The sequence below is a fragment of the Uranotaenia lowii genome, chromosome 2, assembly GCF_029784155.1.
Source record: "Uranotaenia lowii strain MFRU-FL chromosome 2, ASM2978415v1, whole genome shotgun sequence".
Taxonomy (NCBI): domain Eukaryota; kingdom Metazoa; phylum Arthropoda; class Insecta; order Diptera; family Culicidae; genus Uranotaenia; species Uranotaenia lowii.
This window is the reverse complement of record NC_073692.1, coordinates 297,413,181-297,701,538: the sequence shown is the minus strand read 5'-3', so window position 1 is coordinate 297,701,538 and position 288,358 is coordinate 297,413,181. Positions and strand designations below refer to the sequence as shown.

Genomic DNA, 288,358 nt, shown 5'->3' with positions numbered 1-288,358 from the left:
CCGAACAGCAAAGTCCGGCAAGTCCTTTTCATTATGATAGACCTATAAATTACACACACTCACAAACTGAAAAGGAAAGCAACATTGAAAACTACACCCACACACTAATCGGATTATTCAACTGAGGAAAAATATGAAATTAAATAAGTCATCATAGGGAAGAATAGTACAGTTTAGAAGTATGGCAAATAATACAACAAAAGTATATTTAAATCAACTATTAATTGATCATGTTATTTCACTCCCGAAATGTATAGAGAACGTCACTAGTCCTAACGTCACACGTCCTTGCTTTTAAAAAAGGCGTAAGTATATGAAAAACCAAACAAGAGCTGTGCACTGTTCTAATTCTAGAAACAATTACTAAATTTGAAAAAAAAAACATAGGTAAAGTTGATCACCCAGGTGGTGAATCCTTTTTACGGATTGCATTCCAAGGAACGGCGAGCCACCGCATCTCCCCAGTATGCTACCCTGAGTCCATGGGTGCAAGTGGTCAACTCTAGATACTATGTACCCCTACGCCATAAACTCCACCTGGAGCCTCTGGCGGCCATTATTCTCATCCGGACCTGCAACGAAGGCTGTACTCGTGATTGGAGACCATACTCGTGCAAAGCGTTCCAAGGCTATTCTCGTGTATTTATACTACTCAATCATATATACCCTGCCACTTGTTACGATTCAAGACTAAATACCTCTCCTCTGACGACTCAAGGTCCGGCCTTTACTCGAAATTCGAGGCTCGCTTGGTTTCCACGACTATCGTGTGCTTCGCCTCTGTTCCACTGCTAGAGACCAATGGCATCTCCTCTAACGACTCGAGATCTTAGCTCCGCTTGGTTTAGCTCGAGGTCCTCTCCTCTTTGGCCCCTCTTTGTCCGTTTGCCGGTCAAGAGTAGCTTATCCTGGACACGCGCCTGTCACAGCACACGTCCAGGGCTTTACAAAACTACTCGGATAATTCCCGGCGAAGACGTTATCCTACACCGAATCGACTCACCCGCCGACGACGTGAAGGCACTTTATCCGAAAATATTCCACGGCGTGAATACTCTTCTCCCTACAATTTCGACTGCGAAGGAGGTAAAGTCTTAACCCCGCAGCTTCCGTCGTAGGGAGCGCGTTCTACGATACTCCGCGACGGTTGAGGTATCCTACACAACGTTCGCGTCTTAAGTACCTAGCAGCTCGGCATACGCAGAAGATAAGTCTTATCTTTGTAGGCTTTACTGCTAGGATCGCATGTTCCGGGTGAACCCATCGCTGACCAAGCGCCAAGGCATCCTCCGCACGATGTTATCGGCTGTCGTGTCCGGTCCGCAGGCAGCAAGCATATGTTAGTGCGCACTCCTTCGAACCTCGGACAGTTGAATATAACGTGCTCTGGTGTCTTAACTGTGTCGCCGCAGGTTGGGCAGAATGGCGAGGCCACATGTCCGAACCGATGGTGGTACTGCATGAAGCATCCGTGGCCAGTCAAGAACTGCGTCCGCAGAAATCCACCTCTCCATATTTCCGATCCATCCATAATCCGACGTTTGGGATCAAGCGATGGATCCACCGGCCGCGTTCCGAGCTGTTCCACTGGTGCTGTCAGTTGGACATTGAGGCCTCTCTGGCATGTTTCCGCACATCGGACAGGTGCCTGTGCTCGTAGCAGAAGATATCTTCCTCTAACAAGGCCGAGATGGGTATGACCCCCGCCACAACATCAGCAGCTACCGAGGACACTGTTCGGTATGCGCTGATTACCCGCAGGTTCATCAGCCGCTGCTCGCGGCAGAGCTTCTGCAGATTACACTGCCTGCTCAAGGCAGCCGCTCCGTACCGCAAAATGTGCGAGGTCACGCTCGCCAGGACCCTCTTTCTGCTGCAGCGGATCGTCGAGTTTTTCGAGAGGGCTGCTGTCGCCATTGCTGCTCTTTTGCAGGCGTAGTCGGCACGAAACCTTTGGACTTGCAGCTTCTTTCGCTGTCGGTGGTTTTCCTATCACTGAAAGAACTTGATATAATAGACTGGTTGGGTTGAGGGTTGATAGCAGATCACCAGTTTTCTTTCCGATTACATCGACCTTCTTTTCTGGATTCAATACTTCGCAGGATTCTTTACTGTAGATCACTTGGTACCCGTTTGAACGGATCTTGCTCACCGACATAATTGCCAACTCTGGAACACCCAAACATTTTTAAGGGATAGTTCGCATTTCTGACCATTGTAATCGACGTTACAATAGCCACGTTGATACTGTCAGACATACTAGTGGCTTCTTGCATAACATTCCTATTCCGGCAAAAATGAGTGGTGGTTCCAGAATGAAATATTTACTCTTCCGGTCTCGTACACGCCTCCACTGTGTTGTACGCAGCGAAAAATGCTATATGTCCGCTTTGCTTTCCGTCTCGCCCCGGATTCGTGGATCCTTTCCTCTCACTCTGCTGCTTACATTCGGACGCATAATGGCCCAATTTATTGCAACGGTAACATTTCATCGACGATTTCATGAGCACTTCTTCTGCGCTTTGGAGTTCGAATAAAATGCTTCTTCATTTGAGGCAGACTGTAAAGAATCTTGGCTTTAACAATGTCCGCTGTCAGCTTAATGCCGGATGATTCCAGTCCCAGAATCATAGGTTCGTAGCGTTTTGGTGGTCATCAGCAAACTTGCGAGTCACGTGTCGTCAACCAACCTTGGCCAATCGATGACTTTGGTAAAAAGCTCGTTGGCATATTCCTGCGTTGATTTGCATATCACTTCTTCACGCTCCGCGCCAACCAATCGGATTGCCGTTAACTTTCGCAAAAGTCCGATTTGTCTGGTTAAACCACCGTACGTTCTTCGAAGATTGTTCCATACTTCTTTCGCCGTCTCCGCATCGTCATCCTGCTCGGAAACCTCGCCTCTCACCGCCGGATCTTCATCGTTTCTTGTTTTCACTGCGCACCAGGTCCGTTCCTTCATAAGGACCATCTTGGTCGCGAAAGAAGAACTGTAGTTCTCCGAACCTCGTAGAATTTCCCGTATGGAAAGAGTCACAGAACTGCTTCCGGTCTTAATGTTTCTCGAATAGTTTCATTTTCTTAGAAAATTTTACAACTCAGTCATTCTGCTAAGCAACCAACCGTTACTATGTAGCTTGCTGGGTCCACAACTTGATATAATAGACTGGTTGGGTTGAGGGTGGATAACAGAAGGAGTTTATTAAGAGCTTTATAAGTCAATGGTTACTGTTCCAACAGAACTCTTCGCTTGAACGTAATGAGCGCCTACGTAGAAATCCAGGTAAATTTAACGTTTCCTTTTCGGCTGATTGTACACTCCGCAACGCTGTTGATGGTTGTGTTGGTTGTATACAGACAGTCTTTAAAAAGGGGTTCGCCAAGCTCTACCGGCAGTGTTGCTTCGCTTCGAGAAATTGCGCGTAGTCTGCTACTTCAGGTTACTTCAGTCGCACGATCGAGATTTATCGAATGTTGTTCACTACGAATAGTTGTGGGGGCATCTTCACTATCCCCAGATGATGGTCTGACTCGACAGGATCTGACATTGATGATGTCCTAGAAGTGTGGCTGTCTATCAAAACGTGATCGCTCAGTGATTGCGTAGCTGGCAGATCGTGGCCTAGAGGATAGCATCCTTGTCTAAGCCAACAGTCTTAAGATCGGATCCCGGCCGTGAAATAACCTGGCACATATTACTATATGATTGAAGGTTGGCGGTTTTAGCATTAGTGAAATGCTAGCCGTTTGTACCTTAGAATTGTACGCCTCAGTGATGCAGCACATCATGTGGGTGGATTTTTTTAAAAGAAACTTAGATTGCACTTGGAGATTCTACCTAGATATGTGTATGCTCGTAGTGCTACCGGTAAACAACTGCAACTTCAACCAATAGTGCAGAGGTGTAAAGGAGTATAGAAAAGTAAAAATTGTAACCCGGGGTCTACTATAAATGGACGCAGTGGACTCTTTCCCCAACAGGAAAAAAATGTTTGGTACGGTGATCTCCAGATGTATACTTGTCTGGGAGGCGGTGCTGATGACGTTTTCGTCACCATGCCACACATGGTCGGCCGGTGCACGCTGAACGTACTTATAGGATCTAACTCAGTGGTTTTCAAAGTGGTCCCTACCGCCCCCTTGGGGGCGATGAGAGCTTCCAGGGGGGCGGTGAGCTCAATGTTGAAATTTGGGGGGCGTTTGAAAGACTCAGGGGGGCGGTGAGGTCTTAATTCACATTTTCACAAATCACGAAACAACGTAGATTTGAAATAACACCGAAAAAGCTCGACGCAAAAAATGAATTTACGTTACAAAACTAGATATCAGGTTGAAGACTTAAATATCTGTAATTTCACAGAGCTGCAAGTAAATTTTTGTTCCAGTATCTCAATAATTATTTTTAAATGTAACTACAAGATTATTTTTTTAAATTGTCACTGATTTTGTATACGATCTACATTTTGATCATGTTTTGTAAGATTATTTTGGATTATACTAAAACATGAGAAATTTTATATGGCAATGCTTGATAATCTTTAAATAGTACTTTCTCAAAATATCAGCTAAACAGAAAAAACCTTCGAAAATATTTGTATTAAAAGGCGTCATCTGTGATTTAGTTATAGATTTTCTTGAAAGAAAATATGTAAGAATTTTTTTAGATTAGAGAACTTTTATTTTAAGTTCTTCTATGTTCATCTCTATTTCAATCGATTCATAAAATCAATTGTGCCATTTGCCATGGATAAACTTTTTATCTATTTGGTAATCACTAAAATTGCCTGAATTCAGTTATTAGAATCTAATTTAAACTTTAAGACCCGTAAATGCAGCATAACTTTAAACCAATTAAGGTCAAGAAGTTATACTATTCCTACTTTTTTTTACCGGCTTGACAGTATTTAATTTGTATTCAATAATGCTATTTAGTCTACAACACTAATGCAAATTAATGGTGAATAAGAAATTTTGTTTATCGAAATTTAGGATTTTTGATTTGATATCAACACAAACTAATTAACCAGTTTAAGTGTGTCCATGAAACTTGTCTTAGTATGAAGTGTTTACTGGAGGTTTGAAGCAATATGAGGCCCTTGGAGCCAATGGGTATAGCGTATTTTTTGAAAAATATATGGAAAATGACCAAACATTACAACTTTAAAGCTAATTTCGAGAAAACACGCTTTTGAGTTGTTATGTTTTGTCATCTTCCATATATTAAAAAAAAAGCATTTTTCTTTCGAACAAAATAGTATTACATATAAATTCAAAAAATCTGAAAAATCATTAAATATAGTTCGAAATATAAAGAATCGTTTGGCATTATTGAATCAAGATCGACCATTTTTACACTTATAACACCTTATAATACCCCTTTAGCTCTGATGGCCTAATATAAATTTGATTTGATTGAAATTTGTTTATTTGGAAGAGTGCCGTGCGCTAACCCGATTAAGCATCCACATATAAATTTGAATGAGTTTTGAGTTAAACCTTACAACAACATCAAGCCAAAAGCTAATAGCTTTTCAACGATCCAGATTTTCAATTCTTCCAATAGATTTTCTGAAAACTTGTCTAGGGGGACGTCGAGCCCGATAATTTTGTAAAAGGGGGCGGTGAGTAAAAAAAGTTTGAAAACCACTGATCTAACTCTTTGAAGAGATCTAATTTACTTAACACAAGGATATGATGGCTAGCGTTTTACAAATGCTAAAAACATCAGCCCACAGAGAGGACACTATGCCGTGACCGAGGTTCGATCTCATGGCTGCTGGCTTAGGAGACTTGAACACAATTTCCCAGGCTAGGTTGGCAGCCAATAGAGTATGCAAAATCTACAAGAATACTTTTGGATTTTGAATACAAATGTCATAGAACCATATTCAAAGGAATTAGGCTAATAAATGTGACTTTTTCCATCCAGCAAAATACGCCAACGGTGAGAGTTCTAAAGGGTGTTTTATAGAAAAAATAGCATGTTAATGTAAATACAAACATTCTAGTTGCGTTACAAAAAAAGTTGATGCAGATAATTACTATTATTGACTGTTCTAGTAGTGAATACAGGCATGAGGGAGGGTGGCGGGTAAACAAGAAATTAACCTTTTTTGCCCATTTCGAAGCAGCGAAGATTCGCGGTCGACAAAATCCTTCGAAGTTCATTGTGAAGAAATCATTCTGGAATTTCAACATAACCACTGTTTTTCAGTATCAAAGGGATTACTTCTGTCTGACAATAAAACGAAACGTTTCTCTATTGAAATTTGCACTTTTTTTTATTTTCACCAGTTACATAATGTTTCATCTAACTTTTCGGGAATTCGTTCGTTTTCAATTATGGCCAACATCGACTTCACCAAGCACGTTTTGAATCGGAAATGCCTTCCGGAAGGCCGTGCCGTTCTTGATCTTACATAACACATCGACTTCTCAGCATCCACATTCACTGGCCTATTCCCGTGTTCCGTTCCTTCTTGCTTAATGGTACTTGTAGTTGCGATGGTGCTTCAGCTTACCGTAGTTAATGGTGTAGAAGAAGACCATTCCTCCAACGATGACCTGGAAAAACGGAGCGATTCCCATCCGCTTTGGCTGCCAGTACTTGTGTTGCCATCGCCAGAAGGCGCGACTGACGGCCCCGGCTGCGGCCTTGGGGTTCTTATCGCGGCGCCCAAACCAGGAGCCGAGTTCGCTTAGCTTCACCTGTCCGAACGGGGTGTCCGGTTTACCGTAGTAACGGGCTGGATCGTACGGCCCGTGAACTTTGGGGTTGTACTCTGCCGGATAGTCACCGAAAGCCATCTTGGTTCTTCTGTCCGCACCAACTAAACGACTGATCGAAGCAAATTTTCGATTCGGGTGCACGCTCATATTTTTTTAACCAGAAATGATTGTTTTTCATACATTTTTTGGGATTTTTAGTAGAACTGCTAAAATTGTTGTTTTTTAACCGTGTTGAATTGTTTAATTTTAACCATTTTCCGAGTTCATGAGGAAATCTTTGATTATGGTTGAAATTCAACAAAAAAAATGTGTGAAAAAACAGTCGCCATGTTTGCAATCGTTTGTGTTTGAGTTGTTTTTGGTTCCGCGTTGGACTTAATTTCAAATAAATCTCCTGAAATACATGATAATATTTACTGTAACTGTAAGTATTTGCTTGACAATACCCTTGAATTTAACTAATAGTCATTGTGTTCAAATTTATCACCTACATCACTCCTCTTCTAAATTCAATTTTCAGACGAGAGTTGTGAACCAACTATGGGTTATCTGGAGTCGGAAGCAGCAGCAGTCCAGCCGAAAACAGAAATTCGACTCAACGGAATCATAGCTTTCTATGCCCCCAGCCGCCATCACGTCTTAGTGTAAGTACATGACATTTTGTAAATCTCTGTCAACTGTTCCGAGATTAATAACTATGTTAAATTAATTACAGAATGTTCCGGAACTCCCTACGTTTGCTGAATAGGAAGGTTCCGAAATTATGCTAGGAATCACCGGCACTAGAATCACAGCAGAGCGGGAAGCTGAACATTCCAGGAAAGGCAGCAGCACATCATCCGTAACTGTGGTAGCAATGGCCGACGCAATCAATCCCCCGGCCGGCTAAACTTTCTTCCGACAATGTAACTTAGTAATGCCAGTAGACCTGGCACTTTTATACCAGCATCAAGCAGATACCAGTGAAAGCAAACTTAAAGTTGATGTTAAATATAAAAAAATCTGTTGAAAATCTGATTGATTAATTTCTTTAATTCTGTTTCCTGTGTTCAAGTCGATTTATATTTAAAAATGAATATTTTCTGCTAATTTCGTCCAATTTTTACTTTTTCGATCATGCTTGAAAAATAACCATTATCCAAGTTCTCAGTGAAATCTCATTTTATGAGTTTTCACTGAAAACTCATAAAACGACTTGATCCACAAAACTGCCATTATGGTTATTTTTCAAACATTTATGGTTCAATGTGGCCCAGCGTGTGTGCTTTTTGCGTGTGAGAAACGAACTGAAAAAGGAACTAAATAACACATAAACGTTATTTATGGAACAGGGATGCCAGTACTGAAACGGAATTGTATTCGCAAACGCTTCCGATTAAAAACTCAAAAATATAAACTATAACCAAACTTTATAAGCTCAAAAGCTTAACGGAGTTCACCGGCGGCCCTCAATTTTGAGTTAGGGCAATCTAAATATTAAGTAAGACATGCCACACTAAAAACGTATTTCGGCAGCGGGACTCAAATTATAACACTGATAAATCATTTAACTTCGTCTATAATTCTTTTTATTCATAGATATCCCTTTCTATCTTCTTTTTCTTCAAACTTAAAGTGTTAGGCCAGGCAAACAATTGTAAAATCAAAAAAGAATTTGGCTCCCTAAAACCTGAGGGTACGAGCCGTTTACGGAAAAAAATAATAATAAAACATATTTAACAAATTGTTTTCGATTATCGCAAATAAAAATATCTCGCGTGGCCTTTCATTACATTGAATTAAACAGAAACACCAAACTGAAAAAACGCTTCTGAAATCTCAAGTGTATTTTTCAAATTCTATTTTTATTCCTTCGCCGTTAACCCACAGAGAACAGCTCGAACAAAAAATCTTTAAAAAAGTGTGTAAAATTTCAAATGCTGACACCCAAAAAACACGTTGAAAATTGACTTGAAACAGTGTCATCTATTGCGCCGTTAAAAAGTTACAAATAAAATTTTCACAGTTCTCTTTGGTGTATTTGGAGACATCTGGTGACTAAGCTAAAAAGAAAAAAATAGTTAAAATGTTCGTTGGAAATTTTACACAAGTTTCGTGAAATAGCTTGTACGTCTGTTCTCTGTGGTTAACCCTTCAAGAAATACCCAATATTCATGGAAACTAGCTGTGTCAGATAGTCCATACATAATGAATTTAATTTTTTTTAATTTAAGAGTTTTTTTATCATATAGAGTTAAAATTCGCATCCTTCGGAACAATGATGAATAATTTTGAATTTGTTTTCAGTTGAGTTACATAGAATGGGTTTTTGATTGGATCCTCGTCAAATTTAATATCGAGTTTAAAATCGAGAGCGTGTTTATCACATTTTTATAAACAACAAAACGATAAGATTTTTGATTTGACAGCGTCCCTTTGAAGTGCATTTGTGTGGGTTTCATGAGCGTGGCGTAATCGCATCGCGAGATTATCCGTTTAACGGAGAGAGAAAGGAGTGCGATGGCCGCAAAAAACATGAGCGGGAGAACAATTGACGGAGGAGTAGATTTTGTGCCACACACACTTCGAAACAATGATCACAAAAAGCAAGATGGCCACCGTTGTTCGTGTTCTTCCTCGTCGCCGTCGAACGGTCGGAACAAAAATTGAAAATTAGTGCAAAAATCGGTGCTAGTTTCCGTGCTTGATATTCGTAATCGGCAAGTGGATCCCTCGGGAAACCGTATCCGGTGCGGAATTTATAAGCGGAAGTGCCCGTTAGGACTATTTCAACCTTGCAAAGTTGGAGTTTCTGCAGAGATTTTTTTTTTTCATTTGCTACTCGGAAGAGGTTTGGGTTGGTTGCAGTACACGAAAGGAAAAGTGAAATTCAGCGCAGTGTCTTCCTGCTGGTATCGATTTGTGTTTGTTTTAATTTTTCTGGTTCCGTTTTAGTGGCCAACTACGGTTGGTCACCGAAAGTTACGTAGATTGGGATTTTTATATTTATCAGCATCACCGGAAGTGTTTGCATATCCTTCCGGGGATTCATTCGAAACCAGTTAAACGCTGTCACGGTAGTCCCTTCCCTGCCTCTTCAGGATCAAGAAGGCTGGCCACCAACCATCAACATCATGAGCTGAATCGCTTTGGGTGTTCCAATTTGCCTTGAGGAGAAAAGAGCGAGAGGAATCTCAAAATAAAGAGACTCGTTCGGACACAGACGAAAGAAAAATGGTGAGTATTTTTTTTTCTTTTGTTTTTGTTCCAATCGATTTTTTCGGCTTGTTTTTTTTTCATATTCTGAATTGTTTGGTATTCTTTGCAGACCAAGCTGGTCCATCAACCGACGGTGACGTCAACGTCGAATATGTCCAGTGAACCGCCACTGTCTCCGAAGGTGCCACCTGAGCAGAGCGTTGATTTGCAAACTGGCCCTCAAGCGTCGATTTCGAAAGATCCGACAACCCCAAAGCGATCGAAAGATCCACAGCATCAAAACAAAAACCGGAGAACATCAACTCGGCTCACCTCTATACGCAACGATAGTCTGTTTTCATCGTCTTCCTCTTTCTCCTCTTCCTCTTCATCTTCGTCGTCATTATCTTCGACAGGAGATTTGGAATCGGAACCCGAGAGTAAGCCTACTATAACGGAAGATGTCTTCAAAGTGCCATCGACGTCTGCCCCTGGTCTCAACAATATATCACCAACGGTGGAAGACGAAACTGAAAAGGGCATCATATGTCGGTTGCCTCTGGATCGGTTGCAGGCTATCCTCGGAGCATTCAACATTCTGAAAAGTCCGAGCGGAAGTGAATCGGGAGCTGGATCGAGTACAAGTCCTACCTGTAAACTACTATGCTTATACTGCGATAGGACGTTCGCCAGTCAGTCATTGATGGCTAAACATACGGATAGGGTTCATCGTATATCGAAAGAAAGACGGAGCAGTAGCCGTGTCGGGCTGATTTCTAGTGATGGTGGATTTCCAAACTGCAGTTATTGTAACAAGAGCAAAATGCTGAACGCAACAGCAGAAGATTTGCCTCCGTTGTTCAAACATCTCGTTGATGAACATTCGGATCGGTACTTTGCATGCGAACCTTGCGGTTTACGGTTCTCCAGCGAAGAATCGCGTGATGGTCACATGGAAGCAACTCACACTCCTGCCAACACATCAACGACGGAAACTCGCACAAGACCCAAATCGAAAGCTGCTCTCAAAAGCTTCAATCTTAACAAATCGAAAAAGAGCGATACAATTACTACTACACCTCTCACAATTCAGGTTGATTTTGATATGGAAGCCATGAAGAATCTCACCATCGAAAATCCGGATTCCGTGGACTCACTATCAGCCGCTCTTGGTTTGACAAGTTCAGCTACTACCACATCATCAGCGTCAACAGCAAATGCAACCCGACTCAGAAGCTCTGGCAGGACATCGGTCACCCGATCTGCTGCTTCTCAAACGTCAGCCGGTGGTAAACCTAAACACAAAATGCTAATGCGGTCTTCCGAACCGATGCTTTCACGTCTAGGCATTGCACAACATCGAACACAGCCTAGACAACTACGCAAATCTACCAATACAAAAAATCGCCGAAAAGTCATTGCTGAAAGTACCAGTTGTTCATCATCCCTTTCGGGAACCTCCTCGTCTCAACCGGACAATCACTACAACAAGATCACCAAATTAAAAACAATACGATCCACGCTCAACAATCCTAGTGGAAATTCTGAAAGTGATTTCGTTGTTTCCGCTCGAGGTCGTAACGAGATCGTTAGCACTTTCGATGAAGATTTTTACGAACATGTCATCGCCAACGTACGGCACAATCTTAGCTGCAATCTCGATGGTAAAATCGAAGCACCTTCTCCGAACACACCAGCACCCATCAGCCCGATAGTGGCAGTGCCTGCCATTCGTTCTACCGTAGTAAAAAGTCCTCAACAAACAGAGAGCAAAATTCATGAAGCAACCAACCTGCCTGCCCTTACCGTTTTTCCTACTCTGCTTACTGTTGAGCAATATGGAACCGATCTTTTACCAATGGCCAAGAACAAAAAGCCGATTACTAAACACTCCTGGAAATGGAAGTGGGATTTTGTCAAAAAGTACAAGTACGTCAACGAAAATGGCAAAATTGTAAAGAAAATCAAACAACCAACGCTGGGGCTGCGAGATCTGTCGAAGCTGGACATGTGGACACAGCTCACAATGCGCTGTAAGCACGAAATCATCCGCAACCACCGGAATCTTATTCAACCTAGAACACAAATTTCCGATGTTGGTGATTCGCTCAGGCAAGAACAACGCAAACAAGTGCAACAACTCAACGAAATACTAGACCGACGTCTGTTGCCAGAAATTAACCTTGAACAACACGATCAAAGTATAATTAAATTGGAAGCTGAACCTGTGGATTTGGAAAACCAGCAGACGAACAATCACCAAAATATTCCACCACCCAATGATCAGTTTTTGCAATCGCTACAGCTGTTGAAGTATCCTAACGACAGCAATCGTACTCCGGTTGTACTCTCTGGTGAATGGGCGCGTCCTCGGTGTTATATTTGCTACTGCTGCGGAGATAAATTCAACTCCCTCAAACAAATGGAAGAACACAAAACCTTCCGTCATCCATACGTCTACTCAACCTATTATGAAATAGTCGGTCGGGAGCTCATTGAAAAACAACTCTTTAAACACTTTTTCATTCCGCTTTCGGCCCTCACAATGCACCGCATCCACTATTCTCGACTTTCCACTTACCCGCGAATTCTTGATCGCCATACTCGTCAACCGTCCTCCGAATCAACCGCCACAATCACCGAAATCAAAAGTGAAGACTCATCCTCCAACGAAGCCACTTCTTTCTCGACTGCTACCTCTTCCTCTTCCCTTCTTTCCATCGCGCAAACAGTTGCTAGCTCTTCTTCCTATTCTTCATGTCGCTCAACCCTTGACAATCTGATCGAAGCTGGTCCAGATTTTACCACTTCTTTTACTAGTTATCCCACATCATCCTCCAACCTTGCTTGTTCGAAGTGTTCCAAACCTTGCGCCAACAGTGTCCAACTTTACGCCCACATCCTGAATTGCTCCAATGATTACATATGGTTGCAGGCCAAAAAGCGAATGAAATACCGTCGAGCCAATCGGCGCCGAAAGACCTCTGGCAGTAGCCAAAAAGCCAAACAGCGCAGCAAAGCACAGAAATCCGATACGGCCAGCAATCACTCCGGGGCAGATGCCGACAGTAGCAGCTGTGGAGGAAGTACTACGGGTTCCGAGAGCAAGAAAAAGCCACGCTCACCACCAAGGCCCAAGGAAAAGGACAGTAAGTATTTACTGTTTGATAGTTTGCCTTCTTTCTTCGTCAATTTTATTTTACATCGTTGAACAAGTACTGAATTTTGGAAAACGGCGAATGTAAATGTAAATGAATGGAGTTCTGTAAAGTTATGCGAATGATATTTGAATTTCGAGAAATAATAAAAATAAAAGTTATAATTTGCTGCGAGCTTATGGAGCCGTCAAACTTTAAACTTTGTTCTCAAACTAATTTTACATATTTGAGGCCTTTTAGTTCAAGGGGTGCAAGTGATTTTCTGTCACAACTGAGTTAGTTAAACAGATTTTTAGAAAGTTAAAGCATATTTAGGTATTTACATACTGTATCACTTAATGAAAATCTTGTTTTGCTTGGAATACGTTTTTGTTATTTCAAAAGAAGTTCTGACTTCTTGAAAAATTTTACTTGACCAGACCAATTTTCCCAATGTTGCCTGATGGCAATGGATGAACGGAATATACAGATGAAACTTTGTGGGAAAATCAATCAACTAGAACAATTTGGAGTGCAAGTGAAAACTTCTTACGTTTCATATGCACTAAGTTCCAGGTAAATACAGCGTACGCATAATGGCAAATTGTTTTAAATTAAATGCTCTAAAAATATTAAAGAAGCATTCGAGAGTAGAATAAAAAGTTAATCAGAGCTCTTAGCTAAGCTGAGATAATTTAGTGAAAAATCCCAAAAGTTCGGTGTTGAACCATTTTTTTACGAACTTCTACTTTTCACTTTCAAAAAATGGTTGGTGTCTGTGGGGTGCAAGTGACATTGTTGGATCCGAAGGATGCAAGTGATTTAAATTACTTAGCTGTTTTACCACAAATTACACTGAATGACAGTATTTTTTTCTTTTTCGGAATTATCCTTTAAACTTCTTAGAATTTACCCATTTTAAACCTAAAAAAAAACTAATAACAGTGAATTCTTTCAAAATTATCCTTTTCAAACCCCTAAGAATTCTCCTATTTTCAACCTCTAACAATTTAACCCAACACAGAATTTCATCGTATTTACGCAAATGTGGTGTATTGTATGGCGCCCTTGAGCCAATCTAAAAAAACAGCTGGCCTGTAATTTGTTCAAACTACAACATGCACTATGAAACGAGGGGTACTTGGGCAACAAAGTTCGATCCCGACCGATGCAGTTCCCCTTGTTTTTTTCCACAAAGCGTAACAAGCTGCTATATGCTTTCCACCATTACCACCCCCCTAAATGCGTTACATGATATTTGAATGGCCTTTAGTAATATTAATGACATTCTAGGTTATTATTTTTATAAAAGAACTTTTAACTGAATACGAACAAATTTCCCTTGTGAATTGTAACAACGCCTAATTTCACTACGAATTACTCTTCTAGGTGACATCGTTAAGCGTATCACCGCAAACTTGCCGGCAAAACGAGTTTCCCGTCAAATACTTCAGCTCCCGAAACAGATACGTAAGCGTTCGACTGTGCTTATCAAAGGAGGCAAGAAACAGATTGTGTCCTCGAAGGGTCGGGTAGCTCGTAGTGGTGGTATCGTTCTAACCAAATTGCGTAGCGGCAAAATCGCTGCAATCCCTTCCAGTACAAGGAAGAAACTATCGCCAACAGAGAAAAGCAAGCCGATCCCAAAGGCCGATTCAATTGATCCAGCATTGGCTCCAAAGAAAGATATGGTTCAAGCCGACGACAATGAGGCACTTGAATCAACAAAGGAACAAAGCATCAATAAAGAAGAAGATGGTACCATAAAAGACTGTAATGAAGAAGCAGTGCGGACACAAGAAAAAGTTAATAATAGGAAAAAAGTAATAGTGCGTGGTAAAACGTATCCAATACGCGGGAAAGGTTTCATCACAAGAACCAGTGCAGGAATGCAGTGGAAAGGTGCGAAAAAAATTTTACCATTCCGCAAAGGAATAGCTTCTAACAATAGGACACTACGTAGTGGCGTCGTAAAGGTAGGTAATGCTGGTTCTAGAAAAAAATCAAAAATATTATCACCGGCTAAAATAGAAGTGCCACCTATGGAAGACCAACCAGAAGAAACAATTTCGACATTGATTTCCAAGAAATCAAGAAGCCCCAAAAGGAAAGGGAGTAAAAGTCCTGTAGAATCAAAAATCATTCAAAGCATTGAATGCAATACCGAAAAACAGGATACACCTATGAAAGAAAATAGTATTCAGGACAAACCACAGGATACTGAGAAAATTCTTTCAGAAATTGATCAGCAAAGCATTCTAAATGAACAGCAAAGCCTCGTTACATCGGTTGATGACAAAAATGCAGAAGTTTCTGAAGATAATTGTCTGAAAGAAAGTGATAAAGTAAACGAAAATTTGGTTCGCGAAATGAAAGATAATTGTAATCAGAGGGAATCACCATCTAAGGTAGCTGAAGTCAATAAAGAAAAGGCTGATATGGAAATACAATTGAAGAAATCGCCTGAAATAACACCAAATCAGCCTATAGTGCAAGATACCAAGGAACCTCTTACTCCAGAAAAATTGCCAACTCAGGGATCCAAACTGCCTTCCTCACCGACAACACCATCCGGGAATGCCGGACAATCAGCCAACAAACGCAAACCTAAGAAACTAAACGATTGCATTGCTATGTTAACGGGAAAACTGTCAGAAAAATTGGGCGTTGATTTTTTCAACCAACCTATACCCAAATCCACCGCATCGAAAACTATTCCTTCCAACAGTGGTATTGGAACAAGATCGTGTAAATTAATGCCGTTGCTTGCTCCAAACTCATTTCCATTGTCGGTTCCGCCAATCACGGCAATGCCTTTGCAGATAAATCCTCCACAATCGGCTCCTTTACCCCTTGTTATGAATACCCGTAATTCGTCGGCTATGCCAAAACCGCAAATGCTTTCGCCAGTTGCTCCTATAATGGCGTCCATGGATGAAATTTCAGACGAACCTTTGAATCTCTCGAAAAACAGCCCAATCGGACGAAATGTGCCTCCAAGAGCGCGAGAAAACACGAGTAACCAGAAACCTGTACTACAAATGCAACAACAACATCATCTGCCACCACAACATCTTTCGCCACCACCTAGTTCAACAACAGTAGCACATATTTCTCACCATTCGAATGTCGCTCATCACCAGTCTCAACAATCGCAGCAACAGCATCAATCACATCTGCAACAGCCAGCACCTTCTAGAAATCTTCCATCAATTAAACTCCCCCCAGGACTAATCATAGAGCGGGTAGAATACAAATCAAGACCCGTTATATCAAAAGAAGCCCCCTCAGTCACAATTGTGGCCCGTCGGCAGCCTCCACCATCAATCGAAAACCGGGTGTCGATGCCTTCATCGCCAATCGAAACAACTCCTCCTTCAACTCCACTTCCATCTACGTCACGCAAGCATCCAGTCATACAACAACCACAACAATACGGAGATCCTCGGAAGAATACTCCACCAACGCAACTAACTTCACCGATCAAACAACTGCCTCCTTCAGTTGCATCAACAACGCAATCCATAGCGTCAACGCTTCGTCAAGAACGTCCATTGGAAAATCGCATATCCGTAACCATAACTGAAACTAAACAGCAAACTCCGGTACTTAAACCACCTCCGGTGACTCTAAATATTCCCGAAAGACCACCGGTTATAGATCGTGCTCCGCCTGCAGTGACAGCTATAAACTCTACTCAGTTAATTATCCCAACGGTTCCAGTTCCGGTGACATCCGTTCAATCGCCCAGCACTAGTAACAGTGGCAGTGCAAAACGAAATCGTCGAAAAAGCATGTACGTACCAACATCTCATGTAAGTGAACCCCCGTCGCCTGTATTGGCCACTCAGCAGTTATCACAGGTGCTTCCTTCAGCTCCAGTAGTCCCTTCATTTTTGACGGGCCTCCCACCACTACCATTTCTTTCCCATTCATTATTGGCAGCACCACCTCTTGGTCTAGATCTACAGCGGCTAGCCGCTGTCGGTCTTCCACCACATCTTAAGCCGCCAGTGATACCTCCCCTTACTATTCCAACACCACCGTCATCTTCCGCCACGGCAGCAGCTGCTGCGTTGCTAGAAAAGATTTTGCTTCCTCATCGAGAAGCCATGGCAAAACAACAGTCAGATTCCTTCGCTAGTACACAACAGCCTTTGATCCCCATTGCTACAAATACGCAACATTCACCGTTGAAAAAACAACCGGATAGTGTTGTTCCTGTTATTGACGTGAAAAGTGTTTCGCCTCCTAGCATCAGAATTCCCAAGACAAGTAGTACCAGTATTTCAGAGACAACGGAACCCATGGTAGTGCCACCTATAGCTCCAGCTCCAGAAAAAAAGAGTCGCACTAGAGCGCGGGTTTCTAAAACAAAGCAAGAACAACCCGAGCATCAAAGTGTTATAGTTTCACCTGCGAAAGATACAATTTCGGTTTCGGATGCGTCTATTGAATCGACAGCCACTGTAGAGACGCTTCCACTGGGAGAGCCAAAAATTGGTGAACCTGACATTGTTCAGATCCAACAACAAGTGGAACCGATTATGCCCTCTTCTCAACCTACACTTTCGGAAACATCACCAAAAAATACTGAAAAATTAACGGTCGAGCAAAACGATGTTCCAGCGGATGAACTTATTCCAGTAGCACTAGATACGATTGTTGCAGACAAGGCTGCAGATTCGACAAATCCAGTAGAACCCGTTACTGCTCCTGCTACTAGCAGTACACCAAAACCTGTTCGCAAGCGTCGTAAGAATGAACTGGCGTCGATTCTCTCGGATCAATTACTAGAAAGTTTTAAAGAAGTCGACAAAGATGCCCTGCAGGACCTTAAAATGATGCACGACATGTCTTGTGAAAAGCCAGACATCAAATTTTCATTAGAACAGATACCTCAACTTGCTAAACGAAAAATCAATCCTCGTCATCCTGATCTTGTGCGGCAGTCTCCAGTTACTACTTCCACGCCTAGTATGAGCGGAAAAAAGACCCCTTCTAACAAAAAAGGTTCGAAGGATTTGCTCAAAACAACAACCACATCAAATGAATCTAATAAAACAGAATCAACGCGAAATTCCCTCGAAATATCTACAACAGAAGAAGCTTTTGTTTCAAAAGACTTGAACCCCGAAACTAAGTCAAATCATAATACAGAAGAAAAACGCAATCCACCAGATCAAGTAACAGAGAAACAAACAATAAATCAAGGTTTAAAAATACCGAATATTGCCCTACCTACGATTGAAAAGCATAACACGCCTACAACGTTGGGGTCGGTTCCAATGGAAACAATAAGAAAAATACCACCAAATAGACGTACTAGAAAACTTTCGATTGACATAGAACGTATTGCTTCTATTGAGAGGAAAAGTCGTCACTTCCCGAAAGGAATGCAGATTTCGAAGGAGTTAGAAGGATTAGATATTGCTCTGAAATCGGTTGCTGAAAATGTCACCAAAAAATCTAAAGCAGGTAGAAAACCTGCCAGTGCAAAGACATCTAAAGAGATTTCGAGGGAAGTTGTACAGACAATTCAATCAGAATCAGCAACTGAAAATTATCGAAGCATACAAGACGTATCAATGCTGTCGAAAAATTTCATCGCTAAGTCACGTTCCAAGACGCCCTTCCCTTTTCCGCGTCAAAATCCAGCAGAGAAAACCGACCTCGAAAGACTGAAAGAAACTTTAAATATTGAAATGCCGGTTATTAACAATTACCTTCCCTTGAAAGGAAATCCTCATCTGACAGCGATAAATGCATCGGCTGAGAAGAAAGCTAATAAACGTAGAGGGAGTAAAGTGGATTCTGAAACTAAACCATCCGCTAGTCCGACACCAATCAAGCGAAACAAGGAAGATAACATCGAAGATGCTTTGAAACAAAATATGAACCCTAAAGCGAAATTTGTGAATACACCAATTGTGAACCCCGTTCACGAAGAAACACTTTCTTCCCTTGAAGGGCGTTCGAAATCGCCAGCAAAACGCTCGAAAACTCCAATAAAATCTTCCATCGCAGACGACCAAAGATCTGAATCCTTTAAAGATCGTTCAATATCACCAGTTAAACGATCGAAGACTCCGTTATCATCTATGACATTATCAAGCTTGCCCAAAGATGCGATCAAGTCATCTTCAAAACGATCAAGAACTCCGGCTCCAATAAAAACAAAGGCAACGACACCTCCTGCATTGGATGTTAATGAGATAAAAGCGGCCACCTCAAATCCACCAAAGCGAATCATGGCACGGCGGAAGTCAGTTTTCGTTGATCGGAATTTAGCGCAGTACATGGATGATAAGGACGCTGAAGAAGAACGGCTGCTCGTGAACAGCAGTTTTAAAGATGACATTATCCTAACGTCACGCCGTGGAACGCGTAGTCAAGGAACCGTGGATCTAAATTTAATCGCAAGCTTTGCAGAAGCTGCAATGAAACCACGCGACCCCCGTAGAAAGTCAGCTGCAGCTGTTGCAGCAGCAGCGGCATCTGCGAAGCGAGCTGAAGAGGAAAGAAAAGCAGCCGAGGAAGAGAGGAAAAGGAGAGAAAAAGAAGAAGCAGAGATACTGCAAAAGAGGTTAGAAGGTAAAAAGGAAGATAGTAAACAGCTTACAACTCCTCGGAGAATAAGCGCCCGTAGGGCATCACTCTACGTTGCAGCACCACCGCCTCCAGACAAAGAAGAACAGCTGCCACCAGAGTTGAATTTGTCAGAAATCAGCAAAGTTACTAAAAGACAATACCGTCGGCGAGCATCTGTTTATCAGTCTATGTCCTTTTTGGATGAGGATGAAGTGTTAGATAAGCAAAATGAAGAAAAAGTTAAAAAGCCGGAACCAATAGTAGCACGATCTAAAACTCCTGGTCCCGGTGGTATTTGGGACAATGATTTAAAATCAGTCGGACGTAGACGAAATCAATCTTCAGTATTCAATGGAACTCCTGAGCCTACTATCGAAGCTCTGTTAGAGCCTCTACCCTTGCCGGGAACTAAGCGACGTACTAAGAACAGTCAACTGGCAGAGAATCTATCAAAGTTATTTAACCTAGAAGAGGAAATCCAACTTATTGATCGCAGCAAACGGAAACCACGAAAATCACAGCATACGGAAACAGAAACCAACACATCAATTGTATTCGAACCAATAGCACAAGCAAGTTCTACTCCTTTGAAAGAAGATCAAAAACCTGTAGTTGTTGAAAAAACTGCTTCTACAGAACAGAAGTCGGCACAAGATCAGCTGAAATCTCCACCCACTACAGTAAAACCCAGAGAATCAATATCATTCTCCAATGACGACGAAGATGAAACTCCAAAAATAACCAAATTAGTGGAAGATATTATAAACAAGCCAGACTCGGAAACCGATTCCGAAGACGACAACATGTCACTGGCGTGTTTTGTTCGTCGGGAAGAACAGTTTGCGAAACCTCAAAGACAACACAGTTTAGAATCATTCGATGTAGAAGATGAAAGCAACAGTGCAATAGACGATGACATGAGTGTGACTACTGAAATAACGACATACGGCGGAAGTATAAAGAAACGGAAAAGACGGAAATCGATTTGTGTTACAAAAGCACGCCGTCCGAAACAAACAATGGCAGATGATGCAAAATCTTTTGTTACCTATAATTGTGACCTGTGCAAAAAGGTATTCAAAAAACAAGATTCCTACAACAAACATCGTATGACGCTGTCGCATATTTCAAAACTCTCTGAGCAAGAATATATTGAAGCCCAACAAAAGGCAGCGTCCGTTGCAACGCTTCCCTTTATCGAATCCACAGTAAAAAGTCCAACAGTGGATTCATCTCCTAAAGATGTAGATAAAGAAAGCACTATGAAAACACTTAGCCAGGAAGAAAAACTTTTTTACGAATGTTGCTCGATGTTGAAAGAATCCAACGCAGACAATGAAAATCTTAACCTGACTGTTTCTCTAAAATCCGATGAAATGAGTCCTGCCAATAGCCCTTCAAAAGGAAGTGTGTCATACCCAAATCCATTCACATCTCAGCCTCAGCAAAGTAAACCGATCGAGGGTTGCTTCAACATGGGTGACAGTTTTCCATCGTTCCAGGATGTTAGTGAAAGTGAAGCGTATATTCAAACTATAAATCAACGGTACACCGATACCGACTTAACAGACAACAAGCTGACAGCAGCCGGTATGGATCAACAAATCGAAAATGATGGTAATCTATCACCTCATAACTCCACAAAATCAGCCAGTTCACAAGCATCAGTATTTTCCCAAAAAACAATAAAAACCAAAGGTGCCCTCAAAGGATACGATAATTTCAAGGTTTCTATTCCTATGAGCGGAATCCAGGTAGCGAAGGAATCAAAGCTAGACACACTAGTGGACGCAGCACTATGCGGAGACCTTTCCAAGGATTTCGAGCTAAGTGACAGTGACAAGGACGGTCCATTGCAGAAAAGTACCAACTCAAATAAATCACCACAATCCAAGGTTTCATCTCCAAAAAATGGGCTTCAAACGGAACCGACCGCACCCATTGCCAAAAAAGGAAAACCCGTTAGAAAATTAGTCGCAAAAGCCGACAAGAAACCGTCTACACCTAATACGAGAAAATCGATTCCTCGTCGAGCAGCCGCTTCAAAAAAGCAGCAAACCCAGACACAGAAAAAGAAAGCTGAACCGGACGATGTTTATGCTTTCCAAGATTCACCTCCAGAATTGCCGCTGTACTCATCGAACAAAAAACTGCTACCGACAAAAACAACCAATGAAACGGGGCCAACCGATCCGGACGAAGAAAGTCAGCAATCTAGTTTGAGTTTCTCAGATCGAGACGATTTTGTGTACGGTACTAATACGCTGAGCGAAGACGAAGATGACAAAAGCAGCAGCTATAGTAGTGCTCAAACTACTCCTAAAAAGCCAGTCAAAGCGGATGTACAGAAAAAAAGTTTGATCATGGGAAGAATATTCAAAAAGACTAAGGAAAAGTCTAAGGAGGAAATAACAACGCAGAAAAAAGACGTGACAGTCGAAAAAGAGGATTCGACAAAAGATTTTAATAAGCTATTTGATAATTTGAAAAAAGCTGGTGAAGAAGACAAAACTGACGTGGAAAACACTTCGACAGAGACTGACTTAAGTAAACGCCTGGTTGAACAAATTGAAGATGTTGAGGAAGAAAGTGGAGAACGAAATTTGCGTAAGCGAACAAGTGTACAGAAAAAACTTACAGAAACTTGGGACTCGGACGAATATGAGGATTTCAATTTGAAAGAGGCAACTGGATTAACTGAACGAAGAGGAGGACGTCGTTTATTAAAGAAAGTGACAGAAAATGACAAGGAATTGAGCCAGTCAGACAACAGGAAAGATATATTAGAGGAGTCTTCACTTCAAACATTGAATCAAACTACGAAAGAGGCATCAGGCGTTAAAGCAAAAGCTTTATTAGACAAGAAAACAATTGTAACCGACGAAACTATACGGCAAGTCATGGAAAGTGTAATTAAGGAGGTGTCCAAAAATAGCAAACAGCGAGAGAATAAACGCAAAGGCAAAGTTGGTCGACCTGCAAAATTATCAAGTTTAGACACAAATAAGGAAGAAGAGAGTGTACCAGAGAAATCTGAGAACAAAGAACCTGCTACAGAATTGACTACTAGTTTGGAAGATCATGTACTTGAAGCAAGTGTACAAATATCTTCGAAGACCATAACGACTAAATTTAAACAGAAATTAAACTCTGGCAAACGAAAACAGCCCGAACCCGACGCTTCGCCCATCAAAGAACAAAGCACTAAGAAAGCAACGATCAACAAGACTGTCAACATCAATAACAATCAAAACCAGAAAGAAAAACCGATCGTGACAAATAAAATAAAAGAAATTACACTTAAGGATCCCGTTGATAACAAAGCATCAGCAGGTAGTGTCGCTGTCAACAACAGTAAAATGAAACAACGAAAGGGCCAACCAAAAAAAATGAAAAACGTAGCCTACGATCCAGACAGTGATTTTGAAGACAACATCAAGTGTAAGAAAGTGAAAAACAAACTGTTGGAAAGTGATATAGAAGCTAATCTCAAAATTGATCAGCTGAACGCTACGCTTAGCAACAGTAATATATTGATGACAACTCCGCGACGAAAACGGAATGCCGCTGAAACACTTTACTTCTGGTCATCTTCAAGCGAGGAAGATCTGGAAGAAGAATACACTGAAACTGCTTTAAAAACAACCAAAACCAGTAAGAAAACAAAGCAAAACGCGGCTACAAAGCCTAAGAACAACCAACAGCAACAGAAATCAGTTCAGAAACTGCAACAAAAAGAGCATCAACAGCAGCAAGGGGTCAAGCAGAAAATTGATAACTCATCAACGGCTGTTGATGTTGGAGGCGATGATACCAGCAGCAGCAGTGAACATATGCAACAGCATGGATGGATTGTGGGTGATTCCCATAAAAAGCTTGTGACGTTGTTGGCGCACGCTAAGGGAAAACAAGACAATCGATCAGTGAAGGCTGCCAACAATCGACGAAAAACATAATTCATAATTCGACATTCATAATCATTGAGAAATATAATGGTTAACGGTTATAAAACCTGAAATGTTGCTTGGAATTGAGCATTGTACAAGATTCCTAGAAAAAGGCAATGAATGAGCACATACCAAACTACACAAGATCTTAAACTGGCTTGGGAAAGTGCAACTTGTTGGTTTGCCTGCCGGAGCCTCACTGGTCGGTTTGCAGAAGATTTCTGTTTGAGACATCATTTATTGTGCTCCTAAAGATTCTAAGCATCTAATTCGAAGGATATCACTTTCAATACACCATTAACAAAATCTTGTAAATTATTATCAATATTATATTGTTCTTGTATTCCTCTCGGCGAATACTGCATGACAATCATCCACCCTTCAATGTTTAAGCGCTGTTTATATAACATTTATGATGAGTAAATATATTTTTTTTATCTCATTTTGTTATTGAACGCTGTTCATTTATTTTGATAAAAATATATTCCTTTATTTCTTCATTAGTTTTCTGTTTATTCCCTTGTTCCGTAAACCAGCACTAAACACTAAAGTGTGGAATATAATTCAGCGTTCTGAAAGGAATTTAATAACAATATAATAATCATTAAGTAATATAAACAATATCACCTGATTCAGTTGAACCGTGAAGCATAACTCATAGAGTAAAAATGTTGGTTGGATAGTACTGCTTGTAAAAAAAAACGAGACCGGATATGAAGTGTTTTAAAAAATTTCATTCGATAACCTATTTGAAATTGTCAAAAACAAAAGGAAAAACAATGATTAGTCTAAATGTGTTATTTCTTTTTAAAATGTATCAAAGGCTAACGTACTGATACAATGAAAAAAATCGTACTGAACGGAAGAACGGAATGATTCAAAAACCCATGAAACACTTATAAGAATGTCGAAGCACAATGTGTAGTCTAGTGAGAATATTTGGATGAAAATATAAAAAAAGCAGAAACATTGATTTCTAACTTAACAAAAAGTAAAACTAAATAATCTAGTTCATGTATAGATATGTAAGCGTAGCTAAAATATAATCATAACCTTTAAAATCATAAAAAGAGCGAAACCTTTTTATTTTCGATTTTTAGTTTGTAACAAACAGACTGTGCAAAATTAGTTCAATTAAGCGAGCGAGAGTTTTATTTTTTCAAATTTTTAGACAGAAATAACGCAGTCAAAACTTAGTTGGTAGTTAAATTTATTCTTATAAACGGTAACCGGGAACTGATAGAGTTATCCTTCTGTTTAAGATTGCATCCCGTCCCGTTCAATTGATCTACAGATACCTATTATTTTATTGCGCCCAATTAAGTTACCTGTTTTTATCATACATGCAGAAAAGTATCTCTTGTGAAGGACGCATTCAACGCTTTGTCACAATTTCTTCAACAGTCGATCAATCTCATCACAGCCTGATAAACCAAACACACATTGGAAACAACTATTCGATGCATTTTAGTGTAGTCATACGATTTTCACCAAAATTCGGGCGTTCCTACAATATAATTTAAACATTTTTGAATAAAAGTAAGAAGCGAATGTTAAGGTGCATATTGAATGGTGAGTGGATTAAACCAACAAGACAGCGGCATTTAGACTAGGCGTTCGTGTTCTACATAGAAGACACTATGCTAGCTTTTTATATACTGCATGCTATTTTATGTGTTAATTCCAACGGCCAACGTCAACTAAAGGCACACAATGGATGAATATATTGAAACAAGAAATTTTCAGTCATTGTTTAGGAATACAATTTAAAAAAGGAGTATCAGTAAATGTACCCTGTTTAAAGACAGCACACGAATGACAGGAGAAAATCTGTAAATAACGCGATTACTATGAAAGTGAATATGAAATAATGAATAATGAAACGTAATACGAAATTAATCGCACCACTATCAAAATTTTAAGATCTCACATTGAAATAAAACCCACACAAACAATGCAATGCAATGCATACAATCAACAGATTTAATCATTTCAAACCAAGCATACAAGATTTTTTTTGCCTAATTCAGAATACAGACGGCAAAATTTCAGTTGTTAAACCCAAAGTATACCGACAACATTAGAAGTGCTAAACCAACAGAAAATGCCATTTTGCGGGGTGTCTTTGATATCAGGTCAGTGACTGCTTTTAGCTTCATATATATAGCATGTCGAAATGAAAGGAAGGCAGGAGCGTGCTGTACAGTTTCTAAATTATAAGAAATTATACACTCATATAGCATTAATCCAAATCAGATCTATAGTTTTTTTTGATAATTTGTCGTAGCTACTGTCAAAAATTAGATGGAAGAATCAAAGGTTGACTGTTAAACTACGTCTAACTGCCATAATGAAAGAAAGCTGAACTGTTCATAGTGCAAAAGGATACTTCGATGATGTGACGAGATTGGACTGCGTTGTAATTTCTCGGTAAATATAAAAGCTGAAATAAAAGCGAGTGATAGGTGCGCAGGAACCGCCCGAGTAAATGAATCAACATTACCTTAAATATAGTTGTTTCGGTTACATAGTTTTATTTTGATTGGAATATCTGTTATTTTAAACGCTCTTATAATAGGTACCATCAAAAATCATACACACACGGGCGATAAGAAATAAGGAATGGAGCAGCAAGGAGATGAGAAGATAGGTACACTTACTCTATTCAAACCAGATACAAACGCCCACAATAATATTGCCCATATAATCCGCACAGGCTATGTATGTGCGGACATGTATGTATTATATGTTACTATAGCTAAAACGTGCACGAAAACGAATACACTTGGATTGTGTTTATTGGTGGAGTGCAACTCAATATTTAACACAAGTAATGCAAATGACAGAAAATGAAACAGCCGTTTAAGAAAAAACGGAAAATTATGAAAAGCATGTTGAAATACAGCAGAAATGCATAGAAAACATCAAAACACAATAGAATTATACCGAGTATATAAAAAAGTATATAATATGAATTGAATTTATTATTTTTAAAAATTAGGTGAAATAAATACATCAAATATTACAATGTTAGTTCTGTTCATCCGAAAAAAAAACAGAAATAGTTAAATACGTGATAAACGCTCCTGACTCTCACGGCGTGTTCGTAAACGGATTTTTTTCTATCGATGCTGGCGTTCTTAAATTAAACAAACTGTATGTAATTGCATTCGAAGGTGATTTGACATCTACCAAAAAAAAATCGATGTATCAGTATCACCCAAAAAATCAATTTCGGACATGCCGTTAGCGACACCGATGAAATCCTACACCCAAAATAATTTAGAAATTATTTTTATGGGATTTTTCACGTAAACTGAAATTTTGTTGCATCATATCGATTCTACGTGAATCTTGTAGTGACCAAAAATTTTCAAATGCGCCCTGGTAGTAACCACTATAATACTTCCACATAATTGCCTCTTGAATTTCACGTAAAATCTAAGTGGATGCCTCAAATCGGTTACGAGTGTTTTTTTTTCCTCAAATTCATATTCTTATACGTCAGTTTGCTGACTTTGTTCGTTCTAGGGAAAAATGTTTGAGAAAATTAGGTTTTTTTTCTCGCTAGGACTATACCGAAAACCGTGACTTCTGAGGATTATTTGGAAGGTGAGTAATTGTCACAATATTCGAAGCCGGATAGATTTACTGTTGATTTGGACAGTGAAATTTAAATTCCTAACCAAATAAATTGTTTTTTAGGCCACGTAAGATTCTTTTACGGAAGGTTTCGTTCCATCCAAGAAGCCGTCGAGATCCGGACCAGGTAAAAACCTTACATGCAAATACGATCGACGATACTAATGAATTTTAATTTTTGTTTATTTTTGCAGGATTTCACAAACTACCCAAGCAACCAAAAGTCTCATATCTACTTAAACTCGTGCCTCCAAAGTTCGAATTTCGCTGAACAAAGGTTCCAAAGGGAATTGGTACCAAATTTTGTCGAATGTGAGCATGAAAGTTTCAAAATCTTCCTCAAATTGCCTTCTATGGACTTGATGTTCCAAGAAGTTCCTCAAACAGCCATTTTTGTGACATGTCAATTGCACCCACACAGTACAAAAGTTACAAATTAGGTCTCAAATAGCCTTCTGTGAACTTCAAGTTCCAAGAAGTTCCTCAAATAGCCTTCTGTGAACTTCAAATTCCAAGAAGTTTCTCAAAAGGCGTTTTTTGTGACATGTCAATCGCATTCACACAATATAAAAGTTACAAATTAGGCCACAAATAGCCTTCTGTGAACTTCAAGTTCCAAGAAGTTCCTCAAATAGCCTTTTTTGTGACATGTCAATTGCACCATTCAGAATAAAAGTTACAAATTGGGTCTCAAATAACCTTCTATGGACTCGAAGTTCCAAATAGTTCCTCAAATAGCCATTTTTGAGACATGTCCGCCATTTCATGAACATGAAAGGTGAACAAACATCACAAAAGGGCAAATAATAAATAAATCATTTTTTGGAGCTTGGAAATTGTTAAAATGTATAATTTATATTGAAACTTCAACTCAGAACAACTTGAAGCTAACTCGCCAATGATTGTTTTTGAAAAGAGTAAATATTCTGACTTTATAAAATTTCGTCGAACTGTATTTACTTACCACGAATTTATCACACATTGAAAGTCAGTTGAAGCAATTCATTAATTAAATATCAAGTTAGTAATAATCAACATGCGTCTTTGCTGTTGGCCGCTGGCTGCCCTTCCAGGTATTCTAGGAAGCTTATAACCACTTCGAATTTAAGCTGCCGGTAAGGCAACATCTAGGCGTGGCGTCGTGGCAGCGTGTTTGGCTATCATCTCGGAGGATCGGGTTCAAATCTGGTACCAGGACTAATTTTTTCCATTAGGTTGTTTGATTGCTTAAGTAAGCGAATCAAATAATTGTGTAGCAGAACTGGCGTGCGTGCTGGCATGTATCGAACAAAAGTTAAAAAAAAGCAATTAAGTAAGATCAATTGAGGGAGGTGATGGATGGGAGAAATAAAGATGGATGCCGAGAAACCGGCAGCATCACATGGGCTGGTGGTGACCAAAGTGAGAGAGGAGAGGAGAATATTTTTTTTGTTTTCGCTGATTAAACGTTTACCTGTAGGCTGAATAGAAGGCCGTTCAAATCTGTTATGGAACTTCAAAGTTTCAATAAGAACTTAAATTTTGGGCTGAATAAAAGGAATTTCAGCACATTGATTATGCTGATTAAGCTGTGTTCGTCATTTTTAACGAGACTTTTGGTTGCTTGGGAAAGCTGCCAGTTAGGAAGCCCAGGAGGTTTTCAAATGTACATTATAACAAAAATAAAAATAAAAATGAAATCGAACAAAACATCTTATTATTTCGAGTAAATTACCAATTCAAATTTATTTCTAATTCAGCTTGATTAAATCTTAAATAATAATAACTTTCATATACACATTGCGTTGAGTATATAGTCCATTATATAGTCCATTTATTCCAGCTGGATTAACAAACAAATGGATTGATTTTTACATTATTTGATACTTAAAACACCCAATTTATCTTTCAAATTATTCTTTATCCCAAAATTGAGCTGAGAATTTTTGCTAAAAACGTGTGAATGAGAATTCAATGAGGACCCAAATGTTTGCTATGTTTCCTCAGCGTGTAGAATTGGAAAATAAGGAATCAAAACAGGAATCGCGAAATGTCAAAACCAGTGAGGCCATGGCCCAGGATAGCTAGATTCTTAGGTATGCTACTCCGTTGCTTGCATATGTATTAGTAGGCCAACCAAAAAATAGTTAAAGAAATTCCACAAAAATGTATGGAATTTTTTTAAACTATTGATTTTCTAGAAAAACTACTAATTTTAAAATTCTGCAAAAAATATAAAAATGTTAACCAATGTATTTACAATTCATTAAGCGCTTATGCGGTTGAAAAACATAATTTTTACGTAGATTTTTTATTGAGTTAAAAAAATTGCTTTTTGCTAAATTCCTAATGACTGATTGTTTTTAAATTTTGTTGGACCTAAAATAAAGTAGCATTCATTACAAGTTGCAACAAGTCATTTTTTAGCATATCTTTACAACTATATTTGCAAAAATGCTTCCCGAAGTTTGAATGTTTTGCAGAAATACTGATAAATTTCCAAAATAAAACTGTCTCGTAGTCAGAATATTGAAAGCATTAGAACATAAATTTTACTAATTTCATCACATGTTATTTCAAAGAATGCGACTGTATACTTATTTGAACAAAAAGACCTCGCAATTTTCCATAAATTGTATTTTTTTTTAAAATCCCATACATATCGTTCGAAATTCCATAACTATTTTTGACCCTGCGTTTACACGGCTCTGTCGATTGAGGTTAAGCGCAATGTTTTACCTTCTCCTCTACCTATCTTGGCCATGGCCTGCAGGCAGTGCGTGAAGGCCGTGAATCGACCGAAAAACCAACAACAACAACATAAACAAGTCTCAGCCAGCAACCGAAATCGCAGTTCAAGTTGCCGAGTGAACCACTTATAATGTAAACAAGTTTTTATCCTTAAATAACTTCCCTTCAATGAATTATTTATCTTTTGCGCTGTCCAAATTCATTTGTGCTTAATTAGAATACATCAAAAATAAACATCTTTCTAATGGCAAACAGCAAGGACACGCCGGAGGTACCATTTGAATTTTGACCGATTAAATATATTATTAGAAGCAACTTCGTCTTTTTAGCATCTTCAAGCGCAAAACATAATCGTTATTCAGCCTGGCTCTCTGTACCTGCGCATGGGACGAGCCTCAGACGTGAATCCATGCCGACTTCTACATGCCATAGCGCGGCGTCGCACTCCAGGAGGGCAATTTTATCGTGATTGTGTGTTGCCACGTCCCGTGGTGACCAAGGCCAGGGATTTGCTGCCGGAATTTGAAGAATGTCGGCTGCAGGTAATATGAACATGAGTTTGTCAGAGATCTGATGTTCTATCTATAGATTCTTCAATTCCGGCCTTAATTTACAATAAGTAACAAGTAAAACCAAGTGTTTAATTTGAAAGTCATGTTAAGAATAGCATTACATTTAGTAACATTCTATAAGCAATGGCTTTTTTAGGTATCACATACATTGCAATCATGCGTCCAGTCCGATGGCCGCCGCAGATATGCCACCCCGCCCCAACAAATATCTGCCTTTAATCGACGATCAGTACCGGAGGTGATTGAAGGCACGAAAATGGAATGGAAAGATGACTTACCAGGCAATACATTTGTGGGCGAAGAAGTACTTTGGTTGAAACCAAAGGGAGAATTTAACCTTCATTTTCCTATCAAACGAGGCGAGCTGAATCTCCACCGTGAAGTTGGTGGTTCAATGACTTCAGTTATGGCAGATTTGCAGGAAATCTGGGAATATGTACTACGATATAGATTGCGAATCGACTTGAAACAGCTTAAGCATTTTAAGGCCGTATTAGTAATACCAGATATTTACAATAGAGCGCATTTGAAAGAATTAACAACGCTACTTTTGAATAGAATAGGGTTTGGATGTTGCTTTTTAGTACAAGATCACGTAGCAGCAACCTTTGGGGCTGGTCTGGGCTATGCTTGTGTCGTTGATGTGGGAGATCAGAAAACGTCGGTTTCTTGCGTAGAAGATGGCATTTCTCATCCAAATACAAGAGTTCGTTTGGATTATGGAGGTGCCGATATAACGCAAACGTTCTACTGGATGCTTCAAAAATGCGCCTTTCCTTATCAGGAATGCGATCAAAATAATCCTCAGGATGCATTTCTTCTAAAACAGCTAAAAGAAGAATATGGTCATGTGAACCTGGATTTATGTGGTTCCGTAGAAAAATCCTTTACTGTACAGCATCCAATGCAACAGAAGCGAAAATTTACGCTTCAGGTCGGCGATGAAGCGATCGTAGGGCCGTTAGCTCTATTTCACACAGAGCTTCTTTCGGTAACAGGGGCAAATCGATCTATTCCAAAAACGCAAAAACCTTGTACAGTTCAGCCTCATCCGGAAGACTGTTTCGATGCTGAGTACTTGCGAGAAACAGGACGACGAGGAAAAGAAAATCTAGAACAGACTGCAAACGAAAGCGGAATGGTCAATGTGGAAAATCAAGACGAAGACATGGTGGTAGAAGGATTGGACCAACCAGAGAGAGACGGAAAAGTGAGCGAAAAGGATTTCATGCTTCCCGGGGGACAACTCATTGGAATTGATCAGGCTGTACTTCAGAGTATTGAACGATGTCGTAAGTATTCAAAGGATCAGGTTTAGTGAAGTTCAAAGTATTAAACAAAATTTTATTGTTTCAGCCAACGACGAATTAAAACGAAAGATGTATGGATGTATTCTGGTGGTGGGAGGAGGGATGAAATTTATCGGAATGTCTAATTGGCTTCAGAACAAAGTGGCGTTGAAAATACCTCTAATGTATCGTTCGGAGCATAATATTGTGCACAGTTCCAAAGATATTGATCCCGAGAACACTGCCTGGAAAGGAGCGGCTATTATGTCCTGTCTGGAAAGTGCCACTGAACTTTGGTTGACTGAACCCGAATGGAATAGGTACGGACTTCGAATTCTTCGCGAAAAAGCAGTTTTTATGTGGTAGGCCGCCGACCTTAAAATTTATTTCACACTATCGTTGAGTAAGTATCAATTTCTACAAGCTATTTTAAAAGGATTTTTTCTACATGCAATGGTTATCATTGAATGATGGAAGAACAATAATGCGCTACTAAAAGCATTCTTCTATAATGCTTGATTGTTTTCCAACTATTGAGCACGGTCACAATAAACCAATATATGGAGTACTAGGTAATCGCCATGTAAGCAATCAAACAGACGGATCGTTATTATCTGAAATAGTATTCTGCACAAGAGACACTGAATAACGTGTCCTAAATTTCTGTTAAAAGAAACAGAAAACTCTTTGGTTCGAAGAGGCACCAATGCCACCTACTAAAACATAGTTTCTAATTAGATGTGCCTGCTTCAACAAGATCAGTGTTGGTTTCTGGGATATCACTCGGTTGCTCAACCGTATGCTGAGTCTTGAGACGTTTCTTAGCCTGAATATCAGCCATGGTCTGTTCGATAGAACGAATATCTCGTTTGTTTTCACTAGGAACTGGAAAAAGAGTAATTTGTTACTTTATTGCGCAAGTATAAAAATCAAACTTCGGCTCACCGTAACCGTAGCTTTTGTTGGATTCGGTTTTCTTGGCTGCTTCCAAGGCTGCATCCTGACCGATTAGATGCACATACTTTGTCTTGTAGTTTGTTGTCGGAACTGCCAGCTCTTTCTCTTCCAAGGGTTTTTTCTGTAATTCTTCCTCGAGTAGTTTACGCTGTAGTCGCCTTTCGGCGTATTCTTCGGCTGTCTGTTTGTTCCAAGGATCTCCATTTCTCCGAGCGGCCAATTCATCTTCGGAGGGCATATTTTCCTTCTTGTAAACTACAATGTAACGGTCCACATCTTCTACTCCAAAGCTCAGCGCTGCCAAGCCAGCTATTTCTGCTATATCATGTCTTTGAAAGAATTAATATTTATTCGTTTTGTGTCAGAATGTTTCGAAACAACTTAAAAACATTTTAAATAAAATTAATAGTGACTCAAAAAGGTCTGGCTTTTGAGTTTTACAAAAACAGAACTACAAAAAGAAAGGCCCCACATTTATCTTGTTTAATATTTTGAGTTGTACAGAATAATTATGTAAGCAGTAATATGAATCAAGAAATCATTCTAATCTTTTTATTAAATATTGGGAAATTTATTCAAAATGTATTGCTTTCATAGTCCTATTCTGCCATTTTGTTGACAGAAAAACGAAATGGACTTACTATTTAATTTTTAGGAACAAATATTTGTGTTTTAATTATAAATAAAAAATATTTCCGATTTGTCATATTGAGAAAAAAAGACTTACACCACCGATCGATGAACCTTGTCTAATGGTTGAAATTCCATGTAGGGTCGGTGAGGATCCTTTACCAACCGGCCAAGTCTTTCTTCCGCGAATTTACGGAACCGGTTGAGTTCTTCCCGTTCTTTGTTGCGCAGATGCTCCAGCTCTTTCTTCTGCTCTAAATTTAGAATAAAAAATAATATTCTGAGCACGACAAAATGGTCAAATTGTACGACTTACTTTCTATCATTTCCTTCTCCTTCTTGTCTCGAGCTGGTGGTTTGTCCATAGATCCAAGAATCGAGCCTAGCAAATCCATTTTAACCTTCGACTGAGTAACTATTCGGCTTTACTGGCTGTATTTAATTTATTTTCTATGATAATCAATTTATGTTCAATAAAATCACTCATGCACTACCACCGAGTCTTCACTGAGTACAAAACAAAACATTTTTTTGATATTCATGCACTCAGACGAAAAAGAAACGGATAATTCACCTGGATTATCATGTACATTTTCATTGCCTGAATTTTTGTGACATTCGCGATTTCAAACTCAAAATTAAATTGTTTTGGTTTAAAACAGCACTTCAGTGACAGTCCTCAACTCTTGAGTCCGACTGGATTGCCAATAATTTTCACTTAAAATATAATTGACCTGATGTGGTGTGAATTTTGGCCATTGAGCTTGGGCCCGCTAAAACGAATAAAGTACGCAGAAATCTGGTGTCTGCGCTCATGCTTTTGACTCTTATAAATACACAGATTTCCATGAGAATGACAGTTGACAGAAACCAGTTGAAACCGATTTTTACCATCGATTGAACGAAGCTGGAGTTAAATTGGAGTGGAAGCTATTGCTTTGTCTGTTTAACACATGAGAAATCGTATACCGGGCCGGGATTGTGAGCGCGTCCATCGCGCCTCTTCCTAAATTCATGCATGTGAATTAAAAGGGTCCGTCAAGTGAAAATTTTCTTAGTTTATTTTTTGTGAAAGTTGAATTGTTTTTAAACTCAAATACATTTTTTTTGTTTACTTCTCAGCAGTGCGCTGACAGTGACATGATGAAAAAAAATTAGCCAGAAAAATAAAATTTAACCTCAATAATCATGATTTCTACACTGCAAAAAATCCACCCTTGGGATGTATGTTTCCTCACACATAAGGTCTTCAAAACTGCTCTACGCATATATTTCATATACTTCATATTATCATCATATGTCACACATAAATTGTATATCCATAACATAAAGTTTATGATATTGACTCATACATTCTATGATTTTCGTCTTTGAAAATTTCCGTGTTTTCAAAATGGCCACCCTGAAGAAAAAGTTGGTGTGCCCTTTTAAGTGTCAATTCAAACATTTCAATTGGGTAAGTATTACTCTATTATAAAAAAAAAACATCGATTATTGATCTCTTCTAATCTCCCCCACACACTGCAAAAAATCCACCCTTGGGATGTATGTTTCCTCACACATAAGGTCTTCAAAACTGCTCTACGCATATATTTCATATACTTCATATTATCATCATATGTCACACATAAATTGTATATCCATAACATAAAGTTTATGATATTGACTCATACATTCTATGATTTTCGTCTTTGAAAATTTCCGTGTTTTCAAAATGGCCACCCTGAAGAAAAAGTTGGTGTGCCCTTTTAAGTGTCAATTCAAACATTTCAATTGGGTAAGTATTACTCTATTATAAAAAAAAACATCGATTATTGATCTCTTCTAATCTCCCCCACAGGAAACCAAGCCCTGACTACTGAGGCAAGGACGTCGGCCTGGTGTTGATCGGAGCCGTCGATATTGTTCCATCCGACTAAAACAATCGTTTTAGCTGCTGATTTTTCGGTGCGGAATTCGCGTTTCTGTGCCAATGGAATACGAACGCGAGACATGTAAGTATTAGGCATAGCATTTTTATATTTATTTTTATTTAAAATAAAAATTTCAAAAATGTTTCGAACCATAATCTCACATTTTTTTATTTCCCTCCGAAAACCAATTCGAACAAAATAAAATGTCTTCAAGCAGGCATGCACGTAAACGCCAAGATGTAGGCAGATGTTTGAGTGAAATGTAGGCTTATAATATTTATGTGTGGGATTTTACTTTTATGTGATGCATATAAAAGTCATAATTTTGTATTCTATATGTGTGGACACGTTATTTTCAAATGAGAATCACATTGCAAAAATCTATAAGGCTAACACATATCCCCAATATGTGGATTTTTTGCAGTGTAGAGTTTGTTTTGATTAGGTCGTATGAGCCCCTAAACGAGTTTCGAGGAAATCGCGAGGAAAGTTTCAAAACACCTTTTTAATTCTAGTATTAAAACTATTTTTCAGAATAGTCTGAAAACTTGGTTTTCAATCGTTAAAATGATAAAGAATATGCCTTTGTATTCGATGTGGGCATTACTTTTGTTCTTACAAGTCAACGTGTACTTACAACCTTTTGCATTGATGGTTTGGCGCAAACGTCGTTTTGCCAACTTTTGAATTCAATCTTGATAACTGATTAAATTTGCTCAAAACTTCGCTATTCCGTTTTAATTGTGTGTATTAAAGATAAGAATAATCGTAAACACAAATACCTCTTAGAAGTTCATGCTTAATGGTTCTTTGAATTGGTGCTGCACCGGACTGTCCTTCGGCGAAATGTTTCTTTGAGACAGGACACTATTAGCTACCACCTGTGTCTCATTTGATCCAGCAAGCACAGCGTAAACGTTTCCAAATTGTTCAGGAAGTATCTGTTGTAGTCAAAAAAATGTATGAATGTACTGCTGGTATAAATTATCACATATCTCACTTACCCAGCAAAATTTTAGGCCACTCGTTCTTCTAAGCCAGCTCACACACTCTAACAACCGATTTTTATCTCATTTGTTCGCATGTTTTCACAAAATTTCATGCACTTCCTTCGAAAATGCAAAAGGACCGAACAACCAATCAGCCGAACTGTTGTTTACACACAAAATTTTCGAGCCTCCACTTAGCAAAAATACTGCGTTACTTTCGATTAGCAATAAGGGTTGTTTTACTAACGCGATAGCAAAATGCTTATTTTGCTTGAATTTAGTAAAAAAGTCAACTAGCTAGCCGCTTTGTTCGGATAGCAGCCGCCGGCTACGAGAGAAAGAAAAATAAATCAACGTGAATCAGTACGATTGGCGGAACCTGTGGAGGCGGGGCTGATAAGTCAGTGACGAAATGGTAGCCAGACTAACACCGGAAGCGTACAGGTAAAGAACCGGTCATGACACGAACAGATTGAATTGAAGATCGATTTTTGAAGCAGGAAATTCTGTTTTTTTCTAGGAACTTACCAATGAATGAACAGTAATGCGGTTACGGAATCGGGTTCACTGCTAGTGGTGCCAAGGTGTGATGGCCAAGTGGCCGACGGAAGGTGGATAAAACATCGGAAGCGAATAGGTAGGATTCGATTCGACCATGAGAAAATCCGGCTTTTAATATGCGAAATTATTTGTTTTCGCCAGGTTGTTCCTGCCGGCCATCATTGCAGGATGATCGACAAAAAGGAACCATTTTCACCCGGGTGAAAGACCAATTCTAAAGATCAAGTGGACAAATTAGTTAGTTAGTTAAGTGACTTGCATTTTTTTTAAATAAATGAAGTGAAATAATCTGTGTTGACTTTTTCATATTCCCTCCAGAATTTCCATAGAAAAAATAAAAAAAAAATCAATATTCCTAATCCCCCGCGGTCTTTTCCGCCGGTTTTTGCTAAAATTTCGGTAAAACATTCCGGCGGCTAACTTTTTCTCTTTTTTGCTAAAATTGTAGTAGAAAAAAATTGCTAAATCGTTTGCTAAATTTCTAGCTGGTCAAATTTGAGCAAAATTTTGCTAAATTCCGGCCTCGAAAGTTTTGTGTGTAGGTCCTTTTGCATGCACGGCAATTTAGCGCAACGCAAAAGGTCGTTAAAACCAAATTGCACTAAAAAATGAGAAAGTCATTATGTGTCTAAAATTCAAATAGTTTTGTTAAAGTTAATTAATGACTATATGATTTCATGTTTTCAGTAAACATAGAATACATTTTTTACAATCGTTTGCAGTCTATAACTCAATTTTATTTATAATGGTTCATACGACCTAATCAAAACAAACTCTAGAATTTATTCTCCTCGAACATGACATTCCTTGTTTTCATAAGACCCTCTTACGAAAAGCAACAATAATCTCTCATTGAAGTATACTTATAAGGTTCATCTGAAAAATTCATTCGAATCATATTTTAATGAATTTTAATGATTTTTCTTATGGTACCAGTTCATAAGAGAATCTTATGACATACCTAAGAGTATTTTTCTGAGTGTAGATAATAATTGGATGTCAGAAATTTTATTTGCATCTCACTCTTGCACATGGGAACTATTTAATTGTTTTGGCAGGTATTGCAGCTGCGTCTCGCTTGCTCATGTGGTAAAACGTACTCCCAGATTCGTACGTGTACAGTTTGTGATCAATTTTTGTAAATTTGTTCTGTAATTTACTGAATGTTAATAGATAACTGTTTGGACTATATGCGTTTTGTCCAATTAAAATGCTAATTGAATCGCAGTTGTAAATTATTTAAATGTGGTAGAAAACATTACAAATATGGATAGGCACCAGGATTTGGAGGCTGTAGTAAACTCTCAAAAAGAGCAGTTGCTGCGTTATGAAAAACGACTAAAAGGTATAAGAAACGTAAATAATGAAATGTACCTATTGTTTAAAGTTTTTTTTTTCAGATGTGGTTACCGCATATAAAGGGCTGCTGAAAGAGAAAACGGCCCTGGAATCCAGCTTAGCTGCATTCACCAGCAGCACCGGAAGCTTGGTTACCAATAGTGCGGAAGGGAAGGAAGTGTCCTCACCAGCACATATAAAAAACACAGCCTTTAGAAAAATCTCTACGGCTTCAGAATCGGCTGGCGACGAAGATGCATTGCGAGAACAGGTTGCAACTTTGATGAACTCTCTGGCCACCCTTACGGCTGAGAAGGGTCGGATGGAGATATCGTTCAGAAACGATCGGAAAGGTTTAAGAGAAGCATTGGTAGAAAAAGAAAACGCTGTCCGTGATTTGGAGGATCAAGTTAAAGCTTTGAATTATACAATCAAGACGGATCTTGAAAATTGCAAAGCTAAGTTAAGACAAGATCACGAGGAAGAATTCAATGGCCAACTAGTAATGATTTGTGAGCTACAAAAACAGCTGCTTGATGAGCGTCATTTAAATGAAACTTTGGAGATGCAATTGAGGGATCTGAAGATCCAGTTCAATCAGCAAAATACTGATAAACGGGTTAATGAAATGCCGCAGGCCATAGATTTTGCCCGTCACAATTCAGAACAGCTCGAAAGTTCCAAGAAAGAGAATGCAGCGTTATCGACCATGTTACATCAATTTCAGGGAGAAATAGAAAATTTGAAAAGACAACATGCCACTGCAATTCGTTCGGAACAACGAAGGGTAATGGTAGCAGAAGAAAGGGGTAAAAAACTCGAGGAAATCCACGAGGAAAGGGTTGCCAATTTAGAGGCACGCTTGGCCGAGCTGAGTGAAGTTGTTGGAACATACGATCGGCTGAGACAGCAGGATCAGGAAAATATTTCAAAGTTGAAAGATAAACTGTCCAAGTTGAATTTGGATAGCAAAGTCACGAGAAGAATAAGTCAAGAAAGCAATGTCGAACGAATTGTAGAAGAAATAGGATATCTGAAAAATCTGTTACTGGCGGAGAACGACAAACTTGATAAACCCCTGGATCTGTCATCATTATTTTCAATTCATTCAGTCATAGAAGAGAATCCCGAACGTCAGTCTGACTTGGAAGAGTTTCGTACTATCCAGCGCAGCTACGAACAGTGTTTGAATGAGAATGAAGTTTTGAAAGCAAACATCCAAATCCATGTTAATAACACGAAAACATTGCAAGAAAAAATCAAAGTTTTGAATAAGAATATAGACGATTTAGAGGTTGAATACAAAAATAAACAAATTGAATTGAATCAAGCAGTAAAAATGGAAAAAATGCGAACCCAAGATATGCTTACAGCGTTAGAATCGGACTTTAAATCAAAACTCTCTCAACTTGAGCTTCAACTTAAAAGACAACGAGAACGCTCCTTGCAGTTACTCGAAGAGAAAGAAGAAGAAATCAAATCACTTCGTACTTCATTCGACATTCTGATGCATGATACCAAAAACCATACAAACCCGGAGCAAGTGGCTATGGATTCCTTGGACAGTTTGCCAATGGCCCTTTCGAAGAAAATAAGCGCCCTCAATTCGGTGTTCAAAAGTACCGAGCATTCGATGGCTGGTGCAGGTGGAAGTGGTAACCCCAGCGATACCCATCATATTTTACATTACGCTCACGAGCTGGCTCGACGAGAAATCGAAATAACGGCACTACGGACGGCTAAGAATAATGCCGAAGCTGCCCTCCGACAGGCATTGCACGATAAGGTTGCCTCCCAAGAGGAATTACACGACACGATTGCAAATCTCGAAGAACAAATTGATAGGTAAATGCGATTCTTTAAGTTATATTATAAGTACCTACACATGTTTTCTTTATATTTCTTATGACACATTGTTTAGATTGGAACGTTGTAAATCACGCGAAGGGGCAAATTTGGAGTATCTCAAAAACGTGGTACTGAGCTTCCTGACCTCGCAGGACTCCGAGAGCAAGAAGCACATGATAAACGCCATTGCTGCTGTACTCAAGTTTAGTGCAACCGAATTGGCATCGCTGCAAGGTTTGATCGGCAACAGCACTAGTAAGCGGTAGAATTGTCGTAGGATGGAAAACTTTAATAAACCGTTTGTTGTTCTGTGTATCGTACATTGTGTTACTCCATAGGTTGAATTGAAATATTTACCCATGAAAAAGAACTATTAAAAATAAAAAATAGGATCATTCCAAACCAGTAACTTTTTCAGTTCGACTCATTCGTTAAATGAAGAAAGGCGATACGAAAACTATGCTCATCGATACAACCTGCCAAACCTCTGGTTTCGAGGAGATTTTTCATTTAAAACATAACGCAATACCCCGTATGTAACGTAAATAAGAAAAAAAATAAATATTATAATTATGCTTAATGGCTTAACTCAAACATACATGTAAATAGTAAACACATCTTACCTGTCGGCAACTTATGGGATTCGAACCTAAAAATTTTCTTGCCAATACCGGGAATCGAACCCAGTACGCCTGGGATACCATACTCGCGCCAGCCTTATCTGCACCTCAGCGTTGGAAATCACCGGTAATGATTTGTAAACACAAAATGAGTACTTTTCGTTTATCAAACTTACGCTTTTGACACGGATCAGACTGATTCACAAAGCCAGTGTTTCTTGTGGCGGTAGAGAATTCGTATAACACTCTTCTTTAGCAGTTCAGTTCAGTACAGCTTTAAGCTAGAATTTATTGAATAGTTAATAAAGGAATCGAATAGTTTAGGCATACCTTCTTACAAAATTTAGTGTTAATCCTTTTCTATGAATTCTCTAGCTTGTCACAAGTTAACCTCAAACTCTTTCCTGTAAATTAGTATGCAGGTGGAAAATGATTAATATCGATCTCAAGTTTAAATTCAACTTTAAATTCCTCACCTTATCCACTTTTCGTGTACAAACTAAGATATGATATACTGTGGGTAACAATTTAAATGATCTTCGAAATAATCTGATTCGCAACTCTATCCGAGAACACGCTATCTACCTTCAAGAGTACTACCTAGATGACACTATCCTGTTTACTTCGTATGACGTATTTCCGACCGAGGGAATGGACGGTACTCTCACTCGTTCGTCACGGGTTACCGCAACATCCCCCTGCCCGTGAAGTACCCCTTTTCCCGAGGGCACTCCCAGGACGTCAAGGACCGCTAGTCTGGTAGCTGCTTTCAGTGATGTTCCGCTGCTTGTCTTCACCCATGCTCTGCGTACTTGCCCATCGGCACCTAATACAACCTTTTCGATCCGTCCACGTTCATAGCCGTTTCTGACATTCTCGTTTATGACAAGCACCAGGTCGCCTCTTCCAAGGGGTTTCACGGGTTCGAACCATTTTGTTCTTCTCGTGAGCATTGGTAAATATTCGACTATCCACCTTCTCCAAAATCCATCGACTAAGTGCCTAGTTAGGCTCCAACTATCTCTTAAGGAGTTGCGATAGTTGTTTAACTCCGAAGGTGGTTGTTGGACTTCCTTGGACCAGCACAACAAAAAGTGGTTGGGAGTCAATGCCTCTTGCTCGTCACATTCGAGGGGTACGTACGTCAACGGCCGAGAATTGACAATACTTTCCGCTTCCAATAATATGGTTTCGAATGCCTCATCATTCGGGTGTCTCACGTGTTCAGATAGTACTTGGAGTGCCAATTTAACTGATTTCACCATACGTTCCCAGGCCCCACCCATGTGGGGTGTGGCTGGGGGGTTAAAATACCAGGCCGTAGAAGCGTTGGTGAACGTAGAGGCGCACGCTTCATCAATAAGTGTTCTTTGTTTTCTTTCTTCTGCCAGCTCTCGGCTTGCCCCTTTAAAACAGGTGCCGTTATCAGAGTAAACCTCTTGTGGTGCTCCCCTTCTAGCAATGAACCTTCTGAAAGCCATAATGCAGGATTGCGTGCTCAACGTATAAACCACTTCAAGGTGAATAGCACGAATTGTAAGGCAGGTAAATAGGCATACCCAACGCTTGGCTAGACTTCTGCCTACTTTCACCTGAATGGGGCCAAAGTAGTCCACACCTATATATGAGAAAGGACGAATGTGTGGGGTAAGCCTGACACGGGGTAAAGGTGCCATAATAGGAGGTTTTGGGTTAGCTCGTTTCACTTTACAATATAAACATGCGTTTGCTATTCTACGTATGATCGAGCGCATGTTAGGAATATAGTATTGTTGTCTCATTTCGTTAAGGACGGTCTCTCTATTTGCATGCAGGAATTTAACATGAAAATGAAGAATCAACAGATGTGTAATCCGATTCTCTTTAGGCAGCAGTACCGGGAACTTAGCATCATAGCTGATCGGGGCTAGATTTAATCGAGACCCAACCCGTATGATCGAATGTTCATCCGTGAAGGGATTTAACTTGTAAATATGGCTAGAAGCTGGAATGGGTTTTCCTCTGTTCAATAGATCTATCTCAGCGAAAAAGACGTCTGCCTGTGCTTGTTTCCATAAAACGCGTTCAGCCTTCTGGATCTCATCGCGTTGAAGTATTTTCTCTACCGTCCCGGGCGGTAACCGATGTCGGAAAGAATCGGCACCACGAACAATGTAGGAAGTTGTTCGCAGCATACGATTGAATGTTGAAAAGCGAGTAGTATCTATAAGCGGGTCTGTGTTGTGAACGTGGACGTGAACTGCTCTGAGCTCATCCTCGGTTGTGAAAGATTTACCTGATGCCCTTGGCCACTGCTCTTCCAATTCTAGTAAGAATGTTGGTCCTCGGTACCATCGACTATCGGGATCAAAGGAAGGCTCGTTATTCCATTTGGTGGCCTCATCAGCAACGTTTAGCGCCGATGGAACATGTCTCCATTCTTCTACATTTGTGCTCGACAATATTTCCCCGACTCTGAAGGTCACGAACTGATGAAATCGCCTGCTGTCTGACCGTATCCAGGCTAACACCGTTGCTGAGTCCGACCAAAACACCCTTTTCTCTATCGGAAGAGTCATCGAAGTAGCGACTGTTTGGAGATGTCTTGCGCCGAGGGCGGCAGCCTGAAGTTCTAATCTCGGGATGGAAAGCGGTTTGAGCGGCGCCACCTTTGTTTTCGCTGAGATAAGTCTGCATTTACAGTCATTTTTGTTTTCAAGTCGAATGTAGACCACACAAGAGTAGGCGGCTTCGCTCGCGTCCACAAAAGTGTGTAGCTGAAGTTTGTAATTTATTCGAGAGTCGGTATTGTAGAAGATGCATCGTGGGACTCGGACTTTGTGAAGGTGACCTAGAAGCCCTATCCACCTTTTCCATGAGTCAAGTAGATTTTGCGGAATCTGTTCATCCCAGTCAGACCCGGATCTCCAAATTTCCTGCATTAGCACTTTCCCGTGTATGATGTAGTGAGATATTAATCCTAGCGGGTCAAATACGGACATTATTATTTGTAGTACTTGTCGCTTAGTTGGGATGTCCACACAATCGGCGATTCTCTGAAGGCAGGGTTTCACAATGGTGCTGAAGGTAAACATGTCCGCTGATGGTATCCAAATCATCCCTAGTACTCGTTCCATATTTTCTGCTTGATCGAAGTCAAGGTTCTTATCTAAAGGCGAATTAAGCTCTCCTAATCGTTCTAGGACCTCTGGAACGTTCGATATAAACTTTGAGAGCTGGAATCCTCCGGCTGCGTGTATTCTTTTGACCTCTTCTGACAGCCGAACGGCTTCTTCGACGGTATCGACACTTACCAGCCAGTCGTCCATGTAGGTGTTGTCCACTATAGACTTCGAGGCTTCAGGGAATTCTGAGGCGTGGGCGAGAGCGTTTTTATTTTTAATGAAGAGAGCGCTACAAGGTGAGCACGACGCACCGAAAGTGGCGACATCCATCACGTACGTTCCGATAGGTTCTTCAGGGCTTTTTCTCCATAAGAAACGTTGGAAATGTTTATCTTCATCCCGAATTCTTATCTGGTGAAACATTTCGGTGAGATCAGCACAAACTGCGATGTTTCGTTGTCTGAATCTCAAAAGAACCCCCATTAGTGAAATTAATAGATCGGGTCCCTTCAATAAAAGGTCGTTGAGACTTGTACCTCCAGTTCGTGCCGCAGCGTCCCATATCAACCGTATTTTGTTGGGTTTTTTCGTGCTAGTCACTACTCCAAGGGGCAGATACCAGGTTTTTTTGGGATCTGTTTTATTAAATTCAGCTTGTGTGAGTCGATGAGCGTACTTTTTTCGTTCATAGACGTCTAAAAGATCCTGGACTTTAAGCGCTAAGTCGGGTAATCCAGCTAGACGTTTCTCCAGACTAATGAGACGTTTCAGGGCCGTAGGGAAGCTATTAGGTAGATTTATAGGACGATCTTCTCTCCACAGGAGTCCCGTTTCGTATCTACCATCAATGAATTTGGTAGTTTCTTCTAGTATTTGTCTTGCCCTTTTATCAGTTTCTGAATCTAGGTTTACTGGTGGGATGGCTTCCTCGGTTTGAAAAAACTGTTTCATGACATCGTGCAGTCGAATGTTATTGAAGCTGATGTGTGAGTTTAGACTCTCTGTAATGTCATTACACTTATTTCCTTTTCCGAAGGTACACCAGCCCAGTCGTGTCTTGATAGCGACGGGTTCATGATCACCGCCCTCACGAGTTTCCAGAGAAGTCAGTAGTTTGGCGTGCTCTATGCCGATAATCATTTTTGGGCGCGCATCGTGATAGCTTTGTATGGGAAGTCCTCTCAAGTAAGGAAAAGATTCACACAGTACTTTATAATTCAAAGATTGGCTAGGGAGATCAAGTCTTTCAACGGTTCTAACGTCATCTATTTTAAACCGATTAGTGGACCCAATTCCCGAAATTTGTACACTGATTCGGTGTGAGTCCTTTTCTTGTCGACCTATTTTCGCTGTCCAGAAAAGCGTCAAAATATCTGGGGTACCCGTTACTCCGAGCTGCGTTGCTATATCGGACTCCAAAAGAGTTGTGGAGGAGCCATCATCCAAGAACGCGAATATCTCTATGAACTTGTCGTTGGCGGAAAGTGTTACTGGTAAGTATCGAAAGAATGAAAAGGATTTTTCGTAGTGGTGGTTATGATGTGCTGTTGATACAGAGGTGTCCATTTGTGCCGTGGGGTCTCTATCAATCGTTCCGGATTCTCCAAAGTTGTGTAGCAGCCCGTGGTGGCGTTGCCTGCACCCATCAACTCCACAGATTCGGTTTGACCGGCAGGGCCATCTTTTATGGGGTACTAAGCAGGTCCAGCAGAGATTTAGAGTGCGAATAGTTTTCCAGCGTCCGTCGAGATTCAGCCTTTTAAAATTTTCGCATTGTGCAATGTAATGATCGTGTCCCTTGCAAAAGTTACAACTTCCTCTCGGATTATAAGTCAGCGATTCTCGATCATCCTCCGCTTGATAATGAGCGTTTAAGCGTACTTTTTATCGTACAGTTTAGTTCTGTGTAGAAGCGTCGCTTCCACCGGATGTTGACATGTGTGGAAGGCGACGCGTTGTACTACTGTCAAAACAAAACACCCAAATGTCAATTCGTTCGCCATCTTGGATTCTTTCCTTCTCTTTTTCCGGTTGCGCTAAGATTGCAAGGTACATATTTCACATTTCGTTTACTAAATTAAAAAGTTTTTGTGTTTAAAATATCGCAAATCAGTGCAGCTTTGTTGAACTCGATTTGCGACAGATAGTTTAAACTGTTGAGTGAAATATTTGAGCTAGAAAAAGTTTAACATACGTTAAATAGATCATTAATTTATGAGACCTCTAGGTTATATGCTCGTGATGTACACAAATCTAATGATTCGTTCTGTGTTTCAACATTTTCGTTTATTCAGATGCCAGGAATCACCGTCAAGGACGTCGATCAGGACAAAGTTGTCCAGGGTGTTGCCCTCTTCCTGAAAAAGTAAGTATTGAAGGTTTTTTATTTATTGAAATTTCATGCACTTCTGTTGCGCAGTATTACAATTAAAATGTTAGGTCGGTTTTTAAAGTACAATCTATTCAACTGGAATTTAATTTAAAAATAAACATTTTTCAATAATCATTGAAGATACTTCCTTAAGTTAATAAGGATACTTCAGAGAAGTGACTAGTAATTTCAATGATAGAACATGTTAACTGCTGAAAGTAGATAATGAAGTGTTAATATGCTCTAAAATAATTTATAATAAGTAAGTTTCTTTTGTTAATATTGACATTATTTAACTTTTCAGATCAGGTAAACTGAAGGTCCCAGATTACGTCGACCTCATCAAAACCGGCAAATTCAAGGAATTGGCCCCGACCGACCCGGATTGGTTTTACGTCCGTTGTGCGTCGATCCTGCGTCGCCTGTACCATCAGAGCCCGTCCGGGGTTGGCTCGATCTGCCGCATTTACGGTGGCCGCCAGCGAAATGGAGTGCGCCCGTCCCACTTCTGTCGATCGGATGGCAGCGCGACCCGAAAGGCCGTTCAGGCCCTCGAGCAGCTCAAGCTGATCGAGAAGCTTCCTGAGGGCGGTCGCAAACTGACCAGCCAGGGCCAGCGGGATCTGGACCGAATTGCCGCCCAGATCGTGAGCAAACAGCGGGCTGCCCAGAAGAAGGAAGCAGCTACGATTGTATTGTCGTAAAAAAAGGAGTTGTGATGGTGCGCATCGTGGAGTGTTGTAATGCCCTTTTCTGATGGATGTACGATAAGTTAAATAATAACAAAAGAATCCAAGCTAAGTGTTGAATATGTTTTGTTTATTACTTGATGCAAGAATAATCCCTGTAGGTTGCTTCGGAACTAAACTATAGAATTATTTTATACAACGAGCCACCTTTATATGCATTTATGGAAATCCGGCAAAGCAACTGTATGTAGGTATGGTGTAAAGGTATACGACGTATTCCAGTTAGGATTTTGAAACTTCTACCCTACTGAACGGTATCAGAATCTTCAGTTTAATTTAGTAATAGATTGTAAATTTTTCTTCTTCAATCAGATGGTTTATTATTTTTTGGTTCAAATTTGGAGTTGTTTATTTTGGCCTTGCACTTTAACAAGCGTTTGGTCCGAGTGTTTCATTCGCTAGGTTGATTCATTTAGCAATAATTTGACTAATGGAAAGGCAGAGGTTTCCAAAGGGTACACTTTCAAATGCAGTTTCTCAATTGGGTTCGGTGGTGGTCTTCTTGTAACTTTGGGAGAATCTTTTTTTTTCATTAAGCGTCAAATTCATATACAGAGAAGAGTCTTAAGTTAAGGTTTGATATTTATTATCCACCCATTAAACCTTTCAACAAATCTTCACATTGCAAATTGTCATACTCGATCGTTTCAATATTCTGCAACTCGACAAGAACGGCCTTTTCCATCTCGATTAAAATTGGTGGCTTTTTGTACTGCAAATAAAAGAAAAATTATTAATAAATATAAGAATAAATCCGAAAATGATTAAAATGAAACTTTCTCACCGAAATGATCAAAGTTTGGTTTTGATGAAAAACGGTCAAGTCTTCCTGGCGGGGAGCGAAATTACATCGCTGGAATTCCGGAATCTCAATCCGTTTGAAATACTTTTTATTAGAGGTTCGCACGGTTATTGTCCGCTCGTCTCCATCACAGGTTATCGAATACGTACAGAGTGGATAAGGCAGATTCCGAATGCGCCACTCGATGGCAACCCGAGTTATCCGCTTCGATAGAAGTGGTTCCGTGCTAGACTCTTGGAACAAGAAACCATCGGCGTTGTTTGATTTTGCCCCAGCCAAAGCTCTTGGAAGGGGATCGCCCAGTTCGATTTCCCATTCATCCTTCCGTATGAGATCGCTTTTTTTCTTCCAGGCGCGTCGCAGGATCACACCGGTTTCGGTGCTGTACTCTTCGACCATTTCCGTACCATCCGGAAAATTATAGTGGATTTTGCGAATCGTGCCCTGAATGGCAGAGCTTTTGTCGGCACCTCGCAGTTTTGTCAGCCAGGCCACGTATGACATTGTTTTGCTGTTCCGTTTCTAAAATTATACCAGAAGATTGATATTAGATGTTTTAATATTCAACAAAAAATTAATTGATTACGTTGATGATCTTTTGCGTGAAAAAGTTACCTTTTTAAAGATTCAAACAACCTAGATTCAGTAAATAACCATGGTAATTTCTTTTATTTATTCGAAAGAAACTAAACCCGGCGTACGTCGTCTCGTCAACCACGCGATCACGCATGAGAATAAGCAGGGCGAATAAGGAAAAACGGGAAAAATCATAACAAATTTTTCCAATTTTTCGCTCTTTGGCGCAAATGAAGAGAGAATCGAGAGAATCTTTCAAAGTCACTCATTTATCAGTGATGTCAATTTTGTCTATACTAGGGTTACCATACGTACTCTTTTAAGAGTACATGTACTCTTTTTCGATCGAAAAATGAGCGTACTCTTCTTTTTGTGAAATCTTGCGGTTTGTACTCTTTTTTTTTTGTTGAAAGACATTTTATTAGAGCAACGAACTTATTTCTTCCAGTTCTTAGGTTTGTGTTCCTGAGTGTACAAGAAGTCGGACAGAAATGCAACACTTTATGCATTCATGGCACGGCACTTAGTTTTTCTACTTTGTTGAATTTTCCAAGCGATGGATTAAAATGGAAAGCATCACAAATCGAGATTAAAATCTAAATTTTTCGTTAAAAAGAAGTTTTCTTGCTGATGAAATAAGCAGTATTTTCTTATAATTAAAATTCAACAAATTCGAAAGCTTTGAAACCGCTTTTGAGAAAAGCTTCTCCCAGGCGTCGAAATAAACTGTGCAGGCAATCAGCGCCTTTGAATATGCAATTAGCGCCCAAACAGTTGGCGAAGAGCACAACAGCAATTTAAACTCTTTTTGAAATAAAACATTTTCTCATGTTTGCGATGTTTTGATCTCTATCTCTTCGAAAAACATGACCCTTCCGCTTTTCACTAAAAATCTGCAAGAAAATTAGCAACTTTCAATTTGTAAAAGGTCTTCTGAAAAGTCATAGGTAATTGCCAGGTCACATAACTAGCAACTAGTAATTGCAACTATTTGAATGGACTAAAATTTCTTGGTTTCTCTCGTTTCTCCTAAATATTTTGAAATACGTTTTCAATGTACTCTTTTTGGCGTTGAAGGGTATGGTAACCCTAGTCTATACCAGACATACCAGATCATTAAATGAAATTTTGAACTTTTCCCTTTAGGCTTTTTTTCAGGTAATATCGCATAGACTTCAAGAGTTTTGTTATTTTTTACCTTCTTCTTCTTCTCACATCAACATGGCCCGCCCAAACTTGTATGCATCCTGGAAAATGAAAAACTTGCGTTCCTCATTTTTCATTTCAACTTAGTATCTGATACGGAAAACGGCTATAAAAAAGAGTTACTGAACAAACATAGTCAACTTAGTACCAGTTGCAAAATTCTAACTCTAGCAGCGACCGGCAGCGACCACAAGTTCTTGCCAAAGTTGGCAACTCTACCCATGCTCATTTCACTCAGCTTGTTTTGAGGAGCTTTCTTTCGAAGCTTTCTGCAAGTGCTCAAGAAAATGAGTGCGCCCAAAGTTTTTTGTTGTTGTTAAAGGAACGGATGTCTATCAGAAAGGCACCAATAAGTGGTTGATTTTCCGAGGCCGAGTGATTAAAATTTAGAAGTTTTGTTTTGAATCGTTAGTCAGCATCGAGTGATTGTAAAGGAAACAAACAATCGAAATGTTAAGTGATAGACAAACCGCATCGAGGGCCATGGTGCAAATCCTTGCAATTGAAATTCAGTGGTTTTGAGGTGGGTGGTATGGCAACCGGATGGCAATAACTTCTCGTGGCACTCATGTTTGTTGTGAATTTGAGCACTCATTGAAAATTTTGTGCTCCCACCGTCCCACCTCCACCCAGCGAAAGCTCGTTAAAAGGATAAGCTCACGCTTAAAAGGCTTGAATGTTTTACCGGTTTGCGTTAATGATGTGTGTTTGTCGTGTTTTTTCAGGGCTCCAGAATTCTTGTTTGTAAATAATTGAAATAATTATTTTAATTGACAACCAATTTTCAATTGGGGTGTCTCAAAGTCATAAAAGTTCAATCAAAATCCATGAAACGTCGAGATCCGATATTATAAAAAAAGACGAAAATCGACCTTCTCATGTTTTTTTATTTTATATTGTTTATAACAAAGGTTTTGAACAGCTTTCATTAGAAATGATCATGAAATTCAAAATTATCGAAAATTATAATTTTTTTCAGAAAAGTTTTTCCTGAAATTCGTTTCAGGAGAAATGTAGTGTTACAAAATTTGGATAGCTGTCTACTCAATACCCCAGGAAACATTATTATTTTTTCAGGCTTCAAAACATTCATTCACTGTCATGAATGGCGAAATTTATTTTGGATCACTATTTTCATATTTTTTCTATTCATCTTGGTACAATAATTTATTTTTAACGTTATTCAATAATGAGGAAAAACAAAACGAAAAAACATACTTCTTAAAAAGGCTGTAGATCAACTATCAGTGCCTAAATAAAATACCACGTAGTGCATAATGTAAGCTGAAGTTAGAATAAGGTTGCCAGATTTTTTCAGCACGTCTCCGGGTCGGACAAATTCGGCAACTTTATATAAAAACCTGGTAATATCCGAGCATTTGATTTCAAAATTGACGACCAAAAATCCGGGAAATATCCGGGCAAATTTTGTCAAAACCCAGAAATTTCTCAACAAAAATCTAGAAAAAAAAACTGGAAAAATCGGTTCCGTTAAAATCCATCGACATGTTTTAAATTGTATTCAAGGCTTCAAAACATCCTTTTATGGTAATTTTCATAAAACTTGCTCAAAAAATTTTGTTTTGGAGGCATAAATAAAGTAATTTTACAACACAATTTGTTTTTTTTTCGTTGGATTTGCCAAATATAGTGAATTAAACCGGGCAAAATCCGGGCATTATTGAAGTAAATTGAATTAACCGGACCGAGCCGGACAAATTTTGAATGAAATATCCGGACAAACCCGGATAAAACAGGGCAATCTAGCAATCTTAAGTAAGAAGCTATACAATAGCTTTTTAATAGCTTTAGCTTGCTTATGCTTTACGTGGTATTTTATTTGAGAGTTTGATAGCTAATGTACAGCCTTTTTTTAGAAGTATGATTTTTCGTTTTTTCTTCAACTTTGAATAACGTAAAAATAAATGATTGTAGCTGAATAAAAAACTAGCAAGTAGCAATTGCTATTGCTGTTTTCAAGAAGTTTCTTGAGTCAAATATTTCAATTAACATGAATATTTTTATTCTGAAGCAAGTGTAAAATTACTGCTTCTTCGTGCCTTTTCATACCATTTTAACCCTAATCAATATGACACTATTAGAAGTTTGGCGACTTGTAACTTTATTCTGCTGCATCCAAATAAAAAAAAATCGGGAACCTCAATGAATTCTTGAAATATTTAGTTTTGCCTCATTACTTTTTTATGGAGGCATAGGGAAAGCCCAGAAAAAAAACTGCCTAATCAAACTTTGAGTGTCAATTTGCTCTTCGCTTAAAATGGCTAAATATATATATCTTATTTCTCAACCGACTTTTACCAAATTTATTAGTTTTATGTTTTTCAGACATTATTCACCTACAACACTTCAGTTTTCCGTTATTCAAAGTCTTAGAAAAAAAATGGAAATAACACGCTTCGGAAAAAGGCTGTAGATCAGCTACGGAAGCATAATCAACTATCACAGCGAGTTTGTTTTTAGGATCAAGTTTTTTTCTCTGTTGCGCCTCCATCCATGCATATTCTTTACAGCCAAAAACGCGAATTTTGCTCAGGTCTGGCTTGTGGCCTGTCCACGTTTCCGAAGAGGTGGTCTTCCGGCAAGGTAGAGCATCCGTTAGACTTCCGTTGGTTAGGTAAACCGCAGCCAAAACCGATTCGTTCCATAGGAACTTCGTATTTCGGGATTCGGACAACATCGACAACATTCGATTATTGTTAGATTGAATCGTTCACCATTTTGCTGTGGTGTATACGCTGCAGTTGGCTCAATCTGGATCCTTTTGGACACGTAAAACTCCAAATTGCCATCGCTTCGTACTCTCGGAACCGTTGGAATACCTCGGACTCCTCCTTGAGGGGAAACACTATTGCGAAGTGCGTGAAAGCGTCAATAAACGAGACAAAGTACCGATAACCATCCCAAGCTGGCGGTGTGATAGGACCACAGACGTCGGAGTGAACTCTTTCTAAAGGTCTTGAAGCACGTACTCTGGTACCTGAGAATGGTTCTCGGCACTGCTTTCTAAGAACACATTCATAAAAAAAATCCATTTTATCTGGTCCCTCAGAAAAACCTGTTACCATGTCGTGCTTACAAACTCTGGATTCGACGGTGCCATGGATTACCGCGCACAGCTCCACTCATATTGATCACCACAGTATCGAGGACCAAATCGAGCTCGTGAAGGTCGCCACGTACGCATCAGCTTGCCGTCGTACCGCACAGTTGCTTCCGATTTATTCAAAGTAACGTTCAGTGTTTCACGTTCACGAGGAGGTCCGTGGCCCCCGAATCCAATTTAAAGGACACAACACTCGCCTCTCGTTCGGAAAAACTCCATTCAGTCATTAATGGCTATTGATTTACCTCCACTTGCAGCATTAGCTTCAGGTCTTCCGTCCGACGTCAGCTTGACACGACAATATTTGACCTTATATGTCCCTTCTTTTGGCAACGTCTGCACTCTCCCGTGAACCTAGAAATTTTCTTCACTGATGATCTCTCAACGATTTTCAGCTTCGCAAGTTGCTTTCGGGTGAAGGTCTACGACGAAACGGATTTCCTTGAATAAACGTTCTTCAGGCAAGTCCAAATGTACTTCGACGTCTTCTTATTCCGTACGAGGTCCAGCAGGTCATCGTGAATGAACAAAATCAGCAAATACGTCGCTTTTCTGTCCTTCTCAAGAAACCTAGCCAGTTCAGCCACGACCGCCGCAAACAGGGTTAAAACATGAAAAAGGCGATTAAAACTTTTTCTGCCGAAACTATGCGTTTTAGACCTATAGTGTCTTCGAGACAAATGGCCAACATTACAAGGGCTATACAATTAGTTTTTGAAAAATTGATTAATCCAACTAGCAGTGAGTTAAAAAACTATTTTTTTTAATATCCATTTTAGAGCTATATTGACTGAGAAATTTTTTAAACTTGTACCAATTTTAACAACTTTGGTAAAGAAATCATCACTGTATCATTAATCGTTTAAAAGTTATGACAATTTTTTAAAAAATATCAATTTTCAGTTTTATCAACATAACTTTTTTGAAAGTGATTTTCCATATAAAATATAATTTAAAGAATTTTAGAGACAGTAAAGTTGCACACTTTTGCTGAATATACCGTGAACGGCCCTTATTCTGCGCAGTCCCAAACTCTGCGCATTTTCATATTCAAACAGAAATATTTCAAGATGTGATGAACAAAATATCCATGAAACAAGCTGAATCTCTTCAGTTACTGTTTATCTTCAAAATGCTTTCAATTATTTTGAAAACTGATGAATTGTTCGCGAGAAATCGAATAAATCAAAATAAATGTAGGAAGCAAACGTTGAAAAATGGCCGCCGTTAGCAGTACAGCTTAAGTGTTAGAAAACAAAAAGATCAAATTAAACAGTGTTGAAGAGAATTTTCTCATTGGAAATGCCTTTACGTGAAAGATTAAATCATTCTGAAAATGACTGCCAGAAAAATTTTAGATAAAAATGGTTTTTCAAATCAAAACAATGATTTAAGCAATGCGCAGAATTTGACACCATTTGTTTACTTATGTTCCTAATGCGCAGAATGAAAAGCACCGGAGAGAACTGATGTTAAAGTTGCAAGGAATTGAATGCAGGGAGTTAGGAGACTTTTAATTACAGTTTTCTAATAAGTTTTATGAAGATAGGGTATCCGTAAAGTTGTTGGGAGTTTCTTAGGAATCCCTAATCTACATGTTTTGTTGACAAAAAATAGAAAATCTTGATTTCCGTTCCCTATCGTGTTCGCGTGTTAATCGTTCAGTTCCAACTGTACAGACTGTTCCGATATACATAAGCAGTTCCGGCGGGCCACAAAATCGCCCCAACTGGGGGAACTACGCTAAGCTTCTCTAGATTCACCCGCTCACTCGCACTCGTTGACTAACTGATACTCACTGATAGTAAGCCAAATGAAGCAGCGCGTAGTTCCCCCTGCTGGGGCGATTTTGTGGCCCGCCGGAACTGCTTCTGTATGTCGTAATAGTCTGCACTGCACACCAACGAAACAAGTCAGTTTGACCAGATCCGGCGAAGAACATGATTGGTCAACAAATATTTGGTAAGCGAGCTGCAGGAAAAAAAGCATCTGTAAGAAATTGTTAAAGAAAATGTCACATAAGCTTCAAAGACCCAAGGATTGAATTGGTCCTTTTTCATAATTTGCAAAACGCGTTCGCAATTTGCAATAGCGTAAAAAATGCGTTTTAATACATTTTAAGTAAATTAAATGTTGGTCTTATCAATACGAAGTGATATATTGGTCTTATTTGGGTGCGCAGAATATGGGACATATGCGCAGAATTAGGAACAAATAGAAAATAGTGCGCAGAATAAGGGCCACTTGCATTTTTTCCAAATGTTATAAATAATCCACATTTTTGTTCCAAAATCGAGCTCTCATTATTTTTGCCGTTAAGTTTGTTAGTTAGCCCAACTGTATACAAAATTTTGAGGATATTCATTGAAAGGTAAATTTTTTATAACATAAAACATTTGAAAAATCCTTAACTGCGCAGAATTAGGGCCGTTCACGGTACTGTTTAAAATTTTTGAAGTTTGAGCGAGATATCGTGAAAATGCCTAACTAAATTAGCAATTTTTTACTGGTTATATCTTCTGAGTTTGGACGAGTTCGGTTACATATTTTACAGTTTTGCAATCAGAAAAGTGTCACCTTTTAAACTATTTACAACTCAAAGCGCCAATTGTGATCTTCATAGTGTAAATGTCAATAGAATAGATTTTTTTTCGCCACGAACAGTCTTCGGGCGCGGACGCGTTTGCATTTTGCTCCGCAATTAATTTTGTATATATTTTTTTTTCTTACGAACCGACAACGTCGCGAGTTCTTGACCGTTCAAAGTAGTGTATCGCGTTGAACAATTATTTTACAAACATGCCGTGCGGTGTTATTTCGTGCAGCATTAACGACGACCGCTTTCTCTGGAAGTGCGAATTCTGCAATAAAAAATACCATGCTGCCTGTGTCGGAGTTCAAAGTATAACCTAAGGGTGAGTTAGCCTGCCCAGCATCTATAAGAACCCCCCTCAATATGCCTCAGGGTCGGCTATCCGCGTTCTAGCTAGCACAAGAAAACACGGAGCTTTGTGAACACGAACTTTCCCCGTTTGTTGTTTATTGGGTTGATGGGTCGACAAGATGGTTTCTACCACTAAGATTTCACAAAAACGTAGACTCTTCCTACCTTGACGATGACTGCCAATGATGAACTCCTGGGCTGCCCCAGCACCTCACTCCCTTCCGCCTACTTCCGTTGAACTACGCTGCGGCGCAAGGTGAGTAAACCGGTGGACTTTTGGCGTGGCTCTTCTTCGGCTGACCCTTCCGATTTCCGGACCACCAGGTGTTGACGGTTACCTGGATGTGGTGTACTGTCGGACCACTCGGCGTTGACGGCTGCCTGGGTGTGGTGGGAACTGCTACGCTGTCGTGACGGGGCCTCTTGAGATTTGCCTCGCTTAACCGTTGGCTTTCTCCAGACTAGCTGCAGTCCTCCAGTGGAAGGGTATAAATCCAACAAACATAAAGGGGTCCTGTTGGCGCAATGGGACAAAACGAAAGTGGATTAGGAACCATTCCAGTGGGCCAGTTCATCATCCCTTAGGATTCCGGGGCGGCAATCACGTCTCACCTGGTTGTAGTGTGATTATTTTTCACTGTTCGCACTATCGGTTGAACCGTATGATATGGACGTTGTTTGTGGAGTGATTGTCGTAGCTGTAGGTCATCGCCCCGGATCTGAACTTTCGGCTCCGTCCTGGGATTCCGCCCCATTGCGCCGCTTTCGAAGCCCGCCTATGGCTGCCCATCTGTGCGTTTCAATCAGCGCCCTCTGTTGGTCAGCATCTTACTCGACCATTACCTAGCCATTATTTGCGTATGGCGTCGGTGGTGTAGGGTACGGTCCGCCTCCACTCCCCACAGCGCTTCCTGTGCACATTTACATTTATGTCGACGATTCTCACTGACCTTGGGCTTCTCACCCACGCACTGGTTACACTCTCGCACGGCTCGGGTAAAAAAAATATTAGCAAGCTAATATTTTTTTAGTTTATAACACTTGAAGTAGTATATCAGTTGCGTACCTGCTGAACCAGACACTTCCTTCCCGGAGCTTGACAAAGTACCATTTTTTTACGAAGACAAGTCTAAACGCTTATGTCCTGTCGAAGCCTACGCCGTTCAGTCCGAAAAGAGAAACCAATTCCCAATGTCTTGTGGGTCGGGGTCATAGGGTATCATCATCGAATTAAATCGACTCCACGCAGTTTAAAGGTTTATGGCCTTCTACTGACCATCAACGTTTCGCAACTCCGGTCTCCAGCGATCCCACGACAATTGTTTAATAACCCCGTTCAATGAGAATCAAAGCGACATTTACTTATTACGACCAAAATTAATCTAATAGTTATTTAAAACGTTTTAAATTTAATAATTAAAAGCTAATTTCACCTAAAATAAATAATAAATAACATATACACAGCTAATTTTCATAACGCCACATAATTTCCTGACGTTTCACATTTTTTTATACTGGGAGTTGAATTTGGGTTACTTTGTACTAAAACGATAAAAAAAAACGGCCAGTTGCGTGTAGCTCAATTCGCTCAATAAACTATCGTGCACCTGTCAAATTGATATTCATTTGCAACGTGTTTCAATGGAAAGTTTGCTGCGGATGTTCGGACCACCGGAACTCGGATGGAATCCGGAAACTCCTTCGGGTAAGTGGGCGCCTTACAATTATTAAATTGTTTTCCAGTCTTTGTGGGAAATTGTGCACATTTCCCAGTATCCTAATCATACTTTTATTGTAAAATTTCACTATCTTTCAGGTTGGACCAGATTTCCACCGGGACCGGGGTTCCGAAAAATGACCATTTTATGGAAATGTATGTACGCCATGGATATGACGAACGGCAACCTACACTCCATTCGAGGGAGCAGGTGGAAAGGCAGTTTGAGTCTTCTGGATTTTCAGGAATTGCAACGGGGCTGGATTTTAGCAGAGACAAAGTTACAGGGTGAGTTTGGGTTTATTTTTTTTTTAAATTGCCCAGGGATTACATGTTAATTCCTATGTTGGGCTCAAATTTTGCTGAAGAAATGGTCGTGCAATTGCACTTTTTATTTATTCTGTTTCTTTTAAGAATTGCGATGATTTGATTATTATATGCCATTCTGCTGCTGGTGCTGCGATGTTTTTTTTTTTTTTTTTTTAATGAGAACTTGCATGCAAGTTCCATATGCGGATCATAATTGTAACAGTATTGCGGATGTTGTTTGCAACATTGACCGATTTGTTTTTCCTGGATTGAAATTTTGATTCTGTAATGAGTTACTGTCTCAGGATTAAAACTCTTTTACGATCCAAATGTTTAACTGAACTTTCTAGATGTCCAAACTTTTTGATGAATCGCAAAATTAAAACGGAACGCTTATTCAATCGGGAACCAATGTTTTTTTAATGTCTTCGCAGACCCCTCCGTAGTGCTTTTGGAACTATCCATCTCCGTTAAGCAGACTCAGATGCGATATTGATGAGCTTGCATACGGGTTGATGAATTCATTTGCAATTGAAGGGGGGGGGGGGGGGGGGGTGCATTGTGAGGGTATTGATCATTTCTGCATAGTATAATTTTTTTTTCTTTTTTTTTTTTTTTTAATTTTAACGCTTTTTATGATCTCCTGTTTCTTCTCACAACGGTGATTATTCAATTCGGTTTTGCAATTTGATTTTTAAACAAAACGAGCTTTCAGTTTATTTGCTTCTCTTTTATCGGAAAAGTCTTTTTTTTATTATGCCTTCAAATCAGCAGCCGAAAAAATTCCTAAGGGTTTACCTTTTAGGTCTGATACCTCGTAGGAACTGGTACCTTTTTTCGCCACGATTACGCAGGGCAAATATTGTGGACCAAGTTTCGCGTTGAATATTTTGCTTGCCGAAGATAGGTTGTGGGTACGTTTGAACACTCTTTGCCCGATATTGAATGTTGGCGAATATCTCTTGTGCCTGAGGTCGTAATGGCTCTTGGTGGATTCGTAGGTTTTTTTAAGGTTTGTCTTCACAAAATCATGAGTCTTTTTACAGACTTCTCGCATTCGATTCACCCTACCTTCTTCGTCGACTTCTTCCTCATCTTCCAATCTATGATCAGTGCCACGGATGACCATTTCATGGCCAAAAATTATTCGATGGGGAGTAAATTTTGTTGAGCCATGAAGCGTGGTGTTCAAGACAAATTCAATTTCGTTGATTTTTGAATCCCACAACCTTTGGTCAATCCGAACATAGGAACGAATCATCGCGTTGATAGTTCGATTTAATCGTTCCGTCGGATTAGCTTGACTTCGGTAGCGCGAATTGGCCCAATGTTGGACTTCGTATTTGCTCAACAATTCCCTGAATTCTTTTGAGTGAAACGTCGAAGCGTTGTCAGTTATAGCGATTTGGGGAACAGCGAATCTTCGAAACCACCTTTCTTCCAGAATATTGCACAGACTTGTACTGCCAATCTTCTTCACCGGAACAAGCAAGCAGTACTTAGAAAAAAGGTCCATGACCACTAATAAGTGTGCATTGCCTTGTTTGCTCCGGGGAAGAGACTGTATATAATCCATACAGATAATCTGGAAGGGTTTAGAGGCGATTCGCTGTTTTCCCATTTCGGGTGTAACTGACAACGTCGAGTGCTTGTTTTCTTTGCAAGCTTCGCAACCCGCTATGTACTTTTTCAAGTCAGCGTACATTCTGGGCCAATAGTACCTTTGTTTGACTTTCGCGAGGCATTTTTCGAAACCAATATGCATACTTTCGTCGTGTTCTTGCCTCATGAGACGGTTTCGGGCAAGTTTAGGGACACACTCTTTCCATTCGAAGCGATAGTCCAGAACATCCGATCTTGTGGACACAAACTTGAACAATCTGTTGCCCTCAATCCGGAAGTCCAAATATTTTTCTGGGTCGGCTTCCACAGCTTTGAACAAGTTTGTGTACCAAGCGTCTTCCGTCGATTCTATCGATTCGATGGATCGAGATAGGGCATCAGCCACGACATTATCTTTGCCTTTCCGGTGCCTTACCTCCATGTCATACTGTTGGAGGGTGATGCTCCACCTACTCAGCCGCGATGAAGATTTCCATTTGGCTCTCATTATGAATGAGAGCGCCGATGAGTCGGTGACTAGAGTGAACCTAGAACCTTCGATATAACACCTAAACTTCTCGATACATCGAAGAGCTGCTAGACCTTCTTTCTCCGCCGCATGGTAGTTCAGTTCTGCTCCTCGTAGCTTTTCTGAGTGGTAGGCAATCACTTTCTCCTCCCCCCCTTGACGTTGGGTAAGAACACCGGCAAGAGCAACATCGCTGGCGTCCGTTTGGACACTGAACGGAAGGTTGAAGTCCGGATTGGCCATTACGGGCGCGGTGATGAGTTTTTCCTTGATGGCTCGGAATGCTGATTCTGCTGCAGGACTCCACTGAACCTTTTTAGGTTTGTTTTTTAACAAATCCGTCAATGGTCCAGTGAGTTCACTAAATCCGTCGATGAACCTCCGGTAGTAGTTGACCATACCGAGGAATCGGCGTAGTGATCGCACTGAGTTTGGGGCCTCAAACCCCAGGATCGCTTTGACGCGATCCGGGTTAGGCCGGAGTCCTTCTCTTGAAAGGATATAGCCCAAATAGGGCAGTTCTCTGCAGCAGAATCGAGATTTCTCAAGGTTAATGGACAAGTTAGCTGCCCTTAACCGTTGTGCCAAGTCGGCCAACCTTTCGATGTGCTCTTCAAATGTCTGGCTGATGACCACTATGTCGTCTAAATAAACGAATACATATGGTTCGAGCACTCCATGGCCCAGAACGCGGTCGAGAAGCTTGCAAAGGCACGCAGCGGAATTGATGAGTCCGAACGGCAGTCTCCGAAATCTGAAGAGGCCTTTCCCGGGAATTGAGAAAGCTGTTAAGTCTCTCGACTGTTCTGCTAATGGGACCTGTAGGAATGCTTGGGTGAGATCTATGGTGGACAAAAATTTGAAGGGACCGAGATGGCTTAAAATTCTATTTTGATGAGGCAAAGGGTAGGCATCCCTTTTTGTCCTTTCGTTCAGCTTACGAGCGTCAAGACACAAGCGGACGTCCTCGCTGTTCTTTTTAGTAACAGGAACCACTGGAAGAGCCCAATCTGATTCTGAAGGTTCTATTATACCTTCCAGAATCATATTGTCCACAGCCTTATGGATTTTCTTCTGTATCTCGGGGCTCCAAGGATACGGATTCTTACGAACCGGATCTGCATCCTTGAACTCACCCTTGATTTCAATTGTGTGTTCCATAAGGTGTGTTGATCCTAACTCCCCTGGCACTGCTACCAAGAACCTCCCTTTGACCTCATCTAATAGAGATTTTTGCTCATCGTTGATCTCGTCCTCTTCCTGAGACTCCGTTTCTGGTTCTGGTTGTTCCACGGTCTCAACGAATTCGTCAATGGTCGGTCGTATTCCAAACAGCTGCCAAAAGTCGTATCCCAAAATACAACGACGATTGAGATCTGGTGCAATGACAACTGAGAGGATTTTCGTCCGGCCATTGAACGAAATCGGAATGTCACAAGTCCCTACTACTGATAAATTTTGTCCCGAGGCAGTTTTTAGCGACAGTTTCGATGGTTTGATCTTCAGATTGAGCTTTTCAATTAATTTCTTTCCTCCAATTCCGAGGATTGTTTTAGCTGCCCCACTATCCAACAAACCGGTGACCGAAATTCCAAATATTTCTACTTTTGCAAAAGGTCTGGGGTCGTTGCTTAGGGTGACGAGCATAGAGGCTATCTCATTGTCCTTCGTAACGTCCTCCTTCACTTGTGCAAAGCCTAGTTTTTCTAAAAGGTCTGATGTTCGGGAAGATTTGTGAGGTCTTTTTGTATTTTGAAGACTATCTCGCCTCATTGAGAAGTCTTCTTGGCGTTTTTTAATTCACAATACGGACAGTCTCTGGTTAGGAATCCAGGAAAACCACAATTTTGGCAGAACACGTTTAATTTTTCCCTGCACTGTTCAAACTTATGTCCCTCCTCGTGACAGTTCATGCATACATTCCGCTTTAACGGAATGTAAGCATTCACTATCCGTTGGAGAGCACTGGTTTGACTAGTGCCGGGTTGGGGATTTTCAAATTTGCTATCTCTAGTTTTATTATTATTGGAGTAAGAATTATTCTTTTCCTGTTTTTTGATATCATTACCACGGTTCTCAAAACTTGATTTTCCGTAATATTGCGAGTTTTCTCTGCCCGTATTTCGATTACGTTCTTGATTGGGATTGTTCGCATAACGGTTTCTTGTTTGAAAGTTGTTACTTTTACTTTGTGTTTCAGATCTCACTCTACTGACTTCTTCAATTTGTTCCGACCGAAACCCCGGCCTGCTATCCTTCCGTTTATACGCTTGCCAATTTATCGCGTCGAACTTCTTCCCGAACTCCTTCATTTTCGCGATGGAATCGATATTGGCGGCGAGCATTGCGATTCTACAATCTTCACGCGTGTTACGGAACAGAACTTCAAATCTACGTTTTTCCGGCCATGGTTGAGACATAGCACGAAAAATTCTTGCCATCTCCAGATAGAAATCTTGAAATTTTTCGCGTTGGCCTTGTTTGCGATTGTTGGCCTGTCTTTCGAACACGAAGTCGATGTCATAGGGCAAAAACTCTTGTTTTAACTCTTTGACTAATTCATCCCAACTTCCTAATTGGCTATCACCGTTTATCTCCATCAGCCACGATCTTGCTTTCTGGGTAAACAAGTGATGCGCGTTTTGGAGTAAATCAACTTCTGAAAAACCGTTTGCTTTGGCGTTAAACTCTATCTCCTTTAGAAATTCGTTTAAATATCTACCGTTGTCTAGCCCGTCGTATGTAATTTTCCATTTATATATTGGCAATTTATTATGATTATCGCGAGAAATATTCTGTTTAAAGTTATCCAAATTGTTCAATTGAATGTTTCTTTCAACATGATCTTTTTGGTTTGAGCTCTTTACGCTACTTAGGGATTCGTTTCTTTCTTTAATCCAGTCTAAAAAGTTTATGGGTTCTTTTTCTGATTTTTCACTACTTTCTAATTTTTGCTCTTCCAAACGTGTCTCAAGTGCCGTTTTAAATTGCGTTTCATGTTTTTTACTAGACAAGTTAGTTTCTAAGATTTGAATGCGTTTAACAAGTTGGTCAACAACCGAAGTTAGTTGCCGGTTTTCTAAAACCACTTTATCAAATTCTGATCTTGGCACGTTTAGATGAACTAACTCCAAATCATTTTTGTTTTGACCCTGTGAGTTGCTTTCAATTGGAATAGCTTCCGCTGTTTTCGGTGGATTAACTTCCCTTAAGGGTGCCACTTCTTGCTCAGTTACACCCACACCTTCTTCCTCTTCAGCACGAAGTTGATGTATGGTGCTGTTGATGAGCTCTAATTCAGCTCTTCGTACTTCTGGAATAGGGGAAGTTAATGAAAAAAACACGCTGAGTAAGCGCACGCACTCACTAGCAGCAGTAGCAATTTCGTCCAAATAGGAACCCGTTGCAATTTTTTGTAATCTACTGAACCGGAACAGCAGGTGGATGAGCCTTGTTTTAAAACTTTGCTCAGGGGCTTTTTTAGAGTTTCTTTTGTCCAAATGACCTTTAATACTTTGCAATTTATCAACGCATACCTCCAATTCTTGAATTGTCGATAGCCCAATAAATGCATGACTAACATCGCTTTTTTGTTTTTCTTCTTTCAGCAAAGACCTCAACAACCGCTCTTGTTGCTTCCGTGTACCAGAAACCGTTGCGCCTCGGAGAACCAATTCATGTTCCAGCTCGTCGACTGTGAGATGGGCACCGTTCATCGACTGGTACTGGAGAAGCAGATGTGCCATTTCCATTTCGTGGAATTGCTCAGTGGAAGACATGAATATGGACGATAAAAGAACACAGCTGATATTCAACTGAAAACCCAATTAAACTCAACTACACCTGTACACAAAACTCAATGGTTTTAATTCAAACTGCCCAGTTTACCGTAGATTTAGTTCAGCAAATGTTTAATGTAAGTAATCTTCTTTTTTTTTTAATTTAAAATCACGATGCTTAATTGAATATCAATAAAACAAGTTTCAGCACTGTGTTTTATTGCCTCAACTTTTTCCCGCTTTAAAATACGAAACAATTAAAATTTTACTAAGTTTACAACCAAATTATTATAAAGTTATTGATTAACAACTCCACAAACAAAAACTTCAAACTTCGATTCTCATTGAACTTGGCTGGTTTTCTATTCTTCCTAAATGAACCAAGACCCCTTCAAAACAGTCCACGTTGTCGACCCAAAATCGTAGCCTTTTTTGTACAAATTGTTCAAGGCGGTCCAGAAGGTCTCGGATGTTTTCCCAGAGACTTCTGCAAAAACCAATAACTACTAAACTTCAAGCGTTTCCCTGCACAAACTAAAATAGCGGATCTATTTTAGTTGAGCGCCAAGTATAACCTAAGGGTGAGTTAGCCTGCCCAGCATCTATAAGAACCCCCCTCAATATGCCTCAGGGTCGGCTATCCGCGTTCTAGCTAGCACAAGAAAACACGGAGCTTTGTGAACACGAACTTTCCCCGTTTGTTGTTTATTGGGTTGATGGGTCGACAAGATGGTTTCTACCACTAAGATTTCACAAAAACGTAGACTCTTCCTACCTTGACGATGACTGCCAATGATGAACTCCTGGGCTGCCCCAGCACCTCACTCCCTTCCGCCTACTTCCGTTGAACTACGCTGCGGCGCAAGGTGAGTAAACCGGTGGACTTTTGGCGTGGCTCTTCTTCGGCTGACCCTTCCGATTTCCGGACCACCAGGTGTTGACGGTTACCTGGATGTGGTGTACTGTCGGACCACTCGGCGTTGACGGCTGCCTGGGTGTGGTGGGAACTGCTACGCTGTCGTGACGGGGCCTCTTGAGATTTGCCTCGCTTAACCGTTGGCTTTCTCCAGACTAGCTGCAGTCCTCCAGTGGAAGGGTATAAATCCAACAAACATAAAGGGGTCCTGGTTGTAGTGTGATTATTTTTCACTGTTCGCACTATCGGTTGAACCGTATGATATGGACGTTGTTTGTGGAGTGATTCTCGTAGCTGTAGGTCATCGCCCCGGATCTGAACTTTCGGCTCCGTCCTGGGATTCCGCCCCATTGCGCCGCTTTCGAAGCCCGCCTATGGCTGCCCATCTGTGCGTTTCAATCAGCGCCCTCTGTTGGTCAGCATCTTACTCGACCATTACCTAGCCATTATTTGCGTATGGCGTCGGTGGTGTAGGGTACGGTCCGCCTCCACTCCCCACAGCGCTTCCTGTGCACATTTACATTTATGTCGACGATTCTCACTGACCTTGGGCTTCTCACCCACGCACTGGTTACAAAAGACAGCGGGAGCATTTTATCTCCGCATTTATGGTACCAATGTGTGCCGACTGCCAACCAACTTTACGGAAGGAAGTGGACGTAAGAAAGTTGCTTTATCAACAGGAGCAACTAGTGGATGCAATCCATTCACAAACGGACACTAACCATCGCATCGCTGCTGATCTAAAAAAATTCTGCTTAGTCTCAGAATTATTCGACAGCATCGAGCACTTGCTCAACGATGTAAAAGAAACGTTGGCAAATGTAAATAAAAACAACTCAAACATGTGCAGCGCGGTCGGAAAGCACATGAAGGCGTATGACTCACAGTTGAATATGACAATGACACACATCAACGAGTCAAACTCAACTACTTCAGCCAACATAATTAAGCACTTGGACGAACGGCTAAATTGCCTTAGGAACGACCTTGCAACACCAATGAAGGAAGCGGAGCAGGAAATTCCCCAAGGGACGGACAGCAGCATTCTTCATATACTTGAGGAGGTAAAATTAGTGTCAGAAGCTATTTCCAACTTCCAGATGAAATCTCAAGAAGTCATAATACCTCATCAGACTCTGGAAAAAGAATTAGCTGAAGTCAGCCAAAAAAGCGCTCTTCCTAAAAATGACCATACATCCCCTGGATGGAGATTTTTGGGCAACAAATGGCACTGGAAGCTTGACTGGACACAATTTGATGCTAAACAACGCTCTCGTAGACTCCAAGAAAAAGCTGCTGAAAAATCTCGTCGAAAGAAACGTAACCAAAAACGACAAAATTATGCCAATGACAAACAAAATTACTACAACAACAACAAAAGCAACAACAAAAACAGCAAGAACAACAACAATATCAACAGCAACTACAACACGAACAACAAAAGCAACAACAATATCAAGCACAACGTTACTCACATCAATAACAGGAACAACAACAATAACAACAACAGCAACAGAAACAAAAACCATAGAAACAGCAGCAACCATCCACAACTACCACTAGACAAAAACTTACTGGCTATGGCGAAAACACAATTTTCTGGTCCACCATCATCCATCGAACATCCTATTGCGGGCCTTTCAACGACCACATCAAAAGCACGGTTCATCAGCTTCAGAAAAGGAGAGACAATCAACGCAGATCACTCTAACGTCATGAGGCATAAAGACCACGAATCCAAGGAATTGAACAATTCATTACCACAAATCAATGACGGCAGCCAATTCGAACTAGATCCTTTACGTCCTCCCATTGTCCGCCTCACTGAACAATCGTTGGAAGGAGACGGTCGTTTTTTGAAGGCAAGACTACGTGACCCAAAAATCATGAAAGTGGTCCGTATGTATCTTGCATTCCTAAAGGACCAGCCGGCAACTGTCTGTATTGAAGGAATGACGTCGACGAGCATCGAAATGATGCTAGCATCGGAGGGCCTACCCACTGCTCCTGACCACCTGCAGCGCATCTTTACAGAAGTACATCAGGAGTTCGGGGTGGGCGCGGCAGACGCTGTTGCTGATCTACAATCAGCGATTTTTGACCAGCGAGCGGACTCATCGTCTACAACAACTTCGCGAAAGCACCAATAAGTTCCACACTCTCCCTTCAAATTTTCGCAAGTAAGGACGCCTTCTACGGAAGTAGAATTAGATACAAACACTTTTGAAGCAGATGCTTTTAGCAGAAGCTAAAAGCTTTTCTCAGACAATATAGCTCTAAAATGGATATTAAAAGAGTTAGTTTCTCTAATTCACTGCTTGGTGGATTAATCAATTTTTCAAAAAAAAAAACTAATTTTATAGCCCTTGTAATGTTGGTCATTTGTCTCGAAGACACAGGCAAGGTAGTTGCAGCTGCGGACGAAAAACCCCGATTTTTGTGAAAAACATGACCATGGACTCCGAAATGTACTAGGAGGAGTGCCTTAAAAAACGTTTTTTTTTATACATTAGATCTCACAAAGGACCAGTAAAGTTTTCGCCAGATTTGGCAAGCTGCCACTACAGCTAAGGGGTATGTACAATGGTATCGGGCCAACGGATGGATTTTGTCGAAAAGAACATTAACCCATCAAACTGCCCTCAATTCCGCCCTATCGAAAAATTTTGGGCAATTGTCAAGCAGAAGATGAAGAGGAATGGTAGGACGACTCGTGATGCAACAGAGATGAAGAGATTGTGGAACAAAATGGCCGCTGAGGTCAGTGAATAGGGTGTCCAAACTATGATGAGTGGTTCTCGACGAAAAGTTCGAAATTTCATCAAAACAACATCGGAATGATTTTTTTCTTATTTTTACTTTGAAGTGCAATAGAAACCCTACATTTTTAGTACAAAACATTTTTATTTTGTTTTCATAGCTCCGAGATAGACCCTTTTTAATGCGTCCAGATTTTGCGTGATCCATGCTTTAAGGACTGTACTGTACCATCAGCTTCTTTTGTGAAAACCATTGATTTTCGAGTACAGTTTCAAATGTCTATCAACAAGTGAGAATTTTTTTGAAAAACTGTAGTAGTACCACAGAGAACAGACGTACAAGCTAGCCCACGGAACTTGTGTAAAAATTCCAACCTCCTTTTTAAACCAATTTTTGTTTTTTGGCTGGGACACCAGATGTCTCCAAACACACCAAAGAGAACTGTCAAAACAAAACAACAAAATTTGAGTCAGTTTCAAACAGGTCGAATGAGCTACTAGGCATGTTTCAAGAAAATTTCTGTTGGAGCTTCGTAACACATTCGTCATGTTGCATAAAAAATGTATCCTAAAGTTCGCTATTTTCTTCAAACTTGCAAGAAGTATTTAATGTTGAACAATGGGATGCAAATGTGATATGTGAATGAAACCCGCTTGAGATGCCTAGAATCAGTACTGCTGGGTGAGAATGATCGTCAAAATTGCTCTTATTTGACTGGACATAGCCGATGCCTCCTCTGACTACGATAATCGTTCAAGAAATGCGAAAGCTTGATCCAAAAGTTGTCAGTTATTTGTGCCGCAGTAGTACTAAAATATGAATGTAAAATATTGCCAAGTTAAAAGTAGCTCTTAATAATCACATTTATCAAGCAATAAATTGAAGCCGTTCGTTTAACTGAGATATTGGTAAATTTATTCATGAGTTGATATACGATTACGCCGTTTCGAAAACTGAGCACTTAAAAGTTGATTTGTAACTTTTGAACGGCGCAACAGATGGCACTGTTTCCAGTCAATTTTTAACGTATTTTTCTGCTGATTGCTTTTGAATTTTAACACACTTTTCTGAAGACTATTTGTTCGAGCTTGTACGTCTGTTCTCTGTGGTAGTACTGTGGACCTGGTACGAGAATGTGGATAAGATTTCGAGGTTTATTTGGTCTTAGTTCTGAGGGTTTGGGCTTCGTTCCTACGGCCATGTCTGGAAGCATATATATGTAGTTAAAAAAAAATAACGCGGGGTAATGCTACAAAAGATCTAATAACTGGTCGCAGTGATGTCTTCACAACAAAAATAACGTACCAAGCGTCCAATTTAAATTATTTCAATATTCTTCTTTGAGTTTTTCTTAAACATTGATTTTGAAGATAATTGTAACAGTTTAAAGAAAATTTTAATTGTATTTTATATTTAATAGTTCTAATTACTTAGTTGGTTAACTTTTCCGCAATGTTTGTACGTAATGTTTCATCAATAGTTTTGAATTTTGATACCAGATATGTACTTCTTTCTATTTAGATATAATGGTTATAGGCAGGCATTATAAAGCTTAGTTCTTTTAGAAATGGTACAGTTAAGAATGCGTGTATTTCGAAAATCATTCGTTTGAACCAAATACCTACTTTCTATAAAAGGAAATGAAGGTTGTCTTATGATAATTCATAAAAAAATTTGAAAAAAATATTTATCGTTTTGTAAGAAAAAAATCTACTTTATTCTTGATATCTTCCATCGGCCGGCGCATACTTTTTTTCAGTCATGCTATTGATCAGTTTCTCAAACTTATACTTCGTCTAATCTGAATTTTAGGTTGCTACATCTTCCTCCTTCAATTTCTGTTGCTTTTCGGACCAATACTTATCTTTTAAAAGAAACTGAGGGCAATTCAGTGGTTAAAGCTGTTTCAAAATTAACAAAACTTTATTATTTTTGAGACACTTTGAAGCGTTTTAATGAAATTTCTGCTGGCAAAATCTGACAATAACGAAATGAAACCATCATGAGATTGAACTTAAAGTATAATCGGTTAGTATTGATCGTAGGTTGCGAAGGGTACATACAAGATTACTCTTTTTATGCTTTTAAAAACAGCGAAAACCAAAGTTTTCGTTCTGAAAATAATTTTTTTTCTTCAAGAGCAGAATTTTGGCAAATCATTATATTTTATACAAAATAACCCGCAGATACATACTTTAATATACTCGAGACTCATTACTAGGCAACACTATCAGTTTGTCGGAGAAACTTTTTTTTGGACATTTCAGCGTTCCACCCTTAGTTTTTCGCGTATTCCAGATTAAATATGCTGGTATGAGACTTGACTTCCCAGATGATCCTTAATCGTAGTTTGCCGATCATGAGCTTTACTACAATGCTTAATTTGAACTTTGTGAACATTTTTGAGAGTGTTTGCATAATTCTCCACCACTCACACGCAGTAGTTCTTTGAATAATCAACGGTTTTGTCAGATACCAATTTGATAATGATAGATTTTGAAGGAAACTGTGCAACATTATTTTTTTCATTTTCTCTCGCATCGTTAATATCTCAAAAACACATAAATTTAAAATTTTGAAAAAATGAGTAGGATAGTACTTTTTACAGGCAGCAAAACGCTGTTTAAATTTTTAATGTCCGATTCATATTAAACGAGATATAAGCAAAAGAAAGTGTCTCATTTCTAAAAGAACTAAGCTTTACTGTACTTAGAAAATGATTGAAAAATTGAACGCGCAATAGAGATCCTGATAATTATCTAAGTTTGATTGCAATATTGGACAATTTCGTTGTCTGATGATAATTTAAAACAATTAGAAACAACAGTGAAACGGTTCTTCTTCTTCTTCTTCTTACATCAACATGGCCAAAACGTGTAGGCATCCTGGAAAATAAAAGACTTGCGTCTTTCATTTTTCTTTTCAGCGTATTATCTGTTACATATACACTGCAGATATTACTACGGCCAGGCCAACCATGTGATGAAAACCGCGAAAGATACAGGATACAGGGGAGGAATGAAGCGTGGAGATCCCTACCAAACGCTTCATATAATATTTTGAATATGGAAAGACCTAAATATGAATTTATGTCATTTGGGGAAGAATATATGGAACATTGATAAATTAAATGCTGTTAAGCAATTAGGAAATGATGATACTTACTAACATTATACTCACCGCAATAATAATTAGAATATAGAATTTTATACTTGGGTTTTAACAACAGTGAAACGGTTCTGTAGAAATAAAAATAACTGTAGGGAGAAATTCTAGAAAAAAGATAAACTTTAGGCATTTCCGATGCAACCATTTGTACCTTGCACACATGGGACTTATGTGCGAATATGATCAGCTCAACTTTTCGAATGACATGAGCTTTCTCAGTACTTCCATCTGTGACTGTACGTTTTTTATGCAACACGTTATATATGTACAGTTTTATATATTTTAAATATATTTATTTAAATTAATGTAGATTTTTTATTACTAATATTCCAATATTATTCGTAAATACTTTGTTATTTATTTAGTTGCATCGTCAAAATGGTTACGGTGATAAGGAATCTAAATTTTCTTCACAATATCTAATCAGGCAGCAGGTTATTGCCAAGTAAAACGTTTGAAAGCTCAAGCAAAATCTTCAACTGTTCCATATGGTTTCGACGCATGCGCAATGATCAGGAAACTCACAGAGTCTGTAAGCTTTGAGCATAATTTTCCCGAAGCTCTGTTCTAGACTTTGCCCTTTCTATCGAAAGCTACACTTGAAGATAAATTATTGGATTTTTTTTCTTTGACGGTGCTTTTGAAAACATTTTCCAAAAAAAATTATTTTATTCATTATTCGTAAACTTATCCGACAAATCATTTCGCCATTCGTGAAAAATCACAAGAGAAAGTGTACGTAATACTTTCGTACAGAATTACTCTGCAGAGAGCTTCTAATCTTTCGAACAAGCATGTAGGTAACGCATTTTCCGTCTCTGTGTGTACACACGGCAGAAAGCACTTCAACAAGCTTCGCTCACTCAAACTCACTTCCGTTTTCCGCTTCGGCTTTTGTTCGGCATGTTTGTGGGACCATCCATCCACGCCGAGAAGGAATTTCATCCAAGTCAGAGATTTTTGCACACACAAATCGTTTGACGTTCGGCCCAATCGGGTCATAGACGGGTTTTACTCCTGCGGAACACAAAGGAAAATTTCTTTTTTTAATTTTTCTGTTCAGTTAAGGTGAATGGAAGCAAGCACTTTTAATGGAAGAAAATTTCGGGGCGTTGATTCGACCTTTCTACTTTTGCAAGAGGCTAGTTTTGTTGGTTGCTAATCGTACGCGATAGTGAAATATCCCTACCTGAATCAGGGTGATTTTACGGAAAAAGTGAAAAGTTTAGCGTTTTCCATCCCATGATGGAAAGCAGTGAAGTGTAAGGTTCAAACTGCGGTGCTGAAAAGTTGACCCCATCGTTCGTGAATCGTTCCAGAGAGCGGTTGGAAAATAGGCCATCCCGGATTGTGTGGATTATGACTTCGTATCCGGCTTTCGATGGCACCAGCGGAAATCAGGAAGAGGTGTTTTACTCAACCTACGAACCGTCGAAGGAAGGTACGGTAAACTGGAAAAAATTGCAAATGAAAAAAAATGAGCAAATGTTAAAAGGAACTGATCTTCCCAAGCACCGAAATGAATTGGAAAGCATGAAAAATCAATGACATAAGGATGTTTTCTTTTGTGAATGGTTTTTCCGTCCTATCTGTTGTCCAGTTTTAGTTGAGATTTATGGTTTGCTTTGGGTGTCTGCGGAAGATTTTCTTTTGTTCAGCTGGAAGCCAAAATATTGCAGCGTTTATTGATTGGAGTTTTTTCTCGTCCTATTTTCTTCTATTTTCATCTTGGAATGCTCGAAACATGGATGGAAAAAAATCCATTATTAGAAATATTGGAATATGCTATCAAAATCGGTATCGATCCGGGCACCGAAACGAACCTGATCTACCTGGCTCGACAGGGTTTACTACATCCATTGCCGGAAAACTGGAAACCTTGGTAAGTTTAATTTGAAAAGCTTTATTTATCATTCAAGTCTTCCAATAGGACTCCAATGAATGGAGAATGCGTTTTTTTCCTCGTAAAAGTTCTGCTCGTTCAACAGCCTCCCTAAAATTGCGACACTTGACTGGTTTGAAGAGCAAAAAAAATGAACAATTTTGGGTCCGATCAATATCAAGGAGGTAGTTTCGAATTCACCATTGCGTGATTATTGAAATTTACTTTTCTCAGTAAGGATTCCTCTTTGAATATTTTTTTTATTATAATTACTAGCGGATTCCGTACGAACTCCGTTTCACGTTTAACTTCAAATTTGTGATGAGTGTGTGTAAATGGTAAATGGGGTGCATTTTCACGACAATATTGCATTAAAAAAAAAAAAGAAAAAAAAACTAGTGTCACTAGTCAGCTAGTACAAGCTACTATTGTTAGTACCGGTAGAACATAGTTTAACTTGCTTTGAATTGATTTCAACTTGCGACCAGTCAAGTGAAAGGGTTTGACACGTAGTCATTTCTCTTGAACAAAGCCTTTCACTAGAGGGGTCCAGGATTGCAAGTTGAACCGGAGCTAAACTAATTTCCAGCCGTACTAACACTAGTAGTTTGTCTAGCGAACTCGTGACATTAATTTTCGTCATCTACAAGTCAAGCCCTTTCACTAGAAGGGTCGCAAGTTGGAGTCGGAGCTAAACTAATTTCTACTTAGCGATACTAGTGCCGTTAATCGTCATTAGTTTGTTTTAATCTTGCGTTCTATCTTCCAAGAGAAAAGTCATCCAATTAATATTCGAGTCATCTACTTATCACATCGATTTAAATTTTATAGTATTAATTTCCTTGGCATTAAAAGAGTTTTAGACAGTCTAATTCACGGCATTTTAATTAGGCGTGGTTTTAGAAATTTAAAAAAATCGGCCAATAACATCAACTTTAATTTCTAGTGAAAAAAGGGCTCATATCGTGAGGAGGGACATAGATCGTGCACATTGCCCCTTCTCATCCAATTTGATCTCATTGAACTAAATCGAGTGCGAATCTATAATTTTCCCTGCGAGGAAATTATCTATTTTTCCTTAGCTTTTTCATAACAAGGTTTGAGCAAGGTTGACACATCGAAATTTCAATTATTCTCATTTGCAACTTTACGTTCGAAAAAGCAAATATTTGAAATAAGTTATTGACTATCATTGCTATGAATTTAAAACTTTTTTCTATTTTTTAATCAACTCTGAAGTTCAATTTTCATTGTGAATTTTGGTCGAAGAGTTTTATTTTTGTACCTAGATTTTTTTCTGAAATAAAATTATGATTTTTTTTTATTTAATTAGAGAGACTTTTAATTTTTTCAGTTTATTCGTCTCTGGTAAATATTTCGTTAGATTGCATCATACAGTTTACTTATTTTCAGAAAATTTAAAAAAATTTCTGCAGCTTCCCTGTCGTTGCTTAAAATTTCTCGGATATCTATACCTACCTACCTAAGGGTCCGGCGCCGATTGACCGACACATAGGGCTGAGATGAAAGATCTCCACTGCTGGCGATCCGGAGCCAGCGTCTTCACTTGCTGCCAGCCGAGGTTCTCGTCAACTGTGCGGATTTCAGCGGCTAGACTACGCCGCAACGAGCTTTTGGGCCTGCCTCTTCTTCAATGCCCATCTGGATTCCAGTCAAGCGCTTCTCTGCAAATCTCGTTTTCATCTCTTCGCAGCGTGTGCCCAATAGACTGAGCCGATTTGGGGACATTTTTGAATTTCTCAAACCCTGGGGTCTTAAAAGCTTCGTCTTGCTCCAAACTCATCCATGATTTTTTGCAGAATTTTTGTAAGTAATGTTTACATGAGTAAATTTGAACTTTTAGGTTTGTATGGGAAAATTAAATATTTTGTACTGAAAAAATCAACATCATTTTTGTTTCGTCTGTGGAACCGAGCTGATGGGTTTTGTGCCAATTTATAAAATTCCTGAAGGAAATTTTCCACTGATCCACCTTGTCGAAGACTGTAACTTCGTATCTTATTAGGAAAAAAAAAGTTATTAGATGTTTAACAGGGGTATGTCTTTTCGCATTGATCTCTCATATATAAAAGTGGAGGCGTTTTTTTTGTAACACCATCACGTATGAATGGTCGGATGTTATGAAGTGAAATTTGTTATCCGAGGGTTTTCCGGGTCAGAGATGGTTTGTATAATAGTTTCAAGAATCTCACTTTTTTTGGAAGGAGGGTCCCCATACAAAATGATATATAAAAATGGAGGCGTTTGAGAACCCATCACGTATGAATGGTCGATCGTATTGAAGTGAAATGTGGTATCAGAGGGTTTTTCGGATCAAAGATGGTTTGTATAAAGGCGGGCGCACAATAGCACGTCGCACGTCGCGTCGCGTCAGCTGTCAACGCCGTCGTTGAGTACTAAAACGCTGACGCGACGCACCCGACGATTTTTGCACCACAATACAGCGTCACCAGCGTCACGGATCATAGCAACCACAACACAGTTTGTTTTGGTTCGCTTCTTCCGTTCTGTTATACTACCACACGAAGGAAACCGGAAGGCAGATTTGCGTAGGAAAATTTCATGGAAAAGTAAGACGTCTGAGGACTTGACAGGATGGAGTTACGCTGATCCAACATCCTGAAAGTGTACTGAAGGAAACCTAATAAATATTGGAAAGGGAATGCTGTTTGCTACAGGTGAGGGTCCTGAAATAGTACTGAGAATTTTAAACATAGTTCAATTAAAAAAAAAAATTCTCTTCTGTTTCAAGGTATGCTATACAGGCTTTCATAGGAGTCGGCCTCCAGATGATTTGTTGAATGTTCGGTGGCCGATCGGTGGCGGGGGTTGCACGGTGATAATTTAAAAACATGAGGAGGAAAAATGAAAATTGGTCATAAATGTCTGTTTAGCAATGAAGCACTAGTATTGTTTTTAATTAATGTTTTAAGAAAACCTTCAAATCCGAAAATCCATTTACACCAACATAATGTTGTCATAGGACGGTTCCGTATCATTATAATTAAACATTGATTAGCTCAGAAATAATTCTCAATGACATAATTTCAAAATTTTTGCAATAGAGCATATTAAAAATTGGATGATTATTTGATTTTTGGACCTATTTTTGTAAATCTTCAAAATAAAACATAAAATCGGAACATTAAGAACGTTGCTGACGCGCAACAGTTTTGAATATTTTCAAAAACAGGACGTCGACGCTGAAGAACGGTACTGTATAGAACAAGTTTCGCGTTTTAGTACAATGCCTTCGCTGACGCGACGCATCATTGTGGTGGCTCAAGCGGAAAATAATATTCCCAAAACAAAATGTCAACGCGACGCTGACGCGACGCGACGTCCGACGGGCTATTGTGTGGCGGCCTTAATAGTTTCGAGATTATTACTTTTTATGGAAGAGGGACAACTAGAAACTAGAAACGGGACAAAATTCGAACAACTTGAAGACGATTTTCATGAAAACTGATTCACGAGTACACAGAAGTTAAAGAACTGTAAATATTTTCCAGCGACTTAGGGCAGAAACACAGTGCACGCGAGCGAGCGAGCGAGCGATTTTTGAATGAACCTGAAATGAATTTCGCGCGAACATTTTTCAGGATCGTTCACAGTGTACGCGACGAACGGGATGCGATTTACACTGAGAAAAAACTTCATGGATAGGAAAGAAAATAATATTTATGTAAATCAATTTAAAGGGAATTGAAAGAATAATTTTTAAGAGGTTATTTTTGTTTAAATCATTATGAAATAATTCGTATGTGACATTCAATTAAAATTTTTAACAGCGTCATAATACCATTCAATTATTTTTATTGCCGAATTCACAAACCGGAGTTTTCATCGCTATAAGCGCCGGCGACTTTCACTGACGTAAAATCATGTTGACCCAACAAATCCATGTCACGTGACTCGCAGAATAAGCACCTAAGATTTTATTTCAAAAGCACTTTAATGTAAGATAAATTTGTTCTAGAGTCATATTTATTATTTAATCCTTGCTCATGTTACAGATTGAACGAGTAAAATTTACCTTTTTCTGGATATAAATGTTCTGTGCTCAGCAGTTGAGTGTTTTCTTTGGTTACAGATGTTAGAGCACCTGTATCCGTGGTCCAAACAGCCGGTTTAGACCCAAATTCCGACCCGAGCAACTGTATTGGTGATCGTTTATACCAGTTTCAACTCAACTTTTTTTAGAGCTGGTATAAGGATTGATCCAAAACTGATGAGATTTGGATCCAATTTGACGCAGTTCTAAACCGTTTGACAGTTAATGGAACACGAGTGCAGTTGCCAGTTTTTTCATTGGATCGGATCTAATTTCTTTGGTTCAATTCTTGTATAAATTAGACCCAAGAATAGACCACGAATACAGATGCCCTTAGGATGCTATAAATTTTTCTAGGAGTTTTCACTGTGAGTCCAAGCAACTGATTTTGATCTGGCAGCTGCGTTTCTTTTCCAGTCGACATATTTTGAACTGTATAATCATGATTATTGTAATTTAAGATGAAGGGAAATGATAAATAACTATTTTTGCAGCTAGTACTTTAAATATTTTTCAGCTAATCTACTCTTGTTTTAAATATTTAAAACAATATCCATATATCAATTTCTCTAGGAGAAGTTATTTTATTTGTTCTTAAAGAAAAGGAGCATTTGTTCTTCGAAGAAAATTATTTTTTATAAACCATCTTATTTATTTTGGCATCAAAACTTCACGTTCTTAAAATATTCAAGCAATTAAAAATGGAATAAAAAAATTTTGGATCGTGCGAGACCTGATGACCACGCAATTTGTTTTTTTTGTTGTTATAAATAATTAGAGAAAAAAACGCGCGCCGGTTTATGGAATATGCATCTTATGCAGCTTGGCGAAAAAAATAAATTCGCAATGTTTAAGTTTTCTCCCGAAGTAATGTGTTTTTACAGCACAAAGAGCACAAATTCACCGTGCCGCAAAATAATACGAATTTCTCTTCAGAATTTGCTGGTCTCCATTTCGTCCATATACTGGACAAACGACAGGTATATGCTGCAAAAACTTTGTCATAATTGAAATTGACCTCTGCTTCGAATTTATTTAAAAAGTTAGTCGAGGAAAATCGTTTTTTATTTAAAAATAACGCGATATATTTTCAAATAAAACTGCCGAGAAATAATCTCAGTGCAGGTTCATATGAAGTTTGGGTGAACCAAAACAAAGTATTCACGCGACTGCTGCGACGGATAATTTTCTGAATGGTATTTCGCGCGATAGTACGAATCGCGTCGCTTGCACTGTGAACGGTCTCACATTTTTCAACGTGTTCAAATGAGGTGCGATTCTTCGCGCGAATCGCTCGCTCGCTCGCTCGCGTGCACTGTGTTTCTGCCCTTAGGCTGAAACAAATACCAATTTCTTCTTTTGTCTCCCCCCCCTTCGAAATTTCCAAAAACCCGAAGGGGGAAATAAATAAAGTTTTAAGTATTTCATGGAAATTTTGATAAAAAATTCAAGTATCCGAAAGATTACAAGACCAAAAAAGAAATTTTGGAAGATGGAAGTAATTTCACCATGTGTATTCTTGATTTTATTATATTTTTCAAATAAAAAAATCATTATTTTATAAGTTTTTTGCAATGATATAGCATGCAATTTTTTGCATGTAAGATTTTGTGCAATTTATTCCAATTTATTTGTTTTTCGCATTATTTTTTATTGTCCCCCCCCCCCTCGCGATGTTCCAACTCTGAGTGACAAAAGAAGGATTTGAAATTTGTTCCGGCCTTATTAAGTAACGGGTAAAACGAAGTTTACCGGGTCAGCTAGTTAGCTATAAATCCAATTAATTCAATTAAAAAAAAATTTGGAAAAAATTAATGAATGAGTTTTGGACCAAGAGGAAGCTTTTAAGACCCCAGGGTTTAAGAAATTCATAAATGACCCCAAAATCGACTCAGTCTAGTGCCCAGTCAATCTTCACTTACCTTCCCGAATCTCGATTTCTAGCGCCTTTTGATGACACCGGCAATGAAGTTCCACGTTTGAGATCCAGTTGCCAGGCCACTAAGCGCAGATGATGTTCCGCAGGCAGCGATTCACAAAAACTTGCAGTTTTCGTGTCGTCACCGCATATGTGCACCTAGTTTCACACCCGTACAACCATACGGATCTAACGTTTGAGTTGAAGATTCGGATCTTAGTTCGTAGAGAGATCTGGCGTGAGCGCCAGATGTTTCGGAGACTAGCAAACGCAAATCGGCCTTTTCTGATCCGGGTTTCGATGTGCTTCTTGGTACCACCATCAGGCGTGATCTGGCTACCAAGATACTGGAAGCACTCCACTACTGTCTCAACCTGTTGTCCAGCTACCACGAAATTGGAACGATTTTCTGTCTGATTTTCATCGACTTGGTCTTTCCGACATTGCTTTTGAGACCTGCTGCCTTGGAGCTTTCGGTGAGGTCGTCGAGTTTGCTTTGCATGTCTTGTTGTGTTTAGGCGAGCAAAACAATATCGTCTGCCAGGTCAAGGTGCAACCCTCGGTTCGGTCTACAGTCAATCAATTCAGTCACTCACTCCAGCAGTTACCGGGATTGGTTCGGACAAGACACCATCGTGCAAGACCTTGCACGAAAATGCCTCGTACTGTGCTTCGATGAGATGGAATAGTTTCTCTGGGACTACTCGTCGCCTTAGAGCCGCCCAGATGTTTTCATGGTTAAGTCGGTCGAATGATTTTTCGAAATCAACGAACACCAGCAGAAGAGAGTCCTAGAATTCGTTGATTTGTTCCAGTATGATTCGTCCATTCGTGATGTGGTCCACACATGATCATCCGGATCGGAATCCAGCTTGTTGCCGTTGGAGTGTAGCGTCGATTTTCTCCTGGATTCTGTTTAGGATCACTTTGCAGAGTACTTTGAGGGTTGTACAGATCAACGTTATGCCTCGCCAGTTACCGAACCCCGTCAGGTCTCCTTTCTTCGGGATCTTTACGAGGATACCCTGCACCACTGGAAACCACTAGAAATGTTTTGAAATGACCACAGAAATGTCATAAAGTAATCGGATATCTCGGATATCTCTTTTAACTGCCTTTTCCTGCTCCGCATATCTTAAGCGGGCGGCTGCTTTGGCTGACCCGGTACATGCCTGCTCAATTCCGCTTTCGCCTTTCTCCGATCATCGATCATCCTCACAGTTTCATCCGACATCCATTCACTTCTTCATCCACGAACTTTACCGAGAGTACCATGGCTCGTCGTGATAAAGGCATTCTTGATTCCACACCACTGTTCTTCGACTGTTCCGTCTGTCGGCAATTCCGAGGCTCGGGATTCTAGCTGTTCAACGTATGCCCTTTTCACCTCTGGATTCTCTAACCGGTGGACGTCGTATCGACACCCGACTTTCTCCTCGCGCCGTTGGACACGCGCTACTCTCAGTCGTATTTCGCCAAGGACGAGGTGATGGTCAGATGCAATGTCTGCGCTTCGTTTGTTGCGGACATCAAGAAGGCTCCTTCTCCATTTTTGACTGATGCAGATGTGGTCAATTTGATTATCTGTTCGGCCATCTCGGGATACCCAAGTGACCTTATGTGCTGGTCGATGGGGGGAGAGCGATCCACCGATCACTGTTGTTGTTGCCACAAAATTCTGCAATCAGCTCTCCTTTTTCTCTCATTTGTCCTAGACCATTGCGCCCCATGATGTGCTAAAGGTCCTGATTGTCGGAGCCAATCTTTGCGTTGAAGTCGGATTTGAATGTCACCCTCCGGAAGTTTCTCTACCACGCTGTTCAGTTCACTGTTAAACTACTCTTTCTCCTGCAAATCGGCAACGTCAGTTGGCGCATAACACTGGACCATTGTCAGGTTCCTAACCCGTGTTCTAAATCTGGATACGATTATTCTGTCGTTTATCGGTTCCCATCTTATGAGGGCCGCATGGGCCTACGGGCTTAATAGGAAACCAGCTCCTCGTTCCCGGGTAGCGTGTTCTCCTCGTATGCCAGAGTGAAGCAGTACTTGCCCGGACTGTGTCTTGTGCTCTCCAGTGCTAGGCCAACGGACTTCGCTCAGTCCCAGAATTTCAAGTTTGAGGCGGCTAGCTTCTCTAGCAAGTTGAGCCAGCTTGCCTTGTTGGACAAGGGCTAAAACGTTCCAAGTTCCAATTTGTGTCCGTGTTTTCATGCTAAAAGTCGTCGCCAAAGTACCAGGTCGGTCATTTCGTTAGGATTTCGTAACAAACTTATAAATCGGGAGCAGAAAGTTGTTAGCCTAAACTCCCTATCCCGCGATGGTCCATCTTGGATTTAGCTGGCGGGAGCCGTATTTCATAAATTCAGCCGTTCGCTGCGACACATACGCTGTTTGAGTACGATATATTTTTTTCTTTTGAGTTGGGAAGATGAGATTAAGACAAAAATAGAAGATATTTTAAACCTATATAATACTAGATAAGTATTTTATACAGCTTGATGTTTTCTTGATTGCATCCGAGAGGTCCCTCTCTAAACAAATCCTGCTTCAATGAAACGTACCACATCATATCTACCTACATATGTTACATATGTATGTTGTCGACTCTATTTCTAGTCCCTCGCACATGCACTTGCATAGATTGCTTGTAAATATAGGTATGTGCACATTAATTTATTCAAAGAATCGTATGAGCGGGCACGGAACAGGATACTACTGGTGCCGTTTGCAGGCATAACTATCCGGAGAAACGTGGAAATGGACCAACAAATGTATTCGCATGTAACTACATATATGTATGTATGTACCGTACCTACCTAAGACCTAAGGCTAGTTGGTTGTTTTTTAGTTGGTCGTCGTGCAGGCAAATGATGCAATTCATTAACTGTTTACTCTGCTCAACCCGGCTCTAGTCAGGATGTCAGCACTGGAAAAATTGACTTCCGGTGCGAGATCCGGTGTCGATGGCAGTTTCAGAATTGCTGGAGAGAATCTATCGGGTTAATTTTGTCAAATGGAATTTGATATTTAATTCCAAGGAAAAAGCAGGCACTATAGAATTGTTCAAACTAATATATCAGACGAACGTTGATCGTTTGAAATCCACCAAATCAGCTTAAAAACTGTATTAAAAAAATGCAACACTTTAATTTGAGCATAATTTCTGATCCCACGGGTGGAAATTGATAAACTTGCAAAATTTTGTGGAGATCTGTCATGTGGTTTACTTAATAAATTCATAGACTAAGATTACCAGATTACCCTGTTTTATCCGGATTTGCCCGGATATTAAATACAAAATTGAGGAACAGTCCGGCCAAATTTGCCAAATGTCCGGCCCGGGTACGTGCAGAAAAAATTCTGTCAACCTTATCATAGACCAATAATTTTTGGGAAACACATGCACCATCTACATATATTGGAAACTATAAACTCTCGTTTTCCAAAACAGGGTATTTGTTACGTTCTCAAAAAAATATTTGCAGATTTTAACATTACCTTGAAGGTCACGGAAAAATCTCCATTCAACTGAAAGTGTTGTATTTTTTAATAATACAGTCCTTAAAGTATCAGCAGCGGCCAGGTGTCAAAACTATAATAGCACCAAATTTTGCCACTTCGACGGCTCCTTCTAACTTTCTATCCTATGTCTATAAAATTTCATAATTTTGAAATGTTTCTTCCTGAAAAAGACATCAATTTTCACCGATAAAGCCGATAAACTAATTAACAAACATAATTAACGGTGAGTAAATTCTTCATATAAAAAATAAAGATCATCTTCGATCCAAGTTTGATAAGGTAATTTCATATTTGCGTGTTTAGAATTTTCTTTTGAATTTAACACCCAAAATACGTTCAATGAAATTTATATAAAACTCACAGTCAGTTTTCTGAAAAATTGATTCAATGAGGCCCTCAGAGCAAAATGGGTATAAGTGCAAAAATGATCGATTTTGAGTTTATAATGCTAAACAATTTTTCACATTTCAAGCATTATTTGGTGATTTTTTCTCATATTTAAAAAAATATTTACAAGAATTTATAGGAAGAAACGTGGACAAAATGTTTGAAATACTCACGTTGAAAGCACATTTGCTAAAATTTACTGTGCCTCTTGATGTTGGCCTTTGTGGGTTCGTCTCTCTGTGGGTGGAATTGAGGTTTTTCTGCACAAAAATTCAAAACATTGCAGTATAAATTGAATCAAATTAAAAAAAAAAATCACTTTACTGGACTTTTAATCGAACTACATGTTTCGGATTATTGTGCACCATCATCTCTGATCATTGACCTTGGATATAGCGCCTTTACTCGCTCTTGAAAATAAATATTGAAAGCACAGAGAAAAAAATTAGTACCACCACCAAATCTTTTGAAATTAACTCTTCGTCATAGATATGAATCATAACGAATAAATGTATATCATTCAATACTTTCCGCCAATTGAACTCTAGTATATGAAACTTTGGTAAATATCGGAAATTTCAAACCTGGAACATGATTGATAAAACGAGCACATAAACAAACTGTCGGGTTCCAAGGCGCAACATAATCGGCAGAATCCCCGACGATTTCTGACGTAATTCTGATGCGCATCTTACTTTTCATTCACAGCCGAAAAAGTTTCCGACATTGTACTTCTTTAGTTAAAAAGGTAGATAGAAATAGAAAAAAAAAACTCCTCTGCACCCCCGCAAATTGCGGGAGATCACCTAATGTCTCTTCATAAATTAATAAAAGGGTATTTAAAAATTTTCAAATTTTGTCGGCTCCTGAAAATTCTCAGGCAGAAATTCCTGGATTGCAACTTCAGTACAGAATAAATGAATGACAAGGATAATGGAACGAACTCACCACTTGTTGAAGTAGAAAGTGATTTCCTCTTGCAGCGAATCATTCAACGATGTCACCTGCTGGAGGTCGACGAAATCAACGGAGAATCGGGTCGGGCACCAACAATTAAACATGCAATTATTTATCACTATGCTATGCATTATCCACTTATTCAAGAGAAAAAATCACTATTTTACAATAAGAAAATATTGAAACTTCAGAAATTTAATTTTCACCGCGATTGGGCGTAAAAAAACACGTGCGATATCAACAAACCATTGCCTACTCTTCTTACATACTTTAACGTTACGAATGGCGAAACACATAAAAGCGTGTTTTCTCAAAATTAGCTCTTATGCAGGGTTTCAAATAGTTTTTAGCAGACTTCGGGGAAAAGAACCTAGAAAATGGTTTTTAAGAATGTTTGCATGTAGTGACTACGAAAGGGTAAGAAAAATTAAAATAAAATGTTATCACTCTAGAACGATTTCTGGACTACGTTGCAAAGCTTGAAAAGTTCACAATTAAATTGTGCAAAAATCAAGCGTAATAAATCCAACGTTCTTGACCGTGAAAAGAGTTATTCGGGGAGCTATCATCAAGTCGGAACGACAATTCTTCCTTTCTCTCCTTGATGGCTTGGAAAATTAATAGGCCTATAGATGTGCTCAGTCATTTAAGCTACCGGTTGTTACGTAATTTGCCAGCCACTATAGTCAGCCATCCATCCTACGACTTCGACTACTTACGTACCTGTGTATATCGTTCAAGTATGAAACCTCCCGGATATCGAGGAGGTGGAGGCGCGTTTGTTAAATGCGAGCAAACCGGAACCGGAAGTCGAATGGAAAAGTATGTGTAGGTACACACAGGACGTGGCAAATTCGACTAACCGAGCGAGAGATTGGGCGCCCCTTCTGTTATCACTGACTAAGAGCTAATGAAATTTGACTAACGCTCCGGAACGTCCGTTGTTGCTGGAACTCGCTTGCCCGAATCAACCGGCTGTGTATTTATAAATGGCGACGGTCATAAATCTGATTACCTCCTTAATGTGGTCCATAATACGGATGCTTGAGCTGTGTTTGAAAGTGTGAAACATACATTAATGGCACACATCAGATATTAATTCCTCTATTGAATGAATCGACATTTTTATTGTGTAGCTTTTCAAACATAGATACATATGTTTTTCAAGGTTAATGAAATCGCGGAATTAAAAAAATATCACAACTTGAATTCATAATCAGCGTTTAGAATTAAAATTGAAACACTTGTTTGAAAGTAATATCACAGGTTTAATACAGTGAGCGAAATAAGAATAGCACCACTATGTGTTTTGCTTGTTAAAATATGAATGATTGAAAATCACCAAAACTTTGTTCTATAAATTGTTTTGAATTGTTTAATGGATAAATCAAGCATAAGTTTACTTTTTTTGGACGTTGCAATTGGCGTTGAGGACCAAAACTATGGAAAAAGGGTGCGAAATAAGAATAGAACCACTTGAGTTTTTTCAACAAAAACAAGATTATTTCTAAAAATTTACTGTGTAAAAGTGAAAATAATGCTTCTACGAATTATCTGAATAGATAACTGTATTTTAAGGAGTTTTCTAGAATTTCAAATATTTTCAAAGGTTTTAAAAGGGGGTTTCAAGAGATGCTCCTCTAGCGTTTAGGAATTTGATACTTGAGCTATAATACTTTATCAAACTGCTTTATTTCTTCATTATCATTCATATATATGATGCAAATTGACGAAACATAGATTTGATGCTGAATTTGAATAAAAAAAACAGGCTTCAAATTCAAAAATACTAATGTTTTTAAATAATCAAACGCTATTTCTCTAGTTTCAAGTCATAGATGGCAGCACTATCTTGCAATTAAACCAAATTGATGCCCATTTTCGAATATCTGGTGACCGTGTGACCGCCTTGGAAATTCTAAGATCACAACATCAAAAAATAAGAATTTCATTATGAACCCATAAAAGTGAATTTCTTGGACCGATAATCAGAATAATTTTGTTTTTTCCGATGGAGCTTGATGAACCAGATAACTAGCAGTATTATTGGTGTGATTTGAAATTGAATCGGAAGTTGAGATGTGCAGGAATTTTGGCGGTGTTATATTCTTGTGCTGGTGTTTTTTTCACAAATCCGGAAAAGATTTCTGCAGCGTGAACTCCAACAAAACTGTGTTGGAAAATTACATCGAAATGATGAATATGGGCCTAAATAAACCTGAAAAGTCAATATTGAGACTTAATTTGGTATTAACGGCGAGATAGTGCTGCCATCTATGACTTGAAACTGGAAAAAGTGATGTTTATTGAAAAAAAATCTAAGTTTATGAATACCAACCTGTTTTTTCTGATTTAAAATAAACCGAAAATGTTTGATTCATCATTTCACGTCATTTTAATGAAGAAAGTAAATAGTTTGATAAAGAATTACAGCTCAAATATCAAATTCCTTAGTTCTAGAAGAGCATCTCTTAAAACACCATTCTAAAACCTTCGAAAATTTTTGTAATTCTAAAAAACTCCTTAAAATGCAGTAAATTATTCAAATAATTCGTAGAAACATTATTATTCACTTTTACACAGTAAATTTTTAGAAATAATCTTGTTTTTGTTGAAAAAACTCAAGTGGTTCTATTCTTATTTCGCACCCTTTTTCCATAGTTTTGGTCCTCAACGCCAATTGCAACGTCCAAAAAAAGTAAACTTATGCTTGATTTATCCGTTAAACAATTCAAAACAATTTATAGAAGAAAATTTTGGTGATTCTCAAACATTCATATTTTAACAAGCCAAACACATATTGGTGCTATTCTTATTTCGCTCACTGTATTTTCTGTCAAGAACTTAATCGACCTGTTTAAAATGGAAACATTTTTTTTTAAATCTTTTTACAAAACTTTAAGCTTTTAGAAATTGCATGCATATTTGTAATATATTGCTGTTCCCAAGATTACCAAAAGTATAAAATTCATTTCAGGTCACTGTTTCACTAATATCTCCAAAGGCTAAGTTTACTATTTTGAAACATTTAACAAACTCAACCCTTTCCTCATTAATGACCCCAATGAGACCTATTCATGAATATGAAATCCAATCCAATGCTACTGGACTCGATAATAGTCCAATCAAATTTGTAAAAATAGTTCATTCCTTGTCCTATGCCCGTTTTTAAATCATTTTTTCAATACTATTATCAGTTCATCTAAATTATCCTTCCAATGGAAAAAAGTTAAGGGTATACCAATTTCAATAAATCCAATTATCAGAGTATTGCTTATTAAGACCAATAAGTTTACTTAGTTCTGTTACAAATAATTTGAAAAAAAAACTTATTTCTGACTTTAGGGTGTCCCTTTAAAAACTTGTTAAAATCGATATCTAAATTATCTTTTTCTGGACCTGCAGCAGAGATGATAAAATCATACCTTCAATGACGTTCCCAGACAGTTTTTGTCGACGATGTCCGACATGGTCCTGTCGGAGATCGTCTTGTAGATGGGCAACATCGAGCCCGAAACCGGTCGACAAAAAAGGTAATTTTGAATCCTTTTTTCCGTTTGTAAGAACGTCCAGTGTCGTGTCCTGTAATACGTCGTTTGTTAATTGTGAAGTCTTAAGTAGAATTTAGATCTCTTCAAAGAAACATGAAGTTTCACTGAGATCCTACACTCAGAAAAATACTATTATACATGCCATACCCAAGTAACCATAAGCACTAAAATCTAGCACCAACTCTGCTCTAGCGTCAGCTATAGTGCTTGATTCTGTGCATCATTTTAGCTCTGTGAGCCAGGTTTGGCGAAATTAACTGCTGCATTAGTGCAGAAACTGGTATAACCCTATAAAAGCACTGTTATAGCATTGGTTGATGCTACAAGGTTGGCGGGCAAAATGCTGGGAAAATGCAAATGGCGTTCGAATGAGGTTCGACCATGCGAAAAAAAAAAATATTTTGGATTTTTGTTCGGTTCATTTTTCGGCCATGATACTAAATTTGTAATTATTTTTATAATCGCTTATGCATATTGAGGAGATCTCTCGGATTGAATTTTCTACATGATATTTTTTTTTATTTTTCAGCTGAAAATGACCTGGAATCGAACTCATGACATATGTGGCTCTGACATTTGACATTGACTCTGCCTATGAACCTATCAGGTCCGCGTTAAATCTTTGAAAAAAAAAGACCTATTTGAATCAAATTTCTAGCAACCGGTGCCCTGAATTTGCATTGATTCAGCATCAATCAATGCTAATGTGCTTTGGCCTAATGCCACTGTAGTGCTTACATAGTGCTTAAAAGTATTAAAGCAAGCTTGTGTGATGCCAATTTAATGCTTAGAAAATATAGCATTTGTTATTCTGATTTAGAGCAATGTTACATTTCGAAAGCATTGTGCAAAGCTGATAGAATGCAAGTTGCATTTTAAAAGAGTGGTATAATTCTAACATGATGCAGCATAGCACTCGAAGGGCTGTTGTAATGCAAAATTGCACTTGATGTGCTGATATAGTGTAATTTAGCCTTTGAATGCTGGTGTAAAGCTATAAAAATGCAAAGCTTTAGTGCTTATGGTTACTTGGGTAAGATTCTCTTATGAAGTGGCGCCATAAGAAAAATCAATGAAATTCATAAGATTATCTTATGACGCGAATGAACTCTGCAGATGAACACCTGCTTCAATGAGAGGTTGTGGCTTTTCATAAGAGGGTCTTATAAAAACAGGAAATGTCACGTTCGATGAGAATAATTCAAAACAATTGATGTTAAAAATTTATTTTATTGTTCGGCTAATTTGTTTGGAACTACATACATTTCGGTCACCATCAGCAGCACATCAATATCCGGTCCCAAAGAATTTGTTCGGCAGCATACGGTATTTGACCTTGGATTTTTTCCTGGTCAACGTGCTGAAAAGTAAACAAAAAACAAATTAGAGTTTACCTTTACAAATATGTTTAACGATTACAAAAATAAACTTCAATTCAAACTTACCAGAAGAATAAAACTAATTATTCCACAACTTCGTTCGACGACTGAAAAATGACTGATGGAATGAATGTGTTCATAATTTTTCCACAATGCCGTTTCTTCTATTTTTCATAAGAACTTCGTATGAAAATTGAAAGAATTTCATAAGACTCTTATGAAAACTTAGTTAGGACGCAAAAAAGGGGTTCATAAGACGCATCTTATGAAAATTATAATAAGATTTTGTCTGAGTGTATATGTGTGTGTTCGTTTTTTTTATTAATGTTATGCTTTTTTTTTCAAAACATTTTTTTTAAATTTCAGCTTTTTTGACAGCTCGTTTAAAAGCTTTTTAACCGTTGAATGAAAATAAAAAAAATCGCAAAAAACTTTTTTGTAAAGCCAATGAGTTTGTTGAACTCGAAAAAAAACATTTCTTGAAATTTGTGAAAGCTCTAGCCAGCGAAACCTGCACTCAGAAAAATACTATTATACATGCCATAAGATTCTCTTATGAAGTGGTGCCATAAGAAAAATCAATGAAATTCATACACCCTTAGAAAATCTTACACAAAAGTATGTAAAAAGAAGTCAAAACAACCCGTAAGTGCAGGAAGCCACCAGTATGTAAAAATGGTGGTACGGAAAATAATGTAATATAGGCTGGTACATACCAGTATGTAGAAAGTACTCAAACGAACGTAGAGCTCTGTGAACTGAAAAGTATGTTAGAATCACATAAAATAGGAAAAAATCAAGTTTCTAATTTGGAATTAAGAAGCAGGGATATTTTCTTTCAAAAATAAATTCAATTTCTTTTTGAGTATGCTATTTATTGTCCATCAATTATAATTTTAAAGCTATATGGACCTACTGATTTTTTTCGATTGGATTTCACCTCCATCATTTCCGGGCCAACTGTTTGTTTTAGCAAACTGTCTTCGTTGGTTCATTGAACAGTTTTTCGCTGGGGATCCTGTTTAATTGGCCATACTATGGTGGATAAACTGGAAGACACCCTGATTGGCCAGTTCGGAACAGTTCCTTGAGCTGGTGTCATTAGGCAAGAATTTGGGACTGGATTTCTATGGGATTCAGTAACCGACTGGCCGGAGAAGTTAGAAATCCTGTAGAAGCAAAAAATAGTTAGCAAAATTGTTAAAAAATAAAAAATTAAAAGTACATACCCTTTTTGTTCTGCTTGACTGCGGCTGGGACTATTGAAATCAGATTGTGGAATCATCCGGTTTCATGTCGCTTCTGGATCCAGAGGACACCAACCACTATCTTTAAATTATGGAGAAGAATTATAAAGAAAACATACAGCAGTTATAAATGTTTCTAAACTTACCGAAGAAGCGAACAATTTTCGATGTTTTCGCAAAGATTCACCGGGCAGTTTTGCAAAAGTTGTTATGTGCGCGCAAGTGGGATGCAAATCATAGACTGACTCTTGGTGGTGCGAGTGAGATGCAAAACGCCGTCAACTACAAATTTACTGAAATTGCAGTTCTTTCTACAGAGAGGGTTTTGTAGAACACAAAGAACTGACAAAGTATGTAATTTCTGAAACTCACTTCTACGTAAAAGTTGTCGAACTTCTAAGTATGTACTTTTTACATAAACAGTATGTACAATTTTCTTAGCGTGTAAGATTATCTTATGACGCGAATGAACTCTGCAGATGAACACCTACTTCAATGAGAGGTTGTTGCTTTTCATAAGAGGGTCTTATAAAAACAGGATATGTCACGTTTGATGCGAAAAATTCAAAACAATTGATGTTAAAAATTTATTTTATTGTTCGGCTAATTTGTTTGGTACATACATTATGGTCACCATCAGCAGCACATTAATACCCGGTTCCACCGGTTCCGGTTTGTTCGGCCGCATACGGTCCTTTAATCTTGGGTGTTTCCCGTCCAACGTGCTGAAAAGTAAACAAAAAACAAATTAAAGTTTTCAAATATGTTTAACGATCACTAAAAGTAAACTTCATTTCAAACATACCATTTAGAACAATAAAATTAATAATTCCACAACTTCGTTTGACGATTGAAAAATGACTGATGGAATCGATGTGTTCATTATTTTTCCTCAATGCCGTTTCTTCTATTTTTCATAAGAAAATCGTATGAAAATTGAAAGAATTTCATAAGGCTCTTATGAAAAATTAGTTTGGACGCAAAAAAGGGGCTCATAAGACGTATCTTATGAAAATTATAATAAGAATTTGCCTGAGTGTGCCTTTTTAAATAATTTTCATTGAATCCAGATTTTTTTTAAATGGTTATAACTTTTTTCAAAATAAATTAGTTTCTTCTCATGTTACCAAAAAAAAGAAGCTTAAGTAAAGGCAAAATCAATTATTAAGGTCATACTTCATATCAAGCTTATTTGAATTTTCTGGATGATTCTTCTTTCATACAAATTTCCTTACAAAATTGAAACGCGTTGCGCTAATTCAGGAATCAACCTAATCATCTCAAATTTTACACTGATGCTTTGTAAGCCAAAAGACATCGAAAAAAAATTATGGGATCAAAAAGTCATATTTTCGCAGAGGTCTAATGAACAGTCTTCGTGAAGCATAAAATTCACGCGTTCGTTACGTTTACAACTTGTCTAGGTTCTCAAGTGTTTCCCACCTTAAAAAAATGCTGATTGGATGTCCCTTCGATAATTTCTATAAATATAGATCTTGCGTTGTAATCCACAGAATACTTTATAACGAAGGGGCACTGTGAGAAATTCTATAATTATCAATTTGGTTATTTTTTAGTTTATTACAACTACCACTATGCGTTTCTCGTTAGAGGCATCTCGAACCAGAATTATCTTCCTACCAAATTAAAATCCTTAAAAACGAGATCAGAATTCAAGAAAGTTGCACTAGTAAGTAACAACCGTAGAAGAATAGTAAGAGTCGATATTAAAATCATCAGAAACTTTATGTAATTAATTAGTTGAAATGAAAATCAAAACAAACACACAAGAATAAACAGATACAATTACAAAAATGGAAATATTCTAATACTAATGTTCCAGATAAACAGTTTGGAATAATTGTCAAAACATAACTATTCTTTATCATTCGACACGAATTTTTCAATAAAGCCTACGAAATTACAGAATAATAAATTTATTTATGTAAAATAGAAGGATTGTTTTTTGATAATCTAAGCTTAAGCAAGCTTGGAGGAACAATACGCAATTTATTGAATTCTATGTTGAATGAATGAATGAATGAATTGAATGCAAATAACTGAAAAATGTCTTCTCTCATAAAACGTTGACGTTGTCACATTCCCACTGGCCGATAAAAACCGCTCCCCAAAAACCACCAGACCAACAAAGTCAATCCCACAAGTCCATCGAGCGTAGGAGCCCCTGAGGACGAGTCTGCCGATAAGTCTAATTTAGACCCCCTTGAAAGTGTATAAAACCATATTAATTACATGACCAACGAAAACGGTCTCAGATTTCGCCGCCTTCAAACAAATGATCGTACGGAGTACCGTAAACTGGGGGAACTTTGATCAGCGGGGTAACTTTGATCATCATGAAATTTTTGCAGATAAACGTCATTATCCAAGTATTAAGTTAAAATATCTAAAAACTGTTTACTACGTTTGAAAGCCTATAAATTGAGTTACAAATAAGCTAAATTTGGTTTTTTTAGAAGATTTTTTATATTACCTAAAATATTATCTTAAAATCTTAAAATATCTGGTTTTTTTTGAAGGCTCACAAACAAACATCTCTCCTGATCTCGACACGATTGTTATAAGGATGGTAAAGTGTCGGTGTCGTTAATAAAACTTAAAAAAGATCTCTCCTGATCAAATTTAAGCATTTAGAAGAAAATGGGTTGATCAATGTGAAAGTTCATCTTTTTTCTTGGTTTAGGTTCAGTTTAATGATTAAGTTGATGATAATTTCTAGATATTAAAAAAAACGGTCATTTTCCATGAAAAGTCCGTATAGAAAAAATGGCTAAGAACCCTATCAAATGGTTAAGTTTGAAGAAAAAAAGAACATGGGAACAGTACGAGGACTTAGGGAATTGCATGAAGGTAAAATTCTATTTTTTATTGAGGCCAAAAAGTATTAAGAAATGTTTATAATTTTTGCCCCTAAATGTATGCAGCAACATTGTCCATCTTTCGAGTATATTTGTTTTTGAAAGAAAACGTTGAAAAATTCAATTGAGTCCAAACAAAAAATACTGTTATCGGTGTTTCGAGCCTTCTGTACCTAATGGCATCAAAACAATAAACTTGAAAATGTTAAGATACGTAAAAACCATATTGATTAAAGTTACCCCGAAACTATACATCTGGTTTTGTAACAAACATTTATGTAATTATAACTACCAATGTCGTTTGAATTTACTGCAATCAATGATCATGTTTAATACTCTTCACCGCAGTAAGGGTTTTAAAGCTTTTAGGTATTACGAAAAAGCAACCCCCTCCAAAATATTCAAAAATGAATGAAAAAAAGTGATCAAAGTTTCCCCAGTTTATGGTACTTTTTTGCAGCACCGCGATCCCGATCGACCACGTTTTGATAGACAACCGGCACTTCTCGGACAACAACTGAAGCAACCAGAGGTGGCGGCAGAATACCCGCAATAATTCGAAGCAGTGCTGCCGGCAGAGGGCTAGCTTGACGAAGCTTTTTTCGAAGATTGTTAGGATATCATCAAGAAAGCCATCAACAGCGTTGCGGAGAATGTCATCGGGCATGTGGAACGAACTCGACGGAACGACTGGAAACTTGTAAAATCATCGACAGCGGAAGAATTTTACAGGAGAAAAGCGCCGCCTGAGCTCAAGGAGCTCGAACAACTGCTTAGTTCCCAAGAAACATTCTCACAAACAATCGTGAGGTGATCAAAAGGGGGAAGTATCACTTCGATGAACACCTAAACGGTGCACATGCAGGAGATCAAGACAGTGTGGAAAGATACTGGACGAGGTGGAGCCACTCCTAACGATGACTGAAGCTGAGGAAGCTGAATAGAAACAAGTCGGCTGGGAAGGATGGTATCGTAGCTTAACTAATCGAAATGGGCCTGACAAGATGGGTGATTGCCTACACCGTTGACGGTCCGGATCTGGAACTCAGAACAGCTAAAGTCTGCTTCATTTAATATTGGAACAAATTCTTTTGCTCATTGTGGCGCTCCTAGTGGACGGATTTGGAAACTTTTTTCACCCACGTTTCGGGAAATTCATTAACTTTCACCATGTATTTATGTCATAACACCAAACGATAGCATTTTGTAAACAACCGCCATGGAAGCCGAACGGAGAGATCAAATTGTGCACAGTTTTCTTGAAAATCCATTGTTGTCGGCATCGAAGCTAGCTAAACAGCTTAAAATGCCCAGAAATACCGTATGGCGTGTTATCAAGCAGTACAAGGAAACATTGACGACGGCTCGAAAGCCGCATTCGAAGCGTCGGAGTGGAACTGTCGACCGGAAACTGCGTCGGAAAGTCATCAAGGCCGTCAAGAGGAATCCCAATCTTTCAGACCGCGATTTGGCCAATAAGTTCCAGGCCGCTCACAGTACGATGCGACGAATTCGTCTCCGGGAAGGAATAAGGTCATTCCGAGCCAGCAAACAGCCAAATCGGACGCTGAAGCAGAACAATGTGGCCAGAATCCGTGCTCGAAAGCTGTACGACCAAGTGCTGACCAAGTTCGACGGATGTATTCTGATGGACGATGAGACCTACGTGAAGGCGGACTTTGGGCAAATCCCAGGTCAAAAATTTTATTTGGCGACGGCTCGGGGGGATGTACCTGCAAAATTTAAGTTCGTGTTTGCGGATAAATTCGCCCGCAAGTACATGATTTGGCAGGGGATATGCAGTTGTGGACAGAAAACCAAAGTCTTTCTCACTGACAAGACAATGACATCAGAAGTGTACAAAAAAGAGTGCCTACAGAAACGGATTCTGCCGTTTATTCGTGCCCACGACCGTCCAGTAATGTTTTGGCCGGACCTCGCAAGCTGCCATTACAGCAAAACGGTTATGGAATGGTACGCAACGAACGGAGTCAGCGTAATACCGAAGGACCTCAACCCCCCAAACTGCCCCCAGTTCCGGCCGATAGAGAAATACTGGGCAATCACGAAGCGGAGGCTTAAGGCAAAGGGAAAACTTGTTAGGAACATGACTCAAATGAAGAACTGATGGAATCAAATCGCCAAAACGGTGGACGAAAAGGGTGTGCGCCGCCTAATGTGCCGTATTACGGGAAAAGTACGAGAATTTCTTCGAAACAGCAATGAATAATTTTTTTAATTTTTTTTTATGAAAGAGTAAAGAAAATGCTACATTTGTATGAAAAACAAATTATGAATTCGTTAATAAATGACTGAACTACACGCAATTGTTTGTGTTCCAATATTAAATGAAGCAGACTTTACCGGAGGAGTGGGAGAAGAGGGTAATATGCTCCATCTTCAAGAAGGACGAAAAATTGGACTGTGAGAAGTACCGAGCGATCGCTGTCCTAAATGCCGGCTAAAAAGTGCTGTCCCGAATCCTACTTCGCCGCCTAACGCCACAAGCAAACAGATTCGTGGGAAGTCATCAGGCCGACTTCATGGAGGGACGGTCTACGACAGACTAGATATTACGGCAAATACCCCAAAAATGCCGGGAACACCAAGTCCTTACGCACCATCTATTCATCGATTTCAAAGCAGCATACGATACGATCGACCGTGACGAGCTATGGAAAATCATGGACGAGAACGGGTTTTTCGGGAAGCTGACCAGACTGATAAAGGCGACGATGGATGGAACGCAGTGCTGTGTGCGGATTTCAGGTGAATTACTGAGTTCATACGAATCACGCGGGGCTTCGACAAAGACTATTCTGCATGATTCTGAACAAATCCAGTCAACTTATCTGCTTTGCCTATGACATTTATATAGTCGGCAGATCATCTGCGGCGGTGAAGGAGATCTACCGCAAAGTGAATAAATTAATTTCATTAATAATACTTCCAAGAAGAATTATACGCTGGCCTGCGGATCCATACCGACCGAACCCGCTTATCCAGTATTAACAAGCTCACGAAACTTTGTCTATATCGGCTCACTGGTGACTGCAGACAATTACACTAGCCTTGATATCCGGCGGTGAATGATCAGCGGAAGTCGTACCTACTATGGACTCCACAAGCAACTGCGGTCGAGAAGACTTAGCACCTATACACAAAGTGTAACCTGTACACAACGCTCATAAGGCCGGGTGTCCTCCAAGGGTACACTGAGAGTATTCGAGCGACGAGTGTTTACAACCATCGTTAGCGGCGTGGCAAGGGCAGAGGCGCAACGAGCGAGGTGGTTAGACCAAGTGGAGCGTGATCTGGGGAATGTGTAATACTCCAAAAATAGTTGAACGGTTGCCATGGAGTGAGTTTTAGAAATCATCAAGTTCATCAAGTTATGTCGTGAGACGGAAAACTATGTAAATAAATAATAGAGTTAGGAGAAGACCCTTCTTTTATCAGATCATATTTTTTTCTCTTATAATATATTCAGGATATGATATTGCATATTTTTGTCAAGAAAACAATAATATAGCTCTTTCAAACTATGAAATTTTAAAAAATCGTAATTTTTCATCTTTTGACTCAAAATCAATGAGGTTGCAACTTCAATTGATTATAAATTACCGAAACCAAGCCTTATTCAACGGAATCTACTCTATGGAGCCACTGCCAGCCATTATTAGTCAAGCCCTCTCTCGTGACCTATTAAATAGATTCGATTGACAGCTTCAAAGACGAGTTTGATTCGCAAAATAAGCATTTAATTACGAACCAGCATCCGATCAATATTTCATATAAACACAAATATTTTGCCATCCGTCTGTGGCCCACTTTTGTACCTACACACCTACGTACATATGTATGTATCTACATTTGCGGGACCCCAGGGTTTCACCTTTCATTTGAAGCTCTGTCACAATTTAGCACAACATATGACAGTATAGTCGGAGGGTTCATCTGCATCTAAAATGCATGCCGCAATTTGCAGGGATTTCACTTCTTGAAGGCACGCCCTGAACAGGGACCTTCCTCCGGCCCGACAAGTTGAAGGAGGTTGTGCTGCAGTTGAGTTAGTTGTTTTTCTTTTCTTTTCCTGGAACATTAAACGAACCAGCCTCCCCATTTGGTGGTGGAATGTGTTTGAGGCTTAGCTGTGTAGACCCATAGCTATGGGCTGGGTGGATGTGTTTATCGGCAGGAAGTTTGCGATTCCGGTCGCACCCGTGTCAATATTGGAATAACCACGTGTGCACAATGATGACATCTTTTCATGTACTATATAAATTTCTATATTCTGCTGAGTTCAGAGGAACGTTTATTTTTTCCTTCGTTCGTAGATCGGTTTAGTTATCAAAAACGTAAATGTAAAGTTTTTAAAGCTTCATTCTGTTTCCAATTAGTTTTTTTCCCATTTTGCGGTTGCACATCACAGATTTTTATGACTAGGAAATTTTTGTGTCGTTAAGATTTGTTATGGGAGTGTGGGGGAAGACCTTAATCGTTTTTAATTTATTTGAGACTAGACTAAGTGTTTAAACTTATTGCTAATTCAGGTCTCAGGTACTCATAAAACACTTAAACCTAATTACACTCACACTATATGTACATTTAATATTTTTTTTATAAGACCACTTGATTTAATAAATTTTATTAATTTTTGTTCTGCTTCTTGGTTGTTTGCCAAGATATCTCACAAAGCACTTACTTTATTGCTAAATTTATTGTGAAATTAGGTGTGCCCAGCAATTTTTTGTACACTACCGTTCCAATCAAAAGTGTCCCATGTGGCTTTTGGGTCATTTTCACTTTTTGCTGGAAACGATCTCTTTTAGTATAAACTATCTTTCAATAGAGACCGTTGTGTTTCTGAAATTAAATTGAACTCTAACGCAAAGTGGCTGAAAGTTAAAAAAAAACCCAAACACTTCCAAACGCATAAAAACATTAGTTAAAAATTAGCACAACGAGCAGGCCGGCAGTGTTGACAGTCGGGTTCTTTGTCAGTCCCTCTAGGGAGGAACATTTCATAATTAATTCACAAATGGACTAGGTATACGCCAGGCGGATCCGGATCCCGAACGAGTTGTGTTTTTTTTTTCAAATTGACTAAAATAATGTTGTTTAATGCTCGGTGTTGACTCATTTATCGCCGCCGTGCTCTTTCCATGACAGTTTGGATGTGGGTTAGTTTAATGAAGCTACGTGAATCCGGAAAGTTGCTGGCAATCTGGTTTAAACAGTCGATAATTACTTTGAGGTTGGGCACGGTACATCAGAAGTTTTCACTGAATGATGTTTATTTAATCAATTATACATTATTAATGTATTTATCGTGGGGTAAAAGTAGGTTTTGCGATTTCCACAAACTGAGAACAGTAAAATTTAAAACTCTGGCATGGGTTGATAATTTATGATACTTCATTAATGATTTAGACAGCCTACATCCAGCTGTTTTTTTTCGTATAAATTGAACATTTCCCGAATATTGAGGTAGAGATGATTTCTTTCATAAGCAAACACTATTTATTAGAGCAAGTTCACTCGTGTTGGGAAAAAGTGGTAGAAATTTTGACACTTGTAGCATATTTTGAAAATTTTATCATGTGAAAATGTTTTCATGTAATAGGAATATTGATATTTTTGCATCACAGCATGCGAAAATAGAACACGTGTTGTAAAAAACTTGAAGGCCGAAGATCTTGAAAATGTTTTTGCGTGTTAAAGTTTTCAAATTGTGCTTTAAGTATTAAAATTTCAACCACTTTTTCCGAACACGTGTAAAAAGTTCTCTTAGAACTGAATTTCGTAAACCTGTTGAAGTATTGCATGAAAAGTAGTCATTCAATATCTCGCTGGGCACCCTGCAGTGGTGCCAATTGAATCAATTGTTTGTCAATGCCAAAAGACATACCCCTGTTAAACAGCTAATAACTTTTTTGCCTAATAAGATACGAAGTTACGGTCGTGGACAAAGTTGTTCAGTGGAAAATTTTCTTTAGAGAATTTATAAATTGGCACAAAAACCATCAGCAGGCTCGGTTGCACAGAAGGAACAATAATGATGATGATTTTTCAGTACAAAATATTCAATTTTCCCATACAAACCTAAAAGCGTTACTTAAAAATTCTGCAAAAAATCATGGATGAGTTTTGAACCAAAACGAAGCTTTTTAGACCCCAAAGTTTGGGAAATTTAAAAATGACCCCAAATCGACTCAGTCTTATGAACATACATATAGGGAGAAGTGTAGTAGGCGTTGGAAGGATCGGATTTTTTTCGCGTGTGTCAAAATCGTAGTCAGAGAATTCTTTTCCATGTTATTCAATAATAAGAAGAAAAGTTACATAGGACAGTTACCTTTAACAGTGGACCTTGAAGGCCCTCAAATTCCGATGCTGCTCTTCCCAGAATTTCCTAAAGTGAGTGAGTAAGTCTAACGAGGCAGATTGTTGTTCCCGCGGCCGGGTCTCTTACTTCCACTCCACCCTACAATAGGTGGATATCTCGGACGCAACCGTTTTGATCCATTCGTCAATTTGCTGTTCGGATCAAAAAGTGGTCAAACTAAAATTTGTGTAAATCGATTATTTGTTTATTAAAACACATTCGAAATATCTTTCTTTCTCATGATACTATGTACTCCTACACCATACACTGTCACGATTCGCTACTCACGGGTTGGCAGTCCGTTCGCCGCTACTCGTGACTCGAGGCCCACATTCGGCCTCTTGTCACAATTTGAGGCACAAGGGCCTACGCCTCTCTTCGTGACTCGAGACCCTCTTGACACGATTCGAGACGAGAACAACTCGCCTCTCCTCGTGTCTTAAGGGCCCTCTATCATTCCATCACCTGATCCAATTTGACACGAGCACCATCTCGCCTCTCTTCGAGTCTGGAGATACCCATCTCACCTAACTTGTTTTCCGTCTCGACTCTTCGAGATTCAGTCTAAGGCCCATCAACTGGGCGCCACATGTTTACGGCTCAAGGCCCTCTGCCCGTCGTTGGTCGGTCATAATCCGCTCGAACACTTGCTCGCCCCGCATATCGGGGTCGCGACTACCCGGTACGCGTGGCGACCCCTCCCTCATGGGACTGAGCACTGGTACCAAGGCACCCAGTCACACCACGTTTGTGCCACACTCGGCACGCAGCTCGTCGGCGGGCTGGCTGCACCAAGTATTTTTTGTTAGTATGCTACTCTGGGTTCATGGGTACAATTGGTCGACTCGTGATACTAAGTACCCCTACGCCATAAAGCCCACCTGGAGCCTCTGGCCATAATTCCCATCCGGACCTGCAACGAAGGCTGTACCCGTGATGGGAGACCATACTCACGCAAAGCGCTCAACGGAGATACTCGTTTATACGTACTACTTCAGCATATATACCCTGCCTATTGTAACGATTCAAGACTAAGGACTTCTCCTTTGACGACTCGAGGTCCGGCCTTTACTCGTAACTCGAGGCTCGCTTGGTTGCGCTCTGTTCGAGACCACTGCAAGAGACCAATGACCTCTCCTCTAACGACTCGAGATCTTGGCTCCGCTTGGTTTGGCACGAGGCCCTCTCCTCTTTGCCCGTCCGTGTGCCGAATCTAGAGCAGCTTAACCTGGACACGCGTCTGTCACAGCACACGTCCGGGGTTTTACGAAACTACTCGGATGATTCCCGGCGAAGACGTCTGTTTTGTTTGATATTCTCCGCCAAATAAAACCAATCCTTGAAGTTTACTGTGGGGTAACTGAAAGCTACAAAATAGATTTATTTTAATACACGTTTTGTGAAGTTAATTCCTACACCATCTCGAGTGACTCACTCGCCGAGGACGTGAAGTAACCCTACCCGAAAGTATTTCGCGGCGTAAATACTCTTCCCCCTATGAGTTCAACTGCGAAGAAGGTCAAGTCTTTTCCCCGCAGCGCCCGTCGTAGGGAGCGCGTTCTACTCAGATACTCCGCAGCAGTGGAGATATCCTACACAACGTTCGCGTCCGGTTGCTGTACAATAAACTTGTCTGCCTTGGCGCAGGTTTCTTCGTCCTTTACCACGCAATTAAAGTTGGCCAACAATGTCGTATACAGCTTCCGAGATCTCGGTTTTAACGTAAGGTTTTGCTTATCGCTGCGATTCAAGGGCACTACTTCTTTATAAGTCGATAGTTCGGATCTTTTTTGGCATCATACACGATTGCAGACGATATTTCCAACTTATTTGAGACATCTCTTCTGTTCGACATTGCAGCACGATTGCAGCTCCCGGCTTTCTAAATCCTCCAGATTCCTAGTTGACAAACGTTCCTCGAACACTTTTATTACTTTTATTTTCACGACGCATGTACACAAGTTTGATTCGTAGCTCCTCTTACTTGGACGCCATTTTGATAACTAAAGATCTAATGTCAAAATCCAAATAGAAACCTCATTCTTGTCGAGATTTGTCTAGTCGAAGCAAGCGTGCAATGGGAGGACGAGCCAGCGCCGGGAATCCAAAGGAACGTCGTCGAGCCAGAACCGTGTGAGGTTGTCGGACCAGGAGCCTGGTAGGTCGTCGGACCGGGAAGCCAGCTGGAGGTCGGCAAGCCAGGAGACACAGGAGGGAGGTCGTCGAGCAGGTGCTTTGGAGGGTAGTTGGTCCGGAGCCATTGAGAGCGGACTGGAATCACTGGCGGTTCGTCGTGCCGGGAGCCATGGAAGGTTGGCGGGCCGGTGCCGTGGAAGATGGTCAAATTGTAGACCAGTTGGTGGTCGTCGGACCAGGAACCTCTGGTGGACTCACGAGCCGGGAACTACGGAAGGTCGTCAAACAGGTGCCATGGGAGGTCTTCGGACTGGAACGCCAAGTGGAGGAGGTCGTCGGGCTGGAGCCACTGGGAGGCGTTAGGCCTCAGGAGGAGCGTCGAGGCGGAGAGCTTCGATTCGCTGCGAAGGACGTCGAGCCGTGAGAAACGGTATCGGTTGCAACAACAGGTTATGGGCCCAGCACTAGTGGAAAGGAGGAGAAGCGGAATCAACAGTGGACAGTCATCCAGCCAGGAAGCCGATGGAAGGACAACGAGCCGAAGCCAAGGAAAGTCAACGAGCCGGGAACCGTGGAAGGTTGTAGGACCAAGAGCCATCTGGAAGGTCGTCGAACCGGGAAGCCAGGTGGAGGTCGACAAGCCAGGAAAACGATGGTCGTTGGACAGGTGCCAAGGTCGTTGGGCCTAATCCATTGCGAGCTGACCGGAATCCATAGGAAGGTCGACGAGCCAGAGGAAGGTCGTCGTGCCATTGGTGAGGCGTCGGGCCAATAGGAGAGCGTCGAGCCGGAACCAAAACAAGGTCGTCGGGCCGGAGCCACTGGGAGGTCGTCGAACCGGTGCCATGGAAGGTCGTAGGGCTGGGACAACGAATGCGGTCGTCGAACCAGAGCCACTGGTATGTCGTCGAACCGGATGCCTTGGAAGGTTGGCGGGCCGGTATCATGGAACGTGGTCAAGTCAGGATCCAGGTGGTTGTCGTTGAACCAGAATCACTGGTGGACTTGCGAGCGGGGTACCACGGAAGGTCGCCAAGCCGGTGCCATGGAAGGTAGTCGGACCGGAAAGCCAAGTGGACGTCGTCGGGCTGGAACCACTGGGAGGCGCAGGCCTCAGGAAAGGCGTGGAGACCAAGGGATGCTTCAAGCCGCAGGAAGAGCGCCGAGGCCATAGCCATGGAAGGTCGTCGGGCCAGAGCCATTGGGAGGTCGTCGGACCGGAAGCCATTGGAAGTCGTCGTGCCAGATCCCGGGAAGGTCGTCGAACTGGTGCCATAGAAGGTCATCGAGTTGCAAAAGGAGCGTGTTCCGGTGCGTGCGTTGAAGAGGAGTAGCCCCATCTTCAAGAGGAACCGCCGGAGGCAGTAAGCAGTTAAATGACTGTGAATGTGTATGTTGAAGAGGAGTGTCGAGATTTGTCTAATCGAAGCAATCGATGGGACGAATAACAACATACACATAATGAATAAACAATTAGATATGTAGCCATAGGGATGGTTTTCCTATAAATAGGATGTTAGGATAGTAAATAAAGTATTCCAGTTTCTACCCTCAAGTAGTAAAGTCTCTCCTTTCCACTGCCCAAGTGCTGCACAACAATTCTACATGCAAAAAGCTGCAAAATGAGTGGTGTTCAGTTTTTTTTATATGCATGATAAGAAAAAAATACGGCGAATTTACCACTTTTTGATCCGAATACCCTTTACCTCAATGTCATCTGCAGATGATCCATGGATATCAGTCCATGATAGTTGTAGACTTAAAGGAAAATTAATTGAAAAAAGGGGAAATTTATTTACAAATCTAAGCAGCTTTTTTATGCAGAAAAAGAAGGTTGTCGAGGATTGCTTTTTTTGTTTATAGACTGTTTATATTGCCGTAGTTATGAATAATGATTTTGAGGTGAGGATGCGTATTTTTTAATTTCTGTAAATTAGATCAGACATATTCAAAAATCAACGATCGTCAAACTATCGTTTTGGTATAGCCATTAACACCACTCACTAGAAGCTTTAATTTGATTTTTTTCTCTGTTTCTGTCTCATTCTCGTTTACACAGCTACAGCAAACAGGTGAAGGCATACTATTATTACGACCGTTACAGCCGCAAATCCCAGTGGGAGCATCCCATCGATGTGCTCTACCGGCAGAAGGTAGCGGACGCACGGCAGGCCCTCGTCTCATCTCTGGACCGTTCGGATTCCACATCCCTGGCGGATTCCGGGTTTCGCAGCTTGAAGTCTTCTGGCGCTAGCAGTCACATCACCCCCACCACAAACAACAACAACAATAATAATAATAACGGAAGTTATACGCAGAACAACAGCAGCAGTGGGGGCAGTGGTGGAAGTGGAAGTGGTGGAAGTGCATGTGATAAATGTGAGGTCGGTTCTCCGGCCGGGGCCATCGATGGTGCTGGGGAGGATAGTGGGTTGTGTGTGAGGCTTGACCAGCGGGTGCTTTTTGTGACTGGGGTTAATGTTACGGGAGCAGAGAAGGATAAGGGAGCGGAAGAGGAAGGTATCGAAATCGGGAAAGAGGTTGGCGACGAAGAAGAGGAGCAGGAGAGTGAAGATTCGAATAAGGAAAACAACAGTCAACAGTTGGGGATAAGGGAAAAGAGTGGGGCTGCTGGAGATATTGAAGGTGCAATGGCTATGTCACCGAAGATTTCATTCAATTTGGGTTCCAGCATGAGGGACCGGATGGATACGGGTTTCTCTAAAGGTATGGTCCAAGGATTTACCATCACAGGTACCGGTTCCCAATTTCTGAAATCAAACAAAAAACCGGAATTTGACAGCTTGGATTTCGGAAAGAAGGAAGAGGTCAAAGGTATACTGAGGGATTCGAGTTTGACCTACATACGAAACAAGGGAACGCCAAACGAAGATTCTTCGGATGAAAGAAAAAGTGTGCGGTTCGATATCGATTTGAATGCAGAGTTAAAATCAAACAAACTTGAAGCTGTTCGTGACGATTCTTTAATAAATTTCGAAGAATTGGCAGAAGGTTTTGAAAATGAAGTCGAAGAAGAGGAAGAAGTGGTTGAAGGTTCGGATAAAAAATCATCCAGTTCCACTGAAACTTCCGAAGGAGACTCAGACGTAAGTGAGGAAGTGAATAGTAAAGCCGAAATTGTACAAGAAGTACCAAAGCGCAGATTCTCTGTTGAGAGGGTCAGCGAAGACTGTCTGCAACACTTGAAGGATTCCATAGTGGAAGAAAAAGAAAAGTACAAGACAAAGCTAGAAGAAGAGCTGAACAGTTTGAGGATACTGGAAGAAGCAAACATACAAAATGAGCTCGGAAAGGAACGAGCCCGTTTGGAAGAACAATTAGCCATCGAGAAAAATAAACTGCAAGAAATCCACCAGAAAAATATTGAAGAAATTAAAGAATTTTATCAAATTAAGTTGAACGAAATCAAGGCTGATTATGAGGAAGAGAACGACAAAGAGTATCGAATTTACAGGGAAACACTGCAAGAAGAGTTTGACAGACGCGTTAAAGAGGTAACGGACGAACACAAGGCAACAATGGCAACACTTCAAAAGAACCATGACGAAATCGTCGAAGAACTTGAACGCGATTTGAAAACGGAAGAAGAACTTCTGAAAAAGGAACATGCCACAAATTTGAATGAAATGAAGATAAAATTAGCTCATGAATTAGAAGTTGAAAAACAACGTATGCGAGAAACGGGTGAAGATCGGCTGTACGAAAAAATTCGCTGTGAGAAGCGACTGTTGGAGGACAAGTACAAATGTCTGAAGGAGAAGTACACCCGGTTGAAAACGGATGTTCGAATTTCACTGGAAAGGCGGAAGAAGCGTCGTGAACAGCAGCAGCAAAGTTTACTCAGCAATAGCTATGAGACAGATGATCGCACACATTCCAAGCCCACGAACCACTATCCTTATGAAACAAAATCCAGCACTGCTGGGCCAACGTCCCTTATGATGAACTCGGAGAAATCTTCGATTAGTACACCACCACCTTCTGCTGCTTCAAAGCGTTTCCCTGCTAAAGGACCGTACATGATGGAAAATAAAAATAAACTGCTCCATTTCAACGGAAACGGTCACCAGGTAGCTTCCTCTGCGCCGACAGAAGCACGCAAGCCTTTCATTTTAAACAACAACCGGCTTCAGAACACCGATGAAACGAGCCAGAGCGAAACAACCTATTCCAAGAACTATTTCCAGATTCGAAACATATTTGCCAATGTGCGGGACGATAATTTCAGCTCTGACTCGGAATTCGACAAGAACCAGGAAAAAAACACACCGATGTCCCGCCAGAAACGTAAACTTTTTACCAAAACAAAATCTGCATCGACTTCCAAGCTGAACTCTTCGAAACACGATCGCGAAAGACCTTGCACTCCGGTGGAAAACCTGCGAATTCAGTTGAAAAAATTGGAAGAACTGGAAGATCAAATTCCGGACTGTAACATCGATGCGCCCTACCATCTGCGTTATCCGTTCAGCGATATGGAGAACAACGGTGGAAGCACGGAGTTGGATTTCTTCAAGCATCGCATCCTTCTCGAACGTGATTCAGTTATGCGCGCCAAAGAATCACTGCGGGCCCAGAAAAATCTATTCAAATCCAAGCAAAGGGACATCTCAGTGAAACACACGGTCAAGAACAAGCACACAATGGATCAAATATTCAATGTAAGTTTTATTCAGTTTAGTTTTCGCCCTCTTATCACTTGAAAGACCAACCTTGATCAAGTAGGTCTCAAAAAATGGAAACAGTTTTAACTGTTATTTATTGGCAAGAACGGATTTTCACAAATTTGGTTTTGTTGAATTACCTGAAGTGTCTTGTTTTAGTTAAAAGAACTTAATCTTACTCTAAATCTTAAAAAAAAATAGATTTGAACTCGCTCATGTCAAAATTATAGCAAATGTTTCTATCACGCCCTGAGAGCCGAATGTGCCCTCATTTTGTTTAACATAAGGTGGTACACAGCAAAAATGGGAGCACAAATTTTCATACATGGTTAGCAAATTGATGCCTCATTTTGTGGAAACTGGGGCCCTAACTACACCCCGTTTTTTTAGGGCTGGGAGAGAAAAATCATGCCGGTATAAGGCATCAATATGCTTTCAAAAATTACGAAAAACATGGTATCGTTCAAGTCAAATTTGGCCGTTCCTTGCTATTCATGTATGAAAATGTTGCTCTCATTTTTGCTGTTTACTACCTTATATAATAAAAAAAATTTCGTGAAAGTATGCTCGGAACAACAGTTCCTTTAAAGGGCGCCTGGTTTGTTGATTCAACATAAGGTTAGAACTTTAAGGAATTCTCGACAGTGTTTTTATACTTTTTCACCACTCACGCATAGTGTTTTCGGTATAAACAACTGTTTTGTCAGCTCTCGATTTCATAATGATGGATTTTAGAGGAAACTGAGAAAAATAATTTTTGCCTGGCTAACTTGAATCTCGAATATCTCGAAAAGGCATCAAAGCATGGATCACATTAAATCTGGACGCATTAAAAGGTCTATCTCGGAGCTATGTAAACGAAATAAAAATATTTTATAATCAAAATGTAGGGTTTTTATTGCAATTTAAAGGAAAAATAATAAAAAAATTATTCCGATGTTTTTTTTTTAATGAAATTTCGAACTTTTCGTCGAGTACCACTCACCATAGTTTGGACACCCTATTCACTGACTTCAGCGGCCATTTTGTTCTACAATCTCTTCATCTCTATTGCATCCCGAGTCGTCCTACTATTTTTCTTCATCTTCTGCTTGACAATTGCCCAAAATTTTTCGATAGGACGGAACTCAGGGCAGCTGGGTGAGTTCATGTCCTTTTCGACAAAATCCACCAGTTGGTACGATACCACTGTAGTACCTCTTTGCTGTAACGGCAGCTTGCCAAATCTGGTGAAAACTTTACTGGCCCTTTAGATCTACCCAGCAAACATTTTTGTAGGTATATTTCTCAACAAACTTTGCTATACGTTTCATATACATTATAAAATCATCTTATATAACTCGAAAAAACAGCATTTACGTACTAAAGTGGAGGCAATATACATACATATTTTTAACTTTCGGCTTAAGCGATAAGAGTTGTAAAAATTGGACGATATACAACACCTTTTACCGTACATCCTGACAGTATGCAAGAGAGCGCAAGTTTTGCTCTCAATGCATGCAAACCGTTGGCAGCGACAATATTTGCTGCTTCTCTCATTGGCCAGTTTATCCAAATGGACCCTCTAATTTTTAGAAATCTGGTTGCACTGCTTATCGCAAAGAGAACAACAAGGTTGTTTTCTCATTTGAATCCCGCACGCGGGAGACAAATTTACAAACATGGCGGACTTTTGTCATATACGAGTCGGTAGACTTTAACTAACCATTTTTACGACCATTTACTTGGTTTGGTAGGAATTACGATTCGCATTAACATTGTTAACGAGTTGAGCTGACATTTCTTATGCGATGTTATGTTTGCTGGGTAATGTATGTATGTATGTAAGGTTCCCCCATCGGTAGCATGGTCCAGCCTATGTCTGTGTGGCTTGGCCTTCGAATTTCTTCTAGGGCTTCCACAGCCGATGGTTCGTCGAGGGAAGTCATCCAACCTTCAGAGACCTACAATGGTTGGCAATCCACTCCGCTTGCAATAGTCTCTTCAGATTATCCCCAGATGCATTCCCTCTGAAATATTTATTATATATAGTTATTAATAATGAATGAAACACATCTTACCTGTCAGAGAACATCCGAGAGAAAGTCAAATGCCACCAAACGATGGGCAACCTGGGGACTCGGCTCTTGAGCGGCAGTTAGTGACGAACTCTTATGTAGATCGGAACCATTGTGAGTTGTGTGTTAAGCAGCGGAAATAAATAGTTTCTATAGAGAAGTCGCGAGTGTGCATTTATTCAGAAGACAACGCAGTTCTCCCTTCCCCTGGTGGATTCTACAATTGGCAACTTTTGGGATTCGAACCCAAAAAGTTTTCTTGCCGATACCGGGAATCGAAGCCAGAACGCTAGGGTTACCAGACTCGCGCCAGCCGCGCGCTAGACCACCTCAGCGCTTCGCTTATTGGTCCTTTAGATCTAATGTACGAAAAAAAAACTTTTTTCAGGCACTCCTCCTTGTACATTTTGGAGTCCATGGTCTTGTTTTTCACAAAAACCGGGGTTTTTCGTCCGCAGCTGCAAATACCTTGCCAGATCAAACACTCTCTTGCAAACTTAAACTTAAACTTGGCGGGGATATCACCCCGACCAGTGGTTTTGTAATATTTTTGGCCAGGAAGCTACCCAAAATCCATCTTCACGTACGTTTCGTCATCCATGAGGATGCATCCGTCGTACTTCGTTAGAACCTTGTTGTATAACTTCCAAACACGTCCTTTGGCTACTACATTCTGCTGCAATGTTCGTATTGGTTGCTTACTGGCCCGATAAGATCGTATTCCTTCGTGCAGACGAATCCTTCGGACAGTGCACTGGTCGGCATTGAATTTCCTGGCGATGTGATAGTCCGACTGCCCTGGGTTTACTTTGATCGTTCTCAACACCTTCAAATGCAGTTTCCGATCCTTAGTTCCATTATGACGCTTGGTATCAACCTGCCGATCGAGAATATGCATCTCACGATTTTATCAGTCTATATCCCAAATAATGAAACCCATGCCTCTTTTAAAACGGAATTCGAGAACATTATCCACTCATTGTCTCACCCCCTACTAATTGTTGGTGATTTCAATGCTCACAGTACCACCTGGGGTGATAATCGTTCTGACAGTCGTGGGCGACTCAATGAGCAACTCACCGCCGAAAATGCGCTCGTCATTCTGAACTCTTTTGAACACACCTACTTTCACCTCTCCAACACGGCACAACCAGTGCAATTGACCTTTCCATGGCTTCTGTTTCAATCTGCAACCGACTCTCGTGGCAAGTGGAAAACGACCTTTGTAGCAGCGACCATTTTCCGATTCGAGTAATGTTTAATATTCCACCAAAAAAGCAAAACAGCCGCCCTCGCTGGCTAGAAAACCAAGCTGACTGGCAGCTGTTCGAAAATACTTTGCTCGAAATACTTCCCCATAATACTACACCCAATTTAACCACAATTACCAAAGCGATTGTCAAATCGGCAGAGACTAGCATTTCTCGTACTAGTGGAAACTATCACCGTAAAGCCGTACCATGGTGGAACAACCAAGTACAGCAACTGATAAAAGACCGACGACATAAGTTGAGATATTTACGAAATCTTGCACCAGATGATAGAATGCGCGCCGATGCTCTTAAAATGTTCCAAGCCTCCCGCAACGCTGCACGCCGCGGGATAATGGAAGCCAAAAAAACAGTTGGGAAAACTTTGTCGCCTCTTTCTCATCAGATGCACCGACGTCGATCATGTGACAAAATTTTAATCGTTTTTCGGGCAAACGAAAACCACCGAGAATAGTACTTGAAATTCCAGGTGGAGTAACAAATGACCATCAAGAAATTGCAGATTTCCTTGGTGACCACTTTCAAAAAATGTCAGACCAACCGCAACTGCCTTTCCCTTCCCCACCGAAAACTAACCGACGAAATCGGAATGACGATTCTGAAATGGGAAGAAAATTTTCTATTCAGGAGTTGTTCGTTGCAACCAAGTCCAAAAAAGGCAAATCCGTTGGACCTGACAATGTCAGTAACGAATTGATCCGACGCCTCCCGATTGCAACAAAAATGCAACTGCTGGACTGCTTCAACGAATTGTGGGAGAACGGAGTTTTTCCACCCTCCTGGAAAGAAGCTATAATTGTACCAATAGCAAAGGCTGGGAAAAACCCAAAAAATGCTGAAAATCACAGACCAATACCACTCACAAGCTGTATCGGTAAAGTAATGGAGCGTATGGTAAACCGAAGGCTTGTTCAGTGGATAGAAGACCGGAAGTTGTGGAGCCCAAATCAGTAGGCCTTCAGGAAAGGGAAGGGGAACAATACCTTACAGAACTGGAAGCCGCGTTGGACACCCCCTTTGAAAATAAACAGCACTCAGAGCTAGCCTTACTCGATCTTAGCAAAGCGTACGATCTGGCACAAAGAGCACCGATACTCACAACTCTAGCTAAATGGGGTATCAGCGGAAATCTGTACAAGTTCCTGCAAGACTTTTTAACCAACAGATAATTTAAAGTACTTGTCGGCGGAACTCTTTCTGAATTGAAAACGCAAAGAAATGGAGTACCATAGGGATCAGTCCTTGCTGTTACGCTTTTCTTGATCGCTATGGAGACGCTATTCGTAAAAATTCCTCGTGGAGTGCAATCCTTCATTTATTATTATTATTATTATTATTTTTTTGTTTCGATTATAGTCGTTTTACCATCTTTCATTCTTGGCTTGAAGTTCAACCAAGACGGTTGTGTTTTATAAGCGGTTGTCGAATAAATAGATAATTCTAATAGTACTACGAATCGTCGCGAATATCGTTCGTTCGCGATGTCTCGACGCGAAAACACTTTTCGCATCGATTTTGCGAATATTCCTAAACCACCACTTTTTGAAGAAATTCATAAATTCATCGGGCAGCAGCTCGAATTAACACGTGACGATGTCATCATGATCCAGCCAAGCAAACGCCACGCTTGTGTCTTCGTTAAGGTCGTTGACCTCGAAATCGCCGAAAGAGTTGTTTCTCAACACGATAACAAGCACGAAGTTGTGATCGAAGGTAAGGCCTACAAGCTACGTATACTTATGGAAGATGGAGGTGTGGACGTGAAAATCTTCGATCTTGCTGAAGAAACGCCAAATGAGGACGTCTTGAACTCTCTTGCACCATATGGTGAAGTCATCTCAATCCGCGAACTAATGTGGGATGACAAATACCTCTTCGGAGGTCTCTCAACTGGTGTTAGGCAAGCACGAATGATTCTCGAGAGAAACATTCCTTCGATCATCACGATCGACTCCCAAGAAGTAGCTATTAACTACAAGGGACAAAAACAAACCTGCTCACACTGCAACGAGCTCGTACACACTGGTATACCCTGTATACAGAATAAAAAACTGCTGGTGCAGAAAATGGCCGCAGATCAACAAAAAATGTCCTACGCTAAGGTTCTTGCAAATCAACCAAATGTACCACCAACGGTAATAAATACCGACGCACCAAAATTCACAACACAATCTACACCATCAGCTCCAAATTCGAAACCAGCTCTTGTTCAGATGAAACCATCGAGTCTTCAACAAACCACCTCCAAAAACACCTTGATGCCACCACCACTCACAAGACAAGCTATGCAGAAATACGAGAATGTACAACGAAAGTTAGCCGATGGGAACGAAACCGACGAATCTGGAACATCTACCGACAGCCGACGCTCCAATAGGAACAAACCGCTCCCCAAAAAGAGCCGACAAGACGAGAGACATTTGGAAATTGCGTAAGTATGGATACAGTTAGTTATAACTTTGCTACTGTAAACATTAACACAATTTCCAACACCAACAAACTCAATGCTCTTAGAACTTTTATAAGAACAATGGAACTAGATATAATATTTCTCCAAGAAGTCTCTTCTTCTGAACTCTCCATTCCCGGTTTCAATGTCGTGTGCAACGTAGATCACTGTAGAAGAGGAACTGCCATAGCCCTCAAACAACACATACGATTCTCACACATTGAAAAGAGCCTAGACAGTCGTCTTATAGCTCTACGAGTGAACAACACAACACTTTGCAACATCTACGCTCCATCCGGGAATACTTTCTATAGAAATAGAGAGAACCTTTTCAATACAACACTTCCATATTACCTCCGTCATCGTACAGAGTTCACAATACTAGCAGGTGACTTCAACTGCGTAATACGTAGCAGAGACGCAACCGGTTCCAATAACAGTCCAGCTCTCCAAACACTGGTTCAACAACTACAACTTCTTGATGTATGGGTACAACTATCACCTCGAGAGACTGGTCACACATATTTATCGCACAATTCCGCTGCAAGACTTGATCGTATTTATATTAGTCCTAACCTTCGACACAACCTTCGCAATATTATTAACCACGTCGTTTGCTTTTCCGACCACAAAGCAGTCACAGCTAGGATTTGTCTACCTTCTCTTGGTCGCGCTCATGGACGCGGATACTGGAGTATACGACCACATCTACTAACCGACGAAACCATTGAGGAATTTGAGACTCAATGGCACTTTTGGACTCGCCAAAGACGAAACTTTGCAAATTGGACTGAATGGTGGGTTCAATTCGCAAAGCCAAAAATTCGAAAATTCTTCAAATGGAAATCTAACATCGCGTTCAACCTTTTCCATTTTGAACAACAACGTCTGTATTCTAACCTTGAGCGAGCGTATGTAGAATACTCGCAAAACCCTTCTTCAATATCCACGGTTAATCGGATAAAATCCAAAATGCTCCTGCACCAACGGCGTTTCACCGAACTTTTTGTACGCACTAATGAAGATTATGTGTTCGGCGAACCACTATCCGCTTATCAGCTTGGAGAACGTCGTCCGAAAAAAAACAGTGATAACAAAACTACAAAATGATCAAGGGAACTTGATCGAAGATTCTGAAGAAATAGAGTCCACTATGTTCAACCATTTTCGAAGCCTCTATGCAAGGGGTTCACCAAACGGAACGGCGCAGGATCGCTTCACATGCAGCAGATTAATACCCGACGGAAGTGAATCGAATATCGACAGCACGAACGAAATCACAACACAGGAAATCTGGACTGCAATAAAAACCAGCGCGCCGCGTAAAGCTGCCGGACCGGACGGAATACCACGAGAGTTTTATCTACGAGCCTTCGACGTAATCCACCGCGAGATCAACCTCATACTGAATGAGATTATGACTGCACCCGAGATCCCAAATCAATTTGCCGAAGGAATTATAGTGTTGGTGAAGAAAAAATCTAATGATGATTCACTGAGATCCTATAGGCCTATATCGCTCTTGAACAACGACTACAAAATGTTCTCACGAATCATGAAACGTAGACTAGAAAGAGTGATGTTTGAACACAACATACTCACTGATAGTCAAAAATGCTCTAACTCGAACAAAAATATTTTCCAGGCTACTCTTTCTCTGAAGGATCGCTTAGCATGTTTGATAGAACGTAAACAGAGAGGAAAACTGATCTCGTTTGATCTAGATTCTGCATTCGATCGGGTATCTCACGAGTATCTACGAGAAGTTATGCTTGATCTCGGCTTTAACATCAATCTGGTGAGTATTATATTCAAAATGTATTCACACTCATCATCAAGACTACTGATTAATGGTCACTTATCATCATCGATACAAATTGAGAGATCTGTTCGTCAAGGAGATCCGCTCTCGATGCATTTGTTTGTCATCTATTTACACCCTCTTCTTAACCGAATAGAAAATGTATGTAGTAATGACACGGTAGTAGCCTACGCTGATGACATCAGCGTAATAGTAACATCGCAGGACAAAATTATGCGAATACGTGATCTATTTTCAAACTTTGGGCTGGTTTCTGGAGCGAAATTGAATCTAAGTAAAACCACTGCTATTGATGTGGGATACATTAATGGACACCCCATAAACGTTGAATGGCTACAGACTAGAGAAACTATTAAAATCTTAGGTATCACTTTTGCAAACTCTATTCGAGTTATGATCCGACTGAACTGGAATACACTGTTATCTAATGTCTCCCAACATGTATGGCTTCAATCAATGAGAACTCTAAAACTCCATCAGAAGATAACGATTCTTAATATGTTTGTCAATTCTAAAGTTTGGTATGTTGCCTCGATCCTTCCTCCAAATACAAGACACATCGCTAAATTAACGTCAACCAGTGGAAACTTTCTTTGGAGAGGTCACTGTGCAAGAGTTCCCATACAACAACTAGCAAGAAAAATCGAACATGGGGGTTTAAATCTTCACCTACCAGATTTAAAATGTAAATCTCTCATTTTAAACAGACATATTATGGAAATTGATAGCATACCATACTACAAGTCGTTGATCGAAAATTCTGAGCCCGCTCCAACAAGTCTTCCGGACATAAAGAATATCAAACAGATCCTACCTACTATACCTCTTGCAATCCAAGAAAGGCCATCAGCTAGAGCAATATATCATCACTTCTTAACCAACACTGATCTTCCAAAAGTGGAACGGAATAATAGCAACATAAACTGGAAACGGATTTGGCGTAACATTTCATCTCGTCAACTGTCTCCTGATCAAAGAGAAACCTTATTCCTGTGGGCTAACGAAAAATCACCATGTCGACAACTGCTGTTTACCATGCGCCGAGCAGAGGACGAATCTTGCCTGCACTGTGGATTCCAGAGAGAAACTATTGAACATAAATATCGTGAATGCTCCAATCTAAATCGTGCTTTCGAATTGCTTCAAAGAAAAATATTTAATACTCTAGATAGAACAAGATCTTTGAGCTTCGAAGAACTCATTCATCCAGTACTTTCGAATATAAACAGACAAAATAGAATAAAAATATTAAAACATCTCAGTACCTACATCAAATTTGTAAACGCAAGTGAAAATAGTATTGATATTAGTGCATTAGATTTTGAAATGAGTTTAGACATCTGATACGATTCTGTAAATAAGTTTAAAATTCTCAATAAACTAACTGTATATATATATAAAAAAAAAAAAAAAAAATCTTTATGGCATTCGCGACTTTATCAACGTTGCAGTTGGCGGATCGTTATTGAAAAACTTATCCGGTACAACTGTGTTCGATGTTTTACTCTTGGGCTCGAACTCGCGGACATCGACTCAGGAGACAACAAACTTGCCAACTGAGCTATATCACAAGCCCGATCCTTCATTTATGCTGACGACATAGTTCTATTAGTATCAGGAACACAAGTTAAAAGAATTCGTAAAAAATTACAAAAAGCTGTAACCAATGTAATCGATTGGGCTGATGGAACTAGGTTGAAAATATCATCGGAAAAATCTAATATTCTCCATATTTGCAAAAGAAGACGGCACAAAGAAGTCCAGCCAGTAACGATAGATGAAAAAAATGTCCCGGAAGTAAAAAAAGCGCGAATTCTCGGAGTAACATTCACGAAAACCGTCAACTTTTCGTCTCAAATATTCGAAACCAAAGCAGCACTAGAATCCCGTTTAAACCTTTTGCGTTCGATTGGTGGTCGTTCTTACGGTGGCCAAAGAAAAACCCTCCTAAACATATAGCATATGTGAGTCGAAAATCTTTTACGCGATTAACACCATAGGGAGAAAAGGCATCAACTCGCTCAAACCACTCATGCCAAGCTACAATGCTGGTATACGTATTGCAGGCGGAGCCATGCGAAGCAGTCCTGTCCTATCTCTTCACGCAGAAAGTGGAACACTGCCATGGCAATATCGCCTAAATAATTGAACGCATTGCAACAAACACCATACGCATGCTAGAGAAACCACATGGTACAACAACTCCAGCCTCAGAAAGGTCCCTTCAGGCTTTTCAAACATTAACTGGAAAACCTACTTCCACAATTGCTCGATCTAGTATGGTGTGTACGCGACCATGGAATTCTATCAACCCTAACATCGATTGGTCTATCAAACATAGGTTCAAAGTAGGAGAAAGCAATCAAAAGGCTGTTCAATTGTTCAAAAATCACCTGGAACAACGTTACTCAAACTTTCTCAAGATCTACACCGATGGATCAGTTGCAAACGGTCAGGTTGGCTTTGGCATATCATGGAACAATAAAGAGCTTTTCTACCAACTTCCAGAAGAGTGCACTATCTTTTCCGCAGAAGCTATGGCAATTCTACTAGCTCTCAAGAAAATAGTGCATAAATCAAGATACTCAGCAGTAATCTTCTCTGATTCAGCCAGCGTTTTGACGGCAGTGGAGTCCGGAAAATCGTTCCATCCTTGAGTTCAGGAGGTAGAAGAAAAGCTAAATAAATTCCAAAGCACTTTATGTTGGGTCCCGGGATACGTAGGCATTGAAGGGAACTGCAAAGCAGATCAATTGGCGGGGAAAGGAAGGAGTGGAACTAGAATGTCAGTCGAAATTCCAGCGCACGATAATATTACATGGGTGAAGTCAGAGATAAGATCGAAATGGGAAGAAGAATGGCTTAGTAATCGGGAATTATTTTTGAGAAGAGTAAAAATCAACACTCTACGTTGGAACGATAGAAGTAACCCCCTCAAGCAACGTGCCTTGACAAGGCTTAGGATAGGGCACACGATTCATCGGCAGCTTTAAACATTACGAGCTAGAACAAACTAATGGTATTCCTCAAAAGTGCAAAACTGTTGAATAAACTGTAGAATTAAGACCAAATGTACACACTTTCTTAAGAGGAAGAATGACCAAGGTGGTTGAAATCCTCTATTAATAAACAAAATAGAATAGAATAGACGAAGATAGCAATGGTGTCACTTGTTTACATTAAGACAAGTTGCTTACTTGTGGGAGTAGCCTACTTTGTCAAACAATTTCAATGCCCTTTTAACTGGTTGCTATGTAGGTAGGTGGGAAACCACTTTAAAACTAAAAAAATAAAAATACAAAAGTTGCTCCTTCATCTTAATATTCAGCTAAAAGCAGGCTTGGCAAAAGTCATCGTCATGAGGCGTGAAGCTGTGACTGTGAAGCCTCTTGGTCCGTCAAACTCAATTGACTGTTCCTTAACGACCAGTCACTTCGTTTGCCAGTCATTCATTCCCCAGTCATTTGAAGCTAAAAGAATGACCTAGTCAAGCAATCGCATTCAAACGACCGATGACGAAAAAGAAACGCATTTATTATTATTGTTGCTCCTGCCAGCAAGCCGAAGACGACCGAAGACGAAAATAAAAGAATTTATTATTATTGTTGCTTCTGCCAGCAAGCCCGTTTTCGGTTTTTTATTGCTATTGTTGCTCTCTGCCAGCAAGTCGTTCAATTAGTTGTACCTGCCGTCAGCAGCCGATCGAAGTGTGAAGAGATTTGCCAGTCACTCTCAGGAGAAATTTTGAGGAGCTTCGCCAGTCGATGATGGTGAAATGTTGATTTTCGTCGTGCTTTATCCGTCATGCGAGTAGTGAGGCTCCGTTAATTGAGAACAGTGCCAGTCGTTTGATGAAACAAAATTAGTCGGGTCAAGCGTGACGGGCGAAATTTACCATCACTGGCTAAAAGTGCTAAAGCTTTTTTCGATAAAAAAATTCAATGGTGTAAAATTTGAAAAATCCGTTTCTACTGAGATACAAGAAGCAAGGTCTGACAAGCTTTAAGTTTTAATCACACAGGTACCGTATCCTTTACAGGAAGAAAAGGAGCTTACCGAAATGGAGGTATCGCTGCACCGTACCCGGGCCCTCCTCGGCGAGAAGGTGATCCGTCTGCGACATCTCGAGCGCTCCCTCCAGAAACTGTCCGAAAAGGAGCGCCCTCCACTGCCCGAAGCCATCGAGATAAACATGAAACCCAAGGAAACTCTCAGCGATCTGTCGTCGTACTCGAGCTCCGGGTTCAGCAGCACCGATGTTCCGACCGACCACGGACATATCCGGCATCCGTTCATGGCGAGTGAATCAAACGATACGTACAAGTACTTGGAACACTTGCACGGAGAAATCCAGGAAATTTGGAACATCTTGAGTGAGTAATCCTTGCGAATTGTATCCTTCGAGGGGTTTTGGTTAAAAAAATGATTTTTTTTTCAGATCCAGGGCACCAATCCAGCAGCGGTGGATACGAGGAGCTTGACTATCTGAACAATCCGTCGCATCATTTTTGCGACATTGTCATGTCGCCCAAGCCACCGACGGCGATTGTTTCCGGTCTGGGAACCGGATCGTCGCATCATCATGTGCCGCCGCAGAAGCAACCTTCGCAGCTGCACCAGCAATACACGGTCAATCTGCTGGAGAAGGCACGGGAACTTAAAAACTGGCTGCAACAGGCCAAATCGGAGCATGAGATTTTAAAGAAACAGTCTTTTGGGTAAGCTGGTTGGCGGAGGGGTTTCCACGACGTTGGGTTTCTTGATGCTGTTCAAAGTGGTTTTGCAAACAATTCCAACATACTCTGAGCTGTCGGTTAAATTTAGCAAGAAATCAGAACTGTGTGAGGCTATTTGAAATTGATTTGGACTTATGAAGGACTTATGATATTATTTTCAAGATTTTTATAGTATAATACATAACATTTAGTTTAGTACAGTTAAACTTAAATTTGGGGGAAAATTTTTTGTCGTGTGTTACATTGGAAACAATGAAACCAAATAAGATTGATAAGTAGTTGAGGCTTTGAAAAAAAAAAAGAAAAAAAAAGAAAGTTTCCTTCCTCCAGAGGAAGATTCAAAGGATGTGAGTTTCAATAGTCCTCCTAATCTTAAACTATTGACAAACCATCAAGTGATTCGAAGAATAACACAGATTTTTAATTGAAATAATAATCATGTACACCTTGATTCATGTATTCGAACTTATTTGAGGAGAAAAAATCTTCTGTCAAAATTGTGATAATCTTTTTTATTGAAATTTAATACTTCGACTCTCTGGAGCCACTTTTGTATTTCATTTTAAATATTTGCTATTGTATCGTTTATTCTGCAACTAAGAGTGTAGTGATATTTTATTATCAGAAAAGGGGTAGGCTTAATAGCGGCACGTTATCCAAACAAACGGGAAAATTGTGCCTAAGCTTCCTTTTTGGTCAAAACGAGCAACATATTTTTTCCGGGTTTTTAAATGAGATTTAGGTACCCGGGTTTTGATCAAGGTTTACTCCATTGATAAGAAAATATGGATTTGTTGGATTCCAACAAGCTGCAAGATTGAAAATGCCCTTACTAAATTCAAAATATCGTTTGTACAATCAATTGTAAGTTTATATTTTCTAATCCAAATATGAAGCTAATTGAAGATAAAAATGAAGATGAAGATAACAATTTATTATCTAAAATCATATAACTTTCTTGTTAAAATAAAGAGATTGGCAGTATTGGACGGAGATTTTGTCAGTGTTGCTAGTTACTTTTCATGAAAAAGAAAGCTCTGTTTGGGACGTTATAACTTTTTACGCTACCCCTGCCGCTTTGTGGTTATCGGCATGTTGTAGCCAGAGATTTTTCCAGTAAGCTTTATATATTGGAATTTCATTTCCATCGCATGAGAACAAAACCTTCAAGCAAACAAAAAAATGACATTTTCCGAACAAACTTTCGAGTTTTTTCATACAAATTTTCAAATCAAAACTTGGGTACCTAAAATTCTTTTGTTCGTTCAAAACGGAAGCTTTTGTGACTACAGGCGTTTAGAAATTCGAAAAAAATGTTGCAATTCGACACACCCAAATGGACAGTTCTAATCAACCTGAGTTCAGAAACAGGGAATGAAAACAATAACTTTTGGTTTGACTAGGTATTACTCTTGGATTTGATACTTGAGGTGTGTTGATAACGTGCTTTTCTGATTGGAACGATATTTTTTAACAAAAAGTTTTACTGGGGCCTTTTACTTGAATGTTTTTTTGAGCTGATTGTATCCGGTTCATAAATTTATGAATTTTAGTTCGAAATTTTGGCGAAATAGTTGCAGCGACTGAACTGTTACAATTAAACCTTATTTTGGTAGAGGGAACTGGATGAATCTGCATCATTCAAAAATTCACCTCTCTGGGGCCACTTTTTTTTGAACAGCTATTCGAGAAGCTCAGCCGAAGTCCTCCCAACCGAATTGTGCAAATAATACTAAACAGAATAGTGTGATATTAACGATTAGATACATTCGGTGTTGGTAGTTTCAATATAAAAGAAAAGCAAAAGTTGTTGTGAGGAATAAATAAACTTTAGAAAGAAAAAGAAAACCTTTAATAAGAGAAACGGATATTCAAAAAAAAAAAGTAATAAAATCCTACCATTTCCAACGAATTGACCAATTCATACTGTTTCTGCTGCACCATCACCATGTAATTAATATTTAACATTTTTGAATCACTCTAATCGATTTCACCAGTCCTTTTAATTCGAGAAAATGTACCCACTCATGAGACTAATTAAAATTAAACAAAAATCAAAATTCAAAACTATACTTCTTTCAACTTTGTCCAATTAAATTTTAAAATTGTGATTCTCAAATTTTTAAATACCAATTACTGTAGGGAGGTAAGGTGATGAGGAAATAATACTGATAGAAAATCTACCATGGTCGAAGGTTTAAGGACGTATCATAACAGTAGAATAAACAGAATAAATACTCAATAAAAATCCCGTGATATCGAGGCTCCAGCAGCAGAAACAGATATAGATAACTATATAGTTACCGAACCCAGATTAAATAATACTCGATTAGTAAAAACAAAATTTCAACTCCGTTCCGTTGTATCGAGCTCAAATAAAGAACATGTAACCGATTTACCAAAAACAAAAAGATTATTCAATATGTACAGAAACGATGGAACTTCTTATGATTTTACACACGCGCTCGTAGGTTGAACCGAAATTTGAAGGAAACCGGAAGAATGACTGATTTGCAAGCTAAATAATCGATACCATTGGAAGCGATCATCTGTGATTTTCACCCATTGAAACGTTTCGAAGTTTCGGTTATTGTAAAGTAATCAAAATTTGAAAGAAAAAGATACAAACACATCTAATAAATACATTAAATTCCATCCAGATTATTCCGAATTGGGTTCTATCAGGCCGTTTACGACGTGGTTTAGGTCATATGTGTTAAATATTGAAATCAACGTGCGTGTGTCATTTTGCATCAAGAAATATTGGAAATCAAAGGGTTTACCAATCAATCAATCAGTTGAATGTTATGTGAAATTTATCTTACTAACATGGAAAGAGTTTGATGTCGAAAGAATAAAATAAATTCCCAAAAAAGAATGGAATTACTGGTCCAAAAGAAAATGTCGTTACTTTTTTTATTCTCTAAAACAAAATCGTGTCTAGTGAACCCTAGGAAACCCTATTAAAAATTTAGAAATATTTATTCAGCCACTATAGTAAAGTGAACGAAATACTGCATTAATCGTTTAGCAGTTCAATCCAGGCTCTGACAGATGTAGGACAAAATAAAATCACTCAAATATTGCTATATTATAAGCCACTACTCAGTGTTGTTTTGAAAACGCACCCTTGATAGTTAATAAATTTGGTTAACTGAAACAAAAAAACTTCATTGCTGATTCTTAAACTTTCGAATAAACAAAAAATAACTTATGCATGTTTATTTTTTGTAATAAAATAACAATTCAAGCAGCGATTGAACCATTTTCTATTGATGAATAGAGAAAAAAAAAACGGACAAAACTGTAACATCTCAGAGCGATGGAAAACCTTTATAAAGCATATTTAAATCAAAACCAAAACAAACATAAAGTTGAACGTCAAATCACAGACTTAAACAATACTATTAAAAAAATTAAATTAAAAGAAAAAAAACAAACAAATTTTAAAACAAACATACAAAAGCAGCAGAAAAGCGTTTTAAAACGATCGACATTCGCTCTGACAGTGATATGAGCGGCAAGCATTAATCAACAGAACCGATGATTCAACAGGAAAAAATATATTCAAACTTATAAAACGACAACTCAGTTTCACGATAAGGAGAGAAACAACAATGTTACACAAATACAGTTTAAAATGGTGCGTTTTTCTTGTGGAACAGCGAAAGAAAAATGTCCATACCGTTCTTCATGTGCAATTGCAATCAATGCAATGTTGCAGTTCACAATTTTATTTTTTGAAATACACTGTGTCTCTTATCAATTTAGAAAACCAACGAGAGGTCGTGTTTACCAAAAAGAAAAATGAGAATAATTTCAATACTTCAATGTTAAAAAGGAAAATGACGTTTTTTCTCACTGAGACTATTGCTAAATTCCCACCCGAAGAACGGGTCACTGATTTCTTTTTGCTTGGGTACTGTCAGTTTGATCAAAGAATGAATAATTTTTTTTAGAGGCTGTATATGTCACTTTTTCTATTTGTCTTAGCAAAGTCTTCGCCAGGTATATAAAGCAAAGTCTTCGCCAGGTATCATATCAACTAACGACCCTTTAGTAAACAAAGAGACGAAATGTCACGATTGGAATTTTTGAATTTTCTGTCAGTGTCATTCCATTTGAGCAAAACCAAGCAGTCTTAAAGGCAGCCCTACAGCAGGGTTGCAAGCTCATTATTTCAAAAGGGATCAGATTGCGCCTCTTTGTTTACTATAGTTTCTTTAATATCAACCTGTATACACATCTCAGTTGGCGATGGAAATCCCGTGCTAAGTGTTAGTACAAGTTTTTTTTTGTAAACATTGTACCATGTCAATTCGTGACGTCAGTTGTATTTTCGAACAAACAGCCATCATCGCTGTACAAGCGAAAACTAGAGAAAAAAATCATTCCCAACTGCTGTTTACGATTTTCGCCTAGGATAGATAAACATCCTGGCAAGTGACATAGGCTTTGTTTACCTTTTTACTTTTTGAATAACGTGTTTTGCAGGGAGGTGGCAATCTAGTTCTTCTTTTGAACAAGAATCTTTTTCTTTTTTTCTATCCATCGGGAGAGACGTTTATGGTGTTTTCCTCTCAAAGCAGTGCGAAGTCTCAAAAGTCAAAATTTCAACCAATGAGGAATCAGAATGATTGATGTGTTAGTGTGCTATCAACCATACTTCTCTAGCATTTGACATTTAGTTCGGGTCCTTGACAGCAAAATGTCAGGTTTGTTATGGGCCCACAAAATCGTGGGCCCGTAATTTTGATGGTTGTCAAATTCAATGACAAAGGATAGGGATGCCATCTCCCTGGTGTTTTGTAATAGTGTGCGTGTTTCTTCATCACCTTCTTTGTACCACATTGGTATCATATGCATCCTACTGATGACTAGGAATACCACTTGTACTAAACGGTTTTTTCGGAATGCTTCCCGGATGTCAGCTTCTAGGTTACAAACATGGTCCATAGTGCTCTTTTCTTTCCGGAATGGGTATTGGTAATCAGGTAATTTATAGCACTGATCACATTTTATAGTAAAAACTCTGAAATTCTAAATTGCACGTAAACAGTCTTTAGCTGTTAGTAGCCTGATCGCAGTAACATGGAAATTCGTGTCATGTGAAAATTATTGGAAATAAATCTTTCTTTAGTCGATAGTCAAAAAGTAAAAGCCTTGCCCATTCCGAACAAGAAGTCCCATCCATCCGAAAGAAGTTCAATCCAAATGCAGAACATTTTCAAAATGATTATGAACCAGAATCGACAGATGGCGGAACAGAACGTACGATTAATGGCAGGCATGGAAAGATTCATCACTCAAGCATCCCCCAACCAAACCAAACCAACCTCAAGCAAACCAACAACCCCGAATTGGTCATCGATTCTCTGTCGTCCAGTATTCGGGAGTTCTTCTACGATCCGGAAAACGGTCTTACGTTTGACCGTTGGTATCAAATGTACGAGTGCTTCTTCCTTCAAGATGGAGCCAAACTGGACAATGCGACCAAGGTATGGCTGCCGCTTAGGAGTTTGAACTTGATAGTCCACGACTTCGTGGCGTATGCCGGAACGGTCAACAAACGCTGGGACGACTTCGAGTTAAGCAGGATCACCTCGAATCAATTCAAGACACTGGGCTTGTGATAAAGCTTAGTTGGCAAGTCTGTTGTCTCCTGAGCCGATGTCTGCAAGTTCGAGTCCAAGAGTAAACATCGAACACAGTTGTACCGGATAAGTTTTTCAATAACGAAGGATTCCGATGTCCGCACCAGACTACTCGGATGAAGAAGACTGCAAGTTGGAAACGTTTATCGTCGAATGTCAACGACTCCAGAGTCTCAAGCACGATACCGCTTTTTTCGAGCAGAAGCAACCTTCATCTGTTGCTTCAGTATGTGCCCTCAAACAGAAAAAGCAGCAGGTGGAACCCGAAGAAAGGCAACCAACAATCTACTTTATCCAAGACACCGTGTTGGCAATGTGAAGATCAAGATATGCATTTCGTCCGAGAATGCACCTCACCAAGCACCTCTGCAAATCCTGTGTCCTGTGGAAAGACTGGACACAAAGAAGGATACTGTTACTGTCTCTCAGCGAAGTAGCACAGCAAGAAAAATCGATCGATGGGAAGTTCGCTGTCAACCATATCAGCAGCGGACTAAGACTCAAATTCATCGACGTCTCCGTCAATGGCGTGTATATCGAGCTGCAATTCGACACTGCTTTCAATATAGCCGTCTTTTCAAAGCCAACACGGAAGAATCTGCGATCTCCACCTCTAAAACCGACTTTCAAACATTCAAAATCAGCATCTGACAAAACTCAGCAATTTGTCGGCAAAATACATTGCCACGTCTGCAAGTCCAATGGTATTCAACACCTGCGGATTGCTCCATGCCATCCTCAATCAAACGGGTAAGCGGGAAGGTTTGTCGATACAATGAAGCGCTCCATACTCAAAATCGAGAAAGGCCAGGATGGAAACATTGCAGAAATTCTTCAAACTTTTCTGCCAACCTACCGCTTCACTCCCAGTCAGATTCTCAAAGGAAATCTTCGGCAGAACTTTTGATCGGAAGGTAATGTGCACTATGCTTGATTTAGGTACTACTAAAGCCGCAGTTAAACTTCACTGAAGGCACGCTTCCCTCTCGACGTTTCAAGGTTGATGACGAGGTTTATGGCAAAATTCATGGAGCCAACAGCTGGAAATGGATTCCTGTACACGTGGTCGAAGCATTCGGCAGCGTTACCTACAACGTGCTCCTGGATTCCTGGCATGGCCGGCGAAAGCTGATTCGCTCTCATGTCAATCAATTGAAACCTCGGCTCAACGGTAATCAAGACACCACCAATCCAAGCGCTTCGCCTAGCATTTTGGTGGACATGTTTGGTCTCTCATCTCTATCCGTGACTTCAACGCTGCCGATGATCAAGATCGAGCGATTTTACCACCGGTTGAACATCCAGTTCAACAATCCGAGTGTACTTCAGATAATTCATCTTTTCGAAGATACCTTTGACTCACGAAGCCCTACTCGCAGTGAAGAGTTCGTAGATGCAAAAGAAACACATCAAGCGTTCCTGAATGGGTCAGGCCGCAACGAACTGTCCTGCTGCCCTCCCGTCTCGAGCCTTACCTGGTGTTCTGGAGATAGAAGGGAGAAATGTTAGCAGCCTGATCGCAGTAACATGGAAATTCGTGTCATGTGAAAATTATTGGAAATAAATCATTTTTTGTTCGATAGTCAAATAGTAAAGACCAAGGTGTGTACATATTCAGGAGGTGTTACCGAATATCAAATTCCCGATTCAGCCATTTTGGCTATGTAGGCTATGCAACTATACGGAACTCATGAAGTTTGTTTACCAACAAACCACCGAAAAGCTGAGCAAAAAATAAACAAACTCATTCCATAAGCTACGGAGGTAAAACAAACATACAGGACAATTTGGCATTTAAAGCTTGTGTGGCGCTCCTGGTGAACAGATATGAAATTGCTTGGCGCCCAGGTGTCGGGAATTTTGTCAGCTTTACGTATGTAAACAATCAACATGGAAGCCGCAAGAAGGGAAAATTTGTGCACAATTATTTGGAAAATCCATTGTGGTCTGGATCTAGGCTAACTAAACAGCTGAAATTGTCCAGAAATGCCGTACGGCACGTTATCAAACGGTATAAGGAAACATTGATGACGATTCGGATGCCTCAAGACAATCTTCGGAGCTGAACTGTCGACCGGAAACTGCATGGTAAGATTTTGAAGACGATTGACGGAAATTCCAATCCGTCGGACCCTGATTTGACCAGAAAGTTCGGTACTGCCCATAGGTCCGTGAGGAGTCTTCTGATGGACGATGAAACATATCTAGCATAACATTTCAAAAGGGCGAAACTGCCAAATGTAGACAAATCGAGTTAACGGTCATTCAGGATGTACGCGGTTGCACTTTACCTAATAAACGCGGTTTCATCTTAAAATCGCTTAAAACCAGTGGTCGGAAAATCGCTCAAGAAAAGCAATCAGGAATGGTTTCTAGCTAGAATGATGCTACCTCCGAGTGCTGTGATACGCACGTGGTAAAAGTACCCATTGAATATATGTCGAAAATCAACACGAACTTGATACAAGAAGATATACCATGCCCCACCGGAGGCTACCGTTGCTATTCGTCACGTGGCTAATCGACGGTGATCGACATACTTGGTGATACATTTTGAACGTCGCTCCCTCAATCATTCCCGAACGTCTATCCTCGCATCATTGTTGATAATGCTCGTTATTGATAGACGATCATTAATGTTTCAAAAGGAAAAATCTGAATAAATACCAGGACCACATGTTCAAAAAAGCTGTAGCACATGCTGGACAGTTCATTGCGGTTACCTAGTCATGATTTTGTCCTTCTAGGCAAAACGAAAAATAAAAAATCATCTGATAGCCTACATAGATCGCTCAGAACTGATACATATCAGTTATGATCCTAAAAGTTGAAAGTCGTTAGGGGAAGGAAATCAGCATCGAGACGTTCGTTGCTGATAGTCTGCGTCCTTTTTTACCACATCATGTATCGCAAAAGTGTTTCAAATACAGAATCGTCGTTGTCATGCATGATTGTTTGTATGATTTGGTTGAAGAAGGAAAATTTGACTGCTTTGATTTTTTGGCTCTGAATGTAGTCAAGCATGGCTCAGTGAAAATGATTGATTTTCGGAAGCATGCTTAAAACTTTCAAAAAATTGTGTTGATGCATTTTCGTTGGAACGTGAAATGGGATTCAAAATGGGGTTAATTTTTCTATCCGTGTAGGACCAATAGGCGTAACTGAGTTGACCGTGTGTGACAAAACGGCCTAATTAGTTTTTGCGTGTAGGACCAAAGGGCCTAACTTCAAAACAAAAACGGCCAATCAATTGGGCGAAACTTGCAGGCGTAACTGGAATCGAAAACAAAAAACGGAGAAACTCGAAAATATCGGAAATTTAGTAAAAAAAAGTAAAAGTTCTTGATGATCAACGAACAATGAGTGAATATAATGCACATTTTTTTATTTTGTTGAACAAAATGTGGCCAATTTTTTAAATAGCATTTGATTAGATGTTCCGAAATTTCAAACGCGTTTTTCTCGATTCGAGCTAACTGCTAGTTTCGCCCTTATGAAATGTTACGCTAGATATGTCAAAGGCTGACTTCGGGCAAATCACAGATCAAAAATTTTACTTGGCAACGGATCGAGGGGATGTTCCAGCCAAATTTAAATTTGTTTTTGCGACAAATTTGCACGAAAGTTTATGATTAAGCGGGGCATTTGCAGCTGTGGCCAAAAAAAAATTAAAGTTTTCGTTACAAATAAGACAATGACGTCGGAAACATACCAAAAAGAGTGTCTCCAAAAAACGAATTTTGCTGTTTATTCGATCCCATGACCATCCCGTAATGTTTTGGCCAGATTTGACAAGCTGTCGTTACAGCAAAGTCATTCAAGAATCGAATGCAGAGAAAGGGGTTAAGTTTGTTCCGAAAAACCTCAACTCACTCAACTGCCCCCAGTTCCGCCCTATTGAGAAATACTGGGCAATCATGAAGAGGAGACTCGAGGCAAAGGGTCAAAGGCAAAGGTTGTCAAAGACATCAATCAGATGAAGCCAAATAGCAAAATCAAAAGATAGACAAAGAAGGTGTGCGCTGCCAAATTAGCCGTGTTACAGGAAAAAATCGAGAATTCCTTCGAAACCGTAACGAATAATTTTATCCGTTTTTTTTTCTTAAAAGTGTGAAGAAAAAGCTACATTTGTATTAAAAAAGATCTTGAATTCAATAATAAATAACTGAAATACAGGCAATTGTTTTTGTTCCAATTCTGTCAGAAGCAAGCTTTATTTTGTCCCAAAATGCGTTCTTTTTGTTCTAAGAAATATATAACACACCTAGCAATACCTCCATTTTTAACCACCTTGTTCGGGTTTTTTTTTCTGTTGTTTATTTCTTCATTACGATAGACTCCTACTTCTGCTCCATACATGTGTATTATTTCCCTACTCGTTTCAATAGTTTTAATAATAATATTAATTATTATAAAAAAAAATATCTTCCTAGACATTCATGCGGTGTGCTTGTGTGTGTGTGTGTATGTAAGTATGAGTTGGTGTGTGTTTCTTTTTTTAATTTCAATTTTTTCCAATCATGCAATTTGGGGCTCGTTATTTTTACCTTTAGCATTAAGGAGTGTTGCTTTCGATCGAACACATTAAATAGAAGTGCTTCGCGGTGAAAAAGGTGCAGATTTTATTCTCTATTACATTAAGGGAGTAGTCTCAATAGTACGGACACGGGTTTAATGTTCTCGAAAAATGTGATAACTGTGCACGAAAACTTTTATACGCCTAAACCTTTCGCTGATGTGCTCTTCTTTAAGATTTTAGTCAATTGCGGTGGCGTGCTTTACATGTAGAATCGAAAACGATATTTTTGAGGTAAAAAGCATCTACAAGCTGGCACTTCCAAACGTTAGTTTTTTTTTTCATATATTTTGTTACTTCAAATTCTTAAGGCACTGTTCTATTAGTCTGGATGTCGGAATGAAAGCAGAAGCTCCCTAGAATTCGCGAAAAATGATCTCTTTACACACATCGATTTACATAAACAATGCCTTTAGTTCAAAGTGGAAGCCTGACCTAATGTCACAAATTGAGTATCATTCTGATCTACCAGTTGCGGTAGGTTACGGTTGATGTTGCAATATTTAAATTAGGAAACTAGCTGGCTTCGAATGGAACGTGAGGAGATATTTTTTCGAGATTTTTTTATTTAATATTTTCCATTTCATCACGTTACACTCTGTAATTGAAGATTTTATCGATTAAACACAACTAACAGATCAGAGAAAAATCTGAAAAAAATGTTTTGGCTGTTTGATTCAGGTGTTGACTTTATATTAGAAAATGAAGTACAAAATTCATAGTAGTTTAGTTTACAAGACTCAAGTTCAAACTCAAAATTCAAAATTGAAATTGACATATTGGGTTCAGAAAAGTATGCCAAAGTCAGAGTTCAACTTTAAAATCAAATTTAACGCATAGATCGTTTGTTGATCTGAGTAAAACTTTCACGTTTCTTTCTTTAAAAAAACCCAACCGAACAAATTTGCGTCCATATTTCGGTTTTTTTTTCTAATTCTTATTCTGTTCTGTGTTAGTAATAGTTATTTTATCCTTACTAAAGTATATGTATGTATGTTGCACATCGTGTATAACGTTTTTCTTGATTTGCACAAAGTCTTATCGGCTACCTACTAGAAAAGTGGGATGGGTGAGTTCTCCTGTAAAATTTTATCAATGAATGATTTTTTTTCGTGTGTGTCTTCAATTTTTTTTTTCTTCAAATAAATATCTGTTCCGTCGCTCATTGTAAAACTTTTGAAAAAAAAACACCAGCCTAAATCGATCGATATGTAGCTGCTAACTTGAGGCCTTGAATGTTCTTGTATTTGATATCACATATTATTTCGCGCTAATTCTGTTCTCCTTTTTTCAAAGCGACAAACAATTTTTAGCAGACTTTAGTGGGGCAACGTACGTATAGAAAATTAAAACGGAAAGTCTCAGACTGGAAAGGAACCGAGCATAGGGAAGGAAGGGAACGAAACTCACTAACATTGCTAGCTTAAAGTTATAATATAACTGGACAGAATTTTCTTTTAGCTAAATTTATAGGTGTAAATATCACTACGATGATTCGGGGATAGACTCAATTAAGAAAAAAAAAAACAAATAAAATAACAGAATAGTAATTGCGTTTTCAGTGATGCTTGAATATAGGTTTCTTATTTCTTTTATCGTAATAGTTTTACAAGCTGCTCAAAATTCCCCTAGTGGACTTGCTGATCCCTCATAAGGGATCGATAAACTATGATTTCCAACAGATTAAGTATTCTTGATTTTGAATGCATATAGAATTTCGAAGAAATTGCTCAACATAACAAGAAGGCTTTCTCACACTCACAATCGGCAGTCACGTTCATAAAAAAAATCTCAATCGTACTTACGCTAAGCCCATTTTAGTGGGACCAAAAAAACTCGTTGATTAGAAAATCGGGCAATAAAGTATCGACTATTCATTCGAGAAAAACAAAAACGCAGTCTCTCAGTCACCCAGTTCCGTTGTAAAAGTATAGTCGGCCACCTCGCGGTCGTACTCGCCTCCATCTCCCCCGGTTCGGTCGGCCTCATCCGGATGGTACAGATAGCTCAGCAACCTCTCCTCCTCATTCCCCACGAAGTGTAGCATCGGTCGGTGGTGGTGCTGATAGTAGCTGCGATAATCCTGGCTGCCGCCATCTCGATGGGCCGCCGACTGCTGGCGGAGGGTTTTGCTACGCAGGCGATCCCGGCGGTGGCCTTCGTCGCGATCGTACTGTTCTCACATGTGGATCGTGGCGGCCGTGTAGCGAGCCTCGCCTCGTCGCCACGACCATTTGTTGGGCCGGTACTGCGGAAGAAAGAGCATTTAATTAATTGAAACCGATATTTTTAACTATTTTTTTTTCATTCACATGCACTGACCAAACTACCCATATAGCTCAAAGTCATAGCAACCCACGCGTTAGCAGAAAAAAAATTGACAGCTCTATCAGTCGAACTGCACTTCTTTAGAGCTGAATAACTCCGTTTCAAAGCGTGTGCATTAAAAACTAGACAGCCCGCAGTGTCGATGAATGACGTTCGTTTCGGCATCTACAGCGACTTGATACCAGTGGTGCGTAAACTCGCTTCGGAAAGAATCATTCGGCTGATTTCTTCCTAGTTAAAAAAAGACATACACCGTCTTAGCCGATTTAGGCTTTACAGACTGAATAAATGACGTGGACAACTTAAGATTAACATTTAACACCCAGTACCGAGATGGGAATCGAACCCATGCCATCAGTGGACCGGCGATTACCGTCTTACCACGCTAACCACTCGACCACCGAGACGTACCAACCCTCCGGAAAACAGGTGGCGTTCGCGAAGTTTCCGGTCGCGGCAGCAAAAGTAGAAATGAAGTGTGGGCGGCTCAAGGTGGGGTGGTCTATCTGTCAGAACTGCCATTCAGCACACCAGGTGTTGCGGCAGATGGCATATGAGGAGAAGTTAGACATAGCGTTAGTGGCAGACCTGCATCACAGGACTTCGCATGACACTAATTGGGTACACCGATAAAGCCAAACTGGCCGCGATATGGGTTACAGGTAGATACCCCATACAAGAGGGAGTGTCGCCTAGAAAAGCAGGCTTCGTGATAACCAATGTCAACGGGATCTTCGTTTGTAACTTCTACGCCCCCCAAGGCGGTCCCTGGAGAGGTTCGGCGTCATGATGGACAGAATCGTTGAAAGTCTCACGGTTAGAAGCCCCGTTGTCATTGGATGGGATTTCAACACGTGGGCCGTAGAATGGGGTAGTCGCCTTACAAAATCCAGGGGACAACTTCTACTGAAAGCCCCAGCAAGGCTGAACGTAGACTTGGGGAATATTGACGATACAAGGACCTACCACAGAAATAGAAGCGAATCCATCATTTACGTCACTTTCTGTAGTCCGACCTGGGCGAGTGACTGGAGGGTGGGCAAATCGTTCACCGATAGCGACAACTTTGCGATCCATTATCGTGTGGGCACAAGTACGTACGTACGCGGACAGGTAGAAGAGGTACGACAACAGCCTCTGGAAGATAACACAATTCTACCGGAACATCTTCGTCGAAGTGTTAAAATGGGAGCGGAACTTGGAAAACCTGACTAGAGTACTCGCACGTGTATGTGGCGCTGCGATGACGAGGAGGGCCAAGAAGAAAGACACTCGGCAACCTGTCTACTGGTGGACGACGGAAATCGCGAGCCTGCGTACTAGCTGCCTACGGGCTAGGCGATATATGCAAAGATCGAGGACACAGTGAGCGAGAGAGGAGCGAAGAGTGCTCTACGATCAGTCTTGAAAATATCGTAGATCATTTAGCTGACATTGCGTAACATTGAAAAAACATCTCAGTCACCCAGATACTTTTCGCAGTTCAAGATAAATAAACTAGAGGTGCGTTTATGAAATCCACACTCCACCACGTTCGAGAATATTTTTTTCAGTTACTTCCACACTCATTCGTTGATGGCCTCACTGAAAATGAACACATGATTTTATCATTGTCATAGTGATCCAAGTGAAAGTGAAAGGAGAAAAAATCATTCATAGAAACGTCACCCGCCTGATATTTTCTTACCCAAGCATTTTGCAGTTGTACCAGCTAGCAGCAACAATTATGGTGCCATGTATTAGGCGAATGCTTCATACATGACAATACACCGACGTCATATCGACGTATTTACGCTGCTACCTTACTCTAGAAGTATTTTTTTTAAATTTGTTTTGCAGATATATTTCACAACTTAGAGTCATCGATTGCATTTTAATCAACTTTGCCTGAAGCAGTAAATGGTGGTCTGTTCGCAATAATGCGTTGGAAGAATAAGTAGCAATACGAGCAGGAATAGTTTTTTTGTGTGAATATTGTAACCATGTGAAGTTTACTAGTCAACATTATTAGGATTCGTCGCGTCAGATTAAATGTCGAAGGAGTGCTGTTGGTTTAGTGGAGAGTGAAACGGACCGACCTTTAAACCCCAAAGTAAAGGAAACAACCCGGACGCAGTCAGTCAACATAAGTTAGGATGAATGTTGGCAGAAAACAACAGATGGCAGCACCTGACATGATAATTGAAGGCCATCATCAAGGAGTGGATGGAGAGAAAGCATGGCGAAATGGATTTCTACATGACGCAATTTCTGACTGGTCATGGATGCTTCATGAAGTATCACCACAGGTTCGGACATGCGGCCTCGCCGGTCTGATTAACATGCGGTGACGTGCACGAGACACCCGAACAAGTGGTATTCTATTGTCCAAGATTTGAAGAGGAACGTGCCAACATATTCGCCGCCTGCGGACCAGAAACGACATCGCTCAACATGTTGCAGAAGATGTGTGATGACATCAACATATGGCAGGCAGTCAGTGATGGCCTCGCTCGGATAATGACAGCTTCGCAAAGGACTTGGAGACTGACGCAAATTGCGATTGACGTAGGATAACGTAGGTTAACTTTACTAAGCTTAAAGAGTCCAAAGCTATGAAATGAACTACGCAAAACGCTCAGCGTAACCGATGGGACCACAACGTGAAGGTGGTCTTGGGCGGTCAGGATGATATTTAATTTAAATATGAACTTCTTGGCGAGTGTTGCATAAGTAGCGCATATGCGTAGATTAGACACCCCCTGCCGAAGTATTGCCTTAGGACAGGTATCGGTTCGGGAAATTGTCTGAGGCCCCAGGTGGAGTTTAGGGCATATGTATATACGGATGAGTATATAACGAGTTGACCCAATGTTCCCATGTAGACACGGCACTCGACGTGCATTGGGACCAATTCGTAAAATTCCTTCTTCGAATTTACCACCTGGGTAACAAAAAAAAAGAGGAAAATATCTTCTGCTACGAGCACAGGCGCATGCCTGATGTGCGGAAACATGCCAGAGAGGCCTCGATGTCCAACCAGTAGGGCAGCTCGGAACACGGCCGGTGGACCCATTGCTGATCCCTAACGTCGGATTTTGGATGGATCGGAAACATAGACAGGTGGATTTCTGCATGACGCAGTTCTTGACTGGTCACGTTTCTTCATGCAGTTCCACCATCGGTTTGGACATGCGGCCTCGCCATTCTGCCCAACCTGCGGTTACACAGTTGAGACACCAGAACACGTAGTGTTCAACCGTCCGAGGTTTGAAGAGGTACGCATTAACATGCTTGCCGCCTGTGGACCCGACACGCCTGTCGACCCGACACCACGATTGGAGTAGGATGCCCTTTCGAAGGAGAGCCTTCGAGTAGAGGGCGACTAATCCTAGCAGTAAAGCATACAAAGATAAGACTACCCCTTCTGCGTATGCTGAGCTGCTAGGTACGTAGCGAACGTTATGTAGGGGTATCCAAGTAAAACGACGGCGGAAGCTGTAGGGATAAGACTTGACCTCCTTCGCAGTCGAACTCGTAGGGAGAAGAGTATTCACGCCGCGGATTACTCTCGGATAGAGTGACTTCACGTCGTCGGCGGGTGAGTCACTCGAGTCGGTGTAGGATGACGTCTTCGCCGGGAATCATATGAGTAGTTTCGTAAAGCCCCGGGCGTGTGCTGTGACATTCGCGTGGCCAGAATAAGCTGCTCTCGATCGGCACACGGACGGGCAAAGAGAAGATGGCCTCAAGCCAACCCAAGCGGAGCCAAGACTTCAAGTCGTTAGAGGAGAGGACATTGGTCTCTAGCAGTGGTCTCCAACAGAGGCGAAGCGCACGACAGTCGTGGTAACCAAGGGAGTCTTGAGTTACGAGAAAAGGCCGGACCTCAAGTCGTCAGAGGAGATGTCCTTAGTCTTGAATCGTAACAAGAGGCAGGGTATATATGCTGGAGTTTTGACTTGAAACCGAGTAAGTCGATAAACGCTTCAGCGTGGACATTGTATCCCATCACGTAGGCTGTCTTCGTTGCAGGTCCGGATGGGAATTATGACCAGAGGCCCCAGGTAGACTTTATGGCGTAGGGGTACATAGTATCTAGAGTCAAGCAATTGCACCCATGGACCCAGAGTAGCAAATTTGAGGGACGCGGTGGCCGGCTCGCCGTGCTTTGGAATGTAATCCGTAAAAAGGATTTACCACCTGGGTGATCAACTAATATAAAAAAAAGGTTGACTGATCACTATCTGATATTATTATCTTTTCTTTAGCAAGTGATAGCCTTTACAACGATAATTTGGTAAACCAACCATAAATTTGTAAGTATAAGTTTCCTACCTTCTGCATCTTTTGTTAGCAATAAAAAGGTTTGAGATAAAAAGGTGTTAGCTTTCGTATCAATCGGGAAAAAAAACTTTAATACTCACTCTAATCAGCAGCTGCCCGCTCTTGGTGTGAGGATTTCGGTACGCGTACAGTACCCAGCACCCGCACCCGAGCAGAATGCCGCAGATGACCATCATGGACACCAGCAAACTACTGCCGGACGTTTCCTGGTCCATGGCTGTGTGGAAGGCGTGAACTTTGTTCACGCTATCATCCTGTGGTATCGCCTTCCCGTTGCCTGCTGGCAATTGGCCGTTCTGGTTGTAGTTCTTGGAGGAGGGATAGATCTCAGCCTCGTGCCGATAGGTGCCGTTGGTATCGTTCCCCTCGGTGCTAATCTCTACCGGTTCGCCGTAGTTGTTGCCCTTCTGGCCCAACGCCGGACAGTAGCCAATTTCCATGATTTGGCTCTTGTCGCAATCTGTAATAGTTATTGAGTCTTGGAATTAGCGAGCGAGTTCCAGTGCCAGAACAAAATGTTCGAATCATACAATACCTTTCTGAATCCATTCTTGCCGTTTACGGTCGATACCGGTGGAGCATCGATTCAGCGTAGGACACCAAATGCACTGAAAGGGAATCATTGAATTAATAAGTAATTATAAAATAATATTTTATATTTCAACCGTAGTTAAGTACCTTAAAATCAGCACCATCTCGGCTGATACAAGACTGGCAATCTTTGAAGCTGAAACAGGTCGGCAGCGCAGACAGCGTGATCAGGGTGTTGTTCTGTACCTTGGCCCGACCGAAGTTTATCCGATGGTATTCGTAGATTGTTTTCTGTTTGGTTCCTGTAATCGAATTGTAGCAAAAATAATTAGTTTCCATCAAGAAAAAAGACAACAATCGAGAGCCAAACTCACTGAAAATTGTTTTATCGATGATGTAAGCATCCGACAGTCCCACCTTGACCGGATGTTTATCGTCGTAGATCCGCGTGATATCGATGGGAATGTTCCGGTAGGCAAACACAATATCGCCCGATTTTTTCAGCGTGGCACTGAAGGTAAACGAACCATTCTCGGGCCGGTCTTGCAGCGACACGTTCTCCCAGACCACCGTAAATGTTTCACCTTATAAAAGAAAAAAAAAACTAATTTAGGCATTTTGACAAATAGTTGACATCAAAAATAGTGTTACCATCGTCCCGGAATTTAACGTACGAGTTCGCAGATAAACTGGTGTCGAAGTTGGCCATCAAAGGTGCGATGTACTGCGTCGATGCCAACCACGAATGGACGTAATCGCCGGTGTACAAAAATCCTCCGGTGGCAATCGTGATGTTCCGGATTGGGTAACCATAGTACGGGAAGTCAAATGACAGCAATACGGTCTGAAAACGAGAGAATTTATTTTTACGTTAATCAAATGCTTTTAGTAGAATCAATTTTCAATTGCATGATCACTGAAATCGGATTCAAAACGAAACCACTCCTAGGTCAAACATGTGTTTGTTTGGGTCATAAAAAAAGTGAAGTTAATAAATTGCACTTAATTTGGAAGGCTTAGCTCAAAAATATATCTAAAATTATTATCATCAAAATGTTGACCGAAATAAGAGCATTAGTTTTTAAATGAGTATGAAGTTGTGAAAACATAAATCATATTATTTTAAGATTTTTACTTTTGACAACTATTTCATAAGTAAGTGCAGGTCATAAGCTTTTAAATAAACCAATCCGATCTGCAATAACTTGTAAGACAACTAATTTATGGTCAAAACTAATTTGCATATTTTTTTAACGGTCAGACTATTTGGTTAAAATCGTCAGAAAATGATGAAACTTAAGCTAGTTCTAAAGAAGTTAGCACAGCAAGTTCAATCATTAGCTTCCAAATCAGTTTACCAGATAAACAATACGTTGTTTGATAACAGAGATACGCGTGAAATAAAACACCATACTATGGGGTGATCCCAAACTTTTGGATGATGACTTAAAAAGCTATTTTATATATTTTAAGTACATTGCAAATTTGTCGAACAAATTAAAAAAAATGTATTTTAATAAGTATGAAAAAAAGGATTCGAATGCAACTCGAATTTTGAAATTTGGTCCACTGAGATGATTGGGTTTTAATTTTAAGTTCGGTTTTTGAAAAATGTCCCAACTTTAAGCTAAATTTAAGTTATATAAAATCAATATTTACATTTTGTCAAATACATACAAATGAGGTTTTGCTCACGATCTCTAGAATGAGATCAAAAGGATCCCAATATGTTAAAGGAGTTAACATATTGAAGCCCTCAAAAAATATAATAGCATTTTTTCACTTATTCTGGAGCATTCAAGGGTCTCAAAATATATTCACTTAGTTGCTGAGCTTAAAATTCTCATTTTTATTGAAGAAACTTGCTGGACCGGTGTGCTTTGCTACACCTTATAAAATTGGTGGAAATTTTTGTTTTTTTAAACACTCTTTTCTGTTTTCAAAATTTGTCCTAAAATTTGTTTTCCAATCATTTTTTGTATTTAAAATTAAGACTCTGTAATTATTTGATCATAATTTCCTAAATTCTGCCACAATATTGTTTTGGGGTTTCGAGTAGGCCTTGCTCGGGTGCGGACGCGTTTTTCTGTCTTTTTGTTGCTCTGCAATTTTTAAAGTTTTGTTCTAATGGTTTGAGAAAGTGAAAGTGAAATTTGCAAGAAAACGGAAAATTCCTTTTCGTGTTTATAGGAAATGATATATGGAGTGGAATTAAATGATATTGGAGTGATTTTTTGGCAGGGAAAGCTGAACGTGCACCAAACATGGATGTCACAATTCGGTGGACGGTAGACGGATTAGACCACAAGAACAGGAAAGGTGAGAGCTTTCCGATTTTTTTTGCTATGCCTTCAATCTCCTGTGGCTTTTGCTGCGTTGCTTTTTACATTATTAGCGCTTAAATAAGTGGATTGTGTTAATATTCTCTGTAGTAGCCTCTCTAAGGGTCGGTATTGTGAGTCTATCTTATTCATTATTTTAAATACCAATGCCATACTTTACACAGTACCGGGGGAAAATCCAGATTTCCAAAAGAAAGAATAGACTACATTATATCAGAAGTTCGGTTTCCACGACCGAGGAATTTTGAATGTTTTTTTTTTAATTTTTTTCCAGCAGGTGGTCATAACAGCCATCGATTGCTTTGATCATTAAAATTCTCGATGCTGAAATCGAAAATACAAGTATTTTAGAGTTTTCCCTTATCAAAATTTCACATCACATTTATTTTTCAATAATAACAATTTTCATTTTAATTTACTTTGTGAGGGCTGCGTGCGCGTGAGTGTGGTCACTATATTCATTGCTGTTATTGTAAGTAAATCTACACGTTACTGAATGACAGTCAGCTAGCAGTTATAAAATAGCCATTTAAGTTGCTTCAAAAAATGTGCATTGAAATTTAAATAATTTATTAAGATATGTGTGAATATTCCAAATAGAAGGAGTAGGCGTTGTCCTGATGGCAGCGCACGTGTTTTTTTCGGGTCCGAGAAAGTTTTAATTAAATTGATTGTTTTAATTAGAAATATTTTCATAAATTGATAGAAGAAGATAAGTAAAAAAGTAGCTGGAGGTCTACTGAATCTCTGATCGCCGGAAGTGTTTCAAACGGGCTTGTGGAATGATAGTTATGCACATTTAATAAAATTTGCATCGAGCAAAAGGCAATAGTTTGGACAATTGAAGTGAAGTTTGTGACTCCAGTGCGTTTGAATTAGTGTATTTCTAGGTTTACGAAGGAGTTTACACTGTTAGATCTCACATGTTCCGCCGAATTAGCGGAGGTTGTGTTTCGGTAACGGCTTGTGGATCCAAAAACCTGTATGAAAATGTGTTGAGGCTGCAGTTTTTTTCGCACATTCTGTGATAATCTTCGTCGATTGTAATTATTAAATAATTTCCTGGGATACCTATGAATTATATCACAATCAAGAAAACAAGAACTTTGAAATTGGTGTTTTGATGTGATAATTGAAGAAGTGATCGTTATGTCGAGTTGGTGTGGGAAACAAAGTTTGCAATTTGGCCAATCGCCGTGGTGATCTCGGCATGCTGCGATCAGATAAGTTTTTCTTATATGGTTTATTGGCCGCTTAGAAATACCCGAAGCCTTTTATGGAAAAACGATAAGTATCCTAAATATCATTTTATGAATTTTAGATTCCTTTTTTAAAAACAGGGAAACATAAAACAAATGTTATAAATAGGTAAGATACAAAACGTGATTTAAAGTGTATACTAATCGTAAATTCAAAATAGCTTAACTCTATTATGGGGGTTTAGTGGGGGGTAGGACATGGCATCAAACAAGCGGAAAACTGACATACAATGGATTGTGGGTTCAAGCCAGCCGGAGTATCTCGGCAAATTTGGAATCATGTGTAGGGTACTACGGTACCTTATCAGGATTCTTTATTTGTTTCGAACAGTTTGAAGGGAGCGAGATGATTCAAACCTGTCCCAAGCCAGTGGTAACGGACCCCTTGGTTGTGCTGCAATTATTGTTGATGAGTTAAGCATGAACAATATTTGGAAATGCGATCGAGACTTCCCGTACCGCCTCGGGTCGAAAGACCTATCAGCCACTGGTGGGTTCTCATACATACATACATACATACATACATATGTGTGAATATTCCAAATACTTTCAGGAAAATTATTTCCTTACTTTTCCAGGTATTCTAAGCATTTAGAATCAATGGGAATTGTGCAAGTGCATTGAATAAAAAATTTATCAACATTTTGTGTAATCATGTCCAGGTTACAGAAAATTGCTTCCGTTATTTTTTTGGTAATCAAAATCGTAATCTGTTCAATATTTAATGTTTATAGTAAGGAGTACGAACAACGAGGTAAGCGAAGTGTAGTTGGTTGAAAGGTAAGATGGAAAAGTATGTACAAATGTGCAAATTTTTATTCATTATATATTTAAAATAGCTTAACTCTATTCTTGGGGATTAGAGGGGGGTAGGACAGGGCATCAAACGAGCGGAAAATTGATATACAATGGATTGTGGGTTTAAGCCAGCCGGAGTATCTCGGCAAATTTGGAATCTTGAATAGACTACTTAGGTGTCTTTTCAGGATTCTTTATTTGTTTCGAACAGTAGGAAGGGAGTGAGATAAGTCAAACCTGTCCCAAGCCAGTGGTAACGAACCCCTTGGTTGTGCTGCAAATATTGTTGATGAGTTAAGTATGAACAATATTTGAATGTGCGATCGAGACTTCCCGTACCGACTCGGGTCGAAAGACCTACCAGCCACTGGTGGGTCATGGGTCAAACATACATACATACATACATACATACAATTCTGCCACAATATGGTTTTACTTGAATAAAAATCCTCTCCCAAGAAAAATTTGGTTCCATTTGCTTGATCATTTTCCGAGCCATTAGAAATAACATTCTGAGAGTTCCACTGTTTAAACATTTATTGTACCCCAATCCCTGTTATTCAAAGTTTGATCGATCATTTCCCGAGTTATTAAAACAAAGTATGGGTGCATTCCTCTCCCTTTTCAAGCTCCCCACTGGAAAGAAAAAAGGAGCCTTAAATTCTTATTCCCATATACTTTCCTATGACAAATTTGAACCCATTTGCTTAAAATATTATCGTGTTATGCAAAAAATTGTATATTGGCCCCGCTTCTTCCCTATCCCCCACTGGAAGTTTCCCGAATAAGCATAGAAACTTTTCTCCATCCCAAAAACCCTCCTCTACTTAACAACAACGCAGCGCGAAATATTTTTTATTTCAAAGGAAAGTGCCGCAAAAACAAAGGATTTTTCCTTTGATTTTGGGATAAATAAACATTCCTTTGATTCAAAGGCATTTTCCTTTGTTTCAAAGAATTTTTCTTTTGGAAAATCTTTGAATAAAAATCTTAATGCTTTGAAACAAAAAACAGTTTCATTTGATGCAAAGTTGTTTTCGTTTGCTGCAATATTATTTATTTTTCGCTTTAAAAGGATTGGTTCATTGAACCATTTTTCTTTTATTCCAATTGGAAGAAATATTTTCTATTGTCCCGAAGTTCCTATTAGTAATTTTGAATAATAAAAAGAAATAATTTACATCTTGAATTCATTTTTATTTACAAAATTAACACCAACACTGGTTCACTATAATTGAATCATCCGGTCCTAATTTTGGCCTGAGAGCATTCTTCTTGGGCCGCTCAATAGACTTCCGGAAGCAGCTCCGGTTGCCAGCTTTAGTGGTCATCCAACTAGTGATTACCGCTAAGATCTAAAATCTTAATTATTCACTTTTTGATTAACGGATTAACACACACTTACCATTCTTCATCCTGAATCCTCCTAAATAGCTATCTCTGATTCACTAGTTTTGATTTTCAACACAACAGGCCAAACTTTATTTGAAATTCGGTTCTTGCTCAATGAAAAATATCTTCTAAGTTTTAAGATTTTTAATTTAAAAAAATTATTCCTTTCTGTTGAAAACATTTTTCTTTGTTGAAAGAAAATTTACTTTGTTTCAAAAGAAATGTGCAATTGAAAAAATTTCTTTTGAATCAAAGAATTTGTTTGAAATCAAAGTCCAAAATTATTCAGTTCAAGAAATTAATTCTTTCTTTCGAAAATTATTCATTTGAATCAGAACGATAATTTATTGATTCAAAGAAAACAGGAGTTTGAATCAAAAAACTGAATGTTTTTAATCAAAGTCAGTATCAAAATCCAAGTTTTCTCTGCGTGCGGAAGAGTTTCTTGCTGGCAAGGTCAATGGATTAACAAAATAGGTGTTGATTGAGTAGTATTAGAGTGTTATTTAAATTTCCAGAGAGAAATGTGAACTTAAGTTCATTTAGAATGAACGAAATTCACTTTATTTAGTTAGGGTATATTTAATGGTAATTTTCGGATAATAAAATGATTGGTAGAAACGAAGTCGGGCGTCGAGTAATCATTTAGATGACACACTACTCAACACAACTTTATAAATGAAACCCGAAAATATTTCCGACATTGTAGGACCTTGAGTTGAAAAATTAGGTGGCAATAGAAAAACATCCCTGCACTTTCCGCAAATTGCGCAATTCCCCCTCACATCTCTTCATACATTAATAAACGATATTTCAAAATTTCCAAACTTTGTAGGCTTCTGAAAATTTTCAGGTAGAAACTCCCGGATTTCAACATCAGTTAAGAATAAATAAATGAGAAGGTCCATGGAACGAACTCGCCAATTGTTAAAGTAGTAAGTTTGTTTTCATTTGTAGCAAACCATTCAACGATTTCACTTGCTGGAGGTGAACGAAATCAACGGAGAATCGGGTCGGGCATAATCAATGAAACATGCAATCATTGATCACTATGCATTATCCATTAATTCAAGAAAGAATCACAATTTTACGATAAAAAACTACTTAGAGCAAGTCCAATGGTGTTGGGAAAAAGTGGTAGGAATTTTGACAGCTGTAGCACAGATGGGAATTTTTGGATCGTGAAAAATAGACCAAAAATGTTGGCCGTCCACCGGTGTGATACAAAACGAAGATATAAAATTGGGGGCAACCAGCGATGCCAAGTGCATTTGCTGTTCAGTATTTTTACTATTTTTTCCTATTTCGAATTGATCGTTTAAAAATTGAAATCAAATTCACTTTATTAAAATAGTAGTGCTAATACCATTCTTAAAACTTTTTCTAAGTTGTTGAGAGAGTTTTGCATTGGATAAGTATACAAGTTTCACTTAACTGAGCATGTCTCATCTATGAAACAACAGCTTTGTTGATTTTGTTTGGTTCCGGCAAATTTTTTTTTTGCATAAACGCTTACAAATCTTTTAAAAAAGTGCTAATTTTCTGTCGAAACGTAAAAAATGTGCATCAAAATTTCTATTTGCCTGACCTAGGTTATTATATGGTAATGGTATTGTAACGTTCTTCCAATGCTGTGAGTAAAATTCTCGAAATTGTATGGGCAAGTAGAGCACAAATGAAAGTGAATCTGGCCTTTGATGGACTCTTCGAATTTAAAGGTCACTACAACATATAATTTAAATTAAGTGTTTTTGTTTGGTAACTTTTGATACAGACTTATATTGGTAGGCCGTTTCATTTCTCGTTCCTTCTCTGAAAATCCAACCAGGTCCCACCTGTGGAACCGATATTAGAACCGTTCCTGACCGTGTTTCAACAAAGGGATCAGTGATCCAATGCACCGCAAGCCAAATTGGGGCATTCCGGCAGCACAACCTAAAATTTGGAATATGGGGTTTAATTATAAAACAATTTGCGTTTGATATGATTGACACTCGACGAATTAACAGCGAGGGTTCCGTTTTCTAAAGATAATGGACCATTGAAGGCGGCGTTCAAATTTTGATACCGGACATTCCGACGGAATAACATTTTTCAAATTAAAAAATGAAACTCCTACTCCCGAAAACCGCTCAAACAAACAAAATTTATTTACCTAGCTTTCTGGCATCTCTGCGCCTCGAAATGTATGATAGCCAATTCAATTGGCAAGGGCATGACAAAAATTGGCTGTAGGTTTTAAAGAGTTGATTAACTTCTTTGTAATTCGTATCAATTTAAGTGATAAGAGAATTGTTTACAAAAGAAAACATTACTTTATGTTAAAATCCTGAAATTGGTCAATTTCCTTTATTTTCCCCTCAACTAAGGTTTTGAGCATAAGAAAGATGGCAGCACCGAAGCGTTTCATGCACGAATACTGTATTGCAACGCCGACTGTATCACTCGGTTCGGTGTTGCAAAACATCGTGTTTTTCTATCACCCTCGGCCAAAAAGTGTTATACGATAAAAATTTTACAGCGCGAAACTGTTCGAATATCAGATTTTCCCAACACCGGTGTTCGGCAAATGTGTTGTGATGTGTTGTAAACCTTCGAAATTTCTATCTCCATCTCAACCAGTGAACTTGCTCTTAATCTTCAAAAAATTTATTTTCTCTGCGACGGAACGAAAAGAAAACGCGTGCGATACCAATAAACCATCGCCTACTCCATACCAATGTGGTACAAGGAAGATGATGAAGAAACACGCACACTATTACAGAACTCGTTATTCAAGAAGTAAAAAGGTAAACAAAGCCTACGTCACTTGCCAGGATGTTTATGTACACCGAAAAAATTCTTCACATGAACGCTACGTGAAAATGTACATGGATTTTTGCCACCATAAAAATCACGTGGAACCTACGTGAATTTCAGGTAGCAAACAGAGCTCGCGCAGCAAGCAGAATTCACGTAATTTCCATATGAGTTGTATGTGAAATCAACGTTGATTCAATGTGCATAGGGATACGTTCTGCTACATGCAATTCACGTAGATTTCATTGTAATATTAATGTAGGGAGGTTTTTTCGAATATTTTAACATAAAATGTTTTGATTTTCAAAGTAAACTTTATTATTCGACAAAACTACATAACGCATATGCACTTTCCACTTTGAACCTGGCAATTTTTAGAATTCACTTCACTTAATTAATCACACATAATTTCGAAAAATGGCTGTTTTGTCCTTTAGCGGTTGCTTGGCCGTCTAAGCTGCTTCAATTTCAAATCCTGTTGAAAAAAACAAAGATGTTAATAGCAACCACACAATAAAATTTTATTACTTACGAAATAAATATCAGCTCCTACATCACTCAGTTTTTTTGTCTTTATATGAACCAACTGTCGGATCCGCGCCATATTGAGAACTGATATTCTTTCACACAGATTACACGTGAATGAGCCATTCAGGTTTACGTGAACATCACATAGAACGCACCAAATCCCCTTGTACTTGGCGGATAACTTGATTTTCACGTAAATCGAATGTGTCTTTGTTTTGACAGAATTCAACTATGTGAATTTCTCGTAAGAATGATGTGATTTTTTATTAACTGCTAAGTGCTTCACGTAAACCAAGCAAAAATTCACGTAACGAGTGGCTACGTGAAAATCCAGGTAAATTTAACGTTCTTTTTTCGGCTGAGTTTATCCTAGGCGAGAATCGTAAACAACAGTTGATTTTTTTCTCTATAGTTTTCGCTGTTGGTTGTTTGTTTGGAAATGCAACTGACGTCACGAATTGTCATGGTTTCAATGTTTACAAAAAAAAACTTTTAACACTTAGCACGGGATTTCCATCGCCACCTGAGATGTGTGTACAGGTTGACTCCATACCACAGTGCTCCTAGTGCTCGGATCAGGAATGTTTTGACAGTACTTTTTTTTGTATCGCTTCCTCTATCAGTGCTGAAAATTTAATTACGATTCCTTGTGTTCCAAAAAGTTACACGTGAACGAAGCCGCGAAACGAAAATTAATTTTGGACACCCACGTCAACAACCCGGCATGGCCAGGTTTAAAAATCGCGAAATCGTTGAAAGTGGTCAAATCGACCGTGTGCAGCATTCTCAAACGTTTCCGTGAGATGTATACTATCGATCGGCAGGTTCATACCAAGCTTCATAGTGGACATAGTGGATCGGAATCTGCATTTGGAGAAGTTGAGAACGATCAAGGCAAACCCAGGGCAGTCGAACTATGACATCTCTAAGAATCCCGACTGGTGCACCGTCAGAAGGATTCGTCTGCGCGAAGGAATACGATCTTACCGGGCCAGTAAGCAAACAAACCGGATTTTGAAGCAGAACTTAGTAGCCGAAGGACGTGCCCGGAAGTTATACAACAAGGTTCTAACGAAGTACGACGGCTGCATCCTCATAGATGACGAAAAGTACGTAAAGATGAATTTTGGGTAGCTTCCAGTCCAAAAATTTTTATAAAGCCACTTGTCGCAGGGTGATGTCTCCGACAAGTTCAAATTCGTTTTTGCCGACAGTTTGCAAGAAAGTGATTAAGTAGGAAGCTGACAAGGTATGTGCAGCTACGAACGAAAAATCACAGTTTTTGTGACAAACAAGACCTTGGACTCCAAAATGTACAAAGAGGAGTGCCTGGGCAAACGTATTCTTCCGAACATTAGATCTCACACAGGACCAGTAAAGTTTTCGCCAGATTTGTCAAGCAGCCACTACAGCGGAGAGGTACTACAGTGGTATCGGGAAAACGGGGTGGATTTTGTCGAACAGGACATCCACCCACCCAACTGCCCTCAATTCCGCCCTATCGAAAAATATTGGGCAGATGAAGAAGAATGGTAGGACGACTCGAGATGCAACAGAGACGAAGAAATGGTGGAACAAAATGGCCTCTGAAGTCAGTGAACAGGATGTCCAACTATGATGAGTGATATTCGCCGAAAAGTTTGAGATTTCATTAAAATCACATCGGAATAATTTGTTTGTTATTTTTCATTTAAAGTGCAATAAAAGACCTTTGCAACGTGGAACGAGGTTTTTCAATACAGTACCTAAATCGTCTGATTATGTCAAGAATTGCTTGTGTTCTAAGTTTAATGAATAGTGGAATGCACTATTCAATGCAATAAATCATCGAGTCATATAAAGCCTGAAAATTGTTTTATTGATGTATGTAAAAACTTTTGAAGTGGGAGAGACCATAAAGTAAAATAAATAATCTCGTTATTCCGAAACGTCTTTATGCTAAAGTCAATCAAATAAATTTTGAATTATACAGCTTTGGCATAGTTTTTACTGCAGACCATCCCCACGATTTTTAAGATGAGTCATTTTATACAATAAATTAATAAATCTTATCAAAACTTGCTAATGTACAAAATTTGATGGAAATAATATAATTATGATAATGATTGCATGGTAAAATTTATTGAATTACTTCATTTTTCATTTAATTCTAGTGAACTTTTCTTTCGCCAGATGTAGAATATAAGCTTGTTTTTGAGAATAAAGGAAACATCTTTTTAATAGCTCCAGAATTTAAAGAAGTGGTCCTAAATTTAAGCCCTGTGAAACACCTAAAGGAATTTGATTGGAATTTGTTCCAAAGTTTTGTTAAAAGAAGAAAAAGAAATGGATAGCATCACATTTGGCGACAAGTTCTATACGTTTAAAAAAACTGTATTCTTTAGAAGCTAAGCGTTATAAAACAATCGACTTCTTAAACCCGAACTACTCAAGTTGTTCCAAATATAAATGATCTCCAAATATAATCGATAAACCGATACCTAGGGAAATTTCTAAACCATTTTGATCACTAGATACAGTAGGATAGTTTATCTATCATAGTTGGACATGGAACACATTTTTCATGGGCAAACAACAATGTTAGCAGCTACCCGTAAATGTGCGATATTTGATAAATAAATATGGGCACTTCCCGCGAAAAGTTTGCCCTCGATGGTGAGTGCACTCGGATTTGAATGTGTGCTCAAACGAAAACAAACGCTTTTCCCCCTTTAAACACTAGTAGGTAGGTAGATACATATTCTATTGTAAATGCGGCTTCGTTCAACACCGTTACTCAAGCGAATAAAATGTGCCATAGTCACGCGTAGTGATTTTTTCTTACCGTAAGTCATGACTGATTGTTGTATCTAAAATTATGAACGTTTCGGTTATTTGATTCTATGATTAACATTGATAAAATGAAAAGTTTTTTTTTGTTTTTGTTTACATTGAGAGCTAGACGATGAGGTGCATGTCTCAAATCTCCCGACAAGTATGGGAGTCCTATTTCAGCTTTCAGCAACCAGGATATAAGAAATTTGGTTATTCTAGAAGGATTCTTGTTCTTCATGATCGGTACTTAAAAAGTTGAATTTTCGAATATTTTCTTCATAATACACTATCGAAGTTAATCAATAAATCTTGTCCAAACTTGCTAATGTACTAAATTTGATGGAAATAATATGATTATAGTAATGATTTCAGGTTCAAATTTATTGAATTACTTTAATTTCATTTAATTTTAGTGAACTTTTCTTTCGCCAGATGTAGAATATAAATTTGTTTTCGAGAATGAAGGAAACGTCTTTTAAGTACAGAATTAAAAGAAATGGTCCTAAATTTTAAATTTAAACTTTGTGAAACACCTAAAGGAATTTGATTGGAATTCGATTAATCATATGTTTAATCATAGTTAGATCTTTACCTAATTCTGTATTTGTTTCAAAGTTCCAAAAGAAAAAGAAAATGGATAGCATTTGGCGACAAGTTCTATGCGTTTGAAAAATTGTATTCTTTTGAAGCTAAACGTTAGCTCAAGTTGTTCCAAATATAAACGAGCTCCGGTAGATTTTCCAACTCAAATTTGCAAAACTTTAGAATAAGTTCAAAATCTTTGATGAAAATGTTCGAGTCAGTTAAGTTTTAGCTTCTAATTACAATAAATTAATTAAAAAACATTTTTTGTGATTGGGATTTTAATTACCAAAATCACAATCTTTCATTGGCATTTTCTTGAATCATTTATTGATGTTATTTTTTTTTACATAATGCAGTCTTTAATTGACCAACAAACTTCATAACTAAATCAAATAGATGCCTTACAACAGCCGTTGGAATTTCTATCATTCTCGTATAAATTTTCGATACAATCGTTTTTTTGACGTCACAAAAAATTCAATATGGCTCTCGGTACTAGTTTAAATATATAAATATTCCTTGAACAACTACTACACCCAAAATTCAGCCTCTGTGCCAATGGCGTGTAGTCAATTACATAGCATCATTGGTACAAGAAGATAACGCGATCGGTGCTGATTCGATTTGCTCCCACCGGCATTAATCTCCCAAGTTAACCGAATTGCGTATGTCTGAAAGAAACAAAATAAAAACGCTTTCACGTCCCTCCCTATCGCATCACAAGACGAAGAAGGATGGAAATAAATACCGGCCAACACCAGGCAGCCAGCGAACCGAGCACTGTGCGTGTGAATGTAGCAAAAGCAACAACAAAAACATCCTTCTAATTCAATCCCGGCAAACAACCACGGCCGAGCTGTGCGTGTGTATGCAGTAAAAGCAACAACAAAAAAACATTCCTTCAATTCAATTCGCCGGCAAACAACCACGGCTAAGCTGTGCGTGTGTATGTAGCAAAAGCAACAAGAATATATTCCTTCAATTCACCGGCAAACAAGCACCGGCCAAGCTGCCCGGCTTTAGCAGCTGTGTATATGTAGCGTGTGTATGTAATAGCAGGCAGTAAGCAAAGCACAGTTCTCATTCAATGGGTTTCCCGTTTCCTCCACTCCCGTTCCCTTTCCCGTTTCAGACAAATGAATACCTTGAAAGGAGGCCAAACGCCGGGAAGCCACTGTCGTGCGTTTCTTTTGTGATTGATCGGTGGCAGAATGCCTATGACAAATATCCCTCTTCCTGCATGAAGCTCAAATAGTACACTAGTTAAGATGTCAGTCTGGCAAGACCATTTGGTTAATTATATGAGTTCGATTCTCCCTACGGGCGCTGTGGTTTATGTTTTTATTTTCTTGTTTCTGGGATGAATTATCCAATAGGAACGAAATCCCATAAAATGTTTTTCTTGTTGAGCTTGAATGTAGTGGTCATGCATCATTTTAGTTGGGAGCCGAGTCCTTATGCCAGTTACGGTTTTTCAAACATATCATCTTCGGCACAGTGCACATTTCAGCGCATCATCGGCACAGAGATGTGCTAAATAGGCATTGGATTTTTGCAACCTCTTCTATGGGTGTACTTTTTTTCATCTCAATCTACGTTCAATGATTTGACAATAGTTCACTATCATGTTTGTTTTTTATATTTTTTTTCATCGTTTTCATTTCCGTTGAACGTGCACCGACATAGTTCACTCAAAGCAGTCAGTTCATTCAAGAAGTCAGTGAAAATTTGAAATCGAGAATATCATCTGTCAGAAAATTGATTGAAAATTTTCAACAAACCTTGTCGGCTCGAAGTATCAGTTAATAGTAAAACTTAAGGCAGAAGCAAAGTCAGGGTGGCCACTCAAAATCAATTTTTAATTTCTCGCACGGAACCAAACAAAAAAAAACCAAACAAAATTCCGAATATTTATTTTTGAAACCATATAAACGAAAATCGATAAAGCTTTCTTTGAGTGGTAAATGATCGTTCAATGGGTTTTCCCTTATTTTTACCAGTTAAACGACAAATCATTAGATTGATACGCAGGGTTATTTTTAAAATTTTCAAAACTATGTCACTCGAGTCGAAAATGTTAAACAAATAAAACTGTTCATAAAAGAAAAGGGGTTTAATGACTAAAAAATTGTTTTATAATCGTTTTTCCACTTTATTTGGTTCTCAGATATTTTTAAGTATTTTAATTTTTTCGTCCATCAAGCTTGCCTTTCTCCCTACTATTATTTTATTTACTTTCTCTGAGCGTCGAATTGCATTCTTCTTCGTGAATGTACCAAAAAAATTAATAAGTGTGTTACTATTAAAGGAAAATGTTGTCCTTGGATGTCCTTTGACCTAATTACGTTAATAAAGATAAAAAATAATTATTTGAAAAGAGTTAAAGAGCAACCCCGATGATTTACATTTAAAAAAAACTCCTTAGACACATTTCTAAGAAGGTCGAAATTTGCAAGGGAAAAGCTAAGAAAGATTATTATGAAAACCTTCTTAATAACTCTTCACACACACTCTTTTAGGAACTTCCAATAAATATTCGAGACCAGAAATGAACTTGAATATGAACAATTGCAATATTAACAATAAAAAAGATATTTGTCAACACTTTAATCCCTACTTTACAAACATTGGAAAGAATCTGGCCAATAGTATTGTGGTCGATCCACCTTTTGATAATTTGTCATTTATAAATAAAGTTTCAAACACCATTTTTTTACGTCCTGTAAGTAGTAACGAAGTTGTTCTCATAATCCAATCATTAAAAAACAAACAAGGTAGTGGTCCTGATAAAATATAATTGTTTGGAATTTTCAAGAATACTTTTTGAGTGTTTCAATGATATTTTAAAACGGGAAATTATCCAGAAATTTTAAAAATCGCAAAAGTTCTTCCAGTCTTTAAATCAGATTATGCAACATGTATCAACAATTACCGTCCAATTTCAACGCTTAGCGTGTTTAGTTAAATGTTTGAAAAACTTTTAATAAGCAGAATAAACCAATTAATTAATGAAAATAATATTTTATACAACCTGCAATACGGCTTCAAAGCCGGCTGCAGTACACTGATAGCTATGTTTGAACTGATTGATTCTGTCTCATAGAAAATATAGACACAAAAAAATAGTTGGAGGATTGTTTCTAGACTTGAAAAAAGCCTTCGATACTTTAGATCCTTGAAAACTTGATGTAGATCCTTAAAAACTTGATCGGTATGGTATAAGAGGTGTTGCTAATACCATCATTAGAAGCTTCCTTACAGGTCGGAAACAATTCATTTCTATCGACCAAATAGAAAGCTCTTTGGAACCCATTAATGTGGGTGTACTGCAAGGCAGTAATATTGGACCATTGTTATTCTTATTATACATTAACGATTTAAGCAATTTATCTTCACACGGCATTCCCAGACTGTTTGCGGATGACACTGCTTTGTTTTATAATGAAACTAGCTGATCCCGTACGAACTTCGTTTCGCTTTGAATCATTGGTACGTCAAAATGAGTTTTGAAAATGAATTCGAAACATTCTTTCGACAATTTTGGGGAAAACCCCTTTTGCCGACCCCTGAGGCAAGATTTGAAACATGAAAGCAAAAGAGCGTCCCTCAAAACTCCTATGCGCAAATTTTTATCTCAATCCAATGTAGAATAACGTCTAAATCGCAAAAACATTAAAGTTGGGTATGGACGACTCCTTCAGCCGACTTCTGATCCGCAATTCGAAACTTGAAATCGATTGCTCGTCCCTCAAAACACTCATGTGCTAATTTTCATCACAATACGATCTATAATAACGCCAATATCGCAAAAACATTAATCAGTGGATATGGACGACCCCTTTTGCCGACCCCTGACCCTAAATTTGATAACGATTATCGATTGTTCGTCTCTCAAAACACTCATGTGCAAATTTTCATCGCAATCCGGTGTATAATAACGCCAATATCGCAAAAACATTTATCAGTGAATATGGAAGACCCCTTTGGCCGACTCCTAACCCTAAATTTGATAACTGTAGCCGATTTTTCGTCTCTCAAAACACTCATGTGCAAATTTTCATCACAATCCGGTGTATAATAACGCCAATATCGCAAAAACATTTATCAGTGAATATGGAAGACCCCTTTGGCCGACTCCTAACCCTAAATTTGATAACTGTAACCGATTTTTCGTCTCTCAAAACACTCATGTGCAAATTTTCATCACAATCCGACGGAAAATAACGTCAATAACGCGAAAACAATATTTGTCTTGTATGGACGACCCCCTTCGGAAGGGGTCATCCAAAAATCTATAACATTTTTCATCATTCCTGGCCCTAATGAGCATCCATGCCAAATTTCAGATCTCTAGCTCTTAAGACGGCTGAGTCTATAGAGGACAAACAAACAAACAAACAAACAAACAAACAAACAAACATACAGATAATTGCTTTTTATATATATAGATTTGCCCGAATATTATAGTTAAACAGATGGAAAAAGACTTAGAAATTCTTCACAAATATTTCAATAGTACACCCATAGAAGAGGTTGCAAAAATCCAATGCCTATTTAGCAAATCTCTGTGCCGATAATGCGCTGAAATGTGCACTGTGCCGAAGACGGTATGTTTGAAAAACCGTAACTGGCATAAGGACTCGGCTCCCAACCAAAATGATGACCACTACATTCAAGCGAAACAAGAAAAACATTTTATGGGATTTCCTTCCTATTGGATAATTCATCCCAGAAACAAGAAAATAAAAATTAAAACCACAACGCTGTAGTAAGAATCGAACTCAAATCACCAATTGTATCGTCTTGCCAGTCCGACATTCTAACCAGTGTACTATTCGAGCTTCATGCAGGACGAGGTATATTTGTCATAGGCTTTCTGTTACCGATCAATCACAAAAAAACGTACAACGGCGGCTTCCCGGCGTTTGGCCTCCTTTCAAGGTATTCCTTTGTCTTGCGATGGAAACGGGAAAGGGAACGGGAGTGAAGGAAACGGGAAACCCATTGAATGAGAACTGTGCTTTGCTTACTGCCTGCTATCACATACACACGCTACATATACACAGCTGCTAAAGCCGGGCAGCTTGGCCAGTGTTGTTTGCCGGTGAATTGAATGAATGTTTTTGTTGTTGCTTTTGCTACATACACACGCAAAGCTTAGCCGTGTTTGCCGGCGGATTGAATTAGAAGGATGTTTTTGTTGTTGCTTTTGCTACATTCACACGCACAGTGCTCGGTTCGCTGGCTGCCTGGTGTTGGCCGGTATTTATTTCCATCCTTCTTCGGCTTGTGATGCGATGGGGAGGGACACGAAAACGTTTTTATTTTGTTTCATTCAGACATACGCAATTCGGTTACGCTGGGAGGTTAATGCCGGTGGGCGCAAATTGAATCAGAGCCGGTCGCGTTATCTTCTTGTACCAATGATGCTATGAAATTGACTACACGCCTTTGGCACAGAGGCTGAATTTTGGGTGTAACCTTCTAACTATAAACTTATCGAAAACTAAGTACATGATCTTTCGCTCGTCCAAAAGAGTTATCACCAGCAGTAATCACATTTTTTTCGCAAATTCTACAATTGAAAAAGTTGACATCTTTAAATATTTGGGATTAACACTGGACGACACATTTCCTGGAGTCTTCATATCAACAATATAATAAAAAAAAACATCGTCCTTGAGTGGCATTCTTTAGAGAGTTAGGAATTTTGTACCGCGTCATGTTCTTATGAAATTTATACTTTGCATTAATTCATTCCCAGTTTAACTACCTTATCGCGGTTTGGGGGAGGGCATCTTTGTTTCTCCATGCCTGGTTTCAGACGTTACAGAATCGTTGTATGAAAACTATCTTTAAACTACCTTTCCTACCTTCATTACTTTATTCAAGTATCTACATCTCATAATGTTTTGCCTTTATCTAAATTGTGCAGATTGCAAACATTAATGTGCGTGTTCAATAATTTAAACTCCACAGATAATAACCGTAATTTATTGTTTAGCTCAGGTACTCGCTCTCGAATTATTCTTCAGTCAATTAATTTGCTTCAAAGTCGCTGTTCAACATCTTTCGGTCAACGCAGAATCTCGTACATTGGGCCATTATCTTACAACAGTCTTCCAAAAATCTTTAAAAACACTAACAACCGTAGCTCTTTCAAATCCCTACTCATTCGTCACCTCAAAGGATTACTTTAGTCAATAACCAAATCACTTTGCGTATTTTTAAGAGAATTATTAAAATAATTCTATTTTTTATCTGGTAATTTTGAATTAGTAGTAAATTTTTTGTAATTTTTCTTTTGTAAGGCATTAGTTTAATAGATTTGGTATTTTCGTTAAATAAAATGGGTCTCTTAAAAGGAAATCTTTTTCTACTGAGATTCATGTCTAAATTTTGTTTATTGTATCGTACCATTTCTCCGCATAATGTAATTTTTTTTTTCTAAGTTCTCAGTATGAGTAAATTTTGCTCGCGTTAAGTTGTTGTTGATAATTATTTATTTTTTGCTGCCAGGCATGCTGAGATCAGAAAGCGTCCATTACCAGAGGGCTCAACGGAGCCTCTTGGTGTGGGGAAGTGTGGTGGGCCGCTTTAAAAAACACAAAAAAAATTTTTTGCCTCCAGTTCCTTTGCCTCTTTTCTGCCTCTCCCTCCGTTTTGCAATACTTTCTTTCAGATTCTCCTCCGTTTTTTGCTTTTAAGGACTCGACATACTGCATTGACGATTTCGTTACGGTTATTCCCGTCGTTCAATGAAACAAGTTGAAACTAGTCGAAACCGATCCAACTCGGAAGGGAGATCCGTTCCGACCTGGTAGAATTCATCGAAGTCAATTGGAACGAGACTGGTGATCAACTGTCAATCCATTTCTACTTGTTTCGACCAAGTTTCATTGAACAGACTATCATCACACAAATGAATGAGACAAATTTGTATGTTTTTAAAAGAATGATACCAAACTTTTGGCCGATACACCATACTAAGGGGTGATCCCAAACTTTTGGACGATAAATTAAGTGTTTATTTTATTAATTAAAAGTATATTCTTAAATTTTTGCCCAATTTTTTTTATTGTGTTTTGAGAAGTAAAGAATAAGGATTCTAATGCACTTCAAATTTTGAAATTTGGTTCACACTATCCCGAGATGATCGGCTTTGAATATTGAGTACGATTTTTTGAAAATGTTCTAATTTCAGGTTAAGTTCTTCTTCTTCTTCTTCTTCTTCTTCTTCTTCTTCTTCTTCTTTCACAAACATAGCCAAAACGTGTAAGCATCCTGGAAAATGAAAAGACTCGCGTCCTTCATTTTTCTTTTCAACGTTATCTCTGTTACATAAAATATGCATTGCAGAAATAATTACGGCCAGGCCAACCATGTGGTAAATACCGCAAAAGATTCTGGAGCAAGCGTGGAGCTCCCTACCAAACGCCCCATGTGGATTACTTATATTCCTACAGCATAATTTGAAAATAACTACACTAATCTAATGACATTGTGTATTAGGAATATAATACAATAACAAGGTTTGATATAATGGAAAAGGTTGGATCTCACCAAATAAGTCGTGAAAGTTTTCGACTAGAAACCTCTTCCTCTAGTCCGGACCAGCTGACTATAAAATTCCTTTCGAACTTCCACAACCAGGATTCAGCATTCCGAAACAAAGCACCAGCCACTCCGAGAACTACCGCCAGTCACTTAATCTATCATTTTCCACTGTTTAGTTCTAAATTTTCTAGATTTCTTTAAATTTAATTAACAAAATTTATGGACGAAAACAAAAACGCGTGCGTTGCCCAAAAGTCATGGCTTACTCCTCGTTCTAACTTCAGGTTAAGTTTAAGGTACAAAACTAAAACATTATTTCTGGGCAAAATACCTTCGAAATAGAGCATTTCCTGAGACAGATGGTGGTAGGGTAGCAGTTTGTTTTTGTTTTGAGAAATGTTAACACCTACTGGTCGCCATTTTGAACTTGGGAGATAAGCACTGTTAAATTATTCCTTCAAAAGATATATTTTTTCCAAATTACTATTACATAACATCAACATTAACTTCAAAGTATGTCATATCTACAATTTTTTAATTTCAGCTAGTTGAAAAAATTAAGAATTTTGCATAACTATTACTATTGCACCGCCAATTTTGTTTCGTTACTATCCGGCCATTGAACATGCGTAGTGTTGTTGTTATTTTTACCCTACCACCACACGCTAACTTTTGGCTACCCCTTAAAGGCGTAAAATTGACCCGTTATTGAGAACCGCAACGATCTGTCAAATAACGGGTCATTTTATCGGGTCAATATTACCCTTTATTTCAAAAAGCTCGAGTCCGCTTCAAAGGGGTAGTTTTAGATGTTACATTGAAAGCGTTATCATTTGCTCGGTAAATTGCTTGATGGAGAAGATTGTAAGTATTTTATTGTATGATTATTTTGCTTCCTTTGTGAGATTTTAATTATTCATGTAATTATTTCAGAACTGCACAGTTCCGGACGAGGGCGTTGGAAATTTGTTAGCCGATGAGTGAAACCGGAATCGCGGTGGATTAACATGGATGGTTGATGGATGAATTTATTTATTGTAATTTTTTAATAAACCAAATGGAACATGATATTTGTAGTGATTTATTTCCCAGCAAACATATTTTTCATAAGCGGCTCTTAAAATTTCCACCATACGAAAGCGTCTCAAATAAGGGGTAATCTTCATCCGGTCGTTTGGAATAAGGGGTAATTTTGATCCGCTACAAGCGTTATGAAGCCGAGTACCCCTTAAGGGGTACATCGACTTTATCCTTAAAAAGGAGTTCTCCCAGTCTTATCGAATAACGGGTCAAAACTATTCGTTAAGGGGTAGCCAAAAGTTAGCGTGCAGATGCCGAAAATTGCAAACATGAGAAATCAGCTGTTCGGTTGACAAGTCGGGAAATGCCTTATAGTCATTGCTACCCAAGCAACCAGAATTCCCTTAAAAAGGTTCCATAGAAGCTTAATCAGCTCTCGTTTGTGTCTGAAGAGAATGCTAATCAGCCCAAAATTTAAGTTCTTAAAGCTACTTTCAAGTTCGTTTAGGGGGCTGTAGAGAACGCTATTCAGCTTCTAAGAGAATGTCAAGAAACTTCTACGCGCCGAAAAAAAAATCCATTTGACAGATTGCTCTGACAACCACATGTCAGATTGCTAGGCTGCCGGTCTATCATGGTCTATCTCATTGATTTTAATTATATTGTTTTGATTACAAAAGCTGCTTACACGCCTAGAGAATTGAACCGCTGCTCTCTAGGTTGCAATGAAACTCACCAGCCTCTCGACCAATCCAGCAATAGCTAATTGCCACTGAAATAATTAGTATTTAAACTTTAAATGTCATTTGAGATGATTGAGTGGGTTGGTCAATAGAAGGTACCTTATTTCGTTCAAAGGACTTTCAGTACACAATATGAATCATAACAAAAATTCGCATCATCAAAAATTTATTCGAATATCTTATTTAACATTTATAAGAAAAATTCGAAAAAATCTTGAATTCCATTTGTAAATATCAGTACAGATATAAACAAAACAAATACCATGACAAGAAATTGACAGACATTTTTGACATGTCGCTTAGAATTCCCATATAGGTTCTTTAAAACACCTTCAAGTATCTTAATGGTGCGCTTTAGAATGTTACGCGAACGTTATCGACCTTCCTGAAAAACATTTTTGACATGTCGCTTCGAATTCCCATATAGGTTCTTTAAAGCACCTTCAAGTATCTTAATGGTGCGTTTTGGAATGTAACGCGAACGTTATCGACCTTCTTGAAAGAAGTTCCATTAAAAGCGCTTAGAAGTTCCGTTATCGATAGTTTAACCTTTCAAAGAGCGATGGAAGTTCCTGAGTAACTTTTACGCGACAAGAGTCACCTGAGGTTCCCGTAATACATTTTTTCAGCCAAATGTGAACTTCGGAGTTCGGAGTTAAGTAAAAACGCGACTTTTGGTTGCTTGGGTAATTATCTTTCAAATGAGATTATAAGATTTGCAACATGTCCTAATATGGCTGAGATATGAACGATCAAAATTTGCATGTTTTTAGTGGGTGATCCCAAACTTTTGGCCGGCAGTGAATATAGATTTACATGGTGTCTTGTCTCACGACATAACCTTATGAACAAAATTCCTGCAATTTACTTGGTCCATGGCAACCGATCTCCAATTTGTCGGGCATCCCACATCTGCAAGATCACGCTCCACTTGGTCTAACCACCTTGCACCCCTGGTACACCCATAGAAGAGGTTGCAAAAATCCTATGCCTATTTAGCAAATCTCTGTGCCGATAATGCGCTGAAATGTGCACTGTGCCGAAGACGGTATGTTTGAAAAACCGTAACTGGCATAAGGACTCGGCTCCCAACCAAAATGATGACCACTACATTCAAGCGAAACAAGAAAAACATTTTATGGGATTTCCTTCCTATTGGATAATTCATCCCAGAAACAAGAAAATAAAAATTAAAACCACAGCGCCGAAGTGAGAATCGAACTCAAATTACCAATCAAAGCGTCTTGCCAGTCCGGCATTTTAACCAGTGTACTATTCACGCTTCATGCAGGATGAGGGATATTTGTCATAGGCTTTCTGTCACCGATCAATCACAAAAAAAAACGTACAACGGCGGCTTCCCGGCGTTTGGCCTCCTTTCAATGCATTCCTTTGTCTTGCGATGGAAACGGGAAAGGGAACGGGAGTGAAGGAACGGGAAACCCATTGAATGAGAACTGTGCTTCGCTTACTGCCTGCTATTACATACACACGCTACATATACACAGCTGCTGAAGCCGGGCAGCTTGGCCGGTGTTGTTTGCCGGTGAATTGAAGGAATGTGTTTGTTGTATGTATGTACACTGCCGGCCAAAAGTTTGGGATCACCCACTAAAAAACATGCAAATTTTGATCGTTCATATCTCAGCCGTCTTAGGACATATTGAAAATCTTCTGATCTCATTTGAAAGATAATGAGCAATAGCTATCTCGGAGGTATTTTGCCCAAATATAATATTTTAGTTTTGAACTTAAAACTTAACCTAAAGTTATACCATTTTCAAAAAATCGCACTCAATATTGGTTTGGGATCACCTCTTTGTATGATGAGTTTGGGATCATTCTTATAAAAACATGCAAATTTGTTTTATTCATATCTTTCTCATCTAACATCTTATTGCAGATCTGATGGGTTCATTTGGAAGCTAAGGAATTGTTGTTTTTTAATAAATTCATTCAAAAATTATATTTTGAAGTGATAACCATAAAAACATCACCTAAATTTAATTGTTTTTTTGAAAGTTCACAGATTTTTTTATAGTTTTCACCTTAAAATATAATTTTTGAATGAATTTTTTAAAAAACAACAATTCCTAAGCTTCCAAATGAACCCTTCAGCTCTGCAATACGATGTTAGATGAGAAAGATATAAATAAAATAAATTTGCATGTTTTTATAAGAATGATCCCAAACTCACCATACAAAGAGGTGATCCCAAACTTTTTTACGATAACTCAAGTGTCTATTTTATTAATTAAAAATACATTCTTGAATTTTTTCTCAAATGTTTTTGATTGTGTTTTGAGAAGTAAAGAACAGGAATTCTAATGCCACTCAAATTTTGAGATTTGGTCCACCCTATCCCGAGATGATCGGCTTTGAATATTGAGTGCGACTTTTTGAAAATGTTATAACTTTAGGTTAAGTTTTAAGTTCAAAACTAAAACATTATATTTGGACAAAATACCTCCGAGATAGCTATTGCTCGTTAGCTTTCAAATGAGATCAGAAGATTTTCAATATGTCTTAAGACGGCTGAGATATGAACGATCAAAATTTGCATGTTTTTTAGTGGGTGATCCCAAACTTTTGGCCGGCAGTGTATGTATGTATGAATTTGAGTTGATGGCCGAGAGTTTGGTACTCTATATCACCACTTTTACGAAAACGTTGTCAGTCGTGTAATGTGTTTGTTGTTGCTTTTGCTTTTGCTACAAACACACGCACAGCTTAGCCGTGTTTGCCGGTCGATTGAATTAGAAGGATGTTTTTGTTGTTGCTTTTGCTACATTCACACGCACAGTGCTCGGTTCGCTGGCTGCCTGGTGTTGGCCGGTATTTATTTCCATCCTTCTTCGGCTTGTGATGCGATGGGGAGGGACGCGAAAACGTTTTTATTTTGTTTCATTCAGACATACGCAATTCGGTTGCGCTGGGAGGTTAATGCCGGTGGGCGCAAATCGAATCAGTGCCGGTCGCGTTATCTTCTTGTACCAATGATGCTATGAAATTGACTACACGCCATTGGCACAGAGGCTGAATTTTGGGTGTATAGAGTTTGTTTAAGTAATCTATCATACCGGGTAATGCTTTTTACGGCATCATAAATGGTTAAAACAAAAAAGATTCCAATTTAAACATTTTATTGTGCCGCAGTTTTTGAATTTTTTCATGGGGTTCCTAAACTTTAAAAAGCTAGCTTAAGATGTGAGAAACTAGGTGAGATTACAGTTGCTTTTATGAAAAAAGGCCATGGAGTGATATGCCGCTAACAACATTCAGGTTGTTCCAAGGGATAAGAACCATCCCAACACACCAGAACTTCTCCGTAAAAAAACCGTAAAAAGACCCAATAAACTTTGAGCAGCAAACTGGCGTTCTGCGTCGAAGAAAGTGGATATGATGACTGTACAAAATCTAATGGCAGGCGTCACACGAATGTCTCGCCAATTTCGACTAGGTCGACCGGAATCTCAACTGAGTATTCTTCCGTTTTTTTATACAGATTGAACTTCAAAAAGAATGATAATCGATATACACGCAATTTGATTTGACAACTTAATTCAAATACCCTTTATGTAGTCATGAAAAGACATTTAGGCTGAAATCAAAACACATACCGTAGCTCTCCGATGGGAATTGGACAGCAAACTGCTGACGTTCATTTTTTCCAGCTGGATCCAGTACGCGTCACTTGCTGCTTTGTCCGTGGTCCAGAACGAATTGTAGTAGGTATGGTAATCCTCCTGCGTTTTGGTGATGTTATGGTTCTGCAGCGTATTGTTGAAGTCCGCCTCACTTCGTTCCACTGTATCGATGTTGATAGCTTCACTGAGAGGATCTATGGTGGTGGTAGAGGTCGTGACATTGCCTCCACTTTCCACAACACCCAATTTAGTACCCAACTTCGCTTGCCCACTACCCTTGCCCGTTTCGATGGACACATTGATTGCACTACTGTTGACATCACTGCCACCGGGCGTCGGAACCGTTGTCGGTTCCGCTCCGGGCTTCATTGACACTATCGGATAGTCCTTGCGCTGACCGGTCCCATTGACCCCTAACAAATGCTCCGTATAAACGGTACCGTTCGATAATGCTGCCAGCGTTTTCTTGCCGGTCAGATTTTCCTGCTGTAACTTAAGCTTCGCTGCACTGTTTTTGCTCTCGTCCAGGGGAAATTTTCCAGGCAAAGGTTTCACCGGGTTGCCACTGCCGGTGGGATCGGACTCCGTGCCTGTTTTCTTCAGCGGTTCCGAATCGGACTGCCGCCTCAGTCGTACGTTCGAAACATTATCTGGGGAGGAGAATTGAAAAAAAATATGTCGATAAAAATTTAGGTTTTGAGTGGTGCTTAAGGGGGGGGGTAGGGTCTAACGGGTATAAAAAAAACACCATTTTCACGATTTTTTTTCTAGAGCTATCGTTCAAACAAATGTATTCAAATTTTGTGCATTATACAAAGCATTGTTAAAAGAACATTTAGTAATTTTTTCGTAGAAAAATATTGAAAAATGAGCCGGTGACGGAGCACTTTCGAGGATGCCTTTTAGAAAACAGGATTTGCGGTGGACACTGTATCTCAGCACAGAATCATCTTAAGTCAAAAAATCAGAGCAAAATATTTTTAATAGATGTTTTTCTGGACCCCAACGTTTTTATTTAACTTAAAATTTTTTTTATGAATTTTTTGTGGCTGTTTGAAGTAAAAACTACGATTTTTCACGAAAAAACCGCCATTTTTCACCTGTAAAATCTCCCCAAAGTAAAAAAATCAAAAAACAAAAACGTTGGGGTCTGGTATTTTATATGTAGAAAATATGTTCCAAATTTGAAAAGAATCGGATAAGACGTTTTCAAATGACGATGTCCACGGGCTTTAAAAATGTGCTTTCGAGAAAAACGCGTTTGAAGTTTCTGCTCTTGCTTTCTTGCAGTATTAGATAGGAGGAGATAAAGGCCTATAACTTCTACAGTTTTTCTTCAAATGACTTGAAAATTTGACACAACATTCTTGAAATGTTTTACAATAAGAAAATGAAAAAATAAAAAAATCGATTTTTTGAAAGTGTTAGACCCTACCCCCCCCTTAAGGAAATTTGCGATATGTTCAAAACAACCATAGAAAGAGCGCCCTGGTCGTGAGCGGATTAACTGCTATCTGGTCTAGTGTAATTTACAAGAACCATTTTTAGCTTTAAATTGACTTTCTGTAACTTTACTTTTTTCGTGATGAGTGGTTTTTCAGAAAGCCTAAAAATGTCTATGGCATGTTCAACGATTGACTTGTAAAATATATCAATTTAATTTTTTCAAGGCATTAATTTCTCTGTAGTTTGATCCATTCATTTTCTAGGTGCTTGATTAGTCCATTTATTTACCATTAGAGTGGTACTCAAAGAACCCAATGAAATAAATCAAAGCAGTTTTAAGCAAAAACATGAAATCACCAAAAATGGTAAAACGACAAAAATTACAATTTTTCATTTCCATCAACCACTACACAAAGGGGAAAAAAGTGTATAAACCGCGAAGAAATTCAATATCTTCCCTCCTCCACAAAACAAATCTATGAAAAAGTACTTTCTTTTAGTGAAAATGCCCGGAAAATCGATTAGACGTAGTTTCAGACGCCGCACGAGCTAGCAAACGGAGTGCCTTTTAACCCCCAATTCCCCTATATTTTGTAAACAATCCAGAAAAGAACTTATTTAGACTTAAAAATTTTGAACAAAATAGACTAAGCTTGTGTGATTCTTTCTGAGGAATCCAATGAAGGCTGTTTGAACTACCACACGCTTCGGAAAATGGAGTTATGCCTGTTTTACCCTCAGGTCCCCAACATTTTTCTATTATTTCAGAAAAAAAGCATTTTCGGACATAAAAATTTTTAACCAAAAGGGGCTTGTATGATTTTTTTTTCGAGAAATCCAACAAAGCCTATTTGAGTCACCGTGCGCATTGGAAACAGTAGTAATGGCCAGTTATAATCCAGAAAATTGAGGGTAAAACAGCCATAACTTCAGTTTCCAATTCGTGGGGTGGCTCAAATAGGCTTCGTTGGATTCCTCGGATAAAAATCACATAAAATGCGTCCCATTTTGTTCTAAATTTTCAAGTCCGAATATACTTTTGTCTAAAAAAATTGAAAAATGTAGGGGAATTAAGGGTTAAAACAGCCATAACTCATTTTCCAAAGCGTGCGGTGGCTCAAACAGCCTTCATTGGATTCCTCGAAAAAAAAATGCATAAGATAAGTCTTACAACTCCTGTTTCTAATGCGTGCGGTGACTCAAATAGGCTTGTTGAATTCCTAGAAAAAATAAATCACACAAGATACGTCCCATATCGTACCAAATTTTCAAGTCTGAACATGCTTTTTTCTGAAATATTAGAAAAATGTTGAGGAATTGAGGGTGTAACCGTTCGTTACAAAATCTTTATGTTTTTTTTTGTTGGTGCCGTTTAAATAATTGAGTGAACGTTCACATTGCTAAAATTTGTTAGTTTGAATGTCAAAATTGTTATTAGTTTAGTTTGGGAATTGTATTTTTAATTAATCTTCAACACACTGAAAATTGTCAACACACTGTACACATAACATAAGTGGGACTTAGGAAAAATGTCGGAGTAAGGAAAAAGTGTGGAACATGGGTGTGGGAACTATTCAACCCTGCTTCATCAATTCCCCATTTTGAATTTAAAAATTGGCGGTTTTCCCTGGCCAGATTCGAGCATTTGAATCTAGGCGGCGAGTGTGACAAAACGTTAAAGTGGAGTTGTGAGTTGAAAAATTCTCAAAGTCTTTTTGAAAGGTGGAAGTGATTTTGGAAGTTGCAGGCTGTTGAAAGCATTCAGGACCTTTGGTTGTTCTTAAATATTGAATTAACTCACCCGTCACACTCCCACGGCCTAACGGACTTTGCTTCCGTTACGTCTAACCCGTAAAGGATCATCGACATCCTCTGGTCTGCGGGCCATAATTATTAAGGAGGATTCCCTCGGACCAAAAAGGGTCCTAATTCCCAAGGAGGGCCTCTCTCGGCTTGACCAATCGGGCCAGCCTGGGTCAGTCGATTACGCTTATGAGAGAAGCGCCTAGCATAGCAGAACTCCACGCGACCTGGTCCAACCGTTATTATCGGACTGGTCATTCCCACCCATCGTTCCGGTGCACAGATTTCCGTCGGTGCACGTCAGAGTGGCATAGGAGCTGACGAGCTCGCCATTTTGAATGAAAGCAGCGTCATCGTAGTCATCAGGAGCAGCGGTACGTACCAAAAGTTTGCGCAAACACACCCCACACACATACACTTTACAATAAACACATTAAATTTGAATAGTTTTGGTTTTTTTCATTTTCATTAATAAAATTAATAAATATCCTGAATAAATAGTTTTCCATTAATTACAATAGCCCATATCAGTAAGGTGAACATTCGAAAATCCGCGACGTCCTCACAGTTACCTAGTAGCAGGCAGACCCTCAGACCCAGCTCGAGGGGTCTCTTGTTCCAGAGATCGAAGTCGAGAAGAAGTAAAATATAAATCAAAGTAATAAGGGTTAAAACAGCCATAACTCCAATTTCTAATCCGTACGGTGGCTCAAATAGGCTTTGTTGGATTCCTCGAAGAAAAATCACACAAGATACTTTCCATTTTGTTAAAAAATTTCAAATCCGAACATGCTTTTTTTCTGAAATAATTGAAGAATGTAGGAGAATTGAGGGTAGAAACAGCCATAACTCCATTTTCCATTTTTTTTTCTACGAAAAATAACCAAATACCATATAGTCGATTATCGTTCTATTTTTTTTAACGTTTCAAACCGCTTCAAACTTCACAATGTTGCATAATCAGTGCCATCAATTTCATTGTATTTGACTGCGATTGATAACTAAAGAAGCGTTGGCCTTTTGCGGGAAGTGGCATAATTAATTTTCCTCCGGCATCAATTTCATTACGGGGCTGCTTGAAAATGTACCTACATATACCCACATGATAATCAATCAGAAAATAGCTGAGGCTGGACGCTTAACGTTACATGCACGACGAAACGCTAGCTGAGTGAAGAAGTTGCCGAGAAATTTTTCCTTCTTTGTAATGGAGCCTCATATATGATGGACCTTTTTTTGGGTTTGTAATCGCCAATGCGACCTAAGCACCAGATCGAGGGACACATCCGTCAACAGAATTTCTGTATTGTATGACGAAATCATGTAAGAAATTATTTTGAAATGATGAGGTCGCCGATCATCATAGCTGCAACACAGTGTGGTTTGTTTAACCTTCTACATATAAAAAATGCCCTCCGTTCTTTTCAATAATTTAGACTAAGTCGATTTTGGGTCATTTTAGAATCTTTCAAACCCTGAAATCTTGAAAGTTTCGTTTTCACTAATCACTTATCATACTTCCACAGCAAGAACTTATGTCTGATCTTATAGCATAATAAAAGAGTGGTAATATTCTTCTTGTCTTTGTTCATGTTTTAGATTATTTAACTTAAAAATATTAAAATAATAGAAAACATAAATTGGTTGGTTGGTTTAATACATTGAACCTGAGTCGGGATTTTATTCGTATATTTTCCCGTCTCATGTCCAATCATCATTCCTTAGACGCGGTACTCTATCGTTTTGACATTGCTGGCAGCAATTTGTGTGGTTGCGGCCAAGGTTACCATGACATCGAGCATATTGTTTGGTCGTGTGAGGTCCATCTTGTCGCTAGAACGAATTTCATAGACTCCCTTCGGGCCCGAGGAAAACCACCCTATGTTCCAGTGAGAGATGTGCTGGCCGTGATAGACTTGGACTACATGTTCGAAATATACCTTTTCCTAAAAGCTATTGATCTTCGTCTATAATTCTTTTTATCTTCATATTTCCCTATCTATTTTCTTTTCTATTCTAATAAAAAGTGATGAACTAGATTTAAACACACAATTGTAAACAAACAAAACGAGTTTGGCTCCTTAAAGCCTAAAGGTATGAGCCGTTTCAAATAAAGATGTTACAAAAAAAAATAAATTGGTTGGGCCTAAATACCATGGAGCAGAGAACGCAGATTCATCTGGAACACAGGAACAGAAGAAACTATGATCACGTTTCAAATGGGCAGTATCGTTGGAAGCATGCTAAGAAAAATGTTTCTTGATGAAGAACCGTGCCTAATGTAAATTAACTGCAACAATCACTGGACCATCCTTCAACGGCTGGAAATGATTCATTTTGTACACAGAAATCTCAAAATCTGAACAAAGGCATTTTGATAAATTTGATTAAATAAATAAAATAATTTTAAGATTCTAAGGTTTACATTTTATAAGTTGAACTGTTATGGATTTCGGTGCAAAATCATGTTTGGTCATCGACTAAGAATGAAGCGCCTTTACGCTCTTGAAATTAAAAAAAGAAAATCGAAAAATATTTATGGAACATGAAACCTTTCAAGTCTGTTTAGAACTCGAAAGATTAAAAAAAATTATCCTAATGATTGAAATTCAATTTTTAGATCACGTTTAAAGTTGTCCAACAATTATAAGCTGTTTAACACATGATCATTATAATCTATAACGTATGGACCAATCTATAATAAATGGACTTCGATGGGAAGGCGAAGCTCCTTAATAAAGAAAGTAAAGAAGAAAATAATTGAAAAAAACGATAAGGACGTTAATGAGCCTTATTTTAAATAAAAGGAGTTCGATGGGAAGGCGAAGATTCCATTAGAATGGAACAATTTTGAAAAACAAAGTTGAAGACAATTATTCTTTGTTGAGAGTAGGAGCGGAGGAGATTGTAGTATAATGATGAATAAGTTAAAGAGTTTTGGAAAAATTAATTTAAAAATATTTATGCTTCCTATGCATAATAAATAAGAAAAAAAAAGTTGACACTAATTTTGTTTTTTTTTGTTCTTCTAATGTTTTTTTTCAAGAGCGAGTAAAGGCGCTATATCCATATCCATCAAAAACCAGAAATGGTAATGCATTGAAATCCGGAACTCTTAATTTTATTTTTATTATAACTAACGTGAAAAATGTACTAAAATCGAATTCTTTTACATAATGGTTCTTGGTAAAATCTTTTAAACATTTGTAAGCTTATTACTTATTCATATTTATTCATATTTAGGGTTTTGGATTTCTGTGCAGAAAAACATCATTTCCATCCCCAGACGGACGCATTCGTCGGACCACCATCAAGGAGCACAGGAAGTTTAGCATATGTGCTCCCAACGTTAGAACCTTAGTTATAGCAATGGAAACTTGTGATACTGTTGTCAACGTTTCTTCCACCCTGTATTCCAGTTGTCTCTGAGTCAAATGCTACACACTGGGCCCGGCCAAGTTAAGATGAGTAGTAAATGTACAGTTACTACTCACCGGGATGCTGACAAGATCTGACTGTGTATGTATCATAAGCAGATGGACGCAGATGGTTCATTCTCGTAAAAAAAATTAGAAGAAGAAATTATTCAATACTATTATTTTTAGTTAATCGACAATATCATCAAAATGCATTAAAAATACTATTTGTGCTTTTGATACCTGTGAAATTTCAGTTTGAATAGTTTTTATCACACGTGAACTGTAAGCTGTCGAACCATCGCATAAAATTCCAATGTAATAAGGTTGACATCTTGAACCGTTAAGCCTAGTCCACACTAGGAGACGGTTCGTCTCGAGACGGTCTCAGCGTCTCCCATTTTCTTCGGGAGACACTGAGACCGTCTCAGGTTTCCAACAACAACAACAGACAACAAAGTTCGTCTCATAACAAAAATCGCTGTTCATGTTGCCTAGTGTGGACTAGGCTTTAAGCTCCTTATGCGGGTATTTCAAAGATTCCAATCAAATGAATTGGTCTCATATAAGCACAAAAGACGAGTTTACATTTTACAAATGAAACGGAGCGAATAGCTTAGCTTAGCTCAGCTTAGTTGTTTTACAAATGAAACGGAGCGAATAAAACGCCAAAAATCAATTATATATGGCAAAATAAAAGTGACCCATAATTGTTACAGAATCCATCAAATTCCACACAACCTTGGGTCACTTTTTATTGCAAGCAAAACAAAACATTTCTTAGTTGCTAGCTCAACCCAATCGCCCCTTGAATGTACAAGGTCCGGCAATTGAACTGCTACATTACTTCAACAGTAATTATTCCGTTGCACACGAAACAGTATTGAACGACCCTTAGTCGCTTTGTTTACATTAAGTCTTAGCTATCATTGGATGTAAGTGTTACTTTTGTAATCGGGTGTTTTCCAGAAAAATGGATCTCGAAAAGAAACGTAGCGCTGTGTTGCCTCGTTCCTTGCTGGCAAACGGCAGAAGAACATAGTTCGTGAGCTGTCCGATATAAGTGTGTTGGAATAAACGTCTGCTGCCTTTCCAGAAGAAACACGGTTGTTCCGTACTGTTTTGGCCGCATTTGGCATCTTGCCATTACGGTAAAAAGGCCATGGAGTGACACGCCGCCAACAACGTGCAGGTGGTTCCCAAGGACAAGAACCCTCCCAACACGCCAGAGATCCGCCCAATTGAGAAATACTGGGCTATTGTCAAGCGGAACCTAAAGAAGACCAAAAAAAAACTGCTAAGGACGAGCAGTAGTTCAAGGCAAACCGGCTTCCTGCGGAGAAGAAGGTGGACAAGGTGGCTGTACAAAATCTGATGGCAGGGGTTAAGCGTAAGGCCCGGCCATTCGGATTTGGAAAAGCGAAAGCCTAACTGTATATTTTTCCTGAACTTTATACTAATTAAACTTGAAAAAGTAATTTAATTTGATTTTTTAAATAAACGATTTCACCGATTTACACGCGTTTTCCCTTGACCAAATTTTGGCCGTATCACCCTTTAGGACGTGGCCGGCACCATTTTTAACCAATTGAAAAAGGGAGAGCAGGAGTTCTATGTATTGAGATTGTAATGTGCATCCCAAGCACCATTCTTCTGGAATTTGCGTGAAAATGATGGCTTCGATTAATCATGGAGTAGCAACCATTGGTGATTTAGAACTTGTTCTGCTGAGCCATGCCAGCGATCATGGAATTCTAAATGTATGTAGATATTAAAAAAAACAAATATTTTAAAAATGTAAATTCTTTAGAATGGATTTTTATAAAACCTTTTCATGAAACATTTTGAGTTCAATGATTGAAGGTGGATATAAGTAGTCAAACAAGCTAAATAAGCTAAGCTAAGCTACAACATATATTATTCTTCCTACAGCTACAAGAATAACTTTCACCAATAAAACCGCATGAAAAAATCGCGGTTATTAAGCAGGTATAGTTTAACATTTTATTTCACCACATAAGTCATTCTTGTGCAGTTCTGCATTCTTATGCATACACACAATCATTATCATTTTTCACTTTTACCACAGTGCATTCACACCGAACGAGAGGAAGAAGTCCGAAAACGATATTTATGTGCAATATGCACACGAGTTTTACCCATTGTTGTTGGTAGTAAAGTAAAGTACCGGTGGCCCATTGTGTTTGGTTTGATCCGATGTGATTTGTATGGATAATTCACTCTCCCATTCTCCCATCAGCTGCTCGATACGTCTCTTATCGCTTGGCGGCCAAAGGGGCTTGTAGTAAAAGCACAGGTAAAAGCCTTTCGCTTTCAACGAACTCACTACATCTAACGGTGGGAATATCTGATCTATGATGTTTGAAACAGTCATTTCGAAATAAGAAAGGTAAAATTTACATCCTAAAATAGTCTGAAAACTGAAACAACTTTAATTTAATGCGTAAAGCATTATCGTTGCATGATTTACGTCGATGTTATGTTTCTGAGACGTAATCTGCACAACGGCTCCACGGATTAAATAATGCGAATGGGAATGAGTGAAATAATTACACACATCATCAGGAATACTGACTGATAGACAAATAATGAGAAAGACCCTTTGACATCCCATGTATTGAAACCTATAGTAAGAAGTCACAGTGTTAAGTAGCGAAGTTTACTACAACTAGACGTCAAATAAAGAAAAACCGGATCATGTCTGACCGGTTGACCCTTGGACGGCGCCGGCTCTGACAGCCATCATCAGCCATTACAGCACCCGTAATTATTTATTTACTGAAGACACGTCGTCGTCCGGCGAATCGTGTAAGCTTTCCGGGAGATAACAATAATAAGTATAGTGGCATCGAAGCGGGGGCAGCCGCAGAGTCGAGTGATTTGGATGGAGAATCAAGCGCCAGTTCACATCTCATGCAGATGATTCGTCGTCATCGGGTTTTTTGACGAAAATGAATGGCGGGACGACGGGAAAACCTTACGGAGGCTGGAGATTTTTTATTGATGCACTTGAGATATGTTTATTATGCACTAAAGCTTAGATATGTCCATTTAATTGTACTTGTTTCTTGAGATTTGCACTTAAGATTTGCAGGATATTTTAAAAACGAAAACTGTATGGGATGTAAATATTAAAAAGGACTTATACTTTTGAAATCACGTATCACTGTGTATGAGGGTAACATTTGGTTCCAAATTTATGAAAACTAAGCTCCCGTCCACTACTTATATTTCAATTTGTAACACTGGGGCAGCAGCGAAATGGTCGTATTGGAATTCAAAAATCGACCTTATATATTTTGTTGATTTAAAATTAACACGAGTGTAAGTACATGATATCGGGAAAATCGAAAACTTTTTTTCCATTTCAAATTACTTTAAATACGAGAAACGTAGTCATTGGCTTATAGTATTCAGCATAGTACAACATGGGACACATATTTTTATTAGCTGATACACGATATACAACTTACAGGATCAAGAACTTTGAAACACAAAGTCTGTTTCACATAGAATCTGGTCGGATAAAATAGATCATTTCTCCGCAAAGAAATAACGTACAACAAAAATGAAGATGTCATTTTGTAGGGTTTTTATTGCACTTTAAGGAAAAAAATACATAAAAATCATTCGTCAGCTTTTCAGATGAATTTTCGAACTTTTTTTTGTGATATCACCCATCATTTTCTGCACAGTACTGCTGCCAACCTTTTTCGCCATCTTGTTCTACCACTTTTCAATTTGAGCGGGTTTTTTCCTGGTTCTGACACATTTCTTCAGTTTGCCCTCAACTATTGCCCAATATTTCTCGATGGGACGAAAATCCGGACAGTTTGGTGGATTGAGACTTTTTTTCAACAAAATCGATCTTGTTCTCCTTATACCACTTAACGACATCACGGCTGTAGTATGGCAAAACCCTCTTCTGAAGACATTCTTCTTTGTAAACATTTCCAATCATTATTTATATGCTAGTTTAATGGCATTGCGGTGAACGTTAGATGATAAATTCTTGATAGAAGAATTAAAGATCGGAAAGAAATGACGGATAGATAAAGCAGACGCTTGAACTGGTTCAGCAATAGGAAAGCTTCACCAGAGCCATGCGTTCTAGACTTTTTGTCCGATTGGGAAGCACGTGCTTTACCAATCCATCGGGTTGGATGTATGGGTGAACGTAATTGCGCCTCTCGCTGTTACTTCTCTCAGCCATTCAACTGATGTGGGACAAAGGGTCTAGAACACACCTTTGAAACTTTCCATTAAAAATGCTCTTGGCTCAATTTCAACACCTGTAAATTTTCTTCTACTAAGCGTCTGCTTTATCTATCCGTCATTTCTTTCCGATCTTTAATTCTTCTATCAAGAATTTATCATCTAACTTTCACCGCAATGCCATTAAACTAACATATAAATAATTTACCAACGGTGACTATTCGTTAAAAAGATTTCCAATCATTGTGTCCCCAGTGATGAAAATCTTAGTTTTCTTCCCACAACTACAGATCCCTTGCCAAATCATCAACTTACGAGCAAATTTATCTGCGAAAACAAACTTGAATCTATCCGCAACATTCCCTTTACGCTTCGCAAGGTAAAATTTGTTACCGGGTATTTGTCCAAAATCCATTCTGACGTAAGTTTCGTCGTCCATCAAAATGCATCCGTTGTACTTGGTCAACACTTTCTCGTACAACTTCCTTGCCCTGATTCTTGCAACCAGGTTTTGTTTCAGCGTCCTGTTGGGGTGTTTGCTTGCATGATACGACCGCAAGCCTTCTCGCAAACAAATTCGTCGAGCTGTACTGTGGTTCGTCTTGAACTTTTTCGCCAAATCACGCAAGGAGATTCCAGGATTATTGTGAACTGATCGAATTACCTTTGCTCGCAGCTTCCGGTCATATGTTCCACTTTTACGGCTGGTTTGTTTTGCTCGATCCACCGTGAGGGTCTCCCGGTAACGTTGCAGCACCGCATTTACAGTCGATTTGGGATATTTCAGGAATTTCGCGATCTTTACCCCTGACCACGTCGGTTTCTCTACGTGAGTGTGTAGAATTTTCTCTCGCCTTTCGCGTTCCATCGTCGATAACTTTTGACTGACTGCTTCAATCTTGATGAAATTTTTACCACTAAGTAAACAAACCATCCGGATCAAAACACTGTCAATAGATTCGAGATGTGACAACTAGGGGCACACAAACTCAAAGTCGCGCAACACCTATTCCTGTCACAATGAAGCTTTTCGACTTTCAAGCTCACATGAAGCCAGCATTGCTGTCAGTCTTTTCCAATTGAAAAAATACTAGCCCGGCTTTCAGTCCAATAGGAATGAAAGCTGAAAACCGCCTTTCAATTTTCGAAGACTGTGTGCGCTGTTCATATTCATATTCATTTGAAAGGCAGACATTTTCAGTCATGAAGGAATGAAAGAGCGCCAAGGAACGCTTAAATACAGTAACAACAACAAACACTACTGCGTGCGACGATGTAAAGGACATGATGCGGTGTATGCAAATTTGATTGCACACAAGATTGTTTTGATGTGTGTTGCATTCAGTGATTATTTTGGAATAAGGGATTGTTTTGGTATACACATACGTTTATCTTTCCAATTCTAGTTATATTTCATAGAAATTCAAAATATAAACAAAAAAACATTAAAAAATTTTTTGGTTATTTTTCGTTTTGAAAAATAATGATCTTCAAACTATGTCTTCAGTAGGCGACGGACTACGCGATTTCGATTACAGCTATCATATAAAACATCTCGTAGTGCCTATTCATTCTGAATATGAAAGAAAAAAATATTCAGGAAGCGAAAATTTTCATCAAGGACCTACTAAAATATTCATGAACAAAAACATCAATCATTTTCAATAGGCGATGGAAGCGCTGCCGAATTTGGGTGATGGTTTTGCATTAGTGCAAGTGGGATGCAGCTAAAATTTCACCCAACTTTTGACAGATCTTACGGGGTTTTCTTGAGGAGAGAAAGAATAACTTTTCGATTCCATCGCCCATTGAATATGACTGGACCGGCGAAAAACTTTCCGCATACACCAGAACTCACTTGAATAACAAACTATTTAATATTATGAATTTTCACTTTCCCTGGAAGCTTTGCACGCAAAAATACCCTAGCGGAATGAACACGACCGCACTGGACCAAGGCTTACTTAGCTCTTAACGATGAGGTCACGTGTTCATAGACATACACTGCCGTTCCAAGCAAAATTGTCCCATGTGAAAAAACGAGCAAACGAGAAAAAAGCGATTGAAATTTCAGCTATATTTACTATTTTTCTTTCAAACTAAAAATTCACCGACAGCTTTTGTCGTAGTGAACAGTTAAAGTTAAGCATTTTGCAATATTTTCTGCCAATAAAAAATACATAACCTGCAACAAACAGAAAATAAGAGCCAAAAATGCTTCGTGTGACACTTTTGCATATACTCAAAAACGCATACTGATGCTATTTCTACGAAAAACTGTCACACGGCCACACTTTTTCTATCATTTGAAAAGCTCGTATAGTTTCTATTTTTCCCATAAAATCAAGTTAAACCGTAGTTTGTTTGAGAAATACTTTCCTCTTTGTGTATAAAAATGTTAAGTTGAGTATCGATCCTGTAAGAAGTGCCTACCGAAAAGTGTTGGTGAAAATTTCTATGAATAAATCACTCAAGGCTCCTCGCTCCTCCCCCACCCTCTATTTTAGTGTTATTTTCGGTGAATAACATTATATTCAACAGTTTAAACTGATCTTAAGTTTTTTAGATAAAATTTGTACTTTTCATAGAATTTTCTCTAGTGTGACATTCTTGCGCAGAACTATCAACATAGAGACAACCACCTTGATGAAAATTTCGTATAAGTTCAGAATAAAGTATACTTTTTTGTGTTTTTATTCGGAAGTTAACACTAAAAGAGACCGTTACCAGCAAAAAAAAAGTTAAAATGACCCAAATGTCACATGGGACAGTTTTGCTTGGAATGGCAGTACAGTGGTTTAAAAAAAATGAGTGTACACTAGACCGCTGCAAAAAAAAGGCTTTTTGCTACAATATGTTTTTTCGATGCCTTTTGAATCACCAAGCATCAGTGATAAATTTGAGATGATTTGGTTAATTTCTGAGTTAGCGCAACGCGTTTCAATTATGTATGAAAATTTGCATGGAAGAAGAAATGTTTGCACATTAAATCATCCAGAAAATTCAAATAAGCTTGAAACGAAGTTGGACTTCGACTTAAGGTTTTGATTATTCTTGAGCTTCATGTTTTGCTAACATGACAAGCAATTAAGCATTTCATGAAAAAAGTTCTAACCATTTCAAAATAAAAAAAAATCTGAATCCATTGAAAAGAATATAAAAATGGCACTTTGCTTGCTAGAGCTTTCGATAAATTCATGAAATGTTTTTGTAAAGCTTATATAAATCAATAAATTATCTGGCAATACAGAGCAGTTTTTTGAGATTTTTTATTCTCATCCTTCGGTTACACAGCTTTCAAATAAGCAGTCAAAAAAGCAAAATTCAAAAAAATATTTTGAAAAAAACTTAAATAATACTGAGTATATTTTCTGGGGTACAAATTAGGTTAAAAAATCACATGAATTGTACTGCAAGAATCAAGGAATATTTTTCATCCAAAGTTATATTTTTTTGAACTTTCAGTACATCTCTGACGATTTTTGAATGAAAATTTTAGTTTTCTCATACAAATTTCCATAAAAAAATTAAAACTCGTTGCGCTATTTCAGGATTGGATGGATCGCATCCGAAATTTTAATGCTATTTCTGACAGCAAAAACAACCATAAAAAGTTAATGGAGGTGTAAAAATTTAAGAATTTGAAATTTCCATACAAAGCTTGCAGCGATCTAAGTGTGCATCTGAATTTTACCTATTTTTCCCAAAATATTGCTTTCTCCAAAATATTGCGTCATTTTTGCGAGAGCTAAAATCAGCCCAAAAAATTATAAAGGATTTGAAATAGTCTGTAGCAAAAAATTCGAAGTTTGTATGGAAACTAGTGTGGCAAATGAGACTGGTTTGGTAGGCTGTGGCCGAGTGAGGCGGACGCTTTATTTCTGTCATCGAAAAATTGAAGAGAATTTCAAAGTCCGGAAAATTGACTGAACTAACCAATCAAACAATGGAAATGGAATTTTCGGAAAAACCCACCTCCCTCCTTCAAAGATTGAAGCAGCTGTTTTGGCGGACCACGGACTCCTCTACATCTATAGATTCTATAGGATTGACAATTGATTTAGCAATTTTGGTGAGCCCGTTCCATTATTTTACCTCATTAATATTTTATACTTTTTAAATATACTTTAGTCATAGCTTTGCCGTGTAGATCCAATTGAGTAATTTTTCTTTATTTTTTATTTACATAGTATTCTGTCTCACGACATAACTTGACGAACATAATTCCTAAAATTCACTCGGTCCATGGCAACCGTTCTCCAATTTCTCGGGCACCCCACGTTCGCCAGATCACGCTCCACTTGGTCTAACCACCTCGCTCGTTGCGCCCCCGCTCGTCTTGTTCCTACCGGATTCGTAGCGAACACCTGTTTTGCAGGACAGTCGTCCGGCATTCTCGCAACATGTCCCGCCCAGCGTATCCGGCCAGCTTTCACCACTTTCTGGATACTGGGTTCGCCGTAGAGTCGCGCGAGCTCGTGGTTCATCCTTCGCCTCCACACTCCGTTCTCCTGTACGCCGCCAAAGATGGTTCTTAACACTCGTCGCTCAAATACTCCGAGTGTACGCAGGTCCTCCTTGAGCAATATCCATGTCTCGTGCCCGTAGAGAACAACCGGTCTGATGAGCGTCATATACAGGTTACACTTCGTTCTCTCGCTGATAATTCGCCTCCGGATCTCACGGCTGGTGTCATTGTCTGCGGTCACCAGTGAGCCGAGATAGACAAAGTCTTCGACTATCTCCAGCTCGTCGCCGTCGATCTTGACCTTGTTATTACTGGACAAGCGGGTTCGGTCGGTCTCGGATCCGCAGGCCAGCATGTACTTCGTCTTGGACGTATTAATCATCAATCCAATCCTTCCTGCTTCGCGTTTCAGTAAGAGTAATTTTTCTATTTTACTTATTTTGTTGCGGAAGTTATCAAAAATACTAATACATACCTACTGATGTGAATTTTTTGGCAAAAACTTGACGTAACTTTTTTGAACGTTTGAGTACATGTCATAAAAATGAGGCTGCTTTTGAAAAAACACCGATGGCTGTTATTTATCTTAAATGTCGCTTTTAATGCAAGGTTTTGCTTATAACAAACGATAGTTTATCCTCTAGATTCAATGCAGGTTCAATGTGGCCAGCGTATAGGGACTAAAATACTAGAAATCTTTTGTCATACGGTGGCAACCTTAAATGTTTGTTATTTTATGCTCAAGTGATCGATAATCACAATTTTTGTAGCGGACTTGAAAAAAACGATAAAGTAATGAAATGTGAAAGTTAGCCATAGGTTGAAAACAGATCTCTCTGTTACATTTAAAAAACAAGATTTTTGTACAAATGTTATCTTTAAAGTGCTCCAAAATGTTGCAGATAATAGCGACGAGTTCTCATATTCAAACGAAGCATTCAAATCTCTTTATAGTTAATTTGTTAGAAGTGGTTTTATTTTTAGGCAAAGTATAAAGAAAATGAGTTTATAGCTTGCAATTTTCACAAACATTAGGAGTGCAGGAGAATATATGCCTTATTCATTAAGATCACAACACAGTCAAAAGTGTCTCCAGATCATATCCTTTTCCCCAATCTCCTTAACAAAATTATTTGCTAGGATGCAGAGGTGACCTCGGTCCTAAAGCGCAAATTTACATCTTTCATCCCTTTCTCTGTTTTCCTAACTATCCATTGACTACTAGGACGTGGCCGGCGCCGTTATTGATGTCTAAAAAGAGAGCATCGGTTTTGTTCATTGTGAATGTGCTGTCAATCCCAGAAACCATTCATTTGACCTCTGGACAAAATTGATGGCCTCGGTCAATCACGGAGTAGCAACCATTGGCGATGTGGAATTCGTTCTACTGAGCCACACCAGCGATCGTGGTGTTCAAAATGCTATATGTAATTTATTGTTCTTTGAATATTACCGTTTTGCCTTAATTCAAAACTCAACTCAACTAAACATGTAAAATTTCATCAAATCTAACATTTTTTTTCTCATACAAACATCTTTATAGTAGAACAGCATTTCGGATTTTTCGGTTTAAGGTGGATGTGAGTAGTCAATCAAGCTAAGCTAAGCTAAGCTAAACTAGTGTGGCAAATGTGACTGTTCTGTTCAAAATTGCCACAGCCTCACTGCTGCACTGAGTTCACTCTAGAAGCTGCATCTCATTGCTAAAGATTCAAAGAACAACTCTACCGAAGACCGTGAACCTCTCAGATGCGTCCATCAAAAGTTATGGCGACTTCAAAATTGAATAATTTAATTTAATTTATTTGATTTTATATCTTTTCAAATGGCAGCCCTGCACTGAATGTTGGGTGGGAGCCATTATACGTTGGAAACTAGCTGGCGTGTTTTCCCGTATGCAGAAGTGGTCATTTTGGTTTGTTCGTCTGCGTGAAAGTTGGTTTGACGGGGTTTTGGGCCAGAAATTGTTTCTTATAAGTTACAAATCCCTGCCACCTTTGAATTTGAACTTTGAATTTTATGCTACACTGCTTCAGACTATTACAACACAACTACACAACAAAATTAGCACAGTTGTTATTGGACTCAAAAAGAAACCCCCAAACCTGTTTGATACTTTTTTTTTCTAATTCCAAAAGGTCATTAGCAGCAAACACTGTGTTTACATGCATAGAAAGTTGATCCGTTTTTTTTTTCGAGATAAAAATTTAGAAAAAAGGTTGAAGATATATCATTTTTTCTGGAATTTCGCGAAAATTACAATTAAAAGTTCTACAGAAAAGCTTAAAACAATATTTTTCTCCAAAAATTGCTATGGAATGCTAATTGAGTTTATAAGGTACCATTTGGTGTATATAACTTTATAATCAAAGAAGTATTACCGACTTGATATAAAATCGACTTTTTTTTAAATTGATATAAACACAAACGATACTTTTTAAAATCAATTAGCATCCCATAGCAATTTTTGGAGATAAATATTGTTTTCTGATTTACTGTGTAATTTTTATTGTAAGTTTCGCGAAACTCCAGCAAAAAAGCTTTATCTTCATAATCTATTTAAAAAAATTTATAAAAGTTGTTGCTAATGATTTTTTAGAGTAATTGAATCACTGAATTTGGTCACGCTAAAAAAAAGGCTTTTCTTTATTTTATATATTTGTTACCGAATTAACTGATATGTGTAGGAACATTTAAATAATTCCAATAGAATTGAATCGAAGCAATCGAAAGATTCCTTTTAATTCAACCACGGTAAATGAAAAGTTTATATACCAGTATTTCGATAGCAACTTACTACCTTCTTCAGTGAACGTTTTCGATTCGAAAACGTTCACTGAAGAAGGTAGTAAGTTGCTATCGAAATACTGGTATATGAACTTTTCATTTACCGTGGTTGAATTAAAAGGAATCTTTCGATTGCTTTGATTCAGTTGAATCATTCAACCAAGTAGGCTCACAACACAACAGAGTCCAATAGAATGCCAATCGTATGATTCATCAAACTGATATATATTTCAATAGGACCGCAAGAAGGACATATTTCGGTAAAAATTTGGAGTACAGATTTTTTCCTGTGTATCTAATCTTGAATCACGCGTTTAAACGGTTTGCCCTAGAACTGCACTAAACAGTCATCTCTGTCTAGCGGCGAACCTAAATCAGAAGCTGTTGATGAAGTTCAATCAAATGCTATGACGACGACTAGGCTTGGATTGGTCTCTGGCCGCTTAACAAGACGAGACGCCCCGAGATGTCTGCGCTGAGGCTATACTTATGTATTCTCCAAAACGTCGACGTGTGTAGGCGGTTTATCTTTTCTAAATAATTGAAACAATTAGCAGTACTTTGCTAAGTGACGGCGGTTGAATATGAATCTTCCGAGTGATTTGGCCTTCCTAAGATGGTGATGGAACTCGTTCGATAAAAAAAGGTTAAGTCGATTTCAGATTTTGAAGAAAATCGTCAATTTTATACGGAGAACGTTCTCTTCAGCTTCAATAGTTTGGAAACCTGAAATTTAAAAACATAGTTTTCGAAAATCTAATGGAAAAAAAATCTTTTATTCAGTCGAGTAATTAGGCGTGTTTCGGAAATTTTCTCTGCCGAGTATTGAACTTTTGAACTCACACTGCACACAGACTCGGGCTTGAGTCATCATCAGTTGTGTGAGATCTCGACACATGGATGGGAGTTTAAAGTTATCATTGAGCTAAATCTTAATTTTCTCCCGCAAAGCTGAACCTCGTTGGCTTGAGATCATGTTTCCACGGTCTTTTTCCCCGAATTGTAAGCACAATGCAATTCCTGTCAACAAACTAACGCCACATGGTTCAGTCATATGTACATATCTACATATGTACAATACATACCTTGCACACGTGCTGAGCCACCCTCCGATATAGTTAGCCAAGAAACACTAAACAGTGCACGTCTCGCTTCCAGCTTTATTTCATTCACTTTTACTAGTTGGTAGGTCTCTACTAAATAGTCAACGGAGTGAAGCTTCTCCGAACTGGATAATTGTTTAACGAGAGCATCACAACTTTCAAGCGAAATGCATAGATCGTGTTTAGCTTAAACCAACCCGATAGAGCTCGTTCCGAGTTTATAGTAACACATTTCTATACGCATTTGATGCTAGCGGGTTATAGGCTTATTTTTCTTGCAATCAATGAATAGGGGAGAGTGGGGATACTTGATCCCCTTTTCTTATTTTCACCATATCTTTTTGGAAAAATTTAGCAACTCGCCGTCTTTGACATTTTCTGACAGCTTGTAACTTCAAGTTTCTATGCTCCAAAAATTAGAACGATACTTGAACCCGTTGATGAACTAGAAGCATTTTCGTGGGAGTAAAAAAATTGCGATTTTTCTGAAGTTAGGGGTGACTTGATCCCCTATTGAAGGAGACTTGATCTTTTATTCAGGAAGCCCTAATCCTTGTATAAAAATCAAACAAAACCTCAAGATGGAATGTTAATTGACTATTTTGGTCATCTTTGTTCTCATTTCACAACTTATAGCAGACATAAGAAGAAAATTCTATAACTTTGTTTCAACGGTAAAAACATTGCATACTTAAAGGCGCTATTTTTTATAATTAAGAGAAAATTCATTATTTTTGCTCTTTTCTTCAGACAATTGCTTGAGAAATATTAGGTTTTGGATAAATATTAGTAATTTCGTAATCAGCAATCATAACGATCAATTCAGAAGAAGAATATGCCGTTTGGAAGGGGGATCAATTGTACCCAACTCTAGGGGATCAATTATACCCATAATTAACATTTTAGAAAACTTTTTCTGAAAAAAGTTGAGAGTTTTCCACTGCTTTGAAAATATGGCATTATGAAGTTCATTTTACGCTCGAACGATTGATACATTGGAACAAATATTTTTTTCATAATTTTCCCATGTAACGAACATTTTAAAGTTATGAAAAAAGATCTTCAAGTTACATTTAGTGAAATTTTTCAAACAAAGTTCAATTACTCAAACATTTATTTTGTTAAAAAAATTTAAACTACAAGCATTGTTATTTTGCTCATTTTGGCACATTTTTCTAGAACAATTCATCTTTGTAAGACATTCCAGTTTCGAGATATAGCTAAGGAATCAAGTATCCCCAGGGATCAAGTATCCTCATTCTCCCCTGTGTCCTGTGTGCAGACCTTTAGACCTTCTAAGCGTGACGGGAGTATAAGAAACCTAAGATCTGGAATGTTTAGATACGGTGATCGGGAATGTTTAAGGCAGATTGTGAACCATCATAGGTTCATTTTTTGTCATTTTTTTTCTGGATTCTTATACCGAGTCCTGATCCCTCATGGGTTTTGTTACCGAATTCTGATCCTAGAGATAACCTGTGGCTCACGGGCCGCATTCGTCTCTTTGGATCTTCAGCTCTCTGCGTAGTATTATTAGCGCAGAGATTTGTTACAAAGAGTTATAAGAGGTTTGATTTGCATTTTGAACGGCGCAATAGATGGCACTGTTTCAAGTCTATTTTCAACGTATTTTTTGGATGTCAGCATTTGAAATTTTACACACTTTTTTGAAGATTTTTTGTTTGAGCTTGTACGTCTTCATTCTGATATGTTAATGTATGCGTGAGATGCCGAAGAAAAATTTCAAAATCATTTTTTTTAAATGTAGTTTTAGTAACTTAGTTTAATCCATGGGAATTTAGTAATTTTATTACATTCAACAGGTCATCATTTGGGAATAAATTGTATCATTACTCTTTAGTTATGTGCGAGAACTCTCATTCAAATTTAAAAATTTAAAAAACTGTGAAACGATCGGATTTCACAAAACACGTTGTTTTCGAAGGGATTCTTACCTACGTCATTGGTAAGAAAGGTGACGAACAAACATGGACACTATTCCAAAACTCGTTATTCAAAAAGTAAAAAGGTTAACTTGCCAGGATGTTTATGTATCCTGGGCGAGAATCGTAAACAGCAGTTGGCAATGAAAATGTAACTGATGTCACAAATTGTCATGGTTACAAAAAAAACTTTTACTAACACTTAGCACAGGATTTTCATCTCCACCTGTGAGATGTGTATACACACACAAAACTTTCGAGGCTCCACTTAGCAAAAATTCGCTGTTACTTTCCGTTAGCAAAAATATTTTTTTACTGTTGAGTTAGCACTTTTTCATCGGATCGGATAATTAGCTCAATTTGAGTAAAAATAACCCATTTGCTACTAAATTTAGCATTTATAGTAGCATGGACTCGAACATTTAGTCTAGGCACGAATCGCGTTCGTTTGACAGCTTTTTCTCCGGGTGTTTTTCGTTCGGTCGTCGTTTCGTAGTGAGAAAAATGTAGAGAAAATTGAATATTTAATTTGTTTTCCTACTTTCAATGAAATAAAAACCGATAAACTTTGTGATTGTTCTTTCGAACAATCGATCGGTCGTCGGTCAACAATGCTGTTTCCTGTGCCGGTGATTGTTACTGGTTCCCGGCGTTTCCAGGCTGCTACAAAACATCTGTCCGGAAACTGGTACGAATCATGCATGAGTTCCGGTGATACCTGCCTGTGTTAAGGCACATCACACAGTTGGTTCCAAGCGATCCCATTCCAGTCAGAAGCGTGCTGGCGGAAACATGAGCAAGCAAGAAGATTACGTTGAAGAATCGTGTCCAGAGGTAAGAGGAAAATTATATTATGAATAAGTTTAAATTTGAAACTAAACTTTTTATTTTCTAGTTTTCGGCGGTACGGAGCAAACTAAAAGCAAAAAAAAGATGCGGAAGTGCCAAAGTGATCGGAGGAATCGAAGCTGGTGGGACTGGCGATTGTGCTGGTAGAGAAAGTTGCGACATATTAAACAGAGGAAGCAGGGCGATTTCGAATTCAAACTTCAACATTCCGCTGACTATGGTGGAATTCCGATATTAGTCCTCATTAACGAATCCGAGTCCAACACGCCATTTGTCGGAAATCATATGTATAAGGTAAGTTTGTTTTTCTTAATTTTATGTTCTACATGAATTAGGAAATATTTAGAGTGTTTGCCAATTTCTAGAACCGAACCGGATTTACCACTTACTGGATTTTCTGCTTTAAATTTTAAGCAAGAGTGTAATTTTCTGTGTAATTATATTCATGCTTTGCTTCCAAAGTTAAAAAAAAACTATTTCAGTTTTTATTTACAGTCTTAAGCTGAAACATTGATGAGAGATCTCTTGCATTGCATTAAGATTTGGAATTAGGTAATATCCTAACTGATTGCATATTTGAATATGAAATGAGATACCTTCTTGAAAATTTGGATAAAATAAGCTTGAAAACCTAGAAGTATTCATTTGATGAACAAAATTGATAAAAAAGTAGAAAAGTCTAATTCAGGTTTGGAAGAAATTAGTTATTAAACAAAAGTATAAATAGAAAATCATCATGTTGGTAATGTTTATGGTATAACACCAGAATATTTTTTTAAAGAATTAATTTCCCCTGCCTCTCCCCAACAATGTCACTTTCACCTCTCCTCCATGTAATATGAAACAAGCTTTTGGCATTTATATTCATTTGGTTTTGTATAAATTGATAACCTCAATGTTTGATGTTGTTTTCAAAGCATCTTCCAAACACTTCTCTCACTGATATGAACAGATGCAAGTTTCATGCATGCTTATTACAACTGATTATTTTTCCATATCAGCGTTTTACATGAACTTTTCTGAATCTACTGGATAGTACCAAAATTTTATGTAGAAAGTAAAATGAAAAACCTAAACCTGTGTTTCATGAAAGTTATTAATATTGTTGAATATGTTTCTAGCAAAGCCTGAAAAAATAATATATTTTTTTGCACTTCTTAAGTATATCTATTTAAATGAATTGATCGGCCTTAAAAGTTTAATTTGAGTTAATCTGATTTTTAGACTGTGCCTGTGTTTGAAGTTTTCAAAGTAATTTCTGTTTTTAATTTTCAGCTTTCCTGACCGGCTGCAAACAGGGTTGAAGAAAACCTGATGTGATGACCAGCTGAAGCCCGTTGTGTCGCAGAAGGCCCGAATTCGGATATACTTAGTAATGTTGCGGGTAATGCAATAAAATTTAAAATAAATTCAAGATCAGTTTTTTATTTATTAAAAAAAAAATTCATTCGGAAACAAACGGTTTTATTGAAATTTTAAATTTACTAGTAATTTTCAGTAAAAAAAAATTTGCTTAAAATTTAGCAAACAGAGATTATTTTTTACTATAAAATTAGTAAACATTCAGTCAGGACACTTTTTGCAATTTTGCTAAAAGTTTAGTTAAATTTTTTTGCTAAATTGATTGCTAAGTATTTAGCTGGTCAAATTTGAGCAAAATTTTGCTAATTTTCGGCCTCGGAAATTTTGTGTGCAGGTTGGATTCTTACGTCTTTAGATGGCAGGAGCAGGGCTACTGATGTTTTCACAATGGATCTATTGTAACAGTTTTTCCTGTTCTAACATCTTCTCGGCACATCCATAGGATTTTTCCAATTGGTACTGCGAATTTCACAATTATGTTCACCTTGCGACTCGATACGATGTATAATTAAACTATTTTCTTACTTGTTGAAACAAAATTCACGGAGCAAAAGTTTTGACGTCCTTGCAAGGCAACGCCTACTTCAACTCGAACTCTTCATAAACATAGCTATAAAGGGTGATACGGTCAAAATTTGGTCAATATCAACTTGACGTATTTCTTTCAAAAACCTGAACACCCCTCATTTTGAAGGTGTGTGTGTGAAGAATTTTGCTCCTATTTTGATTTTGGAATCCACATTTTGCATTTAAAAAACCTGAACACCCCTCATTTTGAAGGTGTGTGTGTGTGTGTGTGTGTGTGTGTGTGTGTGTGTGTGTGTGTGTGTGTGTGTGTGTGTGTGTGTGTGTGTGTGTGTGTGTGTGTGTGTGTGTGTGTGTGTGTATGTATGTGTGTATGTGTGTATGTGTGTGTGTTTATAGAATGTTGCTCTTATTTTGATCTTAGAATTCACTCTTCAGTTGTCTAAATGCCGTCCAAGGTAGAAGAGCAGCGTATCAAAATTTTGCTCGCGCATCGCGAAAATCCGAGCTACTCGCACGCAAAGCTGGCAAAATCGCTAAGAGTTACCAAATCAACCGTTACAAATACGATAGTTTCAAGCGAATCCCTAACCTCTCTCTCCGAGATGCCGCAAACAAGCTGGGTGTATCGTCTACAACCGTGCATCGAGCCAAAAAACGAACCGGACTATCGACTTACAAGAAGGTAGTTTGACTACGTGGTAATGGACGACGAAACCTACGTCAAAGCCGACTACAAGCAGCTTCCGGGACAGCAGTTTTATACGGCAAAAGGAAGGGGAAAGGTAGCAGATATTTTCAAGCACATGAAACTGTCAAAGTTCGCGAAGAAATATCTGGTTTGGCAAGCCATCCGTACCTGTGACTTGAAAAGCAGCATTTTCATAGCTTCCGGGACTGTCAACCAAGAAATTTACGTGAAAGAGTGTTTGAATAAACGTCTGCTGCCTTTCCTGAAGAAACACGGTTGTTCCGTACTGTTTTGGCCGGATTTGGCATCTTGCCATTACGGTAAAAAGGTCGTGGAGTGGTACGCCGCCAACAACGTGCAGGTGGTTCCCAAGAACAAGAACCCTCCCAACACGCCAGAGCTCCGCCCAATTGAGAAATACTGGGCTATTGTCAAGCGGAACCTAAAGAAGACCAAAATAACTGCTAAGGACGAGCAGCAGTTCAAGGTAAACTGGCTTTCTGCGGCGGAGAAGGTGGACAAGGGGCTGTACAAAATCTGATGGTAGTGGTTCATTAATCTGTAATGGTGCGATACAACTTTAAATCGTCGGCGTAGAGTATTATTTCCGAATCAATCTGAATACAAAGGTCGTTCATATAAAGATTAAATAGCACTGGGCCCAAGTGGCTTCCTTGGGGAACTTCAGAAGGAACGGTGAAAGTTGTGGACTTGATGTTACCTGTCTGACGAATGTGGTTCTGTCTTGAAGGTAAAACTCTAGCCACATGATCAGCCACTTGGGGAATTCGATAGTGACGAGCTTATCGATAAGTAGTATGTGAAGCAGCCGATCGAGCGCTTTGGCGAAATCAACATAAATTGCACCAACTGATAGAGATCTACTGATGAACGGAACATACACGATCAAGTGTTGATCTCTTTTTACGGAAACCGCGATAACATTCTGCGATGATATGTATCGTTTAATCGTAAATCCCAATCTCGGATGCTGATCCTGTCCTGAGTCTGACTTCTGATCCTGAACTTTGATATTTGAAGTTTTATCTCGAAGGCTCTTGCAAAATCTATCAATTTTAAGGTATTTGATGATTTTTTTAATTGTTTTCTTTCAAGTTTTGCTTGAACCAGTGCTTAATTTATGTTTCTATGGCTTTTTCTTTTTGTCTTTTTAATAAATACACAAACTAAATCGGATATCGTGGACTGACCAGAGTAATTATATCTTCAGGTGTAACAAATTGTCAAATCACACTATAGGCCGTCTTGAAAAAAGTGTATTAACAAGGCATAGATTAGTTTACAAAAAAAAGAAGAAACACAGTTCATGTAGCATAACTAAATAATCGAAAATCTGGAGTTATTTTTAAAATAAGTAAAAGAAAGTTTTCAAGAAATTAATGTAACAAATACCAACATGAACATCGCAAGTTGATTGGGCGATGAGGTTTCAACCTACACAATAAAAAGCTTCTCCAAACTTGTATAACAAAAATTGGAGCTTCGCTAGAATGTACATAGGTACCTACCATTTAACAAAACACAACTAGCTTGTTGTTATTCGTAGTAAGGTTAAAGTTTACTAGCGAAAACACAAACCTTTCGTGAAAGCTAAAAAAAAAAGATGCGTTGAAGGTTGTTGACGATCCATGGTAGAAACATTTCGCGCGGATGTTATGTTTGCTTTCAGTTACCAGTAGTGAAGTGGAGGTACCCATTTATAGAAGCTGCAGCAGCACATTCGAAGGATGGATGGATGGAGGGTCATGATAAATTGCCTACGGCTCGAGTTTGACTCACAAACACACTACCGGTAGCATTCGTTTGTTGAATGGAATTTACGCAAGCACCTGGGTGTTCATGTATTTATACAAAAGTTTATGATATGCTATGCGATGGCCGCCGGTTATTGAAGTGTAAATGACGGCCGATTGTTTTAATCGCGGGAGGAAACTTCTGATTGCAAGAATTCTTACTTCTTCCAAAGTATCCCCTGCTGTAAGAGAATAATATTTTATCGATAGTGAACTGCAAAAGGTTTTTAAATTCCGTTACCATCAGCTGGAGCTTTCCAAGGTCGTTTAACCAATCGAGAAATTAATCGAAAGATTTCTAAAAAGAAATCTGAGATCACATTGGGTATTTGGTATTTTTCTTTTTACGAACATACAAGAATTCTGTTTGGATGAGTCCTTATAGTTTTTTTAAAATCCATTCATAAAAGCTTTAAACAACTAAAAAATTAAAAGTTTAATATACATAGCTTTGACTGTTTCCTTTCGTTTTATTTCGAACCTTTTTGGACTATTTTGGAAAAAAAAGTTAATTTGAATTTCGGAATCCATCTCACATAATCCCTAGCCCAACGACACGGTCGTGACAAGAAATTTAGAACGAATCACTTGAATTCTACATCTACCTACTACCTAGGTAGTTATTGTGATTTTTGCCATCGTGCTCCTCAAGCTCGGCGGAATGTCACCGAGGAATTAACGAGCTCCACAAACTAGCATCAACAGATGGAAAAATATGTAACTATGTCCCGTTCGTGTCGTGACTTTTCTATGGCGAATTTACCATTGTCATTATCCCCGTCATCTTTAGGTTTTTCTTTTTCTGGTACTTCAACGAGCGTCGTTGTCAGCTGTATATCGGCAGTATCGTCAACAAGATCAACATCAACATCATCATCATCATCATCGACATCATTATCATAAGTCACAGCCCAACCAGAGACAATATCTGCCTGCAGTTCCAGTTTGTTCACTCAATTAACCCTGGAGATCGGTTAGATGATTACATTTTTGTTCTCCCTGCCGCTGCCTTCCAGCGTACCCAATGGAAAAAGTTAATAATAGTCTACGTGCGGAGCTTATTTACCAAACGCGTTGATAGTATGATGTGGTATGATTACATTTTTGAAATTGCGAAAAAGAATAAAATGGAAAATTATCGTTGAAAAACCATGTAAAATTCTATTTTTGAACCATATATTTACATGCACAGAAAACAGACGTACAAGCTCGAACAAAAAACCGTCAAAAAAGTGTGTAAAATTTCAAATGCTATCACCAAAAAAAAAAACGTTAGAAACTGACTGCAAACAGTGCCATCTATTGCGCCGTTCAAGAGTTACAAATCAACTTTAAACAGCCCAGTTTTCGAAAAGGCGTAATTGAAGCCAAAAAACAAAAAATAGTTCAAAAAGGGTGTTGGGATTTTTACACAAGTTTCGTGGGCTAGCTTGTACGTCTGTTCTCTGTGTTACATGGTTAGTAGCAGAGTGAATACAGCCTACAACACTGTTTCGAGACTCCCAGTAAAAATATAATTTCGTTTTCTTAATTTCTCGAAAATCAAATATCTCTTAGATAACTTTGTACCACAGACAATTTGTACTATCAAAATTCGCTACCGATATATATCCGGATGGAATAACTTTGACAGAAAGTAGGTGCCGGATTTCAAAAGTTTACTAATGGCGGAGAAGTGGAGATCTGCGCTAGATATATGGTAGCTGTTACCAATCCAACCGCAGATTTCCATAATCCGCAAACAAAAAAGAAGAAAAAAAGCGGCATTGTTTTCGTAGTAAATTGAGTTGTGATGTCACAGTTACATTCCCGAATGTATTCTTCTCTTTAGATTCAAGACTATAATAAAGAAAAAAAAAGAAAAAAAAACACAATTCATTTAAAAGGTTGTAAAAAGTAATATTGTTTATGGCCTTTTGTTGAATCCAATTGCACTACATATAAGGCCCTTGGAGCCAAGTTAGGGTTACCATATCCTGCAACGCCAAAAAGAGTACATTAAGAAACATTTTCAAAATTATAAAGACAAACACCATTCATTCAAAAACCATGATGATTTAGGTCATTCAAATACCGCCATTTTTTTTTTATTCGTTAAAACATTATTGCTGATTCGTGCGCTTTTGATTTGTGCACTATGCTTTTAGACAAATTGTAGTTATACCACAGGTTATACGTATTGCCTACTGTCCGGGAGTTCATTGCATACTTAAAGGCGCGTATTTTGAACGAAAAATCCCGTAAGAAATCGAAATGTACTCGTGATTCCTTCTATTGGTAGCCATCCTTTGAAACATTCAACAAAAGAAGCCAAACTCGGACACGAATGCCAAAAGCTGGTAAAATGTCCTTAATTAAATAAATAAATAATAACTAATAATAATTCAACAAAAGAGGTTGTGCAAATGATGCAAAAAAAGTTGGATCTGTTCTATTCATAAGAAAACAAACTTCATGTATAGGAAGAAATAAGTAAGTTTATATGGGAAACTTGTATTTAATTCGTTTCACCAGAAAAAGAGTACATTTCTTGAAATTTCACAAAAAGAAGAGTACGCTCTTCTTTTTGTGAACGTAATCTTAAATATAAAAATGGAGGCGTTTTCTTTGTAACACCATCACGTGTAAACGGACGGTCGAAATGAAGTGAAATTTGGTATCCGAGAGTGTTTCGGGTCAGAGATGGTTTGTATAATAATTTCAAGAATCTCACTTTTTATCGAAGGGGGGTCCCCATACAATCAACTTAAATGATTAAACATTTTCTAATGATTAATTAACTAAACGGTAAAACGTTTACCGGGTCAGCTAGATTAAATATAATTCTAAAATCTGAAAAAGTTATCAAAAATAGCTTTCACTATGAAGAATTTATAATTAACTCAAAATCGGAACCCAAATTGGCATCATTAACTAAAAATCGTAACTTTTTGTCACATATACCCCTTTGGCGCCTCACATATGCTTTAAAAAGGTGGAGCTACTAAAAAGGGCTTAATTTAACCCTTTAATCAGGGTTGCTAGCGATTTTTCGTTTTGATATTCCAAAGTTTATCCCGGTTTTTCCCCGGTGTTTTTTCCCGGTTATAAATGATGATTTTTGCATTTAATATACTTTTATACTTTATTAATATACTTTTTTTTAATATAAAATCATGGTGAATAAAAAATTTTTAGTAAAGGGCCTCAAATTTCTAACAATTGTATCCCAAAACTTGTTAACCGTTAAAAAATCATGACAAATACTTTGGCATCTTTTAACACGTAGTCTTTTCGTAGCAAATCGAAAGGTTTTCATGATTTTTTTTTAAGCGAATCTAACGAAATTGGCATCTATTCGTTGTTTTGCTCCATAATGCCAACAGTTTTGCAAAAACAATCGACGTCAATTGATCTGAAACTAGAATCGCAGACTCCAGATACCCAGACTGACCACTGAAGGCTGATTTTGGCGCTTGTTCCGCAGCGCTATCTACGGGTTATCGTGAAACTAACGGCCACATACACAAAAGGAAAAATCTCGATATATCACACACACATTTGCATTGTGCTATTTGTTTTTTTACATCTAGCGATGAACACGGTCGTTTTTGATTACCTACTTTTGATAGAAAAAAATAACACGATATATTTCGAAAACCACTGAAGAACCGTTTTTGAATTGGAGCGCATTAACAAAATGTGGTTAGAATTTAACCATAAAGCTTATAAAAAATACATCGACTTCGACAGAAATGAAAATTGAATGAAAACTTGAGATCTTATACCACTTCCTTATTGCGTTGTGGTTGAAAAATAACCATTTTATGACATCTTTGGCTTCATTTGTGAAGATCACTTTCAACTGCAAGATTTCGTTAACCCCGAAACCTCAGCCAAGGGTAAGTTCAAGTTTCCCGAGTAGAAAAATATTGTGACTATCCAATTATTTGTAAATAGTTATAAAACGATCTAGGACTTGTTGAGAAAACGACAAATGACATCGTGAAAACATTCTACAGATTGTATATTGCAAAACTACAGTATATTGAATGGGGCTTTGAATTATATTACTGTTTAGAACTGTTAAATCAGTTGAATGGACGAGATTCTTTCAAAATTTTGTTGAACAGTCTGTTTCAGTTAGAGTTTCTCAAAACCCTTCACCTAGCCGAATTGGCGCATTTATAGAGGTTTACAAAAACTGAATAGAACAAATGTAGAGGTAATATTTACAAAATTTGTAATGCTATGTTTTGTTAACAGAAGAAGCTTAATGAAAATCGCAACAACGAAATATACCATTAAGTCATCATCTACAACAAAATAACCATTTTTGAATTAGAGCGCATTAACCAAATTTGGTTAGAATTCAACCATAAAGCTTATAAAAAAACGACTTCGACAGAATCGTTTAAGATCTTAACAAAACGTTAGAATTATTTTCGTAATTTATGTTACATTGATGGTATGTTTGACATTAGGAAACACACCTTAAACGATGTGTGAAGAAACTTATATCACAATTTTGATCAATAAAAATAAATTCAATCAATTCTCTTGCAATATTGCACGACGGTTTAATGTTTGAGTTCATTGGTAAACTTTTAGCATTTCTAGTTTTTTTGCCATAATTTACGACTAAAACAATGATTGTTCAATGATTTCAGGCTGAGTATTAGCTTGACATCATGTGAAATCAAGGAAAAAATAAAAAGGCACCGGTTGGGACCATCCCAAAAAACCAGATCTAGAAGCAGCAAAAGTCAATAAAAAGCGTTTTTACGGTGAAAATATATTGCCGGTCATCAAAAGGCAACCGAAAGTCTAGGTACTTTTCGGCAAAAAAGCTCAGTTTTTGAAAAGAATTGTACATAATTGTATTGTCATTTAAAAATTGTATTGTAATACAATACCGAAACCAAACAAAATTATTGTTTTATTTATACACACTTCCAAATTTTTTTGTAAAATTACATCATATATGTAAAACAAAGAAGCATCACATATGCCGGAAGGGCCGGATCCAGAATTAACTACCAGTTGCACTAAAGATACCATCCACTTTCCGGTGACATTTTTCACAACGAAAAAAATGATCAATTTAACAAATTATGTCCTAGTATACATGTTTTTTTCCATTAGTTTGACCAACTTTTCATCGAACGTTTTCCTGAAAAAAAGGAAAAAAAAGTTTTGAACGTTTTGAATCAATGAATTCATATATAATATATCATATCATATACTCAGTTTCATAAAATTCGAAAACACTTTCTTAGTATTGAAAAAAAAGTTTTCATTATAACCATTTTCAAGAAACAAAATTTCCGAGCATATCAAAAGATATTCGTTTTACAATAATCATTGTAAATCTACGACTTACACCGTCTTCTGGGTAAGTTCCCGAGCCTTAGCCTTCTTTGCGATGCGGGCCATAATCTTCGGTTCGAGCAGACCACCTCCCCAGCACTTGCGAATCTCCTGGTAGCGATTGTTGAAGTTGGTCTTGATGTTTTCAGCCAGCTTGGACAGATTGGCGCGGCCGGAGTTGTCCACCTGGGTCAGAGCAACACAGGTGCAGGTCTTACGGAACACCAATGTTCCCAGTCGGGATGCAGTACGGGATACCCATCTTACGGCACAGCAGGTAGATGACCAGCTCAATGTGGTCAACATCGTGAGCGATCACAACCAGCTTAGCCTTCTTCTGCTCGACTAGTTTGACGATGGTGTTGGCGTCCTGCCGGAGGTTCCTCCTTGCCAACGGCTTTGGCCTCAGCCTTAGCTTTCAATCGTTGAATCTTGGCGATCGGGTTTTCCGGCCGGTACTTCTCCAATAGACCGAACAGCAGTTGAGCCGTGTGTTTGTCCAGAGCCTGCGAGAACTGATGGTGATGGTGATTATATCACCTGAAAACGTCGACGATAAACAACACTGACAAAGTGTTTTACACGTTTTCATAATTTTTCTTGGTAAAATTTTGAACCATTTATTGAATATCGCACGTGTAATTGATTTTATCAATGGGTATAAAAAAACGAACGTGAACTCGCCACATCAAAATCAAAACATAAAACGAATTCACTCACACAGGCATACGCTATTTGACATTTCATGCAACGACAAGAAAATAAAAATGACCTTCGTTTGCATCAAGACAGCAATGTTCTTTTATTATTCAAAATTAATTTTGGCTGTGTGGAAAAGTATTGAATTCGAAAAATAATACAGTGAAATCATTGTTTATTTATTGAAATGAACCTCATTCAAAATTATAATTTTTTGAAGAATGGATTCATTTTGTATACTAATTACTTTCGGACTATGGTTTAAACAAAACTTCAAATCGAAGAATTTGGCTAAATGTCAAAGGTGAAATATTGTTGGAAACAAAGAGAAATAGATTTGAAACAGATTTTTTTAAATGTCTCAAATGCAGTGGATATTTGCCCTTGTTTTTCAAAAATTTCTTTTAGAAAAAAGTTGAACAGATAACGATGGACAAAATAGTCAAAAAAATTAGGCTTTTTAGGTTAGTTTTCCCCTAGTCCAGAATTATGCTTAAAAGGTGTCTGAGGTTATATTACTCGCGTGAGCTTCCATTACGTCGTATGAAACAAAATGTAAACAAACAGTTTTATTACGAAAATTACAAAAGCTGACATAAACTAGTCGCAATTTCTTTCCATTTAGAATCATTATAGCCTGGACAACATATCATATATGTGAGATACAAATTTTCAAGTTGTTTTGATAAGTTTTGCGGCAGTTTTCTGTGTATTCTTAAGAAACTTCATACGACGTAATAACACTGACGTGAAACAATCAGCATTATATCACGAACACTACCCGCAGCAAATAGGATTAAAGAGCTGGCCAATACATTCGTCACATTTTTTATTCTACTTTAATTTGCAAATTGTCTAAAAAAGTTCTAATCAATCCAACGATAATGTCAATAACTTATTTCACTCCTCAAACCTATCTAGGTATGAGTTAAAAATTAAATTGGAATTCAAGTTTTTCAAGGATATTATATAATATTACATATTATGTAGTTTTTCTTTTTTTTTTTGTCGTAGTAAACTATAAATCAACCAGATTAAGACGAACAATTCAGAACTCAATGAATTATTTCATGCGGACATTATAAATTTCAAACTGTCACTCAGCCGGATAAACTTAGAAATCAAAACCTAATCCCAAAATAATTGGCTCTCAACTAAAGACGTAATGTTTGTATTTTTTTTTTCATCTAAATCGATCAACGGTCATTGTTTGAACAACATTCATTTTTAATCATGATACAGTAAATTAGAAAAAAACAATTCAACATTAAAGACCAAAACCAAAGTGAAAATATTTAAGAAAGAATTTCAAACACTAATATGTGATTCAATGAAACCAGTTTTCGTTTGGCTTGTTAATTATCAAGTGCATTTTTTTTTCTTGATGATGCACAATGGTTTCACGATGCCCCGATAGATGGCGTATGGTTTTGGGCGATTTCTAGTTGTATGGGCTCAACCGCCACTGATCAGTCTGGGTATCTGGTGTCTGCGCCTTAGAGTTATGCTTGTAAGTGTAGCACACTTAAAGAGAGCGAAAAAATAGATATCTCATATTGCCCCGCAATTTGATAAAAAAGCGATTCAAACTTCGTTTGTTTACTAATGAACGAAAATAGGTTATGACGTTTATGAGATAAATCTATATCAAGACTGTCAAAACTATTCTTAAATTACGAAATAATTTTGAAATTATTTTTTAAATTCCGTAAATAAATCTCAAGCATGAAAATTTTCCCGGTGAGATGCCGAAATTCCCGATTTTTTCCGGTTTCCCAGTGACGAGATGAAATTCCAAAGTTTTTCCCGGAATTTCCGGTTTTCTCGGTTCGCTATGCATAGTGTTGTTTCAAAACAACACTAATCAAAATCCAAATTTCTCGAAAACGCGTGAATATTTTTGAATGATGTATTGACAAAAAATGTTCTAGAGATTAAAAGAAATTCGTCCATGGTATTTTATTACGATATTCTAATGTATGTGTGAGATATTAAACAAAGTATGCGAAAAAATTGAAAAAAATCAAGTTCATTATTTTTTTTTTTTTTGAAAAAGTAGTTTTTGGAAAATCGCTGTTATTTCTAAAAATTTGCTAATTCTAACATTTTTTTAATCTCAATCAATCACAAACACCTTCCTGCACCCAATCAACAAGGTTTGGAAGAAATATGCCAAATCGTATTTAAATTAATCAAGAATTTCAAAAATTATTTTTCAACTTTGATGAGCCATAACATTTATAGAACTCAAAATAACGACTTCGAACCTGTTGAGTTGTGTTATTCGAATTAACATATCATTATTCCACTGAATCAATAAGTGCTATTCTCATATTAAAAAAGGCCATGCATTAAACGGTTAAACGAAGAATTGATTTCATAAAAAATATAGATCCCTATAGTAACGAAATAACCACAACAAACCCTTTTTTGTTGCCACAGGTGTGTAGAGTAATTTTCCAACTTTGCTTTCGGCGTTAGCCCTTCCGTTTTAAAAATGGCCTCCATGCAAGTGGGACGAGGTTTGAAAACTTTGAACACCCACCAAGCTCAATTTGCCTCAAAAGAAGAATTTCACGTGGCAACGGAAAGGAAAGGGTTACACAGATATTTGAAAACATTAAATTGTCGAAATTCCACTTTACGATGACCCAGTTTGTTAGATTGGGCGAAGCTTTGGAGCGTTGGGGGCGTTTATATCCTTAGAAAAAATTGGACGTTGTTGTCCGCATACCACTCCAGGACATTTTCGTCGTAGTGGCTTGAGGCGAAATGCGGCTAAAACATTACAAAACCTGTGTAAAGCTACAGGAACAACAGAAGCCGTTTTTGGAGGCACTCGTTGACGTGAAATTTGTAGCCGGTTATTACTAAAACGCTGCCTTCCTCCACACCAGAATATCGAATACCTAACCACAGTTTGCTCTGCGATTTGGCACCTTTATCCTAAGCGCCGCTGGGTAGAATCCTTAAATTTAATCAAATTGATTTTCTTCTTTTTTTGTTTATGATTTTATCGCTCTTACGTTATCCATCCTCATTAAGAAAAATTGAGTTCCTCGCTGACTGATAATGCTCTAAAAGGGGAAATTCTTGGAGAGTGTGCTAAATTTTTTAACTCCACTTGCGTCGAAGCCATTATGAAAACTGGAGAGCTCGCGCCTAAAACAATGTAGACAAATTATTCTACAAACCTGTGGCAACCAAAAAAAGGATTACTTTTTCTTCTTCTTCTTCTTCTTCTTCTTCTTCTTCTTCTTCTTCTTCTTCTTACATCAACATGGCCAAAACATGTAAGCATCCTGGAAAATAGAAGACTTGCGTCTTTAATTTTTCTTTTCAGCGTATTACCTGTTACATATTCCTATGCATTGCAGATATTACTACGGCCAGGCCAACCATGTGAAAAAAAACCGCGAAAGATACAAGATACAGGGACGGAATGAAGCGTGGAGATCCCTACCAAACGCTTAATATAATATTTTGAATATGTAAACACCTAAATATGAATTTATGTCATTTGGGAAAGTATATATGGAATGTTGATGCATGAGCATTTAATGTGCTTTTAAGGAATTAGGAAAATACGATACTTACCAACATTATACTCACCGCAATTAGAATAAGAATAAAGAATATTACATTTGGGTTTCTGTAAATCAAATATAAAAAAATATGTTTCTTGTTCAAAAAACATTTTGGTCAAGTTAAGTAGAGAAGTTAGTATTTAGTTAAAATTAAACCAGACAACTTTTTCAAATTCAAAACTTTAATACATTCTTATGCATCCTTTATTTTTTTCGGTGTGTCCCTACTTCAACTATATATTATTGATTTCCATTAGAGATGTACCGAATACCGAATATTGACCTTTTCAACTATTCGGCCAAACGAATATTCGGCCGAATATTCGGTCGAATATTCTATAGAGTTTTCAATGAAAAAACATTAAGCGATTATTCCAATGCTTTCTATTTCTTCCATATTAATGCCCCTCATGTTTTTAGTCGATTATTTTCAACCAGATAATATTATCGGATGATGTATTACAAGATATTTTTAAGTAGAGGTCTTTATGATTTTTAAAATGTCACCAATAACTGAAAAGACATCATATGACTAGTCGCTTCGTTTATCACCAAAGCGATTGCGTTTCTGTGAAATCTGGGATAAAACATGTCGAAACAGGTGGTGCCAAGCTATTTGAAATTGCTTTTCTGATATTGAATTAAATGAAGGTCGAATTTGATGTCGTTTAAATAGTTGTTGAAAAGATAGATTATCTTTAACCTTAAGCCACAGCTTAAGCATACCATACTTTCAACCACACGTTTGCAGACGGTCAGGCAACCAGAACGATTTATGAAAAAATAAAAATTAAAAAGGGCAAAATTTATGTATATTTTGAAAATTTTGAAAAATTGAACACAAAATCTAAATAATTTTTAAGAGGAATTTGAGTTTTTCATTTGATATAGCAAATAATCTGAATAAACCCGAGCAAACTTCGGGAAGTATTGAGCAATATCTGGACATTCCGTCAAGATTTGACTTATCTGAATACTTTACTGGATTTACGGGCAAGCCTAAATATATCCAAAAAATCTGGAATATACTATAATCAAAGTATAAAGCGATACCGTTCAGCATTCTCCTGTACGATCTACAGTGAAATATACGCGGATACACCTTAGATGTTTTGCTGAAACCATAAGTTTTAAATAATTCTGTAGCTTTAACAACATTACTTTTGGATATTTTATAAATTATCAAAAATTATTTGAAAAATTTACAAGTCTGTAGTAGATATTCGGCCTATTCGGCCGAATACTTAGCTCAACTATTCGGTGAGCCGAATATTCGGCTTAACGGTTTTTCGGCGATATTCGGCGCCGAATATTCGGCCGACCGAATATTCGGTACATCTCTAATTTCCATAGTTAATTATTTTAAAATAAAAAGTAGTTTTGCATCATGGATCAACTTAGAGAAGCTTAATTTTAAAAACTTTAATTTGATACTGAGGTATCAACAATGTCAGTTTAAAATAAAATCAGGCAATCTTTAAGATACACTTAATTTAAATACGAATGTTGCATTGTTTAAAAAAAAACTGAAAAGTCAAATAGCCATAAAAAACGAAAGTAAAAAATGGAACGGGCTCACCAAAAATGTTATAGAAGATGCTAATTGTTGATCTGAAAATCCTCCTGGAAACACTGGTCCTTGTATCCACGAAGGAGTCCACTTTCTGAAGCTCCGAAGGTGATGGTGGTCACTGAACTGGTTCCATCCGTCTAGATTAATCTATCACTTGATCAATTTCAATCTTCCGGATTTTAAAAATTGTTAGCACCTTTTCAGTTAAGCTTAGCAGGCTACCAAAAAAACCACTCCCACCGGGCGCTGGAATTTGAGTTTTTTTGTCTCTCCTTCAACATGTTTCTTCCTGTCACAAAACGCAGAATCAGGGAATTTTTCAATAATAAGTGGAAGATTTCCCTTTTTATCACTGTTTGAAAACAAATTTAACTGGATCCGCGATTCAAATCGACTAAAATACGTATATTTTTCACAATTGCAGAACGTGCATTTTCTTCCCAGATCTACACAAATGCAAGTTAGAACCAGTAGCTGTAATCATAGCTGTGAACCTTATAAAAATATATTCACATTGAACAAAAAGGCCGATAAAAACTCGATTGATGTAAAAGAATTCACTGTACTGTTAAACTTTTTGAAACTTCGTCATGAAGGTAATGAAAAAAATATATTTCGAAAAATCACGAAGCAAAACGTGACCATGGAGAAACATGCGACCGTACTCGAGCAAGACCAACTTAGCTCTCTCAACCAAAAAAAAAAAATTTTTTTTTTGTTCTAAATAATCGATATGGGATTAATGCTACGTTGGAGTTAAGCGCTTTTTGGTCGTTCCAAATTTTGACACTTTTGGCACATTTTGAAAACTTTACCATGCGAAAACATTTCAAGATCTGTGGCCTTCAAGAGTTTTTACAACACGTGCTGTATTCTCGCATGCTGTGATGCAAAACTAGCTATATTTCTATCACATAAGGCTAGAATAGAAACAGTGCTGTAAAAAAATACAACGCCCAAAGATCTTAAAAACATTTTGAAAATGTGTTACAAGTGTCAAAATTTCTACCACTTTCCCCCAGCACGAGTGAACTTGCTCTAAGAGACAAAATCAAAGTTAAATTTCAAATACATTGAATAGCTGTTGGTTATAATGATTTAAATAAAAGATTAGAAAGTGTAAGTTAGATTGCTAGTAAAAGTCATACGTAGTCAAACCCTCTTGTAAAGGGCTATAGGAAAAAGATTATTAGTTCTGTAAAAAAAATTACCGAAAATTAAATTTCAACTATGAAGACTTATTCTTATGCTGGTCTACACTTCGGTTCAACACTTTAACGGGTACGCTAGGAAAAATGTAAGTATTAATAGAAATTTGATTGGGGATTGACCTGATCTTTAAATTCTGCCTCCTCAGATAAAATCTGTCTTGTCTGTAATGTTTTGCCACCAGAATGCAATGCAGGTAATTACACACATAGGTAGATGCCGAAAATGTTTCTGCTGTTTTACCTTGTTCATCTTGTAACGAACACAAAAGGTGGAGACTGATTTTTTCCATCATTCAACATTCAACTCCACCGAATGTAAGTAGGTGGACAGAGCAATAAAAATAAAAGATCTCGTCTTTTGCGGCCCAAATGAAACTTGGACAACTGAAGCGGATTTGTGTTTTGTTTAGCCGAAGGAGAAAAAGTGAGCCAGCCGAGGACAAGTAGGGCATCGCGCATCGATCGGGGGTAACAACAACAACAACGGTCCGGCAGTTGCAGGGGTTGATTCCAACAGGGACGTTGACCGTCCCCCGCGCAAGGCGCAATTCACGATTTAGTGGCCCAGAAAATGTTACACAAGGCCCCCCAAACCTCCTTCCTTGGCCAGTCACTCATTCATTACATTGTGATGTAATAATCTTCCGACCGAAGTCTCTCGCCCGTCTTTTCGGGGTTAATTTCAAGCAGTTCGCGGTTTTGCCCGCGTGGTCGCTCGCCTTTTCCGCGACGTTTTTTTCTTGCTTGCTTGTTGACCGGCCTTAAGTGAGTAGGGTAGCGTTGTTGTTATTGTTGCTGTTGTGTGATAGGAGGACCAACAGAAAATGTGCAACAACACACCGCAACACCGAGAAACATGCGGATAAAACAATGAAACCAGAAACTACCGATGTTTTTCCCTGTGTCAGCAAGGTGGTTTTCAACTTCAATCAACCAACTTGGACTCGAAAAGTAAACGATTTCTGAGGCAAATGGTGTTGCTAGCAAAGTTTGTCATTTGGCGCGCCGGCGTGGATTGTTTCATTTGAATCAGAGCAGGAAGTCTTGAGAATAGCTTTATACGTGTACGGTCCGGAAATTGAAGAGTCGTAACCGTTAAACAATCAGATTAATTGATCAAAGTAAAAACTTTTTTTCGAAAATTTGCACAGTTTTACTTCAAAACCAATCACTTTTTCTAAATTTATTGGTAGATTTCGACTCATTTGTCTTAGATTTTTACGACTCGTCGCAGTAGATCGAGCGAGAAACCTATCTTACGATGCCCACAGAGGCTATTCTGGTATTTTATCTCAGATTTCTGCTATTTATCTTTCTAGCAATCAAAATATGTCGTTATGATTTTTCATGAACCGTGTTGTGTGGTGGAGAGTTTTCCGCTGAAAAACACGATATTCTCCAACCGAGGAGTAGGCTGAGACTTGTTGGGAACAGACACGTGTTCAGTCGGTGAAAATTTATTTTCATTTTAATTCATTTTAAGTATAATTGTTCTTGAATCGGATGGCCGAATGAGCCAGCGTTCCTGTCAATGTTTTGTAGTAAGGAGAAATGTTAGCTACCTCTCGGGGGAATAAATGTGTCGATCATCGTTGCCATCAAGTGTGGAACAAGTGGTGACCGGTCGTGTATATTACAACTTCGCGAAAAAAAATCCGTAAGATTTTCTAATATATATATAGCTAGCACCAGAACCATGTTCTTAGAGAAAGTTCACTGGTGTTGGGAAAAAGTGGTAGAAATGTTGACATTTTGAAAATTTTACCATGCAAAAATGTTTTCAAGATCTTTGAGCGTTGTATTTTTTTACAGCACTGTTTCTATTTCAATCGTACGTGATAGAAATATTGCTATTTTTGTAGTATTCATCACAGCATGCGAAACTACAACACGTGTTGTTAAAAAACTTGAAGGCCACAGATCTTGAAAATGTTTTTGCATGACAAAATTTTCAAAATGTGATAAAATTGACAACATTTCTACCACTTTTTCCCAACACCAGTGAACTTGCCCTTATAATCCGATTCTTAAGCATTTACGCATCTTCTAAGTTTAATTCAAAACTAATTTTATGCATCAACAAGTGGGAGGCAATGTACCTGTTACCACTAACGATGGTCATCAGAATTAGCAAAACAAAAATCTAAAACCTAATATCTTCTTCTTTTTTACTAAAAATTTTGATTTACAAAAAATCGTTTCATTACAAATATTAAACTGATATGCTTCAAAAACCAACTCAACATAACATTTAAAAAGGTTTTGGTAAATTACACAAGGTCACAAAATTGCAATCATCGGAAGTGCAAAGCTAGTTGAAAGTTGAAAGCTAGTTTTGACTAATTTGGGTGCCCTGAATCTAAATATTCAATTTTTCTATAAGCTTTTGTTATTTTTTTTTTTTCCTTTATTAATACTAAAATACTTAAACTAAGGCTCTTGATATTATATCATTTTGAGCCGACCGCTTTTTTTTTGATTCATAATTAATAGTATTTATACATGATATAAAACTAAAATTATTTGTTTTCTGTATTTGTTTTCGATTGGTTCAGCAATGTCTTAAATTTATAGATCACTTTTTCTTGCATTTCCTCCAATCCAATCGGTGTCGTTTTATCCTCTGGGGTATGAATTCTCCTCTGGATATTCAGAGTAGTAAGCCAACATTTTTTATGAATTCGAATATGAGTTTCATTGATACCATGTCCTTCTGACCCAGAATATCACGCAATGGTGTCCCAAACGATTGAGAGCTTCTCAAAACATCTCGTTCAACAGAATACTTTGTACAGTACCATATCACATGATCAATATCTTCATATCCATTCTCACAGTCACAAATATTTGTATTTGATAGATTTACTCTAAACAAATGACTTGCAAGGTTGTAATGATTAGAAATTAATCTGGAGAAAGTTTTAATAAAATTTCGCCCTAGGAGTTTGTTATAAAACCACGGTTTTTTATTTACTTCAGGCAAAACGGAAAAACAAAACCTACCAAATTCACTATTAAACCACTTGCTCTGCCACATAGACATGGAAATTGTATGTGCAATAGGATATAATTCTTGGGGTTGGTATCCTCTAAAATAGATATTATCACTTGCAGCACCCTGTTTGGCAAGCTGGTCTGCCTTTTCGTTGCCAACAATTCCGCTATGCGAAGGAATCCAATACAATGTTACAGTATATCCTAATTTTTCTAGATCCATCAAAACCTGTTTGATCTTCAAAACAAATATGTTTATATTTGAAGATAATTCACTTGATGTTAATGCTTCCAAAGAACTCATACTATCTGAAAATATGAAGTACCTTGCAACTGGTAAACTTTTAATAAGTTCGCACGAGAAAAAAATTGCCACTAATTCAGCCACGAAAATTGAACATGGACTCATCAATTTGTGAAAATAAGCTGACCCTGAATGATAAACACCAAAACCAGCTTCAGAATTGATTAATGAACCATCTGTAAAAATAAAGTTTTTAGAATCAAATTCATGAAAAGTATTTCTGAAAACACTATTTATCATCTGTCTTCTAAAGTTGATCGGTATCTTGTTAACTTCTCTCTTAAATTGAAAATTTACAATAGGTCTATACTGAATCTCATCAATCTTAAAGTCAAACATACTCTCAGATGGATTAGCGTAAGTTTCAATGGATAAAAAGCTCCTATATACACTCAAAAACCTAAGATTTGGTTTTAATTCAAATAAGCTATCTAGTTTTTCAATTATTGAACTATGTCTAGCCTGAAATCTGAATAGCTGTCTAAGTATCAATTCAAAGAAATTCAACTCAAGAGGCATCACCCCCGCAATTACTTCCATTGACATAGTGTGAGTAGAAATGAAACTTCCTAATGCTATTCTCAAGCAACGAAATTGAATTCGCGCTAATTTAATGAAATGACAGTTTGCAACATTATGAAAACAAAAACACTCATATTGAAGAACCGAAAGAATCGTCGTTCTGTACAAAATTATTAAATCCTGTGGATGCGCACCCCACCAAGATCCTGTTATAGTTTTTAAAAAATTGATTCGTTTGGTACACTTTTTTACTAAAAATTCAATATGTGTACGCCACAAAAGCTTAGTATCAAACCAAACGCCTAGATATTTGACCGACAGTGACCTTTTAAGTTGCATTTTTTTTTTTTTTTACACATATAAAGCGGCCCACCACACTCCCCCACACCAAAAAGCGCATATGAGCCCCCTGGTAATGGACGCTTTCTGTTCTCAGCATGTCTGGCAGCAAACAAAAAAACAAAAACGCGAGCAATTTCCTTTCATTGATAATGTAATAATCACAGGCTTGGTTTTTTTGGTGAAAACAATCATTTCTGATTTTTCAGTCGAAAATTCTAACCCTAAGCTTATAGCCGATTGACTCAAATTATTTAAGGTTAATTGTAGTTTTTCTTGTGATTCTGTGATATTTTTTCCCGATTTATAAACGACAATATCATCAGCAAATTGTAAAATGGATACTCCATCAACTATGCAACAATCAATATCTTTAACATAAAAATTATAAAGAAATGGACTCAACGTTGATCCTTGAGGAAGTCCTATATAACTAGTTCTCTGACATTTAAACCTATTGTTTACATAAAAACGCATCTCTTTTTTATGAAGCAAATTGTAAAGAAACCTAGTTATTTTTGATGGAATTCCATGTCTGGTTAACTTTTCGCAAAGTATTTCAATATTAACTGAATCATATGCTCCAGATATATCCAATAAAACAGCAGGTATTGATTCATTTTTTGCAAAGCCTATTTCTATATCCACGGTTAATTCAGCCAAACAATCAGAAGTACTTTTTGTTTTTCTAAATCCATATTGCGTTATAGACATACATTTATTTTTTTCAGCCCAGTTTTCCAATCTATTTAATAATACTCTTTCTAAAGTTTTTCTGGGGCAAGGCAACAAACTTATAGGACGATAGGATCGATGGTCGCAAGAATCTTTACCTGGTTTCAATATAGGAACCACTTTAACAACCCTCCATTCGTCTGGCACAACATTTTCATTTATAAATTTATTATATAAATTTAACAACATTTGTTTAGAACATACAGGCATGTTCTGTAAAAGTTTGAACTTTATTCCGTCTAATCCTGCAGCAGTGTTTGAACTTGATAGAAGAGCTGTAGAAAATTCTGTCATACTTATCAAAGATGCCAAATTCTCATTACAATTGTTAGTTCTAAAATCATCAAAAAACTTATTGACGAAATCAGGACAAATTTTTTGTGCAAATTCTTCAACCCAATCTTCTGAATATTTTTCTGAACAAACAGTTTCAACATTTCTCAAATTTCTGGCAGTTTTCCACAAAGTGGATAATGCTATTGTTCTTGTAAATGAAGCAATACGGGTTTTCCAGTAATACTTTTTCTTGCTTTGAAAAAGTTTTCTTCATTCATACTCTAACTGTTGATAGGTTTTAAAATCATTTATTTTTCCTAATTTTCTAAATTTTCTAAAAGCATTTTTCTTTTCTAAGTATTTTTGAGAGCATTCTTGATCCCACCACGGCTGGCCTTTTCTTCTAGAACCTAAACTTGACCTAAGCCTTTTATATTTTGTGCTTCTTTGGCACAATCCATAATTGCTTTACACAAAAAATTGTATTCTTCTAATAAATTGGACGAATGATGATACATTTCATATTCATAGACTTTTTCTGATAATGAATTTTGGTAAACTGTCCAATCTATATTTTTCGTTAAGTCGTAAATGAAAGTAATTTCATCCCAATCACTTTTAATATTCATTTCAACAACTATCGGAAGATGATCACTACCATTCAAATCATCTAACACATTCCAGGAACTAACAAGAGCTACAGAATTTGAGCTAAGTGTTAAATCAATTGCTGAATCTCTTGAACTAGGCGCTCCTATTCTTGTGACCCGTCCATCATTTAATATGCTAAGATTTTCTTCATCACAAAGTTCATACAGTGTTAAAGCTCTGGAATCATCGAAATTTTCTCCCCAACCACAACCATGAGAATTAAAATCACCCAACAACATCTTCGGTTCAGGAATGGAATTCACAAGTGTTTTAATTTGCAACCTATTCAAATTAAACGGAGTTGGTGGAATGTATAACGAAGAAACTGAAAAACGAAAATTACCTATTTTGCAGGATACTGACACTTCTTCTATTTTATCAAATTTCGGAATATTTAATTTTTTGAATTCTATACCTCTTTTAATTCCTAAAAGAACACCTCCATAAGGCGTATCACGATCTTCTCTTAAAATCGTGTATCCAGGAATTTGCAGGCCCACTCCGAAAACTAACCATGTTTCACAAACACAGAAAATATCAATATCATAATCATTCAACAGAATCATTAATGATTCCTTTTTGGGTACAATACTTCTTGCATTCCATTGTAATAATTTAAGGTTTTTAGACATCATGATCAAATAATGTAGACAAGAGGGGCCATTTAACACTAAATGCTTTGAGAACTTTTTTAAGAGCTTTTGTTATTGAAAATAGGTTAAAAATCATTTCAGAAATACCCGCACTTTTTGAAAAAAAATTAAAACAAAAATAAAACATTTTAAAATAATTTTAATTTTTGTTTTTTACGGTCTTAGATTTCAATCAAACAACTTTTTATTTGAAATACCTGACGTTTTGACCATTTTTTGTAGTCTTTTTCAAGGGAATTATCTGTTTGCTGTTATTCTGAATATCTTTTTTTTTTTCAATAACAGTAGACAGATAATTCCCTTGAGAAAGACCACAAAAAATGGTCGAAACGTCGGGTATTTCAAATAAAAAGTTGTTTGATTGAAATCTTAGACCTTAAAAAGCCGAAAATTGAAATTTAAAAACATAGTCCCGGTCGAAAACATAAACCAAACCAAATTTAATTTTAGATAATTTTCAAAGTATAAATCTAATCGTGCTGCAGGCTTTAACAAATTTAATAAAGGAAATCAAGTTTTTTTTTTTTAATGTTTCTGCAGTATTGTCAGAAACACTTGTAATGATACCTGTCCAAATTCGTAAAAACTGTAAAATTTTAGTTTTTTAGATCATCATCAGCGAAATATTATTCCTGAATTGGAAGAAGTATATGAAACAAATTCAGAATCAAATATTTCTGAAATGTATATTTGTAAATTAATCAATAACACTAGTTTACAGCATTTTTGAACTTAGTAAACTGAAGGCAATTTTTAATGTAAAATCGGGCGCTGAATCCTAAAATGAAATTCAAAAAAATCTCAGTAGAACCGTTTTTGAGTTATACTCCAAATATGAAATTTTGGAAAAATAAAAAAAGTTTTTGTACTTAGATTAAAATATCTCGGACGGCATAACAGTAATTATAAATCGCTCTTTTGCATATTGAAGGTGAATAAATTTTCTATCGATCATCTGAACACTGTTTTTGCGTATGATCAACAGTATTATTGATATTAGTGACTTTATGATAGAAAAAATTATAAAAAACGCCTTTTTTTTAGAGAAAATTTTGTTTCAGCGAAAGTTTTAGAGTCGATGGTAACATTTAAAAAATCTTCGTGTTGCAGTCTTCGGGTGAAATATTTGTCTCAACTTAGGCTTTAAGATAATCAACCATAAAAAACAATCGGCTTATGATGAAAAAAGTTATTGATGAAAAACCAGTGTTTTTCGTTCCTCCCGGTCAAAAAACCTTAAAATTTTATTCACGTTTGAGATTCAAGCAACCCCCCCTATGGTCAGATCTTCCTGAAATTTGGCATGTGACCTTTTGGTAAGCTTATAAATAATTTTGACTTGGAGCGAGTGAGATTTATCTTGTTTTATTCTTCCTATACTATGATAAGTGTACTGCAGTTCGTTAAATTATTAAAAACTACAAAAAATACTGTTATGGTAAAGTAGCCATAAATTCTTCAATTTTCAACCGATTTTGATAAATAACCACTTGAAATCTCTGTTTTAAATTGACATTCAAGTGCAGCAAAAAATCAGATTTTTTGAATGTTACCATCGAGTGTTAAACTTTCGCTGAAACAAAATTTTCTCTAAAAAACTGCGTTTTTTATAATTTTTTCTATCATAAAGTCACTAATATCAACAATACTGTTGATCATACGCAAAAACAGTGTTCAGATGATCGATAGAAAATTTATTCACCTTCAATATGCAAAAGAGCGATTTCAAATTACTGTTATGCCGTCCGAGATATTTTAATCTAAGTACAAGAACTTTTTTTATTTTTTCAAAATTTCATATTTGGAGCATAACTCAAAAACGGTTCTACTGAGATTTCATTTTCGGATTCAGCACCCGATTTTACATTAAAAATATTGGTTAGTCAATCAAGTTCACGATTTTTTTTTAAATTTTGTAAACTAGTGTCATCAATCAATGATTGATTTCACTTAAAACTAACACATTTTAAAACTTATAAACTTCATATCATCAAAACTAAAGGTGATAGACCTAATTTGACAGAAGATACCAGATCAATCATTAAACCACAAAATTTCAAGGGATTGAAATCGAGGGAGAATTCTTTGCATTTGGAATGTTAATGATCAAAATTCCACAACTACGTCACAAATTGCAACAATGAGCACATTTTCACTCTCTCTGAGCACTGGTTTCTCTTATTTTAACTGAAACCTTCCAATTTTCTCTAACAAATTGCCACAAATTACCACAAATTCAAGAATTGGCTGCACAATTTGTTTGATCCTCCCTTAATCTCAGTTCCCCGCAAAATTTAGGAAAAGTTAGGTCCGGGTCGATGCCTGGATTGCACAGATTTATTCACTATATTTTTGAAATTGAACAAAAAACTTAAATTGAATAATTATAATTATTTTATTTTTGTGTCCAAAAACGTTTTTTTGAGCATGTTTTTTTTTTCTTAATAATCATGAAAAGTTTTTCGGAAGCATTAAATACGATTTAAAATCTGCTGATGTGTCTTGATGAAAAAATATATTTTCAAATATATATATTTTTTTGATTTTTATTGAATAATTCCGTGGTTTTGATCAAATTTGCCCGGATTTTGGGTTGAATTTTTTTAAATGAAATGCCAGTTCGAGTGAATATAAAAGTGAAAAAAATCTTCTTTTATCAATAACTCAAAAACGCGCCACAAAAAGGATGTGTATAGTGGTGGAATTGATGGGAAATGGTTGAAAGACGAAATTCCAGCCGGATTTGTTCCCCAAAACCTTCTGGAATAGTTTTTATTTCGATTCCCCTGGTTTTCACCGCGGAAATTTGTTTATGGCGGGGAAATCGGAATAAAAACAATCCTATCAGGTTTTAAGGAACGAATGAGGACTGCTGCTGGAAGGCTTTCAAAACTTTCAAATATAAAAAGTTCAACATATTTCGAAATATTTTAAGCAAATTATTTACGCGAATCTTTGTTTTGCATCATAATCCGAACAGGAGGGTGAAATTTTTCTCTATCAAAATGAGTTATAATTGAGTACTCGTAGTATGTTGAAATATCTCTAATTATATCAAAAAATCTATACGATCATAGCTAAATTAGCTATGCTAAAAGCAAGCTAAAATCAAGATTATATCTCATTCAAACAGCAAAGTTTGATATTGAGTAGAACAAAACCTTACATAATCATAAATTATCAAGACATAGATGCTTCGAGAAAATTTTCAAGTAGAATCCCGATCAGGAGGGAAAAACATAATTATATCATGGTGAGATATTTCGATACTAATTTTTTTTCTGTCAAAATGAGTTATACTTCAGTACTCGTAGGATGTTAGTTATCTCAAATTTTAGCAAAATCTATACGAGCATAGCTAAATTATATATGGATTCAATTTTACGAATCTGTTGGGCGAAACTCATTAAAGTACGGTTTGAGCCACTGACTTCGATATCCCTGTCGCTTACCGAGGTGATGCCACATTACCTTTAACCAAGATTGCCGAAATCACAGAAAAATCTGTAATTTCACAGAATTTTGAGCAAATTTTCATCACAGAATCTGTGTCACAGAACACAGAATTTTGGGAATATTCACAGATTTTACAGATTTTTTTAAATTTTGTACGTATTTCTAAAGTTTAAATTTTTGATGTCAATATCACTTTCGGATTTGTAGGTTAAGATTGGAAAAAAATATCGGAATTTAAGATTAGTAAGGTCCATTGATTTTGCTCAGGTAAAATATAAGAAAGACCAAATTTTTGATGAATTTTCAATGATACATAAATAAGGTAATATTCTCACAGAAACTATCACAGAATTCTTGGCTAAAATCACAGAAAGTAAGAATTTATTTTCGCCAATACACAGAATTTTTTTCGACCACCTTGCCCTTAACCCCAAAAATCAGCGTGAGACTTGTGGACAGGCGTACAGCCACTTAATCAAAAATCGTTGGATTTTTGGTTTATCACCGCGATTGTTTATACTATTGTTATTAACGATAATGTCGTTAATAGGCAAAGAGATTCCATAAATTTTAAGACCGCTTATGACCCAATAATATCCAAGTTAACACAGACACTGACAAACAAATGTAAACGCAAAACAAAACAAACTGTCCAAAACCAAAATAGTTTAGACGATGGCCAGTCAATTGTAAGTTTAAATTAAAATTTAGATTTAATGTGTAATTTTTAAACGTAAAATATAATTTTAGTGTCCACTGAAGAGGAGCGAATGCCATAGTAGCTCGAAACGTATGGACAACTGGTAATTTGTTTTGATTATTTTTTAAAACAAACCGAAAAACGTCGATAACTTCGAAGTATTAATCAAAAATCGCATTCTATCGAATGATAATGACATTGTCCCAACTTGAACTTTTCGTGTCAAATTGAATAAATCTTTGTCGTTGTCGCAAACACTAAACGATAAAGACAAATTCATTTGCTGATAAATCCCGAAAATATTTTTTCAGCACATTCGTTTGTTGCTATTAAAAAATATAAGGATAAGCAGTTCCGAAAATACCAACTAAAAGGTATCGGATCATAACTTGCGAGATATTGGAAGAAACTGTTGGCCTCAGCATGAAGGAAATCGATATTAGAAGCGATTCGGGGACACTTTGTGGTAGCCATGGCCAATCTGGTCGGTTCCGGAACGAAAAATGTCAAAGTTATCGAATCGAGACTTGCGGCATATTGATAGAAAGTTCTTGGCCTGAACATGAAGAGAAGCAATTCGGGAACACTGGATCGTGGCTATGGGCAATCTGTCCGGTTCCGGAACGAAAAATGTCAAAGTTATCGTATCAAAACTTGCACCAAATTTCTAGAAAGCTCTTGGTCTCTTCATGAAGGGAATCGATAGGAAAAGCGATTTGGGAATCCAATAACTTTGACATATTTCATTCCGGAATCGGACAGATTGGCCATGGCCACGATTCAGTATCCCCGAATCGCTTCTCCTAATGATTCCATTCATGAGGATGTCAAGAGCTTTCTATCAATATGCCGCAAGTCTTGATCCGATAACTTTGACATTTTTCGTTCCAGAACCGGCCCCAGTGTCCCTGTACTGCTTCTAACATGGGTTCCCTTAATATTAGGCCAAGACCTCTTTTCAGATTAGTTATGATTTGATCTCATAATTTTTCATTATCACGAAATTAGCTAGATTACTCACATAGTCGGAGCGGATTAGCCCAAATTTCAATTTCAGGACAATTTCAAATAAGAGGTTTTGGTTATCTTCTCAACGACGCCACAATTCTTGATTGTCTATTTGGTCAGGAGAAGCCGTATAGATGGACCGCAGTTGATTGCAAGCTTAGGAGAAATATTCATAATTTTCATGCTCAAATATTTATTTGGAAATAGTATACAGCCGTTCTACGCAAGAATGTCCCATGTAACTATTGGGTCATTTTCACTTTATTGCTGGAAACTGCTTATTTTGGCGTTATCTTTCTTATACCACACAAACAAGTGGACTTTGTTTTGAATTTGTACGAAATTTCAATCCAGGTGTTTTTTTTTTTTTTGCTTAACTATTTATTGGCTTCACCTCTATTACATAACCGGCCAAGTGTTGTAAAAAAAATGTTTTTTAAAGATCTATGTTACATGTTATAATCAAATCAGCTATCACTTTATATAATTCAAAATCTTTGTGTTTCAGAATAATTTCTAAATCCGGAATAATACGTTTATCAATCAAGCTTCTCCAAAGTGGTCTACGATGAGTTTCATATTGACTGCATAGAAAAATAATGTGGTTTGGATCTGCTAAACCTTCACCACACGTACACGTTGCATCTGCGATGATTTGATTCCGAGCCAGATGAGCAGGAACTCGAGAATGGTTACCCAAGTAACAATTTTAGCTTTATTATGGTCAGCAAAATATCGTTTGGACTATCGCATTAATCTTCATAAAAAGCTAAAGCGCATTCTATAACATCACCTGGACTCTAATAAAGCCAAAATCAGGCTATTTGGCCCTACCCTAGAAACGTCATCAAGACATATAATTGTTGGTCATCAATGTTGGTCACCAAAGCTTTTAAAAAGCTATTATAAAAAATGTTAGAGATTTTTGTTTTTTTCGGTTCTGTCAGTTTTCGGAGTTTTTTTTTTTATTTTTTCCAGCAACCTTAATGGTTGATGAATGATGATTGCATTATTCAGATATGATCTGGTAAAATTAATAGCTAAAAAAACAATGTTTTAACCTAATATTGAGCTTCTTTTCTACTGCCAGTCAAGATTTTAGGTAAAATGTATATGAAATAGTATCTTAAAATAAATGCGCCTCGTCAAATCTGATGGTCAATCATGATGGAATTGATGGAAAAAGGCCTGAAAAAAAATTTCCAATGCTTGCATTGTGAATCCATCAACATGGCGTCATTTTGTGCCCTTCGATTTTGCAACCAACATGGCGTGAGTCAATTCATAGTTTTATTATGGTTTAATGATGACCCCAAAAAAAGCTACGATTTGACGTTTCTCTCGCAAGCCAACCAATTACACGCTAAGATTGAGTTCCTCATTTCTGAGTTGTTAATCATTAGTACAGTAAATGAGGACAGACTTTTTGAATGAAAAGGGATTGGTTTTGAATGACCCGTGGAATAAATCATGAGTTGAAGTCAAAATTCGTTGTCTGACGCCATCTTGAAATCCAAGATGGCGGCTTCCGCTGAACTTTAAAATGGTGTAAATGACTTGAAATCGCATGAAACCCCAACAAAATGGGTATCGGGTGAAAGGGCTAAACGAGTAGAAGTTGAATTTCGCTATCAGACGCCATCTTGAAATCCAAGATAGCGGCATCCGCTCAACTTTTAATGCTTAATGCTGACAAAAAGTCGCATTAAACCACCACTATACGGGTATTGGGTGAAAGGGCTAAACTAGAAGTCGATTTTTTTCTTCCCGATGCCATCTTGAAATCCAAGATGACAGCTTCCACTGAATTTAAAATACTGTTAATCAATGAAAATCGCTTGAACACAACTTTTTTCACGTAATACTACATTAAAACTACTATTTTAAGACAATTTAGATCATTTTAAATCACTTTTATTATTTTTTCGTTATGTTTCTAATGCATTTAGCACTTTTCTTGTTTTGTTTATAGTTTTTGTTTTTTTTTGCATTTATGTAATTCTATTATTCCTATCATGCTATTATGTTTAAATTGTATTGGTCTTATTCTTGCGAAAACTATAAGGTTATGTTGTTTCTGTTAACCGTCTGATTTAGGCACATGTGCCAATTTTGATGTCGCCAAAATCGAATGTTGCCAAAAACGAACGGGGTCTGTATTGTGGTGGGTTTTGTGGGATTTTCAGTCACTTACAGATTTTCAGAGAAACGCGAAAACAGATATTTGACTTCTATCATTTAGCCTTAGCCCCCAAACAATATATTTGGGAGTTTCATGCTATTTTCATTCATTTACAGTATTTTTAAGTTCAGCTGAAGCCACCATCTTGGATTTCAAGATAGCGTCAGAATGCAAAAATAAACTTTTTATAGCATATCCCAATTGACAAATACCCATATTTTGGAGGTTTCATGCGATATTCAATGATTTAGAGCATTTTTAAAGTTTATAGAAAGCTGCCATCTTGGATTTCAAGATGGCGTAAGATAGCAATATTCGACTTCTACTCGTTAAGCCCTTCCACCCACTACCACCTGGGTTTCATGTCATTTTAAGTCATTTACTACATTTTAAAGTTTAGCGGAAGCCGCCATATTGGATTTCAAGATGGCGTCAGATAGCGAAATTCAACTTCTACCGGTTGATTTCTTTCAACTTATACCCCTATAATATAGGTTTAATGCGATTTTCAGACATTTACAGTATTTTCAAGTTGAGTGGTAGCCGCCATCTTGGATTTAAGATGGCGACGGGCAACGAAATTTGACTTCTACTCTTATTCTACTCTCTTATTACTTTCACCTTATAACCATATTGTGAAGGTTTCACGATATTTTCAGTAATTTACAGCTTTGAGAATAAAAGCGGAAGCCGCCATCTTGAATTAATGATGGCGTCAAGCAACAATTTTTTTTCCTACTATTTGGGCCCTTTCACTCAATACTCATATTGTAAAGATATTCATACCACTTTCGGTGATTTCAAGTTTTCAAAGATGTATTTTTTTGATTTTAACTCAAAACCAACACGCATAACTTACCAAAAATGTGTGAAAATGGGAGTTCTAATTCAAATATGTGCTATCTAATCTGAGCGTGTCCTGTTTTGACATCCTGATCGAGAACTGTCACTAAGTTTTATGGCGGTTTAATAATCCTGCACTGAGTGCTATTATAGAACATGCAAAAGAAGGCTTGGAGCAAACTTCTCGGTTTGTGTTTTATTATAGTTTAAAAAAAGCATTCACAACTCTTTCAAAATAACTAAAACAGCATGTTTAATAAAAGTTTTATTAGTGTTTTCAAAACCATCTGAAAACATATGGTCGAAAAAAAATTATAAGCATTCTGCATGACCATAATAAAACCGCCATAAAACGAGCTGCACAAAAAAATGCCATAATTAAACCATGATAAAACTTCCTAATGCTAGTTGGCATAATCTGTGTTACTTGGGAGTGATGAGCTTGGACAGGATAACAATTTGCCTTCTATTCATGTTCGCCGTGTAGAACCATGGTTGTAAAGTTACACGAGAGCAAATTCCGAAGCAAAAACGGCCCTTATTCGCTGTATTCCAAGAATTTTGCCAAGATTGCAGTACCATTTGACGAGCCGGAAAAGCGATGTCGAAAGTTGTGAATTCGTAGTCTCCTGAAGATCCATTGATGCAAGCTGACTTGGCCTCCTGATCAGCTAATTCATTGATTGGTATACCTCGGCGAGATGGTACCCATACCAGATGAACCTGTGAACCCAGCATTTCGATTTGGCTTATGGTATATTTAATTTCGTACCAAGCTACAGGGTTTGAAGGCTTAATACTTTTTGCTTGAAGACTCGAAAGGCAGCTTAGACTGTCTGATAGAATGACAAATACTCCATTTGGCGAAGAACTAAGAATAGCTTTGACTGCTTCTCTGATAGCTAGTAATTCCGCCATGTAAATCGACGCTGACACCGGAATTTTTATGCTGGCAATTCGGTCACCAGATTGATTAACTACCGCATAACCAGTTGAGGTGATATCCTTAGAGCCATCAGTCCCAAGATAGTTTGCGTTGCTGTAAGTTTCCTCGAGGTATCTGGTTACTACCTCTGCAGTGGATCCCTCACGATCTTCCGCTAGTATGTTGCGAACCGCAGTATCAACTGAAATATATTTTTTGCGAACTTCTGGACCAAATAGGAAGCACGCCCAAGCAACCAAAAGTCGCGTATTTTCTAGCACATGGGACTCATAAGTTCACATTTGGCTGAAAAATGTATTTTCGCGACTTCTAGGTACCTACAATTCCGTAAAAGTTACTCTGGAACTTTCAGCGCCTTTTAAAAGGTAGAAATACTGTATACGCAAACTCTAAGCGCTTTTTATGCGACATTTTTCAAGAAGGGTCCGAACATTCGCTAAGCACCTTATAATGAACTGTTAAAGAACTTTCAAAGTATCGGGAAGATCTTGTTTGGAACTTTTAAGAGAAATGTCAGAAATTGCTGCCAAATTTCTGTCAAAATTTTTGTTGATTGTTTTCATGAGAGAAATTCTGAAAAACAACAACCAATAACTTCTCTGTGCAATAACGAAACACAAAAACTGTTTTCTTTACTTTTGTTTGATTAATCAGGATGGAGCAGGCGGATTTTTTTTAAAATTCATCAGTGGTGGTCATTAATACCAGCAGGATCCGGCAAGTACCGTTGATGATAGAAGCCGAGTCTACACTGTTCTAGCTACGACCGGTGGCCACCACAGCAGTAACCTGCAGCTACGAACTATGGCAAGTATTTTTGAAAGAATATTCTGTCGATAAGCGATGAAGACGATTAACACCCGCAAACTGCCCGTTTTTTTATTGGAAAAGTGAATATCTCGTGATGTGTATAAACAGAAATTGCTGAAAAAGTGTAATACAATGTTTTGAAATGAAATAAAAGTTTAAACAGAAAGCTTGTGTATTTATTTTCTTCAATCCATGTCCAAAATCCTAGTGGGAAAAGTAAACAATAAAAAATAATCCGCTGAAAGCCGGATCAAAAATTTTCTAAGGTTTAGTTTAAATACCTCATAAAACAACAGTAAATATTAAGCAGCTTTGGCCAAGGGGTTAGCGCGTTTCATAGCAGCTTAGAGAGCCGTGGATCGATTCTCTATAGTCGACAGCAGTTAATTTGTGAAAACAATCAAGTAAACATTAAAATCAATGACATAAAACATGATAGACCGGCAATCTAGCAATCTGTCATCTGGTTGTCATAGCAATCTGTCAATCGGATTTTTTTTTCGGCGCGTAGAAGTTCCTTGACATTCTCTTAGAGGCTGAATAGCGTTCTCTACAGCCAGCTAAACGAACTTGAAAGTAGCTTTAAGAACTTAAATTTTGGGCTGATTAGCATTCTCTAGGACCACATGCAGAAGCTGATTAAGCTTCTATGGTACCTCTTTATGGAACTTTTGGTTGCTTGGGCGGAAGGTTGCGAAGAATTTTGATTGGGAAGAATTCGTTGTATTTTTTAATTGCTCGATGGAGACCGTTGGTTTCAATTCCACAGCTCAAAACGGGTGTTACATATTGCTGATTCCAGCTTTCCAAAGACGCTCTCCTATTCACAAACCGCATAGTCATCATCTCTCGTCTGTTTCGTAAAGGCATCAGTCCAGCTACAACTTCAAGGGAACCAGTGTGAGTTGTTTTAGTGGATCCCAAACAAGTTCGAATGGCAGCCCATTGGATTCTGTCCAGAACCAGTGCGTCTTTTTGAGTGATATCGGTCATAAAAATACAACCATAATCTAGTATCGATCGGATGCAGGTCTTTAGGATACATATCATGGATGTTGGGTGTGCTCCCCAATATTGCCCAGATATGCTGCGCAAAAAGTTTAAATATGGTGTAACCCGTTTCTTAGTTTGTTGGATGTGGTAAGACCATGTCAAATTTCTTGTAAAATGCATCCCAAGTAATTTCAAAGATCTGACATATTCTACTATGTTTCCATCAACTCTGACGTCAGGTGGTGGATCTGGTTGATTTTTAGAAAAAAGAAGGCATTTACATTTTGTAGGAGATAGATCTAAACCCAAACTTTTGATTTGGGAAGCAAATATGTCAACTGCTGTCTGGAGTCTTTCGCAGCTTTGATCAAGCAGTTTGCCTCGTACAGCGAGAGTTGTGTCATCGGCGTAATTAATTTTAATTACTCCGGCAGGAACAGCTTGTATTGCGCGACTGATCACGACGTTAAAGCAAATTGGGCTTAGTGGAGAACCTTGGGGCAAGCCTTTCCACGTTGTCCGTGAGATAGTTTGAGAGTCCGTGTACGCATGAAGGATCCGTTCTTCAAACAGATGAAAAATACTACTTACAATGCATTCGGGAATCGCCATTGCTCTAAGTTCGCTGATTAGAACATCTATTTCCACATTGTCGTACGCACTCTTTATATCTAAGCTGCATAAGACAACATGTTCCCTTTTCGTTAAAGCTTCCGAAGCATTGTTTACCAGCGGAAGAAGAGCATCCATCGTGCCTCGACCCTTTCGAAAACCATTGATTTCGTCTGGGAATAACAGGTTACTTTCAATATAGTGCTCCAGCCTTTCCTTGATAATCAATTCATAGATTTTCCTAAAACAAGATGCTAGTGCTATAGGACGAATTGCATTCACTGAGGTTGGCTGTTGTCCTGATTTGGGAATAGCTACGATTTTGAATGTTTTCCAGATAGTGGGAACCCTACCAGTGTTGAAAATGTGGTTGTATATCAGTAGGAGTTGACGCGCAGCTACCAAAGGTAAGTTTGCAATCACGGAATACGGAACACCGTCTACACCAGGACTCGAGTCTTTTCCAGACTTCAAAACGGCCTTCATGTCATTCATAGTGATGTTGGAGATTGATGGATAACAGCATAGACATCTTAAAAATATTGGCGTTGATTTTTTTGGCGGCTGAAGGTGCCAATTTTTCCATGAGCTGGTTTATAACATTCTCGGGTATACATTGGTTGCTGTTCGAGTTACTGCGACCAGTAAATTTTCTGGCCATTCTCCAAAGCGTGGTTAAAGTCGTGGTACTATCACAGGAGTCACAAAATGTTTTCCAACTTTTCGACTTCTTTGCTTTCACCATCGTTCTGAAGTCACGTTCAGCTTTCGCGTACACTTCATACGCATCGGCTGAAAGCTCCCGTTTCCATGTACGGAATGCATTCCTCGTCGCACGTTTTGCTTCGGACAATTCTTCGTCCCAGTAAGGTTGCGGGATTTTGTTTTCCAACGGGGGTTTATTTTCCGGTGTCGATCTAAGAAGAGCTTGCCAAATTTTATCAAAAAAGACGTCGAATGATGGTGGTGCTGGCATATCCACCATGGAGGATTCAATAATTTCGGCAAAACACTCCCAGTTGGTTTTCCGAACGTTGATTCCATTATACGGTTTTGACGATCCTGTTGCATTCCATTGAACCAATATTGGAAAGTGATCACTTCCGTTCGGAGAGTCCAAAACATTCCAGTCAAAGCACAAACTAAGATCTGATGAAACAAGCGTGATATCGATAGCGCCCCACGACCTGTTAACATCATACCTAGTTGGCTGACCGTTGTTCAGAACTACAAGATTCGCAGCTTCAATTGCCTGGTACAAACGATGACCACGGGTGTTCTCGCTTTCACCTCCCCAGAGATGATGTTTGGCATTAAAATCACCTCCTATGATACAAGGTTTTGGGACCGATCGCAAAAATTGTTCCAGTTGTTCAGCTGTGACGTCAGATTGTGGGTGAATGTAAACGGATACGACTGTGATAGTTCCTATGCTACTGCGGAACTGACAAGCAACATGGTGCAATTCACGATGTGACGGTATTTCATCATATGCAAGCGGTTGAAAGTCAGATCGAACTGCAAGTGCAACGCCCATTGCATTTCTTCTGACATCTTTTCGAAAAACGGTATGATGCGGGATATTAAAGTGCAAAGAGTTATCGAGATGCGTTTCACTAAGTAATATTACATTACTTTCGTGGGTGTTAATTAGATGTATTAGTGTTGGGCGTTTACTAATCAAGCCTCTGCAGTTCCATTGCAAACAACGGAGCGGTGTTATGTTCGATGTATTATTGCTCTACGTGGCAGTTATCATAAACGCAATTCCCCCAAAAAACTGCGTATTTTTTCGTTCAAAATAGCGCCTATTTTCGGGAGAACCATATCTTGAATTTTGGATATTTGTTCCACATCTGCTTCGTCGATTTGCATAGCCTTTACCACGACTTCGATGACTTCTTCGGATTCGATGTTTGATTGGATCGATTCGCAAACCCCTTCCGAAATATTTACCTCGAGTTGGGGAAGCTCCTCGTCCGAATCATTTCCTAAGCGGCGTTTACTCGGCGGACCATTAACGTGTTGAGTGGTTTGGCAAGAAACATCAATCGTTGGTTTGGGTAGTGTTGTGAGTGGAGCAGAATTTGATTCTTGGATTTGAGAGTTGTTTGTTGTTGTTGGTGTTGCACAAAACCAATCAATCTTTCCTTGTGAGAAAGTGTTTTCGCGTTCTTTATCGTTTTTCTTTTTTTGTAGGATCTTGGGGCATGACTTGAAATCGTTTGCCCGATGCGGGCCTAGACAATTAACACAACGCGGGGAGGCTGTAGAGCATTCGTGTGTGTTATCTTCTTCTTCTTCCACTGTGCTCAAGCAACTGTTGCATCGTCGAGAGCTTTTACACGTTTTCTTGTCGTGTCCTAAACGCCAACAATTTCCGCATTGGCGCACTGGGTAAACATATTGTTTAACCGGATATAGGACTCGATTCACTTCTACATGTTGCGGCAGGATTTTACCTGCAAATGTTAATATTACCGTACCCAAGGCAATATCGGTTCCGTCGTCCAATTTTTTCACAATACGACGAAATTGCACTATATCCGGGTTACCAGATTGAAACAATTTGCACTTGTCGTACACTTTCGCAGTATTCAGTTCCTCATCTGTAACCTCAGGTTCGATGTAGGCTACCCCGAGGCATTCCACCAAACGTTGGGGTATGAAGAATCTAATATCTTTCCCTTTTGCTTCTGCCATTCTGTTGGCCACATCTCTTGTTCGCACCAGAATTTTCATCCGGGTTTTTGAGACCGGCATTGCCCTGATAAAATCGGTCCCAAACTTCCGTATCATTCCTTTGGCGATTTTCGATGCGATGATATTGCCGTTCAGAGATTCAGCCATAACCAGGTACGAACTTGCATTATCATCGTGATATTTGCGAATTCGATCATTGGTCGTGGATGACCTTGAGGTTTTTTCTTCGGTCATTGCACGACTCAACCCAAGTGATATAGCGTGTGGAGAGAAAAAGCAAAATAATTAGCATCAACTTCTGCACAGTCTAACACAATGATGTGATACGTACCGCAGCACAAGAGAGACTGTCAATCCAGGTGTTTGTCTCCATCAGTGCTGCAAATTTTCAGTGTCAGTGAGAAATTATCAGCTGACTTTATTGCAGTGTATCGGTCAGTTCAATTCCAACTAGATTCATACGAGAATGAACTGAAAGCTCAGTCCTGAAAGCTCTCTGCACACTCATTCACCAATCGGCAACATCGGTGCTTAGTATACATTCAGGCTCTTTGCAGGTTCATGAGGTTATCCAATCTTCATTTTCAGTTTCAAGCGAACATTGCTGAAAGAGAAAAAAGCTTCCTTCTATTATCATTAAGTTTAGTTGAATGGTGACAAAGATTGTTCGACTCGCTAGACATGCGCAAATTTCAGAATTACTGCTGAGATCGCTATTTTTGAAGGATTCTGATAAAAAATACGTCTGTTTCAAATGCTGTGAAGAGGTGGGAAGGTTTAGAAATGAGTGTTCGGGTTGGCGAGACGAACGCTGGCGAGGGAGCGTGTAGACGAATGTGGGGGACAAAATTATGACAAAAAGTTGGCAATAAAATGACAAAACATGACAAATGTGGTAAAAGTATGACAAAATTATGACAAAAAAAAATCTGACAAATAGGAATGAAATTTACAATACAATGGAAAAATATTTACTAATACAACTCTGTCGAAAATATGACAAATCTGATTAAAATGTGACAATATTTTAACAAAAACATGACAAAAAAGACAAAATCATGGCAAAAAAAAAATGACAAATGTCGTAAACAATTGACAAAAATATGACAAATATATCAAAATTATGACAAGCGTGGTAAAAATATGTCAATAAATTGACAAAATCATGACATGAAATTGTGAAGTCAGACAAATTTATATATTTGAAAATTTGATATCAAAAGAACAAAAATACGACTATGTCGTCAAACTATGTAAAAATTTGACAAAATGATTAAATATTACAAATCTTCCAGATTGTTGTCATTTTTTAACCACATAAATAATTTTATTGTCAATTTTTTGTGATAATTTTGTTTTAATAATAAGATTTATGTCATAACGTTGTCTTATTTTCATCACATAACACATGTTTTTGACAAAGTTTTCTCGAAGTTAAATCATTTGATTGTTAAATTTATGTCGTTTTTGTCAGACTTTGTCATAATTTTATAATTTTGTTGTCATGTTTTGTCATTGTATTATAAATAATTTGCTTCATTTTTGTGTTATTTTTCATATTTTTATCACATTTGTAACATTTTTGTCTCATTTGTCGGATTTTTGTCTTATTTTTGTTATGTTTTGTCATTTTATTGTCAATTTTTTATCATATTTATGACATAATTGTTTGACTGATGTCATTTTATTGTCAAATTTTAGTCATATTTGTCAGATTTTTCTCATACTTTTGTCAAAATTTTATCATGTTTTCAACATATTTATCACATTGTGTAATAATTTTGTCATTTTTTGACCTCATTTTATCATATTTTTGTCATTATTAATTACCATAAATTCAATTTTTTTTATATACATCCATCCTCTTGTCCCCCTTCAAGTAAACGTATAGTCTCAGGGATTTACAATTCGCGTTTTCTTTTTGAATCCCAATTCATAATTTGCAAAAATGGCAAAAACAAATGCTTACTGAAATTATCAGCAACTTTCGCTGACACTGATTGAATGCTTAAGCTGCAGTCACTGATCAAAAACAGTAAGTGACAGAAATGCCCAAGCGAAAGACGCTGTCGTAGCTTTCGAGTGGAACAAGTTAGTTCGGGTTTACGAGTGAGCTTTCTACTGACTGATAGACACACTCACACAGCTTTCTGTAGGCACGAGGATGACCGAGCCAATCAGAAGCTATTATATTTGTTGACTTTTCTATTCCGTTCATTTCAGATGAAGCTTTTTACACTGATAGAAAATCACAGTCAGTATCATTCGTGCTTGAAGATAATTTGCAGCACTGCTCCATATTGAAGTTTCTATACAAGAATGTCAAACTGAACGAAATTCTCCAAAAACCACTCGTCTAATACTGTATTTGTTTATGCCGAGTGTTGCACTAGTGTTGCACTGGTGCACCACTAGGTGCTGTCAAACTGTTTGTTTATTCGGACGGTGTTGCACTGGTTTTGACCTGTCGGAGTTCTGCTTACGGACGGTGGCCCACCGATAATTTTGCCAGTGTTGCGAGAGAGCGTGTGAGTGAGCGAGGTAGCAATACACTGGCGACGATTTGTGTTTGTTTTTATCGGGTACGGTGGAACACTCCACGAGTGGAGAAAACAAATACAGTATAATACAGAATTCGTCAAAAATTGCAAGTGGTACATTGTTGTATTGCCATTTTGAACGTTAAATGTAACATGAATGAAAGTCACAGGGATGGAAAAGAGGGGGGGGGGGGGAAGGCTTTTTCTTCACTTCCGGTTCAGATTTATAATTTCGTCTTTTTTTTAGTCGCTTAATGAGCATATTTTTGGTTATCTATAGTTTTTGTTGTGCAAGCTCCAGAATGTGTTGTTTTTTTTTTTTTTTTTTTTTTTTAAATATATCTTTATTAGTACCAATTCATCATTACATTTATATTACATTAATACATTGAATTAGGTGTTCAGTTCAATAATGAACTTTCAGAGCCCTATAGTTTAATAATCACTAAAATTTATTTATTCGACTTAAATTTGCTGAGCACAATCAAGAATTTTTATAAAGGAGAACATCCTGTAGTGAAAAAAAAAATATTTTAAACTAAAAACTAAAGCTATCCTAAAATTAAACTAATTGTAGAGAGAGCGAATCTCTGCGATGGAAGACTGCATCGATTTGCCTCTGAAGTTGGAGTTGATTTTGTTGGCCATCTCTTCGATAGATTCAATGCCTGCAATCCGATGAAGATCTTCGGTGCTGTGCCAAGGTGGAAGCCGCAAAATCATTTTCAGAACCTTGTTCTGAATCCTCTGGATGACTTTCTTCCTCGTCGCGCAGCAGCTAGACCAAATCGGAACTGCATACATTATCGCTGGTCGGAAGACTTGCTTGTAAATAAGCATCTTATTCTTCAGGCAAAGTCGGGATTTCCTGTTGATGAGAGAATAAAGAGATTTAGTGTATTTATTACATTTAGATTGAATATCTTCAATGTGATTCTTAAAAGAAAGATTCCGATCAAGTGTGAGTCCCAAGTACTTCACGTGATCAGACCATTCTAAAGAAACCCCATTAAAAGTTATGGAATGATTTTCATTAGGTTTTAAAAAATTTGCTCTTGGCTTATGGGGAAATAAAATAAGTTGAGTTTTGGAAGCGTTAGGAGAAATTTTCCACATTTTCAAGCAATTCAAAAAGGAATTTAAATTTTGTTGCAATCTACTGCGTACCACCCGTAAATTTCGACCTTTGGCTGAAAGCAAAGTATCGTCAGCAAATAATCTTCTACCTTTTCCTTCTGGGACATCAGGAAGATCAGAAGTAAAAATATTGTATAAAATAGGCCCAAGTATACTACCCTGAGGGACACCAGCTCTAATGGGTATCCTTTCAGAGCATGAATTTTGATAGCTTACTCGCAAAGTTCGGCTAGTCAAATAATTTTGAATAATTTTGGTGAGATATACAGGAAAATCAAATCGATCTAATTTAGCTACTAAACCTTTGTGCCAAACACTGTCAAAAGCTTTTTCAATATCAAGAAGAGCAACACCAGTTGAATAACCCTCAGATTTGCTAGCGTTAATCATATTAGTTACACTCAAAAGTTGATGTGTAGTAGAATGTCCATGACGAAAACCAAATTGTTCATCAGGGAAAATAGAATTCTGATTAATGTGAATCATCATTCTATTCAAAATAACTCTCTCAAATAGTTTACTTAAAGAAGGAAGCAAACTAATTGGTCGATAACTTGAAGGCTCTGAAGCACTTTTTCCAGGTTTCAAAATTGGAGTTACTTTGGCATTTTTCCATTTATTGGGAAAATAAGCCAAGTGAAAACATTTATTGAAGATTTTAACTAAAAAATGTAAAGTGCTTTCAGGCAACTTTTTAATAAGAATATAGAAAATCCCATCTTCCCCCGGGGCTTTCATATTTTTAAATTTTTTGAAAATCAATTTAAGTTCATCAATATTTGTCTCACAAGAACTTTCAAACACAATTTGCTTAGAAAGAATATCATCAAATTCTAGGGAAATTTGAGCATCAATTGGACTTACAACGTTTAAATTAAAATCATGAGCAGACTCAAATTGTTGGGCTAATTTTTGAGCTTTTTCTGAATTAGTTAAAAGAAGTTTATCCCCATCTTTCAAAGTAGGAATTGGCTTCTGGGGCTTTTTTAGAATTTTTGTTAATTTCCAAAATGGCTTTGAGTAGGGTTTTATGTCCTCTACTGCTTTAGCAAAATTTTCATTACGAATGAAATTTAAACGACGTTTGATCTCTTTTTGAAGGTCGCAATAAATTAATTTCAAATAAGGATCCCTAGTTCGTTGAAATTGGCGTCGACGAATGTTTTTCAGTCGTATCAAAAACTGAAGATCATCATTAATTAAAGGTTGATTAAATTTATGTTTAACTTTAGGTATTGAAGCGGCTCTAGCATTGACTATTGAAGTTGTCAAATTTTCTACAGCCAAATCAATATCTTCTATTGAATTCAATGGAACGTTTACATCTAAATTACGTTCAATAAAATTAATATATCGCTCCCAGTTAGCCTTTTGAAAATTAAAAGTTGATTTTAAAGGGTTTTCAATGGGACTTTGGGATAAAGAAAATGTTACTGGAAGGTGGTCTGAATCGAGGTCCGCATGAGTAACTAATTGACTACAATGCTCGCCTAAATCCGTTAGAACCAAATCAATTGTGGAGGGATTTCTAATTGAAGAAAAACAAGTATGCCCATTAGGATATTCAACAGTATAATAACCTGCAGAGCAGTCATTAAACACAATATTCCCATTTGAATTTGATGAAATATTATTCCAAGATCGGTGTTTTGCATTAAAGTCACCAATAATAAAAAATTTAGATTTATTTCTGGTGAGTTTTTGTAAATCTCCCTTCAAAAAATTTTTCTGTTCACCGCTACATTGAAAAGGCAAATATGCGGCAACAATTATAATTTTCCCCATAGAAGTTTCTAATTCAATTCCAATTGTTTCTAAGACTTTTGTATTGAAAGAAGGAAGAAGTCTAAATTTGAGACGACTATTGATGACAATAGCTACACCCCCACCTTGTCGATCAAGTCGATCATTTCGTAAAATTTTAAAGAAAGCATTGCTTTTCAAGTTATTGTCTGGCTTTAAAAAAGTTTCAGTGATGGCAGCAATATGTATGTTTTGAGTTTTCAAAAATAAAAAGAATTCATCTTGATTAGCCAGCAAAGATCTAGCGTTCCAATTCATAATATTTAAACATCTATTTGGATCCATGAGGGAATCGTAAAGTCATAATAATTTTGTTAGCATAATTAAAAGAAGTTTGGAAAGCTTCAAACATTGAATTTGCTTTCAACATAAGTTGCATCATTTCCATTAAATTTTGATGCAAAAATTTTAATTTTTCCTCAGTAATCTCACCCAAATCAACAAAATTGTTAGGATCAGAAAATGAAGGAGAAGAACAAGTATTTGAATTTCGGGGATTTTCCCAAGCCTTCGCATGAACGTTGAGACTTGGTTTTTTCCCATTTTTATTAGTTAAACCTGAAGAGGGAAACCCATTTTCAACCACTTCTGAGAACGATAAACAACGAGTCTGTGGCGCAGAATCAGCCCAGGTAACATTGAAATCACTTCGAGCATTACCAAGACGTGATTCCAATGTAGGCCGAGGCTGACTGCGAACAGGCAGGTTGTTTGCCGGTCTGACGTGTGAAGACGAAAAAGAGGGAGGAGGAGAAGAAACTTTTCTGGAAACTTTGGGATTTTTCCTAGAAGCAACAATTTTTGCCCTAACGGAACAGTTTAGAGAATTCGAGGAATGATTACCTGCGCAATTCGCACACTTAAAAAATTCTGTTTTTGGCTTATCACCACCAAAAAGGCATTTAGATTTTTCATGATCGAATGAGCCGCAAAACATGCATCTGGCATTCATTCTACAATTTTTAGTGCCATGACAAAAAGCTTGACAACGACGACATTGCGTAATGTTTTGTAAAAAATTGGTAGAAGATTTACGAAAAGGTTCGAATTTGACTCTACAATGAAACATAAGACGAGCCTTTTCAAGAATTTGCAAATTATTAACCTGATCCTTTTTAAAATGGATCAAATAAAGCTCAGGAGCAAAACCAACACTACTGGTATTATTCGTGTTGGTTCTTTTCCTCATTTGAATTACTTGAATTGGAGAAAAACCTAACAAAGAATTTAATTCAGCTGTGATCTCATCCGGTGTCTGATCGCCGGTGAGACCACGAAGTACAACTTTAAATGGACGATCACTTCTAGTGTCGTACGTAAAAAATTGGTGTTTTTTATTATTCAAATAATTTAAAACCTTTTGAAAATCATTAAAAGATTCCGCCAATATACGAGCAGTTCCCCTTCGACCGATCTGAAAAGCAATCTTCACATCCTTGACGGAAGTGACGATTTCTTTTCGAAAGGCATTGAAGTCAGGAATCGTGACCGTTATTGGTGGAATCTTTTCGTTTTTAAGAGTATAAGAAGAAGAAGGTTTCTTAGTACTCTTATCAGAATTAAATATGAATATTTCCTCATCACCGATGTTATGAAGGACATCGAATGAGTTGGAAATTTCAACTTTTTTGGGCGATGGACCTGAATTAGGCTCGGCAATTCGTTTCCTACCGGCCCTTGAGCCAGCCGATGACTTCCCCATGCTGGAAAGAAAAGAGAAAATATGAATAAAAGAAAATGAAAATAATCTTAGCACTGAAAAGTGCTGATTGAAATACAGGTAAGGAAAAAATAAATAATGTAAAATGTTCCTGCAGGTACACAGCAACGATACGATGCTCCGGCGTACGTGTTGACGGCTCAACGGTACAGATGGAAGTCAGAATGTGTTGTTTATATCAGCTCTAGCATACCATATGATTAATGCAATTCTTTCGGCATCCATCGATGCACAATTTTGCTCTTCCGTGTAGAATTGTCCTAACTCATTTCTTCCCTTTTACTTTTTTTTTGCGAGCATTGGATTCATTCGGATCATCCTTGAACTTAGAAAAACAGGATAAGAACCCTTCTTATCCAATTCTGATTTCAGTCTCATTGAATCCGAGGATATCTTCATCACTGTCATTGTTCACTAAACGCAGTCAAGTAACCGTTAATCTTCAGCAACGATAATGATTTATCGTTGCTGAAGATCAATAGATTCGACCGCTCAATTATAGTTTTTCATCGGAAAAAAATTAAAAACCTCCTCATTTCCGCACAATAACAAAAGAAAAAAGAGCTCCCGTGACAGCTTTTCCAAAGAAACCAAAAAACTTCCCCTCACATTTTTTGACGATTATCTTCAGCTTCAAGGAAAAAATCAAAAAGTAAGCATATAGATTCTTTTGTAAATTGACCAACTTCAGGTGCGGAAGAGTTATAAATTTAACAAAAATTCGTGAAACAGTTAAATTTCATTTTTAGAACCATAAAAACTTTGGATTCCAAAACCCTAAACTATAGTTTTGGTGGGCTATCCCCCAGAATTCCAGATTTCATGCAATTTTGGGTCACTCTAAATTTTTAATGCAAAGGCTCCGTCTGGATAGTTCACAAAACTGTCTTCCGAAGTGATAATTATTCTCGGTTCGTAAAATCTGAGTATGAGTGCCATATGTTGGTGGTGTGGTGGATACCTATGCATTCTACATGTGTGGAGTGCGCTGGCGTCTGTAGTTGTTGTTTCGTTAGTTTCGCAGGCCCCAACTAGATTTTTACCCAATGTCTACATATGCGTAACGTGACGTCGAAGAACAGGCATTTAGTCAGTGTATCTGTCTACCGTTTAGTTTTTGCACACAAAACTTGAGCAACAGATTTTAGCTCATTGACCTGATGAATAGGACGAAACAATATTAATGATATTCTGTCCTTTCTCATGAGCGAACTTCTTATAAGACAACTCTTTCAACACATAGTTTTAATCAGATTTATAAGCTTAGTAGATTTGAGTGTACGCCCGGTTACCTACGAAAGGTGAAAGATTGGCTTCGTACTCTCTTTCGCACAAGTATTGCGTGATATTATCTTTTTTTTTGTTCGAACAATGTGTAGATATACAGTAGAAAGAACCGCTTAGAATATGATGAGGGCAGAAAAGAACCCACGAAATTTCAAAGTTTTTCGCACGCTAAGAATATTTCGTTACGCAAAATTTCCCCGTCCCCTACATGATTGCTGCACTCGCACTGGTTGCACCTTTCCCATTTTTCGTCATTGAGATTGGCCGCGTAGGTTGCCTTAATTGGTAAAGACAGCTCCCCACCAGAGGATGTCTACGTAGCAGATACCCCCATTTTTGTACAATGGAGAACTCACCTTCCGCATAGTTCACACGGCAATCGGCTAGCAAGATCAGCAGGAAAAGTGCACATTTCAGCACACCACCAGCACCACGAACACTCGCCATTATTTCAAACCGCACTACTTGCACAACGGCCACTACTGGACAGGAAAAACTTGGCTCATAAATTTTCTCTTATCCGCCTCCAAGAGCTCGAACTATTGCCCTGCTTTCTGCCACGGCAATAAATGGACACCCGACCTGCCGACTTGAATTGTTCAGCCAGACACTCTCTTTCTCGTAAGACCTTCACACACCTTATGACACCCGTAAAACCAGAGGGATAAAACCTGAAAAATGGCTCGATCCGGTTCCAAAAGGTCACCCTTTGCCCAACGAACCACCAACCATGGACCGGAAACAGCAGAAGCCCACCGGAATTTCACAATCCAAATTCACCGTACCGAAACTAGAAGCAAGAATTCCACTCTTTCAATTCGCACTACGCAAAATTCATCTCCATCAACCCACCACCAGAGATGAGGATGGCAGCAGACAAGAGAAAAATCTAACCCACGTACTCCGAAGCACGACTCGTAATCAAGCTCGTCCAATCAACCTGGACACCTCCGCGACTACTAAACTAAAACTAAAAACCATCCGACAGGGGCCTGATGCAGTGATGCCACATTTTTATCGGTATTTTGGAACCCGAAAAAATCTTTTATCGGTATGGAAATCCCAAAAATCGGTATGAAAATCGGTATTTGAGGTGAATATTCAAAAATGCTTACATTTTCAACTTCCTAACATATTTTTAATATAAATGGAAGCTTGCATTAAAAATCAAATCTAAGAATTCTTATGAATGTAAATTTTTAGTATAAAACTAGCTGACTAAGTGTATTTGTATTTTTTCCGTAACTTGGTTCTAGGTAACGCAAGTTTACATAAAAAGAAAGTTTTGCAATTTTAACAGAATTTTATGTTTGTTACGACTTATACATTTTTTATTTTTAAATTATTTGCTTTTGCAGACGAAAAGTGAAAATCACAAATGAAAATATTTCTTTCCAGTACTCATAATTGAAGGGAAAACTAATTTAAAAGTTACCGTTTAATAAGAAAAATAAGGGCATGGCGATCACCTTCAGGTTATACGTGGTTTAGGCATATTAATGATGTTTAGCTAAAGTGGGATGTAAATTAGATAAATTAGATAAGGCAATAGAACCAGGTCAACCTAAAGTAAATTTTAATTTAGTAAGCACATACAAATCCAATGGCTTTTTGATGTTCGTGGTAAATATGGGCCCAAGCTGATGTTCTTCGTTTGGTTGATAGTTTTTTTTGCCAAACTGGCAATTTCAGCCTTTAAAGCCTTAAGTATTAGATATGAGTTCTAGCGATTAAAAAAAGAAATGATTGCAGAAAGTTGAGAGAGTTGTTGCTTCAATTTTTTTTCAGCCAATGAAAAATTAACTTTATTTTTTAAAATATCACGCATAAGTCATGTGAAAACCCAAGAATTTTATGCGAAAATAAAGTAGAAACGTGTTCTGAAAGAAGGTGTTTCCAAGAAAAATATTTAAAAACACATAGTTTTTCTAAAACTGAAAATACCCTTTTTGCCTGGCGTGGCCTGGCGATCTCTGCAGTTAGATACATGTGATATCATTTACTTGGCTAACAAGATGGAGAAGGATTGAAGATTATACCGATGATATGACAAACCGTGTATCAGATTGCTGAGTCCATTGGCTTTGAGGTTGAGCACTATAATAGTGCATCATTTGACAGAACATAGGAACAAAACAGCGCGAACAACTGAACGAATTATGAGAGTTAGCCGTGGAGATCTTTTCAGGGTACTTTAAAAGTTGTACAGATCAACTTACGCCACGCCAGCTACCGCACCAGTTTGAGTTAAAATCTTTAAAATCGGTATGAAATCGGTATGTTTTGCCAAAAATCGGTAATCGGTATATACCGATTCTTGGTCAAAATTTTGCTCAAAAATCGGTATAAATACCGGAAAATCGGTATATGTGGCATCGCTGGCCTGATGAATTCGCTCCGCTCCACTAGCACTTGCGAAGTTTAAACGGTTCCGTAGTGGTTGTGCCATCCTCCGCTTTCCGACTTCGCGTTTCGTTTCTGACATTCCGATGCACGGTGTGAGTGGGGCTGAATGAAACACTATTTTTATTTCGAAGCTACAGCCCGGTTCACACCACAGTTATTTTTCAAAATGAACGTTGGCTTTAGCGAAACCCCGGTCAATAACCCTCAAAAGAGTCGATACTTATTGTGTGTTAATTGATGCGAAATTTGTTTAAAATTTCGCATAGAAATCATTTTAATCATCATCATAATATCGGAACGATAATTTTAAGGTTGGGTTACACTTTTGGTGTAAACGAAATGTACATGGAAGTGGAAAGCCCGCGTTGCGTTTGTACCTTGACTTTCATTCATAAATCTTAGAATATTTATTATATACCAAGTCAATTCACTCATCTTGACTACATAATTTGGTATTGTTACTTAGCCGAATACATGAATAATTTTACCTAGTCAAAAAAAATCTTACACATTAAATATCAATGTACCAATTGAAATGTAAACGCAGTATACAAACATAAATGACTGAAACTAAAAAAAAAATGCCGTTTTTTAAGTCCGAATAGGATATCGCTATCCGTCATTTGTATTTTTGCTGGTTGAAATCCATTCAGATTGAGAAATCCGATTCAGATTCAGAATTCAGATTCAGAATTCAAATTCAGAATTTAGATTCAGAATTCAGATTCAGAATTCAGATTCAGAATTCAGATTCAGAATTCAGATTCAGAATTCAGATTCAGAATTCAGATTCAGAATTCAGATTCAGAATTCAGATTCAGAATTCAGATTCAGAATTCAGATTCAGAATTCAGATTCAGAATTCAGATTCAGAATTCAGATTCAGAATTCAGATTCAGAATTCAGATTCAGAATTCAGATTCAGAATTCAGATTCAGAATTCAGATTCAGAATTCAGATTCAGAATTCAGATTCAGAATTCAGATTCAGAATTCAGATTCAGAATTCAGATTCAGAATTCAGATTCAGAATTCAGATTCAGAATTCAGATTCAGAATTCAGATTCAGAATTCAGATTCAGAATTCAGATTCAGAATTCAGATTCAGAATTCAGATTCAGAATTCAGATTCAGAATTCAGATTCAGAATTCAGATTCAGAATTCAGATTCAGAATTCAGATTCAGAATTCACATTCAGAATCAGATTCAGAATTCAGATTCAGATTCAGAATTCAGATTCTAAATTCAGATTTAGGATTCAGATTCAGAATTCAGATTCAGAATTCAGATTCAGGATTCACATTCAGAATACAGATTCTTGTAAATTTATTTTTCGGCATATCGGTGAAATGTATATTCTTGAAGAAAGAATATCAGAAATGAAAATTGATAGAGATGGATAGAGAAGTGAGGAGAAAATTTACAGATGTTGAAAAGAGCGAAAGAGCATTTTTGCGAGGAAAACTTATTAACGTACACCATACTTTATCCCGCAATATTTCATTATTTAGGAGAAGAAGTACCGGGATAGAGGTGGCACTACCTTAACCTATACAATGAAATCTGGTGGGACCGAAGTCTACATGTGGTGAACACGTATACTCCGGACGGGCTATATCCACCACCTCACCACCACCAAGTTTTCCTCGCAAAAATGCTCTTTCACCCTTTTCAACATCTGTAAATTTTCTCCTCACTTCTCTATCCATCTTTATCAATTTTCATTTCTGAAATTCTTTTTTCAAGAATATACATTTCACCGATATGCCGAAAAATAAATTTACAAAATTTATTAACGGTGGTTAACTTATCTTAAGAATACAGATTCAGAATTCAGGATTCAGATTCAGAATTCCGATTCAGATTCAGAATTCAGATTCAGAACTCAGAATTCAAATTCGGAATTCAGATTCAGAATTCATATTCAGAATTCAGATTCAGAGTTCATAATTCAGATTCAGAATTCAGGATTCTGAATTCAGATTCAGAATTCAGATTCATTATTCAGATTCAGAATTCAGATTCAGAATTCAGATTCTTTATGAATGAATCGACAGTTTTGGTTGATTTTTTAAGGATTTTTAACGACAATCAGTCTCGGATTTTAAAGTAAGAACGGCTGTTTTTACTTCAATGTTTCGATCCTTATTGGATCTTCGTCAGGGGCTAGAATTTATTGCTAATTTAGTGAAAATTGACTTCAAATTTGGTTGATTCTTATCGATAAAGAGTCATTTTCTTGTTAGACTTGATTGGGCTTATCTTGAACTGCCGTCATTGGGTTTCTGTGTTGGATTATGCTGGCTATAACTTTATGTTTTATGAATTTTAAAGTTTGGTGAGACTTACTGTTGACGAATTTCCGTAGAATATTCGTTTGTCTGTTGAATATTGGGTGTTTTACAATTTTGCGCTGTGAACTGTTCTGGTTTTCGAGTTGTTTTTAAATACACTGCCGTTCTAAGCGAGATTGTCCCATGTGGAAAAACGTGCAAACGAGAAAAACGCGATTGAAATATCAGCTATATTTCCAATTTATCTCTCAAACTAAAAGTTCACCGACAGTTTTTTCGTAGTGAACAGTTCAAGTTAATCAGTTTACAATGTTTTCTGCCAAAAAAACTACATTTCCTACAAAAAAGAACAGCAAATTAGAGCCAAAAATGCTCCGCGTGACACTTTTGCGTAGAATCAGAACGCATGCCAATGCTAGTTCTACGAAAAACTGTCACACGGCTTTAATATTTCTATCATTCTATCATCATTTCTATCTATCATCAATATTTCTATCAGCTTGCGTAGTTTATTTTTTTTCCCAAAAACTCATGCTAAACCATAATTTGAGGAATACGTTCCTCTTTGTTTATAAAAATGTATAGTTGAGTATGGATCCTGTAAGTAGTGCCTACCGAAAAGTGTTTTGTGAAAAATTCCCTGAATAGAACACTCAAGGCTTCTCGCTCCTCCTCTGCCCTTTACTTTAGTGTTCTTTTCAGTGAATAACATTAAATTCAACAGTTTCAACTCATCTTAAGACAGTTTTTTGATAAAATTTGCATTTTTCATAGAATTTTCTCTTGTGTGACATTCTTGCGTAGAACTATCAACATAGAGACAACCACCTTGATGAAAATTTCCTACAAGTTCAAAACAAAGTATACTTGTTTGTGTTTTTATTCGATAGTTAACACTAAAAGAGACCGTTTCCAGCAAAAAAGTGAAAATGACCCAAAAGTCACATGGGACATTCTTGCTTAGAACGGCAGTATAGCGTCCATTAATTTGTGTTGGTGTAATTGTGCACTTAGTTTGGAAGGCTTAGCTCAAAAAATATATCACAAAAGCTTATCATCAAAACGTTAACCAGAATTAGAACATTACTTTTTAAATAAGTATGAAGTTGTGATAACATAAATCATATGATTTTGAGTTTTTTTTACTTTTAATAACTATTTCATAAGAAAGTGCAGGTCATAAGCTTTCAAATAAGGTAATCCGATCTGCAATAACTTGTAAGACAACTAAATTATGATCAAAACAAATTTGCTCAAAATGTCTAAACTTTAGGCTAAATTTAAGTCATATAAACTCAATAAAAAACATTTTGTCAAATACATACAAAGGAGATTTTCATCTCTTGAATGAGATCAAAAGAATTCCAATATGTAATAAGATGGCTGATCAAAATTTTCATGTTTCGGAGGGGGTGATCCCAAACTTTTGGCCGACAGTGTACATGATTTACCTTTCTTGTGCTACCCTTTTCTAAGGTTTAACAATCAGTAAAAATGAAACAAGTGATCGAATATAATGGTATAAATATTTTCGGTTTTCAACAAAGATATTTTTTTGATATCCAGGTGGGTTATCTAAAATTTGGGCTTAAATGTCAGAAGTAAGTCTAATTTGTTTCCGAGAGGAGTAGGCGTTGACCTGATGGCAGCGCACGTGTTTTGTTTCGTGTCCGCAAAAGTTTTAATTAAATTGATTGTTTTAATTCGAATAATTTTCATAAATTGTTCGAAGATGTGTAAAAGAAGTGACTGGATGTCTACAGGTTCTCTGATCGCAGGAAGTGTTTCAAACGGGCTTGTGAGATGATAGCTATGCGCATTTCATAGAATGTGCATCGAGCAAAAGGCAAAAGTGTTTACAATTGAAGTAAATTTTGTGACTCCAGTGCGTATAAGTTTACGAAGGAGTTTCTACTGATAGATCTCACAAATTTCGCCGAAATAGCGGAGGTTGTGTTTCGGTAATGGTTTGTGGATTTAAAAACCTGCATGAGAATGTGTTGCGGCTGCAGTTTCTTGCACAATCCGAGATAATCTTCGCCGATTTTCAAGAATTTCCTGGGATGTCTATGAATTCAATCACTATGAAGAATACAAGAACCTTGAAATTGATGTTTTGAATGTGATATTTGAAGAAGGGATTGATATGTCGATTTAGTGTGCGAAAGAAAAGTTTGCAATTTGGCCAATCGCCGTGGCAATCTCGGCGGGCTGCGATCAGAGGGAAACATAAAATCTATATATATAAAAATGAATTTCTGTCTGTCTGTCTGTCTGTCTGTCTGTCTGTTCCCTATAGACTCGGAAACTACTGAACCGATTTGCGTGAAACTTGACAGGTGGGGGTATTGGAGGCAGGGGAAGGTTCCTATTATGGTTTGAGACCCCTCCCTTCCTCAAAAAAAGTTAATTTTTGCATAACTCGAGAACGCATCAAGAAAAAGGTATCAAATTTGGCATGGGGTGGTATTTGGGAACGAGGAATATTTCTATGAATATTAAGTACCCCTCCCTCCTCTCAATGGGGTGATAGGAAGGGGGGGGGGGCTACCTTACAATTTTTCATATAACTTGAAAACTAATCAAGATATTGGAACCAAATTTGGCACGGGAAGGTATTTGGATACTAAAAATATTTCAATGATTATTTGAGACCCTTTCCTCCTTCCAGTAGAAAGGGGGAAGGGGCCTTTTTCTATTTTTTTACATAACTCAAAAACTAATAAAGCAAATGGAACCAAATTTGGCATGGTAGGGTATTTGGATACGAAAAATATTTCTATCATTATTTTAGACCCATCCCTCTTTTCAGTAAGGAGATATTACGGGGGAAGGGGGCCTCTTTTATAATTTTTTTATATAACTCAAAAACTAATCAAGCAAATGGAACCAAAATTGTCATGGACGGGTAGTTGGGAACGTGACATGTTCTAATGATTGTTTGAGGCCCCTCCCTTCTTCCAGCGGTGAGAAAGGAAAAAAAGAAGGGGAGTTTCATACAATTTTTACAGCATAACTCGAGAACTACAACCGCGAATGGAACCAAATTTGGCGTGGAACGATATTTGGGTACGAGAAATGCTTCTATGAATATTTGGTATCCCTCACTCCTTCAAAGAAGTGGATGAAAAGGAGAGGAGAGGTCTTCCTTTTAATTTTCAGTATAATTGGAGAGTTGATCGAGAAAATTTAACCACATTTGGCATGTGAGGGTATTTGGAGACGAGAAATGTTTTTATAGTAAATTGAAGCCCCACCTTTTCTCAGCGGAAAGATATAAAGGGGGAAAAAGGGGCTTCCATACAAATTTTTTGCATAACTTGAGAATAAATCGTGCAAATGATACCAAATTTGGCATCATAAAGTATTTGAATACGAAAAATATTTTTAGGAATATTAACACGGTGCTTTCATGGAAGATGTTTAAAAGAAAAAATACAGTAACTCTATTTTTTTCAGAAATGAAAAATTTAACTTTTTCTGAATCATTTTCAGGCAAAATTAAAATATTTGGTCGGTGAGTCCTCATACGTTTTGATTTTTTGAAGATTTGTAGTCCATATTTAGAAATTTTTACCTGTAAATTTATTCCAGTGCAATGGAATAGTAACTTTCTTCATGGAAAACTTATTTTTTTATTTTTCCTGAAATATTTTGTCATTCTGAAACAATAAAAATGTCAACGCCTGGAAAGATAAGTGCTCTGGACTTCCTAAAAAACTTATTTTTTATGAACATTTTATTTTAAATTTTATTATTTGGAATATCCTTGTTATTATTGGTGTTATCCAAATGAAACATGAATTTATATTTATACTAGCTGACCCGGTGTGCTTTGCTACACCTTTCAAAAACAAATGTTATTTTCAGAAACTTTTTAAATTTTTATTGTTTTGTTGGCATTAATTTAAATCAAATAACAACATAATTCATAAGCAACCGCTTTAAAATGAGAACTACAGCTGGAGTTTCGAATTGCAATACAAAGATGACTTAAACAAATTTTCTGAATCTTGATCTGTGAATTTGTGTTAAAAATATGATAATTTTAATCTGTTTCTTTAAGCTTCGCCCTGAAAAAGGAGGGTCTCAAATTAATCTTACGCAAACAATCTAACTTATGAAATCTGGTTGTTTTTGCTTGATATGTTCTAAAAACTGATAAGAGAGCCCGCCTGTCCTCCCTTTCATCCCCTGCTGAATGGAGGACGGGATCTTTAATAATCATACCCATTTTTTTCGTTCCCCAAAATCGTCTTATATCATATATAGTTCCATTGGTTGATAAGTTTTTGAGCTTTCAACAAAATTTATATGGAGCCCCCTCCTTTCTTCCCCTCTCAACACTGTGAGGCGTAATAGTCTATAACAATCGTAGAAACATATCTCGTAACCAAGTACCTTTCCATGCCATATTTGTTTCCATTGCCATATTATGCTAACAAAATTGTATTGGGCTCACCTCCCTCCTCCTATGTACCTACTCACTGAAAGGAGGATGGTGTGTCAGATAATCATAGAATCATACCAAAATGAATTTTTATGTTAAGTTTTGTCCATTTCTCGGATTTTGTAAAAAAAAGTTAAATGCATTCCTCTTCCCTTCCTATATTCCCAATTCTATCCTCCTACTGCAAGAAAGGAATCGTTTAACATAGGAAAATTTCTAGTATTGAAATACCATCCCATGCCAAATTTGGTTTTATTTGCGTTGTAATTTATTGGGTTATGCATAAACTTGAAAGGAAGTACCATCCCCCCTTCCGTTCTCCCCATTGAATGGAGGGGTGAAAACTTAATATTCCTAAAAATATTTTTCGTATTCAAATACTTTATGATGCCAAATTTGGTATCATTTGCACGATTTGTTCATAAGTTATGCAAAAAAATTGTATGGAAGCCCCTTTTTCCCCCTTTATATCTTTCCGCTAAGAAAAGGTGGGGCTTCAATTTATTATAAAAACATTTCTCGTCTCCAAATACCCTCAAGTGCCAAATATGTTTCAATTTTCTCGATCAGCTCTCCAGTTATACTGAAAATTGAAAGGAAGACCTCTCCCCTCCTTTTCATCCACTTCTTTGAGTGAGTGAGGGATACCAAATATTCATAGAAGCATTTCTCGTACCCAAATATCGTTCCACGCCAAATTTGGTTCCATTTGCGGTTGTAGATCTCGAGTTATGCAGTAAAAATTGTATGAAACTCCTCTTCCTCTTTCCTCACTCCCCGCTGGAAGAAGGAAGGAGTCTCAAACAATCATTAGAACATGTCACGTTCCCAAATACTCGCCCATGCCAAATTTGGTTCCATTAGCTTCATTAGTTTTTGAGTTATGTAAAAAATTATAAAAAAGGCCCCATCCACCTTAATATCTCCCTACTGGAAAGAGGAAGGGGTCTCAAATAATTATAGAAATATTTTTCGTATCCAAATACCCTTCCATGCTAAATTTGGTTCCATTTGCTTTATTAGTTTTTGAGTTATGTAAAAAATTATGAAAGGGCCCCCCCCCTTTCAACTGAAAAGATGGAGGGGTTTCGAATAACCATTAAATTATTTTTCGTATCCAAATACATTCCCTTGCCAAATTTGGTTCCAATATCTTGATTAGTTTTCGAGTTGTATGATAAATTGTAAGGTAGCCCCCCTCCCCCCTTCCTATCACCCCATTGAGAGGAGGGAGGGGTACCTGATATTCATAGAAATATTCCTTGTTTCCAAATACCACTACATGCCAAATTTGATACCATTTACTTGATGCGTTCTCGATTTATGCGAAAAATTGACTTTTGCTTTGGAGGCCCCTCCCCCCCTTCATGAGAAAGGGAGGGGTCTCAAACCATAATAGGAACCTTCCCCTGCTTCCAATACCCCTACCTACCAAGTTTCACGCAAATCGGTTGAGTAGTTTCCGAGTCTATAGGGAACAGACAGACAGACAGACAGACAGACAGAAATTCATTTTTATATATATAGATGTGTGTATCTTGGAGAACTAATTCTGGTTAAAAAAATGTTATCATACATGAATAAGAACAGTCCAACGCCATTTGATTGGTTTTCAACAAAATATTAAAAATCTTTTCTTTTTTTCAAAATTGTTCTTTGCAATATTTCCACAATATTTGCAGGCTCTGATGCATATGGGTACGCACTTTAGAAAACAAACATTTAATTTTTGATTATGTCACTCGTTAACGGCATTTTTAAAATAAATTTAAAGATAAAGATTAGATTTAAACATATCTTAGAAGACCAATTTTCAATAAAATTTAGTTGAAAGTTAAAGTACTTGCACTGAAATCCGCTTATCTTCCGCTACATAACATCTATTTTAAATTTCTTTTGCTCATATTAATGGTGAATAATTTTTCTATTAATCATTAGAACTTCATTTTTGCTTAAGAGTTGAAGTACTGCTGATATTTTCATGTTCATGATCAACAAAACGATGAAAAACTATTTTTTTTTCTAAAGAAATTTCAATTTTATCGACGGGTTTGGACCAGATTTATGCGTTTATTTTTTTTTTGTTTTTATGGATTTCTATGGTTTATTCAAGTCAATGATTTCTATACTTTTTGCTGTAATTGGTATACAATTGTAGAAGTTATGATTGTTTTACTGTAACATAAATGCTTCATTATGGTTCTATTTAATAATAAAGAGACCTTCAGTGTACAGTATGGGATAAGTATGGGATGAACAAAATATGATGAATCTGACGCACTGCAGGATAGTTTGCTATCGATCATTTGCAATTCACTTTTACCAACAATACTGATAATTTTTGTACATGTAAGATCGACAAAAAGATTAAAATGCATTTTTTTAGAAAAATTTCAAATTTATCACAGTTTTAGACTAATATATAGTGGGTTGGAAATCGAGGAAGCTAAGATTATTTAGTCTTAACAGTAATGCTAGCCCTTTGAATAAAATGGAAGAATCACAGAGTGTACCAGGGTTACAAAACTTGGGCTAGAAAATAATAAAAATAAAAAGGTTAAAGCAAACTCCAGGCTTATAATGATAATTGTATCAAAAGACAGAAACAAGCAAAGTTTAAGCTAGATTGAACTGCTGTAGCGATTTGAATTGAGTCTGAAGTGCGATTGGAATTTTGAGACATTTAACTCAGGAGAAGTATCTCATCAAAGATGTTTTTTAACGTATCGTTAACTATGAAATATTCATTATCGTAATATTTTTTTTCAAAGCGTAAATTAAGGCAAACGTTTCTACTCTTGATCGCATCACGATAAGAGTTATCATAAAAAAGTTATAGTGGTTCCTAGTGTTTACTAATTTTCTTAATCATTGAGCTTTTTGTCAATAAAATTCTCTCCAGTGTTGCCACAATCAAAAAATCTAAAAATTATGGATTCAAATGGATTCATATTATTTTAGATAATTTTAATAATTTCAGATAATTTGACCCTTTAAGACTGCTGATAGGATTTGCCAGCCAATTTTTAAATTTTAGGATTAGAAGATATTTTTTAAGCATTTTTTATGTTAAACAGCTCTGTAACTAGTTTAAAAAAAAATTTGAAAATTTTTCAAAGTTTTTAATGACATTGTTGAGTTCAATTTAAAGGTATCAAAAGTTAAAACTAAGATAATTAGCTCCTCTTAAATTATAAAACACTAAAAATATATTTATTTCTTGAAGATTTCAAATAGAAAATTTAAAAAAAAATATTTTGTATGGGGGGTCACCGACAAAATATTTTAATTTTCGGTGAAAATGAATCCGACGAAGCTCTACTTTCTACCCATGCAAAAATTAGCGTTACTGTATTTTTTTTCTTTAAGTCCTTCTACGAAACACACCGTGTTAAGTTTTCACCCCTCCATTCAATGGGGAGTACGGAAGGGGGGATGGTACTTCCTTTCAAGTTTATGCGTAACCCAATAAATTACAACGCAAATAAAACCAAATTTGGCATGGGATGGTATTTCAATACTAGAAATTTTCCTATGTTAAACGATTCCTTTCTTGCAGTAGGAGGATAGAATTGGGAATATAGGAAGGGAAGAGGAATGCATTTAACTTTTTTTTACAAAATCCGAGAAATGGACAAAACTTAACATAAAAATTCATTTTGGTATGATTCTATGATTATCTGACACACCATCCTCCCTCAGTGAGTAGGTACATAGGAGGAGGGAGGTGAGCCCAATACAATTTTGTTAGCATAAGTTCTCAATTTATGCTAACGAAGCCAACCAATGGAAACAAATATGGCATGGAAAGGTACTTGGTTACGAGATATGTTTCTACGATTGTGATAGACTCTTACGCCTCACAGTGTTGAGAGGGGAAGAAAGGAGGGGGCTCCATATAAATTTTGTTGTAAAGCTCAAAAACTTATCAACCAATGGAACTATATATGATATAAGAGGATTTTGGGGAACGAAAAAAATGGGTATTATTATTAAAGATCCCGTCCTCCATTCAGCAGGGTGTGAAAGGGAGGACAGGGGGGCTCTCTTATCAGTTTTTAGAACATATCAAGCAAAAACAACCAGATTTCATAAGTTAGATTGTTTGCGTAAGATTAATTTGAGACCCTCCTTTTTCAGGGCGAAGCTTAAAGAAACAGATGAAAATTATCATATTTTTAACACAAATTCACAGATCAAGATTCAGAAAATTTGTTTAAGTCATCTTTGTATTGCAATTCGAAACTCCAGCTGTAGTTCTCATTTTAAAGCGGTTGCTTATGAATTATGTTGTTATTTGATTTAAAATAATGCCAACAAAACAATAGAAATTTAAAAAGTTTCTGAAAATAACATTTGTTTTTGAAAGGAGTAGCAAAGCACACCGGGTCAGCTAGTAGTTATATAAAAAAAATGATTTATGAGATTAAAAAAATGTAATTGGTTAACGTTTATCTTGAACATATTATTTTCTACAGAGCGATAAAGATCTCTTATAATTTCCTCATTTTTCAAAAATTATTTACCCTAACTTCTCCTACTAGGTAAGTTGCTCAAAAAATTGAATTTTTCAAAATCTTTGATAGATTTGAGATGGGCTATCAATCTCGTTTCCAAAAATATAAATATCAAAATGTTTATCCAAGAAATGAAAAATGAGGTTTTGTCACAACTTTTAAAGGTTCTACCCCACAGTGTGCCCCGGTAGATTATTTCAAGTTTGGGCTCAAATGAAAGGGAAAAGTCCCAGCTTTCGAATGGTGTAAAATTAGCGATGTTAGTTTTTGAAAACTAAAGTTTTGTCCCAGAGACACCGTTATTTTATGAGGTAAAAAAGATATTAACTTGAATAGGGGTATATCTTTTGGCATTGAAAATAATCAATTCAACTGACATTACACAAATAACACACGACGTATTACAGGACACGACACTTAATGTTTTTACTAACGGAAAAAGGAATTAAATTTACCTTTTTTGTCGACCGGTTTCGGGCTCGATGTTACCCATCTACAGGACGATGTCCGACTGACTAGATGAAGGAAAAACACTAATACATGTTCATACTATCCAATAGTATTCGTCGAAGGGTGGTCGGGTTGTTGAAAATTTGGTTTGAGCAGGTTGAAAAGCGGTGATATGATTGGAGCGTCATCCTCGTTCATAAGTGGCCTTTCCGATGTGGTGATATACATGGATTCCCATGCGTTTAAATGTGACGCTTTGCGTACACATTTTTTGAACTTAACCTTTTCCCAATCTATGTGATGATTAAGTTCTGACGCGTGGGCAGCTACACTTGATTCGTTGCTCCTGCTGTTATCTACTGCGTTTTTGTGCTCTTTGATTCTGGTTCTGAATTTCCGTCTGGTTTGCCCAATATAGACGGCCGGGCATGGAATCTCATAAATTCCAGATCTCTCTTCCGGTAGCACTTTGTCTTTTAGAGAAACCAGTCGATCTTTCAAAGTGTTTGAAGTTTTGTAAGCCACTTTCAGACCATGTTTAGAGAGAATCTTACGGATACTATTTGTCAGTGGTGGGTGGTACGGCAGACTGACTCTTTGGGATTCATCTCTTTCTGGTTTGAATGTGGTTGCGTTGCTACGGAGCTTTTTTCTTTCGTGTTTTCGGAGGATTTTGCTGAAGAATTCTTTATCGTATCCGTTTAATTCACCAGCCTGCAAAATTTTTTGCTTTTCTAGTTCAAATTCATGGCTTTCCATTGGTATGTTGTACAGACGGTGGGCCATCCATTGAAAGGCAGCTTGCTTTTGCGCTCCAAAATGGTTTGAATCAACCGTAATATAGCGATCTGTTGACGTGGGTTTACGATAAATACCGAATTCCACTGTGTTGTCTTCTTTTCTGGAAATTAACAGGTCAAGGAATGGAAAATTTCCATCAACTTCTTTTTCGACGGTAAATTTAATCGAACTATGCTGGTTGTTCAAAACCTCAAGCGTTTGCGGGAGATACCGTTCCTTTACGGTGGCGAAGATATCATCAACATAACGCCACCAAACACGAGGGAAAAGTTTCTCCCGTTTTTCGAGATCTGTTTCGAAGTCACTCATGAAAAGTTCAGCCAGTAGGGGGGATAATTTACTTCCCATGCTGAGGCCGAAGGTTTGTTTGTAGAATTTACCCCGAAACAAGAAGTAATTCTGATTCATACAAACCTCGGCTATGGTGACGTACGCTTCTATTTGGTTTGGGGGTGCGCGGCGTCGCTCTAGGTGTCTGCGAAGGCTGCGTAAGGCGTCAGGAATAGGGACGCTGGGAAAAAGTGCGGAGACATCAAACGAGACTAAAATCTCTCCTCGACGCACATTGAAATCCTTCAAATTTTCCACTAGGTCAACCGAATTGAGGACACTTTTGCCGTGCTTAACTGGATATTTCCGCATTTCTTCTACCAACCACGCTGCCATTTTTTCGGTTGGAGTGCAGATGTTTGAAGAAATGGGCCTCATTGCGATTGGGTTCTTATGAATTTTTGGGAGGCAATACAATGAGGCTACTTTTGGGTTCGGGACGAGGAATTTTCTTTCGAGTTTTATTTCACCCATTAAGTCAGCCACTTTTTGCCTTGTGCTGTTTGCTTCCTCGATCATATTATTGAGAGGGTCTTTTGGCTTACCGTTTTTGTAACTGCATTCCTCATACGGGCCCAACGAAATCATGTCCCGAACCTTGTTGTCGTCGCCTGTCCAAAATCACTACAGCATTCCCCTTATCCGCTCGCGTGAAAATCACTTCTTGTTTTTTCAACTTGGCTATAACTTTTTCAGGGCCCGCTATTTCAGATTTCGAACGGGGCTTTGTCTGGGCGGTTTTCGAAATTACATTTCCAATATCGTGGCGCAAAGCAGATTTTGAAGGAAAATTCCGATACTGTATAACGCTTTCGATATTGTTGACTATATCAGCAACTGGAGGAATCTCGGGAGCCACGGCGAAATTCAAACCTTTATTTAACAAGGCGTTTTCATTTGCAGTCAAAGCAATTAAAGACAAATTGACTACAAAATTTTCAACGGGCTGAGGTGCTGGGGCCTAGTGAAGTGTTGCTTGAATGTAGTCATGCAATACCAGAGGCGAGCCAAATTTTCTAACATGTATCTAACACTTATTTTTTAAAAACGAACACACACATATATGTAGGATCTAAGGGAAAATTCATGTTTATTTGAAGAGATCTAAATTCTACTTAAGATTTAAGCGTACATCTTTCAAGAATATAATGGCTAGCATCTTAAAAACCACCAGCCCCCAGAATTTCTTAAACTGAAAATTTTACTTGGAAAAATTCTCCATGCGGGGAGAGGGAGAGGGCTGGTTAACTCGGGCCTTTGGCGAAACATATCCATAATTTGAGATTTTGTTCATCATAGCCAATGCGAATCTTTGGAAAAAAAACTGGAAAAATTCTGTGTACAATTTTTAGGCTCATTCTTTCGACTCAGCATCGTCTCTTTTCAAAACATGGTGTGCATTCGGGAATGAGGTTTCGAATTGGTAGAATTTAGAATCGTTAGATTTTGAGATAAAATTTTACTTGTTGTTCCCGAGTTTTATTTCCCAAAAAATAAAACGCCTCAGCTTATGGTTTGGTTTCAAAAATTGTTCAATTTATTACCCGTAGATGTTGATGTGTTCGGTGCAACGAACAATAATTGAAGCAAATGAATTGGTTGCTCAAAATGGACCCCACACACGCCCGAAGGAGCTTGCAGCCGGGATCTTGATCGGCCAGCCTCACTTCGCGAACCGTGTGGGAATTGACTGTGTTGACTTAAAGAGTTGTTCCTGCTGCAGATGGTAGAGTATTTAAATATTCGCGCGGTCCTTCGCCGTTTGCTGGTTGTCGTTTTTTTTGTTGTTGGGGAAGATCAGTTCAGGCGATTTACCAGGCATAGTTGATTCCGAGTCCGTTGCTGTAGGTCATGTGAGCGACAGCTGGAGCAGCGGAGTAGGCAACTCCCAGAAGGGCTGGGGCAGCAGCGACAGCCTTAACAGCTGGGGCTCCGTAGACGGCTGGGGCATGATAGGCTGGGGCGTGGTAAGCTGGGGCAGCATAAGCTCCATAGGCTCCTGGATAGGCAGCGGCAACATGACCGACGGCAAGTCCTGGGTTGCTGATGCGGACATCAGACTTGCTCACCGACGAGTATGGGGTGTCGATGGTCTTGGAGTGGGTCGAAATCTGTCCGAGGTTTCCGTAGGTACGCAGGATGTTGGACTGCTGGCTGGTGACGGCCGGGGTGTGAATTCCGGCATAAGTGGGCCCAGCTGGGTTGATGCTGTAGGCGGCCTGGCAAACGGCGACGGCGGCGAGCAGGACAACGAACTGAAATCAAGCAAATGGTCTCAAGTTAGAATCCACAATTCCCCAACCGAGAAAATCAACAAAAAAACACTAGATCCAAAACTCACTTTGAACATTTTGAGCAGGGTTTGGTGATTGTTCTACCACACGACAAAGTGCAACTGAGTGACTGATAAGTTGATTGCAAAACGTGATCACTTTATATAGGTACGCGTGGCCAAAATCGACCCAATGTAGTATGCACACCTCTTTTCGAGTAGACCCAGATGTAAGTCATACACATGTGACACTACACGACGCACGACGCTTATGGAAAACTGTACAGCTGTCTCAAATAAGAATTCAAAAAAAATCCGAATCCGATAGGTCGCGATTTGTACGCAATGCAAAAGTGCAAGGCGTTGTCACCCCGTAATATTGCACTTGGCTGACACTCTCTGTCTCTCTCGCGAACAAACGGGAGGTTCCGAAAAGTTACATACCTAAGTACATAGATAGGACCTACATGAACGCGCCCGTGAACACCAGAACATTAGAACCACGTGCAATTGCGACCCTCCTTCGTTCCGACCTCAGTTGCGGTGCGACCGACAAGAATGGGAGGCTGAGCTGAACCTCGCTCGCAGGGGCGTCCAAAGGGTTCCTCGCGTTCTGTCTCGTTAAAGTCACCCGGTCAAAGCAGTCTGTCATTGAATCCAAACATGAAGACTCGTTCAAAAGACTTATCCAAACTTTCCATTTTAACCTTATAGGTAGAAAATCTAGTTTTCGACAAATCTTTCGTATTTGATAGCTTTTACGTTTTGTTGTTTGTATGACATGAGGTTTTTTTTTTGTTCTGCTAACAATACACCTAGGAACCTAACAAATTCTTTTAATTTTGTTGCTCAAAAATAGAAAAAATATAAAAAAAAAATCTAGTGCATGAGATTGAATTATGCATGATTTTGCAACATGAATAATCTACTAGCTTCCTATGAGTCGCTGCATTTTATAACCTGCAAAAAAGCACAGATGAACCGATACTTTCAGTTTTTTAAAGAAAATTTAAAATTTCAATGGGTTCGTTGGAAAGCAGGTAATTTCAAGATCACTTTCACATTAAAATTTTATTTTTAATTTTTTTCTTAACTCAGTAGCAATCAGTTCACATAATTGCATACTTTACGGGTATGAAATAAAACATACAACCATTAGTTAAAATGCCCTTTATTGGCCTTGATGATTTACTGATCACATTTGGCATACTTTTATGTGTGGCTTTGGTGATATTTCGGGGATGAGGGCGGCCCAGCCAGCCCCAAAACAGTAAAATGGCTCTTTTTTATTCCAAACATCATTTTTGTTTACCTTCACCTTATTCAAAAATATTCACAAACTCTCGATAGAATTAATTTCGGAGCTAGGGATGGCCACACGATTGGGTTGGGCCTCGTAGATCAATAAAATGCTGCTGTTTTCTAGTTATTATTTTTCTAAAGAATGTGGATTTTATCAGATTCTCGCTTAAAATGTCGATTTCCTCATCAGCAATAACGTTTCCGTTAATCCGCGTAAAAATTACCCCAGCCCGCTTGAGGCACCTCATTACCTTATTCACCACACACAAAACTTTCGAGGCTCCACTTAGCAAAAATGAGCCGTTACTTTCCGTTAGCAAAAAAAAATTTTTACTGCTCAGTTAGCATTTTCCCAAATTGTCCTGGCTTTTGCTCAATTTGAGTAAAAAAAACCCTTTGCTACTAAATTGAGCAATTATATTAGCATGGACTCGAACTAATAGTCTGTACTTAAACCGCAGTCGTTTTTTTTTTTTTTTTTTTTTCTGCATGTTGTCCAGTCGGTCGCAATTTCGAAGCGAGAAAAAATCAAAGTTTTGTTTTCCTTTTACGCGAATTTTGTTGGAGGAAGATAAAATTCCTTTTTTTTTGAGAGTGTAAGCCGTTGGAATAGCACGCGTTTTTCACTAAGTTACGAGTTTTTTCAAGTTTAAGGACTTTTAATCGGTTTTTAAAAAACGTTTCCGAAAGTTTATACTGGTTTTCGTTATTTAAAGAAAGAAAAAAGAGAAATTAAACGAAAAAAGTGTGCCATTTGGCGAAAAATGCAAAAAATTAAAAGGAGAGCTAAAACCTAACCTAAAAAATGACGAATAACGGAGATCCTCCGGATAAAGACAAGGGAGGCTTGGCCGATGTCGCTAAAACGTCGTCCAGCGCCCCACAGCGAACGTACAAGATCTATGAATATGATCAAACTGATGCAGCACCATACCGAATAATTGTACAACCAGTCAAAGACTCCGATCAGATCAACAAACTGGCCCTGGGAAGATGGTTGTCAAAGACCAACGAATACAAGGACGAAACAATAAATCTGAGAATGCTGGGCAGAAACAAAATACTGGTATTCATGAGGAGCTACAAAGCTGCCAACATGCTACAAAAGGATAAAACCCTACAAAACAGCGGCCTCAAAGCTTACATCACACGAGGATTTATCTCAGTAACCGGAGTTATAAACGGAGTACCCGCGGACTTCGATATCGAAGAGATTGGAAATAGCATCCAAAGTAACGTGCCGATAATGGAGATCAAAAGACTACACCGCTACGAGGGCAAGGACAAAATCCCAACTCACCGGATCAGCATCACATTTAGGGCGAACAAACTGCCGGCAGAGGTATATTTTTTCTGCTGCATAAACAAGGTACGTCCATTTTTCACCAAGCCTGAATTCTGCAATAAATGCCTACGCTATAATCACAAAACGGAAAACTGTCGGTCGAAAGCCAGATGCGCTAACTGTACACAATATCATGATGAGAACGAAGAATGCAAAAACAAACAAAAATGTCTATACTGTCGAAACAATGCAGACCACAAAACATCCGATCAGGATTGTCCTGAGCGGATAAGGCAAAGAAACATTAAAACAATAATGGCCAAAACCAGTTTGACGTACCTGGAAGCCCAAGAACAAAATCCCGTACTAACCCAGAACAGGTATGAACTACTGGAAAACATCGGAGAGTTCCCCAAACTACCGCAAAGTTTTGCTACAATGACATCAGGAAACTACAGAACGAGACCAGAGTACCAAAATAAATCAAAACCAAAACGACCTTTGCACGAAGCCATTATCTCCGAGCAAGTAGACGTATATGCTGACAAGAAAAAGCGGACGGCGAACAAGGAAGAAGAAAGAAATGGCGTGGCACTTTTCAACATGTTTAAACCATCAGATTTTGAGAAATGGGCGCGACATACAGAAGAACAACAAAGAAAAGAAATTAACAAGCAGCTAAGCCAAAAAGAAAAAGTCAACTCAATGTCCAGTGAAGAAGAAGAATCCCGCGAATCAAATGATATGTTGGCCCGAGGCCATGATCGCAGAAGCCGAAGCAGATCTAGGCAAAAACAAACCAACAGGACTTAATTAGGTAAACCAAGGAAAAGGTTATTAAAAAGAGCAGAGAAAACGTAAGTACATTTCACTTATTAATAAAATGAGTTTGAAGATTTTACAACTAAATATCCAAAGCATCGAAAAAAATAAAGATGAATTAACGAGAGTAGCTATTAAAGACGACTATGATGCGATCCTAGTTTCTGAAACTTGGACAAAACAAGAACACGAGAGGGTTAAGTATCAGATACCAGGGTACTATTCATATTACTCATCCAGAGATGACGGCTACGGCGGTGCGGGTATACTCATCAACAAAAGAATAAAATCCAAAGAGATTAACATTCCATGCTCCCCAAAAATACAAGCTATTGGCAGACAAATCCTCCCTTCAGACCTTCTTGTTATTTCCATTTACGCAGCCCCAAGTTTAGACGAAACCGAGTTCAAACAATCTTTATCACAAATTTTCCAACTATCGAACAGCTTTCGAAAAGCTTTCATAGGCGGAGACATGAACGCTCATCACCAGTCATGGGATCCACTCCACGCCGATAGGAAGGGTGAAATCCTGTTTGACATGCTCAACGACGAAAACTTAGTCCTACTGAACAAAGGAGACCCTACGTACATTCCAGCAGAACTAAACAAAAATCCCTCGGCGATAGACCTCGTAATAGCTACACCTCCAATTATGCTTGAAACAAAAATGTTAACGCTAGACTATGGAATAGGTAGCCGACACCTTGCCATTGAAAGTACTGTAGAAATTGGTTTTCAAAAAACATACGGTTACTTTACAAATAGGAAAACGGTTATGGATGGGTTGAAAAGTCTAGATAACGGGAAAATTTCATCAGTCAACGACCTACAAAGGGAAATGAAAATAATTTTGAAATCGGCAAAACAGAAAAATAAATTTACTCCCAAATACTGGTGGTCCGAAGAGGTAGAGCAGGCGTGGGAGGAAAAAAAGACGCAAGAATCAATTTTAACAGAACCGGAGGTATAACTGAGTTACTTATACTTAAAAGAAAAGAGGCAATTTTCAGAAAGAAGAAAAACGATTCTGCTAAGCAAAAATTTCAAGACTTTATCGCTAGCTTTGACCCCCACACACCGTCGTCTATCATATGGGAAAAACTGAGAAGACTGGCTGGGAAAAAACGAAATATGAACAACATTCTAGTCAGGGGCGGTCCTAGAGTTGGCTCTTGGGGGGGGGGTGATTTTCCGAATTTTCAAAAATCAGTCATTAAGAAGAATCGTATATATCTGGCGGAAAAACGTGTTTTTTGAGAAACATAGTGGTGGATGAAGGAGGGAGGGGGGGGGGGGGTTTGCAGTTTCAAATAAGTCTTGCATTTAGTAGGTTTGTATACTTGTAGGTTTGTTATTTGAAAAATTTGAAATTAAAGAAAAATAGGGAAAACTTTTAACAAATTGCCTCATTATACTTATTTTGAAATCTTTTTATTAAACAATCTGCTAATCATAGATGTTCACGGCAAAAAAAGTGTTCATAAATAGATAGTTTTCGTAATTTTACATTTGGAAGTTGAAAAATTATAACTTTAAGAATTATTTAAAGAATTTTCCGATATAAATGTTATTTCACAAATGAAAATTAAATACACATAGTCTTAGAAGAAAATCTTCAAGTAATTCACAATATTTTTACTGCGAATCTTCATATCAGGGTAAGACACTCACCAAAAATTTCAATGATTCTCATTTTGCAATCATTCCAAAACAATTATTCGAGAAAAGTGTTTGTTAATAATTGGTATTAATTAAAAACTGAATATTAAATTATTTTTCTGAAGTATTTTGTTGAATCGTTGTTCGGAAGTATCGAATTATTATCAATTCTTGTCCAAATTCTTTAATTTTTAATTATTAATTTAATTGGTTTTCACATCCTTCTGCATATCAAATATGGATGACGGCAAACAAATCGATGCGATATATACCGATATTTCGGCGGCATTTGATTCTGCAAACCACGATATTCTACTGAAAAAACTACATCGATTAGGGTTTTCCGAACGAATGTGCGCGTGGATTAGAAGCTACCTAACGGATCGTCGATTGGCTGTTAAAATTGGTTCTGCTGAATCCTCTGACTTTATTCCAAAGTCCGGGGTACCCCAAGGCAGGAATTTGGGTCCTTTACTGTTTACGCTGTTCTGTAATGACATCAATTTGTTGCTCACTGGGTGTGGAGTTTTGCTGTATGCGGATGACTTAAAAATATTCCTAGTCATAAACAGTCAATCTGACTGCCTCGAGTTGCAACGCTTCTTAGACACAGTTGTGAACTGGTGCACTAACAATTTTCTTGTTTTGAGTGTTGCGAAATGCTGTATTATCACATTTGGGCGCAGGAAAAATCCCATTGTGTATGATTACAATGTTATGGGCGAGCAGTTGCATCGTGTTGAGGAGATTAAGGATCTTGGTGTTTTGTTGGACAGTCAAATGACTTTTAAGCGGCATTACTCTAAGGTACTCGAGAAGGCTAACCGTATGCTGGGATTTATCATACGTCTGAGCAAAGAATTCACAGATCCGGTCTGCTTGCGAGCTCTGTATTGCTGTCTGGTGCGATCAATACTGGAATCCGCGAATCTTGTATGGTGGCCTTTTGAAGCCGCATGGACAGCACGTTTTGAAGCATTTCAACGTCGGTTCGTACGTTACGCTCTTCGAGAGCTACCTTGGGAGAATCCTTTGAATTTACCGCCATACGCACAACGTTGTGCCCTGCTTGGACTTCATACGCTGTCGGATCGTCGTTCCATCGGTCAATCGCTCTTCGTGGCAAAAATTCTTCGGATCGAAATTGATTGCTCCTGGCTACTTTCTCGCTGTAATATTTATGCGCCAGAACTAACTCTACGAAATAGAAACTGGTTATCTCTGGAATCGAGAAGTACGCGTTATGGAAACAACGACCCTCTTCGTTCAGCAAAAATATGCTTCCTTAGTTATTATACTATCTTTGACTTTCATGTATCCACTTTAGCCTTTCGACGCCGTATTGAATCTGAATTAAGTGTTCAACTACGAAGTTGAGTAAAACTATCGTGCTTTGTACAACTAACATTAAGATGATCATTAAGACACCCATGTCAGATGGTTTTATTTTATATAAATAAATAAATTCTAAAATAAGATCATAAAAATCATATTCTTAGGTATGAAGCTTTTGAAACTTCATTTTCATTTGTTTTTCTTTTAAGTTTCAAGCTCTCATACTAGTGTGGGAGATATGTTATGGGTTTAGTTGGAACTGAATCCAAAGAAAAAGTAACTAACTTGCAACGAATTATTCATGAAAAAAGTGAAAAGTAGATTTTTTTTCTTCATGCTCTCAATATTTTCAAACTTTTTTTTATGATGTTTGAATTAAATAAAAACATAAAATAAATAAAAACTCCAGAAAGAGCTCTGCGAAACCGTGACTGGCTTTCACTGGAATCGAGAAATACACGCTATGGCAGCAACGACCCCTTACGTTCCGCAAAAATTAGCTTCTTACGCCATTACGCTCTCTTTGACTTTAATGTCTCAACTGCAACATTTAGACGCTTGATCGAATCTAACATAAGTGACCAGTTAAGAAGCTAGAAATCTCAAAATGTAAGTTTAGATAGACCTAGATTTAAGTAAACCATTAAGACGCTTACGTCAGATGGTCTTTTTTATAAACAATAAACAATAAACAATATTGAATAAAGAGTCAATTTCTGAAAGTTTAAACTATTTCAAAATTTCAGTGAAAATGCAAAATCAATTGCAATTGAAATAACCAAACTTTCAGATTCAGAGTGGATTTTACAACCTAAAAAATTAAGCTGGATTTCTACCTCAAATTTTAGATATTATTGTGTAGATGAGCTAAAATAGTATCTGCGATATAATTGGTGTGAATCCTGAAATCCAGCCTTGTTGGTCAAAAATTAGAAAAATGTCTTTCAAATGTTCAACTTGAGCGATTGTCTTGTTTCCGAGAAAATAGTCGGGGATTACGGATTAGTTTTATCTCACCTGGTAAAAATTAAAACATAGGCAAGTTTTTGGAGCCTATGTTTTAAAAATTGATTTTGGAAATAAATTTCTGAACTCGATTTCAGATTTCATTCCTCACCTTTAGTTTCAGAAGTAGTATTTTTAGTATTTTTCGAAAATTGAATAGATATCATAAGAGATGTACCGAATAGTGCGAACGGCCGAATACCAACTATTGGCCCTTTTCAAGTATTCGGTGAAACAAATATTCTGAAAATGAAAAATCGTCAATAAGCTGTGTTCATAAGTACCGTCTGCATCACCGAATATTCTGCAAAAAATATTGTGTGTAATATTTTAAAAGTGATGATAGAATTTCAGAGCAAAAGTACTAATCAAAGCAGGTGAAAAACACAATTTTTTTGTGCGTTGTATATAATCTGAAGCATAACTGATATCAAGTTTCAACTAATAATCTAAGTTTCACATTTTTAATGTAATTTTTAATAACCATAAAATCCCCACAATTGAAATTTATTTTTATAATTTTAATCACAATTTGGTCTCAGAACAACTTTATCAAAACCATTTCTTACTTAATTAATTTAATTTTGAAAGTTTTAAACTAAATAATTCATTTTTTTATAAAAACTATTGATTTTTATTCAAATTGTTTAATTGTGATAACGGCTCAAATTAAATGAGGCCCTTCAAGCCAAATGGGTATAAAAGCTAATGAAAGACGTAAAATATCACAGTAAATAAGCCTTGGAAAGAAAAATGAATGATTTACTTAAAAAAAAAGAAACTTATTTCGAGAAAATTAAACTTTGAATTTGATGTGTTTGGTCATTTTCCATATATTTATCTTAAATTTTTATTTCTTTTTCAAACTTCAAAGTATGTAGATTGAAATTCTAAATATCAGAAAATAGTTTGAATTATGAAGAATTGTTTAATATCAATAAATCAAAATCGAACATTTTTGCTACGTAGAGGCGAATACAATCAAAGCTAATTTTTTTCAAAAAAGTTTCAAAATAAGAATTAATTTTTTAAAATAATATTCTGAAAATTAAATGTTTCTTTTAAATTTAAATTGTCTAGACAGTTTCGGTATCTTCAATCCGGAAAACAATATGAGCTTATGAGAATCTCAAATTGAGATGCATTCTGTAAAAAGAAGATAGCAATGAAAATTAAACCAAGAAATGGAAATGTAGTATTAGATGTAGGCAACAAAAATCGAATCTGTCCAGGTGTACATCTGGGGGAGGAGGGTAGGGATGAGAAAATGTCCACACTTTTGCACGGAGAGAGAGAGAGAAGAGGGTAAAAATCTCATTTTTCTGTCCACGTGATATCTGGACGGCCACAAAGGTAATTTAACACTTAAAGGCTCAAGTCTGTTTTACTTCTAAAAAGGATCAAGATATGTTGATCCATAAAACATGGAGCAAACCGATCTGCAATAACTCGTGAGATAATAAAGTTATGGTCGAAACAAGTTTGCAGGCATTTATTGAATAAACCGGCTATTTGGTGAACATAATCAGAAAATGATTAAATTATTGCTAAAATTTTAACGAAGTTAGTCTGAAAAAACATTTTCACTAAATATCCAAAAAGCGAAAACAACTCATGAGCATTAAATATAACTTATAAGATTAGCGATACGTTGTTTGATGACAGAGACCAGCACGAAATTAAATTGAATACTTCGCATGATCCCAAACTTTTTGCCGATACACCATATTGAGGGGTAAGCCCAAAATTTTGATCGATAACTCAAGTAGCTATTTTATTTGTTTGAAGCACTATGTAAATTTTGAGCACAAAATTTGAAAACATGTATTTTGACATTTATGAAAAATGAAACAAATATGTACATTTCGAATTTTTAAATTCAGTCCACCCAACCCTCAACTGATCGGGTTGAAAAATAAAGTGCGATTTTTTGGAAATTTTCCAACTTTAAGCCAAGTTCAAGTCATTTTAAATGTAAACTTACATTTTGTACATTTTGCCAAAACATACGAAAAAGGTTTTGATCATCGACTTTAGAATGAGATCAAAAGATATGCAATATGTCATAAGATGACTGAGATATGACCAAACAAATTTTCTTGTTTTTGAGGGGGTGATCCCAAATTTATGGCCGGTAGCGTTTATGGTCAGCAAATTCTAATTCAACGCTGTAAGTACCTCAACAACAGTTATTCGATGTAATTCGTTCCAGAGAATTGCAAGTTACAGATGTTTTAATTTGGAGGACCGACTTTTCTTTTCAATTTTAAGCTATTAATTGATTATTAAATTCATTTATTGAACAAACACCCCCACGGAGTGGAAAAGTTTTAGAATTCGAAAGTACACCTACTATGAAAAGTTCTTAGTTTTTATGTCTAATCCAGCATTTGCGAGTATTTCGTAACGGTTTTTTGCCGCTTGGGGGGGGTGATCACCCCGATCACCCCCCCCCCATAGGACCGCGCCTGATTCTAGTACACGTTGATCCGACTTTGGCAGATAAATTCCTTGACAAACACTTTCCTAGAGAAAGTTGGGAAAATAACTCGATCAGATCCACAGCAAACTATGATCTAGTGACCGTAGATTTCTGGAATAGATTTCTTACTAAAAAATGTAGAGGTAGAGCCAAAAATTCGGCACCTGGCCCGGATGGGCTTACATATCAAATGATTTTTCAGCTCCAACCCGCCATTCGAGATAACATAATCAACGACCTAAACACAATATGGAGACATAACAAAATAAGTGAACCACTGAAGACCATAAAAATTATTGCAATCCCTAAAGCCAACAAAAACCCAGAGACACTAGAAGGTACGAGACCCATATCCCTTCTTAACTGCTTATTAAAACTAACAAATGCGGCCTTGCTAGAAAAACTGCAGACGTTTCTAGAAACCGAGTCGAAACTATCAGATCTATCATTTGGATTCAGGAAGAAAAAATCCACCACTAGTTGCTTGGAGTACGTAACAAATAGAATAACACAAATCAAACACCGAAAGATGTATGCTGCCATTGTATTCATTGACCTTACAAACGCCTTCAATGCTGTGAAGGTTGAGAAACTGGAGGCAAATATGATAGCAATGAATGTCACTCCTGAATACACACAATGGTGTGTATCGTTCTTAAAAAACAGAAAAGTACAGCTTCAAGTAGGTGAGACTCTTATGACACGATTTGTAACTCAAGGTTTGCCACAAGGGGATGTGTTGTCACCAACATTGTTCAATGTCTACACATCATGCTTACACAAAATCCGAATTGACGGAGTAATGATGGTCCAATTCGCCGACGACTTCGCTGTCTTGATAGAAGGCAAGACACTTGACGAAGTAAACGCTAGGGGAAATGCCTATCTAAACAGGTTCAAAGAAAAAGCGGAAGAACTAAATTTCAAGCTAAATCCACTGAAAACAAAAGGTCTCCTTTTCCTTAACAGCTCCAAAGATCTTGATATCTACGTAGAAAACACGAAAATAGAATCTGTACGAACTCATCGATATCTAGGAATCACGTTAGACAAGGCACTGGGCTATGGCGCTCATATACGGGAATTAACAAAAAACTTAGCACAAAGATTAAACATTATCAAAGTTATAAGTGGAATTAGAACAGGAGCACATCCACAAACTTTAAGACTAGCGTACAATGCCTTCTTCAGAAGTTGCATAGAATATGGCAGTAGCGTGTACGGTTCAGCATGCAAGACGAATCTGGAAAAAATTAACATTTTAAGTAACCAATGCCTCCGAAAAGTAACAGGTTGTACTAAATCAACACCCCTGAACACATTATACGCAATAGCTGACCAAATACCACCGAGTTTCCGTAGGATTAATACCACAGGAAAACAACTGGTGAAACACTTCTACACCAACTCGCCGATCAAGAAGCAATTAGAAGACAACCAACATTCCGGTTCAGAGAAACAAACTTTCATCAATCGCCTGGCTCAGTCTCACTTCAACATTCTTAACAACATAGCACCTGCAATAAGAAAAGTACAGAAAATACAACCCGCATGAATCGGTATTATACAATAACGATTTCCATGATCTTCTTCCCAAGACACACGAAAGATCAGCTTTATAGTTTTGGATTATTAATGTACGATTAAACTAGTCTTTTTTTCATGGAATGGAATCGTTTGGACGCACTTTACGATACAGCGAACGGGTCGTTAAGTAGAGTAACCATTCATTTTTTTTGCTTTTTTCTACTCACAATGAGCGAGTTGTATCATATGTGGAATCTTCACTTAATGGTTTTCTCATAAAAAAAACGATACAACATATCGTGTCCTTTAGATACAATTATTACTATGCAATAAACTATTGAAATGAAAAACAGTTATAAGATCTTTTTTATAGCATTTTATTCACAATTACATACATATAGTTTTTAAAAAAAACAAAAAACACATTTGTTATCGACTACCGATCCTCGCACCGTTGGAACCGGTGCTGTTTCCTAGCGGACCGGCCCAACATATAATCTTCCGTTAACAGCGATCCTCAAGTTAATTAAATGTGGCCCAATTCCGACGTCTGCTTTTTGATCGGGAGACATCCGGCTGGCTGCGACTGGAAAAAGTAATTTTCAATTAGGAAAACTGAAAATTACAAATCAATAAATCAAGGTACTTACCCTCGCACAACTGGAAACTGGCGGCATCGCCAACCGATCCATCGCAACATCGAAACCGGTTCTGTTGCGTTCCGGATTTTCTCGAAAGAGTGAAATTTTCACGAACTGTTTCGCCGCGATGAATTTTATTTTCCTAATTAAAATTCAACCACGTGTAAAAGTGACAGCAGAAAATTTTGTGGTGCGTTGCTAAAATAATCGATTATTTTTCATGATTATTAACTGTATCTTTCAGGTATAATTTTGTATCTTATCGTCGCGTTGCCAAAATTACTAAATTTGTTTTTTGGAAGATTTATCTTATCTTTTAGGAATGGTTTTTTCTCGTTTCTAGCAAAGACACATAAGCAATGACCCAAAAGAAATCGTAACTATTAATGTTATCAGAACCGAATAATTCGAAAGATCCATAGTATGGTTTTTAGCTATGCGGGAAGTAAATATAAAATCAGAATTAACAGAAGGTTCATGGAGAAAAAAAGCAACGGACAAAAAGGTCCTTAAACAACTTACCCTAAGTCTCATACACGGAAAATACAAAAACCGACAGATAATATACACAGACGCATCGAGAGACCATGAAGCTTGCGGAATAGGAATCTTCCATGAAAGAACAAATTACAGAGTAAGTCGTAAACTGGAGAATATGGTCTGTATAATGTCCGCCGAGCTGGAAGCAATTTTCGTGGCTGTACAATACATACAGCAGGAAGGATTATTAAATGCCGTAGTCATGACTGACTCTAAATCTGGATGCGAATATCTTAGTAACCACGCTGAAGAACAAGAATGTGACGAAACGACTTTTAAAATTTTACACATAATAGCCGAACTAAACACCACAATCCAATGGATCCCCGGGCATGTGGATGTCAGAGGAAATGAAATAGCTGATTCCTTGGCAAAAAGATCACTAGAGCTGGACCAAATCCACAAAAACAAAATCTTCATCCACGATGGCTTCAAATTTTTTGAAAACTTGAGCGAAGAAAATGCACAAAACTGGTACTTAGAATATGCTGCAATAAAGGGGAAAGGTAGTAAGTTCTTTCAACTACAAAACAATATTCCACACAAACCCTGGTATCATAATTTAAACATCAGTAACTTCGAAACCCGAACTCTGAATCGCATCTTCTCAGGTCACGACTACTCTCGTTACTGGCTTTGGAAGATGAAACAAACAGATGATTGCATCTGCGACACCTGCGACGTGATAGAAAACTCGGAACATCTACTGTTTCACTGCATAAAACATCACCAAGTAAGGCAAAAATATGAACTGGATAAATTTCGCAATATCAGCCAGATCTTTACAACAAAAAACACAGAGGTTTTCAAAAAAGTAGTAGCCTACTTGAAGGAATCCAAACTCGAAATTTAATGTCAAACGTTCTCTGTCTCTGAAAAACCACCCACACAAGAAGGGAAGTCCATAACAGACTATAAACAAAACATCGTTGGCAATATAGCAAACAAAGCTGTGCCATAATACCCCGCTGACTGAGGAAAACAGTCAGCAAAAGAAAGAAGAAGAAGAAGAAGAAGATAAAATTCCATTGATTAACTTGTTCCAGAACTCGCACCAACCAACGATGTCAACATTGCTGATCTGTGCGTGCGGGTGGAATTGCTGTGGTTCTGTTTGGTGTTCCCGGTGCGTTCATCCCAGGCCGCTCCGAAATTCCATCTGGACGGGTGTTGACAAAAACTTCCTGTGAGTGCCAGCCAACTATTTAGTTGTGATGACCGCCCGCGGAAGAGCCCATAACACAGCTGGCGTGGCGCGAAATACGAAAGAGTTGAATCTATACATCGAATTCCTCCGCTGGATGGGGGCTGCTCGATTGATCAACCAGCGCTTTAGTTCCGGCAACGTTGCTGCTGTTCACGGAAGCGAATCAATTTATAGGGCAGAACATTCTACCTGAGTTTGCTCGGTAAGTGGGTAATTTAAACTAAACAAAATTTAAACCTATTTAACTTAAAACAAAATTTTATTTTAGCTGAGGACGAAGAAAGTTATTGGCCATTCCGATGGCACATCACAGGCTTCTGAAAACTCACAACGGTTGTCTAAAGGTTGGCAGTCGGAAGTTGAATAACTCGAGACTGAAGGTGTGAGCATTGATGACGGAATCGCTGGCCCGTTCTCGTTGCCAGCAAAGTAGGGCCAAAAATTTGAATTTGACCAGAGCTGCTCTTTTGGTTATTATGTCGATTGGGACAAACCTATCAGAACAAAAACTTGTATAAAGATGGTTCTGGAACGAGCACTACCAAATGATGTATTTTTTTTACATCTTTACCAATTTATGCAAAATTCTCTAATTATTTTCTTTTTTCAGAAAGGCATCCGGGAAGTTGTAACTGACCGCAACCAGTGGGAAAAAGTGTCTCCAATCAAAAAATCGTTGAATAAGAGGGGAGGACCGTGAAGTTTGTTAATCTCCTAAGATTCTTATATAAGACATCGATTAGCAGGTAAAATATTGTTTAATTATTCATTTCTGAAATAGTATTCCGAAATCGGATTCTTTTGCATATTTACAAAATTTCATTCCTTATCCCCAAGTGACTTACTTTTGTTGTTGTTTTTATAAACTGTTTAACTTAATCTGTGTGTTAAAAAAGCATTCGAAATTTTAAAAAGAATTCTAATTTCTTCATGTTCTGAAAGAAGACATTAAATTGAATAAAGGCATTTTTATTCTAACTCTTACTCTGAAAACTGAATCTAAAATTGCTACCTGATAAATTAAATAGATGCCTCATTCTCAATCTCCAAACTTAATTTGAAATCAAAAAATGTAATTTCAATCTGCTTTCGATTTGAATTTTAAGTATCTATGTTAAAATTCCAGCTGATCAGAAATAAAAAAAAAACATAAAAAAAAGTTCATGCATATAAATGAATAAAATGATTTATTTTTTTCAGATTTATCACCGAATGCAAACCATTAAAGCGGGTCAGTTATCGAGTAAGCTGGTTAACCACTTGTTTATTATTCGGTCGGTGGATGAACCTGGTTGACACGATGAAGAATTGTGCGGAGTAAAATGGTGGAGAATAAAAAGATAACAAAATATTAGAATTTTTTATTTAAACATTAATATCACAAACCAAAAAAAAACAAGGGCTTGAAAAATAACTAAAATTCTAGTAATTTTTGGGATAAAAAAATTATTGCTAAAATTTCAGCAAACAATAATTTTTATTGCTGAAAAATAAGTAAAAATTTAGTCCGGACACTTTGGACTATTTTGCTAAAATTCCAGTAATTTTTTTTTGCTAAATTGATTGCTAAAAACTTAGCTGGTCAAATTTGAGCAAAATTTTGCTAATTTTCGGCCTCAGAAATTTTGTGTGCATGCACTTCCACTACAGTGCTTCATGCAAATTCGTTTGAATATGATAGTATCAGACGCTCTGGAGGGAGAATTTGAATGGTGAATTAGAATTTGAAACACTACACTTGTTTTTCAACCGATTGCTGTGTACACACAAAACTTTCGAGGCCGGAAATTAGCAAAATTTTGCTCAAATTTGACCAGCTAAAATCTTAGCAATCAATTTAGCAATTTTTTCGAACTAAAATTTTAGCAAACGAGAGACAAATTTAGCCGCCGCAATTTTTGCTCACTTTTCTAGCAAAAACCGGAGGAAAAGATCGCCCCGGACCTGAAATTTCAATTTTTATTGTTTTTCTTTGCAATTTCTTAGGGAATGTTAGATTATTGAAAAGAATACAAAAATAAGTTTACTTTCAATTGATTTTTCTCTTTATTTCGACACTTCATGGAACTTATTTAGTTCCGATCCTGGGAACGCGAAATGCCAAGCGATCGACACCGGGGTTGTTCCGGATGCACCGCATTGAAATTCCAGCTTTGTCCCTTTCGATTTTCGGACTGTTGCAATTAAAACCCGGAACCCCACCGGCAGCAGCAACCTAATAGGAAAAAAAAACATAAATTAAAAAACGGAAAACATTTTACACTTCTTGACCGACTCTTACCTGTTTGCATCCACTATCGATTTGGCTACCAATTTGTCGTGAACTTAGCCACCAAAAGAACCGCCAGCATCGAATTTCCGGAACGGCACTGAATCCCGTCAGTTTATTTTTTTGTCTCTACCGGCAGCGGCTGCTATCTAGAAATAAGGCGGCTAGAAAACCTTCGTTTTACTAAAATCGAGCAAGATAAACTTTCTGATTACTAAAATCAAGTAAATCGTGCTTTTTGCTAACTCAAAAGTAAAAAAATATTTTTGCTAACGGAAAGTAACAGCGAATTTTTGCTAAGTGGAGCCTCGAAAGTTTTGTGTGTAAGTGTAAATAAAAGAAATCGTTTGAAAAAAGTTCAAAACCACGCACTGGGCAAAAATCATCGCTCATTTCGAGTAAAGTCCTACTTAGACTTTAAATCGATCATCGAACTGGTAGATCATGATGATGAGGTGATTCGAGTGGAAACGGGAAGCTCGAAGATAAGTTTTGGATATTGTATTCTGTTACGGTTGTTCCGGAACATCCACAAAGTCCATTGTATGCTTCTGTCGAAACGCTGTGTCCGAATCAGAGGCCGTCCATAAATGATGTCACGCGTTAGGGGGGGGGGGGGGGGGGGGGGAGGGGGTTTCGATTTTTGTGACAATTTGTGACATGGGGGAGAGGGGGGTCAGCTTGAACGTGACATGTATTTTGATACAAAAAAAGGCAAAACAATAACAAATAATTTTACTCTAAATTCATTAAAATTATACTACGTAAACTTTATGAGCATAAGAAAGTTCACAAGTACTAAGTACACTTCCACTGCAACACTCAGGAAAGCCGCCCCACTAAAACTGTGGCAAAACGTGAACAGGAATGCTTGGTTATTCTAACCTGTGGAGAATATTTGGATTGCGAATTGGTTGAAGAAGAGGAACTAGATTTGAATGGTTTCTCAGACATTGTCGCTGATGCTGTAGCTACTGCCCCGACTTTCCCGGTCATTGATACGGAAAGTCATCAACATAATCTTTGGACTAATGATTGAAATGTGTTTTAAGCATTGATTGAAGGCTTTTTAACAGTTGGTAACCTTTTTTCCAATTCTTTGAATAAAACTGATGACTTTAAAATAATCATTAATGGACGGCCCCTGACTGTCGTGAAAGTTAATGGTGAATATGGTAATGAAGTGTCCAAAGAGGCAGACCCATGTAACTTATCGAAAATTCTTTCTATACGCTCAGTGCTGCTCCCTTCTGAGAAGGGGTATCATAACAGACGACTAAAATAGTTTGTATACCCTACATGGGGGTCAAAGGTTTGAGTATACAACAACTTCAACGTCAAATAACATACAAAATTATCAAAGCAACCTTTGTTCGTATTCGCACTGTTGGTATCAGTTTCAACTTACTTCTTTTTATGAACAAAAAGATTCTCAATTGAGCATTCAATAGATGATTTTCTTCTCGAACAGAGTAAAATTAGAAAAGCAGAATTTCGGTTTAATTCAAATTCAAATCTATTTTTTTTTCCAAATGGCAATATATGGTTAATAATTCGTCCAAAAGGTCAACCAAAATATATTTTTACCATTTAAAGCATTGTAGATGGCTCTGAAGTACTCACTTCCAACAGATATACTTTTAAAGCAGATTTGTTTTTCCAAGACACACATTGGTTACCATGGCTATAGCCTATAGATGCATGAATCTTGTGCCCGAACTCTTAAGGTGGCGTTGCGAACATCGAAAGTCCGTATAGAAGAATTAATGTTCGCGGCAAAGCCCACTTCTTTATCTTGAAGTGACGGTATCTTTGAAAGAGGGCTGGGATGATTTTTTAATGCGAATCTACGGTAATGTGATCTGGCCTAAATCAGGGATAAGCAACATTTCTATAGAAATTTAACATTCATTGTGTTCTATTAAGGGATGAGTGCAATACTATTGTCAAAAATGTTGTATGTTGTATATGAATAATTTTTTCATTCACTTTTTTCGATTTTTCTTATAGGCTTCCAACTAATAGCAAGTCAGAAAAAGCTTATAAAAAACGGAGAACTACTGGTGACCACATGATGTTAATATTTTTTTCTCTTCTGGCAAATATTAAATTGTAGGATTAAAATACTCGAAAAGGCAATCAATTGAGACCCCGATCAGAAAAGCATATCGAAATTATTACACAAACCCATCTCAACGAGATATTATTAACTTATTCAGATATAGTTTTGATATCAAAATCTTCGCTTTGGTCGTTAAAAAAAAGATTATAATCTCTTTTAATACAATCAGTCGTTTTTTCTGCCGGGCAAGTAAATGCTTTGAAAACTTTTATTATAGCGCCAGCACTAAATTTTACTTCGGAAGTCCGGACTTCCGATCCCGAACTTTTGACAGTTGTGTTTGAAAAAATAACAGTGTATTATATGCAACGTTGCCACACATAAATCTGTATCCACCAGAGTATCTCTACATACATTACACTCTTACGGACGAATCAAATGAATTTGTGGCAACTTTGATTTCATGTGAATTTGAAAACAGAAAATTTCGTGACGCATGCTTAAATAAAACGACTCAATATGTTCTGGTCGGAAGTCATGTTGCAATTGAATTTTATTTTTAAGTTAATAGTCCCTAAACTGATACGATACGAGCAATTGGCATCATTAACTCAATAAAAACCCATCCCCATGTAGATTTTTGGAAGCGTGCACAAAAATAAAATAAAAACCCCAAAAATAAGTGAAATATACTCCGCGTGTAAAAGGAGTGAGCAAATCGAAATCAGCGTGCACAGATCGGAAAAAAGAAACAAAACAAAACAAAAACGAACGAAAACCGCATTGTCGTTTCCGCAACACACCACACAAGTTCGTGGTGGGAAAAATTGTTTGTGTCGCCCGGGAGAAAAACCGCGTGGGAAGTGTGCCCCGGAGATCCGAACCAAAGGTACGTTGCACCATCACATTTTTGCGTGCGGGATCTAATTGGGGCATTATTCCAGCCACTACACGGCGAAAAGCCAGGCCAGGCCACGTGCAGTCACTGCATCGGTACATTCAAGGACGGAAAAGGCATCAGCCTAAAAAGGTAACACCTGCAGCGAGGAAGCTAACCCACATTTGCCTAACCCGACTTTTATCGCCCATAGGGTAGCCCCAGCCTGGAATCCCGGTCCGGGAGAAGCAAAAGGGTCGCACAAGCAGGTAAAGGAGAATTTTAAAATAATACGTGGCCACAAAAAACTAATTTCGGCTTTTCGCAGGCGGCCCTTTCTTTTTTCCCCATCTGTTTCTATTTACCCCATCTACCATCACGATCGTGACCTCGGTGGCAAACTCCCAGGGCTGACTGGCGACATCGGCGTTCCGGTAAAGAGCGACCGACAATAAGAGTTATCACCAGCAGGATCGTTCCTCTTCGGTGCTCCAGGGCGGTCGAGTTTTGAAGAAGAGCACCACCAGTGGCTCTCAATAGGTGCTCCCGGCGACAAGCAACCGCAGGCGGAAGGAAGACGCCTCTGGTGGTTCTCAGGCCGTGATCCGAATAAGGGAGCAGGAGAGGCTCAACCAGCCTAGCTGATTGTCGCTCCGTGCGAAGAGTGACAAGAAAAAAGGGGAAGAAGCAGCTCACTACTCACCGGCGGCGCTATTCCGTCAGTGCGCCAAGTGGCGTGGAGTGGCTGAAGCCAAACAGCACCAGTTGTGCTATTCAGGTGGCGGCGAAGGTGGCTGCAAACCGAGGCAACCGCAGTTCGGGGCGAATAGCAACCGGCAAGGAAGCAGCTACGCAAGGGCGCGTCCGCGTCACTGCAGGGGCAACGCGTCATCGTGCAGGCGTGATTAACACGGGGCGAATGCCCACAGTGGGACCGGCGAGGCCGAGGCGGAGGAGATCCCTCCAGGGACGACGAAATGAAAAGCGGTAAGTGCACGCAAATCGGGGAAAAGTGGGAGAGTTGATTGCCAAGATGCCATAATACAAGCGAAAATGTCAAGAATATTTATCTTCTAATTTAAGTGGCGTCGACCACAGATCTGCCTCCATAATAGTCAGCCATGACGCCAGTTCACCAACGACGTTTATAAATTTTTTATCTAAACGCACAATATTGGAAGTTTGAAGCTCTCATTCCAATGCACCAGGCATGGTACTGTGGTAGCGTGCGCGCCTCTCAACCTCTGCAGATCGAGATTCGAATCTCCTAGCTGGTACCCGATCTTTTCAAGAATTGTTCTCAAGTTGAAAACAATGCATGAAAGTTTGAGTACAAGTCAGGAGGTAGTCCAACATTGCATACAAGTAATGCGAATAAAACAAAAGTTACATGCAAGACTTATATATTTATGCATTTTTTGGTGGTCTAAATCAGGGGTGAGCAACCTTTTGAAGCAACGGGCCACTTTTAATTTAAAATGCTTTTGGCGGGTCGAAATAAAAAAAAATTAGTTAATAATAATAATTAAAACGAGTTCACGTACCTACTTGCATAACTTTAAGGTAATTAAACCAGCCAAAATTGAATAGGTTTATCACTAAATCATTTTTCAATAATTTAAATGTATTAATTCACTTGAATTGTTTTAAAAGTTTTTTTTTTTCAAAGTTCCATAGGAAATCATTTCATTGAGATGTTAAGCAAGCTTTCAAAATCATGAAAAAATCATAATTTCACAGATTTTTAAACTGATTTGTCAAAGTTACAGTTAACATTTTTGATTCTAGAATCTTTTTAACGATTTCATAAATTTTATTAATTCAATATTGATACCTATGCGATAGGCTTTCTTAGACTGAATCCTGAAAATCTTTTAACTTTTTTAATTTGTTTTGCTGATTTTGAAGTGAAATCACTCAATTTAATCAATGTTTGGCATGATTGGCTTATGAAATGTGTGAAAATTGCATCACATAAAACACAAGACAATGCAATTCACATTTTTCCTCAGAACTGATTTTGACTTATTCAGGTGCGCAGAATCCGAATATTCAGTTAGTTTTTTTTTTCAGTTCTAGTGTTCCTTTAAGAGAGAGAGAAACCCTTTAAAAATAAGTAAAAAATTACTATTCAACTTGGTTACTTTTCTGACAAATCTGTAACATACAAATACTTATTGATTCAATGATCAACTTTCTCAAAGACCGCGAGTAGTTTTGAATTCTGAGAAAAAAAGTTATGGAAGTTTTCTTTCTATTATTTCTTTTGCAAACCTGCAAAAAACGGAAATTTTGACAAAATATTATAGAAAAGTTAAACTACATTGAATTATTTTTGATATTTTTAAAATCGTGAGTCAAATCATTTCGCAGTCTTCAACAAAGTTGTTCAATAAATTAAAATATTCAATACAGTATTGTTCCGATTTTGTCAGCTCCCGATTTTGTCTACCCCCGATTTTGTCTATCCCCGATTTTGTCAGCATTTTATCCCGATTTTGTCAGCCTTTAAATATAGTTGAAATTTTCTGCTTTTGAACTAAAATTCCCAGTCATTTTACACTGTTTGTTTTTTTTTGGGGTTGTCCTGACCCACGTAGAGGACCACCCATTAACCACTTGGTATTTTAGGGACCATTCAAATATTATGTAACGCTTTCAGGGGGGAGGGGGTATAGCAGTTTGATACGCTTTGTGGAATTTGCTTAGAAATTTTGAGACGATTGTGTTACGTAGGGGGGAAGGGGGGTTGAAAATGCTCGAAAATTGCGTTACGTAATATTTGAACGGACCCTTAAGGGTTGGTATTTTAAGGGTTGGGGGTGATTGAAGGTTCATAAGAGTTTTCATTGATGACGAATGGAAGGAGGTTGAAACTTGACCACATTTTGATCACATGGTTTATGGATATATAGCCCTTAGGGATCATTCATAAACCACGTAGACTTAGGGAACTATCCACAAACCACGTGGATTTGCCGTTTTTCATGAAACTTTTTTTTCTTTTTTAATTCAGAAAAATAAATGACGGTTCAAAATAAAACATTTATTTTTGTAAATCCATAAAAAAATTACCATTACATACTTCAAATTAAAACGTGATCAACAAATTCAGCTGTTTTGCAATTGCATACATATATAATTCCATTATGATGAATTAAGCAATTGCATATCAATCCTGCAACTACGCACCAATGTTTTGACATGTACACAATCCATTGTATGAAAGGTGTTTGTAAACATTCACTTAGGGTTGAGTTCTTGAACAGGTCCTCCATTTTGCTATTTGCAAGACCTTTCATTTGACGCCTCAATAACTCAAATCGGTCAAGCGGTCATCGAGAAACGTGTGTGACGTTATTTTGTAACATACACACACATACGCACATACATACACACATACATACAGACATGTTCCGATCTCGACGAACTGAGTCGAATGGTATATGACACTTGGCCCTCCGGGCCTCGGATCGAAAGTTGGTTTTTCAAAAGACAAGAAGGGTAAAAAATAAAAAAAGGGGTCAATGTCACCCCTTATCATGGTATTGACATAAAATATCCAAATAACAAGTAAACAGACAAATATCAAATCAAAATTGAAATTATTTTCATGAAATTTTTTTTTCCCGATTTTGTCAGGTACCCTAATTTGTCAGCCCTAAATTCAAGATGGGGCTGACAAAATCGGAACAATACTGTATCCAATTTCGAATATTTTTTTTAATGATGTGAGAAGAAGTTAATTTTTTTTTGAATTTCTATAAATTGTAGAATTAAATTTTTTGAAAGCGTTGTATCTTTGATATATGAATATCTTGGCAATCAGCTTTTGGTTTTTATGTAAGTTTATTGGTTTATCAGCTAGGGTAAATGTACCCGAACTTGGCCCCTAAGGCATGGTTGACTATATTTCCCATGATTGTAGTCTTCCTGTAATATGTACCTTCAAAAGTCCTTCGACAAATATGATTGCTTACTAGCCTGAAATGTAGTAAAAATATGTCCTTGCTTTAAAGCGGTTGATAATTTGATATAAACCTGATCAAACTATTGATTGAAATGCTCCTTATTGTGGCCCCCGTTCCGAATTTTGGCCCTTTATGAGTGCCTTAAATTGGCCGCCTCTAGAAGAAATTTGCCTCACTAATACAAAAACAGCTCCCACGAATTCGTTGATAATATCCTGGAAGGAAGCACAAAAATGTTCTGTGTTGTTTTCAAAAAGTCGAAAGTACGAAATGTCAACCATTTTTTAGAATTGATATTTGCGTGCAGAATTATAATCTTACTTAAAAAAGTTTCATTTGTTTGTTTCAGTTTTTGGTGTGTTTAAAATTTCTATTATCAGAATGACAATCTAGAACAAATAGGTTCCAAAATATTGCATTGGTTAACATAAATATGTTTATAAACCGAGCAAACGAATCGTTTGTTCATTTTTTTAAAATGAAATCATGATAGATCTGTTTCCATTGAAGTTTACATACGATAGTGAATGTTCATATTTTTTTTTAGTCCATTCCCATAAAAGGAGGAGAGACATTTTAAAAACCATTATGACCGAGGCAAGAAGCAAGCTAAAGTTAAAACTCAAGTAAGCGAACAATTCTTTGAATCATACCTACATATTTAAAATGTCGCCCTTAGGAATTTTCTAGCAATCGTTTGCGTACACCCGGATAGCAAAACAAGACAAACTATCGCTCACGCTCACTCCAGCCAGCCTGATAGAAATAGATTGCATCTCACTCGTTCGTTTGGGGACTATAGCCAATTAAAGCGAACAACAAATTTACAAGCTGGGTGAAATTCAAGCTGCATCCCACTCGCACTCATGCAAAATCATCATCCAAACTCGGCAGCGCTTCCTTCGCATATTCCTTTCCTACGGAAAACAAACGTCGTCAACTCTGCTGATGCACAGTGATCCATAATATAAAATAAACTTGGTCAAAATATTATTTTTGATTTCACATGAAATTGAAAACAATGAAATTTAGCTCTTAATAACATAATTTTTCAACATTGTAATGCAACTACATTTTTTTAATAAACATAATAATACATGTCATAATTTGTACTTTGTGACCATTCCTTTCAAAGCGACACATAAACAGCAAATGTTCATCTCCAGCACAAATAAAATGAAATCAAAATACGTTGGACCTTATTTCCATTTGTAGATTTCTTTTTTGGGTCTGGATAAAGTTACTTCAACGTTGAGATCCAAGATATCGATTCGGAACCGAATCCTGTTGATTTCGTGCTCAGAAGTTGAGAGGAAAAGTTCTAGAAATTTAACAAAAAAAAGGCAGCTAAACTTTTAGTATTATAAGTCCAACTAAGATGCCAAAAACGCTTGTGAGATAAATAAATTGATTATAGTCCAAAATACATTTATGGTATTTTTAAGTTATTTCAATTCAATCATTCTTTTTACTTTCGACCGGTTTTAAATTTCCAGACCACTGTGCACTAACAGCCGACGATTCGGCTGCCGGCTGCCGGCTACCTTCTGCCTGCTGATTTCGTTCTCACACATACATACAAACCTCAATTAGTGGAATTTCATGCCAAGATTAGGCGAAAAAAATGTTTATATTTTCTTCAATTTTAGATCAAATATGTACGTTGTTTGGAGTAGGTTATAATTTTATATTTTTTGCCATTTTATATTTTGCTGTAACCAACGGTATTTTTTAGTGATTTTTTTCATAAGGAAGTGTGTTTTTTAAATCGATCCGAAGGTGGCAGATGCACTAGCAAGGTAGGTTCATTTCAGATTTTTTCCGAAAATCGTAATTTTACTTCCAGTTCGTCATGTGAAAAAAAATTATTACGCAGTTATTTGGATTCAATTGCGGACAAATGCTATGCAGAATGTAGACAAATGCGATTTTCTTTTATGTTTGATTTATTTTATATTTTTAGGCATATGTTTGACATACAAATTACCAAAATGCATTTTGGCATGCCAAGATAAGGAGCATGCCAAGTTAAGGCTCACTTACCCTATGAAAGATCGATTTTACTCAAAACTCATCAGTTTGAAAATTTTTACACGCCATATCACAGAAACTAAAAATGATAGACGAAAACTGTGAAATGTTTTGAATTCAGGACGCCAAAATCTTACTAAATCAGTTATCTAATATATAAAGATGAGTTGGACTATATATGTTTGTTTGTTTGTATGCACCTTATACAAATCCACACCGCTGAACCGATCAGCCTGAAATTTGGTACAGAGATGTAGTTGAACCAGGGTAAGGTTTTAGTAATAGTGCTGAGCCCCTCCCACCTAAGAAAAGGGACCCTCCCATACAACTTTCGTTTTTTCTCCCACGAACCAAAAGTCATGGCACCATTTTGTCGACCGATTTTCGTTTCTTTTGGCGGGGTTGTTTTAACCATCACCAAGGGATGGGTATTAGAAACGCAAACGACCATCCAGAGTTCACGTGTACTGGAAAGCTAATCAAAGCTTGCTGAGCGTTAAAGATTTGAAAGGGGAAATTATGGCGGGTGTTTTTTGTACCTTCTACTGCTGAAAGCACGTGGTACCGGTAGATACGAGAATTTTGGATGCAATAATGAGCTAACATTTCGGATTGAAAAATACAACTAACCTGTAAAGTATGTATTGACTTGAATTGTAGTGGTTTTCAAAGTACTCCCTACCACTGCTGCAGGGCTTTGGAGTCTATAAGAATATACAGTGTGTGAAGTATGGATGCAGTGATTTATCTTCATTATGAATTTGGATTGAGTGCTGAAAACATATTAAGTAATTTTCTTAAAAACAAGCTTTTTAGAACCAACCATTTTCGTATTTTTTGAATTCCTCATAGAGAAAGATAAAATAATAAAATTCAGAGTTATAAGTTGAGAGCTGTGATGTCAACGCTTTGAAAGCCGTCTTAAAAATTTAACGTGCATTATCTGGAAAAACCAAATCCAACGCAAGAAACTTTATTTGAAATTAAGTATGAGGTTTTAAGTTTTATACAATTCAATTTTATCGGTCAATCTATGACTTTTGTAAAAATGTTGATCATCAATGTGTTCAATTTTACCATCCAATTATGCGAAAACTTAAACCGTTAAGTACTGCGAATTCAATCAAATTATTTCCAAGAATTTTTACTTTATCACTCTTCACAATAATTAATGAGATTTTTTTTCCAAGAATGTAAAAATTAAAAAAAAATCTTTTGTTATAACATCATTAAATGGGCGATTTGGGTTTCGAGATAATTTGTTTTAGATCACTTCAAAAAACTATTAGTGGAACTTGGAACATTTAAGAAAAACTAATCATAAAACAGTGTGGAAAAAACAACGAAAAGTACACATCCATTTGAAAACATGCAAAATGATTCTTCAACAAGTTTAACCCTCCAAAGCCGTTCGGGTCAATATGACCCGAAGCGCACATTTCAAACATCTTTATCATCATTCCAATATACTGATGAACTGGTAGTTTTGACAGACCAAGTATGTTCTATGAAAATAATGATCAAATTAACGCCAAAAAACTAAAATTTGAGTTTTTAAAATCGATTCATTGAGAAATGAAATACAGCTAAGCAAAGCCAAAACTGGATGTCGTTTTTTTAAAGTAAGACTTTTTTCTACCGGAAGATCTGTCATAGCGGTAAAAACTTTCATTGGACCCCAACATATCTATACATTGTCGGATAGATGGATTCTTGACAATTTCAAACATCAATGAAATAATTAAATACAGAAAAGCTGTCAGAAGTTATGAGTATTTTAAAAATAAAATTGATTTTTCGGACTTTTTACTTTCTGAACCAGTTTCTGAAAACCTGGTAATACATATCGACTTTATTTTGAAATGTTGAGTAATTAGAATAAATTACCTACACAATGAATATAATATCATCAAAATCGGTTTACATTTACAGCTAGGAGAACGAAATCAAATTACAACTCATATTTCCCCGAAACGGATATTTAGCGAACGGCTTTGGAAGGTTAAAAAACCAAATACAAACACACACAGGATCTCAATGAAACTTAATGTTTCCTCGAAGAGATTCCTTTTGCTCAATTCTAAGCGTACATCTTTCGAGTATATGATAGCTAGCATCTTACAAATGCTATAACCACTAAACCACAAAAGTTTACTGTGTATGCCGTGACTGGGACTCGAACTCATGGCCGTTGGCTTGGAAGACTTGAAGGCCACGAGCTGCGGCAAGTTTCGGAAGCCTTCTTAGAATTTTTTGGACAATTTAAATTTGAATATAGCATACGGGGGAGCATTTGGCATATAGCGTCCGAAGAGATCATCTCCAAAAGAGATTTTATAAGATGGGGGGTGGGAAAGATAAAAATATAGTTTAATCATTTGAAGAAGAAAAATAAGAAGGCCAAAGCTATTCAAGCTTCCTTCAAGAAAGGGTGGGTATAACATGTTTTTCGTGATGAAATAAAAAAGCATTCATGGTAAATTATTTTTAATTTCTATGAATACGAACCTCATAACTATAAGTATTTCAAAAATATGAAAAAGGGAAACACAGTAAATATTCTCATTCAAAACTTGAAAAACACTAACACAACTTTCAAAGCTTACATACATGGCACAACATGGGTAAAATTTTCTCATAATAAATATATAAAACATATTGAATACAAAGCTAAAAAATTTCGTAAAGTCAAACTTTTAGGGACGAATAACCTCAAGGTTAAAGTCCTGAAACAAACAAACAAGTAAAGTCAAACGACTCATTTTGATTTATATTTTATGCAAACCCGAGCAAGGCCGGGTAAATCAGCTAGTTGAAACATAAATAAGCTCCAAAAATGCTATTCCCCAGTGTATTCGTTACAAACTTCTTGGGTTAAATCACAGGATTAAAGATCATGTTTTTGACGAGAAATAAGAATTTGTCGCTGAGTTATGTCGGATAGAAATCTATAATCGTTCACCCAGTCTTTATTATAAAACTTTTCTTATTTCCGTCATTAATAAAGAATAAACATATTTCACTTAATCATACAATTCTAACTTTGCTTGAAACTAATAATAATGACTTCACTATTAAACTCCTATATTACGATTTTCCAATAAATAAGGCTGGAACAAATTTCAATTTCTTCTTTTGTCACCCCCCCCCCCCCCCCTCGAAATTTCCGAAAACCCGAAGGGGGATAAAAATAATGTTTGAAGTATTTTATGTAAATTTCGAAAAAAATTCAAATATCCGAAAGATTACAAGATCAAACAACAAATTTTGGAAGATGAGAGGTATTTCACTTTTTCTATTCATGATTTCATTGAATTTAACGATAAAAAATTGCTTGATCTATAGATTTTGTGCAATGGTATTTTATGCAATTTGGTTGCATACAATATTTCGTGCAATTTATTCTAATTTATTTGTTTTTTGCATTATTTTTTATTCTAACCCCCCCACCCCCCCCCCCCCCCCTTTCGGTGTTCATACTCCGAGTGACAAAAGAAGGATTTGAAATTTGTTCCGGCCTAATATTGCATCTATTCCTTTAAAAGAGCTCAATGAAAAACTTAAATCCTACAAAAATGTCAACAGTCTGGATGATTATGGCTCAAATGCAACTGCAAACAAGTGAGGTGCATATCATTTTTGGTTTAGCAGGGACTGCTATTTTATGATAACTAACAATCTGTTGTAGAAAAAAAAATTGTGAAATAAATTCGATTTTAGATAAGCTTCGCGGGCCGCACATGTGTTGTGGGCCGCATGCGGCCTGCGGGCTGCTGGTTGCTCATCTCTGGTCTAAATCCTATCTGATTGAGATATAAGCTTGATATAATGCTTGCTATCAAGGGGTGATACAATTTAGTTATGCTTGTATGGACTTTTTGTTATAATTTGAATACTAAATTATATCTCATTTTGATAGGAAAAAAATTAATATCAAAATATCTCATCTTGATATAATTTTGTTTTTCTCTTCTGAACGGGACTTTACACATAGAAAACAGCAATTCTTATTAAAAATTACATAAGATTTTCAACAATGAACATTAGATATTATCCCAGTATTTTGATTTTTCTTTATAAACAAACAAAACTTAAACTAAGGATCTTAATATTTGATCTAGCTTTTCAAATATAATAAAAACTATCAAAACATTATATTAAAAATAAAATTATTTTCTTCGGCTTATGTCTTCAATTGGTTTATATTTTCTGGATTTTGTATATCAGTTTTTCCATTCTACAGTTTTTCAGTCTTGGATTTTGTATTTCTCAGTCCAATTTTGGTTGATCCTCAGGTTTATCTCGTTCGGGTATCCAGAATTGTAAGCCAACAATTTTTCAAGATTTTCAATTATACCAATGATACCTGTTGAACAAAATACCAGTTAGTAGTGTTTAGGGGTTACAAAATTTAATGAATAAAATACTTCTGAATCTGTTTGAAAATTTACAATCCAGAATGTTAACTCTAGCCAAGATTTTTTGATAAAATTTGCTAATGAACCAATAAAATTATGTATTTTTCGAATTTTGGTAACTTTGTTAAACATTTTATACGGAACTTCAGGATAAAAAATGTTTTTATCATCGTTCGTAGGAAAAAAAAATCAGGACTTCGAGGTCAAAAATATACTGTGGAATAATATCTTAGAAATACGCAAAGAAAACAGAAATTTCGATAAATGAATTTTAGTTTTAATGATTAATGATTCAACGTCCAAAATTAAAAAGAAAGACCACAAAAACTTTCTTTGTTTTAGTGATGAACCTAATTTAATAAACGATGCTGATGGTTTTTTTTATGTTCCCTTTTTTAATGTTATTCGTCAAAAATTTGATGGTATATAAAAATTACTTTCTTTTGTTTTCAAGATCAGCAAATTTTATGTGCGGATAAAAAAAATGGAATTCAATTTGGCCCGTTGGTTCAAACGGTTGCTCACCCCTGGCCTAAACCAATCGTGTGGCCATCACTAGCTCCAAAATGGTTGTTTTTTTTTTAAGTGTAAACCAAAATTATGTTTACAAGAGCTTTTTTACTGTTTTGGAGTCTGGCAGGACTTCCAATCTCCGAAATATCACCAAAATCTCACAAAAAAGTATGCAAAGGTCATTTTAACTATGGGTTATATTTTTTTTATCTTTTTTTGTCAAATAAATTATAAAATGGAGTTTTTTATGTCATAATCGTAAAGTATGCAACAGTAACTGTTTTTAACTGGAGTACAGGAGTTACTGATTCAGTGAAATAATAACATTTCAATTCGAATAACACAAATGAACGGGGCCTCGACAATCCGCTGAAGGCCGATAGGCCGAAATATGTTAGGCCGAAGGTCGCTAGGCCCAATGCGTTAACAAGTCGAAGAATGTTCGGCCGAATAGGACAATAGTCCGAATAGGACATTTGGCCGAAGCTTATTTGGCCGAATGGACGATAGCCCGAATGGATGTTAGACCGAATGGTCGTTCGGCCGAATTTATGCTAGGCATATAAGACATATTTACGCTTTTTGCATGTTAGGCTGAACGGTAGTGGTCGGCCATTCTGCCTAATAACCATTCGGCCTTATAACCATTCGGTGAAAAAATGAGATATCTCGTATTTGGTTCGCAATGTGTTTAGACAATGATACCTATAAGACATTGGGCCACCAAACGAGGTTGTCAGAAGACAACTTCGCCTAGAAGAAGAAGAAGAAGACATGAGACATGACTCAAAAGAACTTATACATCAGGTCTGAAACCAAAAATCCGACACATGAGGCATAAAACGTAAAATTTGAAGAGACAGGAGACATGAGATCAGATATCTGAGATTAGTCATATACCTGACACATGAGCTGAGACTTGACTGTCCAATTACACCCTATAGTTACCCTAGTTACGTCCACGCCCAAATTACGCACTTTAAAAGGGTGGATAATCGATACAATCGATGCATTCAGCTTACCATAAGTAACAGGTGAGAGAGTGAGTGAGAAAACGAGAGTCAATTTTCGAAGCCGGCTGATCATCGAACCGGGTGGCGGCGTGCGGCTGATCGCAAAACGGCAACAACGACGCTGCTTAGGCAGGAGCAGGGGTTGATCAAATTTTGCGGCAAAATTAATCAATAAAGACCTCTCACCACCTCTAGATAGGTACTAGCTCGAACGAGTCTTTTGGGCGCGCATGTGCTTAGGGCAAATTTCGATCGTCCGTCGCAAAAAGGGAGCCAGCCTGTTCGCAAGTTCAAGTTGATAAATGCGCCCCAGCCAACAGGACCAGTTTTCTGTTTGTTCTTGAGTCACACGAGCAAATCACGCGACGACGCGAGGCTCGATCGTGCAGGTCGATCGGCAAGTTGTAGGTACCTACTTAGGGTATAAGATTTCGGGCGCTCTCGCAGGTCGTCTAACAAGGCTTCTTAAACACGAGACTGGTTCAGCTTTTCAATCCATTGTGTTCAGGTGTGGAAATTTGATCACCCACGTTCTAGCTTGAGCATTGTAATTAGATTATTATTGATGCTCTAGTTACGGGCTGGCCTTTTCGGGGACGGTCTGAATTTAAACTGGCGACGAGGAATGGATTGAGAAGGGTAATTAGAGTTGTTTATTTTTTTCTCCAAAACTCCAATTATTATTACTGCTGTAATATCGGTGATCGTGCTATTGATAAAGCATAAAAACAACACCTAATGAAACGAGGTAATGATACGTTCTAGATCCCGTCTGGCAATGTGTTCGAGATTTATCTTTGTCACGTCTTGAACGGATATGCTCCGACGTGGTATGTAAGCATTAGTTTGATCTAATTGTCTCCTGAGGCATTTTAGGGAAATATTGATAACTTCCTGTATCAATAAATACCCGTATGCCAAAACGAAGTCAAAGTCGAAGCAAAACAAATGGAAAATACATGCTTCAGATAAAAAGGCTGAAGCATATGCTTTTTTTTATAACTCTTTATTTGAAACGGCTCATACAATTAAGTTTCAAAGAGCCAAACTCGCTTTTTTGTTTTTACAATCTTTTTCTTAGCTTAGCACTTTTTTTAGAAGAAAAAAGAAGATAGAAAGGGAAAAATTAAAATAAAATAGAATTATAGACGAAGATCGATAGCTTTTAGAAAAGAGTAGATTTCAAACATGTAGTCCAAATCTAGCACAGCTAGTACATCTCTCACTGGAACGTTAGGTGGTTTTCCTCGGGCCCGAAGGGAGTCTATTAAATTCGTTCTGGCGACAAGGTGGACCTCACACGACCAAACAATATGCTCAATGTCATGGTAACCTTTGCCGCAACCACACAAATTGCTGCCAGCAATTTCAAAACGATAGAGTACCGCGTCTAAGGAATAATGATTGGACATGAGACGGGAAAATATACGAATAAAATCCCGACTCAGGTCCAATCTATTAAACCAGGGTTTAAGGCTTACCTTTGGGACAATCGAGTGGAGCCACCGACCCAACTCATCCTCGTCCCATTTGCGCTGCCAGTTGACAAGAGAGTTTCTTCGAACCAAATAGTAAAATTCGGTGAAGACGATTTCACGTGGATACGTGTCGCCTTCCATCGCCCCCACCTTTGCCAGAGAGTCTGCCTTCTCATTGCCCACTATCGAGCAATGAGAGGGAACCCAAACAAAGGTGATGGTAAAGCGACGTTTTGATAAAGCACTCAAATTATTCCGTATTTTCTCGAGGAAAAATGGCGAGTGCTTTCCCGGTTTTATTGAATGGATTGCTTCAACAGAGCTCAGACTATCCGTTACAATATAGTAGTGTCCAACTGTCCGGGAAGTGACACTGTCCAAAGCGCAGTGAATAGCTGCTAACTCCGCTACATATACAGAGCATGGTGACTGGAGACTGTGAGAGGCGCTAAATATTTCGTTGAACACTCCAAATCCCGTTGTTTCCTCAATAAGTGATCCATCGGTAAAGTACATTTTATCAGCATCGACGTGTCTATATTTAGCTTCGAAAATTCTTGGAATCAGAAGAGGACGATGCGAGACCGGGATTCCACGAATTTCCTGCTGCATATACAAATCAAACTGGACAGAAGAATTGTCGTAGTCTGGGCTGCAAACACAAGTTGGGCAGTACGAAGAAGGGTTAACCTGCATTGACATGAAGATATGGTATATAACATAAATCTAGTTTGAAGATTTTGCTCAAGTAGCCATTCAAAATTTACAATCACCAATGGGTTCATGACCTCACACCTGATGAGGAACCGGAGTGATAATAAATTGAATCGATCTTTCAGTGGTAGTATGCCTGCCAAAACTTCAAGGCTCATGTTATGAGTTGAAGGCATACAACCCAAAGCGATACGGAGACAACGGTATTGAATACGCTCGAGTTTGATGAGATGAGTTTTGGCAGCCGATTGGAAACAGAAGCTACCATACTCCATCACTGAAAGAATAGTGGTTCGATATAGCTTTATTAAATCTTCTGGATGAGCTCCCCACCAGGTGCCGGTAATTGAGCGGAGAAAATTAACTCTTTGCTGGCATTTTCCTTTCAGATACTCAATGTGAGCTTTCCAGGTGCACTTGGAATCAAACCAAACTCCAAGATACTTAAAACACCTCGATTGAGTGATCGTTCTGCATAGAAGCTGAAGCTGAGGCTGAGCAGGTCTACGCTTTCTGGAGAAAACAACCATCTCCGTTTTCTGTGGAGAAAACTCAATCCCAAGCCCCAAAGCCCAGGTTGACAATCTGTCTAAAGTATCTTGTAAAGGCCCGAGCAGATGAGACTCTGTAGCTCCTGTAACAGATACTACACCATCATCTGCAAGTTGTCTTAAAGTGCAGCCTTCAGAGAGACAACTGTCGATGTCGCTTACGTAGAAGTTATACAATAGTGGACTTAAACATGAACCTTGCGGGAGGCCCATATAAGAGATCCTTTTAACTGCAAGATCTCCGTGAGCAAAGTTCAGATGTTTCTCACAAAGCAAGCTGTATAAAATGTTGTTCAATAGAGGAGGCAGACCCCGGGAGTGCAACTTGTCTGACAAAACCTCTATTGAGACTGCATCAAAAGCTCCTTTTATGTCAAGAAACACTGATGCCATTTGCTCACGTTTTGCATACGCCATTTGTATCTCTGAAGACAGCAAAGCAAGACAATCGTTTGTCCCTTTGCCCCTGCGAAACCCAAATTGAGTATCTGAAAGGAGACCATTTGTTTCCACCCATTTATCCAATCGGAACAAAATCATTTTCTCCATCAATTTCCTTATGCAAGACAACATCGCTATCGGACGGTACGAATTAAAATCAGACGCAGGTTTTCCAGGCTTTTGGATAGCAATAACTCTCACTTGTCTCCAATCTTCGGGAACAATGTTAAACTCTAAGAATTGATTGAATAAATTTAACAAGCGAAATTTTGCGGCATCAGGAAGGTTTTTCAACAAGTTAAATTTTATTTTATCAACTCCTGGAGATGAATTGTTACAAGAAAGGAGAGCAAGTGAGAATTCTACCATCGAAAAGCCGGAATCCAGATCGCATCTATTCGGAAGCACACTTCGGATGAATGGAATCTGGTCAGATTTTCCGCGCGAAGTTGAAAATCCATTTATGCGAATGTTCTTCACTTTCGTTCGTGGAAGAACGATTACGCATGCTACGTGCCACATTCCACAAAGTGCTCTAAGGATGTTTCCCGCGATAAACCTCCCACAAAATTACGCCAATGCGCACGTTTTTTCCCCTTGATCAGGTTTTTGAATTGTTTCTCAAGAGAAAAATACGTGTTGAAATTATCCAGGGTTCCGTGTTTTCGAAAAACTTTAAAAGCGTTCGATTTGTCCACGTAAAGTTTGGTACACTGACTGTCCCACCATGGATTAGGAGGCCTTCGACGAACAGATGGATTTGGGATGGATTTCGTTTGAGATTTTACAGCACTATCATAAATCAATCGAGCAAGAAAGCTGTATTCCTCTAAAGGAGGTAAAACATCCACAGAACGAATGGCTGAAACGACTGCGTCCGAGTACTTTTTCCAATCGATGTGTCTTGTGAGGTCATATGCCATATTTGTTGAATTTGAAGTGTTGACCCCATTGGTGATTGTAATTTTGATAGGCAAGTGGTCACTACCATTGGGATCAGGGATTACCTTCCACTGGCAATCCAATGATAGTGAATTTGAGCATAGTGAGAGGTCAATTGCACTTTGTCTTGCAGGAGGTTTAGGTACTCGTGTTTTTTCACCCGTGTTCAAAATTGTTAAATTGAAACTGTCACAAATGTCATAGATAAAAGTAGAACGACTATCGTCAATTTGCTCCCCCCAGACAGTCCCATGTGAATTAAAGTCACCCAAGATCAACCTGGGCTCAGGTAACACTGAGCACAGGTCTTCTAGGTGATTTCGATTCACTGTAACTCTCTGAGGCCAGTACAATCTCACAATGCACAAGTCCTTACCTCTTATAGTTGTATGACAAGCAACAGCTTCAATTCCTCCCGACAAAGGGAGGTGGATTCTATAAAAAGAGTGGTGCTTATTGATCCGCACCCCTCCATAAGAATCGTTGCGATCCAAACGAATAATGTTGAAATTGTGGAATGAGATGTTTGATTGAGAAGAAAGCCATGTTTCAGAAAGGGCAAAAATATCGCAACTAGTTTCATGAAGAAGAAATTTGAACGGATCCAGTTTAGGGATAAGACTACGGCAATTCCACTGTAGAACAGTGATATCTCCGACCTCTCGGTGTAAATTAGCCATCAAGAGAGATAAATACTGAAAGAAGGGGCCAAGTTTGCATCAATTGCTTCAAAAATGTCTTCACCACAGGTAGCATTGAAGTCACAATGCCTCTGATCGATTCACATACATTGAAAGAAGTAAAAATTCCATTTAAGATATCAGACAACTTGAACAGTCCCGATTGAGCAGTTGGGTCTGAAAAAGGTACATTGGATTTTGGAGTTTTAGAAGTCTCCGGTACTTCAGGTTTGTTTTGGGATGCAAACTTCATGGAATATCCTGGAGGGACAACATTTTCTTTTGCAGAAGTTATCGGTTTTTGTCTTACATCAATTTGGGAGCTAAATGTAGGAACTTTTTTTGGAATTTGAGGAGTCTTGGGAGCAGGTTTTGTTCGTTTTCTGGAGTTAGCAACAAAAGAATTTGGTGATCTTGATCAGTGGAGTCAGTGTCGTCACTGTCAACTGGCAGCACTGAAAAAATGTTGGAGGACTGAGATTGGATCGGAGGCGCCGCGCCCTTTAACATGGTGGCATAAGAACGTTTTGACCGTTCTTTTAAAGAGCGCTTTTGACTATCCCAGCGACTCTTAAATGCCTCACACAAGGAGATATCATGGGGTGAGCCTCCGCAATAGACACATTTCTGTACTATTGCTGAGCACGCTCCTTCCCCATGAGTCTCCCCGCAGTTGGAACAACGCATCTTGTTGCAGCAGTGTGACGCTGTGTGTCCCAATTTTATGCACTTTTTACATTGCATCGGTCGAGGCACAAAGAGCCGCACAGGCAGCCTAAAAATTACGTCAATCAAGACGTAATTAGGGAGGGCGGTACCCGCAAAGGTAACACGAAATGAGTCTGAAGGTGAGTACACTTTGTTTCCATTCACGACGATGGCAGTACTGAGTTGGCGGCATTCCAAGATTTCGACCGAAGCCGAATCAAGGCTCTTAAACTTACCAACGCCGTTGGATTTCACGTAATCAGCTTGATTTCCATGATTACACCCTCGATCTCTACGTCTCGAGACGGAATGTAAACATGGTATTCTAAATTTATGAAATTGCTGGTAGCAATTTCATTAGCAGCTTTCCGGTTGGCCACTACAACGCGCAGTTTATTTGGTCGCACCTTTGATATACTGGCCACGGAAGTCCACCTTGCCAGATCTTTGGTGATCTGTACCACGTTGAGCTGTTTACCGTTTTTTTGGGCCGGATAAAAACCACCCAAGGCCCAGTAAAAGTTGAACCATCTGTGTAGGTTCGGAGACGGGTTGCTCTACTCTCAACTGTGGATGATGCAGAATTATCATCCATCCGAGAAAGATTAATACCTGAAGGACCAGCATCAGATTCATTCTCTTTGATGACATTCTCATCATCCACAGTTGGCGGGTTTAACCCCCCGCCTTCCCTCATATTTTTGAGCGGGGGCGCGAATGCCCTCCGTGTCAAAAATATGAGCGAAGCAGTCAATGTTCAAAATATAAAAAAAGAGAAACAATAAAAACAAGAAACAGTGAAAAAATAGAATAAATTAAAGATTACTTGCAAGCACTTCTTTGCGAGTTATTCAGTTAAGTGTCCGGCACCGTCTCCACCACGTAAACGTCCTTCGTTGATTGAAGATGGCGACGTCTGGCAAAATGCTGGGTCCTCCTTGTATCCCGATCACGGCAATCAGAACCAGAATCCTCGGAACGCCCTTCTCGGTACGCAAACCCGTATGTTCAGAGCGAACAAAGAGCACCCTTTTGATAACGATGGCCTTGGTGGTGTTGATGACAACGGCAACAAATCTGCTTCTGTTGGCGAGCCGGTGACTACCTCGCATCAGTTTTTGGCTTATGAGGGACGGCAATTGTTAACCGAACCAGCAGGAAAATCCACAATATGTGATAAAACTGCACTTTAAACGTTGTGAAAACAGCCAATTTTCGATTTTTTGGGAAAAATTTCACTTGAAAACGGTAGTGAAAAAATGACATCCACACTAGCCGAGCTACTTGGATCGAATCAGAAGCATATGCTGCACATATGGAATTTTTAAGATCATGGCCACAAAAAATATAAAAACGTGATGTAGAAATCGAACTTTTCAATCAATCATCCGTCTATGATGTTTCAGTCAGAGAAGACAATTTTTCAAAATAGCTGCAATTGAAATGGAATTTTTCAAAGGAAAAATCGTTACGTAACGATGAGATGATGCCTTGATGCCGATGATACCTTCCTCCTTCCCTATGTCACAATTCGTAACGCTCAAGCTATTACTCTTTCTCTCCTAGGAGCGTTTCGTAATTTATGGATGCCGCCTTACGCCTTTTCGTTAACTGAGCGCTTTAAAAGTTGACTTGTAATTTTTGAACGGTGTTTGATCTCGAACGTATTGGTCACCCTGGCTAGGATGAATAACGCCTAAAGGTAGACATGAAGTTAGCATCGCTATAATGTTGCCAAACCTTTTGTGTAGTTTTGTATTGTTTAAAATCGCGGGAAAAGTTGATATTTGAAATCGAAACAAATAAAATCTTTCTTCTACTTCAAGTCGTCGACAAGAAAAGGTGATTAATCTGTTCCCATCCGAAATGGTCTGAACCAACAAACGGCATAATAGATGCCACTATTTCAAGTCAATTTTTTACGTATTTTTTTTTGGTGATAGCATTCGGAATTTTACACACTTTTCTGAAGATTTTTTGGTAAGTTTTTGAAGTGTTGATGCACGAGTGATTGTATGCCGCCCGAAAACCTCTTATTTACAGTCTCAGCATGTGTTCATGAAGAAACCGGTCTACGGTTACGAATTTGATGTGCTACGTTAGTTACCTGAGTTATAGTCTGGAGAAAGGTTGCGGATTCATTCTCTATTGACTTTGCAAATGCATTTGACCGGTCCCCGAACAGAATTCTCCTTGCAAATATATTGCACCGTTGAGCTTTCACGAAAATTGGAAATTTACAATCACGAACCCCATCTGAAGTACCACAAGGTAGTCACTTTGAACCTCTTCATTCGTAGTTTTCGTGAATGACCAACTCAGTAAATTATTTCCAGCAAAAAAAAAAAATGGCTGGACGTTTCCAGCCATATTTTTTGCTGAAATCAAGGCAAACATTTACTGTGTAGATAGCCAACTTTGAACATCGACTCTCGGGATCGACTTTGGAGAATGTCAAGTCCATTCTAAACCTAGGAGTGAAAATTGACAATAGACTAACATCTCGAGCAGACTTTAATGGACAAATCATAGCAAATTTTTTTTGCTCTCATTTTGCTTGACATAAGGTGGTACACAGCTATAATGAGAGCAAAAATTTGTATATATGTACTTACTTGGTTAGCAAAGTGATGTACAATTTTGCTTAAACTGAGACCTCAACTACATACACCTCGTTTTTCGAGAGCTCGGAGAGCAAAATCATGCCAATATAAGGCATCAAGTAAATTTTTCCTACAGCAAAATTTGGCATCAATATATGTGCGGAACACATCGCGCTGCGAAGAGGTTTTGCGTCGAAGCATGAAAGACTTCGACGACGTCATGCTCTTTTTTTTTATTAGTTGTAGATGGTAAATCCATTTTACGGATTGCATTCCTAGGCACGGCGAGCCACCGCGTCCCCCAGTTTGCTACTCTGGGTCCATGGGTGCCCTCTAGTGTTGACTTAAGTCACCACTCAGCGCAACTACCCAATTTTCAAGTCGGGTGCTTTACTCCCCGAAGCGCAAATCGAGCTGTAGACCGCCCTAATCAGGTCGCACTCGCGGTTCAGGCGCATCAATTCCCAAAACGCGTGTCGAGCCCTAACACCTCTGGCATACTGTGCCTCACTGACACTGACGTGTTTAACACGTCTCTAAGTGATTGGCCCACCATTGGCCACCACTTTGCGCATCTACTCATTTTGCGAGTCAAGTCTATACCCACCGAAACGCAAAACGAATTGGCGATTCTCCCTCCGGTCACATCCGCATTTCAGGGCCATGAACCCCCCGAACGCGTGTTGGACCCTCACCCTCACACCCGAGTACTGGTACCTAAATACCCGGATTTGGCAGATCCGTCGACGGCTTCTAGTGGGTTTACTTCTCTTAGCCGTACATCTGAAATACACCGGACTTGCAGACACGTTTCCACCCTGGACCACGAGGAGGTGGAACTACCAGCCCAGAGCAACGACGTCATGCTCTTTTTTTATTAGTTGATCACCCAGGTGGTAAATCCTTTTTACGGATTGCAATCTAAGGCGCGGCGAGCCACTGCATCCCCCCAGTTTGCTACTCAGGGTCCATGGGTGCAATTGATGACTCATGATACTATGTACTCCTACACACCATAAAGTCCACCTGGGGCCTCTGGCCATATTTCCAGACCCGGACCTGCAACAAAGGCTATACCCATGATGGGGAGACCATACTCGCATCAAGCGCTCCACGGCAATACTCGTTTATACGTTCTACACCAGCAATCGCCATCCACTCTGCTGTCACGATTCACGACTCACGGGTTGGCAGTCCGTTCGCCGCTACTCGTGACTCGAGTCCCACATTCGGCCTCCTGCCACAATTCGAGACGTCTCCTCGTGACTCGAGACCCTCTCACGCTCATCCTCTTGACACAATTTGAGACGTCTCTACCCGCCTCTCCTCGTGTCTTGAGGGCCCTCTTTCAATCCGTCTCTTGACCCAATTCGAGACGAGAACAACTAGACTCTCCCCGGGTCTGGAGATATCCACACATCCAACTATTTCTCCGTCTCGACTCTTCGAGCCTCATCCTGAGGCCCATCCACTGGGCGCCACATGTTACGGCACAAGGCCCCTCTTTCCGTCGTGAGTCGATCGTATCGGCGAATCGGGGCCAGGAACCTCCCCAAAACCCGCTCGAACATTTGGTCGGGGTCGCGACTACCCGATACACGTTACGACTCCTCCCTCTTGCAAATGAGCACGAGTACCAAGGAACCCAGTCGCACCATGTTTGTGCCACACTCGGCACGCAGCTCGTCGGCAGGCTGGCTGCACCAAGTGTGACGTGTAGTTCCCTTGGCCGTACGCCTACAGGTGACAAGTCTGTAGACACGTTTACACTCTGTACCACGGGGAGGTGGAACTACATCGCAGAGCGACGTCATGCTCTTTTTTTTGCTGCCAAAAGAAAACTTAAAAATTTCAAGAATTTGCTAAGAAAGAGAGTAAATAAAACATTAAGACCGGTCCGCATTACAGTCAAATGAAAGATAAAAAATTTCGTTTGAAAACGTTTGCATCATTTTCATGTTCTGTTGAAAATCATTATTTATTAGATGATTTATCTAAAAACGTTTATAAAATCAAACTGTTAAATTAAAAAAACTAATTTTTTGAATTTTCGAACTATTTTTTGCTTGTAAAATTGATTCTGAACTTCAATAAAAAATTGATGTAAGTAAATAAAACGAATTTAAAGTTTGTTGGCTTACTTCCTCTTTGAAAATGAATGAAATGCAATCTCCAAACTATTCGAATTAGTCGTCATGGATCCGATTTTCTCGTACTGTAAGCTAAATTTTTCAATCGATCAGCACGCATTTATGCACTAACGCTCCACGAGAACTGACCTGTTGGCCATCACCTATGTACACGAAAGTATTGCTGCTAAGTTTCAAACTGACGCTATTTATACCGATTTGTCAGCAGCGTTTGATAAGGTGAACCACGATATTGCCATTGGTAAGCTTAGGCGCTTAGGATTCTGCGGACCTTTACTTGGCTGGTTCCGTAGTTACTTAACTGAACGTAAATTGGCAGTTCGCACTGGAGACTCTCTCTCCAGCCAGTTCCTGCTTCCTCCGGTGTGCCCCATGGTAGTCATCTAGGACCGATTATCTTCTCAATCTATTTTAACGATGTGCTCCCACTTCTCGACGGCCCGAAACTATGTTATGCTGATGATCTTAAATTGTTCTACACCATAAGCGGTCAGGACGACATTGATTTCCCGCAAAACCAGTTCAATCTACTCGCTCATCAACTGCATGCCTTTGAATCGCAGTAGATGTGCAGTCTTCAGTTTTTCACGAAGACGGCAGCCTTTTTGCGCGAAGTATTTCTTAGGCGATGGTGAACCACATCAATGATCTGGGCGTAATACTCGACCGAAGGCTAGTGTTCAAAACACATACGAACTACGTCATCGCCTTAAGAGCCTGTATTGCAGCATAGTTCGATCTTCGAATACGCATCAGCTGTCTGGTGTCCCTACTACCGGAACGGTACCGAGCGGCTCGAGGCTATCCAGCGGCACTTTTTGCGTTATGCCCTCTGACACCTGAACTGGCAAGACCCGTTTCATCTGCCAAGCTACGAACATCGATGTGTAGTTTGAAAATCATTAACGTTATCATCATTAGAAAGATTGTATACCGATTGGCAGAAAGCCGTTTGGCA

At 38.1% G+C, this 288,358-nt stretch overlaps 13 protein-coding genes and 5 long non-coding RNA genes across 21 annotated transcripts in view; 11 read left to right on the top strand and 7 right to left on the bottom strand.

Moving 5' to 3' along the window:
• The window catches only part of LOC129745433 (WW domain-containing adapter protein with coiled-coil homolog), a 30,896-nt gene extending 30,672 nt beyond the window's left edge, over nt 1-224 (top strand). Inside the window, exon 11 of the mRNA XM_055738510.1 lies at nt 1-224. This exon is cut by the window's left edge and continues 1,340 nt beyond it. The gene's annotated coding sequence lies outside the window, so the exon portion shown is untranslated.
• A 6,030-nt stretch (nt 225-6,254) lies between these two features.
• On the bottom strand, nt 6,255-6,877 carry LOC129746633 (putative ATP synthase subunit f, mitochondrial). Its single transcript, XM_055740422.1, has one exon. The coding sequence runs from the start codon at nt 6,874-6,876 to the stop codon at nt 6,484-6,486; it is 393 nt and encodes a 130-aa protein (XP_055596397.1). The 5' UTR covers nt 6,877; the 3' UTR covers nt 6,255-6,483.
• A 127-nt stretch (nt 6,878-7,004) lies between these two features.
• LOC129746634 (uncharacterized) lies at nt 7,005-7,865 on the top strand. The gene is made up of 3 exons (XR_008737332.1): nt 7,005-7,153; nt 7,250-7,373; nt 7,445-7,865. It is a non-coding gene; the product is annotated as an uncharacterized LOC129746634 (long non-coding RNA).
• A 1,461-nt stretch (nt 7,866-9,326) lies between these two features.
• Nucleotides 9,327-26,609, top strand: LOC129749895 (uncharacterized). Its single transcript, XM_055745018.1, has 3 exons — nt 9,327-9,945; nt 10,037-13,055; nt 14,433-26,609. The coding sequence occupies exons 1-3, from the start codon at nt 9,943-9,945 to the stop codon at nt 23,588-23,590; spliced, it is 12,180 nt and encodes a 4,059-aa protein (XP_055600993.1). The 5' UTR covers nt 9,327-9,942; the 3' UTR covers nt 23,591-26,609.
• A 3,399-nt stretch (nt 26,610-30,008) lies between these two features.
• LOC129743806 (actin-related protein 8) lies at nt 30,009-33,183 on the top strand. The gene is made up of 4 exons (XM_055736001.1): nt 30,009-30,224; nt 30,283-30,495; nt 30,662-31,817; nt 31,882-33,183. Exons 1-4 carry the CDS (start codon nt 30,198-30,200, stop codon nt 32,178-32,180), a joined length of 1,695 nt encoding a protein of 564 aa, XP_055591976.1. The 5' UTR covers nt 30,009-30,197; the 3' UTR covers nt 32,181-33,183.
• On the bottom strand, nt 32,159-43,549 carry LOC129743805 (sperm-associated antigen 7 homolog). 2 transcript variants are annotated; one of them, XM_055736000.1, is made up of 4 exons: nt 33,718-33,988; nt 33,499-33,655; nt 32,760-33,100; nt 32,159-32,699 (listed from the first exon to the last, which is right to left on the bottom strand). In XM_055736000.1, exons 1-4 carry the CDS (start codon nt 33,794-33,796, stop codon nt 32,545-32,547), a joined length of 732 nt encoding a protein of 243 aa, XP_055591975.1. In that variant the 5' UTR covers nt 33,797-33,988; the 3' UTR covers nt 32,159-32,544. The 2 variants fall into 2 exon arrangements, 1 of the variants encoding a protein (XP_055591975.1); XR_008736684.1 differs by lacking the exons at nt 32,159-32,699; nt 33,499-33,655; nt 33,718-33,988 and adding exons at nt 40,674-40,951; nt 41,009-41,074; nt 41,147-43,549 and having other exon boundaries at nt 32,981-33,100.
• Nucleotides 36,465-37,152, top strand: LOC129743809 (uncharacterized). The gene is made up of 3 exons (XR_008736685.1): nt 36,465-36,747; nt 36,824-36,940; nt 37,006-37,152. It is a non-coding gene; the product is annotated as an uncharacterized LOC129743809 (long non-coding RNA).
• Nucleotides 37,909-40,581, top strand: LOC129743804 (GRIP and coiled-coil domain-containing protein 1). The gene is made up of 3 exons (XM_055735999.1): nt 37,909-38,209; nt 38,265-40,047; nt 40,124-40,581. Exons 1-3 carry the CDS (start codon nt 38,131-38,133, stop codon nt 40,314-40,316), a joined length of 2,055 nt encoding a protein of 684 aa, XP_055591974.1. The 5' UTR covers nt 37,909-38,130; the 3' UTR covers nt 40,317-40,581.
• Nucleotides 43,550-45,743: 2,194 nt separating the features above from the next.
• LOC129743808 (40S ribosomal protein S19a-like) lies at nt 45,744-46,946 on the top strand. The gene is made up of 3 exons (XM_055736004.1): nt 45,744-45,823; nt 46,069-46,139; nt 46,450-46,946. The coding sequence occupies exons 2-3, from the start codon at nt 46,069-46,071 to the stop codon at nt 46,847-46,849; spliced, it is 471 nt and encodes a 156-aa protein (XP_055591979.1). The 5' UTR covers nt 45,744-45,823; the 3' UTR covers nt 46,850-46,946.
• Nucleotides 46,947-47,458: 512 nt separating this feature from the next.
• LOC129743807 (protein DPCD) lies at nt 47,459-48,468 on the bottom strand. The gene is made up of 3 exons (XM_055736003.1): nt 48,312-48,468; nt 47,679-48,218; nt 47,459-47,606 (listed from the first exon to the last, which is right to left on the bottom strand). The coding sequence occupies exons 2-3, from the start codon at nt 48,198-48,200 to the stop codon at nt 47,481-47,483; spliced, it is 648 nt and encodes a 215-aa protein (XP_055591978.1). The 5' UTR covers nt 48,201-48,218; nt 48,312-48,468; the 3' UTR covers nt 47,459-47,480.
• Nucleotides 48,469-49,795: 1,327 nt separating this feature from the next.
• Nucleotides 49,796-121,097, top strand: LOC129743754 (centrosomal protein of 164 kDa). 3 transcript variants are annotated; one of them, XM_055735898.1, is made up of 6 exons: nt 49,796-50,001; nt 71,469-71,770; nt 72,100-72,211; nt 102,713-105,335; nt 116,962-117,313; nt 117,379-121,097. In XM_055735898.1, exons 2-6 carry the CDS (start codon nt 71,689-71,691, stop codon nt 117,660-117,662), a joined length of 3,453 nt encoding a protein of 1,150 aa, XP_055591873.1. In that variant the 5' UTR covers nt 49,796-50,001; nt 71,469-71,688; the 3' UTR covers nt 117,663-121,097. The 3 variants fall into 3 exon arrangements, with proteins under 3 accessions (XP_055591873.1, XP_055591871.1, XP_055591874.1); XM_055735896.1 differs by having other exon boundaries at nt 71,393-71,770; XM_055735899.1 differs by lacking the exon at nt 49,796-50,001 and having other exon boundaries at nt 71,028-71,770; nt 116,980-117,313.
• Nucleotides 55,637-56,381, bottom strand: LOC129743755 (uncharacterized). Its single transcript, XM_055735900.1, has 2 exons — nt 56,159-56,381; nt 55,637-56,060 (listed from the first exon to the last, which is right to left on the bottom strand). Exons 1-2 carry the CDS (start codon nt 56,299-56,301, stop codon nt 55,772-55,774), a joined length of 432 nt encoding a protein of 143 aa, XP_055591875.1. The 5' UTR covers nt 56,302-56,381; the 3' UTR covers nt 55,637-55,771.
• On the top strand, nt 57,150-64,258 carry LOC129743756 (uncharacterized). Its single transcript, XM_055735901.1, has 3 exons — nt 57,150-57,251; nt 57,363-57,551; nt 63,312-64,258. The coding sequence occupies exons 1-3, from the start codon at nt 57,188-57,190 to the stop codon at nt 63,401-63,403; spliced, it is 345 nt and encodes a 114-aa protein (XP_055591876.1). The 5' UTR covers nt 57,150-57,187; the 3' UTR covers nt 63,404-64,258.
• Nucleotides 121,098-127,605: 6,508 nt separating the features above from the next.
• Nucleotides 127,606-229,628, bottom strand: LOC129744305 (plexin domain-containing protein 2). Its single transcript, XM_055736772.1, has 8 exons — nt 229,008-229,628; nt 160,549-161,225; nt 135,743-135,935; nt 135,466-135,675; nt 135,239-135,393; nt 135,096-135,168; nt 134,641-135,020; nt 127,606-130,154 (listed from the first exon to the last, which is right to left on the bottom strand). The coding sequence occupies exons 1-8, from the start codon at nt 229,096-229,098 to the stop codon at nt 130,086-130,088; spliced, it is 1,848 nt and encodes a 615-aa protein (XP_055592747.1). The 5' UTR covers nt 229,099-229,628; the 3' UTR covers nt 127,606-130,085.
• Nucleotides 182,335-184,021, top strand: LOC129744306 (uncharacterized). Its single transcript, XR_008736876.1, has 3 exons — nt 182,335-182,611; nt 182,673-182,920; nt 183,902-184,021. It is a non-coding gene; the product is annotated as an uncharacterized LOC129744306 (long non-coding RNA).
• Nucleotides 229,629-245,407: 15,779 nt separating the features above from the next.
• Nucleotides 245,408-246,345, bottom strand: LOC129748500 (cuticle protein 76-like). Its single transcript, XM_055743152.1, has 2 exons — nt 246,241-246,345; nt 245,408-246,154 (listed from the first exon to the last, which is right to left on the bottom strand). The coding sequence occupies exons 1-2, from the start codon at nt 246,247-246,249 to the stop codon at nt 245,711-245,713; spliced, it is 453 nt and encodes a 150-aa protein (XP_055599127.1). The 5' UTR covers nt 246,250-246,345; the 3' UTR covers nt 245,408-245,710.
• Nucleotides 246,346-262,001: 15,656 nt separating this feature from the next.
• LOC129749816 (uncharacterized) lies at nt 262,002-262,564 on the bottom strand. Its single transcript, XR_008738175.1, has 2 exons — nt 262,261-262,564; nt 262,002-262,194 (listed from the first exon to the last, which is right to left on the bottom strand). It is a non-coding gene; the product is annotated as an uncharacterized LOC129749816 (long non-coding RNA).
• Nucleotides 262,565-265,085: 2,521 nt separating this feature from the next.
• LOC129743379 (uncharacterized) lies at nt 265,086-266,170 on the top strand. Its single transcript, XR_008736603.1, has 4 exons — nt 265,086-265,199; nt 265,255-265,340; nt 265,402-265,456; nt 265,516-266,170. It is a non-coding gene; the product is annotated as an uncharacterized LOC129743379 (long non-coding RNA).
• Nucleotides 266,171-288,358: the final 22,188 nt, after the last annotated feature.

Coding starts and splice junctions, on each gene's coding strand:
- LOC129743756 (XM_055735901.1), top strand. CDS start 57,188: ATGGAAAGTTTGCTGCGGATGTTCGGACCACCGGAACTCGGATGGAAT. Junction 57,252..57,362: donor GAATCCGGAAACTCCTTCGG/GTAAGTGGGCGC, acceptor ACTATCTTTCAG/GTTGGACCAGATTTCCACCG. Junction 57,552..63,311: donor AGCAGAGACAAAGTTACAGG/GTGAGTTTGGGT, acceptor TTCTTCTTTCAG/CAAAGACCTCAACAACCGCT.
- LOC129743807 (XM_055736003.1), bottom strand. CDS start 48,200: ATGTCATACGTGGCCTGGCTGACAAAACTGCGAGGTGCCGACAAAAGC. Junction 47,607..47,678: donor ACCAAACTTTGATCATTTCG/GTGAGAAAGTTT, acceptor TTTTATTTGCAG/TACAAAAAGCCACCAATTTT.
- LOC129743755 (XM_055735900.1), bottom strand. CDS start 56,301: ATGGGGCGGAATCCCAGGACGGAGCCGAAAGTTCAGATCCGGGGCGAT. Junction 56,061..56,158: donor AATAATCACACTACAACCAG/GTGAGACGTGAT, acceptor TTGCGCCAACAG/GACCCCTTTATGTTTGTTGG.
- LOC129744305 (XM_055736772.1), bottom strand. CDS start 229,098: ATGGCGAGTGTTCGTGGTGCTGGTGGTGTGCTGAAATGTGCACTTTTC. Junction 135,394..135,465: donor CATCGATAAAACAATTTTCA/GTGAGTTTGGCT, acceptor ATTCGATTACAG/GAACCAAACAGAAAACAATC. Junction 135,021..135,095: donor GCAAGAATGGATTCAGAAAG/GTATTGTATGAT, acceptor TAACTATTACAG/ATTGCGACAAGAGCCAAATC.
- LOC129743808 (XM_055736004.1), top strand. CDS start 46,069: ATGCCAGGAATCACCGTCAAGGACGTCGATCAGGACAAAGTTGTCCAG. Junction 46,140..46,449: donor GTTGCCCTCTTCCTGAAAAA/GTAAGTATTGAA, acceptor TTAACTTTTCAG/ATCAGGTAAACTGAAGGTCC.
- LOC129743804 (XM_055735999.1), top strand. CDS start 38,131: ATGGATAGGCACCAGGATTTGGAGGCTGTAGTAAACTCTCAAAAAGAG. Junction 38,210..38,264: donor TTATGAAAAACGACTAAAAG/GTATAAGAAACG, acceptor TTTTTTTTTCAG/ATGTGGTTACCGCATATAAA. Junction 40,048..40,123: donor CTCGAAGAACAAATTGATAG/GTAAATGCGATT, acceptor CACATTGTTTAG/ATTGGAACGTTGTAAATCAC.
- LOC129749895 (XM_055745018.1), top strand. Junction 13,056..14,432: donor AAGGCCCAAGGAAAAGGACA/GTAAGTATTTAC, acceptor TTACTCTTCTAG/GTGACATCGTTAAGCGTATC.
- LOC129743754 (XM_055735898.1), top strand. CDS start 71,689: ATGACTTCGTATCCGGCTTTCGATGGCACCAGCGGAAATCAGGAAGAG. Junction 71,771..72,099: donor CTACGAACCGTCGAAGGAAG/GTACGGTAAACT, acceptor ATCCATTATTAG/AAATATTGGAATATGCTATC. Junction 72,212..102,712: donor CCGGAAAACTGGAAACCTTG/GTAAGTTTAATT, acceptor TCGTTTACACAG/CTACAGCAAACAGGTGAAGG.
- LOC129746633 (XM_055740422.1), bottom strand. CDS start 6,876: ATGAGCGTGCACCCGAATCGAAAATTTGCTTCGATCAGTCGTTTAGTT.
- LOC129743805 (XM_055736000.1), bottom strand. CDS start 33,796: ATGGATTTGCTAGGCTCGATTCTTGGATCTATGGACAAACCACCAGCT. Junction 33,101..33,498: donor AAGGTTCATCGATCGGTGGT/GTAAGTCTTTTT, acceptor ATTCTTTCAAAG/ACATGATATAGCAGAAATAG. Junction 32,700..32,759: donor CAACAAAAGCTACGGTTACG/GTGAGCCGAAGT, acceptor CTCTTTTTCCAG/TTCCTAGTGAAAACAAACGA.
- LOC129743806 (XM_055736001.1), top strand. CDS start 30,198: ATGGCAAACAGCAAGGACACGCCGGAG. Junction 30,225..30,282: donor ACAGCAAGGACACGCCGGAG/GTACCATTTGAA, acceptor TCGTCTTTTTAG/CATCTTCAAGCGCAAAACAT. Junction 31,818..31,881: donor TCAGAGTATTGAACGATGTC/GTAAGTATTCAA, acceptor TTATTGTTTCAG/CCAACGACGAATTAAAACGA.